This window comes from Vipera berus (assembly GCF_964194415.1).
Source record: "Vipera berus genome assembly, chromosome: Z".
In the NCBI taxonomy this organism is placed as follows: domain Eukaryota; kingdom Metazoa; phylum Chordata; class Lepidosauria; order Squamata; family Viperidae; genus Vipera; species Vipera berus.
The window spans coordinates 88,169,121-88,457,478 of NC_138205.1; the positions used below are offsets into that span (position 1 = coordinate 88,169,121).

Here is a 288,358-nt window from a genome sequence, read left to right on the forward strand (position 1 = left end):
CTACTGTGAAAGTTCTAAAAATTGAGAATACATTATACAAAACAGAAACATTAAAGTCCACATCTTTGTTATCTGCGTCATCGCTGTCAGATCACAAAATATAAGAATTAATTAGTTTGATTCAAGAGAAAATGTAATGAAATTCCCACCCATTCCCATTTCCATTATTTGCAGTGGGAGGAAGTACTTTCATAACATATTAAAACAAGAATGGGAAAGGAGGGCATCAGTTATTTTTGCTCTAGTTTCAATTCTAATAGTCTATCAATAGCATAAGACATAAGAAAATTCCAAAAGCCAGAAGTTATCACTCATTATTCATACAACACTATATAAATAAACTATTTTGTTTGTTTTGGAACTGAAGCTGAGAATATTCAATGTTGTGATATTTGCTATTGGGATATGATTTGCTCAGTAGATCTTATCTGATTTCTTCCTTTACTCAATGGCAGTTTCATAAGCCTTAAGTATCTCAACTTGTTCAAAGCTGAAGCATTCTACTTTCAAAACTTCAGGTTGTTTCCTCCCTGCCACCCACAGCCACTGCCCAACATAGTAGTTTTTTTATAGCTTCAGTAAATATTAACACATTGGGGAAAAGGTGGATAGGAAGAGGCTGGGTTTCAGCACCTGGCATAACAAAGCTCTCAAAATAAATGCCCTACTGTACATATCAACCATGCAGTCAGATGAATAATGGATGAGGTAAGGTCATGTATTTCCTTCTGGATTATATGAGTAGGTGAAGACATTATAAGCTTGCTTTAATTGCTATGTAAACACAACATGGTGAAAGCAAGTTGACAACCTTTTGAGAAAGTGATGAAGGGATATATAGGTTGCTCTCAAAAGCCTGTTTATTTCACTGTCAAGACTTCCTTACAAAATCTTTTCTAGCTGATGTATATTCATTTTTGCAGCTTCTGACATAAAGTTCTTCATGGTGACCTAATCCAAATAAACTGACCCTATATCCTAGCAGTAACTTTCACATGTGGGATTTAAATGTAGACTTAACATGCAGCTAAATAAAACTGTAGAATATACACTATCACATGGGTGTCGGTGAGGGAGAGGTAAAAAAAAGCCTCAAGTTGATGGTTGCCGTCTTGACATTTTTTATGTTTTCACCTCCTGTATATGTTGGCACCATTTCAGATGGAAATAATTCCTGATAGATCTTTATTATTTTAGTTTGTATGTCCATGTTTTATCATGTTTAATTATCCAAATTTTATTACTCTTTTATAGTAATAAAGCTTTGATTTTACTTACTGGTTAAGCAATTGCATTCTTGCAATTTATGGTACGGTACATACTTTAAATATGGTCTAGGACTATTCTTACTTGGTATTTTAACTTTCCTTCTTTCATATTATATGTATATAAATTTGTCAGCTACTTATTATTCCTACATTTTATTGTTCCTTAATAATTTTATGTATTCTGCCTTCTTAACAGAGATTCACATCTTCTGGGCTGGCTCCCTCCTCCTCCTCCTCCTCCTCTTCCTTGTTCTCCCTACAGTTCAAAAACAACAGAAAACAAAAGTGAACACAATGGCCTTTTAAAAGTAGAGTAGAGTAGAGAATAAGGTAGGAGATTTCTCCAGGTAAAAGATAAATTCTTTAACCATTTTTCAAGTAGGATTTCCTTTTCAATGCAATGGTTCCATGACTCATAAAGATGTCCTATGAAATTGACAAGGACTAGAGATTCTTCTATAGTACAAGAAAGAGTTTGTATTTCAATATATAAAATAGTTCTTCACTTCTGAAGATTGCTCAGGAATGCCTTTCCCCTTTGAAAGAAAATTAAAGATAAATTCTATTCCATAAAAACGAATAAAAAATGATATAAAAACAATGCAGAGAATTTTTCTGCTCAATAGTACAAGTGGAGTATCCCTGGGGGAGGGTGCTGGAAGGGACAAAATCTGCAAGATGGTGGACCTGATAGTATGATCAACCCCACCCTTTTGTATGTACATATCATATTGTGCAAGTATGAAAAGAGTAGAATTTGGATCACAGCCCTACAATTGCCATACAGAAGATTTTGAACTCTCCTGTGGCTGTCAGTGAGTTGAAGATAGTGTCTCTTCAATCTATAGACAATGGTTAGCAAGAAGACGTTTTTTAATGTTTGAAATTAGTAAGATTAGCAAAACCAAATATACTGGTGGGAGAACAAAAATTAAATGCAAAAGACTGGGGGTTATAGAGGAATTTCAGAGTTACGAACAAAAAGCGATGATGGATTTGGAAATGAATGATTTGGCAATATAAAACTGGGTCTCTCAGCCTTGGAGTGACTCCCACAAAAACAAAACAAAACTAACTAATTTAAAAAATTTCTGGGGAGAAAATTCAAAGAGAAGCAAAGAGCCAAGTTTTTACTCAGCAATAATCTGAGTAAATGATAATCGACATTTATAAAATATTTAGACATTGTTAGAGAAAAAAAACACATTTAAATAATAGAACATTAATAATTTTTAAATATATAAACACCAGTGTATGGAAACCATACAATGATTTATAACAAGACAATGAAAAGAAAAATAAAGAGAAAACAAAAGTGATTTGACTGGCAGTGTAGAGAGCTTTATTCTAAAAAATACCCTGATGTTTGTATCCCAGTGTATTCTATTGTAGACAGTGATAAATGGGAATTGCAGTTTCTTTTTCTGGATCCAAGCTCCTTATCTTAACCATTCCTTGACAAAAGAATAGAGGATCTTTGTTTCTATGCGTGCTGATATATCTTGTGGGTGCAGGAGAGCGGCTGGGGCAAATGAGATAAACACTTTATTTGGGCAGAAAGCTTTGTGGAGATGCACAGGTCCAGGTTTTTGAGCGGTATTATTTTGCCAAGTCTTCCTTGCATAATCCCTACTCATTGTGTCAGTAGTTTTTTGTTTTTTCCCCCAAACTAAGGCAACCTAGTACTACTAGTTTTCCTAGTGATAAATTTTATCTAGGTGTGTATGAGAGGAAGTTCCTCATCCAGAACTGTTATTTTGTTTATCTAGCCTACAAAGATAACATTTATTTGAATGCAGATATTGTATTTTAAAGTTATGGCTTAATTTTGTTCCTAAATTAGAAGTTATAATTCTGTTTACATTCCCATATCCATAAAAGTTGCAAACAGACTAACTGAAAGAAAAAAAAATATATTACAGGTATCTGAATAATAAATGTTTTTACTTTTCTCAGGGACATAATTTAAAATTAGAGAAATAACATAGAAATGTTTCTCTTTGTACTGCATATATATAGTAAATGTTTTGAGGAAAATGGCAAATCTCCTTAATTCTGCTTGACATCTTTTCTCCTTGCACTGTTTTTTTAGTGTAATCTTGTAAATCTTGTTTATATCTTATCAATCATCTTGCTATCCCATAGCTTAATATAAAAATAACTTTAAAGGACAACACATTTATCATAAATAACTCCTTTGTTTATCCATGGCTTCAATTGTGTAAATGATGATGATGATGATGATGATAATAATAATAATAATTAATAATAATAATTAATAATAATAATAATAATAATAATAATAATAATAATAATAATAATAATAATAATAATAATAATAATAATAATAATAGAGTTGGAAGGGACATTGGAGGTCTTCTAGTCCAAACCTCTGCTCAGGTGGTAAACCCTATACCATTTCAGATAAATGGTTGTCCAATCTCTTCTTAAAAACGTCCAGTGTTGGATCATTCACAACTTCTGGAGGCATATATACATATATCTATCTATCATAGAAGAATAATAGGTACATGTTTTGAAATGGACTGCAGTTCTATATATTAACTAGAATATTACAACCTATATATACTGCTCAAAAAAATAAAGGGAACACATCCTACTATTAAATACAGTACATTATGTTGTTTAAGTGTTCCCTTTATTTTTTTGAGCAGTATATTTATTTTATTATTTTATTTTAATTCCATTTATATCCCACCCTTCTCCGAAGACTCAGGGCGGCTTACAAGCTTAGCAGTAGCCTTCATTCTATGTATATGCCTGCTTATTAGGGCTTTCACACACCCCCCCCAAGCGGCATTATTACAAAGTCAACAATCTGGGTCCTCATTTTACCTACCTCGGAAGGATGGAAGGCTGAGTCAACCTTGAGCCTGGTGGGACTTGAACCTGCACTAATTGCAGGCAGCTGGTGTTACTTAAGGAGGCATTAGCCCACTGCTCCACCAATGTGTCTATCTATTTTTCCTATAATTTGAAAAAGTTAGTTTTTCATCAGAATATGACATGGACTCATAGATAAATAATAAATTATTTTTGGAATTGGCATGTCCAATTTTTAATGTTTTGTCTTGCTTTTTTCTTTTAGTGCCGTTGGCATACATACAAAAGAATGAATTTGAAATAGAAACTTTCTTTTTAATGTTTACAATTTATACCAGATTTCTCAATATACTGTATGTCCACCTGAGTGACTTAGCAGAGGACATATACATTCCAAACTGGAAAAGAAAGCAATCACAATTTTTAGGATAGAGATTTAAGCTATGGCAAAATGGAAATTATTGTTTGAGGTGACAAAACATGACTTTCAAATAGTTGGCCGAAAAAGAAAGATGGTGGCAATAAAAATAAAATATACATAGTAACCAATACAGGAGATTCTTCTCTATACAGAAATATTTGATGGGCTAATTACCATAGAATTCCATTATAGTCATAACATTTGAAATAAAATAGTTATTTCATTCTTTCAATGCACCAGTTATATTTGAATGATGCATATCATTCACAAAAGAGTATATTTAGTCTTCTTTTAACTTAGTATATTTTAGCTTTTATCTTTGACATAAAACTAATATTTCTTCCTTTGCCTTCCTTAACATTTCATAACAGTGGCTTGATCACTCATAAAAATAGGACATAAATTTTATTTTTATAATTATTAATATTATTCTAAATATTCTGAAAAGAATTCTTTACTACTTAGCATGGAAAAATGATATAGATGCTGCATTCAAAATATTCATCAAAGCACCAACTTATCTGAAATGTTATAAAATCAAATACATACCTATTTTAGTTTTCTATCAAGTTATTTTGTGTACAAATATGTTAGTTAGTTGAAAAGTATCCTACAATTTATTGATTATTCATTTTTATGCTGGTGAAGCAATATTATTTATTTCTGAAAAATGTATTGGAGAAATATTTCCTTTTTTTAGTATAACCCAGCTTTCAAATTATTATCTTGATTGAAGAACATATGCAAGGGATTTATTCTGATATAGTTATTAGATCTATATTTCTTGAAAATGAAAATAATGATGTTACATAACGGCATAAATAAAAGCATCATACTTGAGTAACATATTAAAGTTCAAAGACTGTCTAAATATTATATATATCATTCTGCTTTTATTCTTTTGTGAATAAAACAGCATCACTCTTCTTTATTTGTATTCTATTGGCATGGATAAATTCATTATAATTTCATGCAGCAGAGAAAAGATAAGTTTTGAAGTTAAGAACAGCTTGATCTAATTCATAATAGCATGTACATGGGAATGCATTAGTTTTGAAGAATGCAAGCAAGGTAACCCCCCTCATATCTTTAATCTCCTTATAAATATTTTAAATACATACTTTTTATCAAGTATAGAAAAATAGTATATACATATATAATTTTTTTGATAAAGAGGTCTCATTTATATAACAAAGAACGTGCAATAATTAACCACTCCCTATCAGATCTATTTGGTTGATTGTCAAGGAGATGACATGCAGTGATAACTGTCTTTCAGCCTTTACAGCTCTGACATAAATACCAGCAAGAGTCTCAATCACCTGAAGGGAAATAGGTATTATCTAGAAGCAACAGTCAAGCACTAAAAAAAGAAAAATAAAATGGACAAAACAAAAAGCAATCCTTCACTTCACACAGCAGTGTCTTCCTGTTCCAAAGCTCCCTAATCCTAGCTGTCCAAATTCTTTGGTTCTAAGGAGCAGTGAAGAATGACAAAAATCTCTGGAGTAACTGCACATAAAAAAAATTTCAGTGTGCTTTTGAAATTTAGAAATCATTTCATTTTAGCCTCTGCTTTTCTTCTAGTCTTCTAACCATGTGAAGTTTCATGTTTCGGGTTTTCATGATCATCTAACAAAAGGCAAATTGTCATGCAGTACTGGATGATCCTACAAACATGGGACTTACTTGAAATATTACTCAATCAGTCCCATTATGCATTTATAGCTTTGCTGTCTCTAATGTCCTCTGTGCTGGTCTTAACATCTTCTGAAGTCTGTCCAAGTGTTGTTCCTTCCAAGTCCCAAGATCCTGGCAGATTTTCAAGGCTTAATGAACTAACTCTCTGACTGAAGCTGCCTTCCTCAGATCTACTGGGCAAAACAAGGTGTAAGGATGTCTCAGATGAAGAGCAGATAGATGATGACAGGGTTGCTGAAATAGACTGGAGAGGAGTCAAAGTAGTGTCTGAATGGGGAGAAGTGCAGCCTACAAACTGCAAATTATCTTTTTGGATAACATGGCAATGGGAAGGTGAATATTCAAAGCCTGAAGTACAATAAAATTCACCATCTGTAGAATTTTGTACATGGGATTCAGTTCTTTGTGGGCTGCTATTAACAGAAGTTGGGTCCATGTTCCAAATTCCTACAATGGTGTTGGAATGGCAGAGCTGTGCTTTGGTGCAAGTAACCTTTGGTACCTGCATATGCATACAAGGTTGGTGTGTAGTCCATGTCATTCTTGTTTGTAAGTTTTCCATGGTGGGGCTTGTTGCTGGACCATGAATTGCACAGAACTCTGGTGATTTCGGGGTCATCAATAGGTTTTCCAGGAGATGTGTAACACTCTTCATGTCTTTTCTTAATTGAGAGACCTCTTGGGTCAAAGCATTGACCTAGAATGTCATAAATTTATTTAATCAATCAATCAATCAATCATTCATATATGTATACACACACAGATATCATAAGAAAAGAAGGGAAACTCAGTCATAAAGACATTCCTAATACGAAAAATATATAGGTTCCAAAATGCTATTTCAAGATCAACTACTACTGTGGTGCTAGTCTTCAAGTTAATCTCTATTCAGGAACTTGGCAGCTTTAGTATCAAATGTGTGATAAGATCAAAAAGAATGGTCAAGGCTAATCCTGGTCCCTTGAATCTCTTGATTATGAAGTCTAATTATGTTCCTGGCCTTATAAATTAAGCCTCTTTTATGCACATAGCATTTCTCCCATTGGGTTAGTCTGGACTGAGCACATCTACTATCCTTGTAGAGGATTTTTTTTTTTACAAATACAGGAGTTGACTCCTTCAGATTGACAATGGACACATTGACAATGCCCATTTTGCATTTTTTCATGTCTGAATATGATGTTAGTCAATGTTAAACTTGACAAATTAGAAACAAAGCAAGATTTTCTGAGGTTTCTTCAGTGAACCCAACTGAAAGATTGCTACGTAGGATTTGTTTATTGTTTATTATGTTGATAATGAAAGTATATGTTGTGGTACAAAAGATTTTCATGTGCGTTGTGAAAATTTTTATTTTTATGTATCTGGAAAGACTATATCAGCAGATAACAGCAACTGACCATTCTTGTCTGGTTGAAACTAAGCAGGGTTAGCATGGTTACTATGTCAAAGGTTTAGACAAGGATCTTTCTTTCTCTATTTTAAATCAAGATGGTGGTTGTGATTGAATCCTTATCTCTTACATGTGTCAAAACCTGTAAAAAGGGGATAAGGCTTCAATTGTGCAGTTGCAACCATTATGTTGATTTTTTTTGGCACCCCCTTTCCCCTTATGAATGCCCTGGTTGTAAAATAGTTTGGGATATATTATATTCTAGAGAAGACATTGGCAAGCCACTTCTGTACTACTGTCCAGGAAACAATATGGTTAGCCCCATGAAGTAATTGAGGATTGAACAAAACTCAGAAATATAATTTGTACATTTGACTTTTTGTCTATAATGGTATTTAATATGACATAAAGGAAGATGATGGAAAGGCAAATTTGCCAGACTTTGACTGAGGAATTGTTTTATTATAAAATAGCACCAATTACATTTGGTTCAGTAAAATTATATTTTATTTCACCTTGATCTGACTTACAATTCTTTAGTTTGGGGGGAGGGGTGTTGTCTTACTAGTGTGTGAAATATTGTTAAGTTATATTTTCCTTTTTCTGGACTGTTGGGTTTCTATTGGGGGATGGAAAACTGAACCAAAGAAACCTTGTTATGAATCTTTGAAGTTGTTGAAATGGCAGTACAGACCGATGCAACTTTTCAATTGAAAATGTGTAATAATATTCATTTATTTTCTTTTGCAAACAATTTATTATCCATTCTATTATCCTAGGGTATTGAATAAGTTGAGAGGTTTTGTGAGATATTGTATCCTAATATTTTTGTAACTCTGTAACTTTTTAAATCTATATTTTTATATTATAACTTCATTTTTCTATATTATAATTTCAAAGAATGTGAGGAAGTGTCTCTGATTTTGTATATGGACAAGGGATCATGCTGCAGTAAGCTTTGTGTAGACTTGATTTGGAAAGGTCTAGAACAATTTGCTGTGGCCAACTTGCCCTGGCTGACTCACCTTGGCTGATTCACTATAGCCAACCTGCCGTAGGACAACCTGCTGCAGAACAATTCAACACAGGATAAATCAAAAGAGGGACAAACAAATAGCAGCAGGCCTTGTCTTGCTTTAGGCTAAGGCCCGCTGCAATTCACCTGTCTCTCTCTTGAGTTATTTCTGTGTGGGATTTTCCTGTGGCGAGTTGGCTGAAGAGAGTTGCCCCATTCCAGATTTGGAAACTGTGCTTCAGAACAGCAGGAATAATTAATGTTGCCCTTCCTATTTCTGAGTTCCATGAAAATGAAAGAAAGATGTGGCTAGTTTAACAGTTAATTTAAAGAGATGAGCACATGAAGTAGTCATTCTTCAGGGTTATGAGGAAGCTTGAAAAAAGACCTTTTGCTTTAATCAGCAGCAATGAGGTGCTACAATTCTTTTGCATTGCATATGTATGTATGAATGGACGTATGTACTGTATATATGTAATTTATTGACCATCCATCTTACCACAAGGTAACTCTTGGCAGTTTATAATATTAAAAGGATAAAATTATACAAAACCTATACACATAAAAATACAAATAAAATGCTATAAAATATGTTGTTGTTAGTTGCGAAGTCGTGTCCGACCCATCGCGACCCTATGGACAATGTTCCTCCAGGCCTTCCTGTCCTGCTATAAAATATACATTTTATATTCATGGTCCTGCTATTTTAAATATCTTTTTTAAAACCTGGGCCTATGTGGCTGTTGTTGTTCCCTGCCTTTTTCAATCATCTTAGCTTATTTTGGAGATTTTTCCAGTGAATCATAAAAAATAGATCCAGGCTGAGAGAATATATTCTGAAGAAATTTATAATATAACTAAACTGTTTACTGTAGATCACTGTAATTTTTAAACAAATCTTTACTGGATTAAGAACTATTTTTAAAAGAAATACAGATAATTTTAAAAGATTCTTTTTAAGGAAAAAGGACATGTTAAGAAAAATCTTCCTTGTGCAATTCTATTTATACATAAAAACCTAATATTTTCATTATGATTGTATTGATTAGCACTTATGCTTCTGAGATTTTGATACATCTTATAGTGAAATCTGTATGGATGTATCTGAAAATAAGCCAAAAAGAGTTTAATGTGATAAACTTCTAGGTATTATATTGTAAAATTGCAGCCTTAATCCTATCATATGAAAAAATAAAACCTTTTTGGCTGTTGAATACATGCTCATTTCTACTACAGTAAGAAATTAATGCAGATATGTTTCATTTCCCCCCCAAAAGCTGCTATTTATGAAATCTTACAGTATAGCTAGTATTTACAATGTTATCAGAATGTACAGAATAATTTCAATGAAATACAAAAATACACCTTACCTCATTATTAAGCTTGTTGATCTGTTGTTTTGTTTCTTCTGCTTTGATAACTAACACAGCAGCACCAACTTCATTCTCTGTAATCACAACAATGCATAATGTATAAGCTTAATATTGTTTCCTGGCTTTCTCATAATCAGAGAGACAACTTTGTACCAACTATTTCAAAATTAGCACTCAAACTAAATGCATTCCCAACAATTTGTAATTTCATAAAGATAGGAGAGATCATGGTGATTAGATTCAAAAATATGAAATCTTTTTTGAGCTAGGATCTGAATTTGATCTTTCAATAATGTACTGCAGATGTCATATGTTCGGTTGTGTTAGATCAGGGCTTTTCAATCTTTTCACCGATTGTACCACTTTTAGAATATGGCAATTGTTAAGTATTTGGTTCTTGCAGGCATTGAGCGAGATGAAGTGTTCAAACAGCAACAAGTTTATTCAGAGTCAGAACATAACAACAGAAGCAAACTAATAGCTGCTGCACAGCTATTTATACAGTTGGCCTCTAGGCGGCGACCAATAGATTTAAAGTAGTAGTTTACTGCCCAAACCTACTTAACACACTGGAGACACCAAGTCTAGCTCAGCCCAGCAACCGTTATACAACATACAAAGTAGGTCAGCCATTAAGCAAACAGTTTAGATATAAGCAGGTGATTTACATAGATAAGGCCAATACATTACACCCCTTCCCCCTGGATAGCACAAACTCTCATTTGTTTTACATAATCTTGCAGATACTTAGGTGGCCTTCATGCTCATTCAGAACGTCTAGGGATTACAGGGATTTCCTGGTCTACCTGCTTGCCTGCCTGGCTGGGTAGAGCAGGGCTCTGCGGTTCAGTGGAGTCAGAGTGACTCGAGTCCCTTTGGATGGCCTGTCCCAGTCAGCCCAAACCAAAGTCCAATTGTGCAGTGAAATCTGCAGGGCTGCTTCTTGGTGCAGGTTGACTGTCTGGATCCTGTGATACAGTCTGTGTGTCAGAAGGGTACTCTTCTATGACCATTTCCCCATCATAATGTGCAAGAGTTCTCTCAGAGTGTGCAAACGCTCTATTGGACCACTAACTTGTGGACCCAGTGTCTGTCCCTCTTGGAAATACTGAGCCAGCGACTGATCTGCTAGCCGCCGATGCAGCTGATCAATGTGTCGGCGAATGACTCACCCATCTTCCAGGATCACCGCATAGGAAAGTGGTCCTAATACCTTAACAACCTTTGCTGCAACCCATGAAGCCCCTTGTCCATAATTATGGGTCCAAACCCAGTCACCCACTTATAAATTTCTTGGTGCCTTTGGACGTGTAGTGTTGGAAGCTGCTGTGTCAGGGTGCAGCCTGTCCAGTTTTGTGATTAGCCGCCTGCCCCAGCGAAGCTCGGTTGGGCTCTTGCCTGTGGCGGTGCAAGGCGTTGTATGCTGGCTGAGTAGAAAATCACCCAGCCTGTGGTGCCAATCCCCTGTTACAATGCACTTCAGGGATTCTTTGGTTGTGCAAACCATGCTTTCTGCTTGTCCATTCAATGATGGGTGAAAGGGAGCTGACATGGCGTGCCTTATGAGGTTAGCCCTGAGGAAGGCCTGGATTTCTGATGCAGTGAACTGGGCCCCATTGTCGGAGACTAAAATGTCTGGAAGCCCATGTGTTGCAAATAGTTTCCTCAGCACCTGGGTGGTCCTAGCAGTAGTCATAGTGGAAATTGGCACCACTTCTAACCATTAGAGTGGCTGTAGACCACTATTAAAAACAATTGTCCCTGAAAAGGCCCGGAAAAATTGCATGGATTTTGGACCACAGTGTGTGCGTTTCCTCCCATAGGTGGTCAGGGGCCTGTGGCATCTCCGGTCTGAATTGTTGACACGTGTAACACCCATGTACTTGGGCCTCGATAGCTTTATCTAGCCCTGGCCACCAGAGGTAGCTCCTTGCCAGTGCCTTCATCTGGATTATTCCTGGATGGCTTTCGTGCAGAGACTGAAGAACCCTGGGCTAGAGTGATCTGGTGACTATAACTCTACTGCCCCAAAGGATACACCTCTTATGAGCTGACAGCTCATTTTTTCGCATAAAAGAACTTTGGAATTCTGGTCCCGGGCTAGTGTCAAGCCATCCTGTGTGAATCCACGTCAGTACATGGCTAAGGGCTTTGTCAGCTGCTGCTTCTGCAGCTACGTCTCCTGCATGGAGAGGGAACTCTGGCAAATCCTGTATGGCTAAAATGCATGCAGCTGGATCCAGATCTGGCTCCACATGTGGCAAGGGCAATCTGCTAAGGCTGTCTGCGTGGCCCATTTCTTTGCCCGATTTGTGAAACAGCCTGTAGCTGTAGGCTGAAAGGAATATAGACCACCTCAGCATTCACGGGGACAGAATCTGAGGTGTCTGCCTGTTTGTTGTGAACAACCCTAGCAAAGGCTTGTGGTCTGTGAAGACCATGAAATGGTGTCCATACAAATAGTCATGGAACTTTTTAACCCCAGCCACAATGGCCAAGGCCTCTTTGTCAATCTGTGTGTAATTGCGCTCAGCAGAAGACAGGGTCCTCGAGTAATAAGCAATGGGAGACTGTTTCCCATACACTGACAAATGGCTCAACACAGCCCCAACCCGGTATAGGGATGCATCACACGCGATGCAAACTGACAGCTTTTTGTTAAAGTGCGTGACACCAAGTTCAAGGAGAGCAGCGATTTTACTGCCTGGAAGCTTCTTTCGTGGACATTGGTCCACCGCCACTGAGTGTTTTTGTCTAAGAGCCAGTGTAACGGCTCTGCCACTGCGACCTTATTTGGGAAGAATGCATGATAAAAGTTTAGAAGGCCCAAGAAGGCTTGAAGCTCCCCTTTGGACCTAGGGCTTGAATCGCTTTCAGCTTTGACTCCCCAGGATGGACGCCATTGGCATCGATGTGAAATCCCAGGAACTCAGTAGACTGAACCCCAATCTTGCATTTCTCTTTCTTTAATTTGAGTCCCGCTGCACAGAACTGCTGAAGGACGGCTCTAAGCCATTCAGCCAGAACCTCTGTAGATTCCCCGCCGATGAGTACATCATTGAAGTAGGGGTGTATGCTCTATCAGTCCCTGAAAAATCCCTGGGGCCACACTCACCCCAAACTGTAGGCGCTTGACTTTGAAGGCCCCCCTGTGGGTAACAATGGTTTGGGCTGCTGCTGTGGCCTTATCCACCGGCAGCTGCTGATAGGCCTGTGCTAAATCTAATTTAGCAAACAAGCGGCCTCCTTGCAAAGATGCCAAAATATGGCTGACAACTGAGATGGGGTACGCATGCTGTTGTAGTGCCCGGTTAGTGGTGCACTTATAGTCAGCACATATGTGTACCTCTACGTTGGCCTTGAGTGGTGTTACAATAGGGGTTCCCACACCCCACTGTCCACAGGCTGCAATACTCCCTGACTGACCAGCTTGTCCAGCTCTGCATTGATTTTGTGCTTTAATGCAAAAGGCACTTGACAGGGCTTAACCTGGATTGGTGCTACCAGAGGATCATGTCTAAAAGCTATCGGAGGGCCCTTGTACTCTCCCAAACCTGGACTGAAAACATCCGCAAACTCTTTGCAGACTGAAGACAAGTCTACCATCTGTGTCGGTAAATGCCAGTTACTCGGATGCCCAATGCATCAAACCGATCGAGCCCTATGAGGCTCGTGCGTTGGCCTTCCACCACAATAACATCTATGGGCCTGAAAACCCCTTGAATTTCACCACAAGTGTGGCTTCGCCTGTTCTGAACCAGCCCTCTTCTGGCCTTGTAATAAGGCAAACCCCTATTCAGAAAGAAGAGACTGGAGAGCGTCCAAGGCTAAAAGGCATCTGCCAAGATTTATTACGCAGTTAACAAAAACACTAGAGCTTGTCTTCTCAAGCGGAAAAGTTGCTTTCAGCAACCAGCCCCTCCCCAAACACTCCTTTTATAGAGAGCTCAGGGCGTGGTCTCCCTGTGCCTCCTCCCGAGGAGTCCCGCAGCCTTTCTTTGTTTGTTCCTGCTCGACTGCCTCCTGCGTCAGGCGTCCTTGAACAGGGCCAGCTGTGGGTCATCTTCCTCCGCACTCTCGGGCTCACGCAGCTGAGAAGAGGTCCCCGGCTGAGGGCTCTGCAAAGCCTCCAAACCATCATCAGCCGGTTCGTTTCCCTCCTCCCCCTCATCTGAGTCATCCGATACATCGGAGCCGGCTGCCGGACCCACAGGCTGGCCCTGAGTCACAACATCGCCCTTGACTGCCACTCGTGAGTTCTGGAAGTCGGTGAGTAGAATGTTAGATGGTCGAAGTTTGACCCATCTATTGCTGCAGATACAAATGTGCCAGAAAGTTCCAATGGAGATAATGGATACAGCTGAGCCTGTGTCCAGTTCCATTTTACATGGAACTCCCTGAAGCTCGACTTGCAGTCGAAACTTTGCTTAAGAGGTCAGTGGGCACCAGTGTGGAACACACTCCTACGACTGGAGCAGAACCCTACTTGGTGTTGCCCCAGGGCCCCCGTACCTCTCCTGAATGATTCGCCCAGCTGGCGGTCTCGCTGACGACCTCAGCAGATGGCGGCGATGTGGCCTGGTTTTCCACATGCCCAGCATGTGGCTGTTTGGAAATGGCATTCTACATGTTGATGGAGGCCTCTGCAGCCTATGCACCTAGGGAATGGAACTGCCCTGTCAGATGGCCTTGGTCCCTTCTCCTGGTGCCTCTGTATCTTGTCAACTTTGTAGTCTGAGTCGGTGTCTTCCATCCGTTTGGCGTCCTCATGGTGGATGGCTTCTGTGCTTGGCACACTTTTGGAGAGCCGCAGTTCCTTAACGGCCCCTCCGGTGGCTTTGTGCACCATGACCTCCTTCAAGGCCTCCTGTAGCAAGAGTCTCCTTAGTAAAGAGTTTTTGTTGGAACTCTCGGTTCCTGAGTCCACAGACTAAACGATCTCTTAGTCTATCTTCTAAATCGGTGAAGTTACATAGTCAAGACACCTGCTGAAGACCTGCAATGAATTCCATTGCCAACTCGCTGGGTTGTTGTTCGCATTGCTTGAAGGCATGCCTCCATGCTATCATGGATAACTTCGGCTCGAAGTGTTCTCAAAGCTTTTTGTTCAAGTCTGCATAGCTGACAAACTCGAGTGGTGCAGGAGCGACCAAGTTCTCAGCGATATCAAAGGTGGCTGAGCCATACATGCAGAGGAGGGTTGTGGCCTTCAGCCCATCTTCGCCGACTTGGTTGGCGCGGAGGTAGTTTTCTACATGGCAAATGTAGGATGCCCATCTCTCTGGGTGTGTCACATCAAACTCTTTGAGCTTTCCGACTTTTGTGAGTAATCTTCGTTGCTTGTTTCTCGCTTTGCCTTGTGCTGCTGGCTTCTGTGTAGGCCCTAAGACAGATCCTTAGGGCAGGGTGGTCTCCAGCATGGCTTGCTAGGCAGACCAAGGGGGGAATGTAGTTCCTGCCAGGCTCTGTGCTAGCCTCACCTCCTAGTGACTTCAGGCTCTTACGATGAAGCAGCACATCCCATCTTCATCTCCAGTGTTAAGTATTTGGTTCTTGTAGGTATTGAGCAAGAAGAAGTGTTCAAACAGCAACAGGTTTATTCAGAGTCAGAACATAACAACAGAAACAAACTAATAGCTGCTGTGTAGCTATTTATACAGTTGGCCTCTAGGCAGCGAACAATAAATTTAAAGTAGCAGTTTCCCGCCCAAACCTACTTAACAGCCTGGAGACAGAAAGTCTAGCTCAGCCCAGCAACTGTTATATAACACACAAAGTAGGTCAGCCATTAAGCGAACAGTTTAGACATAAGCAAGTGATTTACACAGATAAGGCCAATACATTACAACAATATTCAAGTATCACAAGTTGCCTAGCAAGGTGTCAAAAACCTGATGACAAAAAAACCCAGAAAAAAGTTATAAAGTACAGGTAGTCCTCACCCCCCTTTATATTCTCTTCTCTTACCCCTTTATATCCTCTCTTCTCTCATCCCCCTTTATATCCTCTATTTTCTTCCCTTCTTTTATAGCCTCTCCTCTTCCCAGTTTTCTCTTCCATGCACTTCTAGCTGATTCCTCTCAAGACTGTGCTTCTCTGTCTCTCTTTTGCAGTTCCTTTCTCTTTCTCCTGTTCTTTTTTTTCTTTCCCTCCCCTACCAAAACCTCCTTTTATAGTATCTCCTCTCCCCACCCTTTTCTCTTCCATGTGCACCTGAAGTGCCGATCCTGGTCTCCTGCCCAGCTCACCTGCTTATGCTTTGCCGGAAAACATGCTGCTTGCTTAACTTAGTAGAAGCACCAGGATCAGCGCCAGGCTCCAGCTGATCCGCACTTCTGGGTGGCCCTGCAGAAGCGTGGATCAGCTGTAGCTGAACGGGACAATCCTGTGCTTCTGCCCAGTTCACTTGCTCGTACTTTGCCAGAAAACATGCTGCTTGCTAACTTAGCAGAAGCGCTAGGATCAGCGCTGGGCTTCATCTGATCTATGCTTCTAAACACATCACTCACTAACTCAACCTTCACCTGAAAATACATGCTTGCTAAACCCACCGCTCACTTGCTCACCCTTCCCCCCAAAACACACCCTCACTCACTCACCCTTCTTCCGAAAACAGGCTGCTTGTTCTGTCTCCTCACCACTTTGGTAAGAAAAGCCTCTTCTCTTCTCAGTCTGCCCCTTTTATACCTTCTCTTCTCTCCACCCTCCTCCTCCTTTTCTGGGTGGACTGGAAGCTCCAATTACCATGTTGCCACGTGCGCAGATCCTGGGGATTCTGCCAAGTTCTGCAGCTCCAGATGATCTCCTCCAGGTCTGTGCAGCTCCACTTTAACTGGTTCCCTTCCTCATTACAATTAGCTAGGGCTTGCGTACCACCAGTCTGGTGCTAAAGTACCACTGGTTAAAAAGCCCTGTGTTAGATGTTTATGGCATCAGATCAGAACTCTATTTGGCTTCTAATGAGACTTGAGTCTTATAGTCCCATAACATCCTCTCTCTCTCTCTCTCTCTCTCTCTCTCCTCTCTCTCTCTCTCTCTCTCTCTCTCTCTCTCTCTCTCTCTCTCTCTCTCTCTCTCTGTGTGTGTGTGTGTGTGTGTGTGTTTCATTTATAATTTATGTTGTTGTATAATTTATAATGCACTGTAATTCATCAATTAATTTAGCAACCATACTGAGTATGTTGAAACAGTACAAGGCACCCTTATTTTCCTAATTCAAAAGAAGCCCTCATTTCTCTCTTGTATGTTATGAAGCCTGAGAATAGTTTACACTGATAATTCTTCCATAGTTCCTGAGGTATTCCAGTCATGCCTAAGTTTCCATCTTGAAAAAAAAAAACATTAGAGGTTCTTTAAATCTAAAATTAACAAAGCCCAGAACTGGCAGACCATCTTTTCTATTGCTGGTGAAAGTAACCTGCTAGGATTTTGACAACACTGTATTTGGCCAGACTCAATGTTTTCTTTGTTGCTGTGTATCAATGTTTAGCTTGTGTGTTTGTGTGTGTGTGTGTTTGTGTGTGTGTGGTTCTCAGTTCAGGAGAGTGGGCTCTGTTTCAAAATAAGGCAGAGGACGGAGGCAGAATAAACAACTGATTAAATATTAAGGGTCAGTCTGAGGATGAGATGGATGGTACCTAAATGTGATTGATTAATAAATAAACTATGGTAACCATGCATATTTTTTACATATTTAATATGTTTCTTCTATTAGTATTAAAAATCACAGCTCTCCAAGGGAAGATTTCAGAAAGCATAGGTGCCCTGATAATCAAAGACTGTGCATATATGATCTAAAATAACTTCTTCCTAAATGAAACTTTTAGATAGAAAGAGGTTTCAGAGACATTTCACTGAATACCATTGCTTAATCAGCAATTCATCCAGGAAATAATGGTAAGGTCCAATCTATAGATTACCATCTTATCAATTAACATATATCAAACTTTTGCTAGAATCAACATATAAAATGTATTAAAAATCAAGGTCCATAGACTATGTTCAAATTTGTTGTCATTTTCTTTCAAACACTTCTATTTGATGCATAACCATTGAATATTTCTAAATATATTTACATTTTTTTCTGAAAAAAATAATAACACATATTGTGATTGGCCTATGAGATTTTTTTCGTAGACCTTGTATAATATATCCATTGTGTTCTCATAATTATTTAGAGGATAGACAGAGAGTAAAATTAGTATGACATGACATATTCCTAACAAAGCCACGGTGGTTTCTTGTGAAATAAAACTTTTTTAATGTTAAATTTATTCTAATAAAGATAATAAAATTAGAAGTTTGGCTTTAAGGGCAATCATATGAATGAATAACATCATATGAATTGGATTTAAGGGTAATCATATGAAATCCAAAGGAATAATAAACATAAAATTAAATAAATAAATAAAAATAATGAAATCAATATTACCCTGTTTATTTTCATAGGACAAAATAAATCTGTTTGAAAGCAAATTAATAAATATTGCAGATTGTTTTTTACCCTAATGCATTCTCATATAAATTATAAATGGGATTAAAATAAAAAAAATATAAATTATGCAAGTGCTGTGTCTAAGACTTTTTAAAGGAGACAAAAATCACATTATCACTGAGGTAGATCAACTCTTATCTTTATCCAGAACTGATCCAGTAGCTTGCTTATGTAAAGGCTGAGCACTTTTATAAGAAAGTAAATCAGTACAGAAAGAGGATTTGATGTATTGCATTTCTACCTGATATATGAGCTATGTTCATACATAATATTAATTAGGATAAGCATATCTTGCCCTCTGTGGGATGATACAGGAATATTTCCCATTTTATGCCATCATATCATGTGTGGATAATCTAAAGTTAGATTCAGTCTAAAACTAGTAGATACTTAAACATTAAAGTCATATTTGCAGGACCGTCTGCTGCCAGGAACGACTGCCCATTGCCCTGTGCGCTCACACAGGGAGGGCCTCCTCAGGGTGCCGTCGGCCCAACAATGTCGACTGCCGACCCCCAGGGGGAGGGCCTTCTCTGTGGGGGCACCTGCCCTTTGGAATCAACTCCCCTTGGAGCTCCGGATGGCTCCGGATCTCCGTTCCTTTCGTCGCGACCTTAAAACATGGCTTTTTCAACAGGCCAACCTGGACTGATGGAAGGGAGGTTTTCTTAATTTTGTTTTATTGTGTTTTTAATTGGACTATTTATGGGATAATTTGATTTAATACCTTTTAATGTTTATATTTTGTGTTTTTATCGTTGTTAGCCGCCCTGAGTCCTTTGGGAGATGGGGCGGCATACAAATCCCATAAATAAATAATAAATAAATAAATAAATAAATAAATAAATAAATAAATAAATAAATAAATAAATAAATCCATGGTGTGCACACAACAATAATTTATAATTTGTTGATTCACATATTAGGCTCAGCCAAAACCAAGTCACGTTATGGCTTGCTTCATGATGCATAAAATCACCATAAACGAGATACACCGTTATTCCTGATCTGTTTGCTATCTTTTACACAATTGTTTTATACATTCTTGAAGCACTTCCAGAACTATTAAATATCTGGTTGACTGAAATCTTGTCTAGAGAGCTTCTGCTCTCTCCCCCCCCCCCCAGTAAATTCATTGCAGGGTTGCTCATAAGAAAAGGAACATGATTTTTCTTGAAACAAAGAAATAAACAAAACTTAGGACATAAAAACATTATTAGGCACTTGATAAGGACAAACTTTAGTGTCCTGTCTATTTTCAACTATGTAAAATTATCTGAAAAGATTTCAAATATGTAAAATAATTCATTTTCAAGATTCATCAAATGAATACCTTCCTTTGTTGTGGAAAAACCAAAATTTCTAAATTATTACTTTAATTTTATTAAATAATGTTTTCTAATATATCTACATTAGTTATTTAATAGTAAATATTATTAGATAATGTTTTAATCTGGCAAGTATTCATTTTTATTTTTCAGATATTATTCTTTCATTAATGCATTTAATATATTTTGAATATATTTAAAGCTAAAATATTTAAATCCATCCCTATTTGTGACCTCATTCGTTCTGGACACTATTAGTCAATTATGTCAATTACTCAAAATAGTCAACTGTTAGAAAAACATATTACTGTCCTAATTCACTATAGTTGTAATGAGCACTTTTATGCAGCTTCTAAAGTCTTTCAGAACATAGCTTGAATTTTTGGAATCAAAATCTGCTCATTTATTTATTAAGTGACAGGAAAAGTAATCTAAAAAACAAGAAGGACTCAACACTTTTCATTCTGTTAGGACTTGATACGCCAATCTATTTACAGGTAAGGATTTTTTTTCACAATATGCAGTACAAAAAAGGCATCCCTCTCCAAAAATACATTATGAATAATTTGTAAGGTGGTTAAATATAGCACTAACCCCTGATGATAGGAGATGATCTGGATTCTTGCCTCAATTGTTCAGAGCCAAACTCAAATGCCTGGTTTTCCTCATTGTTGCCATCATCCTCTGTTCCATCAACAATCCTGTTTTGGCCCCCCCAAAACAAAACATAAGCTTGGACTATTTTCACAGAAATCTCATTGATCTGTCATGCTATAATATAGTATAAACAATGTATACTTTGTTGGAGCAATATAATATTTACAACATGAATTTCATTATTTGCACCTAAATTCTTCCAACAAGCTAAAGTAAGACTGAAGATTAGTGATGCTTCAATTTGTATGGTTTTTAAGCAAATCTCATTGATGGGTTATGGTCATCTGACCACAATGTTACTTAAAATATTATTGGCATCATTTGAGGTTAGAAAGTTGTTTTTATCAATAATGCTAATCTTGAGGCTTATTCTTATTTGGTTTCTTTATTATTGTTATTAAAATTCCATTTAAAACATTTAAAATGGACTCTAGGGATGGAGGAAATATACATTTTGCATTTGAATGTGACCTATAGAATGTGTCCTTTTTAACCAATACATGACAACATTTAATCAAAATTTGTACTTTTTAGAATTTTGAGCCACAGTATGCCAACAATAAAAATGTGTATAATAGAAAAGTTTGTGCAAAAATCCATAAATCTATAAAGATATAAAAGAATTATTTTCTTATTAACATTAAGAGAAAATTTAAAAAAAAATAATTAGATGGATTCGTGCAAAAAACAAGTGGTATTGAAGAAATAAACTGATTGTGCCTCTAAAAATCACAGCATCTGAAAAGAGTACTCAAAGGATAACTATCCAGAAAGACAAGATTCAGAGCAATTCATGAGAGGATAAGGAGTGGCAAGTATTTTCAGAGGTGGTTAGAGAGAAGCTTTTAATGATATATCAGTCTTAGCTACACCTTGTGCATGTAGAGATTATAAAACAGATATCAAAGCCCAATTCCAAATATCAGAGAACCATCCTAGTTAACCATTCCCTGCTACCCATTGATTCATTTTTACCTGGATCTCTATTTTAAACTGAAATTCCAGTTTAATCAGAAGCTATTAGAGATCAGAGATTCTGCCCCCCCCCCCCCGTCTCCACCTCAGCATAAATTTCTTAGAGGTTTCAGAAATATGGATCCAGAGTTCTTTTTCTTGTTGATCCTAGAAAAAACCTGCTTGGATCTTCAAAAATCCAAACCAAACCAATAGGCTTTTCCTCTCTCAGTAAAAGAATGGGCAGCACTCTGGCCTTTACTTCTGTACGTGCTTGGTTTTTTGGCCTTCTTGTGGTTGGTTGGTTGGTTTATTTGTCAGTGAATAGAAGAGCTTATTCAAGCAAATATGGATATTCATTGTTTGCCTGAAATCCTGGGTGGACCAGGATTAGAACTGTATATGGAATGTTCAAGGTTCTTAAGTGAAATGGCATAATATATCGCTGTAAAGCATGATGTTTTCGGGGAAGCAATAGTGGACTGAAGATGGTTCTGTGTATATTTCAGTGGCTTCAGTGTTTGCATTCCTATCTTAGGATTGTTCAGACTTTGGTACATGTACAGAGATAAAATGTGGGGCTAAAGTTTTTCCTTAGAGGAACTAATTGCCCTAAGCACAGAAACAGCTGTATTAATGCTATGAGAATGTCGGCTGGAAAATCGATCACTACAAATGCTACAAGAATGCCTGAGGCTGCACTGGTATATTTTCTTCAGGAAAACAATAGGTATTTGTCATCTAATATGATAAATGCAAAATAGCAAAAATGAATATTAAACTTTACCATATGACAGACATTTATTGGTTGGTGTATTAATTCACTGACATTCTAATTTCTCAAAATATTTTCAAGTTGCAATGGAAGTTTGCAAACTATGAAGGATCAACTGAATTTTTGAACTATTTCTAACTTGCAAATATTGAAATTGAATATAAGATACCTGTACAGGTAATCCTTGACTACCGTAATTGAGCCTCAAATTACAGCCATACATTGTAGCAGTTGTTAATGGATCACCATGTGACTGCCTGATATTACAATCTTTCTTGTGACAGTTGCCATGAGAAACTGGACATAAGTACTAGAAACCAGCAAAATGCCAAAAATCGCAGTCATGTGATTTGCAGTATCCTGCAAATGCCATAAATGCACAATGGTTGCCGAGAGGTCCAAAATGTGATCACATGATTGCCAATGAGGATGGGCCACCATTGGAATTTTGGAACTGGATTCTGGGAAGGTCTGGTGTAAGTTCAAACAGTCACTAAGTGACTGATTGTTAAGTGAGGACTACCTATATGTGAAAATGCAGCATGGCAGAGGCAATTCCATCTCAACATAGTGCATATATATTTATGAGTACATATCTACTCATTTGAATTTTAGCACTGCTACCTTCCTATTACACTCACTGTATTCTGAATCATTGCAATTTAGCACACTTGCCCTTGTCCTTCCTTCCTTCCTTCCTTCCTTCCTTCCTTCCTTCCTTCCTTCCTTCCTTCCTTCCTTCCTTCCTTCCTCTTATTGAGAGATACAGCAAGAATGATTTTCTCATCATTCTCGACCACTGAAATTATGTTTTGAATGAGGATGTTTTTTTTTAAAAAGATGTTTATTATATTTTCCCTTTGCTATTGAACCTTATCCAAACTGACACCCTTTGCTATTGAACCTTATCCAAACTGAAACTACCTATTCTGTATTGAGAATAAGGGGACATTTTCCCCCCCAAATAGTTGCCTTTTTAATGCAGCAGGTAGCTACATTAGCCTCTATTTGTTCATATGAAAATAGAAAAATGGGGACTTTCTCATTTATTGAAGCAAATTCTGTTAATGAATATTTATGCAAACTTTGCAACTGTGTATTGGTTGATAAATATTTATTTATGGTTTCAACTACATAAGAGTCATAGATATATTTAGCATAATGAAAATAGAATAATAGCATGATGGAACAATAACTTCTTGGACTATTTTTCACAGGTCACAGAATATCTATTAAAGAAGATTGCTTTAATTCCTATCTCTCCAAAGCTAAATTCAGCAACATAAGCATGGAGATTTCTCTAACTATAGTTATTTTTAATGCTGCATAAGTCAATTTAAAATGAAAAAGGGAGCACCTCATCATATGCATTCATAGTTCTTGTAATTTCAGTGAACTTTTCACAGATGAACTTCCCCCTAAATTGCATTTAATGTCTCAGTGAAACCCCAGGAAAAAGGAAATATATTCTATCAGCTCTGTAACTATTTTTTATTTTGGTAAATTTGGAATTTAATTTAATTGAAGAAAGATACAGCTTTAAACAAAAACTATGCAGCATCCTGCAATTGTGCTTAAAGGTGGAGTTTTTGCACCATTGTGACCTGACCAATGTTCCAAATCATCTGACCATAGACCAAAAATATAATGAGACAGCCAATTTTTAACTTTGATGTTTTTGGTTTGGTAGCTTTTTAAAATGTCCAACTGGTATGAGAAGGACTGCAAGGCCATCCTTGACTCACTTTAAAAGACTGGGCAAAAGGGACCATGCACGCTCCTCTGTACAATTTAACCCCAGAATATAGGAGAGCCAAGAGCTGATATGAAGCAAGAGTTACTGCTAATGGGAAACCACTTATTCCCAGGCACTGATGTTTTAAATTTAGCATGGTGCTTGCAGTAATTTCTGCTTATCCTTATGCTCTTGCTGTGCCAGAAATTAATCAGTTGTGCTGCTAGTGATAATAACAATAACACATCATCCTTTAGGTTTGGAGCCAATCAGAGAGCAGTGCAAATGTTACATGGGGTTATATCATGAGTTAAAGCTTGGCCTGAGTTCCCAAAGTATGCTCAGTAAGACTCATAACTGCATCTTCAAATGAAGTCATATGGGGCTGCATGGAAATGAACAAGAATTAGCTTAAGCTGTGATATTAATTAGTTTGACACAACCATATGCAATTGCTTTGTTCTGTTATGAATGGGAAAATTAATAAAGAAGCAAAGTTAATAAAATACATTTGTTTGGTTTGAGATGTAAAGTACAGTGTATATCTCATAAACAAATCTGTGGAAGTCAACTGCTTTATATTCCAACTTTCTTCAAAATGCTTAATTTAGTTTTCTGATTGAGATAGAAAGGGAAACTATGGTTAGCAGTGCCTTATTGGTTTGTTTCTCTCTCACAAGGAGCAAGTTTAAACATCAACTGTGCTATAGGGTATTATGGATGACAAAACCAGCCTTGTAAATATATTAGTCAACTAATCCTATTTGTGCCCTGATTATAGCAATTTATTTAAAACCTGTCATATCATTTTTATACACCATGGGAATTTTTCTTTTGTATGAAAATCATTCAGAAAAATCTGTGGGATGCTGCATTTCAGATGGAAATAGGTTTTTTTAAAGGAATATTGATAATAACATGAGATAAATCAATATTATATTGATTTATATATAGATGTTAGTTTTTAGTTTTTATCACAGCTATCAAAATCTTCATTCTTTGTAGGCATCTCTTCCTGTTTCTCTCTCTCTCTCTTTACGTACACACACATAAAAAACCCACAGTATTTAAAAGCAAGGTTCAATAAGTGATGGCTGATGACATATGTTGTCTAAGACTAATGGTATTCTAATACCCAACAAAAGTGATTAATGAACTTCAGTTATTCTTATTATTAATAAAATATGTGATTAGCAAATTTTTGCAGGTGCAGTCAGATAATAAATTTTGTTCCAGCCCCATTTAATGAACATAAAGATAATTCCCTCTACAGTCTTGCAGCCAAAATGAAATACCAGCAAGACTTGTGGAAACAGCAGTGTAACTGGAAATAACACCAAGGAATAGAAAAACATCTTAGTGAAATGCAAAAATAATGGCACATGAAGTTGTCTATTTCAACAAGGCTTCCCTAATGCTTACCGAGGGCTGAGATCAGGAGGGATGATGCTGTTTAGTGATGAAAGATGCAGCTTCAGATTCTTCTCTTTCCTTTTGGAATAGTAATGGAGTTCAGTTTCATGCTTGGTTCTAGATGAGGTTGCACTGCAAACTCGGATGGGTGAGTGGAAGGGAACAGTTCCTGAGGTGAACTGTTTCAAGTTTATCCCCAGATAGCTTTTATTGCTTCCCGATTTTTTTTGTTGGGAGGCTGTGCTTCTTGTGTGAACTGGGGAAAGGGTTGCTGCTTCCTCTTCTGCCATGACTTCCTCTTCTTCATCATCCTCCACAATGGATGGAAGTCTTTTATTTATGCTGCCATTTCCTTTGGAGTCTGACTAAAATAATGAATCATTCATATTAAACTTTTTTTCAAAAGAAAGGAAGCTAGTTGTTGTGCAAATACATCAGTTGTTGAGCTATAACCACTTGAATCTAACCAATCCCCCAGCCATGATTCATTTCTAAGCAATTATAAGTTGTTTGAAAAGAATAGTCAATGCATTTAATTGGAAATGTTTTATAATGTTAGCTCATACTAAACCAAGTGATATTACCTGATAGATGTATATCCTCAATAGTAATGTTTAAAGTTTTGAATCCTGTCTTTAGAGCAGCATTGACTCCAGTTTAAATGTGTGGGCAAATTAATTTATGTTGCAATTGTTTATTTATTTATTACTATGTTATTATTCTTTTTCTTTAAGCTCGATTCATAATATAGGCAAATAGAGAGAAGAGGAAGAAGAAGACAAGATGCCCCTTCTATCACTACAGTTTCTTTGGGGAGTTAGGGTAGACAAGTGGCAGTAGCAAGATTGAAGAAAATAAACAGCAGACCATGGGAATATTGGCAGTAGGATCAGTCTGGAGAATTGGTCTCTTCAGATTGTCAGTGATAACAAATCTTGGCACATGCAACCAGACCAACTTTCTATATCTGCTCAAAGAAATGTTTTTTATAAAGAAAAAAAAGCAGGTGTCCTAAAACAACTTCAAACCATAAAAACAGATCAACATGAAAAATAACAATATCTAATCAACATTTTAATTAATACTTGCATTTCATTTGAAGTAGCATAATGTAGCCATTATATAATTATTAAATAAATAAATAAATAATATAGACGAGGGCACTGGGAGGAGCTGCTGTATAATTGGGACATCCCTTTAAATTCTATTCCATGTTTCAGGTCTTTATATCCTGAACAAAGGGAGCATAAACCAGAACCTTCCTTGAGGCTAATAGCAGGTGAGTGCTATTCTCTTTGAGAAAAAGTACAATTGGTTGTATTTCAGGCTATATTGAGATTCCCTGCAAAAAAGATTGGTAGCTTAATAAAATAATATAGTAGTGCTGAATAGCAGAAAATCTTCTTACAATATTTGGCTATTCATGAAGAATGATTCAAGTGAAGACATTGTGAAATGCAGGAATCAAAGTGGTAACATTTGTATGTTAAGGAGAATAATGCTACCTATGAAATTTGATTTAAAATTACATATAACCCTAATTTTTGCAATGAACTCTGTGTCATTTTCTGTACCCATTTCTTATACAATTCATGTTGTATTATCTACTCATTAAATAAGTAACACTTAAACAAACTCCTATAACAACATTTTGTGATGGCCTGCTCAATCCTTACACAGCATATTTGTATGAGGATGTTTTTATGAAAATAAAGATTTCTCTCTTTCTCTGTGCTAACAAGTAATTTACAAAATGCATTAGGTTCAAAGAACATGACAATTATCCTTAAAGAAAGAATTGGCTTTCAACTACAGGCTTCCTGATGTCAAAAAGAGACATTAAGAGAGCCAGTTTAATCCAGTGGTTAAAACACCAGGGTTAGAAACTGGGAGACTGAGTCATAGTGCTATCTGAAAACAACTGGGTGATTTGGGGCCAATCACTCTGTCTCAGCCCAACTCACTTATACAGGGTTGCTATTGTGGGGAAAATAGTAGGAAGACTTTAAATGCACCCTTGAATATTTATAAAAATAACAAAACAGGATAAATAAATAAATGTATTTGTGCTTTTAAAATCTAATGCAAAACTGGCTGGGGAAGTGCATTGTTTTTAATCTATATCTATATATTTCTATCTCTGCATACACACCATCATTCAATTACAATTCTAACTTTCATAGCATCATGTCAATAGATAAATGGATAGGGATCATGTTACTTAGATCAAAACAGTTATTTAGCTAGAAAAAAAATAAACACTGTGAAACTCATGTCTAATCTTAGCCAGCAAAATTCATCTTAAATTGCTAACATGTAGAAATACATTAGCACACTAACATAAAAATCAGTAGTTGGTATTAAGGTTAAATCTAAAAATGAGTGTAATAGTAATCAGGAAGAAGAAAGAAAGCATTTGCTGAACAGAACATAGTGTGTGCGCATACTTTGAAAATGATTCAGATTAGGTAGATGGCATCTGTAGGAGTACAATACAATACTCTGTGTTACTGACTGTGACCCACTGTGGATCCTGGTAGATAAATGCTTTGGATTTCATGCAGGTGTGAATGGGGCATGTTTCTGCTACTAATTAAAATAGAAAACTCTTTTCAGCTTTCTGTATTAGACTGAAAATATGGTCCTGATTTTCAATAGCTATATTAACTTTGAAAACTGGGTTTCTTAAAACATTATCATCTCTCTTCTCCCCCTCCCTCCGAGTTGCATGGAAACTTTAAAAAGTCAGGCTCGTTTAATGACCAGCAGAGAGGGTTTTGGCTTGTGGAAGGTCCAACTTCTGAATCATTTTAGAAGCATGCACAGCACAATAAAACTTGTGCTGGGCAAAATGGAAGTTCCAGTTTAAACAACAGTTATCTCCAGGCTGGAAAAAAGTCCTTTCTAAAATCATGGAAAATTGTGCCAATTGGTGCATGGCAATTTTGGATTAGGAGGACTGATAATGTCATTCAATGATATGCAGCTTTTGCTACTTCTATGCACTGAATGTCTTTCTTTTTTTAATCACTGGGTGATTAGTAATATACTAAGGCTTCAGAATCTGAGCTGCAGTAAGACAAGCAATCATTAAAAGACAGTAGAAGAGATAGGAATTCTAGTCATTTGCTGCCATCTGGGGTGGTTATCTGGAATTTTGCAGCCCAGATCTGATTACCCTCATTATTTAATCCTAATACTATATTTAGGATTTAGGGTCAAGATACTCATTTGTGTTTGTTATATGTACTAAAATATGGGGTTTTGTCTATGGATGGAAAGCACCATTCCAGATTAGATAACACTTCTCTTTTTGATTGAACCTATAGAAATACAGTTTGAAATACAGCCTACATACAGAAAATCATAAAATGTTTTCTAGGACCCATCTGGGAAATTATACAAAAACTCCTGCATGGAAGGAAACATTTACTTATTTTAATTTATTTTTTTAACTATTAGTCAGATCATTTAAAAATTATCTTCAGTCTAGGCTACCTTAATACAATCAGTCCTGTGAGTAAAAAGCCATTTGGCATATTTTCAGCTATGTTTATAATACCATGTTTGTCATATGTTGTAAATTTTAATTAGTTCTTTTTTTTCTTGATGCAATCAAGATGCTGAACTTGATATTTTGATTTAATATGATATTAAGAATACCTTGCTTAGGAAGCCTGGAAAACCTAATACTTCAGATTTGACAGCCATAGAAAATGCAAAGGATAAACATTAGAATCAACAGGCAAATAACCACATAGTATTGTGAAATGAGACAGACTTTCAATTAAAAAGATTTTGTATATCAAAATATGTCCACATATATTAACAGGCAAACATGCAAGCTTTAGATTTCAAATGGGAGGGGTAGCAATGGGACATGCAGATTCACAAGCTTATCCATGCCAGCTTAATTACACCAGTTAAAGATAAGGGTCTTTTTAAAAATTCAGTTCCTGGCAGATCCCGAAAATGGTATCCATTTTTTGCTTGGGATTAAATTATATAGGTATTCTCATATTAAAAGTGGACATCCATACCTGACAGATGAAAGACTTGTTTGATAATCTGGTGATTACCTGAAAGAACAACAGATAGAGGAAATAGCGAATACCAGAATTTGCACACATGAGTGGTTTCCAGAATGAATTTTAGAGCATGATGTAAAAGGGAAGTCTCATATCAGATATGAGATAGCCTTTCAACTTTCTTTCTGACATTAACAAAATAGTTTTGTAGAAAGTGAAAAACTAAAAAAGTAATGGACTTGCAATTTATACCAAAGCTTTTTTTGTTTAAAGGGTTTTATTTATGGTGAATGTATAGAGAGATCTTACACTCATCTTGAAGTACTTTTTTAGTGAAGTGAAATGGTGAAGAAATGAGATAGAACTTGATCTGGTATTTGTTTAGCAGAATGAAGTGGACATCTTCCCTGTGTCCACTAAATATATGAGTTGTATGTAGTATTTAGCCGCCCTTTGTCCACTAAACAATTTCCTAGTACTGAGGTACAGTGAAATACAACTGCAATCATTGAAGTACAATTCAAATTCTTTTCTGATCTATGCCTTTTTCATGGATTGAAGAGACATATCATCATGGTCTTTATTTCAGGCAGCAAAATGTCTTTGATTTAATTCTATGAATTAACCCAGATATGTTATGATTTTACACACAGGAGTTCCTATTGCTTATTTCTTGGGAACTGCTCAGGTGAACTATGTTGTTGAAGAAATTTTCTTGTTCATGTTGATGGCACTTGCTCATAAATAAACTTTTCAAAAATGGATCTGATAGATATCAAGCAAATCCAGATCTTAAATTGGTAAGAACTAGAGAAAATATGTTTGGAAATAAGCTAAGACCACTAAACTACCTATTCATTCATATACTTCCATTTGTGACATGCATGCCGTATTCCTGCAGTGCTGTCTTTATGGTTTGGAAAATCTCACTGGGATAGAATATGGCATATGAACACTTACAGGATGATTTATATTTTAAATTATGCATTAAGTAGCTTCTGAGGAGCAATCCACACCCTGAGTTTGAAGAAGGAAACCTTTTTTTTAATTTTTTTGGTACTGGCTTCTGCCAAATGCATCCCTGAAATGTACTTGAAACTGAAAATGCCAAGCCTTCAAGAAAACTGCCAAGAATCATTGACTTTCCATGAATTTCTCCTAGATTTCTGCTTTGTATTAGATAACTTATAGTTTTGACTACAACTGTATTGTTATTGATTCAGTTATTGGAAAGCAGATGTCTTATCTTTATCCTTGACTTTTATTACTTTGGATTTTCCTGTGTTTTTAAGTTTTGAAGTATATTAAGAGCATTGTTCAGCCTAATAGGCCACCATGTCACATTTTAAATTAAACGTTAAAGAAGGATTTGTGAACTACCACCTAGAATATATACTGAATTCTTTGCTCTGTGTTCTGCATGTTTATATGACATTTGCAAGTATGCACAAATAAAATTTAGCCTTACAATGAGACTTATATTTAAATTGGTATGCTACTATGCTTAATATTTTTTTAAAAAAAAGCTGCAACCATTTTTGTTTGTGAACCTTGCTAATAGTATGTAGATCAAATGCCATACGCATTGTACCTGGAGATTTCCCCCCCCTGTGGGGTAATGGAAATTATAGGAGCATATGACAAGGGATTTCTGTATCACCTAAAAGCTTAATGACTCATACGTGCTCACCTCTCCATTTTTTCTTAAAGTAGTAAAGAGTGCTTTTAAAAAATGAAATATGTAAATCCCTCACTTGCATTCTATTGAGAGATATACAATCTGAAGGACCTCTTAGGTGAGTTAGAATTGTTAATGTAACTAAAGTCAATAATTGAATATAATATTCTCAAGACAATTTCCCAGTCGAGCACCTTCTGAATTTTAATTTTTTACTTCATCAGCTTGCTCTCTGTACTGTAGCTTCTGTTCTATTCTGTTGCTTTGTTATGCTTTCCAATGGGCAAGATAACACAAAGCTGATGCCTCACTCCAGCTGCTCCCCTAGTATTAGGGAAGAAAACCATGTAAATTTAAAAAGAAACAAAATGCAGTTTCTTTCATATTTCAGTTGATGATTATATTTTATAGTGAAGTGTAAATCAGATTATGAAAGCATAATTGGACAATTAAAGGTTTGGAGATATTGTTGTACCCTCTCTTAGTTTTAGAACATCTTTTTTTTCTTGTGCACTTTTTGTTTTTGCATAAGCATTTATCTAGAAAAGGTGATTGGTGTGCTTCCAATGCCCCCAGATAACCCTTCATTTCTCATAAATGGGTGAACTCATGGACATTTAACTCCTGGATAAGTCAGTGCTTCAATCAAGACTGAGAATTCCTTCTTCAGTGTCCATATATATATATATATATATATATATATATATATATATATATATATATATATATATATATATATATATATATATATATATATATATATATATATATATATATATATATATATATATATATATATATATATATATATATATAGTCTCATTAGCTCTCTTCTGTTAACATGTTTTTTCTCTAATCTCCCTGGTTTCTCAAATACATTTACTTTTAAATAAAATTTTGTTTTTGAAGATGTTTACTAGGGGTGTCTTGAGCAAGTTGGCCCCCAAGGTCACTATTTTGCTGCTCCTGAGATAAAGCAAGACACAGTTTCTGTTCCAGCCAGCATTTCTGCTGAAACATATGCAATAGTTGTGGAAAGAGAAGTCAGCTACAACAATTACTACCAGAACTGCCAAAGCTGATAAATGTAGATCTAAGAGAAGAAGAGGATGGCCAGCAGCCAGTTGAATGGATACAGTTATAGTGGCAATGAATGCTTCATTTGAAGACCTGAAAGACTAAGTTAGGTAGAGATTATCATGGAGAAAAATCTATCAGTGTGGTTGCTAACAGTGAGCAACACCTGGATGGCACTTAATTAATCAATCAAACCATTGTAAAAACTGTGTTTCTTCCTTTTGTAGGAATATCAGCATTCTATGGACAAACATGGGACAGGCCAGACTCAATCTTGTGGCTGTTCTGCACAGACATAAACAAGCCTCATGCAAATTACAGCTCAATGTTACAGACGACACAGCTATCAAAGAGCAACACTTTGACAAAACAGTCTCAGTGAGATGGAGACAGTTAGACTTTATTCAGGTGACGGTCCTCCAATTCTGCTTTCAGCACTAAAAATGATAGAAACTTCATTTATATTGTTTTAAAGGTTATCTTTTAAACAGAGTGGAGGTTTTTGCTTGACTGCAGCTTGCTTCCACCCATTTGGAAATCATCATGTTTAATCCACGAGCATAGTTACTTTCAGTAAAATAAACTATCCTGCCATAATCTGAAAATTAAAGCTTGTAGCTTTTTAAAATAGGAAAGCAATTTAATGATTCCCTAGACATTTGGGGACATTTATTACATGCCAACTAAGCTTTCTCCCTTGCTCTTTAGTTGTACAACCCTCTTCCCTCCCTCCCTCCCTCCCTCCCTCCCTCCCTTCTTATTGTGTGCTGCAATTCACTTAAGGCTTTTGGTATACTGCAGTTAATTTTGTGATAGCAGTGCCTGTAGTACAGAACTGCATTACAATACAAAACAGCAAAAACAACAAAAAATGACTTTTGGACCTAAGATAAGTTTTTCTTTCTGAAAGTATGCTGGCTCTGTGCATTATAGGCTCTCGGGTACCATGTTTTTAAAACATAGATAAGCAGCTTTGTAAGCTTGTGGATTTCCTCACACACACACAAATAACACACATACATGCACGTACACCACCACCCTCTAGTTAAGCTTTATAATCAGATGCTTCAATCATAATCCTAGAAAATGAGTTGAATGAAAGAGGAAATTCAGACTGTTTGAAAAACTAAAACTAATATACCAAAATTCTGTCACTATTTCAATCAGCAGCAAAGTTTCAGTATTAATCTAGTATGTGCCTTTTAATAAAAAAAAATAATGTATCAGTTCAAAAATTCCCAAATATCTGGTCAGTGATTTTTGCAATTCAAATCGCTAATTAAATTAAATGGGACAGAAATTGGCCAAATAGCCTGCCCCTCATTCTCAGGTACGTTGGACAATGTTAACTACCCATGATAAATATTTCTGATAAATTTCTTGCATTCTCAAATATGTTGCACACTAAATGTTGAATTCCTAAATGGATGTATTTTACTAAACACAAGGTAGTTTGAAATATTCATATACTGTGCTAATCCAAAGACCAACTTTCTATCAAAAGTCAAGGCATGTCTAGCATAAATCAATGTAAATCATTATTTATCTAGTAGTGGCTCGGAAGCAAAACATCAAGGAAACTGATGGCATTTCCATGTGTATAAGTGCAATCACCTTTTAAGCACCCCACCAATCTTGTGGTAGTTGGCAAATAGTCATTTCTGATTTACTTTTTAACAGATAACAAATGATCGATAGCTTGGGCAGGATGGGGGTCATTGTGAAAGGAATAAGGATAGTGTCACCACAGACCCACAAGAGGGAATGTGTAGAAGAGGAGCAGGCAGAACTGGGTTGGCAGAGTTAAGCACATCATCATCTTAGAGTCATTGCTTTACCACAAGTACTCCAAGTCCAACCTCACCTGAATGCCATTGATTCCTATCTGACACAAATTTTAGTTGACCAGATTCTTATGTATGAGCTTGAACACATTTTCTATGCTACATCTTTACAAATGGTTCTGATTCTTTGCATCCGACAGGATGGGACAAAACCCAGGTGGCAGCTGTTTTAGCTTGATGTCTTTCGGCTGAAAGCCAAAATCTATTCTTGTTTCTGGAAGTTATTGTGGGAATCTATTCTTGTGTGTCTGGAAGTCATTGTATGCTAAGAAGTGCAGAGTCAGTTGTAAATGAAGTGTGGTTAAAAGATTCCAAACTTGTGTTTAGCCTAGGTTCATGAAGCAAGCTAACTAGGTTCATGAAACAAACTAATCCTAAATCTGTTTGACAAAAGCAATTGCTAGCTATATTACAGTTATACATAATGGCCTAATTCAAACAATTAAATAACAGATAACTTTTCACAACATGTTGACTTGCCAACTACCCAATCCTTAATCCTATTCCCAACCCAATCTAATGTATGGTGTGACCCATCTGTAATACATGAATGCAAAGTGTGGTTTATTTGTTTCTGAAATTCAGTCAATTATTGATTATTCAATAAACCCTTTTTATTGCTACTGGAGATAGAATTAAAGCAAGTAAAGAAGTAATTATTTCCCCACTCCATAGCATGTTCACAATCAAAACTTATAGAGAAAGTGGCCAAAGTGTACATTAAAACTAGAGATATTAATGTAAAAGAGATGGTCTATGACTTAGATATTTAAAGTTATGTCATTTATATAAAGATGTGAATGAAATAAATTTTAAGTACTATAGTTTTTTTTTTAAAAAAAAACACCTAATTTTTGCAGTTCTCCAACTACATATACATTCCATGGCTAAAACAGGTAACAGTGTAAGACAGGACTTGGAATATCCTGAAATAAATCATGACATCATCCACTGACTTTGCTTAATTATCCTCTTTAAACTTTTGCATGCCAAAGACAAGTTTTTCTGTTCCTTTTCTAGTTCTTCCTAGGAAACATGTTAAACATGTGCTGCCACAAGGAAAAGACATTTATGCAGTTACGGAACCGTAATTTGATATCAGCTATTTACCAATTTACTGCATTTTGTCCACAATGGTTACCTAGCATAGGTGAAATCACTCTTCAACCCAGAAAGACTTCTTACTGTCATGGGATCACACACTGTATAATTTTGCAACGTCTGTCTCATTCTTCTCCCATTTAATAACTTTCAAATGACAAATCCTAGAATTTTCAGCCAATTCCTGGTTGTACAAATGTACCTCATATTTTTCTCCAGTTTTGGTTACAGACATGAACAATGGAAATTCTTTCAAAGTTAGTGGTTGTAGCTGTTCCCCCCCATCCCTTCAACAATGTCTTGAATGCTTTGTAGCCTCTTTAACCACTACCACCCCTTTCTGGTTTGAGAACACTCCAGGGAAAGCATCCCAGAGAGGAGTTTCTTTTTGATGTGTTCCCTCAGGAATTAACTGAAGTGTGATAAGTTGAGGATTCTCAGATTGCTGGAGAGAAGATAATAGAATGAAAGACAGAGTGCATATCAAATCCCTTGGTCATTTCATCACTCAAATAAAGGCCAGAATCCTTTCCACCCGTGAGAATTTTCCTTATTTCTTCATTAAATGCATAGGTTGCAGCAATATGGGTGGCTGACAAGATGCAACATTAAAATGCAAGCAACACAGCATACATAATGTCCAGATCAATTAAATAACTGAAACTTCCCATAAGGTTTACCTCTTCTTTCCAACAATTCTTTTCAACATCAAAATGGAAAAAAATGAAATAAAATGCAATAAAGTTCAGCTCCACACTAATACTAATTGTTTCTACTTCAAATGTCAGGGCAGGGGAAGCAGTACATGACATACAGTCCCATTTTTCAAATATCACTCTGAATAAGCATCCAATCCACAGATGTAGATTTCTACTTATCCAAGTAAGCCCTCTATTCCACCACAGAGTGACATATATTGATAGTATCCATTTGAACTGAAGGCAAAGGAGTAATGCCTTCCCCAAGGTTTTCATCATCCTTTGGGGCTTCATTAATACTTGTGGAGTGGCATTTGAAATCTGTGAGTCACTCAGAATGCTATGGTGCTAGGTGTTAAGATATAAATTACAACTAGGAGCGATAGGATAAAGTGTAATAATTATATTTCTTGGAATATTTTATTAATTTCACCTGGTGTCTTCTAACTAATTAATTCAAGGTTACTGTCAGCAAAACAGTAGGTTTCCAGGTAATTAGCAAATTTCATATTCAGGAATAGTCAACAATGCATGCTTTCCAAACTTATTTAAATTTTTGTCAAAGGCTTAAACATAGTCTAATCATTTATTTTGCCATCCTTCATTTTTTTCATCTAGAGGTTGGAAGCTCTTAATGAAAAATAAATAAATAAACAGAATAACATGTATTAAAAATCATTTCTCCTGTATTCCGTTTAACAGTTCTCATTCAGTTTAATGAAAAGCAATTTGCTTTAGAAATCCTTTCTTTCAAAGGAGAACATTTCAGAGAAATTCTCATGGGTGGAATATAGCCTTCTTGCACAGTGTAGGTGAATGTACTTTCTTTAATTGTACAGTCATCTCTTCAATCATCTGCAGAACCTCTTGCTTCCCACTCTTGGAGAAATATAATGAAGAAACTTATTCCACTGAGCTCTTTTAGTAGCAGTCTAGTATCATTAATGGGAGACTGTCCTTGAGAAAATGCTGGATTATTTCTTCTTCATCTGCAATTAAAAGAGCCTACGGACACCTTTTCAGAGTAACAGATTTCATTAAATGGGATAATAGTAGTTGTTAATCTGAGAGGCACTACTACCAGATTTATTTTGTCTCCCTAGACTAATATGGCTTTTCTATTACAATGTTTAGGAGAATTCAGACAAATTCTCCACCACAATTATGGGCAGAAAAAGTCAGTGGACAATGTTGAAAGGCCACTTATATTTAATAATTTAATGTGGATGGAAAAGCCCAAAAGCATTTATTAAGAACAATATATTTAATCTTGTCCCTTTGTTTTTTTTGAAAGTATGTAAAAGGTATTGTGCAGGTTACAGAAGGTGTACAGCGACACTTTAGGCTGGAGGAGTGCACAGACAGATGGTGTGGGCTGGGAAGGGAGTGTATTAGTTCGTTCCTTCCTACTCTTCCCTTCCTTCTGTTCCTTCCTTCCTGCATTGGCTACCGGTTGCTCTCCGGGTGAGGTTCAAGGTGTTAGTGATGACTTACAAAGCCCTTCATGGCATGGGTCTGGATTACCTACGGATTACCTACGGCAACACCTGCGGCCGGCGTCAACTTCCCTCCGTCCAGTGCGCTCCCACAGAGAGGGCCTCCTCAGGGTGCCTCCGATCAAAGAATGCCGATTGGTGGCCCCCAGGGGGAGAGCGTTCTCTGTGGGCGCACCAGACCTTTGGAACCGCTCACCGGTCGAGCTCCGGATGGCCCCCGACCTTCGCTCCTTCCAGCGCGATCTCAAAACCTTCTTTTTTGAACAAGCTGGCCTGGTCTGACGGGATGGGGTTGGGTTTTTATAATTAGTTTTAATTTTTAATATGTATTAATTATTACGGGCATAATGGTTTAATCACTTTTTAATTTTTGTATTCTGTTTTTTATTATGTATTGCCCTGTTCACCGCCCTGAGTCCTTCAGGAGAAGGGCGGTATACAAATTAAATTATTAAATTATTAAATTAAATTCCTTCCTTCCTTCCTTCCTTCCTTCCTTCCTTCCTTCCTTCCTTCCTTCCCTTCCTTCCTTCTTTCTTTCCCTTTCCCTTCCCTTCCCTTTTCAGCAAAAGGTAAAGAGGCTGAAATTGGCTTGTTCTGTATTTTCTGTCCTTTCAAAGATTATTGTATTATATTTGGACACTACATCTGATACAGAATTTAATTCAACATGGAAACTATTTGGTGCTCTAATTCTAGATATTGGCTTGTACTGTATCTGAAATTTTTTACTTAAGTTTTAACATTTAAGTTGTAGATGACTTGTTAAACAAGAGTACAGTTTGTATGGATTAGGTATGACTGTAAATTTTCACTTTAATTTACATTTTATATTGCACTAATTACTGCCAACGATAATGTGTACACTAACTCAGTTTTAATAATGATCACTAATTCTAAAATGATTTAAGATATTTAAATATGTAGAACTCATATATCATTATTCTGAGAATTTGTACTTAATTTAATAATAACTTATACATCTCATGTCTATTTACTTTGTGCTTACGGTATATTCTTTTTTCTCTTATAACTTCTTTTTTGAATCTGCTTCTTCCAAATCAGCTTAACATATTTAATATTTATTTTTTAAAAAGGAAATTATTTTATGCACAAATCTTTTTAAAATATAACTGGCAGATAAGGTTAGGTCATCTGGTAGTTCCATTTTTGTCACAATGCAAGGACCCATTTGTTTGAAGGGACTGAAAATTATGAAGACCAATTAAAATAATTCCATGATTCAAACTTTCCATGAGAAAAATCCTGGGAAGCATAAAAACATGCGCATATTGTTCATATATTGACTTTATTAAAATGTTGTGTGATGCAAATTGTAACAAGTAAGAGTAGGAATGTCACAAAATATAGTAGTCAAGATGGTGGCCATGACAGTGAAATTAAAATTCTGCCTATTTTTATGGTGTTGCACATGTGATGTACATAAACATTAAGTGGAGCTTCAATCATACTATTTTGGTCGCCATCTTACGTTTTTGTCCATACCCAATAGATACCCCTGCAACTGGTTCTAGAGAGTAGTCCCACCTTCTTCAACCTATTTTCAGCTGCAGTCTGGCTAGTTTCTCTAAATCAGCCTACTACTATCAGATTGAAATATATGAAGCAGTGGGATTTAGATTTAGCCAATTAGCTTATGCAAATTTGTTCTGATCAAATCTATATGATTGGAAAACAAATATAAAAAATCCAATTAAAGATCAGCAGAGAGAGTAATACTTGATGTAATTTTGCTCTTTCATATCTACATATCTAATATGACTAGCTTATTTCAAGTTTGATTTCACAACAAATTTAACCTGACTAGTGACAAACATTACTTGCTATCCTGGTTTACAATAAGTAACCTGTAAAGCATACGTCTGTCTTTCAATTACCTGGGAACAGCTCATAAGTTCTCCAAGCCTGGGAAGAACATGAATTTACAGAACTTGCTAAACTATAATTTCCAGCATTCCTCAGCATAGGCCATGCTAATTAAGTCTGTTAGGATTTGTGTTTCATCAGCATTAGGAGGATATGGGTTCCCTATAATTTTATAACAATGGTTTATTACTGCTTGTCATGTTGAATGTTAAAATTGAGATTTAGTTCAAGAACAGGGAAGAACAACGACTAATGACCTTCTTCTACCAGTCTACTATAGAGAGCGTCCTCTCACATTGTATTGTGGTTTGCTATGCTGGCCTGACAGCTGCCGATAGGAAGATATTACAGAGGGTGGTGAGCATAGCACAAAACATCGTGGGCTGTCCCCTGACACCACTGGATGACATTGTCAGGGCTTGCTGCCTTGGAAGAGTGAGGAAAATTCTCAGGGATGACTCACACCCTGGTCGGTACCTCTTTACTCTCCTACCATTGGGTAGGAGATATAGAAGTATAGCCATCCACACCAACAGGCTGAAAAACAGCTTCTATCCATGGGCTGTCAGGCTCCTGAACGAGAACTAATTCTATGTATGATTGACTTGCAAGGCCGGTGTGTTGTGCAATGGTGTAACAAGATGGTGGGATTGTTGTCACTGTGAGTTGTGGTTGGGGGGCACGAAGGGAGGCTCAGCCAATCTCACTGTATACATGTTATACTTTGATAATAAAGTTCATTCATCAAGAAGATGATGTAATTTTTCCATTTGTTAGGATTATTGGGAGTAGGATGGGGTGATGGAACTGAAGGAAATCATCACATCATCTCCCTGCCTACAAAATTCCATATTTTGAAGTTATTGGAGTGACAATGACTGAAACTTTTATAGAAGTTGCCATCTATTACAGGGTAATTCAAGAGCTGGCGCTGAGATGCTCAAAATATTATTGTATTCTCTGACACATTTCATCCTATTGCTATAAAAATATAACAGAGTGTAGCTGATTCCTAAAATCCATGGCTTATATAGTCTCTAACTTACTATTAAAAACTAGTTACAATATTTCTTGAGTCTTTCAGAGAAATCCTTAAGACTCTGGGGGTGCAGTGTACAGCTTAACTGAAAGAAAAGCAAGAAGCCAATTTTGATTCGAACAAATCTCTTCACTTCCCAAAACCTACTTTTTAATCTTTTCTGGCTACTGGGTTTTATTGGAATTGCAGACCCCTTAGCTGTGAAGTTAATCTCCTTCTCACTCTTGAGTGGACTATTTTGAAATGATTAGTTGCTTTTTAGGTTACAAAAGTTCATTACCCTTTAACAGCCACCCTATATTTTGTACTGTGATTCTCCTATGACAATATACTAACAAATACATTTTACCTGTTATATTGTAGGGGTTCTACTCTAAAATCCATGATGTTTTCAGTACAGATCCCTTCAGTGCTAATAATTGCATTATGCCTTTCAGCAAGATATGAAAAAGATTTCTTTTAACATTACTTTGAATTTACAGTGACCCAGCCAGAGAACTCTGTTGTGGACCTCATGGAGATAATAACACAATATGGGAAGGTTTCTGGATTTAAAGTTAATATACAGAAAACTAAAATTTTGGCCAAAAATATGGCAGTTTCGCAAAAGGCTCTCTTAGAAGGATTAACTGGATTTGAGATTGTTAAAAGGGTTAAATATTTGGGGGTGCTTTTGTCGCCCTCTAATACAAAGTTATATAAAAATAATTATGAAAAATTGTGGGGGAAAATTCAAAAAGAATTGGAGAGTTGGGGAAAATTGCAATTGTCTTTGTTGGGACGGATTGCAGCAGTGAAAATGAATGTCCTGCCTAAATTTTTATTTTTATTTCAAATGATACCGATTCTTAAGAAAGATTCTAATCTGGAGGAATGGCAGCGAGGTATCAATAAATTTGTTTGGGCAGGGAAAAGGCCACGAGTTAAACTTAAGATTATGCAGGATACTCGTGAGAGAGGTGGTCTCAAAATGCCTAATTTTAAACTATATTATGAAGCTGCTGCATTAGTAGGAATAAGTGATTGGATTAATTTGTCACAAGAGAGATTATTAAATCTTGAGGGCCACGATTTGTTGTTTGGCTGGCATGCATATTTGTTGTATGACAAGAAGGTAGACAATGTGTTTAGAGTGCATATTTTAAGACAGGCATTGTTGAGAGTTTGGAAGAAGTATAGACATAAGTTAGACTGCAAGATACCATTGTGGGCAATTCCAAAACACGCAATAGAAAATATACATGCTGGCTTTAAACATGATGTGACTACGTACAAGGAGATCCTAAGCTTGGAAAGAAATGTTTGGTGTTTGAAATCATATAGCCTCTTGCGAGAAGAGAAGGTTGTTCAAAATTGGTTTCAATATACTCAGTTACGGGCCAGGTGGAAAGAAGACCAGAAAAATGGATTTACAATGACTGATGAAAACTTGATAAAGCAAATCAGAAATCAGGGACCAGCACATATTAAACGGATATATCTTGCGTTGATAGAGATTGATTCAGAAACAGAACTTGTTAAGGATTGTATGATAAAATGGGCCCAAAACATCCAGGAAGTTATTACAATGGACACATGGGAAAAGATTTGGGTGAGGAATGTAAAATTTACACAAGCTCAAAATCTAAGAGAGAACTTTTACAAAATGTTTTATAGATGGCATTTAGATCCTAAAAAGCTTGCAAGTATGTATCCGAATTATCAGCCTAAATGTTGGAGATGCGGTGATGAAGACGCAACATATTTTCACATATGGTGGACTTGTAAAAAGGTTAAGGCCTTTTGGATAAAAGTCTGGTGGAACATGCAGAAGATTTTTAAACAGAGGATAAAGTTTTGTCCGCAACTTTTTTTGTTGGGAATAATTGCAGATGCTACAGTTGTGGACACTAAGTTGATGTTGAATTTAATTACGGCAGCAAGACTTTTGATAGGTCAGTACTGGAAGAAAGAGGAACTGCCGACCATAGAAGAGTGGACTTTAAAGGTTTCCGACCTGGCTGAGATGGTGAAGATTTCGGCCTATTTGAAAGATCACTCGCAAGAACGCTATATTATGGAATGGAGAAAATGGATTGAGTTTATCCAGAACAAGTATAGGGTTAAGAAGTTTCATGTAGCATTTGAATAAGTCTTCTTTCTTTTCTTTTTTTTCTATTTTTGTTTTTCTATATATATTTAATATATATATATATTATCCTATATAAGCTAGAGAGTGATGGATTTTAGAGTTTATGGATGTTAGTATATGGTTGTTTATGATTGTTTTTTTTATATACCTTGTATTTAGCTCTGGGAAGTCGGGAGGGGAGGGGGGGAGGGGGGAGAGGTAGGGGGGAGGGAGAAGGGAGGGGGAGAGGGGATTTTTAAAGGAAAAATTGTATGTTAAAACTTTTTAATAAAAAAAAACACATTACTTTGAATTAATGTTTCATGGAACTAGTAAGAATGGCAAAATAAAAGCCTATGAGCACAAAACCCACACTAGAAGGAATTATTATAAAGAATAATCTGAGGTATATTTTTTTAAAAAAATCAATAACTTACTTAAGCAGCAATTGAATTACTAGTCAAGCACAAGCAAAATTCATTCCAAAATGATAAAATTTGTTTATTCTGATAAATGAACTGCCAAACAAGATCTATTTTTGAAACTAGATATAGCAGCAGTCATGTTGACACTACTTACATCACTTTCATGGCCTTCCCGAAGATTGTAAGTGAGATCGTGCTGAATGTCTTCAACAAACTTATGAGCATATTCTGGGTAAAGATCTAACACTTCAAAGAGTCCTTTGAGAATAATACATTGAAGGTCACAATAGGTTAGAGCTTTCACATCAGCATTTGTTTTAATCACTTGGTCCTTAATTGAGAGGTTTGCTCCAATTAAATCTCCTTTACCTATGCAAAAAATAATAATAATAGAAAAAGCAGGATGTCAATAAGTAAAAAGAATATCTTTATAGGCCAGCAGCCAAACCTAAACACATTGATAGGCATTAAAAAGAGTTCTACTATAGATTCTGCTATAGGAAAAAAAGATATTGGATATTTCACTACAGGACTGATATGGATTCACTGAAGAGTTTCCAAGTGGATCCTTGGTTTTGTTTTGTTTTTTTATAAAAAGTCTGAAGCAAAGTTTGATTTTCTTCCATGGATGGGATGGAGTAGCAATTGAATTCACTTACCCATTATTATGGGGTGGCCTTGAGGTCTTTTCTGTTTGTAAAATTTATCATTTCTGGTGAGTAAAGCAGTGCTGACAAATAGAGAATCCATGTGATCAATGCAACATTGCCATGGTATAAAACACAACAATATCAGGGCAAACATTTGTCTAGTGCACAGGTCTGCAACCTGCGGCTCCATCTCCTGTGGCTCCCAGTCCTCTGCCATGTGTAGTCCAAAAAAAAAAGTGGGACTAAAAAAGTTCAACCAATCAATTCAAATATGCAGGGTAGGTGCATATCTCGCCTTGGCTCCACTCTTCAGTCAAACCCTGTTCTGCACATGTGCGCATGTACACGCATGTGCACACATTTTTTGGGGCTCCCAGTTTTTCCTTTTGTGAGGGAACCAGTTCCGAGTGGCTCTTTCACTGTTTCAGGTTCCTGACCCCTGGTCTAGTGAATTATCCTGCTTTAAGTACAGTTGTAGACTGATCCAACTTAAAGCTACCAGTCCTGCAGCAATCCCAGCATGGGAGTGGGGGGGGGGAAGGAAGAGGATTATAAAAAGTTAAGATGGTAGCCACAACTGTCTGTAGCTACAAGTCACCATGTAGCAGGGCATAGTTCTGGGTTGGAGGAGAGTGGTTAAGACTATACCAAAACCATGGATATTTTTAGGAAGGCAGTGCTCAGTGTATGACCAAAATCATGTAGGCAGAGGAGAGGAAAATGTTAGAATGCATCTGTAAAGTGGCATGTCCATGCCTTACATGGAGAACATGTGTGTGTATATGTATATGTATGTGTATGTGTATATATGTATATGTACTATATATATATATATATATATATATATATATATATATATATATATATATATATATATATATATATATATATATATATATATATATATATATATATATATATATATATATATATATATATATATATATATATATATATATATATATATATATATATGGAAAGGAAAAGGAGGGGGGTTAGGAAGGGCTGTTATTATTTCAGATACTCTGGATTACTACTGAAGAAGACACCATCAAGTAAACAAAGGGTTTACAGAAACCATCCAGTTTGCCAAGTTTGGATACTCCAGTCCTGGGATGTAGAAGACCAGGATCAAAAACAACATCTGACAGTATAGAAAGGCAGGAGGATGAACTATGTTGTATGTAGAAGATACTGAATAATGGAACTCATAAGTGTAAATTTTGGCTTGCTTGAAAGTAACAAACAACAAGACATACTTTTCTTGGGAATATTTTCGAACAGTATTCCAATAAGAAAGTATAGAATATCAATACAAGTAAATTCAAGTAAAGTTTCATAAGCCTGTGATTTTTTAAAAAAAGAATACAAAAATGAAGAGTATTAAAATTATTTCCAGTATTAAGAGATACTTGATGATAGTTTTATATTCTGCTACCTAAAAGTGAAAACTTATAATAGAAAACTGCTTGTTTTGTGATGGAATAAGTCATTAATTATTACTTGACCTAGAGGAAAATATGCATACTACTCATTGCTGAACACTAATGTGAGGTGGAATATGATATACTGATAAAAGAGTTGGTCTAGGTTTAGTATAACCCAGATTCAAATATACCTTTAAAGCCGCACTGGGTAACTAAATCTATTTATTTTCGCAAGTGTGCAGCTCTGGGGAGAAACTAGAAGAGCAAATAGTATGTATGCTGTGTAACCCTGCCACTGGATTTATAGTGCAATCTGTTCTACAGATTGCAAGAAATGGCTTAATGCAATGTTTTTCAAACAAGCTTAAAATGTGGATTTTAACTTCCAGAATTCCCCTTTGAACTCATTCATTCAAAAGGGAGCTCAGCAATTTATCAACTGATTCCAACAGTCTCTGTTCAGTCTGGAGGTAAATATTTCTACATCTTATAGGACAAATAGCTAGGCAACCAGTGGAATGGAAAGGCCCAGCAGTGGTTAATATAGGCTGTTGTTGCTCTACTGATGGTAGTCACTGTGCAGACAATTAGGGAATTTCTACTAGGGTTAAGTACAAAGCTCTTTTCTCTCATAGGCACACCAAATCCTTTATTACTTTTCACAATAATGAGCACAGAGGAAAGCTTACCTAGAATTGCCAGCACCATGCTATCTTTTAGAACTTCCATGGAACCTGAGCAGACAAGATAGATAGCTTGCAAGGCATCTCCCTGCCGGAGGAGGTACTCCCCAGGAGCACAAAAGGAGGTTTTGATATGCAAAGACAAAGACCTGAGGCAACCGCGACTGGCACACTCAAAAAGGGAGAGTTGCAGAATCTCCTTGTTCAAGTGCATGGTGATGTCTGAGCGCAGCTCATCTGGAAAATCTTTAAGAAGCTGTCCAGAGGGGGAAGACATATTTTGATTCAGTAGTTGAATGGTTAATAGATTGGAAAGTTAATGTTAATAAAGTTAATATGCTAATATGTAACAGTTAACCCTGTTATATTAGCTTATCTATTTTTACAGTTATTAAAATTAAATTTTGTTGCATTTACTGATTTATTGAAAGTGCTCTTCAATGGGGGGAGAAGTGGTCACATTTGGGGGACATATTTGGAATTGGATATCTGTTTTATTTTTATGTTTTATTTATGTATTGTATATGCTTATAATAGTAACTAAATAGATATTTTCCAAAATTGAAATAATAAAACAAAAAAAAATTACCTCATGGGAATCTATTCCATTATTGACAGACCAAGTGGTTTGGAAATATTCCAGCATTCTTTGCTTTAATTGCTGAGGCAGGTGATGGACCCTTATAAAATCTTTGAGATCCTTAGTTCTTGTATGATAAAGGGACCACCTGGAGTACATCCGCTGAATGATAGCAGTCACATTACCAAAAACCAAGGCGTGCATTAAAGCTATGAATATAGAAAGTATATTAATAAAGTAAAACACATTATTGAAACAGGCCTGACTTTAGACTAAGACCAAGTAGGCACTGGCCTAGGGACCAAAGCTTAGGGAATCCTTCTAAAAGTACAAATCTTTGTGTCGCTGGAATATATATATATAATAAGTTTGAAATGCATATCAGTCTCCCTTTAATTCTTTGTTAGCAATCTAAAAAAATTTACACAAATATGAGCTGTCACTGTTGTGACTACTGCCTGTCGATGGCCTTCGGTTAGGCTGAAACAGGAAATAAAGATTTGTCCCATGTTTGGGGCCTAGCAAGGTAATCTAAATAGTTAACAAGCATTTAACACATATGTCCCTTGCTTCTCAGCTAACAAAGTGAGATAGAGCTTGTGGCCTAGAGGTAAAAACAACTGCCTAATGTGCAATCAGCCCAGGTTTGAATCTCAGAAGGGTATGGCTGACTGATGCATATCAGTCTCCCTTTAATTCTTTGTTAGCAATCTAAAAAAAAATTTACACACACACACACACACACACACACACAAACACACACACACACATATATATACACACACATATACACATACATACATATACATATACATATATATATACACATATACATATCACACACACACACACACACACATATATATATATATATGTCTTAAAATATGAGTCTCGAGTATATTCATATTCAAAATAAAAAACACAGATCACCAAGACTAAAAATTGTATCGTTCTTGTTTCTGTCGGGCTCGTTGACAGCTGTTTAAATTTTGGCACTCTACTTCTCTCCTCTCGCCCCACCCGTGTGGAATGTGCATTTGCCGCACACAATCATCTCGCTGCTTGTCTGACAGTTCTATATGTGATGCTGCCCATTTCGGTTGTTCGTTCTCCCTTGCTGTCATCATCACTATGCACATTGGTCACAAATCCTTCCTTGTTGCCCATTGGTGTGATCTAACTCCTCGTCATTTGCTCTAACGCTGTGTTAATTATGATCCTCCATTCACCTGTTCATGCTGAAACGGGTCTGTGGTTGTTTCATCCTTTCAGTTTTCTTGCTTAATGATTCTTGCTGGCACAGTATCTGATAAGCTGGCAACAGCTCAATATGCCGGTTAATAGAATATTGATTGGATAGCCATGCCTCTTTTAACAGGTGGACACCCTTAGTGGCATCATGAGCAATGACCCTGGCCTCCACAAAATTAAAGGTGTGATTGTACTCCATGGTGTGAGCTCATACCTGGGATTGTTGTTCTTGTTTAATGGCCAGTTCATGCTCATGAAGCCTTGTTCGAAGGCATTTCATGGTCTCACCCATATAATTGCATGCACAATTATTACAGTTGATTTGATAAACAACTGATGACATCTCGCTCACAGGTAAGGGTTCTTTGGGGCACATTATTTGTGTACGGAGAGTCTGATTGGGTCTATGCGCCACTCTGATATTGTGTGCTGATAATATTCATGCTGCTGTCTCTGACACACTGTAAATATAGGGATATGTGGCCCAAGAGGTAGTAGTTGTTGTTCTATCATCCGTAGTGCATAGCAATCATTGCTGGTGGTAATGTTGAATAAAGTCAATGGAGTATGCATTCTGTAAGCATACCTGATCCCCTTCATGGATTACTGCCTTGTCGTGGCGAAGGGGCATGCGTAATTCAATGAAGCTATGAGCTATGCCGTGAAGGGCCACCCAAGACGGAAAGGTCATAGCAGAGAGTTCTGACAAAACGTGATCCACTGGAGAAGGAAATGGCAACCCACTCCAGTATCTTTGCCATGAAAACCCTATGGACAGTACCAAAAGGCAAAACGATATGACGCTGGAAGATGAGCCCCTCAGGTCGGAAGGCGTCCAATATGCTACTGGGGAAGAGCAGAGGGCTAGTACAAGTAGCGCCAGAAAGAATGAAGCGACTGGGCCAAAGCCGAAAGGACGCTCAGCTGTGGATATGTCTGGTGGTGAAAGGAAAGTCCGATGCTGTAAAGATTCTTTCTCCATAGGAACCTGGAATGTAAGATCCATGAATCAAGGAAAGCTGGACGTGGTCAAACAAGAGATGACAAGACTAAACATCGACATCTTAGGTATCAGCGAACTAAAATGGACAGGAATGGGTGAATTTAATTCAGACGACCATCAGGTATACTACTGCGGGCAAGAATCCCTCAGAAGAAATGGAGTAGCCTTCATAGTCAATAAAAAAGTAGGAAAAGCAATACTGGGATACAACCCTCAAAATGACAGAATGATCTCAGTTCGAATCCAAGGCAAACCATTCAATATCACAGTAGTCCAAGTCTATGCCCCAACCACCAGTGCTGAAGAGGATGAAATTGACCGGTTCTATGAAGCCCTACAGCACCTTATAGAACTAACACCCAAAAATGATGTCCTTATCATCATGGGAGATTGGAATGCTAAAGTAGGAAGCCAAAAGATAACTGGAATAACAGGCAAGTTTGGCCTTGGAGTACAAAATGAAGCAGGGCACAGGCTGATAGAATTTTGTCAAGAGAATACGATGGTCATAGCAAACACTCTTTTCCAACAACCCAAGAGACGGCTTTACACATGGACATCACCAGACGGTCAACACAGAAATCAGATTGACTATATGCTCTGCAGCCAAAGATGGAGAAGCTCTATACAGTCAGTAAAAACAAGACCAGGAGCTGACTGTGGCTCAGACCATGAGCTTCTTGTTGCAAAGTTTAGGCTTAAATTAAAGAAAGTAGGGAAAAGCGCTAGGCCAGTCAGGTATGAATTAAATCATATCCCTGTTGAATATACAGTAGAGGTGACAAATAGATTTAAGGAATTAGATCTGATAGACAGAGTGCCTGAAGAACTATGGACAGAGGTTCGCAACATTGTACAACAGGTAGCAACCAAAACCATCCCAAAGAAAAAGAAATGCAAGAAAGCAAAATGGCTGTCTGAGGAAGCTTTGCAAATAGCTGAGGAAAGGAGGGAAGCGAAAGGCAAGGGAGAAAAAGAAAGATACGCCCAATTAAATGCAGAATTCCAAAGAATAGCTAGAAGAGATAAGAATGCCTTCTTAAATGAACAATGCAAAGAAATAGAAAAAAACAATAGAATAGGGAGGACCAGAGATCTTTTCAAGAAAATTGGAGAGATGAAGGGAACGTTTCATGCAAAAATGGGCATGATAAAGGACCAAAATGGCAGGGACCTAACAGAGGCAGAAGAGATTAAGAAGAGGTGGCAAAATTACACAGAAGAACTATACAAGAATGAGCTTAATGTCCCTGATAATCACAATGAGGTGGTCACTGAGCTCGAGCCAGACATCCTAGAATGTGAAGTGAAGTGGGCCTTAGAAAAGCTGAGCAACAACAAAGCTAGTGGAGGTGACAGTATTCCAGCTGAGCTATTCAAAATCTTAAAAGACGATGCAGTAAAAGTGCTTCACTCAATTTGCCAGCAAATTTGGAAAACTCAACAGTGGCCACAGGATTGGAAAAGATCAGTTTACATTCCAATTCCAAAGAAAGGCAGTGCCAAAGAATGTTCAAACTATCGCACCATTGCACTCATTTCTCATGCTAGTAAAGTTATGCTTAAAATTCTACAAGCTAGACTCCAGCAGTATGTGGATCGAGAACTACCAGAAGTACAGGCAGGATTTCGAAGAGGCAGAGGAACTAGAGATCAAATTGCTAACATACGCTGGATCATGGAGAAAGCTAGAGAGTTCCAGAAAAACATCTACTTCTGCTTCATTGACTATGCTAAAGCCTTTGATTGTGTGGATCATAACAAACTCTGGCAAGTCCTTAAAGAGATGGGCATACCAGACCATCTTATTTGTCTCTTGAGAAACCTATATGCAGGCCAAGAAGCAACAGTGAGAACTGGACACGGAACCACTGATTGGTTCAAAATTGGGAAAGGAGTCCGGCAAGGCTGTATACTGTCGCCTTGCCTATTTAACTTATATGCAGAGCACATCATGAGAAAGGCAGGGCTAGATGAATCAAAAGTTGGAATTAAGATTGCCGGAAGAAACATCAACAACCTAAGATATGCAGATGATACCACTCTAATGGCAGAAAGTGAAGAGGAACTAAAGAGCCTCTTGTTGCGAGTGAAGAAGGAGAGTGCAAAACTTGGGTTGAAACTAAACATTAAGAAAACCAAGATCATGGCATCTGGCCCTCTCAATTCCTGGCAAATAGATGGGGAAGAAATGGAGGTAGTGACAGATTTTATTTTCCTGGGCTCCAAGATCACTGCAGATGGGGACTGTAGCCAAGAAATAAAAAGACGCTTGCTCCTGGGGAGGAAAGCCATGGCAAATCTAGACAGCACACTAAAAAGCAGAGACATCACCCTGTCAACAAAAGTGCGTATAGTCAAGGCTATGGTCTTCCCAGTTGCAATGTATGGCAGTGAAAGCTGGACCATAAGAAAGGCTGAGCGCCAAAGAATTGAAGCCTTTGAACTATGGTGCTGGAGAAGACTCCTGCGAGTCCCTTGGACTGCAAGGCGATCAAACCGGTCAGTCCTAGAGGAGATCAACCCTGACTGCTCTTTAGAAGGCCAGATCCTGAAGCTAAAACTCAAATACTTTGGCCATCTAATGAGAAGGAAGGACTCACTGGAGAAGAGCCTAATGCTGGGAAAGATTGAGGGCAATAGAAGAAGGGGACGACAGAGAATGAGGTGGCTGGATGGAGTCACTGAAGCAGTAGGCGTGAGCTTAAATGGACTCCAGAAGATGGTAGAGGACAGGAAGGCCTGGAGGAACATTGTCCATAGGGTCGCGATGGGTCGGACACGACTTCGCAACTAACAACAACAAAGCATACCTGATACAGGTATGCATGCTCCTTGGCTTTTTTGGTTGCTGTGCTGCAGTGTGTGTTTATTCTGTTAAACAGGGTACGAATACAGCCAATTTTGTGGGTGGTGGGGTGGTTACTGTTGCTGTGGAGTATGCTATCCGTGTGGGTGGATTTGTGATAGATGCTAGTGATCAGTGTGCCATTGTGCTCGTGACGTATTAGTATGTCTAGGAAGACATGTTTTATATATATATAAAACAGATGACTTATACCATTTAATGATTTGTTGAGAAAGCAGTCTGAAAACATAGAAATTCATAAATTTGCCTATGAATTTTACAAATATGTTATCAGAGATTATAAAAGTCTAGAGTATATATTTAGAGTATTACTTTGCTGTGTTACTTTCTTTTGAGCTAAGTATTGGTATGCATTGGAGAAGGGAGTAAGAAATGGTAAACTAAAGAAATTAAAGCAAAATAAGAAAATATAACTGAATCTTACAACATTCACTCTTTTCATCCTTGCAAATCATCTTGCTTCGTAACTTATCCTTGCAAATCATCTTGTTTTCATCGGATCCCAGTCATGCATTGTCTTTTTTCTTTAAAAAAATCTGTTTTTATTGAACTCATCACTTCAATTTTCCTAGTTTTTAACCTATTTACAATTCCTTCATATATTTTTATTCTGAAATTAGATCCTGGCTCATTCTCTCCATACAACGAAACCATCTCAATGCACTTGCATATGGGTCATTCAGTTTTGTATTAATTCATGTTCATTCATTCCCCAATTGTCCCTGATATTAGCCAACATGGTGCAATGACAAAGTGGTTAGACTGACACAGTGGAGAAGCAGGTTTATGTCCATCTTCAGCCCCAAAAGCTCATTTTGGAATTTTAGAGGTTTAGAGCATTCTCGTGGAAAAGAATGGAGAAAGAGATATCTTAAGGTCCTGAATGAAGGCAGAATACACATCTAGCAATTAGAGTTTGTTTATATTATATCTTTTCTAAGTATTCCATTCCCACTGTGTCAGCTTAATTTTAGTTTCTTCCTCACTTGCATATAACAAATCAGGCAGCAACATGTCCTTATTGACATTTTTACTTTTTTTCAACATATTATATATTTTTTCCTTATCTTCATTTTTTAAGCACTTATTCTATTACATGTGTTTTCCCCTACATCTTTCCCCATGTCATTCAGTTAACAAAATTGTTTTCTCTTGGATCATATACACTCATAATGTAGCATAGTCTTTGCTAAAAACCATACCTTGTTCTTCTGTTATCCACATTCAATAGAATATAATATGCAACTATCCCCATCTCAGGCATTCTTAAAGTTATATGCCTTTAAAACAATGTATACATAACTACAGTTCATATTTTATGACATACATTTTAGTCCTTTTACAGATAATTAAATCTATACCTTTTCCTTCCTGCTAAGACCAACTCAGATCATTCCTTTTTTCTGCTTTCTCTTACTTTTCCAATATTTCTTTCCTTTCCTTTCCTTTCCCCTTCCCTCTTTCCCTTCCCCCTTCCCCCTTTATTCTTCTTTGTTATGATTATCATCAGACAGACTCCAAGATATTGTCTTTCAGTACTCATTATGGTATTGGTCAATTATTTGTATAATTATTATATCATTATGCAATTATTATATAATTCTCATATAATAATTTGCCTTTAACCCCCCCCACCCACCAAACTGTTTCACATAATATTTATGGACTACCAATATCTATAACAATTCTAGGCACATTACAGATCAATAGAATAGATCCCACATCTCATCGATCAGCATGTTTATATTCAATCATGATGAAGACAACAAGAAGATAGAACATAAGGAATAAGTATTTGTTTTTATTATTTATTCATTAAATTTATTTGCCGTCTCATTTCAAAGTGACTCCGGATTTTTTAAAAAACATCTAGAATATAACATTTATAACTTAAATGGGACAGTATATGTTACCTACAGGTGTTCTCGACTTAACAACCATTCATTTAAAGATGGTTTGAAGTTCGAAGTTACACTGAAAAAAGTAACTTATGATCAGTTCTTGCACTTACGACCACGGTAGCCTTCGTATGGTCATGTGATTAAAATATTAGGTGCTTGGCACTTGGTATATATTACCAGCACCCTGGTGTCATGTGATCACCATTTGAAACCTTCCCAGCTGGCTTCTGATAAGCAAAGTCAAGGGGGGGGGGGAAAGCCAGATTTGCTTATTTGTAGCATAATTTACTTAACGATTGCAATGATTTGCTTAACAAGCATGAAAAAAAAGTTTATAATATCAGGCATGAGTCATTTAACAACATCCTTGCTTAGCAGTGGAAATTTTGGTCCCATCTGTGTTCATAAGTCAAGGACTACTTGTATATGCTCATTATGCTGATCAATAATTTTCAAGTGTAGTAAAAATATAATTATTCAAATGTTAATTTTTGTTTTGCTACCAATATGTACGTATAAAATGATCTAAGTAATATTTCAGGAAAGATAAATATTTAGCATTGGTTTCTTCTAGCTATTCTAGCTAGAAGCTAAGACAAAAATATCCATCAATGTTCTGCCTATAAAGAACCACTGAACAATAAAGTATAATTATGAATAATTTGACATACATATTTCTAAGCAAATAAAGGATTATTTCACTTATGTACATTACGAGAATATTATTTCAGAATTTTTCACCAAACAATGTTATTTCCATATAACTATATCCACATAAATATGTCAGTTTTAATTTCTTTCTTTCTTTCTTTCTTTCTTTCTTTCTTTCTTTCTTTCTTTCTTTCTTTCTTTCTTTCTTTCTTTCTTTCTTTCTTTCTTTCTTTCTTTCTTTCTTTTTTTCTTTCTTTCTTTCTTTCTTTCTTTCTTTCTTTCTTTCTTTCTTTCCTTCCTTCCTTCCTTCCTTCCTTCCTTCCTTCCTTCCTTCCTTCTTTCTTATTTATTTACGTACTTACTTACTTACTTACTTACTTACTTACTTACTTACTTACTTTTTAGTTCCCTTTATCCTCTTGGTGAAGACCTTTGGATTGGCTCTAAGGCAAATTTCAAGCTAAATCATCTGTCTATTCTAGCTACTGAGTTTATAGCTACTAAGCAAGAGCATGGATTTTTTTGTGTGTATACTATACAGTATATAGAAATAAAAATAGAAGCTAACTAATATTTCTGTTACTGTGTTAACATCCACAGGACACTTCCAGTTTATCAAAAGACTCCTGGGCATGCTGATTTCATACAGGAAACAAATATAGCAAGTATATTTGAAGAAAAATATCTTCAAATTCTAACAGGAAACACATAGAATGACAGAGGTTGCCTAAATGTAAACCCAGTACTTTGGTGTCAAAATTAAAAACTTAGATGTATGTAATGAATTAGCATTTTAGAGTGCTCCTAGTTACAGTATTTTAGAAAGTATATATGTATACACCTTGAAAGAATGACAAGATAGTATTTGCCCTGGTCAGCCAGTAATGGCATAATGTTACTTTCAATATTAATGGATGGTGCTAAGTTAGAACCAACTGTTTACTATTTAGATTTTTTAAAAGAGTAAACTAGTGTCTTGAAAAACAAAATGACTTTTTGATCATATCCTTCTTCAAATGAAGTCTGATACTGAGAAATACATTTTTAAAATCATATTGCTATACACAATGTTTACTTACCCCCAATCAGCATTGTGCAAATGGAAAAAATCTTTTCAGCATCTGTATTGGCTGAAACATTGCCAAACCCAACACTGGTGAGGCTGCTCAGTGTAAAATACAGGGCAGCAATATAGGCACTTCTGAGTGATGGGCCTCCTGATGTGTTATTGCCAAGATATGGAGATTCCAAACGTTTTCCTAGTTCATGAAGCCAGCCTAGGGAAAAGGAAGCACAATCGTCATATATATGTATGCATGTGTGTCTGCATGTACATATACATATACATACATGCATACACACACACACACACACACACAACTTATTTCCACTTCCAAAATGATATATCACTTAGACCAGACATGTCAAACACAAGGCCCGGGGGCCAGATCCGGCCCGTGAAGTGGTTTCATGTGGCCCGCGAAGCCATCCTGGAAACAGTGAGGGAACGGCCCCCACTGCTTTGGCCCTGGCCCAGAGACCCTCCTCCTGCCAGAGACCCTCAGATCTGTCCCACTCCTGCCCAGGCCCCCATAGGCACCCTTGATGCGAACGATGTAGAGCTGGCCATGCCCACCCAGTAGGCCATACACACTTTAGCCACACCCACCCAGTAGGCCACGCCCACCCAGGCCACACCCACCCGGTCCCCTGAGGGCAACCGCAATGCTGATGTGGCCCTCAATGAAATTGAGTTTGACACCCCTGACTTAGACTGTGGTTGTCAGATTAAACACTTCAAATTTAATGACACAAATCTCAGCTTAAAACTGTTGGCAAAATACTAAGAAAACCTACACCGACATGTGATGAATTAAGGAAACCACTTGCTATATTGTATGGATTTGGAAAGACTATATAACTAAGTAACTGCAAATATGTGATGTTTATGTATTAGTATGCTTTAAATTACAGAATGAGAAGGAAATTAAATAGAATGCACATGAAATTGATATGGTATTGGGAAAAAATATAACTCTAAATTAGTAAATGCTATGTTTGCATTATTTTTAAATAGTTACTGTTTATTTTAAATAGTGAGTTTATTTTTATAGATTTTGTTCTACTTAATTTTTGTAGGCCATCTGGAAAACTTTTTGTGAGATGGATCAGCCAAATAAATAAATAGATAAATAAACAGATAAACAAACAAATAAAATTGAGAAGATAGGATTTTCAAAATACCTAACCAACCTATTACTGCATGACAACATTACTGAAAGAGTACATATCAAATATATCCATCCATATCATGCTAAAAACATTGAGAAAACTGCTGTACATATAACTCATTAGAACAGTTAATATCATACACTTCTAAGACTTTTCTATTTTTTGTCAAGCCTAAGTTAGGTTAGGTCTTTTAACCCTTTTATACTAGCTTTAGGGACGCGGTGGCTCAGTGGGTTAGGACGCTGAGCTTGTCGATCGGAAGGTCGGCAGTTTGGCGGGTCGAATCCCGAGTGCCGCGTAGCAGAGTGAGCGCCTGTTACTCGTCCCAGCTTCTGCCCACCTAGCAGTTCGAAAGCATGTAAAAATGCAAGTAGAAAAATAGGGACCACTACGGTGGGAAGGTAACAGCGTTCCGTGCGCCTTTGGCGTCTAGTCATGCCGGCCACATGACCACGGAGATGTCCTCGGACAAGCGCTGGCTCTTCGGCTATGAAACGGAGATGAGCACCGGCCCCTAGAGTCGGAAACGACTAGCACACATGTGCGGGGGAACCTTTACCTTTACCTTTACCTTTATACTAGCTTTAGTTAAATTTTATTTACCAATCAAAAGTACTGAAAAGTAAAATCTATTAGAATCTTGCATTCTTCTATTTCGTTGTTACCAAATGCTTTATATCCATAATCACAACCACTTCTTTACCCTAAATAGCATAACGTTGTAAAATAAGTATATTATTCCATATTTTCTGTTCTAGGTAATATGGCTCTTCTTTGGATTTCATTCTAAAAGAAAAGCATGTTATAGAAAGAAATTAAATCTGAAGTGAGAAAGAAAGTTTCCTTTTTACATTGGGTGGCAATCAAATGGTTATAGCTCAATAATCATTCTGGTTATTTTCAAGTATACAGGCAGATGGAAATGAAATGTAGTTTTGTCTGAAGCATGTGACTTTCAGGGATCAGCTAAGCTACATAATGGATTGCAAATAACACAGATCAGCCCAGTGTACTTGCTCAAAAGGTTTAAAGGGCAATTAGCTCTTACATTTCAAACATATGTTGAAAAAGTATCAGAGCTAGAGCAATCATAATTAGACAGAAAACTCTTATGATGACGTCAAAAGATTCATTTTAATCATTGTTACAAATTCAGTGAGACTGGATGAACTCTACTGTTCTGTAGATTTGTCACATTAGGTAGGGAAGCTCCCCAGCTAGAGTTTGAATATTTACGCAAACAGAGAAATCAGTATTTGAGTACAGAAGTTAGCCTTTCTATATATTTGACAAAGAAAACGCATGGGGAAAAATATTACTAGGATATTTGGTTTACAAAATAAATTGAATGAGAAAGTCATGAAGAACAATTTAATTCTCTGGAACAGTTCCTTTTGTGTTTTGAAGTCCTAGATTCTGAATACTTATATTGGAAGCATAATATTCTGACCTAATTTGAACAAATCTTTCAGAGCTTCTCCTGCCTGGGCATTCTACTTTTGACTAGATATAAAGATTGAAAATACAAATGCCTGAACATACAGTCAGACAGAAAAACTGACTCTTAGAATTCAAAAATCTCTCCTTTTAGAATTATTTTCTATGGCATGGCAAAACTATTAAACTTCTTACAATCTTTCTTTCAAAGATTTGAAACATCAACAATATATTTGTGGTAAATTGTTATTTGAAGCTTTTTCTTAACTGGTTAAGCAGGATTGTAAATAATCAGTTTATACAACTGTGTAGTCTTAAGTCTTTTTTCTAACAAAACATAGGTATTGTCAGGGCTTTTTTTCTCATAGAATGCTCAGAATGGAGTTCCGGCACCTTTTTTTGATGGATTTTTTCAACTTTTGCACAGCTGTGCTACTCCCTCTATTGTCTTTGGAAAGCCAATAGGAATTGCTGCTGAGCACACCAAAAGACCTGGCCGGCAAACGTTGCACATGCAAGTTGTCTGCAATGAAGGCGAGTTGGCAGGAACTTTGCACCCCTCCCTGCTTCCCAACTACACCATTTCCTAGTTGTAAGTAAGAGAGAACGGTGCTGGCAGGGCAGCTGCAGGCGCTGGGTGCAGAGGTGGCACTCATGGGGTGCAGCAGGCGACTGACCTTCCATGGGCCGGGCCAGCTGGTGGGCTACCCGGTGCTGGACCTGCGCCATCGCTGCCTCACCCTGTGCACCTATGTGGCCACTCTGGAGTGCCTGGCCTGCAATGCCTGCTGTTGCCTCGGCCTGCCCGCCTCCCGCACCCTCCTGCCACCCCGCACCAGCGTCTGGCTCTGCAACTGCAAGCTCTGCACGATTGGTGTGCATTGCAGCTGGTGCTGTGGGAGCCATGGGGCCCGCTCTACACAATGGGGCTGTGCAGGGCAGGCGGAGGGAGTGCTGGTGGGGTGGCTGTGGGTGCTGGGCGTGGAGGTAGTACATGTGGGCTGAAGTGGGTGGCTGACCTTTCACAGGCCGGGCCAGCTGGTGGCCTATCCGGTGCTGGACCTGCGCTGCCACCTCCTCGCCCTGCGCGCCTATGTGGCTGCCCTGGAGCACCTTGCCCGTGAAGCATGCATTTTGGGTTATAGGAGCATCTCATTCACTTGAAACAATGTGGTTATATCTTTAAAATGGTATATACAAGCCAACAATAATGTGGCTGCTAATATAGGTAGGTCCGGCTTATGAGCTGTTTGTATTTAAGGAGATGCTCACAACAAATTCTAGTTTATTTGGTGATAGTCTGAAAGATGCATTACTTCATCTAAGCCAAAAACAGATGCAAAAACTAAAGGAAATTATGAATTAAATTTGGCTCAAATCTCAACAATTTGCCAGACAAGAATTGGACAAAACTTTGGAATTTACTATGAATATTTGCCTTATATACAATAAATTAAATTTATGTTAAGAACTGAATATATACTTTTTAATTATATAAATAAATATATAAATAAAATTATATAAATAAAAGATCAACAAGATGAGAGTTCTGGCACCTTTTTTTTTTTTTTAGAAAAAAAGCACTGGGTATTGTACTGATAGACAGTGCCACATAGTACATCTGGACTTAACTCTGTAGAGTCAGCACTCATATCTCCTTGGAATAGCTTTATCTTGCTTTCCCTCTACAGCTCATGGTTTTTGAAAGCTCATAACTAAATACATTTGATAGTTTGATCAAGTGTGAAATGCAAGTATTAAGAAAGTGCATGCATGAAGTAGAAAATTCTCAATCCTAATCTTGCGGTAACCCACAATTGGAGTAACACAGGGCATGAACAATGCAACCAAGGACAATAAAAAGCATCAAGATGATTAAAAAAAATTCAAGAAAGCTACATGAAGTTCCGTAAAAATCATACAGGCAAGGACTATAAAGAAATGAAGTATCACTGAGTCACAAATAGTTTCTGGACTTATATGAGAGGGCACTTGAATAGGTTCCTGCACTAATTAGTACATCACTTGATTATTATTTTTAATCCCATTTATATCCCGCCCTTCTCCGAAGACTCAGGGCGGCTTACAATTTAAGCACAAACCAATGTGCTTAGCAATAGCCTTCATTCTATGTATATGCCTGCTTATTAGGGCTTTCGCCCACCCCAAGCGGCATTATTACAAAGTCAGCTTATTGCCCCCAACAATCTGGGTCCTCATTTTACCTACCTCGGAAGGATGGAAGGCTGAGTCAACCTTGAGCCTGGTGGGATGCGAACCTGCACTTATGTCACTTTTCACTGAAAGGTTCTTAAATCAGATAGTCCCTCCAATCAGCGCATGAAAGAACACATTGAAAAAATTCAGAGCATATCTTTGATATACATTTGCCACATTCTAGACCAACATAGATCTCTTCCTCCTGGATGTTGCTAGAAAGTGCTCTAGTATCACTGATAATCCCTATTTTGCCAAAGCTATTATGCAGGCAAATGGTGCTGTCTTTATTTATAGAGCATTTTAAGGACAGGGATTATTGGATTCCCCACTTCTCTTTTCCTCCCTTTGCATCAAATGTCTCAAGGCAACAGAAATAAAAACCCTCTAGTGGTCATTCTTCTTAGTATGGGCTTAGGGATGGGGGAACATGACTTTGAAAAATTGGAAAGTTTAAAATGGTAAGTAGGAGCTTGGCTTATAACAGCCCATAGGAGCCAACTGATCATGTGAACAATACAGTGGTCAATGAAATGTACCAGATTATATCCATGGCAAAAGGTGGCAATAGAAAAACAGTTTTTAAAAAGTCTAATAGTTAAGTAGTACTCAAGATTGCCTCTGAAATAGCCTGGGGACCAGATGAATATGACAAGATGAGAACACACTTGAATAAATCGTTCTGATTCTTATTCACAGCAAAACTGTAAGTTTGAAAGACAGTGAATTATTAAAGAGACTAAAAAAAGAATGAAAAGACTGCAGCTTAAAGGGGCACCATACAAGCTATGACATCTTTATCATACATGATAAAAACTGACATTACTGATACCATGACCATCATCAAGAAATGTGTCTCCCAAATAATTTTATTCTTCTCAGATATGTTTGCGGTGTTTTTACTGAACTTGCTTCATTAAGGTTTGTCATGCAGCCAGTCAGATGGTCAAACTGGAGTTTGTCCACCTATCAAGTCCTTCCCAAACATCCCAAACATGTGGGTGCTTAATCGTGTTAAATTTATCATCACAAAATGTGAACTGTTTTGTATAAAGCTGCCTTTTGCAATTGATTGGTAGTGATTTTGTCAGTGCCATTATCATCATTGTTGTCATTCAGGTGATGGAATTGGTGGTGACAATATGTATAAAATCTATTGAGCTCTGTTCTTTATGGTTTTTCTTGCTCACCTTTAATCTCTTTGGCTGTAATTTGTACCTACTCTATACCCAAGTTTTTATTGGAGGGAATGATTATCCAAGAGGAAGAACTGCTGGAGTTATGTAAGACAAAAATATATATCCACCATGTATAATTCTAAATCATTTAATGAAATAGCTTAACATATGTAGTAGGAGGAAGAAATTTAGTAGTGTTATCACTGAAGCCAAGGCAACAAGATGATATTGAAACATATAGAAAAATTAATGAAATAAAAGTTTTTCCTACTGTTTCACAGATAATAATGTAGGGGCAACTATTTTTCCTGGCTGGAATTTGCACTTCAACACTGACAGTTTGAAGAGTGGAACAGAATATGTTCAGCCTTTTCACTCTTTCTTCTGGTAAGAGGAGATTGGCTAAAGGTAGTAAGATGTCTACTTCAAGGCCTATAGCAATCTGGCGACTGAATTTCTAGAAATGAGCAAGGAGGGTGCAAAGTAGACACCTGTGACATAACAGATTCCATCCTGCACTGCACTTTTGTTCCTATTTACATGAAAATAAAAACTGTTTTTAATGAAACTCACAGTCTAGTAAGCATGTTAAGACTTTATTAGTCCTCAACTATATTTCTTTGAATGACATAAAATAAACATTGGTTACAGTTAAATGATTTGAAAGCTAAGATTTAAAATCACTTGATTTTATGACGGCCATTTTGTCTCAATGAAGCCTTGAAAAATTTTCAAGCAATGAAAATGAAGTCATTTAAAATTTAGCTTGCCATTTATCATAGAGGTTTCCCACAGCAATTTAACCAATAAAAATAAGTGTCATTTCTTACACTTGTATTCCAAAAGGCAGAACTAAAGAAAAACTGGGTACCACTCACTATCAGAGATTTCTCTTTATGACGAATGAAGAAAGTTCAGTAGAGACTACGGAACCCAAAATAGAATAGAACTAGTTCAGTTAAATTTGCTTCTGACCTTACAATGCTATATTTTTTATAGATTTTATTCTAACCTTCAGCATTCATTTTGTCACAGCTTGCTATCAAAATAGTAGACCTCTTTTCTTTTTGAATAAGCATTGCCAACCCTACAACATTAAAAAGTGTGACAGGTTTCTCCAAGTTAATGTGATTGGTTTAAAAATAATGGATTTCATTATCAGGAAAAAGATTTATTATCAATATTTATGACATTTTGCAATGACCTCCAAGTAGTAATTAGCAAACAAACAAAACAGTCATACTTTTCATTGTAACAGTAAATGTGCATCAAGATATCTAAAATTTTGGCCATCATGAAAGGAAATATCTAATCAATAAAAAAAAGATTGCTACAAGGAGCATATCCAAATATCAAATATCTATTCCATATGCAACAACAAAGTCACACTTGAAAATAGGTACCTTGTTGAATATAATGTAGAAACTAATACCAAATCATAAAGCAGTCCTTGTTCTTTGACCAATTGCTTAGCAACTATTTGAAGTTATGACGGACCTCTAAAAGATACAATCTTGTTGAAAAGTTCCAACAATTGTCCCTGCCCACGGTCCTGTTACTGTATTTTGGGTGATTAGCAACCAGTCTCATTTATGGCTATTTGTAGCATCTCATGGTCATGTGACCGCAATTTATGAAATTTATGAAAATTGGCATTTTCCAGCTTTTGGCATAATGCCCCCCAGAGAACAATAAGTTTGCCTAATGACTGCTGTGCTCACTTTACAATTGCAATGTTTGCTTAACTATAAATAAAAGTTGTAAAAGTGGATCAGACATGTGAGTGTCATGAGCAGCAACTATAATTGGCAGGCTCCATTATAGTTGTAAGTAGAGGACTACCTATACTGAACATATACGGTGCAACAAGGCCAGAAAAGCACGAAAACTGGTGAGGCTGAAAGAACTTTAAGGCCTTCAAGAGATCGAGAACAAGGCATGTTTCCTCTTATATGATATGAATTATTACCCTCATATTCCAGCAGATCGCCCTATTCCACAGAAGATGAATTAATTCATTTTCATCATAATCTCAAAAGAAATTATTATGAATTTATTTTTTAATCTTCTGAATAAATATGAGGTTTACAATCACATTATTTTTTATCCTTATTTAAATATGTTATCAGCAATGTGTGAAAAGCTGGCATTGTATACATTCTATACAAATCTACAGGATGTGTGATGCTTTTAGGCAAAGTATGAAATGTCTGTGTTATTTTAATATGCTACATATTTTCCCTAGGCATTGTATATAATACCTAGGCATTATTCAGAATGGCAAGAACTATTTAGGTAACGTATGAAAACAGAGTTATGGAAAGGGTTAGGGCTAGGGCACAGGTCTGCAACCCGCGGCTCCGGAGCCGCATGCGGCTCTTTCAGCCGTCTCTTGCGGCTCCCAGTCCTCTGCCATGTGCAGTCCAAAAAAAAAAATAAAAAAATAAGTGGGACTAAAACAAGTTCAATCAATCAATTCAAATATGCAGGGTAGGTGCATATTTCGCCTTGGCTCCACTCTTCAGTCAAACCCTGTTCTGCACATGCACGCATGTACGCGCATGCGCACACTTTTTTTGCAGCTCCCAGTTTTTCCTTTTGTGAGGCAACCGGTTCCGAGTGGCTCTTTCACTGTTTCAGGTTGCTGACCCCTGGGCTAGGGTTAAAATTAGAGGCAAACCCTAACCCTATTTTTTTTATTGAAAAGATGTATATGAAAATGAATGGAATAAATGCAAAATAAAGTACACGACTTTCTTACTGAAGGAAAAAAACACCCACAATAGAAAAAGACCAATATTGACCTACTTGTTACAACAAGAAAGGCTAGAATGGCATTTTACTGGATATATTTTATACTTTGCCAGTTTGCTTTTTGGCATTGTATAGAATGCCTAGAAAATGTGAGAAATGTTGTTTCATACTTGGATGTCGCTTTTTTTGGCATTCTGTAGATTTCCTAGGCATTCTATAAAATGTCTAATTTTACACATTGACAGTAACATATACATATTCAAATTCTGCCCCAATAAGTCCTGTTTATAACCTTATTTATTTTCACTCTGGATATCTTGCAGATAGTTTCTTTTTCTCTTAACCAAGTCATCTTCCTCCTTCCTATTATTACTTCTACTTTCAACTTTTCTGTTTTTCTCTGCTTTTTACTTTTCCTGTCAGTCTCTTTTCTCTATAGCTAAACAAGTGCTTGTCAAAAAAGGCTTCTTTAAACTTATTACTATTATTATTATTATTATTATTATTATTATTATTATTATTATTATTATTAGTAGTAGTAGTAGTAGTAGTAGTAGTAGTAGTATTTGCACAGTCAGCCAGATGTTCAGACTGGATTTAGCATTTTTGTCTACCTATCGAGTCCTTACCAAGGACCTGGGATAGGCAGATGTGGATATTTGATGGTATTACAGATATCGTCGCAGGATGGAAGCAGTTCCTACTAAGGCCACCTTTTGCAATTGACTAATGGCAAATTTGTCAATGCCAATGGTGTTCAAGTGGTGCTCCAGTTGTTTTGGAGACGCCTCTTACTATTGGTACTACCCTTGCTTGCCTTTGCCACAGTCTTTCTATTTCTATTTGTAGGTCTTTGTATTTTGTTATCTTCTCTAGTTCTTTCTCGTCTATTCTGCTGTCTCCAGGCACTGCTACGTCCATTATCCAGACTCTTTTGTCTTTCTTATCAGCAATTATTAAGTCCGGGGTGTTATGTTGCAGGTGCTTGTCTGTTTGAATTCTGAAGTCCCAGAGCAGTTTAACTTTATCGTTTTCTATGACTATATCTATTTTATGATCCCACCAGTTCTTGTTTCAAGCAAATGATATTTCCGCAGATCTTCCAATGCACCATTGTTGCTACTTTGTCATGCTGCTGCTTGTAGTCAGTCTGTGTGATATTCTTGCAGCAGCTTACAAGGTGGTCCACTGTTTCTTCAGCTTCTTTGCATAGGCAGCACTTACTATCTGTTGCTGTCTTCTCAATTTTGACTTTGTATGCATTTGTCCTTAAGGCTTGGTCTTGTGTAGCCAGAATTAGTCCCTTGGTCTCTTTCTTCAACTTTCCTGCTCTTAGCCATTGCCAAGTCTTGTTATTATCTGCTTTCCCAGCTAATTTTTTAATGTACTGGCCATGTAGTGCTTTGTCTTCCCATGCCTCTATTCTGTTCTTCATTTGGTCTTTCTTGTAGGCCAGTTTGGTCTCTCCAGTAGTGAGTAAGCCTTCCTGATATACTAATTTCAGTGCATCTTCATCATTGTCCTTCAGGTATTCTTCCAAAGCCATTTCTTCTTCTTCAACCATCTGATGTAATTGCAGCATTGCATGTCCACCTATTTGCCTTGGTAGATAGAGTCTGTCAATGTTACTGTGTGGATGAAGGGCATGATTCATTGTCATTATTTTTCTGGTCTTCTTATCCATTGCTTTTAGTTCTGCTTGAGTCCAGTCCACTATTCCAGCTGTGTATCTAATGACTGGAATTGCCCAGGTGTTGATTGCCTTCATGGTATTTCTTCTATTGAGTTTGGACTTTAAGATCTTCTTTACTCTCTTGATGTATTCATCTCTAATCTTTTTCTTGACTTCAGTGTGCTTCATGTTGTCAGCTTGAAGGATACCCAAGTATTTGTAGTAATCTTCCTTATCCAGACTCTTAATGTTATTTCTGTGGGGCATCTTGATTCCTTCAGTTTTCACTATTTTTCCTTGTTTGAGAGTAAGTGTGGCACATTTGTCCAAGCCAAACTCCATTGCAATATCTTGGTTATATATACGGACAGTATTCAGCAGCGATTCTATTTCAGATGATGTTTTTCCATACAGCTTCAGATCATCCATGTAAAGGAGGGGGCATAGTCTGACAGATGTTTTTGATGTTTGATAGCCATGTCCTGAGTTATTCAGTATTGTTGAAAGAGGAAACAGTGAAATAACAAATAATAGTGGTGATAATGAATCTCCTTGAAATATTCCTGTCTTGATATTAACCTCTCCCAGTCTTTTACCATTGACCTGCAACTGTGTCTTCCATTGTGCCATCGATCTTTGCACAAATTTTCTGATGTTTCTACTGACTCCTGTTATTTCTAGCCATAGATTATCCAGTCATGTGGCAGAAAGTCAAATGCCTTTTTGTAGTCAATCCATGCCACATTCAGGTTGGTCTTCCTTTTCTTGCAGTTTTCCAAGATCATTTGGTCTATTAGGAGTTGATCTTTTGTTTCTCTGCTGTTGTACTGCATCAGCTACCTCACCAGTTAGCAATTTGAAAGTTGTTGATAAGCAGGTAATTGGCCTGTAGTTGCCTGGTGTTGCCCCTTTTGCTGGAGTTTTCATTATTAGGTAGGTTTTCGGAGTTGTTAGCTATTTTTCAATTTCTCCTCCTTGTAGTATATTGTTGTACAGCTTGGCAATGAGTGGGTATACAGGTGAAACTCGAAAAATTAGAATATCGTGCAAATATTATTTATTTCAGTAATGCAACTTAAAAGGGAAAAGTAATATATGAGATAGACTCATTACATGCAAAGCAAAATAGTTCAAGCTGTGATTTGTCATAATTGTGATGATTATGGCTTACAGCTCATGAAAACCCCAAATCCACAATCTCAGAAAATTAGAATATTGTGAAAAGGTGCAATATTCTAGGCTCAAAGTGTCCCACTCTAATCAGCTAATTAAGCCATAACACCTGCAAAGGGTTCCTGAGCCTTTAAATGGTCTCTCAGTCTGGTTCAGTAGGAATCACAATCATGGGGAAGACTGCTGACCTGACAGTTGTGCAGAAAACCATCATTGACACCCTCCACAAGGATGGAAAGCCTCAAAAGGTAATTGCAAAAGAAGTTGGATGTTCCCAAAGTGCTATATCAAAGCACATTAATAGAAAGTTATGTGGAAGGGAAAAGTGTGGAAGAAAAAGGTGCACAAGCAGCAGGGATGACTGCTGCCTGGAGAGGATTGTCAGGAAAAGGCCATTCAAAAGTGTTGGGGACTTTCACAAGGAGTGGACTGAGGCTGGAGTCAGTGCATCAAGAGCCACCACACACAGACGGATCCTGGACATGGGCTTCAAATGTCGTATTCCTCTTGTCAAGCCGCTCCTGAACAACAAACAACGTCAGAAGCATCTTACCTGGGCTAAAGAAAAACAGACCTGGTCTGTTGCTCAGTGGTCCAAAGTCCAACTTTTGCATCTCATTTGGAAACCAAGGACCCAGAGGTCTGGAGGAAGAATGGAGAGGCACACACTGCAAGATGCTTGAAGTCCAGTGTGAAGTTTCCACAGTTTGTGTTGATTCGGGGAGCCATGTCATCTGCTGGTGTTGGTCCACTGTGCTTCATTAAGTCCAGGGTCAACGTAGCCATCTACCAGGAGATTTTGGAGCACTTCATGCTTCCTTCCGCAGACGAGCTTTATGGGGATGCTGACTTCATTTTCCAGCAGGACTTGGCACCTGCCCACACTGCCAAAAGCACCAAAACCTGGTTCAATGACCGTGGGATTACTGTGCTTGATTGGCCAGCAAACTCGCCTGACCTGAACCCCATAGATAATCTATGGGGCATTGCCAAGAGAAAGATGAGAGACATGAGACCGAACAATGCAGAAGAGCTGAAGGCTGCTATTGAAGCATCCTGGTCTTCCATAACACCTCAGCAGTGCCACAGGCTGATAGCTTCCATGCCATGCTCATTGAAGCAGTAATTGCTGCAAAAGGGGCCCAAACCAAGTACTGAGTACATATGCATGCTTATACATATGCATGCCGATATTATTCTATGTGCACTCCTTGTTTTATTGATTGCATGTAATATTCTAATTTTCTGAGATTGTGGATTTGGGGTTTTCATGAGCTGTACGCCATAATCATCACAATTATGACAAATCACAGCTTGAACTATCTTGCTTTGCATGTAAGGAATCTATCTCATATATTAGTTTCCCCTTTTAAGTTGCATTACTGAAATAAATGAACTTTTGCACGATATTCTAATTTTTTGAGTTTCACCTGTATAACAGATGTTTCAACCAAAACCCATGCAGTTCATCTTCACCTGGTGCTCACCAATTTTTGATCTTCCTTGCATTTTTTTCTACCATTTTTGTTGTTATTACTAGTTCTTTCATTTCAACTTCTGTTTTATTTGCATCCACCTCTTTTAACCAAGCCGCATCCTTGTTGTGTTTCTTTGGGTTATCCCATATCTGCTTCCAGAACTGCACTATTTCCTCCTTGTTAGGTACTGACTGATTCATTGCAGTTTCTCCATTGATGGATTGGTAGAAATGTTGAAATTGGAGGTTCTGCCTATAATTTGCAATTTTTTTACTTCATATCTACTGATTTTCCTGGCTATAGCTGTTATTTGCTGCTTTATTATTTCCAGTGCTTCCTTGATCTTCCTTGTTTCTAAGTGGTATTTCTTGATTAGGTATTCTTTGGTCTTCTGGTTCTTCAGCTTCTTTTCTTTCATCTGTTCTAGCTTTCTTGCATGTGATCTTAACTTGCTGATCTTATTTTCTAGTTTAACTTTCCATTTTTGTGGTGCACTGTTTGTTTGTTTTTCTTCTTTGTTGATTTTGCACCCCAGGTATTCAGTTATAATTGCAGCTGTGCTGTACATTAATTGGTTTGTTTCTTGCAGTGAATTGGTGCTTATACTTGATATTGCAGTATTTGCAACTTTTAATGCATACTAGCTATTTCTTTGGAACAAGCTTCAATACAGGCAGCTTTATTCTGTTGTTTTTGTACTGTTCTAGACGCTCAGTTATTCTTTGTTTCAATTCTTTTATTTCTTTAGTTAGAGGGCTTTGTTCCTCCTGAGGAAGAGGTGCCTGGTTTCCAAATGAGAACAGTTGTATATCTCTGCTGGAATCCTTCACTGTCAACTCCCCCTGGCTTGCCTCTACATTCTGAATTACTTCTGGCAAGGCTTTGATTTCTTTGCCCTGGGTAAAACTTAGCAGTTCGTCCAATTCTATTTCTGTGAATACTTTATTTCATAATATAAATCGGTGTTGATCTGCTAGTCTCTGTTCTGTTATTTCTGATTCTGGATTTTGTTCTTTCCAGAACTGGTGCATTCATTTTAGATAGTGCTTTTTTTGTAAAAGAAAAAGGTGCCGGAACTCACACATGTCATACAACCCACCTTGCCTACTCTACAAGGTTCCATCCAAAAAGGTGCCGGAACTCTGTTCTGAGCATTCTATGACAAAAAAGCTCTGATTTTAGATATCCTCTTCTTGTTTGACTTGATCTGTAACAACAGATCTTATTTCTTTGTTTTCAATCACTGTATATTTGCGACGGGTAAACACCTTTTCTTCTAGTAGTTCTGCAGCTGCTGGCCCTGGTTGCTCAGCCAACAGTCCTGAGTCCTGTAACCCATTTTTCACCAGATATCCAGGAACTCCAACATCTAGTGTGGACCTTGTTAACCCGGGCGACATCCGAGCCGATATGGCATTCTGAAATTTACGTCTCACCATATTTTTTTATGGGAGAGACACTCTTTGTCTGACTCCTCTGATGAGACCTGTCCAGTATGGTTGAACCTCTGGCATAGCTCTCATCTTCCTCAGAGTACACAAGCCCCACAACCACGTCAAGGTAGTGCCTCACTGGGGGTTGTTGTTGTTGTTATTGTTGTTGTTGTTATACTAAGGTATATCTCAAGGCAAGGCCTCAGCTGTGTCAGATCTAGGAGTCTCTATGGTTACTGCTTGAGGTAACAGATCAAAGGAAAAGCTCTTGGTTTAAGCTTTCTTCTCATATACTTGTTTCTTTGGGCTTTTTTTGAAGCTCAGAGGAACCTCTAAACAGTTGAATCCTGATATGTAACCTGGAGTAGTAAAATACTACATGTTAAAGATAAATTCATGCTTCTGCTTTGTACTGACACTTGGAATGTATACAGTATATTTTATTGAATATTTCATTTCAATTTCCCTTCATTGAGAACAAGAAAAGATTTAATTATAATAAAACATTTAACATTGTTCTTTCTTTAAACACATGAAGTTTATTTATAATAAGGGAAATTAGAAAATTTAATTTAATAGCTACTGTTCTGTAAATATGTAGTCTTTTTTTAAAAAAAACTCCAGCTACCACAGGAGTGCTATATTCTAAAGCATTACTTTATAATACATACTTTTTATTTATTTTATCTTCTGAAATTATATCTACTTTTAAACAAAATTTTAAAATCACATTAGTTTAGATGGTAAAAAGATTGTAGGAGATGATCAGGCTGAGCCCGAGGGAGGGGGTTCAAGCGTCAGTTTGGAGTCCCTTCTTGCCCGCAAGAGGTCTAAGTCCAGCCCACCTTGAATTCCATTGATTCTTTTTTACTACCAGTTTGCCTTGACTGTTAGTAGTTCAGATTCTTATAGAAAGATAGCATGGAATAAACTTGTACTCATTTGAATAACCTTAATTCCTGATTTCTTGCACCTGACAGTAATTGAACTTTAACAGCTCTTCAACTACTAGAAACAATATTTTTAAAACTGTATTTTAAAATGGACTTGAAACAAGTAGAGTACTATCCAGCCTGTATAACCATTTTTTTTACTTCCTATAGATCAGAGGTTTCAAACTGCTGGCTTGTGGGCCAGACATGTCATGCGGAAACTGCGCCCACCCTATTGCCATGCCCACCCTATTCCTGATACATTGCGCGATGTCACATGACATCGCAAGTTTGACATGTCTGCTGCAGATCAATGTGGAAGCTTATTCAACATTTATTTTGTTTCAATCTATGGTATACAAATTAATGAAAATCTTTACATTCTTCTATATATTCTCTTTTATATAAGCAGGGTTCCTACTTGCTGATAACCTCCTTTAAAGTCAGATCTTTTACATTCAATACATAAATGGCAGCTGGGCAGCTTTTTTTCCACCACTAACAACTTAATAAAATGAATCTAATCAATGTCCTGTTAAATATGATTTTGTCAGTTTCCAGAGTGCTTCATAACTAATGTTGTGGAATTAAAAGAATGTCAGGTAATCAAGATGTGATGACTTATATAAAGTATTGCTAAGATTGGAAATGCAATTAACATTGTCATTCCAGTTTTATTGGAGCATTAGCTCTCCATAAATTCCACCCAGTGCAAAAGCTGCCAAGAAAGGTGAAGTAACCACCTGAAACAAATCAACTTAAGTTTTATGCAAAGGCAGAAAATTGCATAATAGAAATTACTTGTTTATTTATAGTTCAGAGTGTTGTTGCGGGCTGAACTAGATTATTGGTGATATTTTGGTGATATTTAAATGCTAAGATACATAATCCTAATGACATAATTGTAATGATGTAGGTGGAACACGAAATAACATAAACAGAAAGGTCCTGCTCCCTTAAGTGACTTTATTAGAACTGGAATTGGAAGCCAACTGAGGAAAAATTGGGAAAGAATTGGAGTTGGAGTTAAGCAGAAACATGAAAGAGGTAGCCACAGAACTGTTCTCCCTCTAAAGTAATATACCACAAATAAATGGAGCAAATTGATTTTTAAACCCACAGATTTGCAACTTTCATAGTTAATTGTACTTTCTTGGTATAATGCTGCATTTTAAATAAGAGCTAATGGCTATATTATTGAGTCATAACTCTTCTGAAAAAAGCTATAAGATCTTCAAACTTCAGAGAGAATTTTTCTTGAATCCATGTATGGTTCCCATCTTACTGAGAAAGTAAAACCACTTTGTTTTTGTTTCTTGAAATTGCCAGATTGATGCCTACCTCAATTAATTAAATATAAATCTTAATAAGCAATAATTCTAACTAATAACTTTATGAATTCCATTCCCACAATTATGTCACAAAATCTCAATCTTATAGCATGAGATATATGTTAAGGAGAAAAAAAGTCAATAAATTTGATTTACATTGCACCTTCATTTTATACAACTTAAAGTGGCACATATTCTTTCTCTTCCTATTATCTCCAGAAAAATTTCTTGAGGTGAGTTTGGAGATAACAGAGTGACTGTTCTGATGTATTGATATGTGGGAATGATCTTGGGAAATGAGAACAGGGTGGAAATGCTGCCTAGGGAGAAATCAGTTAAGGGAGAGGGAGGCTATAGCTACATAATAGGCAGAAAAAGAAACTTAGAAGGGAACCACCCTAATTTATCAGGCTGTAAAATCAGATGTTGGGAGATTTGTATTTTTACACTTGCAAGATTCTGTTCAATAAAGATGATTAACTCACTAACTATGTTTTTTCTCTGGTCTATCTGGGAAGTCTGACATCCAAAGTCACCCATCAGTCGGTATCTCATTTAAATGGCTCAGCATTCCAGGAATTATTGGACATTTTGGAAACGGATTAGTCAATGGCCTTCCCGCAATAGTGTGCATATTTAAAAACACTTGAAGTGAAGCTTAGGCTTATAAGCCAAGTCTTCATAATCAGTGAGTTTGGGTGTGAATGGATATTAAATATTGCAGTTCTCCAATAATACAAGAATTAAAAACATATATACCATGCATTTTATGAACCTGAAAATCAGCTCTAAATATAGTGTGAATGCACTATTATATCCTTATATGTTACACAGAAAGAGACAAGTTTTCCTTTATCTAACCAAACCCACATTACTGAATTCCAATTTTTGTATGCATCAGTAATCTGAAAAGATAACAGTTGAACTAGATTAAATTTCAGGTTTCTGTGAGGCTGATTTGTGGATTTTATATTTGAAATCCATATTTTAAAACAGTATAATGATATAATTTCTCTTGCTTTGCTGGATATGCTTAATCGGGTTATTATTTTGAGGACAAGCGGTTGGGCTGGAGGGTGGGAAGATTGAATTTTAATAGTGATAGAGAGACAAGTACATGCCCTCAAGGATATATTCAAAATGTCTCCTCAGAATTGCTGACAAGAATATTTGGTGACGGCAGAAGTACTAATGAAGAGAATGATGAATGCTTCACATTCTACTAGTATTCACCTGGGACACCTTTCTAGCCATTAAAATCTTTCTGTCAGTATTCTCAGGATATGATGTATGTGATGATAATGCTTATCAAAAGGAATTTAGCCTAGCTAAGGTCCTGAGGATCTTGACAGAATAGGTGTAAGGAGCATTACAAATTTACAACATAAGATAGTGTGTGTATATACACACGCATACACACTCTTAGAAGGAAGCCCACTGGCATCAATAAATAAATAAGGGTGCATGGGACTGTCAGTATTATAGCATCAGACAGGCAAATTAAAAATGTTTAATAGAACTAATCATTTAAAGCTCAAAAAGAAACAATCAAGAATAGAGGATATATTGATAACTGTATCAAAAACTATAATATTTCAGAAAAGTAGGCCTTAGTGCAGATATTTGTGTAATTCTTCTAAAATGTATCTTTCTGTAATCTCTACATACCCAACATTATTCAGGGTGAGCTCCTAAAAACTTTTCTCTAAAAAAAAGAAAGAAAAAAATGCTAGTGGTGAAATTAGAAGACGTTATACAAATTATTTCTGGCAGCTTTGCTGATCCCAAGGAAGGAGCTTCTTAACTCTTTGACCTTATATTAACCTGCTTTCCATGGCTGTCCATTAAAAAAAAGATCATGATGTTCTAGTATACAGAATATAGTTACTAGCAAAGAACATTTTCCAAATAATGAATTCACTGACTGGTACAGATCTAAGAGGCATATAGTTATACTCCTAAGAATTCAGAGGCATTTTTTTTCTAATTTCAAAAACATATTTTCAAAAGTTACAATGTATACAGTCGTATGATAAAATAGAAGCTTTGCCATTAAAATTAGTGTTGAAAGCAGATCATATGGTTAACCAAAACTCTAGCAGTATAAAATAATTTTATTTTGTCTTAATGACCTCCAAGGAAAGGAAGAGGTATAAAAAGTAAAGGATAAATCATTTATTTTTGAAATTGATGGCAACCTATAGGCATAATTTCAGAGAGCCAGCTTGGTCTAATGGTTAAGGCTAGAAAACTGGACATCATGAGTTAAAGTCCTGCCTTAGCCATGAAATCAGCTGGGTAAGATTGGGCCAGTCACTCTCTCTCAATAGGAAAATAGGAGGAGGAAGGTGTGTTGGATATGTTTATCACCTTGAATTCATTCCTAGATAAGATAAGATAAGATAAGATAAGATAAGATAAGATAAGATAAGATAAGATAAGATAATCAAGCAATGAATCTGCGAACACCTAGTGGCAAACAAAGTCATTACTAAAAGCCAACATGGATTTGTCAAAAACAGATCATGCCAGACAAATCTTATTGCATTCTTTGACCAAGTAACAAAATAGTGGACCAGAGGAATGCTGTGGATATAATTTACTTGGACTTCAGTAAGGCATTTGATAAAGTAGACCACAACCTACTATTTGATAAGATAAAAAATGTGGGTTAGACAGCATCACCACCAGATGGATTTGTAGCTGGCTGACTGGCCGTACTCAGCATGTGATCCTCAATGGAACTGCACCTACATTTTTTTTAATTTTATTTTAATTCCATTTATATCCTGCCCTTCTCCGAAGACTCAGGGCGGCTTACAAGCTTAGCAGTAGCCTTCATTCTATGTATATGCCTGCTTATTAGGGCTTTCACACACCCCCAAGCGGCATTATTACAAAGTCAGCTTAATTGCCCCCAACAATCTGGGTCCTCATGGAGGGAAGTGTGTAGTGGAGTGCTCCAGGGCTCTGTTATGGGCCCAGTGCTCTTCAACATCTTCATCAATTATTTGGATGAGGGGATAGATGGGGAAAGACACCAATTTGCAGACGACACCAAGCTGACAAGAATAGCTAAGACTTCAGAAGATAGGCTTAAGATACAGGAGGATCTTGACAGACTTGAACATTGGGCTCTCCCTAACAAAATGAAATTCAATGGTGAAAAAAGTAAGGTTCTACATTTAGGCAAGAAAAACCGAATGTACAGGTATAGTATAGGGGGTACCTTGCTCAAAAGTAGTAACTGTGAGAAGGATCTCGGAGTTGTAGTGGACAATCACTTAAATATGAGCCAGCAGTGTGCTGCAGCTACCAAAAAAGCCAACACAGTGCTAGGCTGCATTAACAGAGGGATAGAATCAAGATCACGTGAAGTGTTAATACCATTTTATAATGACTTAGTAAGGCCACACTTGGAATACTGCATCCAGTTTTGATCACCATGATGTAAAAAAGATGTTGAGACTCTAAAAAGAGTATAGAGAAGAGCAACAAAGATGATTAGAGGCAGTGGTGGGATTCAAAAATGTGAACAACTGGTTCTCTGTGTGGATGCCAGTACTGGAAGTCCATTCTGGGCCTGGGCAACAAAAAAATTAGTTATTGCTTCTGCCGAACTGGTGTGAACTGGTTGAATCCCACACTGATTAGGGGACTGGAGGCTAAAATATATAAGGAAAGGTTGCTGGAATTTGGTATGTCTAGTTTAATGAAGAGAAGGACGAGGGGTGACATGAGACCAGTGTTCCAATATCACAGGGGTTGCTATAAGGAGAGGGAGTCAAGCTATTCTCCAAAGCACCTGAAGGCAGGACAAGAAGCAGCGGATGGAAATTAACCAAAGAGAGAAGCAACATAGAACTAAGGAGAAATTTCCTGACAAAACAAGTAATCAGTGGAACAACCTGCCTCAAGAAGCTGTGAATGCTCCAACACTGGAAGTTTTAAAGAACAGTCTGGACAGCCATTTGTCTGAAATGGTATAGAGTTTCCTGCCTGACCAGGGGATTGGACTAGATGACCTCCAAGGTCCTTTCCAACTTTATTACTATTACTATTTCTAAAAACAATAAATGCATGATATAAATAAATAATACAATAAATAATTTTGCAAGCAACAAAATGAAATTTATAGATTCTGGAGTGTATTTCTCAATTGTATGTATTATACAAAGCAATAGCTCTGTTTACAGTTTTTTTTTAAAAAAGGCCCAGGAAAGTCAAAAGGCATTATTCCTAGCATGGAATCAAAAGCTCACTGTTAACAGAATGATGTTGATGAGAAGCTTAGAATAACAAGCAATCTTTTGGATTCCCTTCTAATCAATTCCTTATAGTGCTCTCTTAAAATAAATTATTTTAAATAAATCTTAAATTTGGTGCAATGGTGCTGTAATTTTTATTAGTTCTCAATATGTTTATTCAACAAAAATATAAACCCAGTAACACCAGATTAATTACCAATATCTGTAAAATATTTTACATAAAAACACGTATCTCAAAATATCAATAACAGATTTGGTCAAGTATCTGCTTTTTTTCTTTTTTTACAGCAGCCAATCCTTAATGAGCCATCTATTATTTAAATGATTTTTTATGAATTCATCAAAATATCCTATTACAGATAAAAGAATGCCCATTTTACTGTATTGATTAAATTTTATAAAATGTGAGTTGTTATTTTTACTTTTGATTATATTTATAAGTCTGTTTAATTGTATTACATTCAAGTATCTGATCTTGTTTGGTCATTTGCAGAAAAATTACAACTGCCCTTTCAATATTACAATTGCCTCCTTACAATATTATTATTATACAAAAAGTAACAGTGTTTAGTATTCAGTGCAAGATTTTATTTTTTATTTTATTTTTATTTTAATTCCATTTATATCCCATTTGTATCCTAGCTCATGTTCAGATAAGAATAGAAGAATGAGAATATATAAAATTGTTTTAATTAAAACTCCATTCTGGTGACTGAATAGTATTATGTATAATTGTTGATGTCAGAATTTTTGTAAAGCATCAGTAAATTATTTTAATCCATATACAGTTTGTTACAGCCCATTTGCTTTGCAGATGGATTAGCAGCTTGAAAAGAATGACCAGCTATACAAAAAATATTCCTGTTTTGTCTCCTCATTTATCTCATAGATGTTAGTACTATAAAAATATTTCCATATCTTGGTACTCAGTAATTGAAATCTCCATATTATATCTTTTCGTTATCTGCTCCTTACCTCCTGAAGTAACTAAAAATTACATGTCTTGATGCTTTTAGTCTGCTGAAACTCTTCAGCTGACTTCTACATGTAAAATAATTCTCATTTAACAGATTTTGAGATCCAAGTAAGTCATGAAGAGTGGCCAAAAGTATTAATTACCTTTTATAACACATTCACAAAATTATTTAGAAAGCCCTCATAACTTTATCACTCTATAATATAAAATATTAAAAAATTTAATCTTCTTTCTGTTAAATCAATGTAACACAAGTAAAGCATCACAATCTATTTTAAATCACTTTCATGTAATTCTTAGGTTGCAGATGTTTGCCACGTGTTTACTATTTATTTATTTATTTGCCCTTGGGCCATAGCAAAATGCAACGTTCCAGAAACAAATTATTACTAAAATTTGTTAAAAGCAATTTAAAATGGAATTAGATAAAATACAATTTAAAATGAAATGGGAATAAAATAAAATGAAATTGGAATAAAATACAGTCTAAAATGAAGTTGGAATAAAATACAATAATTTAAAATATAGATAAAATATGATAAAATTATATTTCAGTGTCACCCCTGCAATCTATCCCAATCAGTCCCACATATGCAGATCTCAGCTGAACCATTTTGCTTAAGTACTGTGCTGTGTTAAATGTTATTTTCAGCTTCTGGCTGGATGTTTACATTTAATCGTACATTACATTCTTATTATACTGATTTTGTCTATCTTATAAATACAATGTCCCTCTTGAATAAACCAGATACTTACTTAAAAGGACAGGAAAGATCAACAGACAGAAAGATGGATGCTGTTACATATTTCCTTTTGAATAAAACACCAAAAAGTATCAAATTATGAATGTTTATTTTTTTTTAAAAAAAAACAACTTTAAAATTCAGATTGTGAGAACCACCAAAATAGAAGCTAACATTGCAACAGATTTTTGAGATAAGTATTTCACATATAGGAGGCATCTGGCACTATCTTCAGTGTTTCAAACAGGGATTAAAGTTTGCCTAATGGCTGCTTTTAATTTTGACATATTTCTAATTGAAAATGAGATTTCTAAAATTGATTCACTAATATTCTAGAATTATAATGTATAATTGAGAAAGTCAAAGAAAAGCAAATGTGTTTCATTGATTACAGAAAGTCCTTTGCTTGTGTTGATTATGTCACGTTAGGGAATATGCTGAGAAAAATGAGAACATTTCATTGTTGTTATCTAAAATCTACATGAAGATCAGAAACCGTAATATGGACAGAGTATGGTGAAGAACACTGGTTTCAGTTTGGCAAAACAATGACACAAGGCTATACAATAATGAGCCTTGGTGGAGCAGTGGGCTAATGCCTCCTTAAGTAACACCAGCTGCCTGCAATTAGTGCAGGTTCGCATCCCACCAGGCTCAAGGTTGACTCAGCCTTCCATCCTTCCGAGGTAGGTAAAATGAGGACCCAGATTGTTGGGGGCAATTAAGCTGACTTTGTAATAATGCCACTTGGGGTGTGTGTGAAAGCCCTAACAAGCAGGCATATACATAGAATGAAGGCTACTGCTAAGCTTGTAAGCCGCCCTGAGTCTTCGGAGAAGGGCGGGATATAAATGTAATAAAAATAAATAAATAAATAAAAATTTATTTTTATTTATTCAAACTAGAGGTGGAATATAGATTGTGGGAAGCTGGATTGGAAGAGGACCATGATTTTAAAACTGGAGAGAAAAAAACCTCAATAACCTGTGCTATGCTAATGACGTTACTGAAATTGCAGAAGATCCGCAAGGAATACCATCACAAAATGGACTAAAATTAAATATAATGAAGATCAAAAAATGACAACAGATTCACAACCACTCTTAGAATTCACAATTGCTCTGAAATTGTGGACCTCTTTTCCCTTTTATGATAAACTATTAGCAGTAAGCAGTAATAATAAAATACACCCTATAGACTAGTACTTTGTAGAGTAGCTACAAAGGGCTTGGAAAAGATATCCAGGTGTCTTTACTCATAAAGTTTAGAATGATGGGTGCAATGCTTTTGCCTGGACACACTACAGAAGTGAAAGTTGGACTTTGAAGAAGCAGGACAGAAAGAGTATCAACACTTTTGATTTGATTATTGCAGAAGACTCCTTAAAATATCAGCGAGAGCAAAGAAAATTTAAAAAAACAAATAATCAAATAAATTAACCCAGAGTTCTCAATTGAAGACCATATTAACATACTCAAATTATACTTGAAACAGAAGCTTGTCCACACCAAGGATAAAAAAACCCAGACAGAGACTGAGCAATATGATACTGTATATGCAATAAAATGCAATGAGACGTGTAGATCTGCACATCTGTGAAACAAAAGAACTACTTCACAAACGCATAGCACAACATCAGGACAAGATTCAGCAGTCCATCTGAATTTGAAAGACAAATACTTTTGAAGACAGCAAAGCCCACATTTTGGATAGAAAGGACCATTGATCAGAAAGAGGGGTAAAAGGGGCCATTTATATTAACATTGAACAACCTTCTCTCAACAAAGGAGGAGGGATAAGACACCACCTATCTCCTGTCTATAGTACAGTCTTTTTAGCAGTTTCAAGAAGATTCCACTCCCACTTGCACTTTGACACAGATGACCCTGAGGGCACAGATAAATCCCCAAGTGGCTCAAGAGTTCTCAGGGAGAATGCTAATGACCAGTTGACTGGGAAGAAATATGATCCTTCCAACCTCCCCCCTTCTCCCATCCTGCCAGAACTGATGAGAAGCAAAATGTCTTCTTTCTCAGGGAAAAACAGTCCAGTTTCTTTTTGAAAAACCACATGTGAGACAATGTTGACCTGGATGACTGACAGTCTCCTTAGACATATACTTGAAATGCATTATGCAAAGATCTAGCTCTTTGAAAAAGCCTATAATGCTGGGAAAGAGAAGGAAAGAATGACCTGCAGCAAGTTGGATGAGTGCATTCACAGTGACAATGGTTTCAGTGTTAGAAGACAAAGTTGTTGGACAAAGATGAGGACAGATCCACCTGAAGAAACTCCTTGTGCTTGCTAAGAGCTGATACCTTACTTAATGGCACATTATCAATCAATTAATTTCCAAGATTACATTATTTTAAAATAGACTTATTATTTATAGTTTATTATTTATTTTTATTACTTATATGTCACCCACCTCTTACAATCAATTAAAACAAGATAAAATATTTTAAACATTAAAACAATAAATAGGTAAAGGTAAAGGTTCCCCCGCACATGCGTGCTAGTCGTTTCCGACTCTAGGGGCCGGTGCTCATCTCCGTTTCAAAGCCGAAGAGCCAGCGTTTGTCCGAGGACGTCTCCGTGGTCATGTGGCTGGCATGACTAGATGCCAAAGGTGCACGGAACGCTGTTACCTTCCCACCGTAGTGGTCCCTATTTTTCTACTTGCATTTTTACATGCTTTCGAACTGCTAGGTTGGCAGAAGCTGGGACAAGTAACAGGCGCTCACTCTGCTACGCGGCACTCGGGATTTGACCCACCAAACTGCCGATCTTCTGATCAACAAGGCTCAGCGTCCTAACCCACTGAGCCACTGCGTCCCTAAAAACAATAAATACTAACACTAAAATTGAGTTAAAATAGAGAAAGATAGATGAAAGGGAGCAAGATGTGTATGTGGAAAAGAAGGGGTTTTTATCAGTCCATTAACTACTTCCAGAATCACATGCCCTCATTGGGCCCAGTGCCAGTTAGCAAAGCCAGATCTTCAGAAAAGACAAAAGGATGGGTGTGTATTTCACTTCAGGGATATGATATTCCAGAGGATAGGACTCATGGAAGAAAAGGCTCTTCTCCTGGATTCTGCCAGCTGTAATTCCTTAACCAATGAGGTACACAGCATACTCCTTCTGCTGACACAGATAGGGTGGGGCCAAACCCATTGGGATGAGACAATGCCTCAGATATCCTGGACCTATGCCATGAACGGCTTTAAAGGTAAGAACCAATACCTTGAACTGGACCAAGAAACAAACTGGCAACCAGTGCAGCTCACAGAACAGTGGTACAACATGGGCTCTTTTAGGAGCTCCAAGAACTGTTTGTATCGCTGATTCTGCCTCAGTGGTAGTTTCTGAATTCTATTCAAAGGCAGTTCCATGTACAGCACATTGCAATAATCCAAGCATGAAATGACCAGGGCTTGACTGACTGAATGGAGGGACTCCTGATCTGGGAAAAGGTGCATTTGATGCACAATGCAAAGTTGCACAAAGACTCTATTGCCACAAGTGCCACCTGCGTTTTGAGCAGGAGTTGCAAATCCAGGAGAAGCCCAAGTTCCACACTGCTTCCATCTGGGGTAGTGCAACCCCATCTAGAACTAAAGATATTAAAGTCCAAGATCCTAAAGTTCCCCACTCAGCCACTCAGTCTTGCCAGGGTTCAGTCAAAGCCTGTTGTCTCCCATCCCACAACCTTCAGGCTCCATGAGAGGGCAGTGACAGCTTCATTTATGTCACTGGTGGGGTGGAGATTTGAACCTGACTATCATCAGCAAACTGATGGTACCTCATCCCATGGTGATGGAGGATCTCAACCAGCAGCTTCATGTAGACGTTAAAAAAAGTGGAGAGAATACTGAACCCTGTGGCATGTCCCAAGAAGTGAACTGAACCTCTCATTCCCTATCAACATTGATTGGGACCAGCCATGAAGAAAGGAGTCAAACCAGCAGAAGACGACACCACCCAACTCCAAGCCCCACATCTGACCAAAATGGATACCAGGGCTGAGGATATTGAAGACTGTTGAGCTGTCCAGGAGAGCAAAGGCAGATGCACTATCCCTATCCCACTCTCACCAGAGCTTATCAACAAGTGCAACCAATGCTATTTCTGCCCCATAACTGGCCCTGAAGTCAGTTCTTCTTTGAATACAATCTGTAACTATCTTCATTTTTCCCAACCTCAATATAGTATTAATGAGGATCAGCAAAATATTATTTCTCTCAATAGATCTGCTTAGGACCAGAAACCCAGAGCTCAGATAAAGCAATATTTCCTGAAAATGAAGAATATGTTGGAGATACAGTACAAAGCTGCTTTAGACTAATGCAGAGTGCATAGATGGGAATGGCTGCAATTTCTGCCTCTAAAGCTAAAACAATTGTGTACCTACTTAGAGGACTGTAGGAGCACATTAGGTATATTGATCTGAGTATCTCTGTTCTTACTGAAAGCCTGAAATGTTGCGTGATTAGGGGGGCCTACTCAACTCTACCAGAAAATCAATGAGGTTACACTATGCCTTTAATAACATGCACATGTTTATGCAAAACTGTAATTTTCTATCTTTGTGCAGTTTTTCAATTTTCAATGTTAAAAAGCTCATCTTTACCTATGTCCCATGTCAGTGGTTTTCTTTCCATTTCCTTCTTTCCAATGACATACCAAATACAGGCCATCCAGTGAGCCAGCAATGCAAACATAGACATCAGCAGTGTCAGAACAATTGTACTGTGCTGGGAATAACGATCCAATTTTTGAAGTAGACGTAAAAGGCGCAGTAAACGTACAGTCTTAAGGAGGTGAACAATTGATACCTAAACATGCAAGAAAATGAGATCATGTTAGAGATGCATTTCCAAATGGAATAAAACTGCCCTACTTATTTTCAGTCAGGCATGTATTATCATTTAGGATGAACATCAACTATATATAAAAATTTATATTGTCTTTTTATAGCATGAATGCCTTCTACTTGCTTCTTTTAAACAATACCAAAACTAAGGGGAAATGTAAATATTATTGCATTAAAAAAACAAGAAAAAGTGGGTTAATGTAGTCATTGAAGAAAGAGTGAGGAACTGCTACTGATGACGTACCATTCCTTAGTGGCAAGAAAACAATTCTGATCCCAATTGTTCTTGCTTTGTTCTGAATACATACACAAATTTATGTACACTTAGTACAATTTGAAAAAAGATACAGAGATTGTCCTCAGCATAACATCCTGAATTTTTATACATAAATAAAAATGGAAGAATCTTTTGATGGGCTAAGCTTACATTACTTTCCTTCTTTGGAGACCTTCTGTTTCCAAAGATGCTGGTAAGTGGCAGATTGGTACATATAGAGCTGCATAATATTTTTTTCCACCTGATTTGTGACTTTCATTTAAGGCAATGATGGTAATCTTATTTCATGGGTCATGGTACACTATACAGTTTTCCTCAATTTGGTGGAAAACAGTATTGAAGATTTTTGCAAATATGGTCACAGGGACCTCTAAGGTGAAGATCTCCCCACCAATATAATAAAGCAAAAATGTGGGGGATTGTGGGATGTAACTATGGGTAGGTTGCCCATCTCCTTTTACATACACTAAAACAGCTTGTCTGCTATTCAAAAGATAGATTTTTTTTTATTTTAATCCCATTTATATCCCGCCCTTCTCCAAAGACTCAGGGCGGCTTACAATCTAAGCACAAATTAAATGTGCTTAGCAATAGCCTTCATTCTATGTATATGCCTGCTTATTAGGGCTTTTGCCCCCCCCCAAGCGGCATTATTACAAAGTCAGCTTATTGCCCCCAACAATCTGGGTCCTCATTTTACCTACCTCGGAAGGATGGAAGGCTGAGTCAACCTTGAGCCTGGTGGGACTCGAACCTGCACTAATTGCAGGCAGCTGGTGTTAGATTATATTACATTATAATCTAAAAGATGCAATAGAAAATGAAGAGAAGCAAATCTAGCGGTAAGATGAGACTCTATATACTTAAATAAGGTTAATTTAATTTTCATTATTTCTGCAGTAGACCAAACTAAAACCCTCAACTTCTAAACATAATGATGGCAATTTTGTAAATGACTGTAATAAATCAAGTCTAATTTCTTTTTATTCATTCCCAAATCTTTTTCTTTGCTTTCATTGTTCTGTCACTTCTTGTAAGTTTTGAAACACATTTAGAAGCACGTTTTCACAACCATATATTTGACAAGATAAGAAGAGGAAGAGTCAGCATTTGTCTCTTGTGCCTGGCTGGATTTGATATGCTCACAAATACAAGACCTGCTGAACTTCATTTTCCGGTTCATCAAGTTTGATCAGTTAGGTTAAACTTTTCAAGCAAAAATGACCTAAGACAAAAGCAACTAATAGCAGGCAGTGCCAGCCATCATAGCATAGTTTTACAGGCAAGAACCTATTCTATTAACTTCAGGATTTTTAATTTATATGGAGGGACATGAACAAAGGATTAAATAAAAGGGAATAAAATAGGTAACATTGCACGGATCTTGTAAAAAGACCACAGATTAGAGTTCAGTTTTGAAATAGAGAAGGAGTGGGGCTTTGTAGATGACTGTCACAAAAAAGGCCATTTATAAAAAGGGTGTGTTATCATCCTTCAAATACCATAACTATGCATTTGTATCATCCATTGAAATACAAATATCTAATGAGTGACTTTTGTGCGATAATGTCACTGTATGCTTATTGTTTTCTTTCCATGTTGTTATGGTTTGGATGCTGCTTGTTGAATATGGAAGCAATCCTTGATTGGAGAAGATTACCTATCGAGCTCATCTAGAAATCATATCCGTCACTCTAAATCAGCTTCCTATTCACCACATTCAAAACAAGATTCATGCTGTGTTCATGTTCACTCTAAGAAGGAAAGAGAACGTCTAACAATAAGTAGCAGAAAATAAATGAAATCATGCCTCTTTGGGTATCCCCACAGGAAGCTTTTTTAAGAAAAGAAATGGTTGTGAAATGGGACTGGTGGACCTACGGTAAAATAATACTTTTCAACTCAGTTGACCCTATTCTTAAATTGAGGGAAGAGTTAGAATCAGAGGGTTTTGCTTGTCATTGGTTTACCTACCAACAACTGAAATAAAGATTTAAACTAGATTAAAAGTGTTTTGGGTTTGACTTCATTAAAAATGAATTGGAAACATTATTGTGTGGTAGTGATGAATATATGGGACAGCCATTTGTCTGAAATGGTATAGGGTTTCCTCCCTGGTCAGAGGGTTGGACTAGATGACCTCCAAGGTCCCTTCCAACTTTATATTATTATTATTATTATCAGTGCTTTTTTTGTAAAAGAAAAAGGTGCCGGAACTCACACATGTCATACAACCTGCCTTGCCTACCCTACAAGGTTCCATCCAAAAAAGGTGCCGGAACTCCGTTCTGAGCGTTCTATGAGAAAAAAAGCCCTGATTATTATTATTATTATTATTATTATTATTATTATTATTATTATTATTATTATTATTATTTAAAGAATGCTATTGAAATTGAATTGAGTTAACATGTAAAACATTGTATGATACAGTAGGCAAGGAATTTTGGTTATAATGTGATGCTGAAACAATGGGAGAATATGTGAATGAAAAGTTTAAAATTTACATTGAATCACAACTTAAAATAAAATTTCTACAAGATGATGTATTGCTGGTATTTAGCACCAAGCAAGTTATTTAGAATGTATAATGGTACTTCAGATGAATATTGGAAATGTAAATGTAAAGAAGGGACTTTTTATCATTCATGGTGGACATGTGATAAAGAAAAGAAATATTGGAGAAGGATTCACATTTTGATACAGAAAATCCTTAAAGTAAAAATTAGCATGAAACCAGAAACTTTTATTTTGGGTTTAATGGAAAAAGTCTTGCAAAAAATAATTTGGAACTTTGATCCTATATATGTTGATGGCAGCAAAACTACTGTATGCACAAAAATGGAAGGACATTTTGATTCCCACTATGGATGAATGGCTACCAAAGCTGACGGACTTGGCTGAGATGGCAAAAATGACTGTTTTGATTAAAGAATACAAGAACCTTCCTTTCTACATGGAGACCGCTTCTAGACTTTGTGCTTGAGGTGGAAAAGAATGAAACTTTGATTTTGGGTTTCACTGATTAGATTGATTTGTTGTTACAAAAATGGCTAGATTTTCCTATTGTGAAAAAATAAAAAGTTAAGGCTTGACATTAATGCTTTATTCTACTGCAACAGGGGAAGTTGGAATTCAATCTCTCTCTTTTTCTTTCCCTTTCCTCACTTTTTCTCCCTTTTTCCTTCCCATTGTATCCTCATAATTGCTTTGTATTTTGTATTTTACTTTACATCTTAATAAAATGTTAAAAAAGAGAAATCATGTCACTGAGGTGATTCTAACTTCAAATAGGTGTTGAATGAGGCAGTCAGTAAGCAAGGTAATCTTCCTCAACCAAGGATTGCATTGAAAATAATGTTTCAAACATTTTGAAACTTTTAGGAAAAAAATGAACTGAGTGTAAATAAATGGATTAAAATCCTATTATGGCTGTAGGGCAAAATTAATGCTATTAAGATGCAGGTTGCCCTTTGTCTGATTTATGTTCTTTAAGACACCCCAATGCTAAGTACAAATATATATTTTTCTTTAGTTTGTTTGGGATAATAGCCCACCAAAAACGTCATTAGCTAAACTGACATTTTGAGGAGGGAGGCTTTAATTTATTGGATTTACAAAAATATTATTGGGTTTATATTTTATTGGCCCTAAGTATGTGGGATAAAAATCTAGTAGAATGTTATAAAGTAATTTATCCCCATTATTGGTCATAGGATCAAGTTCCTGGATCAACATATCGGTGTTTTATTGCTATGAGTGCAGGAAGAGAGAAGCCTTTTGGCCTCACTGTGGTGCAGATTGTGTTTTGATAATGAAACATATAAATATTTAGGAAGAGAGCTTTCTCAGTTGTTGCCCATGCTCTGTGGAATCCCCTTGAAGTGAGACAGGTCCACACTCTCCTGGCCTTCAAAAAAAAAAGTTAAAACAAGGCTCTGTGGTTTTATGTGGGGAACTCAGGGAAGCATGTAGCCATAGGTTGGTTAGTCCCCTGAAAGCCCTCCACTCATCTTCAACTAATTTTGATCATTCCTGCCTCCTCTTAAATGTTTACTGTTTTATATTTTAACATTTTATTATACATTTCCCAGAATTCCTTGTTGAGGGAGATGGGTGGAACAGAAATGTGACAAATACATAAATAAATTCCACTTTAAGAATAAGTGGTAAAGTGCTTTATTGGAAGTATGGGTAGAATAGGTAATAGTTACATTAAATAAATAATTATGTAAGTATTATTTTAAGGATTTTTCCCAACTTCAAATTTGCCTTTCTAGTGACAGTATTTCAAGTTAAGCATGTTTTAATAGCTTAAAATAGGTCAGAGATATTGGTGGCTTCTGAGGCACTAGGATGGTTTCTTATTTGAAAGATTATATATATATTAAAATACTGGAATAAATTCATTGGAAATTATCCAGATGCAAACATGTCAAATTATAAATCTTGACTCAGATTATCCATGAGGAATTATCATTGCACCAGGCATTGGGAATGGCCAAAAGACTTATACTGATCTGCTCAAATCTTTATTATGATAAAAAACAAGCATAAAATTATACTGAAAAATTGGGAGTAAATTTATTTTAGACATTAAACTTGGCTGTTGGAAACATGTAATTTATCCATTCTCGAAAAGCCTATTTTACTTAATCAAGAAGTTAAGGTGCTAGCCTAGAAACTAGGATACTGTGAGATCTAGTCCTGCCTTAGGCATGAAAATTTTTTGGGTGACTTTGGGCCAATACTCAACCAAATTAAATAAGGTTATTTTAAACTGAGCTTAACTCCTGGTGATTGCATGGAAACATTCATAGAATTTTCATGGCATTTATACAGAATTTTTTTTATCATTACCTTCCTCCAGGATCTGTCTCTCCTCTTCTCCCACCCCATCAGTATCTCAATTTACTTAAATCATGGAATTACTGTCCCATCCCAGCATTAAGCAAGCGATTAATTTTTTTTCTTACAGTTACTATCAAACATTACTTAACATTTTCAGATCACTTGAAGTTGGCTAGGTTTTGCCACCTAAGTGAGCCTTAAGGGGAAAAAAATGAATGTATAACTTCAGTAAAAATTTGAAAATTAATGGGGTAAATCAATTTGATCTTTGCAAAATTAGACATATGTCAGCCTATAGCTCATGATACTCTGGCTGCACTGACATTTTCCCCCCAAAATATTTTACTTATTTGATTTATTTCCTTCAGTTTTGAAAGTGGCTATCATCATCAACTGAATGAAACAGAACATGAATATATACCCATATCTATACACACACACACACACACACCCAGAGACATTAAAATTAAGACATGATACTTAAAGTACAGTCTTTTGAGTTAATCTAAGTTCTTGATGAGTATACAAATAGTTTTCCTAGCAACAATAAGGAAATAGTTTTCTGTTGTTTCCTTTGCTTTTTAACTTCCCAAATCAATAAATGGTTCTGGGATTTTCTGGTGGTTGCAGTCAAAATACTAAACAGATCTGATTAACTTTTCTGAGATCAGCTGAGGTAATTAGGTGCTGTTGCTGTGACTAAAGTTATTAAGCAATTAAAAGCCTGACAAAATAAATGCATTTTATTGATTTTCTAAATGTTGGTGAGTAGAAACGAGTTTTTAAAGATGGAATTAAATCCTCTCCTGCATGCCAGAATGATGAACTTCTGGGCATCTTAAAAGGCTGTTTGCAAATTTCTTGCTGCATTGCCACCTGTTGTAATGGAACTGGGAATGACATGGGAGAGAAGGGAAAGAGCCACAGTAAGATAAGCTTAGGCTGCAAAAGGAATATGGAGTGGCAAATGTCTCAGAAGGGACCCTTCCAATTTCTTGAGAAATGTTCTTTCAGACTTGCCGGCCCAGATGAACTAACTTTACTTTATTGCAAGATTACATTAACAGAATCTTGCCAGTCTAAATGTATGTTTCTCCCTGTTGCCTTTGCAGCCAAAGGAAAGTATATTGCTAAGCACATTGATTTGTGCTTTAGATTGTAAGCCGTCCTCAGTCTTCGGAGAAGGGCGGGATATAAATGGGATTTTAAAAAAAGGTCCCTTTTGAGTCACTTGCCACACACAAGTTGCTTATTTACTCATCCCTCCCAGGTACAAACCCCTCCCCCATTATGATGAGTTAGTGAGACCATCGTGAGCAGGGACTAAATTATTAAGGAAAATGAATTTGTGTAATTCACAGAAAATTAGATATTGTGTTTCTGTTTTTTTATTTTAATGTAAGAAAATAAATTATTTTCACTATTAAATAATTCAATACATACATGGATGTAACTAACTTGAGTTCAATCCATCAAAAGATATTTTTGGTTTGCATGATGCTTAAAAATGTAATGTATCCATTAGAAATAGGCAGTCCTTGACTTATGACCTTATGACTTATGTTACTTAGGCAAAGTAATGACACACCCCTCTAAAAAGGTATGATCCAGATTTGAAGTTTTGATAGTTGCACCCCCCCTGCAGTCATGTGATTGAATTTTAGTTAAAGTCAACTGACCCATATTTACAACCGTTTATAGTATCCTGCAGTTATGGGCTCACAATTATGAATATTCTTGCCAGAAATGGGCATTAACTTTTGATGGTTTTCAGTAAAAAAACCTCCTATTATGGACAATGGATTTGCTTAACAGCCATGGTGTTCATTTAAGAAGTGAACAACCAGAAAAAAAGATTGTAAAATTGGACATGAGCACAATTTATGACTGTATTTCTGGGCTGAATTACATTCATAAGTTAAGGACTATCTGTATACCTTACTCAAAGCTTTCAATGGTTTCATCTTTCTGTTTAGATGGCTTTAACTTTATTTTCATTGTGTTTTCCCCTCTTGACTGTTTATTGAGTATTTCAAAGAGAACAGATAACACTAGTATTTTATCTGGAATAGAAAAAAATACAGCACTCAAGAATAAAATGTACACAATATACACATGCATAAAGAAGTGGTTTGTGTAGTTTTTATTTGCCTCCATAGACTAATACATTCATTCATTCATTCACAAAAAGGATTTCTTGAGGTGAATACTGTAATAGTTATTTTAGTAGTTTCATAAAGCTATACTTACCACATTGACGTTGAAAGCATAAAGAAGATCAAAAGGAAGTGCAGCTATTAAATCAATGATAAACCAGGTAGTCACATAGTGGATACAAATAGATCTTGCTTCAAATATTACTTGGCCAGACTTGCTGACATATGTAGTTCGGAAATTTAAAATAATATCTGCTTGACATAGAGAAATGTAAGTATTAGAAATTCCACTGGATTCCAAGTGATTTTTATTTTTTATTTAAATCAGTCATCTATAATTAAGAGAGGATATTTTAATGGGAATAATTTCATGTTTTTGTCACTAGTCTGATTTTGTCCATGTACCAAATACTATTATTGGTATTTCCTAGTTTCTTCCACATTTTAGCATTGACTCTTCTGTAGTTTTCCCACTATGATGCCATTTCATAACTTTATGCTGTACACTTAACTGCCCATCTTGCTAAATATAGTATTTAGCAGTTGGAAATATACTGCAAGGTTGAAATGCACTAAGCCAACTTTTTCTTCTATACATTTTTCTCAACTGGTTTAAATATTTAAATAAATGATTTTTGTGACTGTCCAATGCATAAATAACTCCAACTTTGTTCCAACTCATAAGCTTGTTTCAACTTGCACCTTGCCATGATGACATTATATTGGCGAGAAACAGGAAGATGCAAAAATAAGTGCCCAGTTAGAATATTAAAGAAACACAAAAACAAACTCTGTGTCTAGCAGCTAAATTGTCAGTAAAGACAAGAAGTAGATAAGAGACCAACATCAAACACTACTGGAGAAGATCTTTGGTGTACAGATAGCCCTCAATTTAATGATTATTCAAAGTTATAATGGCCACAGAAAGGGTGCTTCATGGCTTGTAAACCATTTCTGTAAATTCTACATTTTTAAAATATGAACTTCCAATCTGAGTTTCATCTCTAAAACAAACCTTATGGATTAAGGTAAAAATGAAAAGCAATTACACTTCACAGCCTCTTTGTTACTGAAGTTTATAACATTCAGATAGGTGTTGACTAATTAATCATTACCATTACCAAAAAAGTATTTTTATTTCAGAATAAACAAATGTGACTAACACTTATTTGGTAATAATAGTTTTTGTAGTGATAGAAATAGTAGTAGCATTTATTTATTAGGTCAATGATCAGCAAATAACAGTAACAAAATGAAACAAATTGATGCAATATATTACTAAAAGAGACATCACATATAGGTATTAAATTTATACATCTATTACTGTATCAATACATTAATTACCTAAATAATGATAAATTAAAAATTAAAAAATAATATAAATATCCCTAGCAATGTATATACAAAAAGAACAACTATCTAAAAGTGATATTCAGGGTAAAAGTGAAAACTTTCTAAAACAGTATTTTAATGATTTTTGTCTTATTTTCATTGCAACAATACAAAATTTTCACAGGTAATAGATTTTAAATCTTGGAGAATATAACTGATATAAAATTTGTCTAATCTCACTGGTAATTTATCTATTAGAGGCAAGATAGAAATTATGTCTCTACAAAATTATGTCTCTACAAAATTTGCAATGTAATATGTCCAAGTTGGTTTCAACTTCCTTATTACCACACAGATAGATGTACTTCACTATGCAGATTTTACTGTACTTGACTTGGAGTAGTGGTAATGGAAGAACATTGCATCTAGGTTTAAAAATGCTATTCTAAACAGAATAGAATAGAATAGAATAGAATAGAATAGAATAGAATAGAATAGAATAGAATAGAATAGAATAGAATAGAATAGAATAGAATAGAATAGAATAGAATAGAATAGAATTGGAATGTCTTTTAGTCCAGCCTTCTGCTCAAGCAGGAGAACCTATACCACTTCAGACAAGTGACTGTCTAGTAGTCTCTTCTTAAAAATCTCCAGGGATGGAGTGCCCACAACTTCTGAAGGCAAGCTGTTCTACTGGTTAATTGTCCTCACTGTTAGGAAGTTTCTCTTTAATTCCAGGTTGCTTCTCTCCTTGATCAGTTTCCAACCATTGTTTCTGGTCCTGTACTCTGGTGCTTTGGAAAATAGTTTGATCCCCTCTTCTTTGTGGCAGCCCCTCAAATACTGGAATATTGCTATCATGTCACCCCTGTTTCTTCTTTTCTTTAGACTACCCAAACCCAAGTCCTGCAGCTGTTCTTCATATGTTTTAGTCTCCAGGCCTTTGATCATTTTACTTGTTCTTCTCTGAACTTTTTCCAAAGTCTCAACATCGTTTTTGTAGTATGGTGACCAAAACTGGTGTAGTATTCCAGGTGTGGCCTTACTAGAGTTTTATAAAGAGGACTAATACTTCACGTGATCTTCATTCTATGCCTCTGTTGATACAACCCAGCATTGTATTAGCTTTTTTAGCTGCTGCTCCATACTTCTGGCTCATAGTCAAGTGATCGTACACTAGGACTCCAAGGTCCCTCTCACAGTTACTGTTTTTGAGCCAGGTCTCACCTAATCTGTACTTATACCCAGTGCTTTTTTTTGTAAAAGAAAAAGGTGCCGGAACTCACACATGTCATACAACCCACCTTGCCTACCCTATAAGGTTCCATTCAAAAAAGGTGCCGGAACTCCGTTCTGAGGGTTCTATGACAAAAAAAGGCCCTGCTTATACCTTTGATTTGTCTTGCCTAAATGTAAAACTTTGCTTTCCTCCACATTAAAACTCATTTTGTTGGATAGGGCCCATTGTTCAAGTTTGTCAAAATCTTTTTGGATCCTGAGCTTGTCTTCTTGGATGTTGGCTATTCGTGCCAGTTTAGTGGTATCTGAAAATTTGATGATCCCCCCCCATTCCCTCACCTAAGTCATTTATAAAGATATTGAAGAGTACTGGGCCTAAAATGGGCCCTTGTTGTACCCCACTTCTTGCTTCTCTCCATGTGGATGTAGTACCATTGAGGACTATCACTGAATATGGTTTGTCAGCCAGCTATAAATCCATCTGGTGGTGATGTTGTCTATCCTACCTTTTTCTAGCTTACTAAGCAGTAGATATATTATGTTTTGAAGATAACACACTGGTTCTCATGTATCACTGTTTATCTGCATTCTGTCATGATGGAACAACCTGTTGACCTACATCTGAAATTTTACATTTATTATTCTTTGTATAATTAATTGTTTGGCTTGATAATAGCCTACTGACATTAAAAATAGTATAGAAAGAGCCCATATGAAGCTAACCTATGCTCCATTGTCTATCTCCATGACAAATTTATTAAAATTAAGGGGTTCAGTCCATTTGGAAAGAAATATAATGAAGTCTGTATATTATCATCTCCCAGTCTCTGACCTGTCTTGAATCTTAAGTGGGCATTTGGAATTCCATTGGGAGCAGCTAAAAATGACTGCAAAAGTTTTGTTTGCACAGTTTCTAGCAATTTCTTCTTCATATAAATTCCTGTTTGTGCCTTGTAACAAGTTTGAACCAATGTTTTAAAGCTACTAAGTGTTCACTACCAGTATAAAAAAATAGTTGAATAGCATTCATCAACCTAAAGACTAATTGCATCACCTGATTCTAATTAGCATTCCACATGCTTCTTGAGCAGAACTGACCCCCAATTATTTAATTGTGTGAATCTGTGGTAGAATTTCCATATACCATCTTAGCACAGTATAAACTCCCAATGCTTCTTTATACTGACAATGACATATAAACTCTCAAACACCTGTTGGATTGAAAAGAGTAGTTGCTGCAACATTAGGGTACTGGAGACAAAACTGGCTCCCAGTTTTAATAAATTGAAATATCTGGTTTTTGCTAAGAGAGATAAGATATTCAGCATTTCTGGAGAGTAGAGGGCTGTTTGATAAAAGTTTAACAGATATACAACAACCATCTTCAAAGTAATCTTCTAACATTATAGTGCAGTGGTGGCGAACCTTTTTGAGACCGAGTGCCCAAACTGCAACCCAAAACCCACTTATGCATCGCCGGGTGTCGGGGGCATGGCCACCGAGTGGGCATGACCACCAAGTGGGCATGGCTATGGTAGTCATGGGAGTATGGTTGGGTGTGGCTGGGGTGGGTGTGGCCACCTCGATGTCGCTCCTGGGGAGGGATGCCTGTGGGGGCAGGGCAGGATTGGAATAGATCCAGGGATTCTCTGGCGAGTGGGACAATGGGTAGGAGGCTTGTCCTACAGGGTGAGGTGAGGCGAGGGAGGGGGCAGGGCAAGGGTGTCATTGCCATGGGGCAAGGCAAGGTGAGACAGAGGTTGGGGCTGGTTGCAGACAAAGGGTGGCTCCGGTGAGGAAGAGGCTTTAAGCAAGCTTAGCAACTGGAGTGGGGATTCCCCCCCAAAACCTCAAAGCACGACAGAAGAGACCAAAACCTGCTGCAACCACCCAGCAGATGGGAAGGGAATAAAGACCAAACAGCCCCCCAATCCTCAACAGAAATGCTCACAACAACGAAAGCCTCGGACAGGGACAGGGAGAAGAGCGTGGGCAGGTGGGCAGGAATACTTGGCAGGCAACTTCTCCCCGGGCCCCAGACGAGGTAAAAGGGGCCAGATTCCCTGCTCTCGCTGGCTGGCTGCTCCTCGGCCCTGTCTTGCTTACCAGAGCCTGCCTGGGCTGCCGTGCACACAAGGCTTGGCAGGCAACTTCTCCCCGGCCCCTGCACGAGGTAGAAGAGGCCATATCCCCTGCTCTCGCTGGCTGCCTGGCTTACCAGAGCCTGCCCAGGCGACTGCCACCTCTGGCATCGCTGCCACACAATGGCTTGGCAGGCAACTTCTCCCCAGGCCCCAGACGAGGTAAAAGGGGCCAGATCCCCTGCTCTCGTTGGCTGGCTGGCTCCTCGGCCCTGCCTCACTTACCAGAGCCTGCCTGGCTGCCGCTGCGGCGCACACAAGGCTTGGCAGGCAACTTCTCCCCAGCCCCTGCACGAGGTAAAAGGGGCCATATCCCCTGCTGTCTCTGGCTGCCTGGCTTACTAGAGCCTGCCCAGGTGACCGCCACCTCTGGCGCCTCTGCCGCACACATGACTTGGTAGGCAACTGCTCCCCAGCTCCCGGATGAGGTAAGAGGGGCCAGATCCCCTGTTCTCACTGGCTGGCTGGCTCCTCTTCCCTGCCTCACTTACCAGAGCCTGCCCGGGCTGCCGCCACCATGCACACAAGGCTTGGCAGGCAACTTCTTCCAGGCCCCTGCATGAGGTAAAGGGTCAGATCCCCTGCTCTCGATGGCTGCCTGGCTTACCAGATCCTGCCTGGGGGGCTGCTGCCTCCAGCGCTGCTGTCACACACACGGCTTGGCAGGCAACCTCTCCCTGGCCCCTGGATGAGGTAAAAGGGGCCAGATCCTGATCCCCCCACCCAACCTGTTCTCGCTGGCTGGCTGGCCCATGGCCGTTCTCCTGAAACCGGCAATTTGCCATGACGTGCATAGTGGGAAACGGCCGGTTTTAAATGGCTGGAGGCAAAGATCTGTGCCACACCACTCCCAAAACCGGGAGTTTCCCGCCTCATGTGATGTGGAGCTGCTGAAGCACCGCCCGCCTTGCCCACCTCAGCCCCTCGGCCCTGGATGCGAACTCTAGAGGCTTCAAAAAGGCCTCTGCCAGCTGGATCGGCCATGGGAGGGGAGCAAAATCACTGTGCAGCCCTAGATTCATGGGGCAGAGGCCTTTTCAAAGCGGCAGTGGCGGCAGTGTGTTCCGTGTGCAGGATGGGGGGTGGGAAACTCCGGCAGTGGTGGCAGGGGGATCCGTGTGTGGGGGAAAATGGCAATCCATGTGGTGGCTCCCATTCCCCACCTCGTGCATGGATCGCCCTGCCGCTGCCGGCATTGCAGAAGCATTTTTTAAGCTTCTGGAGCTTACATCCATGGCTGTTGGAAGCCTGAAAAATGCTTCTGCCACCCAGATCTAGGGCTGCAGAGCAATTTCTCTCCCTCCCCCCATGGCTGATTTGGAGGGAGGTGAGCAGCTGCTACGCACCTGAAACTGGCCCTCTGCCACAACATGCCAGGCAGGCGTTCTCCCCCGGAGGGAGGTGAGCAGCTGATACGCGCCTGAAACCAGCCCTCTGCCGCAACACACCAGGCAGGCATTCTCCTCTGGAGAATGGCGAGCAGCCGCTATGTGCCCGAAACTGGCCCTCTGCCACAATGCACAAGGTGGCCTTTCACCTCCGGCCAGAGTCAAACAGCTACCTCAGGCCGAACCGGACATTTGCCGCGATGCACAAGGCATTTTTTTTCCCTTCAGTCAGAGTCAAACAAATGTTCGGTTTTGACATGGAATGGATCTTTGCCTCCCACCAAAAACAAACAGCCAGCAAATGGAGCGGATTTTTGCCTCCGGCTGGAGAAAAATAACCAGGAAGTGGCATGGATCTTTGCCTCCTCTCAGCCCCAGCCCTGGTCTTTTGGGAGAGCAGAACCTGCTTCAGCCCCTGTAACCCAGGTGGCCGGTTCAATCTGACCGGGGGCAGGGTGGTCACAGCCGGCCTTTGACGCCTGGTGGCCCATAGCACGGTGAGTAGCAGCCTGCCATGGTGGAAGGAGGGAAGATTGGTGCCCCATCAGTTCCCCGAGCTCTGGCCAAGCCATCGCAAGGATTGCTGTGCTGCTGCCGCCATTCCCCCCTGTACGGATTCTCCTGCCACTGCCGCAGTTTCCCCCCCCCCCGTATGGATTGTCCTGCTGTCACCACCATTTCCACCCCTGCATGGATCACCCTGTCGCCACTTGGAAAAGGCCTCTGCCCCACAGATCTAGGGCTGCACAGTGATTTTGCCCCCCTGTGGGGGAATTTTGTGGTGCTTCAGCGGCCTGGATTGGCAGTGGGGAGGGTGCAAAATCATTGTGCAGCCCTAGATCTGTGGGACAGAGGTTTTTGCAGGCCTCTGGAGCCCAGATTGGGCCGCTGGTGCACTGCACAATTGCCCCCTGGCAATGGATGCGAGCTCCAGAGGCTTCGAAAAGGCCTCTGCTGCCCTGATCGGCCATGGGGGGGACAAAATCATTCCGGAGGCTTACCTGACTCAGGCTGTAGCTGCCTCCACCATCCAGCCTGGATCCACCCAGCTCTTGCAGCTGCTCCCTGATTCTCAGTGCAGAGAAAAAGAGAGCAAGAGCACAGCAGCATGTGCAGAGAGGGCAGGGTAGCCTGGCCCCGCTTCCCTCTTTGGTGATGGCATGCTTGCCAACAGGGACAGCTCTGCGTGCCACCTGTGGCACGCGTGCCATAAGTTCACCATCCCTGTTATAGTGTTATGTACTGAAATAAATTGTTTGTAAATTGTTGTGCACTGGTTAACGGCCGTTACTGTTTAAACTCCAGACTGCTTGTCTCTGGAGGTGTTAGTTTGCATTTTAGGCAGGAATTACTGCTTTAATCTCATTGGCTGCCAACTAGCGGCAGTCGTATAAATAGAAGCTCTTCCTCTTTTTTCTCTCTCTTTTTTTCTTTTTCTTTCCCTCTCTTTAATTTTGTATTTGCCTCTCTTTTGTCTCTTTATTAAGAAATATAAAAGTATAGAGGGTATATATATATATATATATATATATATATATATATAATATATATATATATATATATATATATATATATATATATATATATATATATATATGTATATATGTATATATGTATATATGTATATATGTATATATGTATATATGTGTATATGTGTATATGTGTATATGTGTATATGTGTATATGTATATATGTGTATATGTGTATATGTGTATATGTGTATATGTATATGTATATGTGTATATATATATGTGTGTGTGTGTGTGTGTATATAATTAAATTCATAAATGTAAATATAGCTGAATGTTGAAATGATTGTTATTTTTAAGAACATTTAGAATGTAAAGGGAGAAATAAGTTGTTCTTGTACTTTGTTGTTGTTTTTTCTTTTTTTCTTTTTTTCTTTTTTATATTTTTACATTTATTGGGAAATACAAAAGTATGAGAAGGTTTGCATGAAGGGAGAAAAAAAAGATGAAATCCATCAACGTAAATATAGTTGAGTGTTAGAAAAAGACTGTTATTTGTAAATGTTTTTTCTTTTTTGGGGGGGAAATAAATTGAAATAAATATAGTGACAGGATTTGCGATAAGACAACTAAAATGATATATAGGACTATTCAGATTATATATTTAACTGTTGTTAAATAAACAAAATTGCTTTAATCTAATGTTTTGCAAGGAACGATACGCTAGGGATAGGGGAAATCAAATGAAATTAACAGATGGAATATAGATTATAGAAATTAACTGTTAAGGATTGTTTCATAAATGCCACCCAGACAACATTCTGTTTTATAATGATTTATGTTATGTTAAAGAAAAAAATTCTAATAAAATATATACAAAAAAAGAAGCTAAGCAGCAGTTAGTGCTGCTTCTGTTGAAACTGAATAAACATGTTTCTGTTTTCACCATTCTGCCTTGTCAATGCCTCTCCAATCCTGAAACTTAACAGTGGTGACAAAGGTGGGATCTGGTGTTAAGAAGAGAGCCAGAAGTCACTAGGGGTGAGGTCAGGCATCAGAGCTCTGGCAGGAACTACATTCCCCCCTCTGTCTGCCAGCAAACCACGCTGGAGACAACCACGTCCTAAGGACCCGTCCTAGGACCAGCCTTAGGAAACCTTAGCAGCACAAGACATTGAGAGGTCGGAGACAACTCACCATGGACAAGGTCGGCAAGTTGGAGGAGTTCGACGTGGTGCATCCTGAGAGGTGGAGCTCATACATTTCCCACGTTGAGAATTATCTGTGAGCTAACCAAGTTAGCGAAGATGGCTTGAAGGCTGTCATGTGTGGCCAGGCAACATTCAACATAGCTGAAAACCTAGTCACTCCTGCCACACTGGAATTGGTCACCTTCACAGACCTTAAGAAGAAGCTCAAGGAGCACTTTGAGCTGAAGCTCTCTGTCATTGCATGGAGGCATGCATTTGAGCAGCGGGAGCAGCAACCAGGAGAGTCTGCTGCCGAGTTCATAGCCATCCTACAACAGGTGTCCCGGCTTTGCAACTTTACAGACCTTGAAGAGAAACTGTGAGACCATTTAGTATGTGGGCTGAGGAACTGGGAACTCCAGCAGAAGTTGTTTGCTAGGGAGACCTTCAAATTTCAAGACACCCTGAAGGAGGTAATGGCTGAAGAAGCCACCGGGGGTGCCATCAAAGCTTTATGGCCCTCCAAGAACACTCCTAATCCAGAAGCCATCCACCATGAGGACGCCGAACGAACTGAAGACTTCAACACGGACCATGAGGTCAACCAGCTGCAGAGGGAATGAGAAAGAATCCAGCGGCCATTTGACAAGGGAGTTCCCTTTGTTCGATGTGTGGGCTGTGGAGGCTGACATAGACGCTTGGAGTGCAGGTTCCGCACAGCAACGTACCGAGCATGTGGCAAGCAAGGCCACATCACCGCTGTCTGTAAAGGTCGCCAGAGGGACTCTCCAGGAATGGTACCGGGGCCCCAGGACAGCACAGAGTTGGCTACTGCTCCAGCAGAAGGAGCATGTTTAGAATGGGTACCCATTGCCCACTTAAAGAGAAGCTTAGACTCAGGGTCAAGCTTCAAGGATTCCCATGCCACATGGAACTGGACACTGGGTCTGCCGTCTTGATAGTTTCCCAAGGAACTTTCAACCAAATTTGCACTCATAGGGGCAAACGAGTTAAACTCAAACCGTCTAACCTCATGATGACTGATTTCCAAAACTCCCACGTACCAGTTAAAGGAGAAGGAATGTGCAGTTCAGAGTTTGAGGGTCCCCTGGACGTCATGGTGGTCGAGGGCCACTGTACAAGCCTCATTGGGCTCAACTGGTTTGATGCATTGGGCATCCATGTGACTGGCATTAACCGAACACAAGCGGCGGACTTGTTGGCAGTTTGCCAGGAATTTGCTGATGTGTTCAGCCCTAGCTTAGGAGAGTACAAGGAGCCTCCAATTGCCCTCCATCTTGATCCATCCATAGCCTCAATACAGAACAAGCCTCGTAGAGTGCCTTTTGCTCTCAAACCAAAAATCAATGCAGAGCTGGACAAGCTGGTGCAACAAGGTGTGTTGCAGCCAGTTGATAGCAGTGTGTGGGAAACCCCCATAGTTATGCCACTTAAGGCCAATGGGGATGTGCACATTTGCACAGATTATAAGTGCATGATCAACCGAGCACTTCAACAACACACATATCCGGTGCCTGTAGTCAGCCACATTTTGGTGTCACTACAGGGAGGTCGCATGTTTGCCAAATTGGGTTTGGCTCAAGCATACCAGCAGCTACCCGTGGATGATGCCATGGTGGAAGCTCAGCCATAGTCACACACAGGGGGGCTTTCAGGGTAAGGCGCCTATAGTTCGGGGTCAGTGTAGCCCCAGGGCTCTTCCAGAGCATGATGGAGCACATGCTCAAGGGCATCTCAGGTGTGTGCCCCTATTTTGATGACATCCTCATAACTGGGGAGTCAGTCGAGGTTTGGCTGAATGGCTCAAGGCTGTCCTTCAGCATTTCCACCAAGAGGGGCTGAAATTGAAGTGGGAGAAATGCAAGATTAGGGTGGACTCAACTGAGTTCCTCGATTTCCGCACAGATGCCACAGGCATTCATCCTGCTGAATCAAAGTTCAAGGCAATTCAGCAGGCCCCCAGCCCTAAGTCAAAGAGGGAGCTTTTTAGGCTTACTAAACTTTTACCATGCCTTCTTCCCACACAAGGCCGCAGTGGCAGAGCCATTACACAGGCTCTTGGACAAAAAGGCACAGTGGCAGTAGACGAGCATCCACGAGAAAAGCTCCTCGGCAGTCAAATCACTGCTGTCTTCACATTCAGTACTCACCCACTTTAATGAAAAGCTGCCCATCTGCATTGCTTGTGATGCATCGCCATACGGGGGTCGGGGCAGTGTTGAGCCATTTAATGGCTGACGGGAGGCAGGCTCCCATCGCTTATTAGTCTAGGACCCTATCTTCAGCAGAACACAACTACGTGCAAATAGACAAGGAGGTGCTGGCCATAGTGGCTGCCATAAAGAAGTTTCATGACTACTTGTATGGCTGCCATTTCATGGTCTTCTTGGACCACAAGCCACTTCTGGGTTTGTTCACCATGAACAAACAGACACCTCAGATTCTGTCTCCCAGGATACTGAGGTGGTGTATCTTCCTTTTAGCCTATGATTACTGGCTGGTTCACAAACTGGGCAAAGAAATGGGGCACACAAATGGCCTCAGCAGGCTGCCTCTGCCACACGTAGAGCCAGATCCCGCTCTGGCGGCCGGCATCCTGGCTATCCAGGATTTGCCGGAGTCTCCCCTTCATGCTGGGGACATGGCTACCGAGACAGCTTCAAAGAAGATGCTTAGTCGCGTGTTGAACTGGGCATACACAGGATGGCTGGACAGGTGTTTGGGGCCAACCTTCCAGAGTTTTTATATGCGGAAAGATGAGCTCTCAGTTCATAAGGGCTGCATCCTTTGGGGGAGTCAGGTCATAGTCCCGAGCTCCTTGAGGTCCAGGGTTTTAGCGTCTCTGCACAAGGGACATCTGGGAATAGTCTGGATGAAGGCACTCGCAAGAAGCTATCTGTGGTGGTCTGGGTTTGATAAAGATATTGAGGCCCAAGTACATAGTTGCTGCACTTGCCAGCAATCCAGGCCCGAGATGCTGTAAGCCCCTGTCCACCGATGGAAATCCATGCAAGCCCCGTGGTCAAGAATCCACATTGACTTTGCTGGGTCATTTCAGGGACAGCTGTTCCACATTGTGGTGGACAGTCACTCCAAATGGTTAGAGGTTGCACCTGTCCCAACTAGGACTACTGCCAGGACCATCCAGGAACTGCACAGGATCTTTGCAATACATGGGTTACCCAACATGCTAGTCTCAAGACAATGGGGCTCAGAATTTCAGTCCTTCCTGAGGGCTAACATGATCAGGCATGCCACTTCAGCCTCCTTTCACCTGGCCTCAAATGGCCAAGCAGAACACATGGTCCGAACGACCAAAGAATCTTTGAAGAGGATCATAACCGGTGACTGGCATCACAGATTGGCAGATTTTCTACTCTGCTAATTTACAACTCCCTGCACATCCATGGGCAGAAGCCCAGCAGAACTTAGATGGGGTCAGCGCTTAATCATGAAGCTGGATCGGCTACATCCAGACCGGGTTGCCATGGACATAGCATAACTAAAGCTACTGCGAAGTTTGCAAGTTGGTGCCCGGGTTTGGGCCTGGAATTACAGTCAAGGGGCACTGTGGGTGGTAGCTGTGGGTGGTAATGTGTCAGGGCCATTTTCTTAAGAAGTGGTCCTGGAAGATGGCAGAGTGATACGGCAGCACATCGACCAACTGTGCCGGAGTCTAGCAAACCAATCACTGGCTCAAGACTCTTGTGAAGGCCAACCCCAGGAGCGGCTCGACAAAGGCATGACAGCAGAGTCTGCATTCACTGACAAGACTCCCAGCTGTGGAGACGGGGGGCTAGCAGCAAGCGAATCACCCCCGAATGCACAGACTGCACCCATTGAGTGGGACCGGCAAACGGCTCTGATTTCCAGCCCAGCGGAAACTGTGCCACCAATGGATTTTGACTCGGGTCTACCGGGACAGACCACCAAAGGGACTCGGGCCGACCCAGAGCAATTGGGTCTCAAAACCCTGGTCTACCCAGCCTGGCAGGCGAGCTGGCAGACTGGGAACTCCCAGCGACTCTGAGATGCTCGGAGCGGCCGCAAAGGCCGCCAACATATTTAAAAGACTATGTTCATTACTTGAGTTGCATCATCTAGGGGGAAGGGGTGTTATGTATTGAGATAAATTGCTTGTAAACTGTTGTGCAATGGTTAACGGCCATTACTGTTTAAACTCCAGACTGTTTGTCTCCGGAGCTGTTAGTTTGCATTTTAGGTAGGAGTTACCGCTTTAATCTCATTGGTTGCTGACTAGCGGCAGTCCATATAAATAGAAACTAAGCAGCAGTTAGTGCTGCTACTGTTGTAACTGAATAAACATGTTCCTATTTTCACCGCTCTGCCTCGTCAATGCCTCACTGATCCTGAAACTTAACAATAGTGAAGCTATATTCAGAATAGGAAAGCTGTAGAAGCTAAAATAGTTTAAATATTATAAAATAGAAAACTATCAATCAGTATCTACTGCTTGCTAACATCTATGATTTACGCATTCCATAATTAGGTTTATAGTCACATTGCTTTTTGCTACAGTACAAGTTGTTAACTAACAAATAAAAGCTTAGATCATGATAGGTATCTCAATATTTTCATGTCCTACAAGATAGGAACCATACAGTATATTGCCCTTAAGCTAAATATATAAATCTGATAGATGTCAAATTCCAAAGATCAAAGGGATTTTGCTAGAAATTGAACGCTGGTATTATGTCTCCTAAATCCAAACACTGCATGTTCTTATTTTTTTTGCTTTAATATTATTTCTTGCTTTAATTAAAGCCAGGTACTCTCTGTCAAAAACATAGGTTTCTGTCATTTCCAAATTTTCAGGTAGAGCATCAGAGTCCAGTTTATCATTTTCAATTTGTCCGTTAATCAATCTTTACATTTTTCTGAGTGAAAGCCCGGTTTGGCCTAATGGTTAAGGCACTAGTTTAGAAAATAGAAAACTATGAGTTTTAGTCTCATTTAGGCATGAAAGCCAGCTGGATGACTTTGGGCCAGTCACATATTGTCAGCCTACAATGTCAAGCCAGTGGGTCAGTTCCTGTCACAACAATGAATCTACACTTAGCTGATATATTAAAAAAAGGTAAAGCCTGTACTTTGCAGGAAAAATGCTATGAAGAAAATTCACATTTTTTATTGTTTTCCCCAATTATCAGCATTCATTCAATGTTTTATTATTTGGATAGGACATCACAAAGTGAACTATCAAAGTATATAAATGAGTTTTGGTTCGCATGTGTCTGTCCTTGGAAACATGCGTTAATAACGTCTCGTCATTAAAATGCAGCAGTTCACATTCTGACTGGTTTATCTAGAATGGAATCTCTTGTCATATCTGTTCTTATAGAACCTCACTTTCAGTTGCTTACCTACTTCAGGTTGTTAGTTTTCATTGTTATTAAAGACCTAAATAATTTAAGGGATATCATTAGGTGTTTATTTACAAACTTTTCACACCATATCTCTAGGGAATTCATGGTGGTTTCCAACAATCATATAACCAATCATATAACTGTGATTAGTAGTGGTGATCTTGAATCTTTCCTTTGTATCTATATAAAAAGCTAATAAAACAATTAAAGGTGATAGTTGATATCCAGCTAAATATCTTTATCCTAGACTTGGCCAGGTGGTAGAGAGGGAGATTCTTGCTTGGTATTTGGAGGCTGTGAGGACCTGGTATAAAACAAGCTCATGCTGAATCCTAGCAAGATAGAGTGGCTAATTATTCATGTTATTTTAGACTGGAGGTGCCCTACCCCTGAAGGAACAAAATTACACAATGGGTATTTGGGGAGACTTATGGCTTCTGAACTACAGGCAGGTGACAAGAACAAGGCACTTTGTTTCACTAGCTTTGGCTGATGCACCAAGCATGGAATACAATATTCCAATTCATGCTCTTATCACCTCACAGCATCTATTTCTTGGTGGGTGAAAACTGTTCCACTGGGGTAACACTTATGTAGTCCTTGATTGGTTGCCGATGTATTTCCAGCTAAATTTAAAGTGGTGGTTATACTCTATAAATCACTTTGGAGTTGAGACCTTGTTATCTGCAGGACCATGTTTTTCAAGTGGAGTCTATCCATCTATTCATGTTCAGATTCCTCTCACAAAGAATGTCAGGATAGTGGGAATTCAGAGGTGGAAATTTTTGATGGCTTTTTTGGCTCACTGAAACAGCATGCCACAAAATATTCTGATGGCTCCCCTTATGTTAATTAATCATTAGTAAGGCAGCTAAGACTGACCTATTTAGTCAGGTTTTGCTTGCCAAAGTGCTGTTTTATATATGAAGGATGTTTTAATGTTATGCCTGCTTTTACGTTTTTTAAAAAATGATTATTTCATGATTACATTTTATTATTGTTGTTGAGATCCATTGACTGAGTGAAATATACTGTAACTCTCATAAATAAACAAATGCTCGTTTCCTCGTAAATCACAATTTAAGTAATTAATTGACAGGCCCAGGTAATCACATTTGCAATTAAGCATAATTAGGGGCACTGACATGTTCAACTCTTCAGTAAGGTTTCAATTTGATTGGCCACAGACATGCTTTGATAAAATAATGGTAATTATTTTCACATTAATGTTTTTAACTGATTTGCTTTATTTTTGATCAGTTTGGAATTGAAGGTGAGACAGCAGCACCCTAAATTAGGGTTAATGTCATAGGGAGGGAGGGAGGGAGGGAGGGAGGGAGGGAGGGAGGGAGGGAGGGAGGAAGGAAGGAAGGAAGGAAGGAAGGAAGGAAGGAAGGAAGGAAAAAGAAGAAAATTTGATAGTACTCAAATCAGTTTGCAGAAAATTAGTATACCTTCACTAGATCTGGCTAAAGTAATTGCATAGGTAGCTAAGCAGAAGAGAGATGGGCAGATTCAGCTTCTGCGCCCAGAGGTGTGCAAATATCCTTGAATGTGCACACACAGCATCTGATGCTAATATGGTTTTTGACAAGCATGTCAGGTTTTATAATTGCTTTTTCTCAGTCCTCCTGAATGATTTGCTTATAAATATACATAAGATTGAAGTTTCTTTTTGTGACCATCTATTATGTCAGCAGAGTATTGCCATTGAAGAGGCTTCTGATGCAAAGCACTCAAAGATTTATAACATTTCTCTTGGGCTGATTGTTCTTTACCACTTTACCACAACCACTTATATCCCATCAGTAATAAAAAAAATGGTTACTTTTTTTCCAGCAAAAGCTTTCTCCTCTACATTTTTTTAAACTATAAATGAATAGCTGTCATTCTACAAATTCATATTTACAAATGATTAATTAAGCTTCTGAATACCTAAAAACTGACACATACATTTAATCAGTCTTGTTGCCATTTATAATGTTTGTTTGGATGGAGTGGAGAGGCATTTTTTTAGGCACTGAGATATGGTGAAATTTTGATATATTTTCCAAAGATTTTTTTCAGTTTTCAGTTCATCTACATTTTCCAGACTACTTCAAAATAAAATCAGAACAATAGTAAAACTTGCTTTAATAATCAGATTTGTATTTTATTTAAAAGAAGTTATTTTAATTCATTTCATTTGACTCCTGTGCTGAGCACCATCAATATTTATTTAAAAACCCTATAAGCAAAAAAAAATTTTTAAAAAGTTTTAAACACATAATCATTTTCAATCATGTTTCTCAAGACCAGCAAACTGAACAGTAGCCACTTAATATTTCTATAACATAATATGTAAGCTTTTCATGATTTGCATACACTATTATGAATTTAAAATTACACACACCCCTTGATCTATACTGACACAATCTCCTTTGTTTTTGATGTTATAATGTCTTCCTATCTTTGTATTTGCATAGACATATTTTATTTGCCCACATTTTATTCACAGTTTCTTCCAGAAAACATATGCATGGGGTTCTCAGTGATGCATACCAACATAATTCACACTACAGTAAACAGTTCCTGCTATTTAGTAATCTTCGAAGTGAACCTGAGTCATCCATGCCTAATGTAACAATTGGATCCTTCTGACAATTCCATCAATGCAGAATAAATACCGAAGCCTTTTTAATGTGCTTTATCACTAATAATTTTTGTGCTCCTGTAAAAGGCACCTTGCAGTGTGTGTTGACCACGGACCTATTCATCAACACCACATCAAACAAAGACTGATCTCTTGTACCTAGTTGTACAGGCTGGCTGGCTGCCTATTCTTGCAGTTAGTCCTCCCCTCTAACCCCCAAGTTCAACAATTATCTTTCCAAGAGTCTTTGAGGTTGTAGGTGCTGCTGTTGCAAATTAGAAGAACAAATCCTGGCACTGAGCAGCTACCCTTGCAAAAATAGTTTTTCTCCTGTGATAGTTGGCAGGAGCAGTAATAAACAGGGCCAACGTTACCATCTTGGCACAAGCACATTGGAGCTCATTAGATTGTCAGTCATTTGTTTATTTACTTAAAATTATATTATGTTTGCTTTAAACAATATGATATACTTCCTACAAGGGTATATCTTGTAGCTTCTTCCCTAATATATTTCTTAAGAGGCCAGTACAGAATAGACTTTATTATATTCCTTAAGTCATGATAATGGACTGATTTAGGTGAATTTAAAACTCAAAATTCTATGTCTTCAGACCACTTAAAATGAATTTGAAAAATAGGTATATCCAGGCCCTAAAATTACCTCACCACACCATTGCCTGCTATCATAGTCTTCTTCAACCTAGTGTTCTGCAGATGTGTTAGACTACAATTCCCATGCTGAGCCAGGGATTATGAAAGCTGTGATTAACAATTTTGGATTTTGGAAGTGTTATTAGCTGAATTCACTCATTGCTGCAGTGATTGTTACAATCCTGCAGCAATGGAATCCTTGCAAATGGTTCCATTTTCTGTAAAGTTCTGCATCACTCTTTGTCAGAATAAATAACAAAACCTTTTTTTATTACGATTTTGTATAAGCCTCTACTGCTAACTCTTTACTCAGATAACTGACTTGTGAAAGTCCTCTATATTTGCCCAGTACATGATCCTGATGAGAAAACTATCCCGGTACTGAAATGTTTCCATCTCCAAGAAAGGAACCTGTTTAATTTCTTCAGATTGAATTTACTAATAGCTCTGACCAGCAACAAACTCATTTGGTCTTCGTGTCAGAACACATTTATATGTATGAGATCTGCTCCCCAACTAGAAGACTGACTTTGTCTTCTAGAGCTATCCAGCCACTGCTGAGCCAAAGCAACAGCACTTCCAACAGGCACTATATTACTTCAGAGATGGCTGCAGATTTTTTCCATTGATAAGAAAATGGCCAAACTCTACATATGAGATAAATGAAACCCTAATTGATCCCCATATGCAGGAAGATAGGATGGAAGGATTCTGGATTGCTCTCATTCTAGATGCAGGTGAGAATAGCTACTTTACATGCTTCTTGATATTAAAATAAATAATTTGATAAGGTTTGTCTGAAATGGTATAGGGTTTTCTGCTTGAGAAGGGTATTGGACTAGAGACCTTCAAGGTACCTTCCAACTCTGTTATTCTGTTAAACATTTCTTGATTATTTTTTTTAAAAAAATGTTAGCATGTTAAAAACCTTTTGCTCTATCCTATTTTAGGAACTTGTCAAACTGAAAATCTTTAAAATGTGATTGTCCATTTGTAAACTGAAGCTGCACAGCTGTCAAAACCCTGTACTCTTTTTACAGCATCTGTAGGCCAAGTATAACTTAGCTAACATTCATCTAAATGTTGTTAAATAGTCAATTACATAACATCTATTACATCTCTTTTAGAATAGCAATAGCATGTACAACTCTCATGAATACTGCAAGCACCAAATGCTATTCTTGTGGCCACCAAGCAGTGCCCTATATGGACTCTTTTACTCTTACTCTCACCCCATACTTCCATTAAATTGTACTTCTGAAAGTTCTTTTTTTGCTTGCCTGGGTTAGTTCCCTTTTGCTCATCTCAAGAGTCCCTTTGCTCTAGACTACAGGAAAAGCATGATGTTATTTAAGCTGGGTCACACAAAGACACATACGAGGTTTCATCAATCACACCTTTTAATAGCAAATATGGCTCAGTATAAGTAAATGTGAAGTAATGGAGAGGTATGTGTGAAAATGAAAAATAAAGTTCTCTGAATTAGTAGTGAGCAGGCTATCTTTATTTTCTAAAGCACGGGAATTAAAGTTAGATTGATGCTTACTGAAGCCAAAATGGCATCTCTGGTGGTAAAAATGAAAACAGAAACTCAGAAATCCCATTCTATTTGATAGATTTTTCTTCCAACAATTAAGTTTCTTTAGGAGTAGAGAGAAATATAGAAAATAGTAGAGAAAAATATTTATCAATATACAATGCACATTAGATCCACATCTGATCTGGGTTGTTTTATTTTGTCTAATAGTATGGGTAAGGACACTAGAAAATAGTCTTCGCCCATAATAAAAATCCATTAAACTGAAGAGAACTTATGCTTAAATGCAGACAGAAAACAGATACGTGACTTTTATCACTTTATAATGCTTACCCTTACATAATTTTGTTAGAGAATCTACAGTAATTTGCAATGGTAATGTCAGGAATAATTGAAATATCTTACCTATAATAAAAAGTATCTCCACTGCAATGTCACTGACTGTTGTGCTTCGAGTTGTAGATAGATCATCATTGCCAATAAAACAAACATTGTAAGGTACAGTTACAGCAACATAAAACGTTGCTAGTAATATAAGCCAGTCCCAGCCAGCTTTAAAAGTGCTAAAATGCAAAAGTATGAATTTGGACTTTTTTGCATCTGAAACTTTATATTCCGGAAATGCTGGTTTATCTACAAAAACATTCTGGAAAAAGAAAGAGAGAAAAAGATAATTCAGACCAATCTGAGGTACTTTGGCTGACTAATTTATAAGAATCATTTTAGCAACCTTAAGTTGTTTTGAAAGCTTTTGCATCCATTGTCTACATTTTGGATGCTTTTGTCTTAATATTCATTCAATCCTCCCTTCATGGTTTCTTTTGCAAGTAACATAATTTCTGAGATGAATTTGTGCAGCTTTCCCCTTAATAAAATTAAACATTTCACTAGGTTTAGAATTGAACAAGAAATAATTTTCACAGTTAAAATACAACTGTATATCACAATAAAACCTGCAACTTTATAAAATAAAAACTTAGTGAAATGCAGGGGAGGGGAATAAATTTTAGTAGGAAAGATAAGTTGTTTATATTTGCCTTGTTCCTGTAACCTGTATTTCATTTGGAAGACAGCTATTTCCATTTAACAAAGTTGGGGGAGGGTGGGAAGGTAAGAGTGTTTCCATACTTGAAATCTGCATTTCTTAGAAGCTTGTTAAAATGTTGTAATTGGGAAAACACTAGCAGGTTACTGTGAGCGTTACTCTTGGAGCCCTCTCTCAACACATCTTCAATGAGATAATAGATACAACCTCTTTACTCTTTGCCTTCCATCTTATTACTCTAAATTCCTCTTTTCATTCTTCCAGTTTCGATTTCTTCTTTCTCTTTACTCACAATTTCCCCTGGGCAACAGTCACCTTCTTTCATAGAAGCCATATGCTAACCCTGCCCCCCTCTCTCCCCCAATCTTCACTTCCCCCAGCTTTGGAACACTTTTGTATCAACCTCGTAAATTCTGCTAATTCTGCTTGCAGAGAAGGACACTCTCTAGCATTCATTCATTGTCTGATGGCCTCCTAGAATTATAATCTATGTGATGTATTAATATATTGTACCAAAATTTGTATTCACAAGGGAATCAAAGAAAATACAAAAAAGCAATTATTATCATACAATGATAGAGAAATTCAAAAGAACAATTGTTACAGTGAAAGTCCTAAATAGAATGATATATTGGTATTTCAAGTCTGTATACATCCATTGTAAAAATCTTTTACAAACAGTCTTTTTAAACCAGTCATTTCGTGTTATACCCAGATGTATACAATGGAGCTCTTGAAACCAGAATTCATTGATATCGTTCAATCTTCTTTTAGAATGACTAAATCTATCTTTGTTTTTAGAAGTAGCATTTTAGAACTCTTTTAGAGTATGTATTAGGTTTAAATATAATTTCACTAGGATAACACTTTTAAATCTCATTAAATTCCATTGCAAAATTGAAATACTTATGTTTTATTTCTCATATGATTATTTTAGTTAATGTCTGATTTTTATTACTTAATATACTATTCATAGTACATAATTAAATTACAATTCAGAAATCAGTAAAACTTTATTGTAAACTCTCTCCTAATATATTATACACAATTCTTGAGGGTGGGGAGAAATAGTTCCTATTAGGATAAAATCAGGCCTAACAACTATCATCTTATGCATCTTTTACTCAGTGGGATCTTCTATTGCTTATACAGCAGTATTAATCAAAGTTTTCCTTACAAGTAATAAATAATCACTCCATGTGGATTAAACCAAGATGTAGTATAGTCTCAATTTTTAAATCTTTATATTAAGACAATAATTAATATCTTGAGCTCTGCTAGTTTTCACCTAGATGAATTGGTAAATGCTAAAACTGGCAAATAAAAAAAATCTTAGCATGATATTATGTGAAGAAAATATTCAAATAAACAATAATTGCTTTTATCTCAGTAGAATTGAAAATAGTTCTGAAGACTTTTGACTCCAATTATAACCAAAGAGCTAACTATCAGCTACCAAAATGTATAGAGAATCTATTCCCTGGAAAGTAAAATCATTTAACTGAAAATAAATAAGAATTACATAGACTACTCTATAGAGAATTCTATAGAGAATTTTATAGACTGTAGAAGTTGTTTTCAGGCATTATTCATGGAGGTAACTGAAAATAGTCATTAAGAAGTAGGAATGCAACAGCAAAGTAATTTATTTACCAGAAGATACAGTTAAACATGCACCCAATTTCCCAAATACAGGAGTTCCCTTCTAAAAGGTGTCAGGGCTAAATAGCTCATGCTGAGCTAAGCTTAAACAAAGAGTGTATTTTTAGCTTTAATTGTCAGCTATAGTAACTTAGAGATGAGGGTCATGGACATTTTAGAGCTGAGACTATTACAGTAAATACATGCAAATCAATTTCTTATTCTATTTACCTACACATCTATTTTAGTTCTGCAGGGAAATTATCTGTGTCTAGGTTTTATTTACAAGTGATTTGACCTATCAGTTGAGGCAAAACTGCAAGTAATAAACAGCTATAAATACCTCTTATTTTATCCTTGGAAGAGCATTGTATAAGTGTAACTGTACTGAAAATAATATTTTAATACTATTGCTTTTGTTCATTCAAATATTCATAAATCTTTGTCAAACGAGAATTTAGTAACTTGCATTACCTACAAACAACATGCGGAAAAACTATAAAACTTACAGCAGCCACATTGCCAAAAAAGCTCAAATTTCTCATTAATAAATGAAAATATGCCTGACAAACTTTATAGAATGATGTGATCAAAGACATATGAATATACGAAGGACAGTGCAAGAGGCCAAGACATTTCCACCTCCCATCTCACTGAGGCAGAAATTTAAGCTAATGAAGCATTATGATGTTTGCTCATCAAAGTCATTGTTCCCTTCTATTTACATTGATTAGAACACTGCATTTTGTTTGGACATGGCATTTTAGAAGGAACACTAACAGACTAGAAAGTTTCCAACCAAGCTGATAACCGGCATGAGAAAAAAAAGAGAAAAAGAAAAAACTTATGTGGAACTTATAATGGAATTGTTAGGTATATTTAGCCTGAAGAAAAGAATATTACAGAACCATGATAGCTGTCTTCAAGGATCTGAAGGAATGTCATGCAAATGTTGGGCTAGACTTATTCACTGTGGTTCTGAAAGTCAAACAAGAAATTGTGGGCTTAAATTATCAGGAAGCAGATTTCAGCTGAATATCATAAATATATATATTAATAGTGGGAACTGTTCAATGTGGAGCAGACTGCCTTGGGAGCTGGTAGACTTTTCACTTTAAGCATTTAAGCAGAAATTGGTTTACCACCCATTTGAAAATCTGATATTAGTATATATTTGCACAGAGTAAGGGACTGGACTATAAGGTTTCCTAAATTTCCAACTATTTTCCAAATACTATGATTCTTTCATAAATTTCCAACTATTTTCCAAATACTATGATTATTTTTGTTGATGTTCTCTATCAAGTTAATCCCAATATTTTCTAATAGAGAGACATTTTTGTTCCCTTTGCCTAAACATATATTTTTGTTGATATTCTCTGTCAAGTTATTCCCAATATTTTCTAATAGAGAGGCCTTAGGTAAGAAACTGGTAAAATTTAGAAAATTGGTCAATGACTAGTTAATAAAAGTTTTCCTGTCCCTTTAAAAATAATAAACTAATAATACATTCTGATAGCAGTGATGGGAATCCATCATACAATCCCTGTTTTTAATTTACAGGTGATACAATATATACTTGGTACTTTTTATGCTTTCAGTCATACTATGAACATGATAAGTTTGTTCAGTAGCACAGTGAGATCAAAGTTCTGTAATAAATTGGAATAGATTTATATAAAACATGCCGTTAATCCTAAAATATTTTCTTTAAGTAAATAAACAGTTGTTTGTTCATGCAGTTTTCCTGCTGGTTCATGATGAAAATAGCACTTCCAACTATTATTAGCTTGGGTTTGGGGGGGGAAAGCTTTCACTAAGGTTTTGTTTCTAAGAAGTGTTTGTGTTGCAGGAAATCTGAATCATCGTTCAGGGAAAGAAAAGAATTAAAGTTCTTTTTGCCAACACTTTCTATGAAGTTTTATAAAAGGGCAAACATGACTTAGCATAATGTTTGGGTTGAACCTTAGATATTTATGCTAAACTATATGAACATCATTATCAAATATAAGGATCTTAAAGGTAAAGGTAAAGGTTCCCCCGCACATGCGTGCTAGTCGTTTCCGACTCTAGGGGCCGGTGCTCATCTCCGTTTCAAAGCCGAAGAGCCAGCGCTTGTCCGAGGACGTCTCCGTGGTCATGTGGCCGGCATGACTAGACGCCAAAGGCGCACGGAACGCTGTTACCTTCCCACCGGAGTGGTCCCTATTTTTCTACTTGCATTTTTACATGCTTTCGAACTGCTAGGTGGGCAGAAGCTGGGACGAGTAACAGGCGCTCACTCTGTTATGCGGCACTCGGGATTCGACCCGCCAAACTGCCGACCTTCTGATCGACAAGCTCAGCGTCCTAACCCACTGAGCCACCGCGTCCCTTATAAGGATCTAAGTCTCTGTCTATTGCATTTTCTCTTTGAAATTGTACGGTTTAATTCACTTACAAGAAACATTGTATTGAGCAAGGTTTTATTTTCTATATTTATACTTTAGTATATATCTTCAAAATAGGAAGGGGCAATTATAAGCAATTTGTCCCTCCCCCCCCCGCCTTTAATCTAAATCTTCTGAGCAGCACAAAACACTCCCACCTCAGATAGAATAGCATGAAAATAGTTTGATTATCTATACCTACATTATTAATTTTTAATTTGTTCTTTTCTCTTCTTTGTAGGTGTCCGGAGATGTGATAAAGGACAGCTCTACTCCGTCTGCGGGCTGAATCAAAATGTGATCCTGCTCTTCCTCTTCCTTTGACTTTTTCTGAAGAATACAGATGACACATTATATTTGTTTTAAATGCAGCCTCTGGAAAGTGAACTAGTAGTCCAGGATTGCATACCCTGATTTTTTCAGATAGCTTTTCTTTCATTTCCCCCCCCCCTGCTTTTTTTACCTTTTACAAAATTAATTCCCTCAACCAGGGATATCTCTAAAAATTGATTGTTTTTGCTGCTTGCCCAAAAACTCTTTTCTGTTTTGGAAATTCTTATTGGTTTTTTTCCTATTTCATCTCCTTCCTTCCTTCCTTCCTTCCTTCCTTCCTTCCTTCCTTCCTTCCTTCCTTCCTTCCTTCCTTCCTTCTTTCCTTCCTTCCTATCTTCCTTCCTATCTATCTATCTATCTATCTATCTATCTATCTATCTATCTATCTATCTATCTATCTATCTATCATCTATCTATCTATCTATCATCTATCATCACAGTAAAATGTTGGGAACATATGGAACTATTCTTGTTATTGAAGATTTGGAACATATAGAACCATTTAAGATATTGGGGAAGCATGTCATTTTTCCAAAATTTGCATAGTGCAAACCTTTTCATGGAAGAGAAAGTGAATCTTTTAGGTGGAGAGGGCACATTTACAATTTTGATAGCATGCACTAGAGGATCAATAATCAACTGGTTATTGAGCATGTAGAGGATCTTGAGTATTCATGAAGAAGCCACACTGAGCATGGTCAGTAACAGGTGTATTACTTTCCATTACAGAACACAATTTTCCTTTTCCAGAATTCTGTCTAACTAGAAATGGTCAATATGTACAAAGGCTCTGAAAAAAGACTTTAACATGTGATAACACTTTAAGAAAATTCTTAGATACTCACCATTGTAAAACAAATGTAGAAGTCTGAAGGATTTTCTTTACTTCCCCATCATTGCATATCACATTATATTTTTAAACTTCCTTATTTTATGTCTACTTTTTCTTCCATTCAGTTCTTAATGTAATAGTCTTTATTTAATCATTTAGTCATTAGAGTTATTTATCCTTATACAACATTTTTCTATATAAATAATGGCCTCTTAGAACATTCTTTTTTTTCCTGATTTGTGCATTCTCAAACTGTTTAAACAGCAGTGACAGGGGAATCATACCAAGGCTATTAGTTTGGTGCTAAAATGAACTTGAAGTAAGTATAGCATGATATTGGAAACATAAATTAAGGATGTCCTTTAAAGAGGTAATCATTTTCCTGCTTCCAAAGTGGTTTGCCAGCAACAAAGTAACAAGGCTGTCTGCAGGAGGGGGTTCAAACGAATCAAAATGGGCAGCTGTGATTGTGCAATTAAAGTTGTGATATTTTTAACCTTGGCTGGAGCTTCAATCATGCCTTTTTCAACACCCACAGTTAGTATTATGGTATTAAGGCCCATCATGGAATTAATACCATATAGTCTAGGAACTTAGACTAAATACTTATGGAAAAATCTGAGTTTTTCTTCTGTGTTGAATCAAATGCCTTTTAAGAATAAGTTTGAGTTTTAAAGATGCATAAATCCATAGTTCATATTTCATAGTTTATATTTTATACATATTCCTAGTTTATATTACAGAGTGTCCAGGTACTCTTATAACTGTTTATATGTTTGTGATGGCTCACAATTAGAAGAAAAATATTGAGGACAGATATATCAGAAAGAAAGTCTAGTACTGCTAGAAATTAGGCCAATACTGCTGTCTCAAGGGAGGGGGAAAAAGACTGAATAAGAAAGTAGTTCTACTATTTCTTGTAAAAAGCCAGCAAGAAAAAGTATAGGCTCCTTTCTTTTGGGAAGCAATTCCAAGTCTTTTCTAATACTCTATTTTATTTATTTTATTTTTATTACATTTATATCCCGCCCTTCTCCGAAGACTCAGGGCGGCTTACAAGCTTAGCAGTAGCCTTCATTCTATGTATATGCCTGCTTATTAGGGCTTTCACACACACCCCAAGCGGCATTATTACAAAGTCAGCTTAATTGCCCCCAACAATCTGGGTCCTCATTTTACCTACCTCAGAAGGATGGAAGGCTGAGTCAACCTTGAGCCTGGTGGGATGCGAACCTGCACTAATTGCAGGCAGCTGGTGTTACTTAAGGAGGCATCAGCCCACTGCTCCACCAAGGCTCTACAATCTGTGTCTGGAAAAGTATAAGTCATACATAATTGTGCTTCCATTATCAATACAAATTGAGCAATGTTCAGATTGTGTAAATTTTAAACGTACTTTTCAGTTCTGGTTCAGGGCTCTGATTCCTAGTGTCCAGAATTATCTGGGATTTAATTATGATAATTCTGAAATGTTAGATGTTCAAAACCTTTAAGAAGTATAATCTCAGAGCTGATTACGATATGAATTTTGGATTTAGTTCTATTTTCCACATGTAAGCTCCTTCATGAAACCAGAGGACTTCTTTACAAATAGTCTACATTTAGCAACCACATTTGGGAGTGGCAACTCAATTCCTAAGTGGAAAACCACACGAGAGCATCTGTACTTATGATTTGACTTTAACTTTCTTTCCACTTTGTCAAGCTTTGAATTGCTTACCCCAGCAATTAGCAAGAAGGAAATTAATTATTATATTTGCATTCATTGAAGAGGAAGGGATTAAAAGACAATAAGAAAGCACATAATGGATAACACAAATTGAAAGGAATAGTCTAATGCATATGATTCCCTAGCATGCTCTCAGCTCCCACCCCCAAATGCATTAGGCAAACAGCTAGTGTGAGCACATTCAATGTATATTGAATGTATTTCCCATTCTTATTCTTGTATAACCTCTTTGTGTTCTATCTCTCTGCTCTTTCAGAGAGGAAAAAAAAGAAAGAAAATAGTTTGGATGCAGGAGAATGTGTAGTAACTGGCTGTAATGGAGAACATGTGATTGAGAAACAATGTGAAGTTCATAAATGCACAATTTGGTTGCATAGTTATTTTTCAGGACCATTGTAACTTTGAACAGTCACTACATAAGGCAGTCAGTAAGCAAGGTCTTCCTCTATTACTAGGGAAACAGAGTGCCTTCTTCAGAGTAAATGCTGTAAAGACAGTTTTGTTGAAGGACAGAGGCAGATTCAAGCCAGGAGGAATTCACACATTGTTTTATTTCTGGAATTTAGAGTCTGAAGGTAAAGTAGCATGGTGAATTACCTTCTACTCATCATCACCAGTACTCATAGAGGCAGCTTTGCCACTTTTTCTTCATAGGATATTTTATTTTTTGGGGTGGGGAAAATCTATGCTTCAAAAGAAAATCAAAAGCAAAAACACAATTTGACATTCTTCCTTTCTCCTCCCATCTCATTCATTCAAGATTCAGGAACCAACTATGAGAAAATTTGTGTAGCAACAAAACACAAAAGAACAATTGGGTATGTGGTTGAGCCCATCTCTTTTATCTCATTATCCCATATCATTTTATCACAGTTGCTATATTTATTATTTATTTTCTTCATGTGATATTATATATATTTGTGTGTGTGTGTGTGTGTATGTATGTGTGTGTGTGTCTGTGTGTGTGTGTGTAATTTTTTTTTGGCTTGCTAACAAAGAATAAAGGGAGACCGATATGATCATTTCAAACTTATTTGTTCTCATCAGTCAGCCATACCCTTCTGTTAGCAAGCCAAAAAAAAAATTACACAAATATGAGCTGCCACTGCTGTGGCTACTGCCTGTAGACGTCCTTGGGCTAGGCTGAAACAGGAAATAAGATTTGTCCCATGTCTGGGACCAAGCAAGTGTATTCTGAATGCTTAACAAACATTTAACATATATATAATTAATTCTTTGTTAGCAATCTAAAATTTACACAAATATGAGCTGTCACTGTTGTGACTGCTGCCTGTCGATGGCCTTCGGTTAGGCTGAAACAGGAAATAAAGATTTGTCCCATATATAATTAAAGCAGTTATCAGGTGCCAAAAACAGAAAAAGAAATTGTCATATATTATGAATTTCACCAGTTCTGAGACAAAGTCCTTAATTTCATTTCTTCCACTAGGCAGTTGAAGATTCCCCTTTCTATGTCATGCTGCTGAAGTATATTCCTTGATATACAGTTAGTATAAGAATCTACTTCTCTGTTTATTACCTGACCTTTCTTATTTGGGAAACCATTTATCTCCTGCAGTGAAACTTTAGTCCCTGGAAGATGATAGACCAATGTGCTTATACATAATTCAGGAGGAAAGCTTGTTATTTGTTCATAGCTTTTCTAAAAAAAATCTTTCATTGTAAAATAGTGCTTGCTGCATCTCAAAGCGCTGAAGCAATGTGGCTGAGTTTATGAAAATAAAATTGTTGCAGGGAGAAATCTTACATAAGACTATAAAAAGAAATAATGCATCCCCATCAAAGCATGCTGCAGAATGGTGCAGCATGAATGGCTAGGCATGTCTCCTCAATAACTTTATTATTAATAATGCAATAAATCTTTTACTGCAAAATGTCATTATGGGCACAAGCAAAAATAATTTTAAAGTAAACATAGCTTTTGAGGCTTCAGTTTTTCCTATTCCATATCAAGAGTCAGACTTCGAAAGCAGATGGAGTTAGCAATCTAATGTGAAGAAAATTCAAAGTATAGGGGGTGAAATGAGTTAAATAAATGTATGCAAGCCTCAAGGGAAATGCACACCAAAAAACACAAGTTTGACTCTGGTCTGACCACCCTGAGGGATTCTGGATAAAGCAAAAGCAGTGTTGGCAACCATACATTTAAAGAGTGCGCTGAAAATTGACTTCTGTTTTTATTTTTTACACCTATTTTTAATGTTTTATTTTTAAACTGATAAGAGCTAGGTTGCAGGAAGATGCAAATATATGCCATGTATGTCTCTCTTTTACCAGATGATAGATTTACAACCTGACACCCAGAATGGCTCTCCCCCTCCCCCCAATATTCTTTTCAATTTATAATTTTGTTAAATACAAAGTTTTATTTATCACCCTAATTGATGAAGAAAACACTTTTTCTTTAGCCATATTTTAGCTTCTGTGGGAATGCTTATATGATTTCTATGGTATTCCCAACAATGTAACACAATTAACATGCCATACCATTACTATAGTCTCTCTTTAAAAAAAACAGCATTGAAAAATGAGCACAAGACAGCAAACAGAATAACATGTTTGCAAAACTGCACTGCTCAGCCATAGAGCTTCCTTTGCAAAGAAATTGTTGAAGAGATTTTCCATCGTTTGGTTTATATTTAATTTTGCCCTCAGAGAGAAACTTTACCCTGTTTAGATTTGAGACATTTTTAAAGCTCCCATCCCGAATTAGAAATATAATTAGTAAATAATAATTAGTAATTTAATTAGTAACTACATGATTTTCAGTAATTAGACTACAGTTTTTGCTACAGTTTTACTACAGTAAAAGTTTGTAACGTTCCCCCACTCCCTTTTAAAGAGCCTTTCTTAGGAAAGAAAGAGAAAAATGGCTATTTTCAGAAGCCTGATCTTGCAACAGTCTCCCCCCCCTCCCAAGTAAGGCTGGCACCTTCTCTTTTAACTTTCTGGAAGTCCCTCAAGACCCAGTTGTATCCTCAGGTCTGGGGATTCCAGAAGACTGATGAAATTACCAAACATGGACTAATAAGCAATGGGAACAGAACCCGTGCTTTCCCTTCCCTTTCCAGGAGAGTAGTAAGTGATAGTTGCTGGGTAGGGACATGAACAAGGGTTTGAGAGGCTGACTGGAAAACTGTCACTGAATGCTGAAAATAAAAATCATTGACCACAGCAGCAGCATAGCAGCAGCCAGGATCATGAGTTTCCCAAATTTCATTCTCTCAGAAGTCATAGGTTCAGGATTTTGGATACATTTTATAATTTAAGCCACTTAAGGTACCTTGGTTAAAAAATCGTTATACCATTTTACCTTGTTAAAGGTTATGATAATGAGTTTTAGTACTATACAGATGGAATTAATTTAATTAATTAACCACAAGAAAGTTAGCTATTATGAGTATCCATCAGATACTGTGTAATGTCTGTTCATAGCCAGACAGAAATTCAAGAGATGGTTTTGACTACCAGAACCTCCTGCACATTTCTCAGTTATCTGAAAAGAGAGCTATCTGCTAGCTAGCCCACAAGTTTTGTGACTTTGGGCAACTGGACTTTCTTTGTTTTGTTTAAAGACCCATTTCTTCTCATCCAAGAAGCTTCTTCAGTTCTGACTGAATGGTGGAGAATGGAAGGATTTATGCCTTGCAGTTAGTACTCTTTCTGAGAGTTGTTGAGGCCACTTGGAGGTTGCCATCAGGATTGCCGAACAGTGCAAATAGGTGTGGAACCTTTTTGGAAATGCTGAAAGGACTGTGTTATAAACAGAAGATAGGTGATGTCATATTGCTCTCCCTCTGTTTAAAGTTCAGTCTTAATGTAGATAACCACTCTGACCCCTCTTTCAGATCAGCTGGTTTGACAGAGGGGTCAAAGAGGCCATCTACATTAAGGCCATCTTCAAATAAATCCTTTCATTCTCCACCATTCAGTCTGAACTGAAGAAGCTTCTTGAATTCATAAAATTCATAAATGAAATTCATAAAATTAATAGCTGAACAAGAGCATCTACTTCTACTTTATTAAGTATGCAATAAGAAGTACTGTATTAGCTTGATTTATCATCCTTTCTGAGTTTCAGACAGAGTTGTAATTGGGAATAGGTCAATACTATGCTGCTGACAGTATCTCTTTCCTGTCCCAGCAGTGATAAAGCACATGAGGCAAACAAATAGAAAATTTCATGAAAGTAATATCAGAAGAAACATTCCTCAGTGCCGATTGTCTTGTTTTGGTCACATTCATGATCATAGCTGAATTACTCAAATTACTAATTTAAACTGATTAAGAAATATGTCATATTGTTACACAGTTGGAAGGCACCTTAGCCTAATCTGAGTTTAGTGTATTAGAAATACAGTCACCCAGTTTCCTCCTCCATCTGATCCCATAATTCCTTAAACTGAATAATGGACTGTGAGCAATGCTGTTTCTTTGACTTGTCTATTTGACATTTATACAAAGTGAATAAAGGTAGCAAGAATACTTCTTCTAGTATTCCTCAATACCATATATTACTTTTTTTTAGCATTGATTTAGTGCTCATTTACTTTTGGTAAAACAGGAAAGTGTGTATTCTCTATCTCAATAGTAATGTTTTCATTCGACCAGAATCTAAATGAAAGATCCTTGTGATGTTACAAATGATATGAATTCATAGCCCTTTTACATATAGCCATATGAGCACGCAGCCATATAACAACAACACACACACATCATATATTGTCCACTGAAAATCCTTGTTTTTATTCTAAAAATCATACCTACCATCTTTTTTCTCTTCCAGAGAAATCTTTATTTTTGTATCTGTTATGTCTTTGAAAGAAGACAGAAACAGAACAACATCACCTTTCTCATTCTTAATTGGGACAACATCCAATAGGCACCAAAATGAAGACTCTGAAAGAAAAATAAATTCAGTACATATATCATATAGTGCTATATGTATGTGTGGTTAATTATAATTTTGAAAATCTCAACTAAAAAAAATCTATTTGCTTCCTTTGTTGATGTGCAATAATACTGTCTTCTCTGAAAGTAATATCATTTAAATACACTACACATCCACCGTGATAATTAATAATCTGACATACATTCTTGTATTGCTTTAAACTTTACCTTTTAAAAAAGACTATAAAGTGATTTTATATTTGGGGTATCTTATTCTAAAATGGTTGCTGGAATTCTGCATGTCTAGTTTAATGAAGAGAAGGACTAGGGATGACAAGATAGCAGTGTTCCACTATCTCAGGGGCTGCCACAAAGAAGAGAGAATCAAGCTATTCTCCAAAGCACCTGAAGGCAGGACAAGAAGCAATGGATGGAAATTAGAACTAAGGAGAAATTTCCTGACAGTTAGAACAATTAATCAGTGGAACAGCTTGCCTCCAGAAGTTGTAGATGCTCCAACACTGGAAGTTTTAAAGAAGAGATTGGACAACCATTAGTCTGAAATGGTATAGAGCTTCCTGTCTGAGCATGGGTTCGACTAGAAGACCTTCAAGGTCCCTTCCAACTCTGTTATTCTGCTATTCTCTCTGTATCGACTCATCTCTACTTGTAGCATTTTATTCAAGTCTAGATGTTTAATTTATCTCTCTACAGTTTTAAATACCTTCAAATGAATAACGTTTTTTCTTAAAATAGAAGGCAAAATATAGCTATTTGTAGCTGATCTGCTAAATGCAGGGAAACTAAAAATAACTAAATGCTTACATTCAACACAGGAATGTATCTAGCTCCCTTTAGTATGCTGAATATACTATTATAAATGTCTTTTGTATGTTGTGTTAACTGTAGTAGCACACCACAGTAAGATTGGTTAAAAATATTTCTTTAAAATACTATTATTGCATTTGTTTAACTCAGTATTTTTTATTTATAGGTAAACCACGGAGACGTCCTCGGACAAGCGCTGGCTCTTCGGCTTTGAAATGGAGATGAGCACCGGCCCCTAGAGTCGGAAACAACTAGCACGCATGTGCGGGGGAACCTTTACCTTTTTAAACATGTATGTAGAATGGGTTTTTATATGTTCAATAATATCATTATTTAAGAGGATTAATACAGATAGATATTTCCAGAAAGAGAAAGACATGCATTTAACTATTTTCCTATTATCAAGTATTTAATGGGGTGAAATTTTATTTCCATATCAATTAATAAAATCCACAGAACATAGAAGAGACAAAAAGAGAAAGAAGAACAACTCACATAAAATGCGTGTAAGCAGTGCTTTTTTTGTAAAAAAAAAAAAAAAAAGTGCCGGAACTCACATACGTCATACAACTCACCTTGCCTACCCCACAAGGTTTACCTTTGTAGTTGGAAAAAAAAACCCTGCAATTTTTAGTGTATCTAAAACACTAGATTTTGTTCAAGGTAAGTTAATACTATTAATGTTACCATGTATTGTGTGGCTTTAAATTACAAGAAGACATTTTATTAATCTTTGGGGACTGTTGTGTCCGGTGCTGCGACAAAGGACTCGGAGACTGGTATGGGGTTATTCTGTTTATTTCCAATACACGTGGCCGAAGTGTCCTTGCATGCCCTGGTAACCCTTATATGTCCGGCAACTGCCGAACGCTAGCCAACCCCCTGGCTGCAATCTCCCGCCTTGCCTCGGACACCCAATCCGGTGTCCAGGAATTCCTGCCGGCCAGATTAGCCAATCAGGAGGCTGGACACACAGAAAACCCCTTCCCCCCCAATTGTGAACTAATCTATACCCTGTTGTCATACACCCCTGATTCATTTCCTTACATAATCCCTTAGGTATGCCGGAGGTCTGTGTGCTCTGGCAGGGTATCTCCCTGGTGGACTGTCAGGCCTAGTCTCCTTCTCCTGGACCGGCCTTGTTGGCACTGGCTGCTCCCCCTTCTGCAGGTGACCCACTGGCTGTGAGATTCCGGTGAGATCTCTTGGCACTGTGTCTGTGGCTGGCTCTGGGGACTCTGGCCCCCTTGTTGTAGTCCTAGGTGCTCCGGCCTCTGTTGGTCCAGCAATGCCCGTTGAGTTAGGGCGAGATGACGTAATTGGAAATGGGAGTGGTTCGTCGTGTGTGTAACTTTGCTGTTGCTGAGTCTCTCTGCATGCCGGTGGGGTATTCTCTGGGGCCCTTTTCCTGAGTTGGTCGATGTGTCTCCTGACCTGGCGTTCTCCTTCCCCCTCTATGATGTAAGATAGCGACCCCAGCTTGTCTACAACCACTCCCTGTGTCCACTTGTCCCCTTGGCCGTAGTTCCTGGCCCACACTAAGTCCCCAATGTTCAATGATCTGGCCGTGCCGTCCTGTTCTGTTTCAGCTGTTACCCTATCCGGGTAGACCCTATCTAATTTGGTTGTCAGTCTCCTGCCCCACCTCATTTCTGCTGGGCTTTTTCCCATTGCCGTGCATGGTGTTGTGCCAGCAAAAACTGAGCCAATCTTTGGTGCCAGTCCCCTACAATAATCCTGCGCAGTGCCTCCTTGGTTGATCTCACGTTCCTCTCTGCCAATCCGTTGCTGGAGGGATGGAAGGGTGCCGATGCTGCATGCCTAATCCAGTTGGCCTTGAGGAAGTCCTGAAATTCAGTAGAGGTGAATTGAGGGCCATTGTCAGATACAATTACATCAGGTAACCCATGAGTGGCAAAGAGTCCACTCAGGACCTGTATTGTCTTTGCTGACGTCATGCTCTTAACAGGCACCACCTCTAACCACCGGGAATAGCTGTCAACCACTACTAAGAATGTCTGCCCCTGGAATGGCCCCGTGTAATCTATGTGTATTCGGGACCAGGGGTTGTGTGTTGCCTCCCACCTGTGTACTGGTGCGTGGGCTTGTTCTGGCCTTGACCTCTGGCATTGGTAACACCCTGCTACCCTCTCCTCAATGGCCTTGTCCAATCCTGGCCACCATAGGTAACTCCTGGCCAGGGCTTTCATGCGCACTATTCCCTGGTGCCCTTCGTGTAGTTCACAGACGACCTTCTCTCTTAATTTCTCTGGCACTATCACCCTGTTTCCCCATAATAGGCAACCTAAGTGTGATGACATCTCATCCTTTCTCCTGAAATAACGCTGGAATTGTGGTCCTGGGTTTTCCCTTTTCCACCCCCCTTGGACCCATGATGCTACTCTGCTTAGTACTGGATCCTTGCCGGTGGCGTTGGCGATGTCTTTGGCTGTTAGTGGGCATTCTGGGAGTTCCTGTATTGTGAGAATTTGTCCCACTGGTGCTGGGTCTGTGTCTGTGTCTGGTAGAGGTAGCCTGCTAAGTGCATCCGCATGGCCCATCTCTTTCCCCGGTCTGTATTTGATGGAGAATGTATATGCTGATAGGAATATTGACCATCTCAACATCCTTGGGGACATTATTTGTGGGGTTTGTCTGTCAGTTGTGAATAGTCCTAAGAGTGGTTTGTGGTCCGTGAATATTGTGAAAGTCCTACCATATAGATAATCGTGGAATTTCTTTACACCTGCCACGATTGCTAACGCCTCTTTGTCAATTTGTGCGTAATTCCATTCTGCCTTGGTCAGGGTTCTAGAGTAATATGCTATGGGTCTTTGTTCCCCATCACTATCCAGATGGCTGATCACCGCCCCCACCCCATATGGTGATGCATCGCATGCTAAGCACATTGGCTTTCCCTCAATGAAATGGGTGACTGTGGCCCTACTGGATAGTATCTCCTTCAGTGTTTGAAAGCTTCTTTTGTGTTGTTCCTGCCACTGCCACGTGGCTTTTTTGTCTAGTAGCCTGTGCAGTGGTTCTGCTATGGCAGCTTTGTGTGGTAAGAATGCATGATAGGGGCTGCTGCTATACCAAATTGCAATCTGTTGACTCGGAACGCCCCCTTGTGGGTAACTATCGTTTGTGCATCGGCTGCTTCCCTGGACACAGTTAATTGCAAGTACGCCTGCGCCAAATCGAGTTTAGCAAAGATGGCACCGTTCTGGATAGTCGCGAGGACCTGCTTCACCGTCGGGACTGGGTAAGCATGCTGATTTAAAGCACAGTTCAGTGTCGCTTTATAGTCGGCACATATCCTCACGTCACCATTGGGTTTGAGAGGGGTGATGATGGGTGTCTCCCAGGGTCCCCCTTCTACCGGTTCTAGCACTCCTTGGCCCACTAACTTGTCTAACCCGGCTTCTATTTTTTGTTTAAGGGCGAAGGGGACTCTCCTAGCCTTAATCCTTATAGGGTTTACTGAGGGGTCTAATTTAAAGTTAATGGGTGGACCCCTGTACTTCCCCAATGTCCCATCGAAGACGTCTGCGTAGCGGTCGCAGATGGATTCTAGGGTTCAGTGCTGTACCATATTAATCCCCCGACCCAGATACCTAATGGTCCGAACCAGTTGAGACCGATTAAACTGGTTCTCTGTCCCTCTGTGACTAGAAGTTCTAGTGGCCCTTTAAACCTCTTAAAACAGACGTCGATGGTGACTCTTCCCTTCACTTTAATGGGTGTCCTTTGGAAATCTGCTAGTTGTATGTGTGTGTGTTTAATGGGTACCCGACGCCCGCTTCTGGCCTCAATGTGTGCCAACGTTTCCCTCGAGATTATGGACACCGCTGCCCCCGAATCTACCTCCATTCTGCAGGGAATGCCCTGCAGACGGACCTCAATTTTTAATTTGGGGCTCAGCACCTGGTTGATGGCCTCAACCTTTCCCCGGCTAGGGTTCCGTGCCTGTGGCCTGTGGGTCTCTTTGCCACTATTGCAGGGGGTTACCTTACCTGTGGCCCAGGTGTCGATGTCGTGGAGGTTTTAGCACAGTTTGCTTCTGCAGATTATTTGAATGTGGCCGGTTTTCCCGCAGTTCCGGCATTTCGCATTCCTGAACCTGCAGCTAGCGTGCGGATGATTTCCCCCACAGCTTCCACATTTGGACTCTGGGTCCCTTTGTCTGTTTGGGCTCTCCCTCAGTGATTTGGGTTGTTGAGATGATGGCGGTCTTCTGGGTCGGTCAGTGTCGTCCGATCGGCTTGCTCTTGTGGTGGCCTTCCCAAATTTCCGGGTGATCTCGTCGATGTCCATCTCCCATGGGTAGTCCTTCACCCCACCATGCACAGGGCACTCTTGGTGGATGGATCCGGCCGCGCCATTGCTGTTGTGGGGGGGTCACGTTGCCCGGTGGCTTCGTATGTCAGCAGTTCGTCCAGGACTTCTTGTACTTCTTAGATCTGATTAAACCTCATACTGTAGGTCTACCTTTACATCTGACCAATACATAATTACTATATATTATTATTAATAATAAAACCTCCAAATCACAAGACATTGGCTTTATTCTTATTCTTCCCCTCTGCAGTTTCAATATAAAGTATAAAAGACTAAAAAGAGATTTTCATAGACATCCCAGCCTTTGAACTACCCAAGGAACTGAAACAGCAAAATTTTGCTGTTCGGCAAGCTTCCATGCCAGCCGCCTTTCTTTCCTCTTGCTTTGCCTCTTTTTAACTTCTCACCCCACCTTCTGTAAGAGAAGGCAAAAGGCTCGCTCACCCTCTTGTGAAAGACGGCCTCCATATTTACCGGTATGTGTCTCTCACACCACCATCGGCTTCCACAGTACATGGTCTGACCCAGCCAATCAAGCCATGCTCTGGCTCCTCCTAGAGGAGGCAGACGTTGCCGGAGGGGACCCCACTCACATGGAACCGCCAGCAGGACATTTTCAAAAGCAAACAAGGATAGGAAAGGCAACAATAGGAAAAGAATGTAACTCTGGAAAATTTGTCAAAAAAAGGTGCCAGAACTCCGTTCTGGTGCATTCTATGACAAAAAAAGCCCTGCATGTAAGACTCTTTAGGAGATTTGTCTAATATTCCATATGCCATTATATACTGAGTGTACTAGATTCACTATTAGTACTAAGAAATGTATTTATTACTATTGAGTTATGTCTTTACTAGGCTAAAAATCAAACTAGTGCACATGGGTCAGCCATTTCAACCTTTGACTTTGGTATACTCCACTTTTTAAGGAAGGGTTTCTCAACTTCCAACAACTTTATGCCAGGCACAAGCAACTAAAGCCACTCTAATGACTTCTTTATTGACTTTATTAGTTTTATATTACAAGAATCTTCCCAGACTGTCTTTCTTCCCCTGGGGACAAGCAAATAAGGTTTCATGGATCTTGGGATGGGAATCGGGTCAGCTTTATATCTCTTAGGGACGCGGTGGCTCAGTGGGTTAGGACGCTGAGCTTGTCGATCAGAAGGTCGGCAGTTTGGCGGGTCGAATCCCGAGTGCCGCATAACAGAGTGAGCGCCTGTTACTCGTCCCAGCTTCTGCCAACCTAGCAGTTCGAAAGCACGTAAAAATGCAAGTAGAAAAATAGGGACCACTGCGGTGGGAAGGTAACAGCGTTCCGTGCGCCTTTGGCGTCTAGTCATGCCGGCCACATGACCACGGAGACGTCCTCGGACAAGCGCTGGCTCTTCGGCTTTGAAACGGAGATGAGCACCGGCCCCTAGAGTCGGAAACAACTAGCACGCATGTGCGGGGGAACCTTTACCTTTACCTTTTACCTTATATCTCTTACAGCTGTGCAAGGTCTCAGGGCTAATTTCCTGCTTGATCTCTCCTTCTACCCTTACTGATAGCTTCCCAACACTTCCCAACAGAATCCATGCTGCCTGGGGATTCTGAGAATTTAAGATTATATATCTTAAAGTTGCCAAAACTGAGAAACAATCTTCTAAAGTAATCTAATATAACAGTGCCTCCTGCCATTCCAGCACACAAACACGTTATAGAAGTATCTTGGAATTCAGTTATATAAAATTGTCTGTAGTCTAAAATTTACTAGCAAGAGCTATTGGGTTTAGAGAAATACAGTATTCCTTTCCAACTGTCTATTCCTATTTTTTCCTACTCTAGAGTTCTTTCAAGATTTTTCCTAAGCAAATTTCTTCAGCATTCACATTAAATTTATTCCAGAGGACCTCTCCCTTACAATGTTTCAATATGATGGCCACTAACCAGAAAAGATTTACACAAAATCATGAAGACCAGGACTAAGAGTAGATATTATTTACACAAACTCCTTTTATATTTCATTGAATTTGTATGTGAATCTCTACTTTGAAAATAGCTATGCTTGCTATTTTATTTATTAAAGTATTTTTTTAATCTGTATGTCCATGGAAATTAGAAAACCTATGAATATGTAGGCATATGAGAGGATTGTTTGAAATATTTTGTCTCTCTTTAAAATGTTCATAGTAAAAGATATCCTCTTTCGCTACAATTGTGAGCAGAAAGGGCACTGCTACTGTCAATAAGCATTGTCTGGCATCTCCAGTTTGAATGCATTTCTTTCCACAGCTCAACACAATCAAAAAGTAAAATACAATAAAGAAGGTAAAGTTAATACCATACAAAATCATAATATCATTGCATTAGAATTCAACCAGCATTGAACTGAATTCTTTTCAACTGAGGAACCACTAGATATGATTAGATCATATGATTAGGTCATATGTGGTCAGTCTGTATTTTTAAAATCTGTACCTGGTAGATCTCACGTTTTCTCTGCTAGGGTTCTCTTTCCCATAACCCAACTGTAAAAAACTTTAATTTAAAATTTGGCACAATCTTTTCTCTTTGAACCAGTTATATGGTTCAAATTTTGGCACTTTCAAGTAAGGAAAAACCTATGTTTCAATCCTTTGGGAATCATTGCCAATCAGTAAAGAAAATACTGTGTTAAAGAGATCACTCATCTAACTTGGTATAAGGCAAATTTGGTATAATTTGGTATAATTTGGTATAATTTGGTATAATATAGTAAGCCCATCTATATTAAACTCTTCACCATCCCTACCACTTGACTTTTCTTCTGTGGGTGGTATAGTAATTACGAAGATACAGCAGAAGCAGATGTCATCATTTCCTCATTTATTATTTTAACCTCTGGTTTTGATACTAGTCATGTCTACAGTTCTGGTGTACCACTTTTATAACAGTCATAAATTAAAGAGGCCCTCTCAGTTAATGTGCAAGGCAAGGCAAACTAAGTCAATCTAAATCAAAGAAAAAAATTCCTACCAGTGGATTGGATTTAAGGATATAAGTGTTCACAGAGAAGAAGAGGTCAAAGAGACAACAGCATAGCAATGAGGATTTGTGAGTGATGTGATCACAGTGAAACAAAGATAAAGAGGTTCTAGGAAAAAAAACACAATGCAATCTGTAGTACAGACAATTGGATTACAAAACAAATGTATTCTAGGCTCTGAGTGCACTTATTGATGATGAATATGCTTCAGCTTCCATCCAAGCACAGATGGTACTATTAGTTGATTAATTATGAATCCTGGCACTGCAAAGCCACTTGATATTTCCAAATAGTCCTACTCATGTTTTTAGCTTTTCTCCACAATGTGTATCCTAATTAGAAGCTGGCCTTACTCTCATGGGCTAGACAGGCAAAATCAAGGTTAGAGAATGAGGAAAGTTGTGGATGTGTTTTTGTAGAACAGAAAAAAGAAAGATTCATGGCCTGTCTTCCTATTCCTTTAAAACAATCTTATTTGCTATCACTTCATATCCACAATAGTGACTGAGTCTGCTTGGTCCCCTGCCTGCTAATCAAGTCTTGTAAGTTGCTAGGTATAGCAGATAAGAACATTTGGTTTTGAACGTAATACCATAGGATGAGGATTATGCCATTTCCTGCCTGATTATGGATTTAGTAAAAAACTAAAGAGGCTTTAACTATAGGTCTATAGAAACTTCCATATCTGTGAATTGGTTACACACAGAGCATCCAGAGGATAAAGTACTTTTGTTAAAATGATGAAAGTAATTTTCCTCATTGTGACACAAGTTCTGCTTGTTTCATAAGAGCATGTGGTATTATTATGCAAGTACAAAAAAGGAAGAACTTTATACATTCTGGGACTTTGCAACCATCATAAATACATTTATTTATTTATTTAATTGATTTTATATATTGCCCTATTCCCGAAGGACTCAGGGCGGTTTACAGGGTGAGTTAAAACAATACAAATAAGTACACTTTAAAATAGAATTAAATTAAGACTAGCCCACAATTAAACAAATTTAAATTAAATTAAATTAAATTAAATTAAATTATTAAATTAAATTAAATTAAATTAAATTAAATTAAATTAAATTAAATTGAAATTAAAATTAAAATTAAAATAATTAAAATTAAAATTAAAATAATTAAAATTAAAATTATAATAAAAATTAAAATTAAAATAATTAAAATTAAAATTATAATAAAAATTAAAATAAAAATTATAATAAAAATTAAAATAAAAATTAAAATAAAAATAAAAATAAAAATAAAAGCCTCTCAGTCCAGGCCAGCAAGTTCAAACAACCAAGTTTTAAGGTCCCGGCGAAACAAGCGAAGGTCTGGGGAAGTCCGAAGTTCTACCAGCAGTTCATTCCATAGGGCAGGCGTGCCCACAGAGAATGCCCTCCCCCTTGGAACCATCCGTTGGCATTCCCTAACCGGTGGAACCCTAAGGAGGCCCTCCCAGTGGGAGCGCACAGGACGCTGGGAGGCTGATGCTGGCAGAAGGTGCTCCCTGAGATAATCCGGACGCATGCCATTTAGGGCTTTATAGGTCATCACCAGCACCTTGAATCTCACCTGGAGGAGAATTGGAAGCCAATGCAGCTCGCGGAGAAGAGGTGTTACATGAGAGTATCGGGAAACTCCCATTGCTACTTGCACAGCTATATTTTGCACCAGCTGAAGCCTCCGAGTGGTCCTCAAGGGCAGCCCCATGTAGAGAGCGTTGCAGTAGTCTAACTGGGAGGTAACGAGCGCATGAGTGACTGTGCATAGGGCATCTCGGTCCAAATAGGGTCGCAACTGGTGCACCAGGCAAATCTGGGCAAAAGCCCCCCTGATCACAGCTCCTATATGATCTTCCAAACTGAGCCGTGAATCCAGGAGAACACCCAAGTTACGAGCCCTATCAACAGGGTGTAACACCTCATCCCCCATCGTTAATGATGGACAAAAATGATTCACCCGAGATGCCGGTATGTACAGCCACTCAGTCTTGGCAGGATTGAGTCGAAGCCTGTTTCTTCCCATCCAAACCTGAACCGCCTCCAGGCAACGGGACATCACGATGAGGGCATCACTGGGTTGGTTTGGGGTGGAAAGAAAAAGCTGGGTATCATCAGCATACTGATGATACCTCACCCTGAAACCCCGAATGATCTCACCCAGCAGCTTCATATAGATGTTGAGCAGGAGGGGAGAGAACCGACCCCTGAGGAACTCCACAAACGAGAGGCCTCGGGGCGTATCTCTGCCCTCCCATCAACACCGACTGTGAACGGCCCAGGAGTTAGGAGGAGAACCACTGTAAAACAGTGCCCCCCACTCCCAGTCCCCTGAGTCGTCACAGCAAGATACCATGGTCGATGGTATCAAAAGCCGCTGAGAGGTCTAATAGGACTAGGACAGAGGAACAATCCCTGTCCCGGGCCTGCCAGAGATCATTTACCAGTGCAACCAATGTCGTGTCCATGCTGTACCCGGGCCTGAAGCCCGATTGGCACGGGTCAAGATAATCGGTTTCGTCCAGGAACATAGGGAGCTGATGTGCTACCACACTCTCAACAACTTTCGCCAAAAAGCGAAGGTTGGAGACCGGATGATAGTTGTTCAAAATCGCTGAATCCAGGGCAGGCTTCTTGAGAAGGGGTTTCACCACTGCCTCCTTCAGGGAGGCGGGGAAAATACCCTCCCTTCAGCCTCGTGTCTTCTCCCAAGCTGAATAAACCAGCCAGGAGGGGCACGGGTCCAATAAATAGGTGGTAGAGCTCAGCCTAGTTGAATTTCTTACATCAAGGCAAACTTCGCCAGGCTTTTACAAGCTTTCTCTGAGATGCCCAATTTATCTCTCTGTGTAGAATAGAATAGAATAGAATAGAATAGAATAGAATAGAATAGAATAGAATAGAATAGAATAGAATAGAATAGAATAGAATAGAATAGAATAGAATAGAATAGAATAGAATCTGGAAGGGACCTTGGATATTTTCTAGTCCAGCCCCCAGCTCAAGCAGTAGAACCTATACTATCTCCAGTGATGGAGCACCCACAATTTCCGGAGGCAAGCTGTTCCACTGGTTAATTGTCCTCTCTGTCAGGAAGTTTCTTCTTAATTCTCTTTGATCAGTTTCCAACCATTGTTTCTTGTCCTGCCCACTGGTGCTCTGGTGAACAAAGTGACCCTCTCTTCCTTGTGGCAGCCCTTCAAATACTGGAATACTGCTATCATGTCTCCCCTATTTCTTTTCTTTAGACTAGCCAAACCCAAGTCCCGCAGCCATTCTTCGTATGTTTTAGTCTCCAGGCCTTTGATCATCTTAGTTGTTCTTCTCTGAATTTTTTCCAAACTCTCAACATCTTTTTTGTGATATGGTGACCAAAATTGGCTGCAGTATTCCAGATGTGGTCTTACTAGGGTTTTATAAAGCGGTATGAATACCTCACATGATCTTGATTCTATGCCTCTGTTTATACAATGCATAATTGTGTTCGCTTTTTTGGCTGCTGCTGCACATTGTTGGCTCAAGGTTAAGTGATTGTCCACTAGGACTCCAATGTTCCTCTCACAGTTACTGTTTTTAAGCCAGATCTTCCCGATCTGTACTTATGTTGTTGTTGTTGTTAGTTGTGAAGTCGTGTCCGACCCATCGCAACCCTATGGACAATGTTCCTCCAGGCCTTCCTGTCCTTCCTGTACTTATACCTTTGATTTTTCCTGCCTAAATGTAACTGAACTCCACACTGAAACTCATTTTGTTGGATAGGGCCCATTGTTCAAGTTTGCCAAGATCTTTTTGTATACTGAATTTGTCTTCTGGGGTGTTGGCTACTCCTGCCAGTTTGGTGTCATCTGCAAATCTGATGAGTTCCCCTTCAATTCTCTCATCTAAGTCATTGATAAAGATATTGAAGAGTACTGGGCCTAAGATGGAATCTTGTGGTACCCCACTGCTTACTTCTCTCCATGTGGATGTACTGCCATTGAAGACTACTCTTTGAGTATGGTTTGCCAGCCAGCCAGAGATCCATCTGGTGGTGATGTTGTCTATTCCAGCTTTTTCTAACTTTCCAAGGAGTAGGTTGTAGTCTATTGTATCAAATGCCTTACTGAAGTATACTATATCCACAGTATTTCACTGGTCAATTAGTTTAGTCACTTTGTCGAAGAATGAAATAAGATTGGTTTGGCATGATCTGTTTTCAAGAAACTCGTGCTGGCTACTAGTTATAACTTTGTTTGTTTCTAGTTGTTCACAGATCTGTTTTTTAATTATATTTTCTAGGATCTTCCCAGGTATTGATGTTAAACTGATTGGTGTGTAGTTTCCTGGGTCTGTTTTTCCCCCCTTTATTGAAGATGGGAACCACACCAACCCTTTCCCAATCTTCAGGTACTTCTCTGGTGCTCCAGGATTTTTGAAATATGTGGTGCAATGGTTATGAGATAATATCAGCCAGCTCCTTCAGAACTCTGGGATGTAATGTGTCAGGTCCCGGTATTTATATTTATATCCAACAAGGTCAGACAGCTGTTCTCCTACCATTTCCTTGCTTATTTTAATTTTTGTCTAATTTGTCTTTTGCAGTGTTTTTTTTATATGTTGGGCTATAGTTTCTTTTGTGTGAAGACTGATGCAAAGTATGAGTTAAGCAGGTCCGCTTTCTCCCTGTTGCCTGTTATTTCCTTGCCGTCTTCTCTATTTAGTGGACCTACAGTTTCCTTGACTTTTTTCTTGTTAATATGTTAGAAGAAACTTTTTTTATTATCCATGATTTCTGTTGCAAGTCTTTGTCCATTCTGAGCCTTTGCTTTCCTGACTTCATCTTTGCATGGCAGTCTGCTGATAATCGGCCTTAGTCATGTGCCCCTCTTTCCATTTTTTGTATTTGTCCATTTTGTCTTTCAGTTTGTCAGAGAGATCTTTGCACAGCCATGCTGGTTTCTTTTTGAATTTCTTGTTTTTCTTTTTCAGTGGTATTGTGCTGGACTGGGCTTTTATGATCACATTTTTCAGAGTTTTCCATGCTTCTTGTGTTGTTTTCCCCTTTAGGATTTTCATCCATGGGATCTTTCCTAGGTTCTCTCTGAGTTTGTTAAAGTCAGCTCTTTTGAAGTTGGGTTGTTTTCTGTTGCTAGTGTTTGCATTATATTAAATTCCAATATGCCAAGGTTGCTTTTGCCCTAGGTTCTGGCAACTTCAACTCCTTCTATCTCTTCTTCTCTATTAGTTAGAATTAAGTCCAGTATGGCTTTATATCTAGTTCCCTCCTCCACCTTTTGGATGACAAAGTTGTCAGCTAGGTTGGTTAGGAATCTCTTTGATCTCCTGCTTGTTGCAGAGTTTGTCTCCCAGTTGATATCTGTATAGTTGAAGTCTCCCATTACTACTGTGGTATGCTTCCTACATACATTTGCTAACTGGTTGGCAAAGAGTTCATCTTTTTCTTCTGATTGGTTGGGTGGCGTGTAATATACACATATTGTAATGTCACTTTTTTCTCTTTTATATTGACTCATTCTGGAGATATTTTATCTTGTATCATGTGTATTTCTGTAGATATGTAGTGTTCTCTTACATATAGTGCAACTCCCCCTCCTCTTTTTGTAGATCTGTTTTTTTGAACAATTTATATCCATCCATCAGTCCATTCCATTTATGAGTTTCATCCCAGCAGGTTTCTGTAATGCCAACTATGTCATACCCTCCCTCGTGTACTATTGCTTCTAGTTTGCCTTGTTTGTTCCCCAAGCTTTGACCATTTGTATATAAGCATTTAAGACTTTTATGTCTGTTCATGGTTATGTTTCCTGCATCTCCTGGTTGTTATTTAGTTTTTTCCCCTCGTCTCTGCCTAACTCATTGTTTGATTTGTTTTCTGGGGATTTATTATTGGCTTTGTGTTCTAAAGATTCTAAAGATTGGTCACCCTCCACCCTCAATTTTAGTTTAAAGCCGTCTTGATGAGTTGGGCCAGTCTTTTTTCAAGTACATTTTTCCCTGTTTTCGTGAGGTGCAGCTCATCCCTTGCCAAGAGTCCTTCGCATAGGAAATGCAGTCCATGATCCAGGAAACCAAAGTTTTCTTGGTGACACCAACCCTTTAGTCAATGGTTTATTTCTAGAATTCTTTTTTCCCTCAATGGGTGTTGGCCTTTCATTGGGAGTATGGATGTGAACACCACTTGTGCTCCTAAATTCTTAACTTTATTGCCTAGTTGTTTGTAATCTCTCAGAATTGTACTCAGGTTCTTTGTTATGTCATTTGTCCCAATGTGGTGGAGGAGGAAAGGGTAGTAATCAGTAGGCCTAATTATTTTGGTTAGGTTCTCAGCCACATCTTTGATTTTTGCTCCAAGGAGACAACATACCTTCTTGGATTGTATGTCTGGTCTGCAGATGGATGATTCCATTCCTTTGAGGATAGAATCTCCTATCACCAACATTGCCTTCAGTGGTGGAATTCAAATATGTGAACAACCAGTTCTCTGTGTGGATGCTGCTTCCAGAAGCCCATTCTGGGCCTGGGCAACAAAAAATTAGCTACTGGTTCTGTAGAAGTGGTGCAAACCAGCTGAATCCCACCACTGCTGGCCTTACTTTTGGGGGTGGGCTATGGTCTGGGGTGCTTTTCTGTTTATCTCTGGTGTGTTTGTTGACATGACTTTTTTTAGGGATATTTGAAGTGACTTTTTAAGGGATATTTATATTTTTTATATTTATATTTTTATAACGTGCACCTAACTGCATTCACACTTTTTATAAAACAGCCTGGTACTGGTCTATAAAGGTAAAGGTAAAGGTAAAGGTTCCCCTGCACATGCGTGCTAGTTGTTTCCGACTCTAGGGGCTGGTGCTCATCTCCGTTTCAAAGCCAAAGAGCCAGTGCTTGTCCGAGGATGTCTCCGTGGTCATGTGGCCGGCATGACTAGATGCCAAAGGTGCACAGAATGCTGTTACCTTCCCACCGTTGTGGTCCCTATTTTTCTACTTGCATTTTTACATGCTTTTGAACTGCTAGGTTGGCAGAAGCTTGGACGAGTAACAGGTGCTCATTCTGTTACACGGCACTCGAGATTCGACCCGCCAAACTGCCGACCTTCTGATCAACAACCTCAGCGTCCTAACCAACTGAGCTACTGCGTCCCTTCATTGGTCTATAGGAAACAATATTCAGGCTTGTTATTTCAATGAACAAAGAAATAATTAAAATAATAACAAGATTAAATAATTCAAATATATTCTTTTTTCAACTGCTAAAGAAAGGTTGCTGATCACAGGTTATCTCAACATTTTTTAAAAAGAAGAAATTTAAAAATAACCCCAAAGAGATAATAAATTGCAAATAAGAAAATTTGAAGTTAAATAAACTGCCCAGAAAATTTTTGAGATAAATCAAATTTAAAAATCTACCAAAGGTTTAAACATTGTTTCGACAAAGCTAAATTATCATAAACCAATAACATTATATGTGGTCTAATTTATCCCTTCTCAAACATTACTAGTTATTTTTATTTCATTTTATGATTTTTAGTGTATGTTTTTTCACACAAAGCTATGCACAACATAGTTTCCAAATACAGTATATCTTGCAACACTGGTTACAGTACTGTCAAAAATTACTATTACTAAATAATATTTTTTAAGTTAGGCCAAACAGGAGTTCTACTGGGTATATTCTTATTTCTGCCTATAACTGAAGCTAAAATAAGTCTGAAGGATTAGAATGTTAAATCCAGCTTTCCGAATAAGCAATTTGTGGTTTTTTTTTGGGGGGGGGGGTTACTATATAAGTAGTTTTAATATAAATAGTGTATTTAGGCAGATTCATAAAAAATAAATAAAAATGTAATATAATGTTGAACTATAAATTAAGATTTTGGAATTTAAACTGTTTATTTGAAATTAAGTTGCAAGCTAAAAGAAACATATTGAGAAATTAGACATGTGATTGTAGGCAATGGTTGTTGGAAATATCTATCTTTCTTGGAAAAGGAAGTATTTTCTACTAATCAAAGGATGCAGCAATATGAGCTATTATCTCAGATTTTGTGATATTTTACAATAATATTTTGTAGTAGTGACATGTGTAAGTATAACATAATGTAATCTTTTCTTTCTTAGATTATATTCTTACCTTGATTCAGATTGACTTTTTAAGTTTCTTTTTCTTTTGGGAGGGGAATCTAAATATTTTTCTTTAATGGCTTTATTATATTAATTTTCTATGTTAAGAATGTTTTAATTTTTTTAAAAAAATATCTAAGCCATATACACATAATCTTTCTTTTCTAATGCATGAAAATAAATACATCAAGCAAGACAAAGGATTCTTTTTTTGTTGAACTAGGCAGGGAAAAGGAATATTGAAGAGAAATAGATATTGCATCATACTATATTGAAAATTTTACCAAAATTTGAGTGAGGATAGGGTAGAGGCAGTGAACTTGCAATCAATACTTCTATTTTCAACCCAAAAGATTGCCACTGAAAATAAGTGACAAATTGCTGAATTCCAAAACTGTAATTTTTTAATGTTTTCCATATAAAAATAAGAGCCAAACTGTGTTTAATGTATCCCAAGGTTTAATTCACTTTTTAAAAACAAAACTCAGCAAGGGCCAAACATTTCAGCCCTGCCCTTTGGAACTGTTCAAGAGACATTAGTGAGAGAAAAGGAAAATGTAAGACAAAAAGAAATTGGTCATACACTGCCAGTACAGTAGACAAGAATTGAAAATGGGAAAATATGTCTCTTCTACTGAGGAAAATGCTGCTTCATTAAATCTCATTTTTTTTCTAAATGTTAGAAATAAGAACATCAGATTACTTATTTCTCAAGCCTTCATAATGCACATTTTAATTAACCTGAAATAGCATCATTGTTTCCCAGATCTAAATTGATATTTATGGCTCATGTCTATATGTTTTAGTATAAAGCCTAAAGAAAACATCAGTCAACTATTTGTTATTCTGCCTTTGGACCAGACAATTGAGAGGTACTACCTCCTCACTTCCCCACAGCATCAGATTATGAGTTAACAAACATCTGCCTGCCTGCCTGCCTGCCCCTGAAGGCTGGACAAGAAACAATGGATGGAAACTAATCAACCTAGAACTAAGGAAAAATTTTCTGACAGAACAATTAATCAGTGGAGTGACTTTCCTCCCAAAGTTATGGGTGCCCCAGCACTGGTCAACCATTTGTCTGAAATGGTATAGGGCTTTCTGCCTGAGCAGGGGGTTGGAATAGAAAACCTCCAAGGTCTCTTCCAAGTCTGTTATTCTGTTGTTATTCTGCCTGCCATCCATTATCTATCTATCTATCTATCTATCTATCTATCTATCTATCTATCTATCTATCTATCTATCATATATCTAGCTATCTACTTGACAAGTTTCACGTTTTTTTCTACATATATTTAATGATTTGAAGAAAACAAAAGAAACTAAACTCCTCAGGAGATTATTAGAACAGGATCATGTTTGGAATTTTGTGAGCATAGGTGTATATTTTCATAAAAAGGCTGTTATGGGCATTGGAAAGCTACAAAATGTGTATTTATGAGGAGAAAAACTAGCTATTCAAGATGGAAATAAAATAACAAAACATATAGAATAATATAATCCCAGAAATGCTGCAATTAAATACCTGCATCAAGGCATTTTGAGCAAGTATTTAAGCCATTCATTAATGTGATTAAGTCATGACATACCGTATTTGTTATTATTTGTCCTCTTTGGCTTCCCCAGAGGACCCATATAGTAGGATCTTTGAGTAATTAAGGGCAAATAATGATGCTAGATGTTAGTGCTTGATTTCATAAAATGATAGTATCCCAATTTTTTTTAAATGAAGTAATATTTTTTAAAAGTCAGAATAGGAATTCTTCTGAGCAACAAGGGAATTATCTAGGACAAATTGCTGTCTAGAGATGCCACATTTTATATACTTAGCAGAAATAGATACAGAAATTGGAAGTGAACTGTCCTAGTGGTGTGTATATGTGCATACACAATACACAATAATTTAAGAAATTGGACTGGAGTTTCTGTGTCTGTCCTAGGTTCATATGGAAGCAAAATGCTGAAGCTTATCAAAGGAGTCAGAAAGCAAGAAGTGCAGTACAGAGAATCTCCATTGCAGGAAAATGCCAGTATCCCTGCAAATTTCTGAGAAAAAAAACACCCAATTCTTTGCTAAAGGATCTGACAAAGGAGGCATCTAACAGCTTTGCTTTAAATTGACCTATGAAGATTCTACTAGTAGATTAAATACCTATCTGCTCATCTATATACTGCAAAAACTCCTATTTATTTGCATATTTGTATCCTCACATTTACTCAAACAACAATTTTTGAATCAAGGTATCTAAAATCTGCTAACTTAAGGAATGCATAAAAAAATCTGTGACCCATTTCTCCTGTGGAACTGAAATTTCCATGATGTTCAGATCAGTTTTATTCACAAGGTTGCTGCATGCAAATGTTCCCACCATGACATGAACATGATTTCCAACACTGCCAGTTTCCCACAAGCAAAGTCCATGGGGAAGCTGGCAGGAAATATCAAGTCATTCCTGATACCGCTGTTTTTCTGCCCACCTGTGGCCATTCTGCTTAGGTAAGTAAATAGTGAATTATTATTTAAATTTGTTTGCCATTCAATTATTTTTTTTATATTTATGAAATACTGATACAGGATCATCCAGCACTGGGATTAAAAAAATACCTAAATGTTAATGTTAGTTCTTGTTACATCAGACAGTACTATCTCTCAAATGATGCCCCAATGGACCATACGATTATCTAATTGCTTGTAAATTAAAATATTGTCCAATAAAATTATATAAAATAGGGAAGGACTGATATACAACTGAAAAGGTGCTTCTGTAAAACAGTGACAAAGATACTTCCATAGTTTTTACTGTAGAGACCCTTATTTCTTTTGTTTTTTGATTAAAAACTGGGCCAAAGTAATCATATTTAATCTGATCTAATGATCTTGTTCCAGATTGGCTATATCGCTAGCACAAGTTTTAGGAAATGCTCCTTAAAAACAAGCATTCAAAATTCAGTTTTGTGTTGGATATCCTTAAAGAACAACATTATTTTTATAAATCATTTTGACTGTTGTTCAACATAGACTGTTTAGTCACATACTTGTCAGTTCTAGAATCTTCCATCAAGTGATGTTACAGCCAAAAGATCATCACAGATATATTAAATATGTTAAGAAATGGTATAATTAAATGGATTTTACTAGTAGCCTGGGGTCTGTGTAGTTAAATTGGTGTAGGTTTTTTTTATATCTCATTGGTATAGTAATTCTTCCAATGTTGCTGCCAAAAATAATCAGAATTCTGAGTATGGACATTTATTGAAAAACAGTACAGAGACAAACTGACATGCACATCTAAGAAACAATAGTCAAACTATATTCCTGATTATGAGGATGTCCATTTGTGATTTGAAGTCTAAAGTTTCAAAACAGTACAAAATTTCTGACTGCTCAACTATCCATTACTCATAATATGACACCATTTACTGTTTTCAGTATACGGTAATCCCTTCATATATTTAAAATTTTTACTCAATTTCAAAAATCAGAATTTACTGAAGTGCAGAAAAATTACTTCAAAGCCCAGATTGTTAAGCAATGTTCTCTCCAATCTAGTGTTTTGATTCTTGCAAGAAACAAGGATCTACATAAATGAATCTACACACTTCCAGAATGGTTTTAAAAGCAACTCCAGTATTATCATTTTTTTTCTTATTATCCATTCTCTACCAGTCTTTCTTGGCAACTTCTAAAAGTACATCTTCACCTTAAGATGTAGATAGGCCTACATCTTCATATTTTCCAGATATATATAACTGATGTCCTCATATATATATACATATACATAAATGTTATACTACACATTAGCAATATGTAGGCTTACTGATATCTGTTTAAGTGGAGTCTACTATATTCAGGATTCAATCAGCCATACACAAGGCCACAGAAGCATGTGCTTCTGTATCAGAGAAAAAGCAGACAGATACAAATACAGTGCCAATACAGAGGAGATTGTACAAACGTAATTATGCATGCCTTATGCATACATAGAAAGAATATAGTAATAGCATTTAGGCTTATATATACTGCCCCATTGTGATTTACCTCACTGGGTAGTTTACAAGGTAAATATTATTTGCATATTGCCCTGAACAATCTGGGTCCTCATCTGAATTTATGTGAATTTTTATTACATTGAATCTGAAAAATACTCTATCTGACTCTATATTCTGCCCTCCTCAACCTATGCAATCCAAATGTGCTGCTTACCAACAAAACCAAGGTTATGTTGGTTTGTTGGTTGTGATTAGGGGCAATTGAATGCAATGCATTTTAAATTGGCACCGGATTGGGGAACATCATCCTTTATTCTCAAGGACAGGGCTTGAAGCCATATGGTTTCTTATCAAACCATGTGATAATTAATTTAAGACCTAATTCTAAATTTCTGTGATTGGCCACTAGATGAAAATATTTGTCATTATTTTCATACTCCGCACATCTGTTCTGTCTGATCTCACTTTTATTGTTATCCCACCTATCATAATCATAATAGTAAAGTTGGAAGGGACCTTGGAGGTCATCTAGTCCAAACCCCTGCTCAGGCAGGAAACCCTATACCAGTGATGGTGAACCTTTTAGAGACCAAGTGCCCAAACTACAACCCCAAACCCACTTATTTATCACAAAGTGCCAGGGAGGCAGCAGCAGTGTAGTGCCCTTGGGGGAGGCAGGGAGACACCTCTGAGTGCCGTCTCTGGCATGCAAAAACCAGGGGTGCAAAAATGGGCCACAGTGCTGCAAGGTGCAAAAATGGCAACCAGCGTGCCACGGGGTGCAGATACAAGGTGCTTCACCACACAAGAACGGGGCAGGGCTAGTGAGTATCACGCAGGCACTCGCCCTGCCCCATTTGCAGTGCAAGCATGCATGTAAAATGCTTTCCCCTCTCTTTTCTTCCAGTCCACCAATTGACAATGGTTGGTGACCTCTGCTCTACCACCTCTATTCAAGCTTGCTAGTCGGCTGTTTCACCTCCTTTGTGCTGGGCGGGACTCCTGCTCCGGGCGGCGGTGGTGGCCTGATGGATCTGCTGCTGGCGGTGGCATGTGTGCCAATAGAGAGGGCTCTGAGTGCTGCCTCTGGCATGCATGCCATAGGTTCGCCACCACTGCCCTATACCATTTCAGACAAATGGCTGTCCAGTCTCTTCTTAAAAACTTCCAGTGTTGGAGCATTCACAGCTTCTGGAGGCAGGTTGTTCCACTGGTTAATTGTTCTAACTGTCAGGAAATTTCTCCTTAGTTCTAGGTTGCTTTTCTCCTTGATTAGCTTCCATCCGTTGCTTCTTGTCCTGCCTTCGGGCACTTTGGAGAATAGCTTGACTCCCTCTTCTTTGTGGCAGCCCCCGAGATATTGGAACACTGCTATCATGTCACCCCTAGTCCTTCTCTTCATTAAACTAGACATACCCAATTCCAGCAGCCGTTCCTTATATGTTTTAGCCTCCAGCACCCTAATCATCTTTGTTGTTCTTCTCTGTATTCTTTCCAGAATCTCAACAACTTTTTTACATCGTGGTGACCAAAACTGGATGCAGTATTCCAAGTGTGGCCTTACCAAGGCATTATAAAGTGGTATTAATACTTCACGTGATCTTGATTCTATCCCTCTGTTAATGCAGCCTAGCACTGTGTTGGCTTTTTTGGCAGCTGCAGCACACTGCTGGCTCATATTTAAGTGATTGTCCACTAGGACTCCGAGATCCCTCCCACAGTTACTACTATTGAGCAAGGTATCCCCTATACTATACCTGTATGTTTGTTTTTTCTTGCCTAAATGTAGAACCTTGGACTGAAATATAACTTCCAAACTAGCATTATTTTTTTAGAAAAGTTTGGTTTAAAACAACTGGCAAAAGATTAAATTCAAACCAAGATACTATCCTGCTAGGTTAGAAAAGTCATAAAAGAGATGCTAACTTATCTTTCTGAATATATTATACACAAATGCATGCTATAATATAAATATATTTATGTGTACTATCTTCTAGGCTTACTACATTTCCTAATAACTTATTATCCAGCAAAGGCATACAATCAAGGCTGTCAGTTATAAAAGTCAACCTTGCACCAGTCCAAGATTTAAAATAAAAAGAAAAACAATTATTACTTTGTTTCAGTATTTTGAATTCTTCAACAATAATCCATTAAATACATTTAAGTCTCTTTGGTAAATGGTATATAGTACTATTTGTAAAGGATCATTATTAGAGCCAGAGACAGTGACAATAGATATTTTTCTTATCTATCTCATATTTTCAAGGCTAGGTAAGAGCATTAGTAGTAAAATGAACTTATCACTTTAATTTTAATGTTATTTATTTCTCAAAAATGTTACATATGAATAAGGTATATCAGAAGTATACCAGTGTATTTATATGATGATATCTCGACTCTTTGTTAGCTCTAACTCAGGGGTTCCCAACCAGGAGTGTGAGATGATATTCCAGGGGGTGTGAAAACTTGGGTTTTCAAAATTATAGTGTATATGCATAATTGGTTGCTGTTATTTCAAACTTTTGTAAGGAGCGCGAGAGTATATCAGAAGTGTTCTAGGGAGGCGGGGTATAGAAAAGGTTGGTAACCACTGCTCTAACGTAATAAAATAGCTAATTATTTTCAAAACATGAGTTAATGCCAGCACCATTTCTCTCCTAAATTTCTACCCATGTAAGCACTATTTAATAAAATAATACTCACTGTTCTTTTTATAAAACATGATCTCTCCTTTGAATTCTATTTTTTCTTCCAGTGACTTTTCAATTTGGAGAATCATTTGCTCATTTGTTTCAGCACCATATAAAAATTTACAGCTGCAGCTCTTCTGCATGACTTCGGTTCGTGCAAATCCAGAAAGCTCACAGAAGCCATCGGAACAGTAAACAATGGGGAATCCTTTAGCCACCTGAGCATTGGCAAGAATAAAATTACTATCTGTAAAAAAACACACAAAAAAGTACAATATTTATAAACGTGATTTGCTTTTTCCATGCCTAGCATACTTTCTTCACAGGATATCCTCCAGTTACTGTAAACCACAAACCCAATTGTACCAATAGGGATATTTCATGACTAGCAATGAGAAGTTCAGGTCAAAACATCTTAAAAGTACTTGGTTGAAGAAGGCACAGTGTTAAATTACCTCAAACACTTATTCACAACTGAGTAATATGGTAATTCCAAAGTATCTGTTAGGAAATTGAGGTTTTGAATGAACTTAATGAATATCTGAAAGGATCACAAATATATGGAAAGCAAGGTTTTGTCATTTTATAGGATACAGCGAATTTCTAAAAAAAATCACTCTTCATCAAATTAAAAATAAGGAAATAAGCACAGAGATATCTTGGCAGATGAAGAGACAAGTCTATTTTTAGACATGGAAAGGATGTGGATTATTACTGTTAATCCAGTTAATAACAAAAGTAGAAACACTATTTAGGCAAGAATTCTTTCACATGCCTCTTCTGAGCCAATCAGTTTTTTTTTCTGAATCCAAGATCACTATCCATTCTACTGATTTTAATTTTTGTGAATGTTTATTGGCACCACTGAATCTTATAACAGGTTTACTATATAATAATAAGACATTAAAACCAGACCATACAATTAAAACTATAAACAATAGTAAAAAAAATAATAAAATACAAACAAACAACTGAAAGTTCAAGGAACTCTTAACTTCCAAAAATATTTTGAAAAAGTCTTTCTTAATATGTTTATGATGTTACCAAATGGTCTCCTGGGGAAGGTTCCTCCATTAAATGGGGGCTGCTATAAAGAAACATTATCTATGAGCAATGTGTTACTTTACCATATAAAGTACTAATCTATCCCAGTGATGCCAGTTCTTTAATGTTGCCTGGCACTTAGTGAGTTTTTACAAAACCAAGTTGGGCAGGAAGGCAATATTGCTTGTTGTTTTCATGCCATGGTCGCTGTCAACAAGTTTGTATCAATGTTCCAAATAAAATCAGATAATAACCTGACAGGCAGGAACATCTTAACTAGTTCTCAAACTGAATAATCATCACAGAAGAAAGTTGCAGATTGTCTTTCATTTTTACTTAAAAGTTTTTAATTTCTGCCCCCCCCAAAAATTTCCCCAAATCCATGATAAACAAACTTAGCTAGAAAAATGGAAAATTGTTCCTTTTTTCCATGAAAATTGATCTTAGCAATGAAATAAATATTTATAATATATGAATTGTTTATTTGACAAAAAACATGTGAACAGGTAATTTTATCCTAAAGATGTTTGCTGGTTTAAAAAACATTTTTTTCATATCAGTTGAAAGGCTTTATTTTAAATAAGGGCTTTAATGTTATATCATTCTTGTTTTATAGAATGAATCACAATACTTTTCAGCTGCCTTTCTCTTCTCAAATTGAAGGTATCAGATCTTTGATTTAAATCTTCAAATTTGCAGTTCAAATTATCCCCCAAAGCTTTTCTTTGCATCATTTCTTTGCATTCTAAAAGCTGTGTGTGATCAAAAAAAAGTTTAAGAAAAAATAAATTCATTTGAAGTCAGTTGACCTGCTATCAGTTCAGCAGAATAGTCTTTTGTAAACATCATAGAAGACATTTATTTTCTCCTGTCTTCTTTATTTTTGATCCATGGAAACTCAAATACAAGATACTGCTAATCAATAATTTAGGCAATAACTTTACTCTATACGATTTTATAAAAAAAGCAATCAAAGGACTTCCTGTTTTTCATTGCGGCCGCCATGGATGCTGGAAAGCGATCTTCATCTTCTGTGTCTGATTTCACTCCACTGGGGGACCCTGGAAAGGGTCGAAAGTCACCCTGTAGGGGTGACGAGCAAGGAGGGGACCCCTGCTTGATCATGGGAGGGTGCCAGCTGTTCTGCTGAGGCAGTCCTCCAAACTGGTGGAAGAAAGACAGGCCATAGTAATATAGCCTGTCACTACGCTGCAGACAGCAGAAGTCAAACTCACCACCAAGCACTTCGAAAGTTGGACCATAAAAAAGGCTGAGCACCAAAGAATTGAGGACTTTGAACTGTAGTGCTGGAGAAGACTCCTCCAAGTCCCTTGGACTGCAAGGCGATCAAACCGGTCAGTCCTAGAGGAGATCAACCCTGACTGCTCTTTAGAATGCCAGATCCTGAAGCTAAAACTCAAATACTTTGGCCACCTAATGAGAAGGAGCCTAATGCTGGGAAAGATTGAGGGCAATAGAAGAAGGGGACGACAGAGAATGAGGTGGCTGCATGGAGTCACTGAAGCAGTAGGTGTGAGCTTAAATGGACTCCAGAAGATGGTAGAGGACAGGAAGGCCTGGAGGAACGTTGTCCATAGGGTCGTGATGGGTCAGACATGACTTCGCAGCTAACAACAACATAAAATCTTGCTTGACAAACAACGTCTACTAGAAAAACTATTTATAAACACATGAAAAATATGGATGAAGACCAGGAAAAGATTATTTCCATGTTGAAAGCAATACATGAAACCATTCTTTCAGCTTGTGGTAAAATAAGACCTAATATAAAAGATCTATTTGACAATGTAAAAGCACTAATATGGAAGCCTACTTGGCAAAGGAAGAAAATTGGGATTTTGACTTATTAGACGGGATTTCATATTATTAATTAGAGGGGAAGGGAGAAGTTGAGATAAGGGGAATTCTGGTCATTAGATTTAAAATACTTGGAAATTAGTTGAAAATAAGGACTTTATCTGTTTAATATTTAAAAATTAGACCTAAAAGGAAAAAGAAAATTAATTATTATAAATATGTTTGATTAGAAGGCCAGATCCTGAAGCTAAAACTCAAATACTTTGGCCACCTAATGAGAAGGAGCCTAATGCTGGGAAAGATTGAGGGCAATAGAAGAAGGGGACGACAGAGAATGAGGTGGCTGGATGGAGTCACTGAAGCAGGAGGGGTGAGCTTAAATGGACTCCAGAAGATGGTAGAGGACAGGAAGGCCTGGAGGAACATTGTCCATAGGGTCGCGATGGGTCGGACATGACTTCGCAACTAACAACAACAACTGTTCCATTCTCGATTCTGACAATACATATACAAAAGGTCTTTCTGGAATTATTCACAATGTTTAAAAAGGTTTCATTTGCTGAACGTGCATCCACTAGCTATGTAATTCAAGTCATTGTTTGACTACCCAAACTACTTCTTTGCTTTCCTAAATGGAAAATGACTATTATTATCAGTTAGATGGCTTTTTATATGCTGCTTCTGCTGTCAAAACACAATCAGATTCCATACTAGTATAAGAATTAAAATTGTATGCCTGCTGTATAAATAGATGACTGAGACTCTGTATTATCATTAATGATAATGTTATCTAAAAATCATCTGTACTTTCAAATTAATTTATTCCTGCGTTTCTTCTTATTCTCTCAGTTAATTCAGTATGAATTACATGAAGCACAAAGGAACACTGAATAGATTAAAAGGATTTTAGGTCATGCTAATTCATTATAAAAGGATTTTAATATCTTTTAATAGCATAAAAATGCCAAAATGTAAGAATGGGACAAAAGGTTGGCACCAGTTATATTAGTGTAGATTTAGAATGTCTGCATAAATCCTCTAGGACAGGGGTAGGCAATCTTGGCTCTTTTATGACTTGTGGACTTCAACTCCCAGAATTCTGGACTCAGGAATTCTGGGAGTTGAAGTCCACGAGTTATAAAAGAGCCAAGGTTGCCTACCCCTGTTCTAGGCTATGTATACCTGACCAACCTCTAAAATTGCTAAATCTACAAGCTATTGAAATGTATTTTTGTAGTTTTCTGGCCATTATGATGTACTCTGAAACTGTAGGCACAGATTTTTACACATATGGAAAGTTATAAAATAAATCATATTCAGACATGTGGCATGCACATATTCAACAAAGAGGAAAACTTTTAATATGAAGAATAATTAAACACAAAGGTCAAGATTTTTTTAACATCATACAAAAACATATAAAAGGAAAATGCTTGGTTAATGAATATATTTTCTAGGCTCAAAAGGAAAAAAAAATATCATATCTTATTCTGACACTCTGACTGATACATAATTTCCACTTCAAGGAAAGTTGACAAGTTTGTTAGATTCTTATAAAAGAAATTAAGAAAATCAAATCTTCATTCTTCTGCAGTAGCCACATTCAATCAATTTAGCTATTCTCACATGGGGAGAGTCATGTTGCACCCCTGCAATGTAGCTGATGAAACAAAATGAAGGTTGTCAAAAGAAAAGATGGCATACTAATTCAATATTTCTAAATATACAATGTCTGAATCTTTTCAGAACTGAGCAGTGCACTGGGTCCTTATTTCACTTTAACCCACATCAGATTTTAATGATTATTCCAATTTATTAAGAACATATGGATGTTTGGTACAAAACAAAATGAAGCAAATAAATTCTTCCCAACCACACAGTGATCATGATTGGCACAAGGAAGGCATTGATGTTTTCTTTTTTCTTTTTGTTATATGGTTGCATTAACATTTGTCTGACTGCTGGTGACTACACAAACAGGTCATGCAGGTTGAGTTGTTATAGCCTTTTAAGGGCTGAAAAAGCATGACTGATCCAAAGTCACTAAGTTGGCTTCCATGCCTTAAGTTTATCTTCTAGACCAAACTGACTGCTTTAACTTTAATGAGGATGTAAAATTTTGAAATTTTCAGGATAAAGCAATTGGTCAGAATCTTATCTTATCATTCAGTTATCTTGTAAGTTTCAGATTTGGAATACTTTTCCAGATAAAACTTTATATTGGACAATGATGATTGAACAATATGGCAGATAAATGATGGCATCAAAACTGTAGAAATATGCAGACAAAATATTTGCTCCCTTAACATCACAAGGCTGCATAACTCTGCTTCCTTAGTTCAATTACAGCTTCATTCATTATGCATAGATATGACACAGTGTGGATATTAAATAAATGATAATGTTGATAGCAATATAATTAAAACACTACTACCTAGAAGACTTGGGGCAGAAGAAAAAAATGTAAATACCAAGCCAGGTTTATTAAACTCTTGACCTTGTTTACCTTGAAGCTAGCTCTCTTGAAATCTATAATATGCATATACAATATTAACATAGTGAAAAAACTAAATAATCATATGCTTTCAAAGCATCTAAATGTAATGGAACTATGAATTGTATAGTCAGATGTATATTTTTTGAGATATAATGGTACATGTATGGAACATTTATGGCATTTACAGGGTAAATGGAAGGTAGAGGGTAAAATTATGAAATACATTTCACTCTTTCATAATGCTAACTTGCTACTATTGTCTACATGCAAGAGATGAAGCTTGTATTATGAGGACCAGAGGCAAATGCAACAAGGGTCGAGGATACCCAAAAGGCTGGTGCAACTATGCATCAAAGCACATACCCTTTCCTACATATATTGATATGCTATTCTCATAGAAAAAGGCATGCTTTGAACTGCATTTATGCCTGCCATTTTGTTCTCCTTGGTTCCTGTGTTGAAGACCTACTGTCAAAGCTACAGTACTGGCAGTATTAATAATTTTTTATTAAAGTATTGGAACCTGCAGATGACTCTGAGCGAGTTTTGCCTCTGATAGCACTCACAAATCAACTTCAGAGTTGGCTATAATGTTGGGTGATTCTTTAATTGGATGGAAGTCCATCAGGCAAAAGCACATAAGCCTGTCTACAATGGAGGCTGAATTCTCATGTCTATCAGTGTTATGTACAGAACTGCTAGTGTACAAACAATTATTGTTGGATATGGGTTTAACTGTAAAAGATCCATGTATTGTATATGAGGACAATCAAGCTGCAATGAAGATGGCAAACAATGCTGCAGTCAGAACAAGATCCAAACATACAGATCTTTGTTACTTGAATGTAAGACAATGTGTCAAAGACAAATTAATACAACTGGAATATTGTTCATCTGATGTAAATATCGCAGATCATTTCACTAAAGTCCAAAGTGCTGTGAAACACAATACTAGTTGTGAAAGAATTGGCATAAGATTGTAAGAGGTTATATATTATTCTACCCAAAGGGGAGAATGTTAGGCATATGGTGATAGCCTACATAGTTGGGTTGAAAATATATAAACCATGATGTTGTGACTTTAAGATGTTAATTGGCCAATGGGTGTGTAAGTGTTCTCATGGCCATAAGAGGGAGCTAGGAACGTAGCTTCTTTCTCTCTGAATTTACTGCTCTCTCTACTATTGCTGTTTTGCTGTTGGTTTATTACTGTGATAAACCTGAACTGTGTATTTGACCTCTGGACTGGTAAGAAGTCTTTGTATTTGGAATACTCCTTGGACTGTTACTATTGTGTATGACCTGGACTGTTAATTTTTGACTGTGCATTTTTGTTTTTACACCACCTCAAAAGTAAAGTACTTTTTTGCTTTCACAACTCAGTGTACTCTTGTGGTTACTGTGTGACTCTTACTGCTCTCAGTACCCTTCCTTGTCTGTGCAACTCCTTGGTAGCACAAGGAGACCTCTGCACAGATATTCCTAACAGTAGCAATCACATATACACACTACACTATAAAATTCTAATAATTTTGTAGACAGATAAATTAACAACAACAAAATGAAGCAATGAGAAAGGCCTAAAAAAAGAATATAAAACTTCATTCCTTTCAAAGAAGGAATGTTTTGGAGGGGACAAAATTTACTTGACTTCATGATTTCATTGAGCAAAGGAGTAAATGGCAGGGAACAATGTAAGAAAGTTGTTGAGGAAGATAGTTGTCTTCAGTGTGAGAAAAGATGCAATTTCCTTGTTCAATTGCTATTATTTTTGTTCCCACGCAGGAGTATGCAAACATTTCCCACTATGCACAGTTCCACAGCTGTGTAGGGCCTATTTGGCAATAATTCAACAGAACAAGTATGATATTATTTGCAACTGCATTGTTTAGAAAGTGTAATTCTTTGAAACATGCTGTTAAATAGTTAGTTGTGCACCCTCACTGACTACAATTGGCAAATGGAGTGCAGGATCTTATGTATCATATTGTCACATTGGATGGAACGTGAACATGGGTAAGGAAAGCTGCCAAAACAGTTCTGTAGGTTGAATGATTCCAGTCATAATAAAATAAGACAATCATAACAAGCAAAGTTACTAATTTACTAACTGCAGTGATTCACTTAACAACTATGGCAAGAAGTCATAAAATGGGGCAAAATTCACTTAACAACAGAAATTCTGGACTCAATTGTGGTCATAAGTTGAGGACTACCTCTACTTACTAATGGCTGTTTCCTTTTTGGATACAAGCCAACTATATATGAATCAGGAAAAAGATGTGAATGTTTCAGCCATTTGAAAAAAGATGCTTTATCTGTGCTATGAAGAATTCTGAAACATCTCTTTGATTTAAATTGCCTTAAAATAATTAACATGAAGAGGGACTTGGAGATTCTTTGAGTAATACTAATTGTTTAAATACCCTGAATTTCCCTATTATGTTAGGAGCAGTAAAACAATTAAATTGAAATCTTTTATAATTTCTTTCTACTCTTGACATCTTGAAATTTATTCTGAAATTAGCTGCAATATTTTGTCACTGAGAATCAATGAATGAATGAAGAGAAGTTAATAATTAACCCTAATCCTATTTATGAAAAAATGTGTAGCACTTTCAAACAGGGTTTCTGCACCAATCCAGAATCAGTACAACCTGTTCAATTTCATAAACTCAGCTGCATTTGGAAACTGCATCAATATATTGGTTGCTTTAATTGGTCTTAGCTGTTTTAATTGGTACCAGGGATACATTTTAAGTGCACACAGCCCTTGCCTCAGTATTCTTAGGAATGAAAAAAGTGGATAGAAATGTAGGTTGGCTTTTCAGGGATTGGGGAATAGAAATTGTGTAGAATGAATATCCTTTAAGATATTAAAGGATATTTTAAGAAAGAAAAGCTTCCAGTGGAAAATAATGGTGGACTGATGCTCTCCAAGGGATTGAAGAGACACTGCAGCTGAGAATGTAGCTGGAAGGCAGATTCTGGCCAGCATAACCTGGATCAAAGGGAAATTGTGAGATTAACCATCTATACACCATCCTCATTAAACTGCAGAAACAGAAAAGGTTTTGCAGTTAGTTTGAGAACTGAAATATGAAGAATCCTGGGATTCTATCTATGTTCCTGTGATAAAGCTAATACGGACATTATTGCCCTGCTTTCCCCATTTCTTAACCACTTTAGGAAGCAATTAATTTACAGATCAAGAGAGATTTCCTCTGTAGCAAAGAATAAGACTCCTTGCAGTAAGTTAAACCTTTTGAGATTACAGAAAAACAAGAGAGGCTTTGATTTAAATATATGAGAATTATTTGCAAAAGGCTTAATTAAGAGAAGATGTAAGAATGTTTTAAAATGGACATATATTTTTTATTTTTATCATTTTTACTTTGGATGAAAGTGCTTTGATATAAATTTGTATTAAGCAAGTTAAAGAGACTAGTCCTGCGTGGGAATGCTTATTTATTTTTAAAGAGTTTAACTAGTAAAGCTTACATAACAAAAGATAAAATAAAGAATGAGACTATAATGTTTAGTTGCTATGGAGTGAAGCGTGTTATGACTGAAGCTATCCAGAACTATTAAAATGAAACTGTCAAAATAATAATAAGGAGAAAAAAAGAGCATGACTATGGGAATGCTGCAACATCTATAACTTTGGGAACAGGTTCTAAGTCAATTTTTTCAGCACTGTCATAATTTAAATTAAAAGAATTTGGGGCTTAGCATTTTTCAAGATTAATGAACAAAAGACAAAGATGTTACAAAAATATGAAAATACAAGCTCAAACAGAATTGAGGGATAAAATGGGTTTTAAGCTTGAAAAAAAGTAAAAGTAATTTCTCATACTACTTACCATATCTTTGTAATGAATACTTCATTCATGCTCAGCCTTGTATATCAAAAAGGCTTTTATTTGTTAAATGTCAGTTGTATGTAAAGTATAACTTTCTATTACAACTCATAATGATCCCAAAATTCAGAAGGAACTTTTTTTAGCCAGATTCAATGCTTTCCCAACAGCCATTACTGAAGGAAGGTACCAAAACTTCCCCTACAAATAAAGACTGTGTCCATGCAGTGGTGGAATAATTGAATCAACAGAACATGTTATGCTCTATTGTCCTCTCTCTGCAGGAGCATGCCAGGAATTATTATTTTCACTTTTTATTAGATACCTGGGATATTCCAATTTGTTTTATCTTGAAATGTTATTATCAGATCAATCTGATTTCAATTCTCTGCCAAGTACTGCTTAGTAGTCTGCATAGTATGTCATAGTATTAATTCTAACTGTTCTCAGATATTTTAGAAATTTTAGAACATCCACACATAAATATATATTTAATTTTAAATAATGTCATTTCTGTATTCTATGTGCTAGTAGTCTATGACTGAATAAAGATTTGATTCACTGTTCAGTAACTATATTGTTTTGTTCCATAGATGCTAATGGTAAATTATAACACTGTTTTACTAGTGGTTAATTATTGATATTTTTTCCTTCTATAGCTATAGTTCAGTGATACAATTTTAATACAGCTCTTAAATATATTTCTCACAACTTGTTGTGACTCAGGGCCAGCCTGTGGGTCCGGCAGCCGGCTCAGATGTCTCGGATGACTCAGATGAGGGGGAGGAGGAGTGTGTGGAAGACGAACCGGCTGATGATGGTTTGGAGGCTTCGCAGAGCCCCCAGCCGGGGCCCTCTTCTCAGCTGCGTGAGCCCGATAGTGCGGAGGATGATGACCCACAGCTGGCCCTGTTCAAGGACGCCCGACGCAGGAGGCAGTCGAGCAGGAACAAACAGAGAAAGGCTGTGGGACTCCTCGGGAGGAGGCACAGGGAGGCCACGCCCTGATCTCTAAATAAAAGGAGTGTTTGGGGAAGGGCTGGTTGCTGAAAGCAACCCTTCTGTTTGAGGATTCAAGTTCCAGTGTTTTTGTTTCTTGTTCTGTTGTTTGTGTAATAAATCTTGGCAGACGCTTTTCAGCCTCAGACGCTCTCCAGTCTCTACTGTTTGAACAGGGGTTTGCCTTATTGCAAGGCCGGTAGCAGGCTGGTTCAGAACACAACTATAGATGCAAGTGTACTGTTACATTTGCTTTATAACTACTGTGACAATTTATTTTAACTTTTATGAATAATAGTTCTTTCACTGCCATGAAAGGTTGCATATTTGACCATTCATATGATACTGAACTTGTTTAAAACTTTATAAAAGTTTATTTAATATCAGCTTCCAAACCATGACACATGGATTCATTGCAAACCTATTAAAACTTTTTTTTATTTTTCCCTCAGATATGAGTAACTGCACTTGTGTTTCTGATACAAATCATGTCTTTAGAGAAAAGCTGTCTTCAGGTTCATCTAAATTCTGATCATATTTCTAAGATAAGATTTAAACCATGAAATAAAGAAAGATTTGTTTCTAAATATGCAGGATATTTAGTGCATAAAACAAAAGGCAACAGACAGATACAAAAACATAAGCATGCATGTGAGAATTTTAATGGTGGAAGTAATTATTGGTAGCGATTTACGCCCCAAATGAAAACCAAGAAAATTTCTATTCAAAATTACACCAGAAAATAATAGAATTGGAATTCGAAAGCATATGTATGATTGGAGATTTCAATGCTATTGTAAAGGCCGGGCTGGATTACAATACGACAACAAAAAAAGACCCTAAGGAGAACACTTCCAAAATATTTTCATAATATGGTGGATGATTTAAATATACTAGATGTTTGGAGAGAGACATATCTGCAAAAGGAGTAATATACATTCTATTCTGCTCCTGGTTGAGAATAGATATGAAATGGACATCAATAGACTTATTTACAAGTACAAAAAATATAAACATAAAACAAGCACATGGGCGGACCACAACCCAGTCACAATACATGGAAAGGACAAAAAAAAAAGAACAAGATGGACATTAAATCAAACTGTATTGAATGAAAAAGACTTCCAGCAATATATGGAAAAAGAAACGACTTTCTTCTTTAAGGAAAACAAAACAGAAGATACCTCACTTCAAAACGTCTGGGATATGGTGAAAGCGTTCATGAGAGGACTTGCTATATCTTATATGGGGAAAAAGAATAAACAGAAAAGACAAATTAGGGAAAAACTGGAGGAAGAATATAAGACTCTTGAGAAAGAATTACAGAAAGATACACAAAACAAAAAGATAAAAAATTTAATGGAGTTGAACAAGCATAAAATGAACTTGATAGAAAATGAAGAGGTGGCAAGGAAAATAAAGGCAACTAAACAAACCTTTTTTGAACATGCAAACAAACCAGGGAGATGGTTGACATATAAAATTAAAAAGGAGAAAGAGAAGAGATGGATTAAACAACTGGAAGATGCCGAGGGGACTTTACAACACCGGAATGAAGAAAAGAAAAAAATAGCTTGGGAATATTATGAGAATTTATATAAGCAACAAGTAGCTTCAGATGATAGGATAAAACAATTCTTGGAAAAAACAGAAATACCTAAAGTACCAGAGAAATTTAAAAAGCTACTAGAAGAGAAAATAACATTGATGGAATTAACAGAAGCAATTAAAAAACAAAAGAATGGCAAAACACCAGGACCAGATGGGCTACCAGCGGAACTATATAGAACATTGCAGGTACTGTTAGGCAATGTAATGCTGGAACTCTATAATGAACTCCTCTCTGAAGCTAAGATACCAGATTTGTGGTCGGAAGCACTTATTACCCTGATACCAAAGGAAGAAACAGAAATACAGAAAATAAAGATACTATAGACCGATTTCCTTGCTGAATGTGGACTATAAAATATTTGCATCAATCATGGCCAAAAGATTTAAAAAGTTCCTAAACAAATTTATACATATGGATCAAAATGGGTTCCTGCCCAAAAGACAGATTAGAGACAATATGCAAATTATATTAAACACATTAGAATATTATGAAACACATCCCGAAAAACATATGGCATTGATGTTTTTGGATGCACAGAAAGCATTCGACAATGTGAATTGGCAATTCATGATAAAACAACTACAGATTATGGATTTTGGGGAGAAATTTATAAATGTAATTAAAGCAATTTACAATAAGCAAATAGCCAAAATAATGATTAATGGAGATATGACTGAAAAGATGAACATTATGAAGGGAACAAGACAGAGATGCCCTTTATCCCCATTCTTGTTTGTATTGACACTAGACACACTAACTAGAACTATAAGACAGAATAAGGATATAAAAGGTATGAAAGTTAAGAGAGAAGAATATAAGCTACAAGCTTTCGCAGATGATTTAGTATTTATCTTGGAGGAGCCACTAGAGACAGGACCTGTATTAACAGAACAAATAGAAAAATATGGTGAGGTTGCAGGTTTGAAGATTAATAAAGATAAAACAAAAATGTTAGTGAAAAATATTACTGAAAAACAAAAAAAAAGAATTGATGGGAAATTTAGAGATACAGATTGTAAAGAAGGTAAAATATCTGGGGATTCACCTGACAGCAAGATGTACAACAATTAAAGAAGGTAACTATTACAAATTGAAAAGACAAATCGAAGTAGATTTAGATAAATTGAAAAAGGTACAACTATCATTAATAGGCAGGATTGCAATAATCAAAATGAATATATTACCACGATTGTTGTTTTTGTTTTCAACAATACCAATAAGATTGGAAAAGAAATATTTTGAGGGGCTAAATAAAATAATTTTGAAATATATTTGGCAGGGGGAAAAGGCAAGGATTAATTTAAAAATGTTACAGGATGCAAGACTCAGAGGTGGGTTTAGCTTACCTAATTGGGAATTATATTACCAGGCTGCAGTAATGTCATGGATGAGAGAATGGATTTTACTGAGGAATACTAGATTATTGACATTAGAGGGACATGATTTACAGTTGGGATGGCATGCGTTCATATGGTATGGGAAAAATAGAATACACAGCTATTTACAGAGACATCATATCAGGAATTCTTTATTGATGGTTTGGGAGAAAATAAAGAGGAAGAATTACTTGAAGATTCCAGATTGGCTCTCAACGATGGAAGCGTTAATACACCCCAATATGTCTAACATGAGAAACATTATAAGATATAAAGACCTACTAACAGATACGGGGAAGCTGAAAACCAAACAACAATTAGAGGAACAAGGAATAAAGATGGATTGGTACATGAGAACGCAAATACAATCTAGATATGAAAAAGATGCTAAAATAGATGGTTTTAATTTGGGGAGAACAGAGTTAGATGAAATACTTACAGGAAGTGAAGAAAAATGGATTAAAAAATGTATAGCTACTTATTATATAGGGAATTAGAGGAAGAGAAAGTTAAGGAGTTAATGATAAAATGGTCAAGAAATTTTGGATGTACAATTGAATTAGATAGATGGCAGCAATTGTGGGAAAGAAACTATAAACTGACAATGGCGACAGCGTATAAAGAAAATATGTACAAGATGTTCTACAGATGGCATATGTCTCCAGAAAGACTAGCTAAAATGTTTAAGGACAGATCTGAAATGTTGGAAATGCCATCAAGAAGCTAAAACCTATTGGAACATAATCAAATCATGGATAGAAAAGATAATACAACAACATATAGAATTAAGAGAGAATTAATTAAGCTTGTAAGCCGCCCTGAGTCTTCGGAGAAGGGCGGGATATAAGTGGAATTAAAATAAAAAAAAATAAAAAAATAAGACCAGAAATATTCCTGTTGGGTATTTTACCAGAGAAGTATAGCAAAGAGAACACATATTTGATTATTCATATAACCACTGCAGTTAGGATTGTGTTTGCACAAAACTGGAAGGCACTGAAAGCTCCTCCAGAAGAAGAAGTGGTCTGGAAAATAATGGAATGTGCGGAAATGAATAGATTAACAATGATAATTAAAGATAAGACAGAGTCAGAGTATTATGAAATTTGGGGAAAATTTTATGAGTGGGTGAAAAAGAGAATATGCTTAAAAGGCAGCTAACACTAATTTAGATGGAAGAAAAATGAGGAGATAAGGATATTATCATACCTAATATAGACATTGAAAATCCAAGGAGAGGAGCTACTCAGACATCACCCCTGAATTGTATCGGAAGAGGAATGGGAGGGAAGAAAGGAGAGGAGAGAGGGAAGAGAGTAGAGGAGGGGGAAGGAAGTAGGAAGGTTGGAGGGAAAGAGGAGGAGAAGTGGGGAGAAACGGGAGGGGAGTGGTGAGGGAAAGAGGAGAGGAGAGGAAGAAGAGGGAAGTAGGAAAGAAAGGAGAAAGGGAGAAAGAAAGTAGAGAAGAGGGAAGAGAGAGAAGGAGGATGGATACAGTGAATGGATACATACACACACACACACACACACAGAGAGAGAGAGAGAGAGAGAGAGAGAGAGAGAGAGAGAGAGAGAGAGAGAGAGAGAGAGAGAGAGAGAGAATGCACTTGCTTACTTTAGAAAAATATGGTTAATTTCTGGGTTTTTTCAACACTTCCTCTGCAACCATTCTCATAAAATCTTTCTGTTTCATCCACAGTCATCAATGTTATAAGCATGGTGAGGGAAATGAATGACAACACATTTATTATGATATCATAATATGCCATGACCTGGATAGTTGCATCAGATCTCTTGACACAAATTTATAATCATGACATTTGCTTGATTATATCATCATTTTGGTGTTATACCATTACTTATAATATAGCTTTGCCCAAAGATGATAGCCATTAGTAATGAACTTCAACTACCATACTAGCTGGGGAATTTTTGCATTAGACTAACTGTATAGAGGGTACAACTTCAGAGGGAAGGTAATAGCTTTCCATGCACCTAGGCATACACTCATGCTGGCCACATAATCACAAAAGTGTTTTTGGATAGTGCTGGTCCCCCCGCTAAGAAATGGAGAAGAACACCACCCCGTTGAGTCAGAGACGACTGGATTGGGGAAAGCCTTACCTTTACCTTTATAGAAGATGCCAAAATAAAAAGGGTTGGTTTAATGTAAATGTTCTAAAACCTCACTATTATTTTTATAAAAATATAATTTTAGGCACTGATGGAGGTGGATTTACACTAGGATCTATAGGCAAGGAAAGGGCTATGATGGTTATGATCCTGCAAAAACTGCTTTTCTTCCAAGAATCCATTAAGAAACTTCATATTAGCCTATTTGGGGTAAGAATAGATTCATGTGGAAATAGATTTTGTCCTCCACAGTCACAGCTAATATGGAAAGGAGAAAACATTTCTCTCAATTTCCAACTCAACGTTAATTTTATCTCCTTAGATTTTCTATTTGTACACCATTTTCTAATTACGCTAAGGTATGCATACATAAACTTAAGTTCTAAACTAGGATCACACACAGAGAAAAAGACCCGCTCCTAGACATCAATGCATACAATACCTCACTCATACCACTCTAATAACAGGAGTCAAGTCAATCTGAAAAAGATACACTTACAAATATTGCCTGCCACATATGCATGTGCAATTCTCAAGAGAGTATTCATACACATACAATAGCTGTGAGAAAAGTACTACACATATTTACATATTTTTAATTATTTATTTAGTGTTCCAAGCCAATAAAATACAAACACAAAACTTAAAAATACATAACAAGCTGGGTCTAAAACAATTACTATTGAAAAGCAGGGACCATTAAGCCTCTGCAAGTAATGTCTATTGCCCACCCCATTACAGGCAATGGGGAAAAAGTCATGATATGTCACACAATGTCACATGAAGTCGCAGGTTTGCATGCCTGCTTTAGGTTAGACAGCTTGTTGGTTTGACATTGCAAAAGATATTGAGTCAATCTCTGTTTTTGAATATATATAAATACATTTATCATATGTATGTCTTTCCAATACTCCTATAATGAGTAGTACATCAACTTGAGCCAAGGTAAAAAAATTTCCAGAGCATCCAATATGTTTTAAAAGTATCTAGAGATTATTGAGGGAGGAAGGGAAAACAAGCTGCAATTACAGCACAATGAAAATAAGTATTTTTTAGCCTGCCATTTAAAGTCTAAGTCTCAAATTCTCTGCTGAAGTTCAACCAAGGATTTATCTAGGTCATAAATTGTACATCTAGAAATAAGAAGACACACAAAAAAACCAAGTAAGAATTAAGTTGTCTACTTAGCATGAGGAAAAGCTAAGGAGTAGATGATGGAGCAGAGATACTAATTATCAAATTTGTTTCAATCAAAATATGAGATAACAAAGGCTTAGGTGGGCCCAAAAGTGGTGTGGTCAAATTCTAATTGAGTAGGAAAATTTTGAGGTTAATAGTTTGCTGTAGTAAGATTATGAGGCTGAGAAGATGATAATCAATGGATGTTGCAGTTAATTTTCTCCCAAATGACTTATGAGAAATAGAATCAAAGGCAGCTTTAAATCATTAAAGGCAATATAAAGGGGAGTTTCTCACACAAAAATCAAAAACTAATTTCTTAGTTGATAAGTGATTAAACCTCAAGTAAAAATAAAATTCTGCCAGAATTCTTAAAAATAAATCCTGACTGATGGGCTTTCTGCTAGTCCACTTGTTTATTAGCAATTCCCTAAAATGTTACTTATTTCTATCACTTTTCTAACATCCAAAGAAAGATAAAAGGCTGTATCCCAATCAGTATTTTGTAAATATAGAGTAACTTTTACAGAAGATTTTTCTGCCATAAACTTTCAGCTTGGATGTGCCCAGGAACATCTGGACCCTGAAGAGGTAGGATATTCCACTGTGAATCAATATGCAATTTTGTATCATTTAACTGAGAAATATTCTAGCTATCCTAAAGCTCCTCTTTATGGTTTTAAATGGCTGGCCTGTGATGATCCAAAGAACTGGAAAACAGAAGCTCACAATTTTTTGGACAGTAGTGGCTTATAGTATCTCTCAGTTGGATTTGTGGCTGTTGTTTTTGCTCAATAGTACCCCCACCCATTCAAAGAGAATTGGTTAATGGGAAAATGATCATCAAGACGAAAAAGCATACTAACATCTATACAATGAAAGCAAAATGATTAGATATTAACATATAATCTGAAAAAGATGCCATTTAAATGCCCCCAAAGTACAGTCTCCCTCTATATCACTTCAAATAGAACTGTTTTAAATTTCATAACTATTTGGAGCAATGTTCATCTTTCCAACTCCTATATTTTATCTTTATATTTTTGAGAGTTATGGTTAAAGAGAGAGATGGGATATTATAATGCTGGGAACCCATTATTGAGTCCCATACTAGCATTAAAATTATCTGCAACTTCAGGTGATCATTAAATCAACAGCTGGTTTTCACACAGAAAGATTTGGTTATACATAAATCTAGATCCCATTCAGAAAGATAAGAGAAAAGTGAATGAGGGCCAATGCATTGAATGGATTCTGGAGATCCCTTCAAATGTGATATCCATATCACTGGGGCACTAACCACAAAAGTGATACATATAACTTGAGAAACTTAGAATCAAATCTCCATGGAATTTTGAAACCTGCTTGTTAATTTAAGGCAGTTACTACTACTCAGATAACTTAAACTATCTCAGAAAGTTGAACTGAGGATAAATTAAACATCTATGCTGCTCTGAACTTTTCAAGGAGAGATAAATATGTGTACAATCATTAAACATATTTCTTAAGAATATCTATTTGAATGCAAATGTCAGTAGGTTTAATAGGATTTACTCAAAATACATGCTTTTTTCAAAGACAGGAATTAACTGCATTTTTTATGTTTATGTATGTGTGTGCATGCATCTTTGTGTTTGCATGTATCTGTCAAATAAAGTATTTAATTGTTTGGACTAAAACTCACAATTTTTAAAGCAAAAGTTATCAAATCATATTTATCTTGAATGTACATTAGCTCCTGAGATGTTATATTCATAAGGCTTCATTAAAAATAAATGACTCAAGAAAATGTAACTGTCTAACTCTTACCTATCACTATACTTGGGAGTTATTAAAATAATCTTTATTATTGGCCTTAAAATATACTTGAATTTATGCAAAATAGAGTAGAAGTATATAAAACTGTAAGCCTATCTTTTCCTCTTTTTATTTTTTAAAGAATACAGAATCTTAATGTAATTTCTAAAACTGATTTAATTTAGCCATCTTTCTTCAATTGAAGCATATGTGTTTATCCTTAAATTCACATGTTTAAGTGTATCTCCAATTGATATGTTTTTATTTATACTGCTATATTATTATTATTATTATTATTATTATTATTATTATTATTATTATTATTATTATTATTATTATTATTATTATTCAGTGTGGAACTGCTATTAAAGGCTTGATCCAGATTAGAATGTATATACGGTAGTTTGTGCTGTGCTTCTCGGGACATATAACCAAAGCAACAGGGGGCAGCAAAAAGATATCCAAGTGACTGTTTTAGAAAAATAGGACTTTTGTACTATCATTGTGCAAGAACTTACTGAATTCACATACATTGAAAAGTTTTGGATAAACTGGGATGACTCAACAAAAACAATTAACACATTTCATTTATTGTTAATTGATTTGCTTCACACAAAATCTGCATCTGCATAACCAGCCTGTCTTCCCCTCCCTTCCCACTTTCTCCTCACCCAGTTTATAATAAATTGTACATTATTCTTCAATCTGTCTGTGCATTTGATGAAGTGAGTTGAAGTTCACACAGTTTTATATTAGAATTCCACCTTTCATAAATTGTAGATTATTTCCTTCTGAACTCTACTCCTTAGAATCATGGTCGTTCCCTTAAAATTACTCTATCATACCTCATAGCTTGCATTCAATTGCTTGGAGATTTATCTAGCATAGGCAACTTCTAGATTTAGGATTTTCAAACCCCCACATTCTTAGTTGTAGTAGCTCTGGATGGCAAATTCTAAGAGATGAAGACCACACAATGAAGGGTGATCAACTTGTATGGAAGATGACCATAGAAAAAGGCGCTGTTTTATGCTTTTCTTTGTATGTTGCAGTAATAAAAATTATAAGAATTTTCTAGAGGTACCTTGAAATTTAAGCCATATTTTAATTTTGTGTCTATGGCTTCTAATCAATGTTGACTTCTGGCAACTAACTGGGCAAATTCCTGCAGTTTTCTTGGCAACATTTCATAAGTGGTTTGCCATTGCTTGCTTGCTATGGGAGAGGGAATAACAGGCCCAAGATCACCCAAATGGCTATAGACCTAATTCTAGGCTAGAAGTCACTGCCCCCCAGATTCTACCCTGATGCTTTAACCCTTAAACCAAACTGGTTCTTTCAATCTTAATGATCACCAAAGCTATTTGGTTGTTTATGCAGCATGCTGAGCACAAATGCCATTTAACAAATTATATGAATCCAGCAATAGTACAGACTTCCTAGCCAGGTTAGGTCTGAAGACTTACTATAGCTACAGATAGCAAGACACAGGGATCTGCTGTTGGAAAAGAGGCCAACCAAACGTTTTTCAAACTTTTATCCACTTTAAAGGAAGCAGTGGGGCCTTGAAGATTTTCAACTCTTTCACAAGTTATATGCTGACTCATAATGAGATGTCATCCTTAATGTTCAAACACACCCATGACAATTTTATATCCTTGGACTCCAATCAATAACAAAATAACATTTTTTGCTGTTGCTATTGTTCAATAGTGAGTCCATAAAGCTTGACATTTAATGGGGCTAAAAACTGTTGTTTCCGCTGTATTGTTTTTCAGGGAAACAAGTCAAGGTGTGTGGAGCCCTGTTGGGAGTAGACTGACTGACCTCAGCAGGAGGTAGAAATAAAGCATTCTTCTGGATAAGGCAGGGAAGCACTGTCTTTAATCAAAACAGTTATTCAAGGAATCAATCATAGGTTAGCAAAATGACCCAGAAATAATCTAGGACTTGTTAAAAGAAAACTGAAAACCTTTCTTCTCTAGAACAAGTTAACTCTTTTCTGTCATGCAACATATGCAAGCTGCCCCCCTGTATCTCTCCTCATAAAAGAATATAAAGAATCTCCTCTCTTATCTCTTTTCTTGCAAACATGTTCTTCATATGGGATCATTTCCCAATTATTATTATTATTTTGATATGCTGGAGATACCGTATAATGTTTTCACTATTCCAAGCTAATATTCTTCCCAGAAGAGGATGAACTACTAAGCACAAAATCTATCTTTTGACTTTGACTTCTGCCTTGGAATTTTATTGAAATTTAAGTAGCTCCTTGTTCTCTGTCTCCCATCTGCAGCATAAAGTCTTTAACTGTTGGATCCAACTTTTATTAACTAATGAAATGTGATTGAATTTGTCAGACCATGATTTTTTTTTTCAAACGGGTGCTTATAACAGAGATATGGAAGCTCTAGCTTTCTTTTCCAAAAGTGCTTTTCCAAAAGGCAATTGGACTTTCTTGACTTTTTTTCCTTGAAAACATTTCGCCTCTCATCTAAGAAGCTTTTTCAGTTTCTCATTTTCACCATCAATTCTGAAGAAACTTTTTGCATGAGAAGCTATTTTTTTTCAAACAAACAAGAACGTCCAATTGCCTTTTGGAAAAAGCACCTTTGGGACAATACTAACCATTATGATTTACAATATACCTTTAGCTTTTTTGACCAGTCAGTCAGGTTCAAAAGACAACAATACATTCCGCCACCACTTTGAAGTGTTTCCTAACATCATAGAGTATTGTTGGAGTACTCTCACAGCATTTTTAAAAACTTTTTTTAAAAAGTCTCACCTTATTTTATAACTCAGGGTGGGGAACACACATAACACATATCTTCATTTTCCATTGCCCCTCAACATCAATTGTGTGAAGAGGGTTGGGCTGATAGCAAATGACTGGTATAAAGTCACCTAGCTGGCTTTCATGTTTGAGGCATGACTAGAACACATTGTGTGCTGCTTTCTAGACCAATACATTAACCATAAACTGGCTCTTAAATTATTTCACATGAGAACTTTACTATGAAATCTAGTGAGTTGGGATACTACTTATTTCATTATAGGAACAATATTCATAGGACAAAGTTTATCTGAAAGTAGGTGTCATGTATGTCTTCAGAGAAACTATAACAAAAAGGTATAGAATCATTACAAATGTTGAGATAATTCAAAGAATTGCTTTAAAAATTCATCAGTATCATCTTAAAACTTTTTCAGTATTATCTTATATCAGTCTGCTTATGCATACAAGTATGTAGATCTTTTCTAAATGAGCTTCAATGTGGAGCTTGGTGAGAAAAGCTATCACATTTGTCTATGTGTGCTTTTCTCCTTTTGTATACCTCCAAGAGATGGTTCTGAGTTATTTTTATAAATTTGATCAACACAAGTCATTAGCAAAATCTGCACACAGAGATAACAAGGAAAGGATGCCTTCTGGTAGGGCACTTATCCCTACTGACTTCAAAGGTGTTCTTCCCTCTTATCTTAAGAGAGTTAAAAAATGCTTGGTAAAGAAGCGTGTGCAGGAACATAGTTTCTTCTAAGAAATTGGACATCTCAGCTATAGCTGATGTAATCCAGATGGCTAATGAGCTGTCCTTTTAGTGTGCATCTTGCGTGGTTCAACTAAATTGGCTGATTCACTGTCTTTTTCTAGTATAAATCCTGAAAAAACCCACTTGGGCTGAATCTGGTTGGAACTGGCATGCAACAAAATTTGGAAGGTGAGAAGTTCCCTGTTGCTGACTTACACAAATAGGAAATCATTAAAAAAAAGGTAAAGGTTCCCCCGCACATGCATGCTAGTCGTTTCCAACTCTAGGGGCCAGTGCTCATCTCCGTTTCAAAGCCGAAGAGCCAGCGCTTGTCCGAGGACGTCTCCGTGGTCATGTGGCCAGCATGACTAGATGCCAAAGGCGCACGGAACGCTGTTACCTTCCCACCGTAGTGGTCCCTATTTTTCTACTTGCATTTTTATGTGCTATCGAACTGCTAGGTTGGCAGAAGCTGGGACGAGTAACAGGCGCTCACTCTGTTATGCGGCACTCGGGATTCAACCCGCCAAACTGCCGACCTTCTGATCGACAAGCTCAGCGTCCTAACCCACTGAGCCACCGCGTCCCATTAGTGCTATCTAAAAGAAGCATTTTTCCTTTTACCACAAAAAGGAAAAATGTGTCTTTTAAAGAATTAAAACCAATTATACATCATTCAAAACCAATTATACATCTTGTTTCAAAATATTTTAGTGATATTAAAATATAATGAATGGATCAATCAACATAAATATATATTAATCTATTTATCACCTAAAAGGCATATGTCACTGGATCTGAAGGTAAGAAGGTGAGGCTAAGCCCATATATTGGCTAAGTCAGGGATAGGCAACCTAAAACATTCAAAGAGAAGAAAACACTGGGAGCTGCAAAACCCTTTTGACATCTAAAATAAAGATAACACTGCATATATTGTTTTTTACTTTATGTTATGTATAAAAAAGGTAGACGCCTTTGGCATCTAGTCATGCCGGCCACATGACCACGGAGACGTCCTCGGACAAACGCTGGCTCTTCGGCTTTGAAACGGAGATGAGCACCGGCCCCTAGAATCGGAAACGACTAGCACGCATGTGCGGGGGAACCTTTACCTTTTACCTATGTATAAAAAAAACTATAGTGTGCTGCATTTATTAAATCAATGACCTGCTTCAAAGAAAACATTTTTTTTTATTTCTGCATGCAACAAAAGCATTTTGAACTCCCCCCCAAAAATGACACTGGGTCGAAGGTTACTTTCAAATAAAATATTCAAATGTCTATTTGAGTCCTCCTCGTATTTATGAAATAAAAAGCCAGTGCAAACTATAAAAACTACAAACAGAAAAATAGAAAAGAAAAAAAATTGTGGGGGAAAAAAAAGGGACAAGAAAAAGAGGGGAAAAAAAACCTTTCTCCTTCATCCCAAAAGATAAAAACAATTTTAGTAGCTTATCTACCATCTTTAAATACAGCATAATTATCCCCATACCTCACCTCTAAATAAAAAAAAATCAAAATATTTCATTAAACATTCTTTACTAAAAGTCCAGTAAGGACAACCACATATATTCATATTTTCTCTCTCCCTCCCTCCCTCCCTCCCTCCCTCCCTCCCTCTTTCCCCCTTCCTTTCTCCCTCCCCCCCTCTCTCTCTCCCTCTTTCTTTCTGCCAGTCCTCTTCCCACAGGTTAATTGTGGGCTAGGTTAATTGTGATTAATAGGTCTTTTTTCACTTTAGCTGCTGTTTTATATATATGGTTTTGTTTTCTGCTTTTATTTTTTTAACAATGTTAGCCATCCAGAATTTATAAAGTGACAGTTTGCTACTGTATGTACTCTGCTTGAATATAACCTTAATATGTATCCAGATGCCATTTGGAAAATCTTATGATTTTCATCTATTGCCCAAATCCAAAAAGTGGTTGAGATACAGGGCTACAGTGCTCCAGCAATTCTACAAAAGAACTGACTGTAAAATATAAGCAGGCTTATTTTCCTTTGAATTGCATACCCAAATGCTACCCTCTCCCAAATAGGAATTTATCATTTGAGAGCATCTATAGTGCAGACGGATGTTTAAAAGGAATCATTGTGAAACACAAGCAAGATCTAGGATTGCAACAATAAATTATTTGTTTGTTTTGCATCAACAAAATAATAATGAAGGTATGAAAAATACTCATGACTGAGTATTTGAGAGGCTGCCACAAGGAGGAGGGGGTCAATTTATTTTCCAAATCACCAGAAGGCAAGTCAAGAAACAATGGATGGAAACTAATCAAGGAGAGAAGCAACCTGGAATTAAGGAGAAACTTCCTAATGGTGAGGACTAATGGAAAAGCTTGCCTTCAGACATTGTGGGTGCTTTATCATTGGAGGTTTTTAAGAAGAGACTTGTTTAGTTGTATACATGAAATCATTTTTAATTAATGTTGAATATCTTTTGCAAATACCACCTTTTGTTTCATTTTAAAAGAATGGGTTTGTACTAAAATAAATATTTTACTTTTTAAATAAAATAATCTATACTTTTTTTTAAAAAAAAGCTAAAAAAGCCTAATAACCATTTCTAATCTTACTGTTCTTTATTTGCCTGTAAAGGGAGGTTTGTTTTTCCCCCCATAAGATTCTGTTAAAAAATAAGTAACTCAAGAAAGAAAAATTAATTTACATAGTATGTTAATAGTAGAAAACTGCCCTCTACAGTCTATTGTATTGTTGTATTTGCAATATGTTTATTTTTATATGCCCAATTTTATATCTTTAAGTCTCACCTAAATTTAATATACTAGCAAAAGTACATTAAACTGAAGTTTTAAACCCGCTGAATATGTTGCATTTTTAATGTAGTGAAAACCTTAAAGATGGCTTTAGTTTATACTAGCCATGTTATTTTTTTGTTATTAAGATTCTTCTCATTTTGTGTATGTATGCTGAAAGTTCTTTGTAGGGAGTTGTGTGAACAGATCTTTGTAAGGTAAATTCTAAAAGAAAAATTGGAAAGTCTTATGTGAATACTCTGCAGCCATCAAAAATACTTTTCCTCATGAAATACGCATATAGATCCAGGAAACACTTATTTGCTAAATTATTTTATGACTCATTTTTATGTAAATGTATACATATACACAAGGGATGCAGTGGCTCAGTGGGTTAGGATGCTGAGCTTGTCAATCAGAAGGTCGGCAGTTTGGCAGGTCGAATCCCGAGTGCCGTGTAACAGAGTGAGCGCCTGTTACTCGTCCAACCTAGCAGTTCGAAAGCACGTAAAAATGCAAGTAGAAAAAAGGGACCCCTATGGTGGGAAGGCAACAGTGTTCCATGCGCCTTTGGCGTCTAGTCATGCCGGCCACATGACCACGGAGACGTCCTCGGACAAGCGCTGGCTCTTCAGCTTTGAAACGGAGATAAGCACCAGCCCCTAGAGTCGGAAGCGACTAGCACACATGTGCAGGGGAACCTTTACCTTTACTATACATATATACACACACATCTTTTGATTGACTAAACTATTACGGATGTAAGAGACTAATATTCATGGGCCTAATTGTGGATGAACATAACATAAGGAAGATTGGAACTTGATTAGTAGGATGTGTAATTCATAAAGAGTATGAACTCATGAGTGAAACTGAATTCAAGAATGAATAGATTATATATTTTGGGCCAGTAAAATTAAGAATAATGGAGTAATTTATTGATCTAAATGAAGATATGATTTTGGAATGATTTGATAAAAACATATGGAAAAATGAAACTTGTGATGAAATAATGTCAGAAAAGTATGTCATAAAATATGAATTGCTGTCATCTGTGTTTTTTTTGAGTGCAAATAAAAGTAAAAACCCATAAATTGGTGCTAGTTGCATAGCAAGCTCCATTGGAGAGTGATAATTGGAAGGAAAAGATATGTGTTTAGTGAAGCATTATGCAATACAGTGAATAAATGAAATATAGAAAGGTAAGTAGGTTGTAACAATACAAGAAAGACATTGGGCCATTTTGACATAGAAGGATTAATAAGGATGTAATTGATAAGTATTATTTCAGAAAAGTCTGATTATGTAGTTTAAGAATAAATGCATATAGTGTAAATAAACTGAACATGGATGAATATCAGTCTAAAATCATGACTGAGCTGATTGTTTATAATTAGATATTGAGAGAATTAGAAAACTCATCAGTAACAGGAGGTTTGAAAATGGGCCAGATCCTTATTTGTAACTTGGGTAAAACAAACTGGGGGAAAAGAAGAAATAATTGAATCAGAATCAAAATCAGAATAGAGTTGGAAAGAACCATGGAGATCTTCTACTCCAGCTTCCTGCTTAAGCAGGAGATCCTATACCATTTCAGTGACTTTTAAGAAGTGACAAGTCTCTTCTTAAAAACCTCCAGTGATAAAGCACCCACAATGTCTGAAGGCAAGCTTTTCCATTAGTCTTCACCATAAGGAAGTTTCTCCTTAATTCCAGGTTGCTTCTCTCCTTGATTAGTTTCCATCCATTGTTTCTTGACTTGCCTTCTGGCGATTTGGAAAATAAATTGACCCCCTTCTCCTTGTGGCAGCCTCTCAAATACTAAAATACTGCTAGCATATCCCCCCAGTCCTTCTTTTCTCTAGACAAGCCAAACCAAAATGTGGTGACCAAAATTGGATACAATATTTCAGGTGTGGAATAAAGTAGAATGAAAGTAGAATGAAGACAGAAAGAAGGTACGAATTCCATATAGAAAAAAATTAGAAGATAAATTAATTTGCAGGTACAATGAAAAGAATGTGGATATAAAGAAAGAGGATGCCAAATGCCACTGAAATATGTGGAGATGCATTAAGGAAAGAAAAAAAAATACAAAAAAAATGTTTGGCGAGTGATGACATAAAAGAGGCTCTGGATTAGAAAAATGCATATATGAAGATTAATAAAGACATAAATAATGAATTCTACAAAAATGAGGATAAGTTACACTTATCCTTTGTGCTTCACCTTAGCTTGGTGCACCTGGAGGGACGAATTCTCATGTGCGAATACTGTTTGTGGATTTTAGTTCAGCATTCAACACAATCATCCCTCAGCATCTGGTGAACAAACTATGCCCATTAGTTTTTAATATTCCTTTGTGTACGGTAATTGGATACTAGATTTCCTTATTGATAGGCCCCAGGTTGTGCGAGTTGGAAAGAAAGTTTCCAACTCCATCTCCTTGATACAGGTTGTCTCCACAAGGCTGGGTCCTGAGTCTGCTACAGTTCACCTTGATGACCCACAACTGCTGTGCCAAATCTGCTATGAATCATATTGTGAAATATGCAGACAACACAGGAGTGGTGGGTCTTATCCAGGATGACAATGATGATGCTTAGTGGGAAGAGGTGAAGGCTCTGGTGGACTGGTGCAATAAAAGTAACCTCATTCTAAATGTTGATAAAACAAAGGAGAACATTGTAGATGTTAGAAAGAGCCAGCAGTGTCATACTCCACTCAGTATAAAGGATGCACTTTACAGTCTGTTTTTGTTGCTCCCCTCTGGGAGGAGGTTTTGAAGTATTTCTAGCAGGACTACCTGATTCCGTAATAGCTTTGTTCCCTATGCCATCTGTCTGGTAAACTTGCAAGATTCGTTTTTCTTGCCACAACCCAAACTAGACTATTGTTTCTCTGTGTCATATAATATATGTCACTATATGCATAATTCTGTATTTATTTATTTATTTTTGTCATATTTATGTAGTGAATATCAGAGATGGTGACCTTTTGAGAGTGTATGCAACAAAATTTCATTTTAATGTATGCCGATTTGTATACATTCAAAGTGACAATAAAGTTATTATTCTATTCTACTATTCTGTTGTAATATTGTAATATGTAAATAATGCAGTCAAAGACATCAAGGAATGGTTAAAATTAAAAAAGCCAAATAAAGTGAACAATGACTTTGATGGAAATTAAACAATTATTTTGAAAGTGGGTGAAGAGAACTACACAAAGAATAACACAAAGAGTTAATGGAATTATGCAAATGATCAAGTGAAGAAATTATACAAATGATATAAGTGATATGTTTAATGATAGAATTGAAACAAATGTTATAAAGATTAGCATCTAAGAAACCATTGACCAATGTATAAAACATATATACAATAAAATAAAATTCTAACATACATATTTACCAGTATGCTATTCCCTTTAGGAATGAATTATAATGACCAAAAGATGCTCAGAGCTGTTTTTACTGTTTCCATATATCACTTCATCCATTGCATTTTGTTCTTTAAATATTTTCTTTTGTTAAAACCTCAACCTTTCATACTGGTCATTTGCTCTGATGTTGTTTACATTCATTCAGAATGCATTTGTTCTTGATGTCATATCTTATTATTTTACAATACATACAATACTTCTTAACTGCCCAACTTTATTGGATTTAATTTATTGAAGTCTAAATTACTCACTATCTTTCTGATACTGTTTTCACTTATTACAATTTCATCTATTTCCCAATCATTTGTAAACATTTCATAAATGTACAGAATTGTTTTTACTAGTTCTTACTATTCATATACAACTAGCAATTGTTTGTGCTGTTTTCCCTGTCCGCCAAAATGACTTTGGTGTTTGGTACATTCATTTTTAGAGATATATTCCTGATTGCATCATACAATCTGTTCAATATCCTTTGCAAATATACTGCTCAAAAAAATAAAGGGAACACTTAAACAACACAATGTACCGTATTTAATAGTAGGATGTCTTATTTTGTGTTCCCTTTATTTTTTTGAGCAGTATAATTTCTTAGTAGATAGCATGGAATCTTCTGCAGAGAAGGGTAAAATATGTTCACATCCTCATGCAACACTTCTCTGTTATCATAATATTTTTATATATTTATCTGCTAATAGGTTAAATAAATATTTAATCAGTTATTAATAATAATATGTTAAATGGACAAAGTATACCATTTTATGTCTGTGGAGATTCTCAATCATCCAAGGCATGGGTGTCCCAAAGGGTTAAGATTCATATTCTGGACAGAGAGACTACTGGCTTGAAAGACAAATTAAAGAGACTATCTATATAAAAATGGAACAATCCTCCTTCAACAAAGGGGAAGGAATACAATACCCCCTATCTCTTGTTTACAATGCAGTCTTTTCAGCAGTCCCAAGAAGGCTCCACACCAGTTTGCATTTTGATGCAGGTTACTCTCAGGAAACAAATACACTCCCCCCCCCCAGTGGCCTCAACTATTTTCAGAATGCTAATGATTGTAAAGAATATAAATCCTTCTACTCCTCACCAGTTAATTAGAAAAGAAGAAGCTTCTTGGATGAAATGTGAACTGTTTTCAAAGAAGAAAAAACAAGAAAGTCCAGTTGCTTTTTGAAAAATCTTTGGGATATTCTACTTTATGCTCATGTGTACTCTACTTCTACAGTATACCACTTTGCACATTCTATCTCATATTCATACTAAATACTTCTCTGTGATGTATTCCTTTACTGCTGATTCCTTCACGACTGGTTAATCAATTCTAAAAAGCAGAAGCTACCCACCACTTCAATATGTTCACTACCAATTATAAAGCAAATTGTTAAACCTCTTAAAGTCTTTTTCATATTTAATTGAGTCCAATTTTTTTCACTGTGCTACTCAACTTTTATTACTAATGCCTTTTCAGACTTTGGATTTCCAGATATGACCCTATTTTCAAAGTGTTGTCATCAGCATAAAGCAGGTTGTCTCTTCCTCCAGTTTTAAAACTATATTCATCTTCTTCCAGTCCAGTTTCCCTCACAATATATTCCTCCTATTGTTTTAATAAATAAGGAAAGAGTATTACAACCAAATTTAAATCTATTCACTTTATTATATTCATATGAAATCATTAGTTTATAAATTAAATCTTAGGCTGCAGTCCCATATTCACATAGAATGCAATTACATCTTTACTTGATCAATTAATTGCTGAAGCAATACACACATAGTCATATAAAAATATGTATTCATGCATGTGTGCACTTGTGTATTATTAGAATTTTATAAGACTCATATGTGAAGTTCTCAAGTAAAAAAGGTAGTAAGACTAGTTACTTTGGTATTTCTCAGCTTCTACCATTACTCATTCCATAATAAGCAATATGCAATATATACCAGTGGTGATGGGTTCCATTTGTGTATTTTCCAGGTGCATGTATGAAGCAGTTAATTACCAAAAACCTCTACTGCTCCTACAGTGGAAAGTTGCACAAGTGATATACAGGGATTTCTATGGAAGTTGTTAGTCACGATTTACATAAATCTGGTACTCCTGCTGTTTTTGAAACAAGTCATTAGATGTGAAAGGACAATGCTGTGGGTATTATCTATCTCTCATTACAACAGTGTGATGTTTAATTTGTAGGCAATTGATTATAATAATGTTTCATTACTCTGTAACATCTAACATATAGGCCACACATTGTATTTTTATTATTTGAATTTATGCAACATAGTGCAACTTCAAAATAATTTTAAAGCAATTTACTTCTTAAGAAAAAAACTCATAACAATTAAATAGCATATAGATGATGTTAATTTTCCACCAGGAGGGAATAGACCATTAGAAATAAATTGCACAAAAATAGAGTTAATGTTGAAAATAAAAAAAAATGTTATTAGTGAACATAATCCTGTGCACCCAACTTCTACAAATATGCACATGCCAATATAAATGGCTTGAAAATGCAGACTACCATGAATTTCTGTTAGGAACAAACCAGAGTGTATCTAAATATTTTATATTTATTTATGGTGATAGTCAGAAATGTCCAGCATAGTGAGATCTATATAACCAGTTTCAAAAAAACTCAGCAGATCTTGTTTAAACCACTGGAACTCCCAGGGCTAGAACTTTAGCTAGGAAAAAAAAATCTCAGAAAAGTGCAATAGCAAATGACTTCCAAATCATTTTGCCAAAACAGAACCCTTGGGAATATACATGTAGTCATCCAGGTTGATCAATTCAAGGGAGATTTTACCCTCTCTAAGCCAACCAAAAATGCAGTTTCCTAATTGTGTGGGTGACAAGGAGGATTATCAGCTGTTCATGTTTATTAACAATGAGCAAACTTTTAAATATGACTAGCAACTAACTAAATTCAGGAGTTTTGCACAGATACTACAAATTAAATTAAATTACATTAACTATTTCAAGACAGATCGCTGATATTCCAAGAATTTAATTTGCAGTACTGAAGTAATATGCTTCTAAGAAGATGATTCTTTCTAGAAATACTGCAAAGAATATGATTTCTTCCTTTCTACTATAACATATATTTTCTATTTCATTGTTTCTAAACTATTTTTGTGTTGCATATGTGATTTATTATTCTTTAGTCTAGACTCAGACACTGAATAATGATCAGGTCCTGAACTACTATTTTCTGTAACGTGCACCTTCACATACTTATTTTCTAGATAGTACTACTTATATATTATGCTAGATGGGTATATAAAACAATGCTTGGAAACTACCTGTCTATCTTTAGGGATTGCTTACTTTCTTGAAAGTTATATCAGGTATCTTTTAACATACAATCTAAAATTTTGTGCATATTTTGGTTAGTTAGATGAAGCTTTCATATGACCTCAACATTCAATTGTATATCCTTAAAAGAATGTAGTTTTCAACTGAGGCTTTAATTTCCAGAAATAGAATTTAGCAATTTTATATTTTTAATTGTTATAGTTGGTCTTAAATTGCAATCTTTCTTATTTCATGAAAATGTGCTGCTGAATTATTCTTAATATTTGAAATAGGGGTCAGAAACAGGATAGTATGAATAAATGTTAGTATTGAGTATTCTATATTGAATGCTACTTTTCTTCAATCAAATTATAGAAGATTGAAATGTTAAGTTTCATTTTAATTGAAAGCAATGAAGAAATGTGATTTTATACATCATCACATATTTATTGTTGATTGTTATTAGATACACAAACAATATTTTAAGAGTATTTTACTTGTTAGCTATATCTCCTCCTTGAAGTGACACAAACTCTGATCATTTGCCTGGAGGTTACCAAGCCTTGGATTGGGAAAATAGGCTCAGATACACCCTAAGTAAGAGATAGTGGCTACTATTTTTAAACCTCCTGATGGCACAACAATTCCAAGTTTGATTCTCATTGAAGTTAGTCCCCTCCAGTTAATTATCTGGTTCTTCTGAACTCACAGCTCTTGCTTCGCTCATATTTAGCTGGCATGCCAATGTAATCTTACCATGCACTAAGGAAGATAAATTTTAGTAGTAACTCTCCATAAATGGGGCTGCCTTGTAATCCATCTGAAAACAACATCAAAAAGAATGTTCTTATTAGACAGTTACAGTATGGTCATGTTATACTGCTAATCCAAGTATAGCATGATTATCAGTAGCTTTCAGGTCCAGCTCAGAATGATGCTCACTAGCTTTACAATCCTTGATCACTAAAATACCCTGTAAAGTTTATAAGGACTAAAACACAGAAAAGCCTACAATATATAACCTACAGCCGAAAAATAAATAATTACCCCCAAATCATATCATTAATAGCAGAGCTACAGTATCTAGCCACCTAGCCCAAATCATGAGGAAATAATCAAATCTTGTAACAGGCTAAAAGGATTAGCTCTGCTTTGTTAACTCTGTGATCCATAGCCAAGGTCTGCCTTCTGTCCTTATATGAGGAGATGTAGCGCAAAGTCAGGTGTCTTAAACTGGAGATATTTTCCCTCAGAACAGTTATCCCCTCACTTTCTTCTTAATGCAAGGTAAGCTGCTATTCTTATGGCTTTCCAAAGCTTGTTAAACCATAACTATTCCAGAAGGCAATCAGTCATTAATGCAGAGCCACAGAAGCTAATTCCAAATTTCCACGTTCTTAATATAATTTACAATTTGTTACAATGGTTTTTTTAAAAAGATGTTTAGCCTGCTCTTTCTTTCTATATTCAGTATATTTATGAACTTTCAAGTTACAAACTTTTTCTGGTACAAGCAAACCTTTCCTCAGTCTAAACTAAGTCCAGGAAGGTGGGAGAAGGCAGGAAAGGGTTAGTTCATGACATACCACATAGATATGCTATATGTACTTTGTTAGACTTCCAATAGCGTCTTTGAATGTAACTGTTAGTAAGTGAAAAAGTATCAGTGCAACTGAAAGATGGCTGTTATGTACTGGGCTCTTGAGCAATACCACGTGGGTTGCTGGAGCAGCTAATGGCTCTCCAGCAACCCAGATTACAAGTCTCCTGTGCTGCAATTTGCTATCTCCAGGCAGCAATGGGTGATTCAAACCTATTGGCTGCCACCTAGGGGCTAGACTATATATTGCGGCTAGATGCAGCCATTTCCCCAGTTTCTGCATGAAATAAACGATGAGTTACCTTGTACTCAGTCATGCACCTTCATTCCTGCGCCAAAGAACCCGCTATTTAACAGTGGCGATGAAGATGGGATCCTGCTTCACTGAATAGAGTTGAAGTCTATGAGGGAAGGCAGTGCACGCCGGAGGGAAAACACATTTCCCCCCCCCTCTCAAGGTCGGCTAGCAAGCTATCCTAGCGACCTCGTGCTCAGTGGACTAATTCCCTGAGCCTGGAAGCAGGATTTGGAAGAATGCAGGAACCAGCAAGAAAGAATGCCAAAGGTTGGAAAACTGCAAGAATTCGACTTGAAACACCCGGAGGAATGGCCATCATATTTATCACAAGTAGAAAACTACCTCAGGGCCAATCAGATCATAGAAGAAGGACTGAAGGCCGCAATGCTACACTGCGTGTGCAGCCCAGCAACCTTTGATTTGGCCGAGAACCTTTACGCACCGACACCAATTGAAGCGGTCTCCTACGCAGATCTCAAAAAGAAGCTAACCGGGCATTTCCAGCCCAAGATGTATGAAATGGCTTGGCAGTTCAAGTTCGACCAAAGAGTGTAGCTACCCAGTGAATCAGCTTTGGAATTCATAGCGGGCCTAAGGCAGGCCGCACGACTATGCAAGTTTTCAAATTTAGAAAAGCGACTATGAGACCGGCTCGTCTGAGGCCTATGGGACAGAACGCTTCAGCAGAGACTCTTTGCTAGGCTAAACTTAACGTTTTCTGAAGCACAAGATGAGGTGATGGTCGATGAAGCCGCCAGGGGTGCAGTTCAAACAGTACAGCCCACCAAATCAACAAAGTTTAAAGAAACGGTCCACCTTGAGGATGCCAAATGCACCGAAGAATCTTCCGAGGAAGAACCTGAAATCAACCGACTCCAAAAGCAACCCAACATGCAACACTGCAACAGCCAGCAGGGAGAGGACAGTTACATGGCAGTTCTGTTACCGAGATGTAAGGGGTGAGGCAGCAAACATTTTCGCGCCAATTGCAGATTTTGATCAGCCACGTGCAGAGCTTGTGAAAGGACAGGTCACATCACGGTGGTTTTCAGAACCCACCAGAGAGACCGGCCACCCAAACACCAGTCAGAAGAACCGACTAGGAGAGGTACTGGGGCCCAGGGTCCAGTTAGTGTGGGGTTTTTCAGAAGCCATACAAGCGTATGCTGCACCGGGGCTCAACACCTACTTAAACCCAAACTTAAGCTCATGGTAGAGCTACAAGGAGTCCCATGTAAGATGGAATTGGACTCTGGCTCTGCAGTCTCAATTATTTCTCAAGACACTTTTAAATTTGTGTGCAGGCACAGTAACAATTGGGCCAAACTAAGACCCTCAGATATAATCCTAACGGACTTTCAAAATGCTCACATTATAGTTAAGGGAGAAGCCACTTTGTTGGTAAAGTTTAAAGGGTTTTTGGGGCACCTGGATGTAATACTAGTAGGGGGCCAGAGCACGAGTCTCATTGGACTCGATTGGTTTGATGCCTTAGGTATTCAGATTACTGGCATAAACCGGACACAAACTGCAGACCCCGCATCAGTATGCAAGGAATATGTGGATGTTTTTGATTCAACCCTAGGAACATACACAGGCCCAACTATCTCATTCAAACTAGATCCCAATGTAGTTCCAATTAGGGTTAAGCCTCATAGGGTCCCCTTTGCCTTAAAACATAAAATTGATTCCGAAATCAATAAGCTTGTAGAACAGGGCGTGTTACAGCCTGTTGAGGGGGGGGGAAGTGGGAAACTCCTATAGTCACTCCACTTAAAGCCAACAGGGAAATTCGCATTTGTGCTGACTATAATTGCACTCTAAAAAGCCCTCAAGCAACACGCTTACCCGGTCCCAGTGGTCAATCATATTTTAGCCTCCTTGCAAGGGGGTACTATTTTTGCTAAACTTGATTTAGCACAGGCCTATCAGCAATTGTCGGTTGATGAGGCCACAGCCGTGGCTCAATCAATCGTGACTCACAGGGGGGCTTTCAAAGTTAAATGCTTACAGTTTGGAGTCAGTGTTGCACCAGGTATTTTTCAGGGAATCATGGAGCATACACTCAAGGGTATTCAGGGCATCTGCCCTTATTTTGATGATGTTCCTATTGCAGGGGAATCCCCAGAAGTGTTGGCCAGTAGGCTCAGGGCTGTCTTACAGAGGCTTCGCGAAGCAGGCCTCAAATTAAAAAAAAAACTAGTGTAGTATTGGGGTTTCTTCAACAGAATTCCTGGGTTTCCGAATTGATGCTAACGGCATTCACCCCTCTGATTCTAAAGTGAAGGCCATTAAAATGGCTCCTAGGCCCAAATCAAAAGGAGAGCTACAAGCATTCTTGGGCCTCCTAAACTTCTACCACACATTTCTACCTCATAAGGCCGCAATAGCAGAGCCCCCTCCACAGGCTTCTAGGTTAGAAAGCTCCATGGAAATGACTAATTTACATGAAAAAAGTTTCCAGGACTTAAAATCACTATTGTCAGAAAAGTCCACTGTAACTCACTACAAAGAGTCTAAACCTGTATGTCTTGCATGTGATGTATCTCCCTATGGGGTGGGGGCAGTTTTAAGTCACATAGAAAAAAATGGGAAACAGGTTCCTATAGCATTTTACTCAAGGACATTGTCCTCTGCTGAGCACAACTATGCTTAGATTGACAAAGAGGCCCTAGCCATCATTGCTGGAATAAAAAAAATTCCATGACTATTTATATGGCAGGGATTTCACAGTTTACACTGACCACAAACCTCTGTTGGGACTTTTCACAACAGACAAACAACCCCCCCACATACTATCTCTAAGAATGCTGAGATGGTCTATTTTCCTATCTGCATACAATTTTAAATTAATTCACAAACCAGGCAAGGAAATGGGCCATGCTGATGGCCTTAGCAGACTACCACTGCCAGTAATGGATCCAGCTCCAGCTCCAGCTGCTAGAATATTTTCCATGCAGGACATACCTGAATATCCCCTCCATGCAGGGGACATTGCTGCTGAAATTGCCACAGATAAAATACTTAGTAGGGTGTCATCATGGGTATACACGGGCTGGTTGGATAAAAGTCCAGGATCAGAATTTCAGAGCTATTTTGTCAGGAGGCATGAGTTATCTGCCCATAAAGGGTGCATTTTATGGGTCATAATTCCCACTTCCCTAAGAGACAGGGTTTTACAATCATTACATGAAGGCCATCCAGGCATTGTCAGAATGAACACTTTAGCTAGAAGCTACCTCTGGTGGCCTGGCCTTGATAAGGACATTGAGGCTCAAGTCCATGCTCATTGTACATGCCAGCAATCTAGGCCTGAAAAGCCACAGGCTCCAGTTCACAGGTGGGAAGAAACGCACACTCCCTGGTCTACGGTTCACATAGACTACACTGGGCCCTTTCAGGGACAGCTCTTCCTTATAGTAGTGGATAGCCACTCCAAATGGCTGGAAGTAATTCCAGTTCCAGGTGCTGAGAAAACTCTTTGCCACACATGGGTTTCCAGATGTCTTAGTTTCAGACAATGGGGCCCAATTCACTGCTGCTGATTTTCCCCCCATTTATATCCCGCCCTTCTCCGAAGACTCAGGGTGGCTTACAATCTAAGAAGCACAAATCAATGTGCTTAGCAATAGCCTTCATTCTATGTATATGCCTACTTATTAGGGTTTTCGGGGGGCCCCCAAGCGGCAGTTTTACAAAGTCAGCTTATTGCCCCCAACAATCTGGGTCCTCATTTTACCTACCTCAGAAGGATGGAAGGCTGAGTCAACCTTGAGCCTGGTGGGACTCGAACCTGCACTAATTGCAGGCAGCTGGTGTTACTTAAGGAGGCATTAGCCCACTGCTTCACCAAGGCCTTCCTTAGAGTCAATCCCATCAGACATGCAACGTCTGCGTCTTTTCATCCATCTTCTAATGGTCAAGCTGAACGCATGGTGAGGACAATGAAGGAAGCACTCAAGCGCATTGTCACAGGTGACTGGCATCACAGATTGGCAGATTTTGTACTCTGCCAGCATTCTACGACCTGCACTGCTACAGGCAAAAGTCCTGCAGAACTACGTTGGGGAGGCGATTGATCACTAAACTGGACAGGTTGCATCCAGATAGAGTGGCAGCAGGAGCCTCTTGACCAAAACCCCCGAGGGGGCTACACATGGGCGATTGGGTTTGGGCCAGGAACTATGGTCATGGGAATCTGTGGGTTCCTGGTCAAATTACCAAGGCATCTGGACCCCTATCTTATGAAGTGGAGTTGGAGGGAGAGCGAGTTGTCAGACAACACATTGATCAGTTCAGGAAATGGTTTCCAGAACGGCCACTAAGTGAGGACTGCATCATAGGTCTTTCCCAAGGTCCTCAAACTTGTGGCCAAGCCAGTCCTCACATGGACTATCAGGACTTTTCCTGAGGTGGAACCGGAGGGAGAACTGGGGACCCCTGGAATGCAACAGGGATCCGCTGAAGGAGCAAGCCAACCAAACTTCAGCAACCACTGTGCCTACTCTGCCGAATAGCCTGACTCTGGGGCAGGCCAACCTGGAGAGGCCAGTCAGAGTGCATCAAATCCCCTTGACTCAGGAGCACAAAGGGACACAAGTCTACCCAGCCCACTGGGTAAGCTGGTAGACCACAAAGTGATGGGAACTCCGAGATGTTCCTCTAGAGCACACAAGCCTCCTTCATATCTTGCAGATTACATTGTAAAATAAAGAGCTATATATTGTTGTAATTCCTGTCTGCCACTATACTACAGAGCTAGTGCTATGATGTAACTGTCTAAAAGTGCCATCTTCGAAGCCTATTCATTCAGACGTTGTTTAATAACAGATGTTGTTTAGTAACACCAGCTGCCTGCAATTAGTACAGGTTCGCATCCCACCAGGATTAAGGTTGACTCAGCCTTCTATCCTTCTGAGGTAGGTAAAATGAGGACCCAGATTGTTGGGGGCAATAAGCTGACTTTGTAATAATGCCGCTTGGGGAGGGGGCGAAAGCCCTAATAAGCAGGCATATACATAGAATGAAGGCTATTGCACATTGATTTGTGCTTAGATTGTAAGCTGCCCTGAGTCTTCGGAGAAGGGCGGGATATAAATGGGATTAAAAAAAAACATTGTATCCTACGTTGTTTTTTATTTTTATTATCACTTTTACTTTAGTGTGTTTGGATAATGAGTCTTGACAATTGTTGAGACTAATTGGTGTTATTATGGTCTTTCTAAGAGAAGAGGGGTGTTATGTACTGGGCTCTTGAGGAATACCACGTGGGTTGCTGGAGCAGCTAATGGCTCCCCAGCAACCCAGACTACAAGTCTCCTGTGCTGCAATTGGCTATCTCCAGGCAGCAATGGGTGATTCAAACTTATTGGCTGCTGCCTAGGGGCTAGACTATATATTGCAGCTAGATGCAGCCATTTCCCCAGTACAGTTTCTGCACGAAATAAACGATGAGTTACCTTGTATTCAGTCATGCGTCTTCATTCCTGCTCCAAAGAACCTGCTATTTAACAATGGCAATCATTCTAAAACTCCTTCCTCCTATTTTTTTTCCCCACAATAAGAAACCTGTGAAGTGAATTGTGCTGAGAGAGTGGACAAAAGCTGCTCAGCTGTTTTTTAATGCCTAAGGCATTGAGTAGAACTCACAGTCTCCTGGTTTCTAGGCCATCACTTTAACCACTACACCAAAGAGGTGAGAGATACACCAGTCTGTTTGGATAGAGAGGATGGACAAATAGGCTTGATTAACCAATCTTAGCATTAATATTTGTAATCTGTGAAACAAATCCTTTCTTACCATTGTTCTTCCATAGATTCTACCTGTTTTAAATCCACTGTAATTTCCAACATACTTATTGGTATAAATTCTTTTGTACTGTGGACAATACAGCGATTCTTTTGAAAACACGCTGTGAACAGCTAAATAGGTTTGTACTGAGAGGCTTCTTTGAGAAGGAAAGCCTAAATTCCCAGCTGTGCTGTGCTGCCTCTGAGACATGTTTCCATTAGTAGTTGCAGATGGGAAGAAATTCTCTGGGGACTAAGAATTTACTTTTACTTTTTGTAATAAGCAACCTGAAGAAAACTATTGGTTGATTTAGTTGAAAACCCAATTGAATTTGCCAGCTCTGAAGCAACGTAACTGAGTTGGGGGAGAGGGGACTTTTGGCATTACTATTTAGAATAGAAAATCATCCAACAACATTGTAAAACATTTTGAATCACAGGGTTTTAATGAGTGGACAGAAATGTTCTTTGGAAAAAAGAAAAGATTTATTAAATCACTTCAAAGATTTTCTGAGGTATAAATTCTCTGGAGATTATTTTTTTCCTTCATCAAACATTCTGTTTAGAGGAGCAGAAAAGCAATACCTTTGTTTAAAGCACATACATCCCTGCACATGTACACAATATATATATCTGGGCTCGGCTATGTAAACAAAATCGGAGTTTTCTTTTTGGTGCCATCTATTTGTTGTTTGGCTGTTTTTAGCCTAGGTCAGAAAGTTTTAACCTATATGCACAGTCAAACACATTTTATTAATTCTGTATCTTTAAGTGCGAATCCTGGATTGTATTCTTTTCCTAGCCCACTTTGCAATTAAGAATGGACATTTGAAGTCCCCGGGTTATATGGTTCCAAAGTATATTTTGGTAGCTCTCTGATTCTCTGACCATAATTGCTGTAAACATACAACATTGGGTACGTCCTAAAACTGCTATCTCATTGTTAAAAAAAGAGAAAGCCCTACAATCCTGTCCATATTTGCAATGTCTTTTCCTTTTGTAGACCTTGAGATTTCCCACTCCTAATCTATACAGAAGTGTCTGGCTTTCTTCCTTCAGCCCCCAGGTGAAGTTAGTTTAAGCCTAATATGAGCTATAAGCCATTTGTCCATTGAGTCCATACAAGCACCTTTGGGTGGCTGCTCAGATGTTACTCCTGACATTCCACCAGATTCTGTCACTAAAATGTTCTGGTATTAATACACATTGCCTCTGTCACCACTTTTCATACTTCTTCCTCATGTGCTATTTTTCTGTATAGTTATCTTCAACATCAATCTGCATATTTTCAACAACCTTTTATTTATTTGCTTACCTGCAATGCAATAAAACCTGGCATTACCATTTGTTTCTCCTTCAACCTTCACCCAGGCAGGACTTCTGTGTAAGATTCTTTTTATTAATATTTAATTACTGTAACTGAATTTTGTCCTGTGTCCCATCTTTATCTTTTTGATGTAGACTTTCTTTTTTGTGATGTAGTCCCCAGCATCCTGGCTGAAGGCTAATGCAGTCCTTAGACCAAGAAGTCTCATGCATCCATGATTTGGCCTTTTGCCTTTTTGAACTAACAGCAGTTCTCCAGATCTTAAAAGCAAAATGTTCCCATCAGCTGAAGAAACATGTTTTTTTATTTTAAAAAAGCATTCAGTATCTGATGAAAGCAGGGAAAATCAATAGCTACATTCTACAATATCAATTACTGAGTTATAATGCAACTACTCAGGAAATTTCTACAGTTGGTTTTTTGCTAACAATCTACAAATGTCTAGGTTGAATGAGCCAGAATTAATAATTAATAGAATTACTCTATTAATTCAATTATTCCTTTTCTGGGACTCCCAGCATGGTATCCTGGGCATCCATTTGCCTACAAACACTTCCCTTGAAGTCTCATTCTAGTCTTTACTGGGAAAATATGATTATTTTATCTAAAAATAAAGATATTGGGAGCTTTCTATTTTAAAAAAATCCCAAAGGACCAAATCTATTTTTTCTAGCTGTGGCTCTGGAATCCAAAGGATTGAAATGAATTGACTAGCATTTTGATAGCAGGCCACAATATAGTATCAAAGTTCCAAAGAAATTCACTGATCCAAGAAGCATGAGTCTCCTTTTCCTACCATCTGCTAGGGTTTATATCTGGAAACTGTTCAATTAGTAAATCTATTTCAGTAAATTTATTGGATTTCATTTGGGGAAATGAACCAAATATAAACTCATACTTCAGCCCCATTTCATGGACAAGTTTACAAAGTCTATTTTTCTTTGTATGAAATTTAGCAGACTTTAGCAGTCAAATGGTGTGAAATCCAGAAACAAATTTTGTAAATTTGACACACTGGGCATCATTTCCTGCAAAACAACACATATAGATATTACTGCATGATCAAATATTGATGGGTGCTAACAGCCACCATATTTCCTTATTGCATCATTTGCTTAATTTATTGTTCATGGATGAGTCAGTTTCTGAGTGCAGTTTGAAAAATATTATTTTTAAAGCCCTAAATCAAGATTGGGCAATAACAGGCATCAGAAACATAACAGAACAACCAGTGTTAATCCAAACAAACAAACAAACAAACAAATAAATAAATAAATAGGATAATTGAAATAAGGATTCTTTATGATTATAATAATATTTTTCATCACATTTTTTTTTTTTAATTCCATTTATATCCCGCCCTTCTCCGAAGACTCAGGGCGGCTTACAAGCTTAGCAGTAGCCTTCATTCTATGTATATGCCTGCTTATTAGGGCTTTCACACACACCCCAAGCGGCATTATTACAAAGTCAGCTTAATTGCCCCCAACAATCTGAGTCCTCATTTTACCTACCTCGGAAGGATGGAAGGCTGAGTCAACCTTGAGCCTGGTGGGATGCGAACCTGCATTAATTGCAGGCAGCTGGTGTTACTTAGGGAGGCATTAGCCCACTGCTCCACCAAGGCTCTTACATTAAAATTACTCTATTTGAAGCTCTCTGGGATCACACCTAAGATTTTAGAAATTATATATAGTCTTGAGCTACAAGTTGACTTGTACTTTGAAAAATAGCTCTTCCCTCCCTTGTGTGCTATTGGCTAATTGATGATGGAAAGACAGAAAAACATCTTGTTCATGGCTTCCATTTATGGAATTTCTTAACTCACAGATTAAATCATATATCTGTTTTAAATCTGCAATCACAACTGAGGATTTATCTTTGAACAAACTTTCCATTTGCATGTTACAAAATTTATCGATTTTAAATTATAGCTCTATGAGTCTTAGCAGTTGCTGTTTTAACCAATAATTATACTTTTTTCAAAATGATTTGTTAATATTTTTGTATTTGTAATACCTTGCAGGTCACTTGTGCAACTATTCTCCTGGACAGGAAAGAAAACTGTACTTTTATTAAGGAAAAATTTCAAAGAACTATTTTCTGTTTAAAACCCAGATATTTATTAGATTTCTCAAGGCTTTTTTGGAAATGTTACGAGAATGAAAGAGAAGATTAGAAACACATTTATCATTCAATCTGAAGTGTGATTATAATACGGACTCTGCACTTTTTAAAATGTGTAGCTTCTATGCATATCAAATTTTTATTTACAGGTTTTCCTTTTTACCTGTGTTTGATAATACAACATAGTGATGATATCTGTACCTTTCATAACAAGCTTGCCATAATAGCAATCATTTCAACAAAGTAATAGAAGGTTAAGGATCTCACAAAAGGAAAATAACTACTTGATTCCTATAATTTTGGAAGTATTGTTTAAAAACTAAAGACAGATGGTGACAGCAGATGTTTTCCCTGTTCCTTTTTGTATAGTATAGTATAGCCTTCCTTCCAGTTTGAGATATCTTCTCTTTAACCCAGATTCTAAAGTTGTTGTAGAGATTGTTCAGAACATATTTTGTATCTCATTAGGAACATTTAATATGTAATGCAGAAATAATCTCTTCCCCAAAATGAAGAGGGATCTCGGAGTCTTAGTAGACAATCACTTAAATATGAGCCAGCAGTGTGCTGCAGCTGCCAAAAAAGCCAACACAGTGCTAGGCTGCATTAACAGAGGGATAGAATCAAGATCAAGTGAAGTACTAATACCACTTTACAATGCTTTGGTAAGGCCACACCTGGAATACTGCATCCAGTTTTGGTCACCACGATGTAAAAAAGATGTCGAGACTCTAGAAAGGGTACAGAGAAGAGCAACCAAGATGATTAGGGGGCTGGAGGCTAAAACATATAGGAAACAGTTGCTGGAATTGGGTATGTGTAGTTTAATGAAGAGAAGGGTGAGGGGTGACATGATAGCAGTGTTCCAATATCTCAGGGGCCGCCACAAAGAAGAGGGAGTCATGCTATTCTCCAAAGCACCTGAAAGCAGGACAAGAAGCAACGGATGGAAACTAGTCAAGGAGAGAAGCAACCTAGAACTAAGGAGAAACTTCCTGACAGTTAGAACAATTAACCAGTGGAACAACCTGCCTCCAGAGGTGGTGAATGCTCCAACACTGGAGGTTTTTAAGAAGAGACTGGACAGCCATTTGCCTGAAATTGTATAGGGTTTCCTGCCTGAGCAGGGGGTTGGACTAGATGACCTCCAAGGTCCCTTCCAACTTTATATTATTATTATCATTATTATTATGTAATCTTGAAACCAGTGTGGTGTGGTGCTTAAAATACTGGGCTGGAACCAGAGTGGTCTATGTTCAGATTGATACCCAGCTGTGGAAACTTTGGATGAACTGCTTTTTTTCCCCTGCCCAACGTATTCATACAAGATTGTAAAAGCAAATAAATGTCAAATGAATGGAGTGCTGGTTACCAAAGTCCTGGAGGATAGGCAGGATATAAATGAAGCAAATAAAATAATATACAATAAAACATTTCCAGAAGAATAACCTAAATTATGCTTATGTTAGCACATGCTATATTGTAGAAGGATATTGAAAACAACTATTATAACTGCATTGATGTTTTGGTTTAATGCTACAGTAGTTCAAGTAAATACTGCCAACAATCAACAAACAAATATATGTAGTCTTTGCAGTAGAAACCTAATGGAACTGCCCATTAGGTTCGTAAGTAAAAAAAAAAGTCAAATGAATCAGATTCAATTTTACAAATTTTTAAAATCAAATTCATTAATTAAATCAAATGGATTATTAAATGAACAAATATCTGACTTACTATTTCCTCCACTTTGTTAATTGATCTCTGCCTGAACTGAGAGGCCGTCCCACTGCTACTGCTGCCCATCAGATGTTTGCTTCCGCTCAGGAATTAAATGCCTGCAAGCAGGCTGCATCTCCTTTTGCAAAGATTTTTGCAGTTGTCACTAATTAGCTTAAGTCTCCAGCCAGGCAATCAGAGGGAGCTGGGGAAGGGATTTACAGGAGAGGTCCCCAAACTTTTGGGCACCAGGAACTGGTTCCGTGGAGAAAGACCAATGAGTGTGTGGTTTTGTGTGCTGCCTGCATCCCAAGGATGGGGCTTTGCTTGCTTGTGAGGACCAGTTGCTGGCATGCTGCGGCCCAGTACTGGTCCATGGACCAGAGGTTGAGGACCCCTGGTTTGCAGAACTATCGGCGTAAAACAGTAACAGAGATGGAAGGGACCTTGACACCATCTAGTCTAAGCCACTGCTCTCAGAAGACAGTACTGTATTTCTGATAAATGCCTATCCAGTCTGTTTTTTAAAAGCTTTCAGTAATGGAGCATCCACAACTTCTGGAGACAATTTAAATTTAAAACCTACAAACTACAGTAATATATGCTAATGTCCAAAATAAAAGCAAGGAAACACAATGTTATAGAACGCTTTGTGAGGAGGCTGGCTAGCATTTCTACAAGTAGTGTACTTAGAAACACAATAGTAAGTAAGTACTTAAAAAGAAGAGCAGTTCCAAAGAAATAAAACCTTTTGCTTGCCATTTCTCATGGCATTATATAACAAATTCCTTCTCTGCACATACTGGTGTTCAAAAACAGAGGATACAATCTGTGTTTAGCAACCGTTCAGTTATGACAATGCTGACAAATGTGATTTATGATCAGTCCTCACGCCATACCAGCATCCCTGCAGTGATATGATTACATTCCAGTTGTTTGACATCTGGCTTTTAGTTATGACAATTGCTGCAGTCACATGATTATGATTGGCAACCTTTCCACTTGGCTTCCAACAAGTAAGTCAGTGGGGAAGCCAGCAGGAAAGGCTGCAAGTCACAGTCAAGGGATGTCTTCCAAATTTTTCATTCTAGAAAAGCAGCTACAAATTGCTTTCCTTCATGAAGGTGGGTCTTACTGACCATACCTGCTATTATATATAAAAATATAGGATGGATGATAGAAAGATAAAAGATGCATATAAACACCAATACCTATGTACACAGAAAAATTTAAATTGAATTGATAAAGTATTTATAAACATAAAGCATCAAAATGAACACACATTTTCCTACTGCCTAGTCTAATAAATTCTAGAGCTACTTTTTTTTAAAGCTACTTTTATAACCAATGTTCCACTTGCCTTGTGAGTAGAAATTATTGGTTTGAAACCTCCAAGTAAACTTATAAAGTTTCTAATCTTCTTTCTCTGAGCGACCTCTTTTTTCCCTGGTCTTTTTTTTTTACAAAAACAAGCCCAGTGGTACACCACTTAATTTTTTCATTCATTTGAAAACCTTCTATTCAAGTGAGTTAAAATGATTGAGTGATTGGAGAAATGATGAAATGGTACACTCCTGGACTTATTTTAAACAAACAAAACAAACAAAAGAACCTAGGGAAATTATATAGAGTACAGAAAGAAAAAAGTAATTTAAAAAAGTTCCAATGCATTTCAAACCAATAATCTATTTACAGCAAGAGTTATAATTATTGTATTATTAAAATATGGCTAGCAAAGGAAGCTGGTAAAGAGGAATTATAGATTATGGTATCTATCAGGCAAAATGGACAGGAGTACTTAAGGCAAAATAAACGGGAAAAGAGTACTATATAAATGTAACGAGAAAACATTCTTGGAGGTTATATTTGTGATGGGTTATACACACACACACACACAAACACACACACACACACACACACACACACACACACACACACATATATATATATATATATATATATATATATATATATATATATATATATGTAAATTTTAGATTGCTAACAAAGAATTAAAGGGAGACTGATATGCATTTCAAACTTATTTGTTTTCATCAGTCAGCCATACCCTTCTGAGATTCAAACCTGAGCTGATTGCACATTAGGCAGTTGTTTTAACCTCTAGGCCACAAGCTCTATCTCACTTTGTTAGCTGAGAAGCAAGGGAGATATGTGTTAAATGCGATAGAGGCACTATGGCACTACCTTGATGTGGTTGTGGGACTTGCGGACTCTGAAGAAGATAAGAGTTATGCAAAAGATTCACGTTTCATCAAAGAAGCTAGATGAAAAGTGTATCTCAATCTGATGAGATATAATTTACAGAAACCATACTAGGTTACATGTTCCTTGGTCAGCAAGGTCCATGTTAGATATCCGCTGATAAATGAGCTATAGGACTCAGGACTGTTAGCTGAGCAACCAAGACCAGCAGCCATAGGAGTATCCATTGCAAATATAAGAGAAAGGAATAATGGTCTGTTATTACAAATCAAGCCCAACAAGAAGAGAATATCTGAAAAGAATGCACTAGTTCAGAAAAGATCTAAATCCAAAATCTGAAAACAGAGGACAGAAGCTAATGTAATTGATTTATAGTACAAAATAAAGTATTCACAAAAACAGAATTTAAAGAATTGCAGAGGCTTACTCTGGGCAAAAAAATGGAAATTTTGCAGGAAGTAGGTCAAACTGTAGAGGGAAACCAAGGAGAGTCAGTGAACCCAGCAAAGCTCCTGATTCAAACTAGGCACTCTCTCCTCTACTTTCTCCTCAGAAAGAACAAAATCCTCCAGTTAAAGAAGTAGAATTGAAACAAGGAATAACTGAGCATCTAGTGTGCATTGCTGCACACAAGCAGCAAAAAAGGGTGAAAACAGATCCAGGAAACTATAGACTAAGTAGCCTGACATCAATACTTGGGAAGATCCTGGAAAAGATAATCAAGCGACAGATATGTAATATTTAGAAGCAAGCAAAGTTATAGTCAAAAGCCAACATGGGTTTGTCAAAAATAGATCATACCGAACAAATTTTATTTCATTCTTTGACAAAGTGACTAAATTAGTGGATCATGCTGTGGACATAGTATACTTGGATTTCATTAAGGCATTTGACAAAGAAGAACACAACCTATTTCTTGTTAAACTAGAAAACTGTGGGATAGACAGCATCACCACCAGATGGATTTGTAACTGACTTACAAACTGCACACAACACGTGGTCGTTAATGGAACTACATCTACATGGAGGGAAGTAAGCACTAGGGCTCCACTCTTTTAGGCCCAAGACTCTTCAATATCTGCATAAACAATTTACATGAGAGAATAAAAGGGAACTCATCAAATTTGCAGATGACGCTAAGCTGACAGGAATAACCAACACCCCAGAAGATAGGTTTAAGCTCCAGAGGAATTTTGTCAGATTTGAACACTGGGCCACATCTAACAAAATGAAATTCAGTGCAGAGCAAAGTAAGGTTTTACACTTAGGCAAGAAAAACCAAATGTACCCAGATATAGATTAGGTGAAACCTACTCAATAGCAGTAACTGTGAGAAGGATTTTTGAGTCTTAATGGATATTCACTTAAGTATAAGTGAGCAGCATATGGCAGCAGCCAAAAAAAGGCAATACAGTCATAGGTTGCATTAACAAAGGGATAGAACCAAGATCACATGAAGTATTAGTACCATTTTGTAAAGCCTTGGTAAGACCACACCCAGTGGTGGGATTCAGCTGGTTTGCACCAGTTTGGCAGAACCAGTAGCTAATTTTTTGTTGCCCAGGCCCAGAACAGACTTCCAGAAGCGGCATCCATACAAAGAATCGGTTGTTCACATATCTGAATCCCACCACTCAACACACCTGGAATATTGCATCCAGTATTGAGCACCACAGTACTAAAAATAAAGCTGAGATGTAGAAAAAGAAGAAGCTAAAGTGCTCTGGAACTTTTTCTGGAAAATTCAAGCAGACCTTCCATATGACACCTAAAACTTAATTGTTAAGAAGAATGACAAAAAAGCCTGGATGGTGGATATGACAGTACCTGGAGACAACAGAATGTAAGAAAAAAAATAGGAGAAAATCACAAAGTACAAGAACCTGCAAATAGAAATAGAGTGATAAGGCAAAAAAAAAAACCCCACAGTGATAGTACCAATAGTAATAGGCATCTTGGGTGCAATCCTTGGAGCATCACTTAAACACCATCAGTATTGAAAAAAAATCACCATCAGTCAATTTGAAAAGGTACTTTATTTGGGACAACTTACATCTTGCGACAATACATTTAAGTCCATAAAACAATACCTGCCTCTTCCAGGTCAATGGGAAGGATTCAATAAGTGGATAAAAATGCCAAATCCATCCAAATATCTGGCTGACTATGCAATCATCATCATCAACAACAACAACGATTATCTTCATCATCAAATGTAGTACTTACTTAAGACTTAGATCTAGTATAGACTTAGCTTTTTCCAGATCAGGTAAGGTAAGACAGATAAATCTACACAAACAATTCTGGCAGTATACCTGAATTATAATAAATAATTTATATTTCAAATCTCCAAGATTAATTGCCATTTTTTTTACACTATAAGCCCTAAGCCAGCAAGTCAGATATTTATTTATTTGATATGTATAAATTCACTGCGGACTCATGTATTTTTTAAAGTCAAAAAGCAAAATCTATAATAAACAAATGGGTTGCATGAAAAGAGTAACATATGCAGGATTCAGAGAATGGGCACTGGGTAAAATGTAATCGATCAACAGTATATATTATGTATGTGGTTGCCTTTGCATTTGGCTCTCAGGTTGAGGCATCCCAAATGTTAGTATCAAAAAAAAGTCTATCCACATTCCAGATCCTTGCTTAGCAATGCTTCTCATGAAGGTACTTTCCTTTTGGGTTTTGGGCAATAAGAGTTATAGTGGCAGATTGGCATTTAAAAGCTTTTCAGACATCTGTCACTTCAATCCTTCCCTCTTACCAAAGAGACAACAACAAAGCCAAGATCTGTTTAGATTTTAGATTGGGAGTAAATCTTCACATGGGACTTTCTTATTTTTTGTGTTGTGTGTGTTTGAATGAGAAGAAGATAGAAAAGGAGATGGACGTTGAGTGTGAGTTTATTGACCATCATTAATTAATCGGCTGTTTCACACTACAATTTGGACTCTGATTATTTTGGATATGATTCAAAACCAAGCTTGTTAGACACAGAGAGTAAGAGGAGTCCTTTTATTGTGAGTCGGTTTAAAACAGCCTACTGTATACAGCATTATTGTGTTGTTACATGTACATATTGTAACTCTATAGGGAATACGTCTAACACATTTCTTTCTGCTAACATGACAATAGAATTGATTATCCAGATGCTTGATGTTATTCCTTTGTCCTGCAAAGCAACACTCATAACCGTAATATATCTCAGTGACTTATATCCAGATAGATTTAATGTTCTGTAAGGCTATTTAGGAGATAAGGTGTTTATCTTTTCTGATATTCTCATGGTTTTGAGCAAGAAACGAAGACTACAGCAGTGATGGTAATAAAGCACCTGTGGTTCAGAACACAATATTATAAGAGAATGTAACATTCAAATAATTGTCTGTCTGACTGAACTACTGAACTCCAAAAAAATGGGTCAAATTGTTTTATTTTCATTATCTTCATTTTCTCTAATGAAACATCAATAATACATATATACATACCTTGGGGAGCACCTGTGGCCGGCGTCAACTTCCCTCCGCCCAGTACGCTCCCACAGAGAGGGCCTCCTCAGGGTGCCACCGGTCAAAGAATGTTGACTGGTGGCCCCCAGGGGGAGGGCGTTCTCTGTGGGCGCGCCAGATTTATGGAACCATCTTCTGGCCGAGCTCCAGATGGTGCCTGACCTCCGCTCCTTCCGGCGCGATCTCAAAACCTACCATTTTGAACAAGCTGGCCTGGCCTGATGGGATGGGGTTGGGTTTTATAAATCTGTTTTAACTTTTTATTGTGTACTAATTTATTCATGGGCATTGTTGTTTAATCGCTTTTAATTTTTGTATCTTGTTTTTTAATATGTATTGCCCTGTTCACCGCCCTGAGTCCTTCGGGAGAAGGGCGGTATATAAATTAAATTAATAAATAATAATAAATAAATAAATAATAAATATATGTAGACTTGAAAAGATCTATTACTTATGGTCAATCTTTTGCCCACAAACCACATCCAGGCTCTGAGCCTCTTTTTTCAGTTCTAAATTTTCCAAGCTGTGAATTGCGATGGTGCAATTTTCACTGATAATTAGTGGGAAATGGGGAAGAAAGAGCAAATTAATAGTCTGAGAGCTTTCATATTTTCATCATTAACATTAAATCCCTAAACATACAAAGTGCAAAAAATATCAAAATGTCATCTTTGATTGTCCACCAAGAAGACCTGTGGTTATTGTTCTTCACATGGTAAATGATAAAGATCCCTAATTGTTTCACTTTAGGGTTTTTTTAGTTTAAAAATATTGAAACAGAAATAATAAATCCTTTGTCTATACAGTTTTCCTGCTGCATATTGCCTTCATTGCAGCTGAATAAATAATAGGGCATACCAAAAATCAGCTCCCAAAGGCCAATTACAATATTCTTTACTAAAAACTTTTTTTCAGAGAAAATGTTACTATCCTTAGGAATGTTCAAAGGACATGTGGCAAATGAGTAAGGAAGCTTTCAGAACACAATGCTAATCAATTCAAACATTTAATATAATTTATATAATAAGTTGCTTATAGGGCCTGACTTTAGATGTAGCCTGTTTTTATCCTTCAAATTACATACTAGGAAAAGCAAGATGCAGGTATTCATAATTTTTTTTCAGATATCAAACCATTCATCAATGATTTGTTTGTATTTAAGCATTTTATTTGAAATCAGGGAAAAAGGCATTTCTAGGTAAACCAAATATTATAAGATAAAGATAAAAATACCCATTAATCAAGTGCAATTCATAATGACCACAGTACGAACATCCAATATGCCAGTTATTTTGTTTTTCAGATTTTATTTTTTTTACTTTCCAATCCATTTTATAGCCCTAGGATTATATAGAATCCTATCCTAATATACCAGGCCAGACTCTATTTAACTTTTTAATTACCACCTACCACCTGAAAAATCAAAGAACATAATCATAGCTTTTTGAAGGTTTTCTTAATGTTTTCTCTGGTTAGCTGAAACCAGAACTACCAATGATGATTTTCTGAAGAGCGAACAAACTGCTTTGGTCCAAAGGCAAGAGAAATCAAATTGCTGAAAGTAGCCATGTTCATTTTAACTAACTCCTGTGATTAACCAAACATTATAAATGCTTTCCTTACCTTAGTTAAGATAAATACTAATTTCACTACTTTAGTTAAATGCATATTTAACTCAGTTATTATATTCCTTAGTTAAAATAGCTAGAATTGTCACTCACTCAGGGTCCAGAAGAGTAACAGCCAGGTTAAAGTAAAGGTAAAGGTTCCCCCTCACATGCGTGCTAGTCGTTTCCAACTCTAGGGGCCGGTGCTCATCTCCGTTTCAAAGCCGAAGAGCCAGCATTTGTCCGAGGACGTCTCCGTGGTCATGTGGCCGGCATGACTAGACGCCAAAGGCGCACGGAACGCTGTTACCTTTCCACTGGAGTGGTCCCTATTTTTCTACTTGCATTTTTATGTGCTTTCGAACTGCTAGATTGGCAGAAGCTGGGACAAGTAACAGGAGCTCACTCTGTTACACGGCACTCGGGATTCAACCCGCCAAACTGCCGACCTTCTGATTGACAAGTTGCATCAAACATTTAGTATAATAACTGCAAAAAAGAGGACTTTCAGCTAAATTCTGACACATCAGGATGTCTATAACATTAACAGGTGATGCCCCTAATTCAAAAAGCTACTTCCTTCACTCAACCATGAACTCCATTAATCCAGATGGATCCATTTCATTTTGGCTGGAATCCATAAAGCAAAGAAAATATTGCTAGACAGGTATTGGTCTAGAGAGAGCATTCTCGGTGGGCGCACCAGTCCTTTGGAACCGCTTACCGGCTGAACTACGGATGGCCCCCGACCTTCGCTCCTTCCGATGTGATCTAAAAACTTATCTATTTGAACAAGCCGGCCTGGTCTGATGAGTTTTGGGTTTTAACATTGTTTTTAACTAACTTACTACATTGGGCACAATCATTTAACTTTACATCTTGTATCCTGTATTCTTATTTTTATTGCCCTGTACACCGCCCTGAGTCCTTCGGGAGAAGGGCGGTATATAAATCAAATAAATAAATAAATAAATAAATAAATAAATAATTCATGGGTGTCAAACACACCATGTCAGATGACGTGTTGCAATGTATTGCAACTCTTTTTGCATTGCTGGCAATGGGATGGGCACAGCTGTGTTATGATGAAATCAGCCCATGGGCTGACAGTTTGACACCCCTGGTCTAATTTCTCTCTGCTCTTCCAATTATAATAAAATTATATTTGCATTCTTCATATAGCTTCATATATCTTGTCAGTTATACAGTACAAATCACTTCATAATTGATCAAGATATTTTTCCACTTATTTATACCTTCTGAACTTAATTATCCTTCTTCCTGATATTCAAGATAAAGGCAGCATAATCTATATCTGCACTGTCTTCATTTAATATTGTAACTTCACAGCATACAAATCTACCATTTTAGTACCATGCTACTTGATTAAAAAAGTAGCACATTTATGTTTAGTTTTCCTCTTTGGTGTATTTCTCATGGTCTCATTTCCTTTCTTGATAAATTAACATTTTCATTCAGAATACCATAACTAACAACTGATTATCAGAGGAGTTCAAAGGAAGAAAGAAACCAGAAAAGGGGAAAAAATGACCAGAGAAGCTCTGCAGAAGGGTTATTTGTTAAGATTGTGAAGAATGAAAAGGTTTTGAATAAACGCTGAATACAAAGGATGTGTCTTGAGACTTGTCATTTGTGCATTGTAGTTTACTGGATGACTCAGCTACCTGCTGGGTAAGAAGTGATTGTGTGAGGGTTGTTGTCAGATTTCATACAGGTTCAGTGGAATATCTTAGTTCTCTACACAATAATTCCCTTATTCAGGAACTGCTTACTCAGCAGAAGGTCACAAATATGACCCAGTCACAAAAGAATGAGGCCATGCACACAAAGAACATCAGTAACTCCTGTACACAATGGCAAAGCCCATATACAACTCCGTTCCACAGATTCTGTCTTTCTGAATCAATTAATAATTGACTTAGAGAGGCATTCGTTTAGGGGTTTTCTCCATCACGGGAACTAGCAGCTTAAAGCCTTATAATTGTAAAATAATCTGGTTCCCAGAAGTGAGTTCATTCAGAAAGGGAATTTAACTGTAATTTATCTGGGGAATTCAGCTTGGTGTTTCTATCAATTTTTCCACCAAAGTCAAAAGTTATATATTTAGCTAAAGTGAAAGCTTGGGAAAGAAGATTTCTGTGGTGTCTTAAAAAAAGCAAAAGTAAAGCTGAACAGAATCTGCAATTGTGACCGTCATCACTTAAGGTTTATTTGTCTACCTATCTGAAAACAATCTGGGGCATGTTTGCAGCAAATACAAACTCATACTGATCCTTGAGAAAAAAATAAAGTATTTGAATGGTGAGGAGCCATATTTTAGTAGGAAAGTTTTGCATTTGAAAGAAAGGAGAGTCAGTTTCAGATATAGACGTGGAAACAACCCTATTAAGAAAAATAAACAGACAAAGGAACAAACCCAGCAAAGTGAAAGTAACAACCAAGAGCAAGAAACCCTTCTCAAGTGACTGGAAAAAAAGTAAATCCATGCACCTATGGACTTATTTAAAATAATAAAAAGTATGAAAGTAGCTATTCAAGAAAGAAAAAATAATTAAAAATTGTCTGTCAGGCATTAAATTGCCAACTTCCTTTATACTAAGCAAATATCATCCTTACCATTAACAAAGATTGTAAAGGAAGGCATAGAACTTATTTAAGTAAATTGGGGGTAAAGGGCAGAGATTTTTTTTTCAATTTCAAAGGAAGTAATTATGTTTGCATATTTGTGCAGTTTGATTTCTGTACATATAAATTTAACGTTGTGCTTTTTTGTGTGTATGCATATGTTTGTATGTGTGGTGTTTGCATGCATGAATAGGAAGTGCCAGGTTGGTTAAAATGCTGGATTAGTCACAGGGAGACCTGGGTTCTAATCCTTAGGCTTCGATATCTTTGGGAAGTCATTCATCTCTACCGCTCATTCCTAGAATGGGAAGCTGAAAAACATCCTTTGGTCAACCAAAGTAGACCATTTTGGTGGTTATAGCCTCAGTGAGGAGACTTCCATCTTGCAGTGCTTTGATTTAGAGTGGTACTCATTATATGTATGTGAGAATGGGAAGTGAATGAAAGTAATCAGTAATTACTTTCCTGAAACACAAAGGTGGGAGGTCACAGAAGCACATGGCATTGGGCATGTATAGTGGTCTGACTAAATCCTTTGCTCCCTCTTTCTTGGGGACTGTTACCATTTGTAAAAATCATTGTATGATCTTTTAACCAGAGCTTTAAAAGAAGTATTCCTCAGGTGAAAAACACTATGGAATGCTTATATTAAAGCATTATAAAGACCGCAAAGTCTTTAAACCAAATTGAAGGGAGATACATAGAGGTGACAGTCAGTCAAACAAATTGGTAGATAGATATTTGCACTTCACCATTAAAAATCAAAATCTGTTTTCAAATATGAAATTGTTCAGAACAGTTCAATAGGGGTTTTTAACCACACACTTCCATGATGATTCCATTTCCTGAAATAAAATAATATTTGATCTATCCTTGTATAATCTATAGCAGCATAAATTGATTGAGCAATATAAGTGGAATTACCAAGCCATTTTACTGACAATGAGAGAGCAATCAGGCTTTCTTCTGAGGCAGATGAATAAGAGTAATCAAAATTAAATTTGACAGTTCCATTCATGACTATATGTCCCTTTTCCTTGTTGCTATAATATCTGACAGAGAGGTCTCTTGATTTCTCCCAGCTAACATGATATAACTAGTAAAAAATTGTACAGGGAACAAATTGTGATTAATCTTAGATTAAATATAAGATAAATTTAAAGTAGCCTCAGCAGATACTGGCTATTTAGTTTTAGTTTTTAGTTTTATTCGATTTTTATACCGCCCTTCTCCCGAAGGACTCAGGGCGGTGTACAGGGCAATAAATATAAAAGCAAAATACAAAAGTTAAAAGACAATTAAATATTATGCCCAAATATAAAACAATAATTAAAAGCCATATTAAAACCCCAACCCTAACCCATCAAATCAGGTCAGATTGATCGAATAAATAAGTTTTTAGATCGCGCCGGAAGGAGCGAAGGTCGGGGGCCATCTGGAACTCGACCGGCAAGCGGTTCCACAGGTCTGGCGCACCCACAGAGAACACCCTCCTCCTGGGGGCCACCAATCGACATTCTTTGATCGGAGGCACCCTGAGGAGGCCCTCTCTGTGGGAGAGCGCTGGACGGAGGGAAGTTGGTGCCGGCCGCAGGTGTTGCCGTAGGTAATCTGGACCCATGCCATGAAGGGCTTTGTAAGCCATAACCAACACCTTGAATCTCACCCGGAGGACAACCAGCAGCCAATGCAGCTCGGGGAGCAAAGGTGTAACATGGGAGTATCGGGAAATATAAATAATTTATATTTATTTATAAATACAACCCCCCAAAACACATCCTAGATCTGACCAACCACTGCCTATCTAACACATACTTCATCTACAATGGACAAAGATACAAACAAATGGAAGGAGCACCCATGGGATCACCCCTTTCACCTGTCATCGCAAACCTCTACATGGAACACTTTGAAACCCTCGCTCTAGAAAAATCCAACCACAAACCCAAACTCTGGCTCAGATACGTAGATGACACCTTTGTAATCTGGCCACACGGCAAAGAAAAACTGGATGACTTCCTCACACACCTCAATAGCCTACACCCCAAAATACAATTCACCATGGAAACAGAAGCTAACAATCAACTTCCCTTCCTTGATGTCTTAGTCTACAAGAAATCCAACGGCTCCCTAGGACACACTATCTACCATAAAAAAACACACACAAACCGCTATCTGAACGCACTCTCACACCACCACCCAGCACAGATCAACTCCGTAGCCAAGACACTCATCTCCAGAACAAAACACCTAGCTGACGAACAACACCAAAAAACCGAACTACACACTCTCACTAATGTACTAACAGCCAATGGATTCCAAAGAAACACGATTACCAACTTAATCCGAAGAGAGACACCCACAAAAACCCAAGACAGAGAACAAGAAAATGGCAAAGCCCTCCTCCCATACTTAAAAGGGACCACAGACAGAATCAGCAAGGTCCTCCAAAAACACAACATCAAAACAGCATTCTACACAGACAGAAAAATATCCACCATCCTAAGAAACCCCAAGGACATAATTGGCTTAGAAAACCAAAAAGTATACGAAATCCCATGCACCACCTGCCCCACCACATACATCGGACAGACCAACAGAAGAATAAGTGCACGCATTGAAGAGCACAAAAACTCACTCAGAAAAGGAGAACAAACTTCATCCCTGGTCCAACACTTTGAAGCCACGGGACATGAAATTGATTTTAAAAAAACCAAAACTATCGCCAAAATTGAACATTTTAACAACAGAATAATCAGAGAAGCCATTGAGATAGAAAAACGCCCCCACAGCATAAACAAACGAGATGATACCTCTCGCCTACCAACCATTTGGAAACCCGCCTTGATTGACAGACGAGTCCCAACCACCAAGAATGATAGACCCAAAGTCATGATAACACCACATGACATCACCACCACACAACCATTCAAAAAGCAAATCCGAACCCACAATGATAACGAGGCACAACCACAAAACAGAAACCTAACTACAGCTGCAACATCAGCCACTTTAAACCCCTCCAAACCACACAATAAGCAAACTGACACCCACTATAAAAACATGGCACCACCACAAACACGAAGCCGAACAAAAGCAGCACAACTCACCAGCTCAGGTGTAAGGCTGGCAGCTGAGACCAGCCCATCCACTCAAAACACACCCCCACCCAATCAGAACACACCCACCATTCAAAACACACTCCCACCCAATCAGAACACACTTACTCCCCCACCCAATCAGAGCACACCTCCACCCACAGAACACACCCCCTCTGGCAGTTTAAAAAAGAGGAACAAACAGCCACATGCTTCTCCTAGAAGAAGGAAGCAGAAGCCACCAGCCTGATGATGACGGATGGGATTCCGTCGAAACGTCGCCCCTACACCTTTAGTTCTACGCGGGGAAAAACCCGAATAACCAAAGATCCATATATATATATATATATATATATATATATATATATATATATATATATATATATATATATATATATATATATATATATATATATATATATATATATATATATATATATATATATATATATATATATTTTCTTATGTGTATGGCTTCCTGATTCTCTCAAATTAATGATGTGTTTACAGGGGTTTTTTTTAGTCATTCCTGTACAAAGTGTTGACACAGTACACTAAAGCCAGGCCCTTTTTTCTCATAGAATGCTCAGAATGGCGTTCCGGCACCTTTTTTTGGGGGGGAGCTCCCTCTATTGGCTTTCGAAAGCCTATTGCAGTGGTAGGCAATCTTGGCTCTTTTTTATGACTTGTGGACTTCAACTCCCAGAAAACCTGAACCAGCCACACTGAGGGGAAAGAGAGAGGTTTCCAATTCTGGGAATTGAAGTCCTTGAGTCATAAAAGAGCCAAGGTTGCCTACCCTGCATTAGAGGAGGACATTAAAATTATTTACAAGGTTACTTCTTTAGGAACTAAACTTTTAGAATCTAAAACAGCTAATTCAAAAAAGCCAACAGGAAAGAACCTCACATTTTTCATCTGCTTCTGTCTTTTGGAAGGTAAAATTAGATAACAAAATAATCTATTTCCTATGTTAACATCTCTGCAATGATGATTTCGTAAAGGTAACAGGAAAGAAATGAGAAACATTTTTCTCAATGTAATATGTCTAATTTAGCTGATGCTAGAAAAAAATAGTATCTTTTGTAAATACTCTTGAAAACTATTTTGAATCTATAACCATCTATTACAACTAAACCACTTTAAATTAAACAATTCTTAAGAATGAAATATTCTTAATTTGGACTTTTACTGTTTGGACTTTTGTGTGTTTTGAAAAATAGATTATTTAGAATCTAGTTATGTTGCACTTCAGTCTTTAAACCTAGTATATACATAACAATATATGATGTTTTCAATGGTGAGCTTAACATCAATAACATTTATTAAAAAGGCTAAAATAATTTCTGGTGGTATTATCTGTACATTAAAATTTTGTTTATTCACAATCTTTCACTTTTCACATTCTTGGCAAGCAGTAGTCATATATCCTAGCAAAAGATGTTACATATGTGCATAAGCGTAGCCAGTAGCATATGCCTTTTTAAAAATGGATGGCAATAAACAATTTAGGCTGCATTTACATCAGGGCTTTTCAGAAATTGTACCACTTTTAGAACATGACAATATTCAAGCACCACCAATGCTTAACTTGATGACCAAAAAAAAGGGGGGTATTTTGGGTTTCATTGGTTAGATTCATTTATTGTTATAGAAATGGCTAGTTTATAATATTATAGAAAAGCAAAAAGTTGAGGTTCAATGTTAATGCTTCCTTCTACTCCTGTAGCAGAGGAAGTCAGAAGTCAGTGCCTTTTCTTTTTCCCTTCTCCCCCTTACTTTTCCCTTTTTCTCTCACCCTTTGCTCGCAAAAGCCCCCCCTCTCACTCACACTTTGCTCACAAAAGCCTCCAGTCGCTCTCACTCACTCCTCCGTCTCTTTCAAAGGCACCTCATTCAGTCTCTCCCCCACTTACTTCATCTCTTTCAAAGGTCTCTTGCTCACTCGCTCACTTACTGCCTCGTCACTTCCAAACGCCATTTGCTCATTCACTCACTCACTTACTGCCCCATCGCTTCCAAATGCTTCCAAATGCCACTTGCTCACTCACTCACTTACTGCATTTGGAAGCGATGGGGCAGTAAGTGAACCAGTGCCGGTGCCGGAGGCCATCAGCTGTTTGGTGCCAAAGACCACTGCCATGAGGAACACAACTCTGGGTTGGTGTTCGGAGCGGCATGGCAACTGCGGGGAGGGGAATCCTCATGGCGGCAGGGGTGGGGGTGCAAAGGACGGGCGGTGACGCCATAGCAAGACACTGGCATCGATCCCAGTGACAGCACCTCTGAGTTCTGGTACCTTTTTTTTTTTTTTTAGAAAAAAAGCACTGACTAAAAGAATATCATCTCTGAACCCAGGGCAAATTCCAGATGCACCAGAAGGCACTAGAAAGATAAGTCCATTTATCAGTCATTATAAACACAGGACAAATCTTGAAAAGATTTTTATACAGCAAGAAACAGAGGCAGGAAAAGCAGGGTTGATAAAAAGATGCCATAAGACATTTGCAAGACAAGCAATGCAATAAATATACAGGCACATACAGTCCATAATGTGGAGAGTGATATGTTTTTCATTTCTGAATTAAACAGTAGGCTATGAAGCAGAACGATCCTGGCCTACAAATGCCTGAAGTGGTAAATCTGGTTCTGCAGCTCTATAAGTATGAAAATGTTGAATATGATTGAGGACAAATTGGGGCAATCATAGGTCCATTATATACGCAGTGTGCTTCTGCTTAGAACCATACATGCTAATAAATCTATATATGTGTAAACCCATCCTTCTTTCCTTTGACCTAATTCAAGCACTCAGGTATATTATATAGGAGTCATATTTGTACAGTATGACATTACTGCAGTAATCAAACCACTTGCTTTAATTAGCAGCCTTAAAGACATTTGACATTGTGAGCTACTAAAAACTTTTATTGACTTCAATATGAAGGATGAAAAGGGCCCATGATTTTAAATTAGAATATGTCTAATCAGGTAGATTAACATAGACATCTTCATGAAGCTTTCATAAAAAGAAATCCTGTATGCCTGTGATTAGTTAGAACCAAGAAGTCACAGAAGTTCATAATCCTGTAAAGAGCTGGATATTAAATTCATAAAATGGGAACTTCTGGTTTGCCGTGCGGCTGCTATGGACGTATAGAATATGATTCTTGTCTTCCCCGTCCAGTTTCACATTGCTGGGGGATCCTGAAAAGGGTTGAAAGTCACCCCATAGAGATGACCAGCAAAGAGGGGCCCTCGCTGGATCACGGGAGAGTGGCAACTCTCCCGTTAGAGTCGGCAAATCTCTCCAAACCAGTGGATGAAAGGACTGGCCATAGAAATATGGCTCGTCCCTAGGCTGCTAACAGCCGAAGTTGAATTTACCATCTGGCAACTCTAAAGCAGCATGGAAGAGACTGGGTGAGATCTACCTCTCTTACATCCTAATTACTTACTTCCCTGCATAAGCTGCTAAAGTACTTTCCCCTCCCTTCAGAAACAGCAGCGATTGAGTACCGAGGGAAGTTCCAAACATTGGAAAAATATTGGATCCTAATTGAAACTCTACTTCCTAAAATTGGTGAATTATAAGATTTGTAATTTTCTACTCTTTATTTTTCTCTTATTTTTACTCTTATTATTATTGAAGATCTGGGTTTTCCCCCCTTAAAATGGAAGGAAAAAACCCCTGAAAAGATCCAAACAACTCTGGGATGACATCTGGTGGCTAAACCTAAGATTGTAACCTGCTATTCTTTAAGAGAGACTTGTTGACAGCTTTGAAAATAGATAAGATATAAGCAACCTTGAAGTACCAGCTGCAAGGAACTCAGCTCAGCTACTCACTTTGTGGACTTTCTAACTGTAAGCTTTTAGTCTAATATACTATAATATAATAGTATATTTTAGTCTAATCTAATATAATATACTATAATGGAAGAACAGGAATGGATTTCTTCTACAGAGGAAGAACAGGAACAAACTCTTTGTATGTTAAAAGCGATTATCCAAACTCCCCTTACAATTGGTGATGAACTAAGAAATGGCAGGAAAAAACAAGAAAGCATCCTGTATATGCAAACTCAAATTATGACTTCAATCAAAGAATCATCTATACAGAATTCTACAGAGAAAGTGAAACAACCAAATGCTATGACAGAAGACCTAGCTACTCAACAAATACAGATAATGGAAAATACAAAAAAATAAACTGATAATAGAAAACAAGGAAAAAACTTTTCTTATAAACCAGAAGGAAATTGAAGATCAAAAAGAAAAACAGATGAAAGAGAAGATAAATACTGGACAACTACGTTGTGATGGAAAAATAAGGAGACGACCTGCTACATCAGCTAGTCCTCTTAAGAAAACACCAATGGGATACTTTTTTCAATACCAAACAATACCCACAACAACACAAAGAGATCTTTTTGATGATTTAAAAGGAAAGATACGAAGATGATTTGGTAAAGAAAAAAATCTAGAATAAGACTGAAAAGGACTGGGGTTTTGACTTACACATGAGATCTAAAATAGAATATATCCAAATGGATAGAATATGTATTTTGAATATAAAATATTGTAACAACCTGAGATAAAAGAAAATTGGTTATATAAAATCTAGAAGTATAAATATTGAAATAAGAATATTATATTGTTTTACTAGTTTGCTAAGGTAGATGGCAATAATCTATACATAAGGTGTATATTTTAAATATTAGATTGTATGAGGAATTGTGATAAAGGAATTGTGGTTAATTAAAATTTGGAAAAAATATTAAATGTTAAATTAAAATATTAAGGGAAAATCAGGTTGGCTAAAATTTTGAATGTTTAAAAATAACTAAGATTTTAACTTAAGATATTGTTATGAATTGAGACAAAGGTTAAGTAAAACTTAGAAGTATAAACACTAATAATTAAACTTATATATTGGTTTGTGGTATAAGAATACTATTTTGTATTATTAATTGGTTGATGCAGATGGTGAGAATTCTGTATAGATAAGAGGCATATCTGGAATTTTAGACTATGGGGGAATCGTGATAGAAATTGGGGTCATTTAAAATTTGGAAATGATAAAGATTAAACGTTAAATTTAAACATCAATGGGAAATTATACTTAAGAAAAATGTATTAGGTAATGGATTGTCTAAAAGATGGAATGTCAAATTAATTAAGATATGTATAAATTGAAGATTATTGTTGAATGCTAGAAAGTTATTCTTGTTTGATTGATAGAATAAGAACTGTGTTGGTCCAAATATGAGACATTATATATAATGGGGGAAAGAGGGAATTAGTTGTTGTAATATTTTGAGATTCGTATTGATGATATTTAAATGTAATGGAATTATTGTGCCCAGCCACCAAGTTACTTTTCAAATATGTAAATGTAATATTGGAAAATTAATAAAAAAACTTGAAAAAAATAAATTCATAAAATGATCAAAGCAATGGGAAAGACAAAAAAATATTGAAAAGAACACATGTCTTTTAATAAGAGCATTTATTATTGTGATACATTTAATTGCAATGTATTTCCGTGCACTTCTATTCAATACAGAGACTTATCAAATTCAGCAGGACCATCTTACATATAATATTTTATATACTGCAGGTTTAAATAGATATTTTGGTTGTATACACCATTCCCAAAGTGTGGAACAGAGAAGGAATCTCTAGTTCTCTTTTTCTATGTATCTTCTGCTGTCAGTACACACCTAAAAGGGTTAAAGTTGCAATAACCAAGAGCTCTTGACTGGAGTTGTAATAGTCCACCACCCACAGTATTGTTTCCAGTGGCTCTGGGCTTTTTATAGATATAGAAGATATATAGATATAAATTATTGCCTTTCTGTCTCCTTACCTTGGTTTCCTTTTGTCCTATTTTCTTAATTTTTCATGCTTGCTAGAAGCCTAAAAGTATGGGGAGAATATTTGAGCGAAAGCAGTCCACTAACTAGTTTTCATCAGCAATATAAATAAGACTTTACATGCTATTTTGAGCATATTAAATTGGCAGCATGGAACTTACAAACCTGCTTCACTACTGAGGCAATGTAAGACCTCAAAGAGGTTTGCTCCCTGTTTCACTGCTAAACAAAATGCAATTTTTAGACCACTTTCAAAGGTTGTCCCATGAAGACCACATTATAATAACGCCAGTTCAATAAGTGTGCTGCATACTAAAATTAATAAGCCTTAATAGCTGCTTTTCTATTTGCGTTGTACAAATAGGGGAAATTAATTGGCTCACATGTTGTTTAGCTCTATATAATTGGTGGCAAGATGGGTTTTCCTCCCCCCCCAGTCTTTGGCTAGGGAAACAGATGTGTCCCTATTTGAAGAAGTAAGCTGAATTCAATAACTTATGTTGCATTATTGTAATATGCTCTTCATGGGACAACCATTATTTAAGTCTCTCATTGATGATTTCTCAGAGTATGACATAAGCTTCTTGCTCTCAGCAACTGAATAGTTTCTTCTTTTGTAGAAGAAGAAATAAAGGATTCATTGTAGAAATAAAGGATTCATTGAATGTAGACTGTATGTAAATAGGCTGTATTGAGCTCTGCATAATGCAAATAGCATTCAAGAAAATGATATTTAGTACTGAGATGGAATCACTAAATCAGTTAATGATAAATCTCTCTAAGTCTATAGCCATGTGCCTGGCTTCTGAAAAGGGATATATTATATCCTGCAATAAACACTGCTCTGCTCTCTGACAAATTAAACATGGGAAAAAATAAATTATTTATTTAAACTCTAGACATTTAGACAAAGTAAATTTTATGATAACAGTATTTTCTGGGAAGCTAGCCATTTCTGCAAATTTTGTTGTAAACATGGAGAAAACCACAGGTTTTCAATGAATATATTATGCAAAAAAGTACATTTATTGCTATTTGTATTCAAACATTATCTAGATCTTGTGATTTATTATTAGATTGTCCTTAAAATTAAGCAGGGTCCTTTGGTACCTTAAAAATTAATTTTTAACATTTTGCAAAATGGAAGCAATTTTGAATGAGATCAGCAAGAGCTTCTTTCTATTGTTTAATACAGAAAACCTTCCCTTTTCTGCCACCCTTAGCTATTGCTGATTCGTACTTTTGTACTTGTAAATGCAGAAGATCATGAATAGTTATGATAGTGTTTTACATCCCTCTTCCCCATCGCTTTTTTGCATCAGGTTGATGAATTTCAGGCCCTAGCAAGCAACAACAACAACAAAGTAAGCATCACAAATGAAATTTTTGCCCACACACCTCTGTTAGTTGATTATCTTCATAAGAAATAAAGTCTCTCAAGTCAAACTTAAGTCCTGGTTACTATATGGATATCTCAGTTCTGTTTCCTAGCAACAATACGGAAGTGGTTTGTTTATTATTGTTTTTGAGATATTTTTTTTACTTCCTAGCCTAATCCTGAAAATTTCAGATGGTTTGCCATACAAGCATTAATCTACATGTAGAGCAAAACTAGTAAAGAACTTAAAGCTGGCACAAAGAATCCTTCTTATATTCACTTAATGTTTGCAGGAAATTTCTGGAAATAGTTTAATAACTCTACACAATGCCTTCTGTGGAAGACAATTTCTCACTTGTTACTGTTACTGTTCCATGCCCTATCATTATTTAAAAGAAGATTACCCAATGTATCCTTTTGACTGGGCAATGAATTCCCATATTAATCCTGGAGAAACTTAACAACATATGTTGAAAATGGCAGTCCAGAAAATGGCAGTTCTTTTGGGTTATGGTTTGCCTTTTAGTGAAATGTCAGGGATCTAATTTCCAAAGTGGGGGAGTCAGAATTACAAAATATTTTAATATATTTCATAATGTAATTATTTCATTAAAAATACACCTGGAAACATTTGGAGGTACCCAAGATTTTCTGATATCACATACGATCCTGGATGTTCAGGTTGTACATTTTATTCTAGGTACTGTAACTGCAATATGAACCACGCACCACATGGTGGCTACTTTTTCAACCATGTACAAAGACAGCATTCTTTTTGAAAGAAATGAATTGACTTATGGTTGTGACTGTGCCAGCAGGCTGAACTCTTTGTGACAGAGATAGGCCATTGCTAAATTTGATAAATATTGAATTTTTTCATTATTTGTGTTTTACACATTTCTATCTAAGTCTGTAGTGAAGAGAATGGATTATAATTTTTAGAATATCTTCAAATTGCCCATAAGTGAAAAATGGTACTGCAAGAAGATTGCAATATCAAAGATATATTTAAAATTACCCTATAAAGCTAGTGCCTTAGCATGCTCCCTTTTTTGTATCCTTTACTCATTCATTTCACCTAAACGTCTAATTATGGCACAAGCAAGTATTAGACACATGCAAAATTTTGTTGTGGCTAACTGTTTAAAAGGCTGTTTTGCAGGACATTCCATGCTGACGTTTACATTATGATTCATCCTTTTTTAATGAGGTGGTTGTATAATGGTAGATTATTTATGCTCTCATATTTATGGCACATTTTGTCCTAAAAGCCTTTGGGGAAAAATTGTAGGAATTGACATACTTGCTAGGTAATTAATGAAATAGATGGCAAATATGTTTCACAGCATTATAGGTTTTAAACTGCACTAACAGCATTTTACCCTTTGTGAAAATCAGAGGTTTCCATATAGAGCTTTTGGGAAGCAAATTATTTGAGGCTGTAACAATATTTATTTAAATGTAAATTCCTCTGAAAATCAATTTATTTTAAAATCATGAGCAATATTGTAAACGGGTAATGGGAAAAATAAAACACTGGGGATTTTGCATTATTTTATAGATTTTCTATTTTATGGGGATCAAATAAATATTTCATATAACTTGCACAAAGATACATTTTAGAATGCATACGTTTAACAACTTCAAGAACCACATTTTCCTGAATGGCTAATCTTTTCCATTATTATTGTAATTCTCAGTACCTTTTAAATAAGCTTTTGAGTCACTGGGCTTGCCAAACGAACATATTGATAAGCTTTCCTTTTAGTAAAGTTATTATTCTTTTCAGATCATTTCTAAAATTTGTAGTATTACTTTTTCATTATTTTATGAATCGCAGTAGAACACATTTAGGGAATAACTGTAGCATACAATGCATGAGTTTGCACAGGTTGCTAAAAATGTTGGATAATGTGGATATAGTTACTATATATTGTGTGAAACAGATCATCTCCCTTATTCATCTTAGTGATTTATTTGTTTAGGCATAGCGTGCTATATTAATATAAAAAGATATATTAACACAGAAACAGGTCCTCCCTCCCCATTTTTTTAGGATTATGTGTATTGTACAAATGCAGTCAGTAGGTAATAAACAAAGCATCCATAGCAAATTGAGAACTCTGACTTTCTTTCTTCCTTGCAAGTTTTTTGTGGTTTATACAGCCTTTGTAAAAAGTGGAAAAATGTATTATGTTCCAATTATTTGCAGTCTTAATATTGGAATTAAGTTATTTCTCCTCTTCCCCACTCACATTGTAACTGATTACTGCAGAATCTTTAAATTATTTCTGAAACTTAGTTTAATGCTTGATAAACTTTTTCATTGCACCTGCTAAAATTTTATATTTTATAACATTTTATGTAGCTAAAATAATCTTCTTGTACTGAGTGGTGAAAATCACTCTTATTCAAGAGCAATTTCTTTTGGAAATTGTATTTTTGAAACACAAAATGCTAATAATGCAATTTTCCTTGCAACTTTATATTGTTAGATTCTATCACTAAAGAGTGCACAACCTAGCAGATAGTAGAATTAAAGAAGATTTGGAAGTACATAGATTTTAAGGGTGTGTGTGTGTGTGTGTACCTTTGAATCAGTTTTGAGAACTGGTCACTACCTGCAAATAGTTTTGAAGGGAGCCATACAAATCAATGAAATATAAATGAAATAACTAAATCTTACATAATAAAGATAGGGAATCTATTCCGAATGTCATGGTCTTCAGATGACTTGAACTAAAACTGAAGACTGTATTTGCTTGGGACTCACATTATTGCCCTGAAGGCCCTACCCCTATCTTTTAATTCACTTTTAATGCTGGATTTTAATAATCTTTATCTTTTTAAAATTTCATATGAACCATTTTATGTTTTAAGATTTGATCTGTGTACTGTCCAAAGTCCCTCTGGAAGGAAATGGGTGGTTTCTGAGTTTGATAAATAAATAATTAAAATTTCTAAATACCTTAGTCAGTAACCTCAATGCATCTAGAGGGCAGGGAAAAGCTGATTGTGCAGGTCAGTTCATTAAACACTGCAGCCCTGATGTACATCTATGTTAGGGAAATCAAACTTCGGCTTTTAATTTTAAAAAGCACAGGAGCATTGCCTAAAACAAACAATAGAAGAGGTTCCTGCCAAGCAATTGAATCAGGAGATACCCAAGACATAGCTCCAAATAAAATAACATCTGCTGGGGAGAGTGATAGTCTCACGAGTAGAAGTTGCTCCAATAAACGGTATCATCATCCCTCCACTATGTCGATGATAAAAGAAGACAGCCTGGTCTAGAGAGATAATGGATTCATCATGAAAGCCCGCATTATACTTACAGGTGCTCTTATCAATCAGCCACTCACATGTGGAATAGATGTTTTCACTTAAGAACAATGCATGTCAGAGTCATAAAGCCTGCACTGTGAAAAACTTACAGGAAAATAACCAGGGAAAGTGAAGCATGGTGAATGGACTCAGGAAGGGCTAAACGCAATAGGCAGACATTTTAGCCTAATGCTCAACTGTCCAAGAAGCTCATTAAAAAAAATTCTGGTGGCTTTGTTGCTTATTTAGTGTAATATACTTTCCAAAGCAGGGAGAAAAGAAATAATTAATGATTAAATTATATAAGACAGTGTTTCTCAACCTCCCCAATGTTAAATCCACTTCCAGAATTCCTCAGCCAGCATGATATAGGATACAAAATGGGGGTTTAGGAGATATGGTTATGATTTACACCTGAAAAAAACTGTATGATTTTGCTATTGATTATAGTTCCTTAAGACCCCTACACAACCTTTCTCAAGCCAAGCCTTGAAAGGGGATGTCCTTCTGAATGTTTGCTTCCTTATTAAATAATCAGTGAAATTATTTATTTGTAAATATCTCCATTCTCCTGTTGACTTAAAAATAGATTACATAAAGTCAAGGAAAACAAGAAAAATGCATACTACAGACATGTAGCCCTGAAATAAAGTACAAAAAGAAAAGTTAATTAGAAAACACACACATTCCCAAACACACAAACATATACAACAAACTGGGATCCCACTGCTTGGCACCAACTTATTTTAAAATAAAGAAACATTTTCAGAATGAATTAGAAAATATGGGGAAGAAAAATGCATCTCTGCAGATGGCAGCCCCTAACTAACCATGTCTGTCTTTGGAAGATAAATAAGATACAGACTGGTTAGTACTGAAAGTCCCCAGGGAATACCAAGGCTCTAGTCTAGACTACTCTGAGAAATACAAGCAGAACAAGTACATTGATGAACGAAACTAGAATTTAGTTTTATAGACATTGAATAAGGAAAAAAATATATGATAATTGCAATAAGACAATGTATGCATACAGATGGAAGAATAATGGAATACAGTGAAAGATTGCTTTATAAGATTAAATAAATGGAAAAATTGATCAGTTTGGTTAGGAAGAAAAGGCTAAAACCTTATATGGACTTTTTGCTGAAAAAAGAAAAGACTGAATTGAAGATTTACTCATTTGGGAATTAAAAAGGGTTTAAAAACAAGGAAAGGGAAGGAATAAAATGGTACTATTTGGCAGAAAGAAATATGGAAATCATAATTCTATATCTTTCCTTTTATTCTTTGTACTTTTACTACATTTAGAAATTCTAATATTTTTTTTAAAAAAACTTGTGTTTCCTCCTCCTACCCCAAACCAATTTAAATCTTGTAGCTCATACAAGCATAGGCTTTTAAATAAAACATTTAATCCAAAATGTTTACCAGCAAACCTCTTCAGATTTTTGGGCTGTAATACTTACATCTTTAACTACTGCATGTTTCCTAAAGCTTGTATTAACATATGTACAGCGATTATTTGAAACTAAATGAGAGACATAATGGAATATGATTATATTGTAAGAGTTAAAGAGTTTTCAAATTTTTTGCAGGCAAATTATAGTGCAAAAAATTATGGACTATAAAATCAGAGGCAGTACCCAAACCCCCACTTTTCCTTTTTTTTTTTTTAGCAATGTTAAGGTCTTAAAATATAACCAAACCAAAATTGAAAATCAGAACCACTCTCATAGGGGAAGAAGAAAACTTTGGGGAAATTAAAAGTTAGACTTCTGTGGTGTCAACAAACTCCATCAGATTAAATGTTCAATTACTGTCTGATTTCCTTTATTGAAGGGAGACTAATCCAGAGCCATTAAGTCAGATATAAATCATCACTTGCCCTGCTGGATTTTTTGCAGGGCGGAGAGACATTCTCAGAAGTTATATAGCCCAAACTTAGTGGCAAAATAGTGATTTAAGCCCATTTTTTTTAATAAAATAGTATTTAACTGAAATAGTGTCACTCTGGAAAGTATGTAATAGAAAAACAAACAATAAATTGAAAGAACCACATAACATTGAAATACACACAATGTACAGGTAGTCCTCAACTTATAACCACAGTTGAGCCTAAAATTTCTGTTGCTAAGTGAAACATTTGCTAAGTGAGTTTTCCTCATTTTATGACCTTTCTTGTCACTGTTGTTAAGTGAATCACCACAGTTGTTAAGTTAGTAACAGGATTGTTAAGTGAATCTGGCTTCCCTATTGACTTTGCTTGTCAGAAGGTTGCAAAAGGTGATCAGATGACCCCAGGACACTGTAACTCTTATAAATATGAGTCAGCTGCCAAGTGCCTGAATTCTGATCATGTGACCATGGGGATGCTGTAATGGTCATGTGAAAAATTGTCATAAGTCACTTTTTTCACTTCTGTTGTAACTTTGAACAGTCACTTAACAAAAGCGAACCCATTTAATTGAGCCAAAATACCTGGGGTAAAAGCCAAATCTAAACAGCTTTCTTAAAAGCAAGCAATAATACTTTTCCTAAAGGGAGATTGGGGACTGTCATACTGTATATTGAAGGAAAATTTTTTCAGAGAACAAGAGCAGCTACTGAGTAGGCATACTTCCTAGCCCCAATAAAGTGGCAAAATTTAAAATAGAGAAACTGGAGCATGGATTCCAAATAGGACCTTGTGGTGGGTGGAAGTTCTTGAGCAGGTGTCCCCAACCCTCAATCTGTGGATTGGCCCTGGTCCACACCATGCCAGAAACCAGGCCATGCAAACAAGCAAAGCCCCATCTGCAGGATACAGGAAGCACACCAAATCATGCCCCCTCTGGGCTGCGGAAAAACCTCTCTCCACAGAACCAATCCCTAGTGCCCAAAAGGTTGGGGGCTGCTGTTCTTGAGAGTAGTATGAGTTGCTAAAACCATGAACAAGTTTTTTTTCCCAGCAGCTAGTGCCACTGGCAGCTACGTTGTTTAGATTTAGAGGAACAAGACACTATATGCCTGTGGATGATGTTGGAGGATTTCAAGTGGTAGGTGTTTTCAGTGGAATGAACTTCCAGTAGCCTTGATGGTGAAGAAGATACCAAATGACCTGGATCATTATTCTGTTTACTGGGATTCTTATTGTGTCATCTGTATAACTAACATACTAGACAACAATGTGCATTCTTATTCCCGGATGAATTTGTCTGGAAGCTTAAGCATGCAAAGTCTGTTTCCTGCTATGAGGCTTCTGACATTTATGGATAAGTTTGACAGATACCATCTAAAAGTTAATATTTCCCTTTTATTCTTTATCTTTTGATTGGAAACAAAATTGGGGATGCATTGTAAAAATGTAATCGTTAAACATTCTTGTTCGCTTGTCACAGATCAATGATGGGATATCATTATATAATCTATTTTTTTGCATAGGCAAAAACATTAAACATAAAGGTTTGTATGTTTATTTATTTATTAGATAAATAAATGACTGTGGGTTACGTACAACATTAAAAATTAATAATATAAAAATCCTAGAAACCCTCATTCCCATCCTCCATGGCAGGCATGTCAAACTCCCAGCCTGTGGGCCAGATGCGTCATGCTGAAACCGCGCCCACCCCATTACCGACAATGGGGAAAAAGTCATGATGTGTTGCGCAATGTCATGTTACGTCGCGAGTTTCATATGCCTGCTCCATGGCAACAACAAACAGATCATACAGATGAACTACAAATCCACCGAGAATCCCCAGACACATTGACAGAACCATGTCTTCAAGGACCAGAAAAAGTAGCAAGGAGGGGGGGGGCAACCTTATTTCTGAGGAAGTGATGTTTTGGAGACAGGGAGCTCCTATAGAGGCCCTTCTTCTATGTTCTGTTAGATGCAATTCTTCATATATAGGACCTGTAATGTACTCTGCCTTACCACTCTGGTGGCCCTAGCTCTGGTAAATCTGGAGGGCAAGGATCACGCGGAGACAGCAGGCTCGGCTACTTAGATTTATTGAGGTACACACTAGGCGAAACAGTAGGGGTTTGACTCCCTTATATAGCCAGCTGAGTGTTGGCTCCACCAATCCGGGATCTGTTGTCTCCCACTTGTCAGTTTGGGCCAATCGGCTGCGTCGGATTTTGACAGCCTGAGTCCGCGTGTGGAGCTGTCAACGTTGCGCCTGCGCGGTAGCTCTCGGCAATTTGACAGCTGTCAAATTGCCGCGTTTTTCCTGTCAGCGGCGATTACCTCACGTAGCGTTTAACAATTGATTCACAACTAGTTTAACATAACTAACGTAACAGTTGATAACATAACATTAACAGTTGAATACATATCACCCCTTACCCCTCCCCCGAATTGGTGTTGTTCTTCTTTCCTCGTTGTTGCCTGTTACCCCGCCATTCGTAGTCTTGTAAATACGTTGGTGGTTGTCTTCTCCGGCTGGAGCGTCGCGGGGTTCCGACGTCCTCTTGTACCCCTTCCCCCAGTCTTGGTTGGTTTATAGCGGGGAGTTGACGGGTCTCGGGCTCATTTTGCGGGTCTGCGGAATTGGCTGGGGCTGATGGAGGGATGTTTTGGGGTTGTCGATTTCTTAATTGGTCTATGTGTCTGCGGATATGTCCATTGTGTTGTGTGTGTATTAAGTATGAGAGTGGCCCCGTTTGGTCAATGACGATACCCTGAAGCCACTTTGGTCCGTCTGTGTAGTTACGGGCCCATACGTTTTGACCAATGGAAAACGTTCTTGGGGGCAGGGGTTGTTCCGTTTCGGTGTTGCATCTGTCAGGGTGCATTTTATCCAGGCGAGTGATGAGCCGCCGTCCCCATCGTAGTTCTGCCGGAGATTTTCCCGTGGTGGTGCATGGAGTGGTGTGCTGGGCGAGAAGGTATTGGGAAAGTCGACGATGCCAGTTGCCTTTTACTATTTTTCTGAGGGCGTCCTTGGTGGATCTCACCATGACTTCAGCCATCCCGTTGGAGGAGGGGTGGAAGGGAGCCGATGTAATGTGTTTAATAGAGTTGCCCCTCGTGAATATCTGAAATTCACGAGAGGTAAATTGGGGTCCATTGTCGGTAACAAGGATGTCAGGGAGGCCGTGTGTAGCGAAAAGCCCCCGCAGAACCTGTACTGTGGTAGCAGTGGTGATGCTATGGACTGGGACTACCTCTAGCCATTTTGAAAAACTATCTACTGCGATTAGGAATGTTTGTCCCTGGAATGGTCCGGCGAAGTCCAAATGGACCCTGGACCAAGGGTTTTTGGTCGACTCCCATCTGTGTGGTGGGTTCTGAGGTGGAGCTGATCATGTTAATTGGCACGGATAACAGCCGGCAACGTGATTTTCTATGTTGCTGTCTATGTCGGGCCACCACACATAACTTCTTGCTAGGGCTTTCATTTTAACAATCCCTGGGTGTCCCTCGGGTAGTGTCAATAACGTTTTTTCCCTGTGTTTGTGAGGCACTACCACCCTGTTTCCCCATAGGAGGCAACCTAAATGAGCTGACAGCTCGTGCCGTCTTGTGAAGAATGCTTTAAAATCCTCCCCTGGGCATGTGGCTGGCCATCCAGCGGAGACCCACTGTAATACTCAGCTGCAAATTTTGTCTGTGGCTGTAGCAGAGGAGATGTCCTTTGCTGTTAAGGGGCTTTCAGGTAGTTCCGTGATTGCCAAGATGCGCCCTGCTGGGGCCGGGTCTGGGTCAGAATCGGGTAGGGGCAGTCTGCTGAGGCCGTCTGCGTGTCCTAGTTCCTTCCCTGGCTTGTGGATTAGTTGGAACGAATAGGCCGACAAGAAGGTCGACCATCGAAGTATTCTAGGTGAGAGTATTTGCGGGGTTAGTTTATTCCAGGTGAATATGCCCAGAAGGGGCTTGTGATCGGTGTAAATAGTAAAATTCCTACCATATAGGTAATCATGGAATTTTTTGACTCTGGCAACGATGGCCAGGGCTTCTCTATCAATTTGGGCATAATTTCTCTCTGCTTTCGTGAGAGTCCTTGAATAGAAAGCTATAGGTTTTTGTTCTCCTGAGTGCAGGAGATGACTGAGTACCGCCCCTATCCCGTACGGGGATGCATCGCAGGCAATGCACAGGGGAAGGTCTTCTCTAAATAAGGTGACAGTGGAACTGTGGCATAGGGCATTTTTGAGTTTGTTAAAACTGGTATCATGTTCCGATGTCCAGAGCCAAGGGCGTCCCTTGTCTAAAAGTCGGTGTAATGGTTCTGCCAGGGTGGCTTTATGTGGCAAGAATGCATGATAAAAGTTCAAGAGTCCTAAGAACGCTTGTAACTCTTGTTTATTTTTTGGTGTGGGGGCAGCTTTGATAGCTTTGATCTTGGTGTCTGTTGGGTGCACCCCGTGGGCATCTATTTTGTAGCCTAAGAACTCAGTTGAGGAAACACCTATTTGGCATTTTTGTTTGCGTAATTTTAGACCTGCTGTTCTGAATCTGGTCAGAACAGCTGACAGGCGTTCCACTAAATTTTCCTTATTTTCTCCGGCGATGAGGACATCGTCGAAATAAGGGCATACCCCAGGAATCCCTTTCAATGTTTTTTCCATTACTTCTTGGAAAATTCCTGGGGCTGCCGAAATGCCAAACTGGAGGCGTTTGACTTTAAAAGCCCTGCTGTGAGTTACGATAGTTTGTGCATCTGCGGTTTCAGGAGTTACTGGGAGCTGTAAATACGCCTGCGCCAAGTCAAGCTTGGCAAAGATGGCGCTGGACCAGACAGAGGAGAGGACGTCTTTCACCGCGGGGACCGGGTAAGCATGTGCGTTGAGTGCCCGGTTTAGAGTAGCTTTATAATCGGCACATAATCTAATTTGGCCGTTAGGTTTTATAGGTGTCACTATAGGGGTTTCCCAGGTCCCTCCGTCGGTGGGCTCTAGGACTCCTATTTTGACAAGGCGGTCCAGTTCGTCCTCAATCTTCTGTTTGAGGGCGAACGGGACCCTTCGTGCCCTTATTCTTATGGGTGGCACCTCCGGCTTTAGTTTGAGGGTGATTGGGGGCCCTGTGTATGTTCCTAGGGAGCCATTGAAGACGTCTGCAAATTGTTTGCAGACGTCTTCCAGGCTTGCGGCCTGTATTTTGTGGATGCCTGTTAGTTTTATGCCTAGTGCTTCAAACCAGTCCAAGCCGATTAGGTTGGACCTGTTTTCTTGGGTAACTAGGACGTTAAGGGGTCCCCGGAATTTTTTGAATTCCACGAAGATTTTAGCTCGGCCCTTCAGGGGTATTGGGGACTTCTGGTAGTCCGCTAGGATCACCTGGGGTGGTTTTAAGGGAATCTGTTTGCGGCATTTTTGGCAAATTTCTCTGAATGTTTGCCTGGATATTAGGGTGACTGCGGAGCCGGAGTCTACCTCCAGTTCGCAAGGTAGCCCTTGTAATTTGGCTTTGATTTTGACCTTAGGGGTTAGACTGGGGGGCTCCCCCCCTCCCTCTTTCTTATCAATGACCTGTACTAGGTATCTGGGGGGCTTGGCCTTTGGGGTTGGCTGGGATGTCATACCTGGGGACGTTGCCTCGACCTTGTGAAGCTCTCCACGGTTGCGGCTTCTGCATGCTGTTTTGATGTGGCCCGATTTGCCACAGTTGTGGCACCTGGCATTCCTGAACCTGCAGGAGGATCTGATGTGGTTTCCTCCACAGCTTGCGCAGGCGGATCGGGGTTCTCAGTTGTTGTTTTTGGGTCTTCCCCCTTCTCCGCGTTCGGCTTTCCGTGTTTGGAGCCTTTCAAACCGACGGTGGATGGCATCCACGTCGGTGAGGTCTTCCAGCTCTCCCTTGTCCCTGGGGACTATTTCCCCCTGGTTCACGGCTCCGGTTTGACCGTTTTCGACCTTGGCGACATCTTCTGAGTGGGTGTTTTCGTATGCCTGAATCTCTCTAGTGACTTCAGCTAGATTCAGGGTTGGTTTCGCCATTATTTTTCTCTGGAGGTGCTCGTCTCTAAGACCGATGACCAGCTGGTCCCTTATCCGGTCCTCCAGGTCTGGAAAGTGACACCATCTGGCGGCTTGCCTTACTCCCGCTACGAAGTCAGCTGCCGTTTCCCCGGGTCGTTGACGTCGCTTCGCGAACTGGACTCTCCAGTAGATCTCGGAATGCGTCGGCATGTAGTGTGAGCTCAGCATAGGTTACTTGCGCGACCGGTTCCGGGCTGCATAGACCGACGGCTACGTCGTACACCGCGGTCCCGCTCAGATACAAGAGAGCTGCTGCCTTAGCCCGGTCATCAGTTATTTTGCTAACCAGCAGGAACCCTTCAACTTGGCCTAGGTGTGATTCCCAGCGCTCAGGAAATCGGGTGTCGAATTCACGTATCTGACCGAAGGCTGCCATGCTGTCTCGGTTCTCCCTTCGGCTTGCTTTGAGGTGGAAGTTACAACTTCCAAGTGACTAGCTCTGAGCCTGCAGAAGGATGCCTTCCTAAGCTCAGTGACTTCAGCTTAGCAAGCCGATCCCATCCTCGTCGCCAGTGGTAAATCTGGAGGGCAAGGATCACGCGGAGACAGCAGGCTCGGCTACTTAGATTTATTGAGGTACACACTAGGCGAAACAGTAGGGGTTTGACTCCCTTATATAGCCAGCTGAGTGTTGGCTCCACCAATCCGGGATCTGTTGTCTCCCGCTTGTCAGTTTGGGCCAATCGGCTGCGTCGGATTTTGACAGCCTGAGTCCGCGTGTGGAGCTGTCAACGTTGCGCCTGCGCGGTAGCTCTCGGCAATTTGACAGCTGTCAAATTGCCACGTTTTTCCTGTCAGCGGCGATTACCTCACGTAGCGTTTAACAATTGATTCACAACTAGTTTAACATAAATAATGTTGTGGCTTGCCCTCTGTGAGATATTATTTCACTTGCTCAGATGTTAATAAGTGACCAGGAACCAGCATATATAATCAGGAACCATCATACTGTATATACGCCTTCCATACAGACAAATATGTCTATGTATGTATAAATCTGTGTGGCATATGTGTGTGTATGCTTGACTTCTACACCGTGGCCATTTTCACTGTCCAGTCCTTAAAAGGAAGTTAAAATAAATTCCTAAGGGGTTTACTGTGAACAGTGAGGAACATCATAAACTGGTCAATATTCACTCCAGATAATATATAGGAGAGTGAAGATAATAGCATTCAATCACTGTCTCCTTCTATTGCTCCATTCTTGCCTCCCTCCCATTTCTGCTTTCAATATTTATTGCATGCATTTACTGTACATTTGCAAAAAAAACCCTCAAAAAAACAAAAACAAAAACCCAACCCTCAGCGACTACTATGAAATAAATTTCTTCGACTGCAAGGTTGCCATACTTTGTTTTTATTTTTAAAAACTGTGCAAATTATGAATCTTGAAGGATAGTCTGTTGGCATTTATTGCAAGTACGTATTTTCCACAATATCTGTAATCATGATTGTTGCTGCTGTGGCAGCAGGGATGGGAATCTGCAACTGGGACTAATCCAGGCTGTTGGATTGTTTGCAGATTCTGCAAACTCTTCCAAGTATAACCTTGTCAAGAGTTCTATTTTTTATTCAGCAAAAAGCTAGTAGTTTGAAAGCACTCAAGAATGTTGTGTGTTTTTCTAGGGATGGCCTTGAAATCAGTTTTCTGGACAGACATTCCCAACTCAAATATCCTGAGAGATGGTGAGTCTAGAACACAGGAACTGGGGGAAGATAAGACTTCCCATCAGTGAGAAAGCTGAATTGGCCACAATTTCAGTAATGTTGAAAAACAAAATACTTACTTGCCTGATTTGCCAACATCCTGTAATTAAGCCAGAAATAAATGATCTCATTCTCAGGCATTGCCAGTGTGGTGGAATCTGTGATCTGGAACTGGTTTTGAAGAGATGAGCACACTTATGTAGCACCCTACAGACCTTCTTGAAATAATAATCAATACTTGGAAAGAAGCCTATTTCTCCATCTCAAGTTTGCATATTTTATGAAATCAGCTAAAGAGATTTTCCTTCAATGTTTTGCCCATTAGCTCTCATTCCACTGAAATTTTCATTAATAGTGTATGGTGTGCTTATTTCATTATAAAGTGGCCAAAGAGCCTGTATGAATGTCTTGGTTTGCATTATGCAATTATCTTTCAATGGTCTGCAGCCTTCCTGACTCACCATAAATCAGTTCAGTCCCAAGGGAAGACAGCATGAGAGAACTTTTCTCCTTGGGCTTTTTAAATAATAGAGGCACTGTGGCAATCCTGTCTTTGAGAAATTCTTAGACATGTTTTCTTCTCCCTGGAGAAATTCAGAAAAATCAACCAATTTCTGTACCCACATATCTGGTAGAGAATTTCAAATGGCCAATTGTTTCTATTCCAGTGGTTTTTAAAAAATCATTTCTAATATTCTAACCAGAGTCATTGATTCAATAATATTACCTTACCTTTCTCAATCCTTTCTTCTCTAACTGTAATTTGCTTGCTTTCTTGCTTTCTTCCTCCTTCCCTCCTTCCCTTACCACCCTGCCCCCTCTCATTCCTGCCATCTTCCCCATTTACTTTACTTGTGGAAAGTTTGCAGGGAGTAAGTCAGTGGAGAAGCCAGCAGGAAGATGAAAGTCTAAAGTCAGCAGGCAGGTGAGTAGCTGTTGCTGGGTGGGAAAAGAACTGAGGGGTACACATTGGGAAGGGAACAGGGTGTGCAAGGGATGCCATATAGGTTTGATACATGGGTGTGTGTGATGTAGATCTATAAATGTGTGGGGTGCAATCAGAAATAAATATTTGAAGAAAGGAAAAGATGATATTTCATACATACATGCATGCATGCATACGTACATGCATACATACATACATACATACATACATACATACATACATACATACATACTATGGCTATCCTTTTCCTTGGTGGCTTTACAGATAATGACTATTCATTTAATGTTGGTTCGAAGTTATGACATTCTCAGAAAAAATGACTTACGATCTGTCATTAAAGTTATGACTGTTGCACCAGCCCTGCAGTAATGTGGTTGCAATTTGGGCAAATGGCAAATGGCTCACATTTACAATGGTTGCAATGTCTTGTAGTCATATAATCATGATTTGTAAACTTTCCAGCTGGTTTCCAACAAACAAAGTCAATTGAGGAAACCAGATTTCTTAACAACTGTATGATTCACTTAATGACTATCTACTTATCTTAACTGCTGCAGAAATGATTGTAAAATAAGCCTGGCCATCTATTGACTCACGTAATGATTAATAACTGAAATTCTGGTCCCAACTATGATTTTAAATCAAGGAAAGAAATGGTACCTAATCCATGTGGTACTTTGCCTCTGTTAAATTGAATTCTGGATACACTTTTCTTAAGGCCCAGTTCAATAAAATGTCATGAATTCCCCATGAGAATTTCAAAATTATTATTTTCTATTATTATCACAGATAGATGACTTGTTGATGCACTTTTCTTTAGGTTTTGACATTTTTAAAAAAAAATCATTTAAAAATTCAAAACCTAGGCAAAATTCTTTCGTCTCCTTTTTCTACTTACATTTTTTTCAAAACATTTTGTATCATACACAAAAAAATATAAAACTTTGAAAATGTGAACTTATTTATTAAAATTTCTCTTCAATGTATATGCAGTTACGCCAGTAGCAGATTTTGCCTATCAGAATTTTTGGATTTTTTTTCAATAATCGCCAGGGTTGAATTTGTTTTCCTGTTGATCTTATTATAATTATTTTCCTAAAAAGTACAACATATTCACAGTCCATGAATAATATTAGATTATGTTAGGCATGTTGTTATACTTGGCTTACTAAACTGAATGATGGGATTCAGCCAGTTCGCACCAGTTCAGCAGAACTGGGAGCTAATTTTTTATTGCCCAGCTCAGAATGGACTTCCGGAAGTGGCATCCACATACAGAACCGGTTCTTCACATATTTGAATCCCACCACTGACTAAACTCTTATTACTATGTGACATTAAGGCACACACGATTTTTAAACTTATGAAGTTGAACCAAATAATCTGCAAAGAAGAACTTCTATGGCAGTTTTTCCTTTATAGTTGTTTGCCTATGTAAGAATTGGAAACAAAGTTAAAAACTAGATGAAAGTAACAAATTTTAAAATTTTCAATGCCAAAATCAATGCAGCTTATACATAACAAAGCTGTTATAAAATTACATGAGATCACATTTGATCAGTTGGACTGAATATTGATGGAGGGGAATAAACAATTTTTTCAGAAAAATTATTCTGAGAACATTTAACCAAATGTTCTGGGATAGTTTGATGCAGTCTAAAATATACCCACAAAATCAAGGAAATAGCTTTTCACAAAATCGTTCAAGGCAAGATCAGAGAAGTTTCTTTGATTTTACAAGGTTTATTGAGGAATATATGTATGTATATATGTATGTATATGTATATGTGTGTATGTGTGTACGTGTGTATGTATATGTATCTATATGTATATGTGTATACACACACACACACACATAAACTGAAGTGTACTTCTTTCTGTGGTCATATAAAGTCCTCCGCTTTTTATATTTAGCTCTTGAATTGCAATTCCATATTTTAGAAAGGTAGAAGCTCTTTCAAAAGCCTTATGACCTTTATGACTTAAAAAACCCCTCTTTTGTATATATTTTCCATTGAACTAAATTCTCAAGCACTAGTATCAGCAGGCAACTAATTTCTGTGGCAATCTATCCTCTTATTGCTTTTCCTTAATTGTGCCATTTACAAACTGATGCTGTTAGCCACAAATTAAGGATAGTAAATGAACTGGAAAAAATTGAACCACCATGCAAACTGATACAATAATTTCAGCATTAAAAACCATCATTTTGCTGGGACATGTTAAATTTTAATGGCTGAAAATCTAGTAGCAGTGTAATAAAATCAGACCTTCCATGAATTCTTTATTGTTAACTGAATTTTAAGAAGAAAAAAAGTGTCATTAGAGTAATTGTTATGATTATATTGCTTTTAATTACATACAACAAAGGAACCTGAGGAAACAATGTAGCCTTTTCAAGAAATACAAAGGACTTAGTGAGTTCCTGACTGTGATAACTAGTAAGCTGAGAGTAGCTTAAGTCCTATATTTCCTTTAAGTAACACCTCAACAGTGGGTTTTATTTACATACCTCAAATTTATTGGAAATGTCTTTTTTTTAATCCCATGGTGCAATGAAAAAAATCTGTAGCACTCTTAAAAAGCTATAAATTATACTTCTAATACACTACTTTATTAGCTTGTAATTCTAGATTTTGTTTGTAATGATTAACTTTGATAGTCATACATTTATATTTATATAAATAGGTAGCAAACAATTCCTTAATGACTTAATTTTCTTCAGATAAATTTTTAACATATTTTAATAATAAACCTTTATTGTCAAAGTACAACATGTGTACATTGAGATTAGCTGAGCCTCCCCCCCGTGCTCTCTCCCCCCAACACACAGTGACAACAAACCCTCCATCCTACCACACCATGTGAACCAACTACACCACACACCGGCCTCCCAAGTCAATTCTGCATAAGATTATGTCCCATTTAAAAGCCTAACAGCCCATGGATAAAAGCTATTTTTCAGCCTGTTGGTATAGCTGTCTATGTTCCTATATCTCCTACCGGATGGTAGGAGAATCTTCCTCACTCTTCCAAGGCAATGAGCCCTGGCGATGTCATCCAGTGGTGTCATGGAACAGCCCACAATGCCTTGTGCTGTGCTCACTACCCTCTGTAATACTTTCCTGTCCACGGCTGTCAGACCAGCATACCAAACCACAATACCATACGAGAGGATGCTCTCTATAGTAGACCGGTAAAAGACGGTCATTAGCTGTTGTTCTACCCTGTTCTTCCGCAAGACCCTGAGAAAGTAAAGCCTCTGTTGGGCCTTTCTAGCCACCTAGGTTGTTTTAACTTTCCAGGTCAGATCTTCACAGAGGTAGACTCCCAGAAATTTAAAGGAGGAAACTCTCTCTACACAGTCCTCCTCGATGTAAAGTGGGGCAGGTTCCTCCTTTTTTCTCCGGAAGTCTAACACCATCTCTTTTGTCTTGCCGATGTTTAGGTGCAAGTTGTTGTTACTACACCATATGGATAGTTTTTGTACCTCCGCCCTATATGCTGTCTCATCTCCACCTGTAATAAGACCCACCACAGTTGTATCATCTGCGAACTTGATTATCACAATGGATGGGTTAGATCAGGGGTCGGCAACCTGAAAAAGCAAAAGAGCCACTGGGAACCGGTTCCATCACACATAAAAAAAAAGTGGGAGCCGCGCGCGTGCATCCACGCACGCGCATGTGCATAAACAAAATGGTTTGTGCATGCGCAAAATGTTGGTTTTTTGCGCATATGCACGCGTGGATACATGCGCGCATTTCCACTTTTTTATGTGGACGCACCTGCACGCCAGCGGCGACGGGTCTCCGTGGTGACGGGCGCTGGGTTGCGGCGCCGCCTTCAGCCCGGGTGTCACCGGAGCCACCCCCGGGACCTCCAAACTGCCGCCCGACCTCCGCCCGAACACCAGCAGGTCTCGACACGGGTGTTCGGGTGGAGCTGCGCGCGCACCTCTCCAAACCTTTGGAGCGGTGCGCACGCAGCTCTGCCCAAACAGCGGTTTGGAGACCTGCTGGTGCCGGTGGACGCACCTGCACGCCAGCGGCGACGGGTCTCCGTGGTGACGGGAGCTGGGTTGCGGCACCGCCTTCAGCCCGGGTGTCGCCGGAGCCACCCCCGGGACATCCAAACTGCCGCCCGAACACCAGCAGGTCTCGACATGGGTGTTTGGGCAGAGCTGCGCGCGCACCTCTCCAAACCTTTGGATAGGTGCGCGCGCAGCTCCGCCTGAACAGCGGTTTGGAGACCTGCTGGTGCCAGTTTAGAAAGCTGCCGTGGGCCGCAGCAGCTTTCTAAACCGGCACCGGCAGGTCTCAAAACGGGTGTTCGGGCGGAGGTGCGAGAGAGGTGTGCGCGCAGCTCTCCAAACCTTTGGAGTGGTGCGCATGCACCTCCTCCCGTTCGGAGTGGTGCGCACGCACCTCCTCCCGTTCAGAGTGGTGCACACGCACCTCCTCCCATTCGGAGAGGTGCGCACACACCAGGCGACTGGGAGCCACAGGAGCCGTGGGTTGCCGACCCGTGGGTTAGATGATACACAATCATAAGTGTATAAAGAGTACAGGTAGGGGCTAAGCACACAGCCCTGTGGCGTGCCGGTGCAAAGCTTCAGGGGGGTGGACAAAGCAGACCCGACCCTCACTGTTTGTAACCGATCCCTAAGAAAGTCTTGAATCCAATCGCAGATGGCGGGGGAGAATTTCAAGTCAGTCAGCTTCTCGATGAGAATGCTCGGCAAAATGGTGTTGAAAGCCGAGCTGTAGTCAACAAAAAGCATCCTGACGTAACTTCCAGGTTTCTGACTTGCTACAGAGTTTAAAGCAGTAGCTATGGCATCGTCTGTCAACCTATTTCCCCTGTAGGCAAATTGATGTTTATCAAAGTCCAGTGGGAGGCATGTCCTAAGATGTTGGAGAACCAATCTTTCGAAGCATTTCATGACTACAGACGTTAGTGCAATAGGTCTGTAGTCATGCAGGCACTCAACTGCAGCTTTCTTGGGGACTGGGACAATGGTAGCTGCAGTTCATTTAATACATTTCATTTGTTCTACAACAAATGATCTGGTTCAGAAAAATACTAATACAAATCCCAAATAAAAATGGATTTAACATTATTATGCTTACTTCATTTAAAAAATATTAATTGCCATTTAAAATACATGAGTGTTAAGTGAGGAAAACATTTTTTTCCTTTTGTGTTTCATGACATGAAAAAAGAAAAATGGAAAAAAATGGAAAAGGAAGTTTTTCTAAGATTCATTCATGCTCCTGAAGATAAAGTTGGAATTACTGATTGCAAGAATACAGGAAATCGCTTTTTTTTATTTGACAGTAAACTTATGCTATTCATTTGTCATTGTAGGAACTTGTGCAGTGATCTCTTTGTTCTTTTCCTACATAGTCTATTATAACTTATTTCCTTTAGTCACACTCATTTCTTTGTTATGCCATGCCATTTAAAATTATCCTCTTTTGGCATTTGTTTCCATTCTATGCATTATTAGAATAGATACCAATATGCATTTATTTGTAATCAAAGATGAACATTCTATATGATGCATAATACATCAACATATATAATAGTTTAAAACTATTGTGTTAAAATTATAAAAGAGAAAACTAATACAAATCTGATTTATCAAATACTATTTAAACTGCAAGTTTTCTTATAGCTATCATAACTGAGCAAAACTTTGCAACATTTTTAGAGGTTTCTGAAGAATTATCCATTAGCAGAAACAGTAAATTATCTTCCATACAGGAGTCTTGTAGAGCTGGGGCTTGTATGGAAGATGGGGACCATATTAATTCAGAGGACTGGCTAAGGTGTAATGGAGTTCAAAAAATGTGAAACGGCCTTTGCACAAGGGCTTGGAAGCTATGTTGGTCTTCTGTTACTCCTTGACAAATATGATTACATAGTAATATAATAAAGGTAGGGAAGTAAAAGGATAGAAAAAAAAATCCTGTCAATTATCACACGCTTCTGTGTGAAATGAAGAAGATGTTATACAAGTAATTAAGAATCAAAGAAGTGTTTGATTCATAATAGTGTTATTACATTAGAGAGAAACTCCATCCTAGTTGAGAGGTTTGATTACAAGTTCGGTTTCTGCAAATCTAATTCTAACATGTGCTCCTTACATTCTCGTAGAGAATCTAATAGAAAAAAATGTTTGGCTGAGGAGTCCAGCTTACAGAGGAAAATTAAAAGAGTTAAATCTATATCTCCTCCACCCCCCAAAAATAATAATTTTAACCAATATTTCAAGTGACTGACCCTTGCAAGTATCTCTACTGGTATACAGCCAAATTTCACTTCCAGGATTGTGTTTGATATGGAATGAGAGAGAGAAACATTTTTCTAAAACTCCTGGACTGAATTGCCTGCAAGTCTTCTACTATTTTAGAAGTGTGCCCTGTAAAGAACAATACTTAAACCTTTGGCTCTGAATAACACAATTGCAATAGAGGTATAGCTATTTCCACGATAGCTAACAAACCTAGGTATAACACTGAAGTTTTTTAAACAAGAGAAAAATGGATCACTCCCTTGTCAATTTAACTCCATTAAAGAAACATATTTACTAATTAAATTACAGGAAGTGTAACTGAGGTCCCTGCTTGCCCTGTAATGAGTAAATATGGAAGTATTTTGGCTCTCCACTATTTCATTGTGGGATTAATACTTTAGTAAAAGCCTCTCTTATATCGATTGGTCTCTGATAAAGTTTCAAGCTTTAGGTGATTATTAGAAATTATAATAAAACTAAGATGATTTTATTTACAGAACATGTGTTAGTAGCTTCAGTAAACAGACAATTAATGATAATCACATTGAGTAAATTAAGATCTTTATTTAGGAACTTTCTTTCAATCCTCTAATGTGTGAAAGGAGCAAACAGTTTTATCTTAAAGTAATTAAACTATTCAACTTTGTCAGCATTACAGAAGCCATGATTTTCTCTTGCAATCTGCACTAAAGAAAGCATTAAAATGGTTGCTGTGATAATTACAAAGGCAGTTGATAGAAAAGAATGATAAGCATCTTCATCTAAGTTTATGAATTTAGAAGCAGTATTCAAAATTACCATGCTTATTCAAGTATTTAAGGGCAAAGTATAACTATCCATTCATTAAAAGGAAGATATGAAAATAAGACTGAGACTGAATGATCACTATTTTATCCATGTTATTTACTCAGTAACTGCAGATGTGCGGTGAAGGAAAACACACAGGACAATTCCTCTCTGAAGGTCTCTGGATAAAGATCAGCTGGTCATTTCCACCATGTTTAGGCAGCAAACCAAAAGCTAATATGATCTATCACTCTCATTCAGGAGTCTCTAATCACCTATCTGAATTTGCCAAGATTTGCTGAGGCAAAGCTTTCCAAAGTGTAGGCACTTTATTTAGACCACTCACTTTCTTTCAGCATAATTTATTTCTCCAGATTATTGTAGGGTGAAACAAATAGATTGTTTCCTTGTCATAAATTTTAAAAGATAAGCTCTGCTTAAGCAAAGGTACACTTGAATACTCAGGGTTAACAGTCTAACCACATGTGAGCTGATTCAGATCTGGTTTTATAGCTTTAATTGGTTTTATTATATTGTTCTTTCAAATCAGGGTACAAGATGTTTGGGTTTTTTGTACAATTTGTATGATCACTCAACTTGCAAAATGTGACTTTGCCAAGCTAACATACATCTATAAGCAAAACAAGATAACCAAAAAAATCCACAACTATTTACCATAAAACAGCACAGAGACTAAATATATCTAATCAAAATCCTAAACCAATTTTCTAGATAGGCTGACCCCAAATTCCTCTGGTTAGGGTAAAAATAAAATTTTTGAAGGTTTGCTAAAGGCCAAAAGAGTTGGGGACATCTGAATCACAGGGTTAGGCAGCCCCAAAAGGCAGGCACAATGACAAGGAAGGCCAGGGCTTTTTTTCCTCATAGAACACTCAGAACGGCGTTCCGGCACTTTTTTTTTGCAAAAAAAAAAGCTGCCTCTATTGGCTTTGGAAAGCCTATTGCAGTCTTGGCTCTTTTTTATGACTCATGGACTTCAACTCCCAGAAATCCTGAGCCAGCCACGCTGAGGGGAAAGAGAGAGGTTTCCAAGCTGAGCCATACTGGCTCAGGAATTCTGGGAGTTGAAGTCCTTGAGTCATAAAAGAGCCAAGTTTGCCTACCCTGCACTAGACGACATTAAAATTATTTACAAGGTTACTTCTTTAGGAACTAAACTTTTGGAATCTAAAACAGCTAATTCAAAAAAGCCAACAGAAAAGAACCTCACATTTTTCATCTGCTTCTGTCTTTTGGAAGGTAAAATTAGATAACAAAATAATCTATTTCCTATGTTAACATCTCTTCAATGAAATCAATAAGGAAAGAAATGAGAAACATTTTTCTCAATGTAATATGTCTAATTTAGCTGATGCTAGAAAAAATAGTATCTTTTGTAAATACTCTTGAAAACTATTTTGAATCTATAAACATCTATTACAACTAAACTACTTTAAATTAAACATTTCTTAAGAATGAAATATTCTTAATTTGGACTTTACTTTTACTGTTTGGACTGTTGTGTGTTTTGAAAAATAGATTATTTAGAATCTAGTTATGTTGCACTTCAGTCTTTAAATAATTAACCTAGTATATACATAACAATATATGATGTTTTCCATGGTGAGCTTAACATCAATAACAACATTTATTAAAAAGGCTAAAATAATTTCTGGGGGTATTATCTGTACATTAAAATTTTGTTTATTCACAATCTTTCACTTTTCACATTCTGGGCAAGCAGTAGTCATGTATCCTAGCAAAAAATGTTACATATCTGCATAAGTATGGTCAGTAGTATATGCCTTTTAAAAAATATCAAACATGCAAAGAAACAAAAATAAGTCCAAAATATCTGTATTACATCCAGAAATGCCAACTTTGCAACCAATATTTCTCATCCATAACTATGGCACCCTAAGGATACCTGCATACATGCAAATGCTTCTCTGGGATCAGTAACGCAGCAGGGATTGCTTTTTCCTTCCAATAACATATACCTAAAACCAGTTCATTGCATTTGGCAATTGTACTAAAAAAAATCTCATTGTCAACCAATATAATTCATTTAATTTGAAATCAAGTGAAAAATTGTTTTAAATTGTTTTATTAAAACAAATTAATGGCAATTCTTTTATAAGAAGTTGCCTCAAACAAAATGAGTTTGACATGCCTGCTCTAGATAGCTGAATGCTCCAAAATAAATTCTAGACCAGGCCTGTACATGCAGCCTACCAAGCACCCTTGGACAGAGCACAGACTTTAAAAAAAAATAATAAAATCACCACCACTGCCCTGAAAGTCATGTTGCCTAGTGCCTCCATAGCTTACCATGACCACGAGCTCCAACACTGTAGATGCTCCTCTAGTCACCAAATCATTGATTAGCCCACCAGCATTCTTTTGCAGACCACAAAGATTTTTAATTTATCAGTGTGGGCCTTTCCCTTCTACAAGTTGCACAGATCTCTTCTAGAGTTTCCTCTTGCCTTTCCAAGTTAACTCCTTGGTCTGTCATTGAGCAAGAATTTACTTTGTAGGGAAGTATATTATCATTTGACATATGTTCTACCTTTATTTACAGATTATACAATATTTGTATGCAATCCACATGGCGAGGTTTGGGGCAACTTACAATAGAAAAAAATATATATTTAAAATCAGAAGATTAAAACATAATAGCAGGGCTTTTTTTCTCATAGAACACTCAGAATGGCGTTCCGGGACCTTTTTTTGCACACACACAAAAAAGCTTTTGCACAAGCTATGCTACTCCCTCTATTGGCTTTCGAAAACCAATAGGAATTGCTGCTGAGCAAGCCAAAAGACCTGGCCGGCAAACATTGCACTGGCAAGTTGTCTGCAGCGAAGGCGAGTTGGCAGGAACTTTGCATCCCTCCCTGCTGCCCAACTACACCATCTCAACTAGGAAAGAAATTAGATAACATGAACTTCAGTTCAATTATCACAGATACTATAAAAGAGAAAAGTGACTACAATGAAGCTTTAATTAGAGGATTCTAGAGAATGTATTTTAATCCAAGGGCAATCATTTTCAGCTCCACACAGAACTGGGCCATCTTTGTTTTGAATAGACACCTATGGGAAGACAAAGTAAAATTATGCACATATCAAACAAACTTATTCCCATATTAAAACCTACACCCATATTCTGTTTGTGACATATTGAGGAAAATGTGTCCAAACTGACCAGCATTGTCTTTTTTATAATTAGCAGAGAATTCTGCCTAAAATGTGGATATAACAAAAGCTGATAACCTAGTCCATGGGTGTCAAAATCGATCGCGTCAAGTGACATATCGTGATGTATCACAACATTTTGGCTTATAATTTCTTGTTAAAGTCAAATATTTTCCTTGCATATTAATGTTACATTGGCCTCTTTCCAATTATTTGGCATCTTTCTTTCTTCTAGCATAGACTTTATTATGTTTTGTTAAGATTGTAAAAAAATCATTCTGAAAGCATTTATAGAAAGAATATGGTAATCAATCTGGTTCAGTCACCTTTCCTTCTTTAATCTTTTATATACCTTCAGAAATGCCCCCTATTATTATAGGTCCATTCATAACCTAACTCTGTGCCTCTGAAAATCTTCAGTAAATTTTGTTTCTTTAAATATTCATCTGTAATGGTATGTAGAAAAGACCTTGGGACACTTGGCAAAGAAATGCTGTCAAGGGAACAATCAGATTAGAGATAACATAGTTTGCAACTAAATTAGGCAGGGCAAGAGACTCAGAAGAGACCCTCCTTAGTTTCTTTGACTGTAAAAAGATATAGTAAGGAATAGTATATTTTCAGACTTGCAAGATTCTGTCAATATAAGGTAAAGGTAAAGGTACCCCCGCACATGCGTGCTAGTCGTTTCTGACTCTAGAGGCCGGTGCTCATCTCCGTTTCAAAGCCGAAGAGCCAGCGCTTGTCCGAGGACGTCTCCGTGGTCATGTGCCCGCATGACTGGACGCCAAAGGCACACGGAATGCTGTTACCTTCCCACCATAGTGGTCCCTATTTTTCTACTTGCATTTTACGTGCTTTCGAACTGCTAGGTTGGCAGAAGCTGGGACGAGTAACAGGCGCTCACTCTGTTACGCGGCACTCGGGATTCAACCCACCAAACTGCTGACCTTCTGATCGACATGCTCAGCGTCCTAACCCACTGAGCCACCGCGTCCCTATTCTGTCAATATAGCTTTACAATAAACTAGAATTAGCTCATCTGATTATGATTTCAATCTAGCTTACCCAAGGAGGCTAACATCATCTATTTTCTCTAGAGAGATGTCACTTCCTTTATGCTAATTGGAATAATGTTGATGAAATGCGTTTTGTATGGCCTTGTCCACTTATACAGTATCTCCCTCTTGTCATTTCAATATCATTTTCTTCTCACAATTTATACCTGGCCACTTCCATGGTTTATATGCAAATTATTATTAATTATATCTACTTTAGATAATTCATGCTTATTTCCATTTATCTTATTGTTAATATAATTAATTGCCATTGTAAAAGTTTAATTTATCAAGAAATACTTATCTAGAAATGCCTTTAATTCTTCATCTTTCCTCTATTTCATCTAAAGTAACTTGATTTTTCTTTTAACTTTTAAAAATTCATTATTATGATATAAAATGAGGTCTGATAAAAGCTTTACTTGCATACCAAAATATGTGTAAATCAGTGTCTTTATCTAAATTGTTTTTACATTTTTATTTCTTTTCCCAATTTTGTTTAATCTCTATCTAAAAGAACTATATTTTCTTTTATAAACCAAACACAGTTGAAAAAGGCTTTCTGAAGCTTTATACCAAGCTAAATCCCAAAATGGTATGGAATTCCTGAAGCTTGGCATTCAGGCAAATTACTCATCAATATACAAATATACAAAGTAAGCATATTTACAGACCATTCAAAAGAAACATAGCTAAGAAAGAAACAGAAAGATCAGTACACATGGTCTCCAGTAGCCAACACTCGGATAAGCAAGTATTAATATCAGGCAAACAAGCAAGCAGAAACCAATATCCTAATCAAGGAACTACCAAGAAGAAAACACCATGGCAAATACTATATATCACGGGTGTCAAACTTGCCACATCACATGACGTCTCACAAGGTATCGTGACTCTTTTTGCATTGCTGGCAATGGGATGGGCACAGCTTCGGTATGATGAAACCAGCCCATGGTCCGGCAGTTTGACACCCCTGCTGTACATAAATGGAAAATAAATTTTACACTTACAGTTACTGATGAAGCTACCTAGCTGGATAATGAAATATCTGCAAGCAAACAACCAGGTTCAGAGAGCATCAAGGAGTCTACAGTCCAAAACTGAGCTACATATTGTAGACCAAAAAACTTTGTAACAAAGATGCAAAAAGCATGGACTAGAAACTACATAAGGCCCAACAGCATCCTTGTTATGACCTCAATGAGAATAACTTTTGTTATTAAATGCTATAAGCCTTAAAGTGCCTATGTTATTCATTTATCTCCGCAGAATAGGTCCTGACATAGCCTATTTTTGGGATGTAGACTGATATGATGCACAAAGTCTGTCATGGCACTCAAGCTAATATAAACATGTTAATTTTATGAGATACTGCTAGGGATTCATTTGAATCTGATTTTCTATTAAAGTCTACCATGCTATGTATTTATTGTATATATGCATTGTATTCTGATAGATTAAACAACTCAAGAAGCTTGGAAAATTCTGAAAAATGTGATTATAAAAGGCCAGTCTATCTCAATACCACTGAAAAATAAAAATAAGAAATCCAAGAAGAAACAAGCATGGTTAGACAAAGAACTCTTTGATAAACTGAAATACAAAAAGAATAGCCAGTGCTTTTTTTGTAAGAAAAAAAAGTGCCAGAACTCACATCTTGTTAATCTTTTATTTTAAAAATTATATATTCAATTCTTAACATAAATTTAATTTATTGTATTTAAGGCAAATGTTCATAGTAAATTTTACATTAAAATTACAAAAAGATTTTCAATTCACCAATGATTTTTAAAAATAAATTATTTACCTTTCACACATAGTCAGTCATGTGCACAAACCCACACACGCCAGTTGTGTAACAAAACATAATGGTTGCCACCTGCTGTAAGCACTCAGTGCGCAACCACACAACCAATCACAAGCCAAGCAGTGCCACAAACTGAGCAGCACCATGAGAACCAGACCAGATGAAGTACACCTGCATCAGACTTGACACACAAGCAGCCCGCATGCACCATTTTAATGATTTTGCCACCGACCTGCTACGCTCAACAGGGTGATTCATGTCCATGCGGACCAAACATCAAATTTTCAAAAGTTACTTTTAAAACTTGGAAAATTCATCAAAAAAAGGTGCCGGAACTCTGTTCTGGTGCATTCTGTGACAAAAAAAGCACTGAGAATAACTATCAGAGGGACACATAATTAAGGCAGAACACCAACAAAAAAATGGAAAGAGGGATACATAATTAAGGCAGAACACCAACAAATATCCCAAGCTTGCAAAGATGGTCAGAAAAGCTAAAGCTTAGAATGAAGTAAGACTTGCAACTAATGTAAAAAAATAAGTTTAAAAGTTTCTTTCAACATATAAAAACAAGAAAAAAAATCAATAAAACATTCAGTCCACTAATGAGAGAAATAATGGGCAATAGAGAAAAAGCAGAGCTGCTTAATTCATTCTTTGCATCTGCCTTCATGCAAAAAGGTAATACAGCCCAACCACGAAAAACATAATAGAAAACATACTAGGAATACAGATTAAAATAAAACAACCAAGAAAATGGTAAGGGAACACCTGTCCATTCTAGATGAATTCAAACCACCAGGACTGACAGACTACATCCCAGAGTTCTGAAGGAGATGTGATCTCCAAACCATTGAGACATATCTTTTATAGATCCTGGAATACCAAAAGGCTGGAAAAGAGCTGATGTGGTTCCCATCTTTAAAAAAAACAGATCCAGGAAACTACAGACCAATCAGTCTGACATCAATAACTGAAAAAGATAATAAAGCAACAGATCTGCGAACACCTAGAAGTAAGCAAAATTATAACCAGGACCCACCATGGTTTTGTCAAAAACAGATCAAATCAAACAAGTCTTAATTCATTCTTTGGCAAAGTGACTAAATTACAGGATCAGTGAAACACAGTGGATAAATCTACTTGGATTTCATTAACGCATTTGACAAAGTAGACTACAACCTACCTCTTACTAAGCTAAAAAAGTATGGGATAGATAGCATTATTGCCAGATGGACTTGTAACTGGCTGACAAAGCACACTCAATGTGGAAGTAGTTCCTTAATGGAATTGCTTCTATATGAAGTGAAGTAAGCAGTGGGGTACCCCAAGGCTCTGCTTTAAGCCCAGTACTCTTCAACATCTTCATAAGCAACTTAGATGAGGGAATAGAAGGGAACTCATCAAATTTGCAGATGATATCAAGCTGGCAGGAATAGCCAAAACCCCAGAAGATAGGCTCAAGATGGATCTCGACAGACTTGAATATTGCGCCCTATCTAAAAAAAATGAAATTCAGTGTAGAGCAAAGTAAGGATTTACACTTAGGAAAGAAAAACCAAAGGTACAGGTACAGAGTAGGCAAAACCTGGTTCAATAGCAGCAGCCAAAAAAGCCAATGTAATTCTAGGCTGCATTAACAGAGGGATAGAATCAAGATCACCTGAACTACTAGTACCACTTTCTAAAGCCTTGGTAAGATCACACTTAGAATACTGCATCCAGTTTTGGTCATCATATTATAAAAAAGATGTTGAGATTCTGGAAAAAGTGCAGAAAAGAGCAACAAAGATGATTAGAGGCTAAAACATATGAAGAATGGTTGCAGGAACAGGGTATGTCTAGCCTGGTGAAAAGAAGGACTAGGAGTGACATGAAAGCAGTGTTCCAACATTTGAGAGGCTATAACAGAGAAGAGAGGGTCAAACTATTCTCCAAAGCACCAGAACGCAAGACAAGAAACAATGGATGAAAACTAATCAAAGAGAGAAGCAACTTAGAACTAAGGAGAAATTTCCTAACAGTGAGAACAATGAGAACAATTAACAACTTGCCTTCAGAAGTTGTGGGTGCTCCATCACTGGAAGCTTTTAAAAGAAGCCTGGACAGCCATTTGTCTAGAATGGCATAGGGTCTTTGCTTGAGCAGGGGGTTAGACTAGAAGACCTCCAAGGTTCCTTATGATTTTGTTAACCTGTTTAGATTTCTTGGATTTTAGTAATTATCTTAAATCTCTTCCATTGAATCGTCATAGTGCAATCTGACACTTACTTCGAAACTCATTTACTTTTCTTTTTTTCTTCTGTGTTTTCTTTACTAGTTCACATCATATTGATTCTATCAGAGATGATGAAGAGGAAGATTTGCCATGCACTGCAAATGATGCGTTTGCGCAACATATTGCTGTTGAATACACTCAAATGTGCTTGGTAACCACTGGGGCATTATCTTGTAATGTGAACTGGGATTCAGTTCACTCTCTGGATTAGCATGAGCCTATGACTTAAATTCATGCCCTTCTAGCTTTCTTCAGATAGCTGGGTGTGTGACGAGATAGATCCAAGAAAGATCTATTTGGCCCAATATCTGGAAGGTGCAGGAACATGGATGGAACAAACACATGGGAGCTATTGTTTTCAAGGAATTATATGGCTCTTTGGCTGCTCCAGAGGTAATGTTGGATAGGGCATCAATCCATATGAGGAAGCAGGTTCATAACTTGTGAATGAAACTATTTTTTATTTATACAATTAATACTAGTGTTTATTGGTATTTTTCAATATTCCACTCCAAATGGTCTCAATAGCAAACAATTAAACAACATAATTAAAATGAACAATTAGTACAATAAAATTCTGCTATGGCATTACATGTAGCATGTTACTGCAAATGAAACCAAACTGAAAATTTAAGATCATAACTGTCACCAAAGTTTTATATGAACCTCAAATTTCTGTACACCATGGTATTCCCTCTGAGAATATTAGATATCATTAAAACCTCCAAACTGTAGTAGAGGCTATTATCAGTGTGGCCTGCCTTTCAAATGGTCTTTGGGGGGAGAAGATCTTTCATCTCATCTAACAAATTACCATTTTTCTATGATGAGTGTTACATTTCATTTATTAGACTCTGCTGCTATCTACACCATTTCTATTAAATTCAAGGGATTTGACTCAAGTTCTGATGTGAGAAATTTGTGCTGGTTAAAAAAGGTGAAAATGTTTTTTATATCATTGATTTCTCTCCCCTCCTGGATATTTATATTTTAATGATAGTGCTATATAAATCAGAACATGACTATGAATTGTTTCCTACACCACTGCCCAGAATTAGAATTAATTCTCCATTGGATTATAGATGTATTGCTGGATTAGAGTCTTACTAATAACAACATAATATATCCTTCCAAAGGTTTAAATTAAAAGAAGTTCAATTAATTATAGCCAATGTTTTTACTTTATAATCTAAATTTAGTACAGCATCACAATATTATTATCAATGAAGAACTGAAATTTGTCCTGAGACAATTTTTTGAATTTCAAAATATATATATCACACTGATGTTCATTATGGTATTGATTATTTTCTTTAAATTTTCTCCATCAAAATACATAAAAAGTGTTTTGGTTGAATAATGCTCCACCCTCAATACTAATATTTACAAGTCACATTAGAAACAAAAACGGGCAGTCCATCCCAAAAGTCAAGTAATTTAGGTTATATTTAGCAGCACTGTAGAGATATTGTCCTTCAAATTAACTGTGATGCAGCATTCAATTCTTCAGAATCAAGGTTCTTTGAATAGTTCTACACAACTAAATGTGGGTATGTACTTTAATGTACATATACAAATAAATCTGACTTGATGTGTAGCATTTATTTTTCTTTTTGTGGTAAACAAAAATACATGAATATTAACTATATAGATGATGCTTTACTACTCTTTCAAATCCTGCAAGATTTTATCTGTATGGATTAGCTTCCAGTTGGATTACTTGAGTATACTTTGTAATCTCTTAAATTAAAATGATGAAAATGGAATAAGACTGAGACACAAATTGAACAAAGTGATTATTTTATGCCAAAATAAAAGCCTAAAGTTTTAATTGAATTTTACTGTTCCAAAATTAGTAGAAAACACAATTCATTTTTTACTGATTTCTGTCTCTTAGGACAGCAATTAACATATTAAAACTAAAAAAAGAATCAGTATCAGTATCACCCATGACTAGGAATGCTGACTCCAACACAATAGTCATTCACCCTCCCACCAAAAATGTAGCATTTTTAATAATGGTAGTCATTAATAACAATTGTTCTCAGAAGCAAACATGAAATTAACAATAGTATGTGAGTATTGTTATTGATTATTTAAATAGCTACACCCAAAATATCAAGGTTGATAGCAACAAAATATGTATACAAAACCTTAAAAATGTTGTCCGTGGATGTGCATGTTTGCTTGTGCATGTGTCCAATTATTCAGACATACATAAGCAAGCATATCTCTTCTATGTGAATACAATTTATCAAAAGGAAGCCATTGAATAGAAATTAACTGAAGCTGCATATGTGTGTTCAGAATGGAAGGAAAAATGTCTTTGTAACTCATTAACAAAAACTCTAAGAATAGCTAGAATATTAAAAGCAGATGCAAACAAGCTTGACAAAGATAGGTCTAGATTAGAATATGGGTGCTGATGCCTGGAACTATCCAGGGTCCTGAACGTTTGCCATTCTCTTTCCCCCCCCCCCTTTTCCACTGCCGTAATAAACCCATTCATTAAGCAGACGGATATAGACTTCATTCAGATCTCTGACAACAGCTGTCTAGCCAATATAAAACCTAGTTTCTAAGAATTAATCTTTTAAGAGATTTCTTTTTTTTAAAAAATCAAATCCGCAATTCAAATGTGCTCGTTTGTCCCTCTCCTATGCCCAATACACCATACTTAGAGGCAGATTAAACACGCTGAATCTAAAACCGGCGCTCAGGTGGGCGACGGAAGGTTAGGGGAAACGGGGAGGGGACCTAGCTTCGATCATAGTTTCTTTTGTGTATGTCAACGTTTCTAAGCGCGCAAAGAGAATGAAGATAATAAGAGACCCCTTACAAATAAATAGTAAAGTTTGATCCAAGCTATTTCCCAACTATTCCATGGATCTCTTTTCCAAACCACAGCTGGACTCTGGGCTAGACGCAGAAGGATAGTTCTGTTCCTGTACCACGAGAATCTCCCCGCCTCTGACTACGAGGAGATAAGGCTTGCCTGGGCGAGACTTACGTGTGCCGTCAAACCTAGTCGCGATTGTGTCCAAGAAGGTATTTTGAGGTGCCAATAATCCTTTCATAACAGGCATTTTTCCAGCACGGTGTGAAATTCTCCATCAAAGTTTGCCTGGAAAGAATGGGTTGTCGGAGGAGGACAGAGGAGGAGGAGGAGGAGCACTGTGGACTTTCCGGCATCGGGAATGGATGCTACTTTCGCTGCTGTCGCTCCTGCCGACTTTAGCCTAGCCGAGAAAGCGCCCGGCTTACCAACGCTGCGAACACGCTTGCGCGCGCGCTCAAACTAGCCACCGCCCCCTACCTCGCCCCCGCTTTGCCCTGAGTACCCCTAGCTCTTGGGATCAGACGCTTCGGCGGCCGCTGGAGAAGCCGCACACTGTGCTTTGCTGAGATATTCGTTGGCTGCAACCAGAGAAAGAAATGCCTTTTGGCGGGAGGGAGAAATGGCGCGTGTTAAAAGCCTTTTTGGTAGAGGAGCGAAAGCATTAGGAGAGGGAGCCGGTAGGCGAAACATCCCCCCCCCGCCGCCGCTACTCTTTTATTTACACTGTATTATAGTTAACAATTCACAATACAGTGGAGTATATGTTGTAGGCCCATAGATATAACTGTATTTAATTAAATTATCTAGGATCTGGAATGAGAGTAATAGACCGTCGTTATGCCTTTGCTGATAATTCCCTTATTGGTTGCCCCTAGACAGATAGTACAAGAACCTGGAAAACAGGAAAGGATTTGGTGGCAAATATGTTGAAAAAAAATCACACTAATAAAAAGTTGTCTCCTCCCCTCCCCCAAATGACTATATTATACTGACATAGATTTTTCCTTCATTTTTAATGATGGGAGAAACATATTTCATGAAGATCATGGAAAACATTTTCTGTCTGAAGCTGACAATACATTTAAGCACTAAAAGGCATGACAAGAAAAAATGGATGGAAACTAATCAAGGAGAGAAACAACCTGGAACTAAGGAGAAACTTTCCTAACAGTGAACACAACTTTCCTAACCAGTAGAACAACTTTTCCCTTCTGAAGTTGTGGGTGTTTCATCACTGGAGGTTTTTAAGAAAAGACTGGGCAGCTGCCTGTCTGAAATGATATGGGCTATCCTGCTTGAGCAGGGGGTTAGACTAGAAGACCTTCAAGGTCCTTTTGAGGTCTATTATGATTCTTAATACTGTACAGCACTCCAGCCAAATTTGGTTGTTTAGAACCCAAAGACCAACTATTTTATTTTGATACCAATGGCATAAAACTCTACCAAAGAGTCTCTTCTCGCCTCAACCATAAGCAATACAATAATAAATGTTTCATGCATTTTGGATAAATAGGTACACAAAACTCAGACTTTAACTGTAGAGCTACTGAGCATACACAGTGTACGTTTTCATTGTTACAAATTATCATCAGTCCTATTTTCTCATCTAGTGCCAGGGTTCAGATTTTATTCATGCAAATCTCTCTCTCTCTCTCTCTCTCTCTCTCTCTCTCTCTCTCTCTCTCTCTCTCTCTCTCTCTCTCTCTCTCTCTCTCTCTCCCTCCCTCCCTCCCTCCCTCCCTCTCTCTCTCTCTCTCTCTCTCTCTTTCACACACACACACACACACACACACACACACACACACACACACACACAGAATAACAGAGTTGGAAGGGACCTCGGAGGTCTTCTAGTCCAACCCCCTGCTCAAGCAGGAAACCCTAGACCATTTCAGACAAATGGTTGTGCAATATCTTCTTAAAAGCCTCCAGTGTTGGAATACCTACAGTTTCTGGAGGCAAGTCTTGCTGATTCATTGTTCTCACTGTTAGGAAATTTTTTCTTAGGGCTAGAGTTTCCTTAGTTCTAGGTTGCTTCTCTCCTCGATTACTTTCCACCCATTGTTTCTTGCCCTACCTTCTCTCTATCTCTCCTTCCCTCCCTCCCTCCCTCTCCCTCTATCTCTATCTCTCTATCTTGTCAAATTTCATAACTGCTCATCTTCCAGACACTCTGAGCAATGTACAGGTAAAACTATACCTAAATAAGAAAGATACCAAACCATATGCAAAGTATGAGGCCCTTCTCACAGTGTCTTAGTTTAATGTATAATTGAATCTTGATTTAATAGTAAATTGTTTATTTGTTAAAACCCAATGGCAAATGGGATTTTTGGAGTCCCAAAACACATTTGAATATTGATAACAATTAAACCCATTTTAAGAAGAAAAATTACCTTGTTCAGACTGATGTTTGCTATTGTTTGAAATTTGATAAAATTCTTTTCCAGCTGATTTTGTGTATTCAGTCTGAAGTCTGCTAAACCAAGTCTGCTACTCAAAGCTTTACTAAATTTGAAATTTTATCTGTGGAAAGAAATTGTATATTCTCTTTGAGAAGGAAATATTATTTATTTATTAAATTTATATCTGAAATTATATATCCCAACCCAACAACATCAAAACATGAACAATAATTGTCAACCTGTAACATCCAATACAAATAAATGATAAGAATACATTATATATTTTTGAATATCTGTTCATAGTCTTCTTAACCTCTCTTAGACTAGGTAACAAAGCTTTTATTTTTCTACCTTTCTTGGATTCTAATGCATTCATATAGATTCAGAAGATAGCTTTGTAGTTGGCTTTCATGAATGTTTACGTGGCAATATGTTCCACTGAGTTCAGTGAGATTTATTCTCTAAAACATTAGCACAGAGGTACAGTTTAAGGGTCAATCAAATGTATACACAATGATATTTAGATTTAATGTTCTGTGAAACAGTGAAGTATATTTGCAGTCCTATTTCTTTCTATCCTATATCTGTGCTGAAAAGTCTGTGAGACATAAGAGTATACTTAGCAATTATAAGTGCATTAGAGAGGGAATCAAAACAGTACATATGCTGCAACAATTAGGGGATATCAGATTAAAAGTAAAAAAAAAAATCCCCAAACCCTGTGTTCAAATCACAACTTAGCTATGAAAGTTATCGTTTAATTTTGGATTGATCAATTTCATTTAGCCTAGCCAATCTAACAGGGTTGTCACAACTGAGATAAATTGAGCATGAACAATATCTCCTTGAGTACATAAAAGGAACGATGTGACCTCTGGAGGAAATGGCAGAGTGTGGATGAAATAAGTAATCCAGCTATGGATAGGAGATAGCCAACTGGTGCTTCAGATAGTTGCTGGTCATGAGGAAAGATGACAGTTTCTATTTGAGCATAGGGATATGAGGGAATAGCCCTCTTCTTCAAACTACAGTCTTCACCTTTAAAAAAAAACCTTAAGTTCACATACTTGGCTTTCCAATCACATTCATAAATTGCTTATTACTTTTCAGCTGTTAGAAACCTTTGGATTGACAAATCTGAAAACACCAGGTGAGTCTGCTTCTATCCTTAATGAAAGGGGAAAAAACTATAAACTTAAGAACTTAAAAATTGAAATAAAGAGAAAGAAACTAACTGAGACCTTGTTTTTAGAAATTTACAAACAGATTAAGAATCCAGATAAATTTTAAATAAGATTTTGGAATTAATTATAAGGAACCCTTTCCTTGGTAAAATTAATTTGTTTTGAACATAAAAGAGTTAAACAATTTCAAATTGGACACTAGAAAGAATTGAATATTTTATTTAAAGAAAAGAATAAATAAACCTGATTAACAGCTGTAGAATGCAGCAAAATATTATGACATTGGAAATACTGAAGAATATTTCTGAAAAATGGAATCACATCAACAATGTCAGTAGCGATGTTTGCTTCTATGGGTAGACTGTGCTTTGGAAGAAATGGCAGAAGAAAAACAAGTTTTATCTGACAAGATAGAGATGGCATCAAAAGCTGATCTACATATGACATGCTACAAGAATGACATGAAAAAATTGTTTAATTAGATTTTCAAAAGAAATTGATTGATGTTTTAAAATCAAAAGGGAATTACAAATAAACCAAAGAGTAACCTAGATAATTCTTTTATATTGGGTTTACAAAGAAGGTTAAAGCTTGGATAAATCTTATGAGGAGGAATAAAAAAGAGATGAAAAGAAAAGTTCTATATCATTACTTGAATAGATTTTAAGTTTGTTAGAAGTAAAAGGAAGAAATGCAAAGTTTGTTTCTTTGATTAAGGTTAAAATGTTATTTTTTTGGCAACCTTTAATGGACTCCTGCCAATCTAGCTGTTTGAAAGCATGCAAATGCAAGTAGATAAATAGATACCACTTCACCTGGAAAGATTACTGCATTCTGTATTTTCATGCTTGCCACAAATGTCTGTCAGATAACAAAAGGCTCCCTGAACTGAGAATTGGAGATGAAGAGAAAGGAAGAGAGAAGGAGGAAGAGAAAAAGGAAGAAATGTTTAAAATTGTTTAGATTGCTTATGATGAAAGTTGGATATCATTTCTTTTTTATTATTATTATTACACTCTTTTTTCTATTCTTTAGGATACTTTTTCCTTTGCACATTTTTCTTTCTTTCTTTCTTTCTTTCTTTCTTTCTTTCTTTCTTTCTTTCTTTCTTTCTTTCTTTCTTTCTTTCTTTTTCTAATTAATTAATTACAATTTTAATAAAATTATGTTATAAGTGAATAAAATGAATGATACAGTATACATATTTGTATTAAATTGTAGCATTTAATTACCATAAAATAAGACATTCTGTTTATTAGTATTATTACATCCAGAGCACATAGACAACATAAACTGCAATGAAAAATTATTTTTTTTAAAAAAAAACACAGATACAAAACCACAGAAAGAGGTCTTGAACTGTAAAAAAAATGATAAAAGAATGAAACTAAACTACCTGACTATATAATTCTCTCCATATCTACTTAAACATAGCATAAAGCTAATTAATTTCTAGGTAAGTAATTATAGGATTGCCCACAAAAATAAACAATTTCTAAAATTTCTTATTTTAACATCTTTTTTTTCAATGGAGAGTCTGACTGGGCTAATTACTGTTTTAATTAAGAAACATGAAGATCAAAATCAGTTTATTACAAGAGAATGTAAAGAAACCACAAGAAATAAAGCAAGCAGTAGAATATGCTGATTTTAAAAAGTCCATATCTTTACTAAGTAGAAGGTACAGCTTCATTAATTGTTATTTTTTAAAAAAAAATGCAGGTACAACTTTCAAAACACTTATCATAAAGCTTTCCTCAGTAGTTTATCATTTAATATTCATATATTTTCCCCTTTTCAAATATCAAAAATGTAGATTGAAGAGAAAGCTGTAAAGCAGATCACATCTCACTACTTAATTTCTTTTTCTTTCGATTATTTGAATGCTGCCTGTGACTGTGGCTTCCTATAGATTCATACGATTTCATAAACAATTCAATATAAAGGATTTTTTTTATCCTTGTATTAAGCAGCATAATAATGTAGGCATAGAAAAAGCAGTTTTGTTTTCCTAGAGCCACTTGGCAAGCATGACTAATTTTGATGCATTCTACAGTTAAGTTGCTCCCTTTTCTCAAGCTTCAACAATACAGTTCTTAAAAGCTCTTTAATTTTCAGACTGCAGAGTCAGAGCAATTTTCCTTCTGAATTCAGTCTTCAGTCTAAAGTGCTTCTAAGCATATACAGTTGTGGATTATGATGTGATCTCTGGATGCATGCACTATTCTATTCCTAATCCTACCTATTTTCTAATTTAGAATTAAGAAGGGTTTTTAATAGAAATTGGTAATAAATTTCTCTCAGTCAAGCAGAGAAAGGTTTTTCTCTGATAAAACTTTTGACTTTTCCTTTCAATATCTTCAGCTCCCCTGAAAGTCTTTTGAGTAGAGATTTTGGGTCCCCTAGCTCTGGTCCCCCTTCATGGATTACTGCCTTGTCGTGGCGAAGGGGCTTGCGTAATTCAATGAAGCTATGAGCTATGCCGTGCAGGGCCACCCAAGACGGACAGGTCATAGCTGAGAGTTCTGACAAAACGTGATCCACTGGAGAAGGAAATGGCAACCCACTCCAGTATCTTTGCCATGAAAACCCTATGGACAGTACCAAAAGGCAAAACGATATGACGCTGGAAGATGAGCCCCTCAGGTCGGAAGGCGTCCAATATGCTACTGGGGAAGAGCAGAGGGCTAGTACTAGTAGCGCCAGAAAGAATGAAGCGACTGGGCCAAAGCCGAAAGGACGCTCAGCTGTGGATATGTCTGGTGGTGAAAGGAAAGTCCGATGCTGTAAAGATTTTTTCTCCATAGGAACCTGGAATGTAAGATCCATGAATCAAGGAAAGCTGGACGTGGTCAAACAAGAGATGACAAGACTGAACATCGACATCTTAGGTATCAGCGAACTAAAATGGACAGGAATGGGTGAATTTAATTCAGATGACCATCAGGTATACTACTGCGGGCAAGAATCCCTCAGAAGAAATGGAGTAGCCTTCATAGTCAATAAAAGAGTAGGAAAATCAATACTGGGATACAATCCTCAAAATGACAGAATGATCTCAGTTCGAATCCAAGGCAAACCATTCAATATCACAGTAGTCCAAGTCTATGCCCCAACCACCAGTGCTGAAGAGGATGAAATTGACCGGTTCTATGAAGCCCTACAGCACCTTATAGAAGTAACACCAAAAAATGATGTCCTTATCATCATGGGGGATTGGAATGCTAAAGTAGGAAGCCAAAAGATAACTGGAATAACAGGCAAGTTTGGCCTTGGAGTACAAAATGAAGCAGGGCACAGGCTGATAGAATTTTGTCAAGAGAATACGATGGTCATAGCAAACACTCTTTTCCAACAACCCAAGAGACGGCTCTACACATGGACATCACCAGACGGTCAACACAGAAATCAGATTGACTATATGCTCTGCAGCCAAAGATGGAGAAGCTCTATACAGTCGGTAAAAACAAGACCAGGAGCTGACTGTGGCTCAGACCATGAGCTTCTCCTTGCAAAGTTTAGGCTTAAACTGAAGAAAGTAGGGAAAAGCACTAGGCCAGTCAGGTATGAATTAAATCATATCCCTGTTGAATATACAGTAGAGGTGACAAATAGATTTAAGGAATTAGATCTGATAGACAGAGTGCCTGAAGAACTATGGACAGAGGTTCGCGACATTGTACAACAGGTAGCAACCAAAACTATCCCAAAGAAAAAGAAATGCAAGAAAGCAAAATGGCTGTCTGAGGAAGCTTTGCAAATAGCTGAGGAAAGGAGGGAAGCGAAAGGCAAGGGAGAAAAACATAGATATGCCCAATTGAATGCAGAATTCCAGAGAATAGCTAGAAGAGATAAGAATGCCTTCTTAAATGAACAGTGCAAAGAAATAGAAGAAAACAATAGAATAGGGAGGACCAGAGATCTTTTCAAGAAAATTGGAGAGATGAAGGGAACGTTTAATGCAAAAATGGGCATGATAAAGGACCAAAATGGCAGGGACCTAACAGAGGCAGAAGAGATTAAGAAGAGGTGGCAAAATTACACAGAAGAACTATACAAGAATGAGCTTAACGTCCCAGATAATCACAATGATGTGGTCACTGACCTCGAGCCAGACATCCTAGAATGTGAGGTGAAGTGGGCCTTAGAAAAGCTGAGCAAAAACAAAGCTAGTGGAGGTGACAGTATTCCAGCTGAGCTATTCAAAATCTTAAAAGACAGTGCAGTAAAAGTGCTACACTCAATTTGCCAGCAAATTTGGAAAACTCAACAGTGGCCACAGGATTGGAAAAGATCAGTTTACATTCCAATTCCAAAGAAAGGCAGTGCCAAAGAATGTTCAAACTACCGCACCATTGCACTCATTTCTCATGCTAGTAAAGTCATGCTTAAAATCCTACAAGCTAGACTTCAGCAGTATGTGGATCGAGAACTACCAGAAGTACAGGCAGGATTTCGAAGAGGCAGAGGAACTAGAGATCAAATTGCCAACATACGCTGGATCATGGAGAAAGCTAGGGAGTTCCAGAAAAACATCTACTTCTGCTTCATTGACTATGCTAAAGCCTTTGATTGTGTGGATCATAACAAACTGTGGCAAGTTCTTAAAGAGATGGGAGTACCAGACCATCTTATTTGTCTCTTGAGAAACCTATATGCGGGTCAAGAAGCAACAGTGAGAACTGGACACGGAACCACTGATTGGTTCAAAATTGGGAAAGGAGTCCGGCAAGGCTGTATACTGTCGCCCTGCCTATTTAACTTATATGCAGAGCACATCATGAGAAAGGCAGGGCTAGATGAATCAAAAGTTGGAATTAAGATTGCCGGAAGAAATATCAACAACCTAAGATACGCAGATGATACCACTCTAATGGCAGAAAGTGAAGAAGAACTAAAGAGCCTCTTGTTGCGGGTGAAGAAGGAGAGTGCAAAAGTTGGGTTGAAACTTAACATTAAGAAAACCAAGATCATGGCAACTGGCCCTCTCAATTCCTGGCAAATAGATGGGGAAGAAATGGAGGTAGTGACAGATTTTGTTTTCCTGGGCTCCAAGATCACTGCAGATGGGGACTGTAGCCAAGAAATTAAAAGACGCTTGCTCCTGGGGAGGAAAGCCATGGCAAATCTAGACAGCACACTAAAAAGCAGAGACATCACCCTGTCAACAAAAGTGCGTATAGTCAAGGCTATGGTCTTCCCAGTTGCAATGTATGGCAGTGAAAGTTGGACCATAAGAAAGGCTGAGCGCCAAAGAATTGAGGCCTTTGAACTATGGTGCTGGAGAAGACTCCTGCGAGTCCCTTGGACTGCAAGGCGATCAAACCGGTCAGTCCTAGAGGAGATCAATCCTGACTGCTCTTTAGAAGGCCAGATCCTGAAGCTAAAACTCAAGTACTTTGGCCACCTAATGAGAAGGAAGGACTCACTGGAGAAGAGCCTAATGCTGGGAAAGATCGAGGGCAATAGAAGAAGGGGACGACAGAGAATGAGGTGGCTGGATGGAGTCACTGAAGCAGTGGGCGTGAGCTTGAATGGACTCCAGAAGATGGTGGAGGACAGGAAGGCCTGGAGGAACGTTGTCCATAGGGTCGCGATGGGTCGGACACGACTTCGCAGCTAACAACAACAAAGCTCTGGTCATTTTATAACTTTTATTTTGATAGAAAGCCAGTTTGGTGACAGAGAATCAGCTTTGTGTGGAGTGTCAGTGCAGTAACCATGAAACATGAGTTCTGATGTTGTCTTAGAAACAAAGTCAGCTGTGTGACCTTGAGCCAGTCATACTCTCAGCCAGTGGTGGGATTCAGCCAGTTTGCATCGGTTTAGCAGAACCGATAGCTAGTTTTTTGTTGAGCTTGGCAAACTAGTTACGATAAATCTGTATTTTCCATGTGGTTTTCATTCAACTTCCTTCCAGGCAGGAAAAAAAAACCTCCCCAAAAATCCAAGAAAGGAGCGACAGAAACCAAAGGGAGACACCGCGCCTTTGATCACATCAGCTGCCTGCCTATCTCTTCCCTTTCACTCCCCTCCTGAACTGGACTGCCATGTTATGGAGGATGGGCCTTATCCATTCCCCCTCTGCTGTTTCAGAGCCAGGTGAAGTGACAGCAAAAGGTTCTGCCACCGCTGCGCAACAGCCATGTCTGCCACTGGAGGGGCTTTCTTTGATCCCCACTACCTCTTTCTCCTCCAGCAACTCTACCGTGGCTTGCACCATGACTGTGGGTGCAAGCCTCCCTTGCTGCCTCCCTCTGCCAGCCCTGGGTATCCTCTGTCCATCTCTGACACTGCACTTTCTTGCTGCACTTTCTTGCCATCCTGCATTGGCCTGCATCTCCCTTCTCTATTCTGGAAATGGCAGCCACATTTTCTTTTCTCCCAGCAGAAGGGAAGCTCTGGAAAAGCTATGCCAGCTGGAGCAGAGCAAGGAAGGCCAGGCTTTTCTTCACTGATGGTCCTACAAAGCCCTTGAGGAGCAGATCGGGCCAGCCCTGCGGGAAGCAGATCCATTTCTCAAGGACTATGCAGAACCATTGGGGAAGGGGAGCTCCAGCTGGCATAGATTTCCCAGAGCTTACTGTTGCATCCTTCCATATGAAGTATCCTTCCTTTCCTCCCTTCTGCCAGGAGAAAAGTAGCAGAAAATGGGGCTGCCATTTCCAGAACAGAGAAGGTACATGCGGGCTGATGCAGAGTGGCAAGAAAGTGCGGACCAGCAATCGCTGCACAGAGGAGGGAAGGAAGGAAGGAAGGAAGGAAGGAAGGAAGGAAGGAAGGAAGGAAGGAAGGAAGGAAGGAAGGAAGGAAGGAAAGAAGGAAGGAAGGAAGGAAGGAAGGAAGGAAGGAAGGAAGGAAGGAAGGAAGGAAGGAAGGAAGGAAGGAAGGAAAAAAGACTTAAGGACACCCATGGAGGTGAAGGAAGTTTTGGTAAGCCACCTTTCTCCCTTTCCCGGCTGGGACGGAGGCAGCCCACACAAATTGCTGCTTTGTGCAAGCGGATGCAATCCTGGCAACTGAAGGCTCCTCAGGGCCACTTGAGAAGATTTCTTCCTGGGTGGTGGTGCATGAAATAGACTACCCTGCAGCACCTTTGCCTCTTCCTCAGGTGGCTTACTTCACCCCACCTTTACTTTTAGTGTTCAGGGAAGCCTGTGCCTTTACATGTTCTTAAGTTGCTCTTTGGGCAAAGAAACACTTGTTAAGTTATTTGAATGCCACCACTGCTCTCAGTCCTAGGAAGCAGGCAATGCCAAACCAATTCTGAAAAATCTTGCCAAGAAAACTACAGGTAGCATCCCAGACTAGAAGGAATGTACACACATAAAAATGAGACATCATTCTCTCAGGCAGAGTTGGCATGCAATCTGATGGTCCTCCTAGACCTCTGTGGCCATGGGAAGGGGACCTTTGCATAAATTTGTTTTATGCACCAGTTATCTCACATCTCAGTGCCTTTTTGACTGTATTGCTGCCTTGTACTGTCTGGAAAAACACTTGGAAGCTTCAACTAATCCAGAATGCAACATTGCATGAAGTGTTGGACACTCTATAGTTTATCTGTTGAGTTGCAGTGGTTTCCAATATGCTCCAAGCTGCAATTCAAAATGCTGGTAATCACTTTTAAAGCCCTACAGAGCATGGGCACAAATTACTTGCAGGACCACCTATTACCAAAGACCTCTGCTCATCCCACCAACTTTTATATGGTGAACATGCTCCCCTCTATTAAGCATTATTATCTTGCAGGACCAAGTGATTGTGCCTTCTTTGCTGTGACTTTTCTTAACTGCCCTATGGAAAGCATCCCTCTTGAGAATTGGAAGGCCTCAATCCCTCTTAGTCTTTTGGAAGGCAAGTAAGACCCAGCTTTTCCCCCTAGGCATTAGGGTTTCAATATTAGAAGAATCCAAAATATGTTTGGTAGTATGAGTTTGTTACATGACAACTTGTTAACTAAATCTTTGCTTAGTTACAATGTGCGTTTATAGTTAAATTTTTGTGAACTGGTAGTTAGCCACTCAATTATGTTTGCCAGATGGTGGTCATATACATTTTCTGAATAAATAAAAAACCTTTTGTTTCCCCAACTGGTGGCAATATATACTCACAAAAATTGCCAGGGTGGTGGGGAGAAAAGGGCTCTTGTTTTTCACTAACATTATCTCGCCTTCCAGGATACTTCTTTCCACTTTAGTTCTCCCATGCATTTCCTTACCTGCTATAACTGGGAAGAGAGAAAATTACTTCTCTATAAATGCCAAAATCTGTCCATAGAATTCCAGACCCAACTGAATTGATTTTTCTTTGATTATGAGCATCCACATTTCAAAAATATTTCTCCACCTTGTTATCTATTGTTATTGTTGTTTTGTTGTCACTTACATTTGGATGTTAGACCCTGGCGATTTACATTATTTCAATAACATTCCCTTTCCAATTGTTCCTGATTTGTTGTTGTTGTTAGCTGCGAAGTCGTGTCCGACCCATCGCGACCCTATGGACAACATTCCTCCAGGCCTTCCTGTCCTCTACCATCTTCTGGAGTCCATTTAAGCTCACGCCTACTGCTTCAGTGACTCCATCCAGCCACCTCATTCTCTGTCGTCCCCTTCTTCTATTGCCCTCGATCTTTCCCAGCATTAGGCTCTTCTCCAGTGAGTCCTTCCTTCTCATTAGGTGGCCAAAGTATTTGAGTTTTAGCTTCAGGATCTGGCCTTCTAAAGAGCAGTCAGGATTGATCTCCTCTAGGACTGACGGGTTTGATCGCCTTGCAGTCCAAGGGACTCGCAGGAGTCTTCTCCAGCACCATAGTTCAAAGGCCTCAATTCTTTGGCGCTCAGCCTTTCTTATGGTCCAACTTTCACTGCCATACATTGCAACTGGGAAGACCATAGCCTTGACTATACACACTTTTGTTGACAGGGTGATGTCTCTGCTTTTTAGTGTGCTGTCTAGATTTGCCATGGCTTTCCTCCCCAGGAGCAAGCGTCTTTTAATTTCTTGGCTACAGTCCCCATCTGCAGTGATCTTGGAACCCAGGAAAATAAAATCTGTCACTACCTCCATTTCTTCCCCATCTATTTGCCAGGAATTGAGAGGGCCAGATGCCATGATCTTGGTTTTCTTAATGTTAAGTTTCAACCCAAGTTTTGCACTCTCCTTCTTCACCCGCAACAAGAGGCTCTTTAGTTCTTCTTCACTTTCTGCCATTAGAGTGGTATCATCTGCGTATCTTAGGTTGTTGATATTTCTTCCGGCAATCTTAATTCCAACTTTTGATTCATCTAGCCCTGCCTTTCTCATGATGTGCTCTGCATATAAGTTAAATAGGCAGGGCGACAGTATACAGCCTTGCCGGACTCCTTTCCCAATTTTGAACCAATCAGTGGTTCCGTGTCCAGTTCTCACTGTTGCTTCTTGACCCGCATATAGGTTTCTCAAGAGACAAATAAGATGGTCTGGTAATCCCATCTCTTTAAGAACTTGCCACAGTTTGTTATGATCCACACAATCAAAGGCTTTAGCATAGTCAATGAAGCAGAAGTAGACGTTTTTCTGGAACTCCCTAGCTTTCTCCATGATCCAGCGTATGTTGGCAATTTGATCTCTAGTTCCTCTGCCTCTTCGAAATCCTGCCTGTACTTCTGGTAGTTCTCGATCCACATACTGCTGAAGTCTAGCTTGTAGGATTTTAAGCATGACTTTACTAGCATGAGAAATGAGTGCAATGGTGCGATAGTTTGAACATTCTTTGGCACTGCCTTTCTTTGGAATTGGAATGTAAACTGATCTTTTCCAATCCTGTGGCCACTGTTGAGTTTTCCAAATTTGCTGGCAAATTGAGTGTAGCACTTTTACTGCACTGTCTTTTAAGATTTTGAATAGCTCAGCTGGAATACTGTCACTTCCACTAGCTTTGTTGTTGCTCAGCTTTTCTAAGGCCCACTTCACTTCACATTCTAGGATGTCTGGCTCGAGGTCAGTGACCACCTCATTGTGATTATCAGGGACTTTAAGCTCATTCTTGTATAGTTCTTCTGTGTAATTTTGCCACCTCTTCTTAATCTCTTCTGCCTCTGTTAGGTCCCTGCCATTTTGGTCCTTTATCATGCCCATTTTTGCATTAAACGTTCCCTTCATCTCTCCAATTTTCTTGAAAAGATCTCTGGTCCTCCCTATTCTATTGTTTTCTTCTATTTCTTTGCACTGTTTATTTAAGAAGGCATTCTTATCTCTTCTAGCTATTCTCTGGAATTCTGCATTCAATTGGGCATATCTATGTTTTTCTCCCTTGCCTTTCGCTTCCCTCCTTTCCTTAGCTATTTGCAAAGCTTCCTTCTTTGGGATGGTTTTGGTTGCTACCTGTTGTACAATGTCGCGAACCTCTGTCCATAGTTCTTCAGGCACTCTGTCTATCAGATCTAATCCCTTAAATCTATTTGTCACCTCTACTGTATATTCAACAGGGATATGATTTAATTCATACCTGAGTGGCCTAGTGCTTTTCCCTACTTTCTTCAGTTTAAGCTTAAACTTTGCAAGGAGAAGCTCATGGTCTGAGCCACAGTCAGCTCCTGGTCTTGTTTTTACTGACTTTATAGAGCTTCTCCATCTTTGGCTGCAGAGCATATAGTCAATCTGATTTCTGTGTTGACCGTCTGGTGATGTCCATGTGTAGAGCCATCTCTTGGGTTGTTGGAAAAGAGTGTTTGCTATGACCATCGTATTCTCTTGACAAAATTCTATCAGCCTGTGCCCTGCTTCATTTTGTACTCCAAGGCCAAACTTGCCTGTTATTCCGGTTATCTTTTGGCTTCCTACTTTAGCATTCCAATCCCCCATGACGATAAGGACATCATTTTTTGGTGTTCGTTCTATAAGGTGCTGTAGGGCTTCATAGAACCGGTCAATTTCATCCTCTTCAGCACTGGTGGTTGGGGCATAGACTTGGACTACTGTGATATTGAATGGTTTGCCTTGGATTCGAACTGAGATCATTCTGTCATTTTGAGGATTGTATCCCAGTATTGCTTTTCCTACTCTTTTATTGACTATGAAGGCTACTCCATTTCTTCTGAGGGATTCTTGCCCGCAGTAGTATACCTGATGGTCATCTGAATTAAATTCACCCATTCCTGTCCATTTTAGTTCGCTGATACCTAAGATGTCGATGTTCAGTCTTGTCATCTCTTGTTTGACCACGTCCAGCTTTCCTTGATTCATGGATCTTACATTCCAGGTTCCTATGGAGAAAAAATCTTTACAGCATCGGACTTTCCTTTCACCACCAGACACATCCACAGCTGAGTGTCCTTTCGGCTTTGGCCCAGTCGCTTCATTCTTTCTGGCGCTACTAGTACTAGCCCTCTGCTCTTCCCCAGTAGCATATTGGACGCCTTCCGACCTGAGGGGCTCATCTTCCAGCATCATATCGTTTTGCCTTTTGGTACTGTCCATAGGGTTTTCATGGCAAAGATACTGGAGTGGGTTGCCATTTCCTTCTCTAGTGGATCACATTTTGTCAGAACTCTCGGCTATGACCTGTCCGTCTTGGGTGGCCCTGCACGGCATAGCTCATAGCTTCATTGAATTACGCAAGCCACTTCGCCACGACAAGGCAGTAATCCGTGAAGGGATTATCTGCCATTAAATTTTTTCACTCAGTTTAATTCCATATTCATCTGCCCATGTTTTCTCATGTACACCAATATTATGTGTGTGTGTGAGTATGTGTGCATTCATGCCTACACACACATATGCACATGTGCACAATATTCAGGCATATATAACACTTATCCATTAAGTTCTGCAACCTAATATGCTCTTTATCAATATAAGCTTATCCTAAGACATTCAGTCAAAGGGCATTCACTATAGAGTCTGATTTTTTTCAATCAACCAAGTTTTCTTCTTAATAAAAAACCTCATCCATGAATAGTTGAAGAATGAAGATAATCAGTCTGTTTCTTATACACTCCCCAGCAACTAGGATTTTTTTTAATAAGTATTATTATTCCCCTTTCAGTAGTTATCTGTAGGGTACTCTTCTGTGTATCCTGTGAGGAATGTGCTTTCCAATTAAAACTGAAATAAAAAAGGTGCTTGACTGTTTAATCTTCTTTTCCTTCAAACACGATATAGCACTCTCCAAAGAAACAGTTCCTGATATAGAGTTTAGCTCAGGTTAGATTATAAGATCAAGGTTGTTGCTATTAGCAGTATTAAAAGTACATACCGGTAGTTCTTTTCCAGTATATCTATAACTTCTGTGCATTTCTGTAAGTGGATCCTAACTTGACAAGAAATAGCCAGGTGATATGCCCCTGTGTGAGATAATGTCACCCAAGAAGACTTAACAATTGTTGAAGGTATTGATTCATAGCTTCTTCTACCCTTACAGTAAAAAGGAAGAAGAAACCCTTCATCTTTCTATATAAAATACATGCTGTAGCTTGAAAAAAATAGATCAAAAGATACCTAAGGATAATTTTCACTGTTGTTCTGAATGGTCAAGAACATCAAGAGTGGGGTAGTACTATAATGATTTTACTAGATAATGTAATAAAATATACTGCTCAAAAAATAAAGGGAACACTTAAACACAATGTACTGTATTTAATAGTAGGATGTCTTATCTTGTGTTCCCTTTATTTTTTTTTGAGCAGTATATTTTCAAGCAAATGTTTTCTGTAATGGACATTGGGACATTTAATTTTTCTTAATTTGTTAAGCCTACCCAAAGGAGCAGTTTTCTCTAAATGCATTTTGTGTCCACTCTGTTGTAATATAATTTATGTTATTACAAATCTTTGCCTCATCTCTGATTTTTGTGTGCCTCTTAACAGTCCAGAGAAGACCATTCTCACCCAGGCAAAGCATGATCCACTTGTCCTAAATGAAAAGCAACTGCAGCCACTTGAAGTTTCAGTGAGACTACTTTGAGGTCCTCCTGGAATTGTCTGGACACGCTTCTTATGGACTAACCCAAGAGAGTTGTCTCCTGGGCATCCTTAATTTTTTTCAGTGAAATCTTGCAAAGCCTTCAGTAGCAGTAGCTGTCTTTTGTTGAGAGGATCCAGAGGCATGTTGGAATCTATCATCTCCATGCCTTTCTTTCTGATTTTTGTTTTGTTTGTGTGTGTCTTCTCCCACATCTCCAAGTTTAGATAAATGCTTGAGTCTTAGTAGGAATAGAATATATTGGCAAATATTATGATAAGTATTCTTAAACATCTGCACATGGATTTCAAGCTTAAATACTCTGGCATAAAATATACATCACGTCTGTTTTATATCATCCATAAACATGGACCATATCCAAAAGATTTATCTACTGGAGCAAACTAAAGAGAATCTTCTGCATTTACAAAATTCATAGTGTAGAAGTGAAGAATTTCCCCTGTAAAATTAAAGTATGCACCAATGTTAATTTGGTATTAACTAACTGGGATAGCCTTGCTTCCTTAAAAATAATTAAAACATAGTGTTACTTATTAAAATGCTTGAATACATTAATCAAAGAGGACAAATCCAATCTCATTATCAGACCTTGATCTATTTGCTGTGGTAGTTGTGAAACTGAAAAAAAAAGCAAATCATTTGCAAAACTGATTGTATCTGAGAAACCTAATTCTCAGCTATGAGGAATGGGAAGGTAACATCCTAAATAATTGCTCATCGTAAAGGGTTTTTTTCTTAGAGCTGATGATTGCCTAGTCTGGATGATTGAATGCTTTCTGAGTAAGCAGAGTCTGTAAAAAGAATATACAACAGCCACATTTTAAGCAGTACATTTGTTAATAAATAAGAGAAGCTAGTGGGACTTTGCCAGGGGAATTTAAGGGAAATATGTGTATCTGTTTTCCCTTCAGTCAAGAATTTGTACTTAGCCAACTTTAAAACCTGAAAAACAAGTAAGAAGAAATAAAAGTGCTCTAAGAAGCAAAAGTGCAAATGATTGGACTATTTGCAATAAACAATTGCAGTGCTTGTAATATGCTTCCATTTCTGCCTGCAATAACTGCAACCTTGCAGCAGTGCTTAAAGAATAAGTCATTACTGGACCAATGAGTGGCCACTTTTTAGCTGATGAAAAGGAGGTAGATATATCAGTTCAGTGAAAAAAGGCTCCAACTGATCTGTAGGGAGAATCTTCTCACTTCAGCCAACATTAGTTCCTAAACACATGATCTACCAACAGAGATGCTGACACACTGCTTTGAGGGAAGGGTAGTGGCTGAAATGAGAGCTCTCCCATTTCACTCACATAGAGGGCATCTAAGAAGATAGAGTGTGATCAGAATCAAGTCCTAACTGTTAAAATCCCTTGTACAAGATACGTTAATGAGACACTCCAGCCCCTAATTCACAGGGTTAGAAATTTTCTATCAGAATTTTACATGGATTAGAAAATGTAGATAATGTAAAGTGTGCTGGAGGTTCCTGGCATTGAAGGAATAGAAAACACTCATCCACCTTGAAGACCAGGTTTTTCAAAGGCTAAATCTATTGCTTTAGTCATAAGTCAAAAATCATTTCAACCGCCAGCCCCAGCATCACCCTTGTTAGAATGATTTGAGGGTGTTTTTCCTGTCGGCAGGGAAATGCATTAATCACTTCACCTTAACTTGCTTTGCAGTAAACTGTTAATGCAGCAACAACCAGTCTTGTTAACATAACAGAGTTGGGGCTAGCTCTTGATAGAGAGGAAATTTATGGTGATATGCTTTTGTGTCACCTAAAACTGAGCCTCCAAAAAGACAATCGTAATTTAATAGGTATAATAGAGATCTGATAAGTTCACTTTCATGGAAGAAATCTAATAATCTAAACTGTACAATTGTACAACTGAACAATCTGATAGAAAGAGAGGAGCAGTTGCACTGGATCTTAAAAAAATGTACATTCCAACTCAGAATTGCAAAAGAATGAACTTGGCATTGCAATAGAAAAGCATCTGATTTAAAATAAGGGAAAAGGAAATACAATAAATATTATTCAAAAACAAGACTAAGGTGTGAATATTGCCTTCCAAAAACAAATTACTGATATTTTAAACAGACATAAAAATGCAGTGATGGGAGACTTTAATTAGCCTGACACACTCTGCCAATTGTGGTACTTCCAGAAAATGTATGACTTCTCTTGCTGACAATTTTCTTCTCTGGAGAATAGAGGAATGTAAAAGGCAACCAGGTATTCTTGATCTCATACAAAGCAATTCTTGTTAAAGAAGTAGAAATAGCAGAGACATTGTGAAAGCTGTCTATATAATTCAGGAAGTTTCATTTTAAGAGAACCAAAAAGGAAAAAAAATGAACGTAGTCAAACACTACCTTAAGAAAAAATCAATTTTAATAAACTTCAATAATGATATATAAGATTCCAGGGTATGAAAATGAATGTCAAAGAGACTCGTTTTAGGTTGCATAATAAGATAATATTAAAGATATAGTTACAATCAATTTAAATAAGAAGAAAATAGAGAATTCCTCCTGGCTTCCCCCTTCCCAAAACGCCAATGTAGCTATACAGAATACTTAGTAAATATCTATAGACATAAAAAGATTGTGCACTAAAAAGCTTGAAAGCATAAAGGCTGTTACAAAAACCTTTGGGGAGGAGAGCTGAGTTAGTGAGGATGCTAAGATTAATAAGAAAGTTTTCTTCAAAAATGTACAATAATATACAAAAGAAAAAGAAACTATATACGTGTTTGTGTGTGCGTGATCATCATCATTCTAGCCATTGTTTATCCACTGCCAGATGAAGGCCTCTTCCACATTTCCAACCAATATGGTCCTGAGCCTTCTTTTGCCAATTGGGCCTGCAATATTTGCTGATGTCATTGATCCATCTTGTTTTAGTTCTCTTTTGTGGATGCTTTTTATCAAGTGGAATCCATTCTATGACTGCCTTGGCCCACCTGCCATCACGTCTTCTTGCAATGTGACCAGCCCATTTCCATTTCAGTTCTTTTATTCTCATGATGATATCGTATACGATCAATACAAAAACTATGAGTGGTGCAAAGAGCCACGGAAAGATATATGCTTGGCATTACAAAACAAGATAGAAATAACAGCACATGGGTTAGAGAACAAATGAAAGTATTTATATGTTAATAACAACAACAACAATAAAAATGTTGGAAGGGACCTTGGAGGTCATCTAGTCCAACCCCCTGCTCAGGCAGGAAACCCTATATCATTTCAGACAAATGGCTCTCCAGTCTCTTCTTAAAAACTTCCAGTGTTGGAGCTTCACCACCTCTGGAGGCAGGTTGTTCCACTGGTTAATTGTTCTAACTCTCAGGAAGTTTCTCCTTAGTTCTAGGTTGCTTCTCTCCTTGATTAGTTTCCATCCGTTGCTTCTTGTCCTGCCTTCAGGTGCTTTGGAGAATAGCTTGACTCCCTCTTCTTTGTGGCAGCCCCTGAGATATTGGAACACTGCTATCATGTCACCCCTCACCCTTCTCTTCATTAAACTACACATACCCAGTTACAGCAAACGTTCCTTATATGTTTTAGCCTCCAGTCCCCTAATCATCTTTGTTGCTCTTCTCTGTACCCTTTCTAGAGTCTCAACATCTTTTTTACATCATGGTGACCAAAACTGGATGCAATATTACAAGTGTGGCCTTATCAAGGCATTATAAAGTGGTATTAATACTTCATGTGATCTTGATTCTATCCCTCTATTTATACAGTTTAGCACTGTGTTGGCTTTTTTGCAGCTACAGCACACTGCTGGCTCATATTTAAGTGATTGTCCACTAGGACTCCAAGATCCCTCTCACAGTTACTACTACTGAGCAAGGTACCACCTATACTATACTTGTACATTTGGTTTTTCTGGCCTAAATGTAGAACCTTGCTTTTTTCACCATTGAATAGTCTGTCCAGATATATTTCATATCAATATGCCAATTGAAAATGGAAAAATGCCAACAATTAAAAAAATAAAAACAGCTTCTCAACTCCTATTTTGATCCAGTCTTTAAGACAATTAGACAACAACAACAACAATAACAAATACCTTTAAATGGTATATTCTAAACTTCACTACTTTTAATATTTTCAGCCTAGAAAGTGAAGCACCCTTAGTTAGTCTAATAGCAAAATTATACTTCTGCCAATGCAGCACCTCTTTTAGCATGTTTGTAATAGCCTGTTCACTGGAATTGTGTTTCTTGGCAACCTTATGATGTATAGACTTCAATTACCAGAATTCTCCATTCTCTTAAAGCTGCCAAGGTTGAAAAACACTATGCAATGATCTAAAGAAATGAACTCTGTGTACAACATAGGATGAAATTAAATCCAACAAAAAGGTCATATTTAATTCTCTGCCAATTTACTTATCAAATTTCTGACATGGTAAAATCATAAGGGGATAATTCTTACCCTATCACATTTATGTGAAGACTACAATAAATATTGGTATATTCCCACCAAAGTGGGAATAGCTACTGAGATATTTCTGAATTGATATTTTCCCTTATTTTTTTTAGTAAGTCAGAAGACTGTCAGAGTCTAAAGATATGCTTGTCACATGGCACAAATATGTCCTATAATTCAATTATAATTAATCATATCTAACAAATCTAGGAATAGCAGCATGTGTAAATGCTTGATTTTAAATACATTCATCTACATAGTTTTTTTAAGGATTGAAGTAGGGAACTTAACTACAGGTATAGTTTGTGGTGTTGGTTGTTTTTGAAAAGCTTCTGACTATTCGTTGCAAAAATGTAAAGACTTTCTTTACAGACATAACAAATAACAGTTGGAAAAAATAAATGACAAATGTCTGGGAAACTGAAATTATAGACATTTACAGCTAGTATAATCATCCCTTACTAAAATCTAATCATAACAATTGCTAGTGCAGCAGCCACCTTTGCTTCTTATATCAGGATACTGAACTTCATTTATCATATGAAATACAATGTATTATATTAAAAATCAGCTAAGTTATTACTAATGAAATTATTTAAGCATGAATTTGAGACAATCTTGGTTGATTTCAGAAAAGTAAGCAGGATCATGCTTGAATGGAAGCAGGATAGGAGACCACTATGAAATTCTTTGGTTGTACATTAAAATAAGAAGTAAACACACTGATAATAATCCCAAAAGATACCAATAGAAAATCATCTAAAATAAAAAATAAAATACTAACATGAGTTGAACTGGAATCAGATGGGACATTATTTTAAAACAACAAAACAATAACCCCTTATGTATTTATTCATCAATATGCCCATTGATATGTCCAGTGGTATTTATATTGGGAAAATGGATGTAGAATTTCAGTTTCAGTCAATGGGATCTAAATACATTGCACTTATACTGCTTGAAATAAATGGGGGGAAAATTACGTGTTCAGCCATCCAGTCTATTAGATTTTTTAAAAGTTCCACTTTGATTGGATTGAGCATTTCAACCATTTAATCATATCATGACATATTTCAAATTTATAAGGGAATATCAAGTTTTGGTTCTGAAAACATACAATATGAACAATGCATTATCAGCACTTACATTGCTCCATTACTTAGTTAATGCAAACCTGAGTCTGCTGGATATGGGTCACTGAATGCCTTGCTATTTGAAATTATATGGTTATGATTTATGATGCAGAGCTCTGAAATATAGAATAATGAAATGGTGAAAAATTTTCTTTAAGCATCCTTTACAGAATACTTTCTACTTTGGCAGTAGAAAAAGACTAATAATTCAGCATAGAAACTTCAGTTCTTTGAGCAAAAATGTTTTATAATTGTGCTATTCTTAAATGGGAGAAACAAGGTCATGGAATAACTTTCCACCAAAAGAATTGCTCAATGCAATCAGGACTTCCCCTGTAATTTTAGATAGTGACACATAGCTAGAATCTGTTTAGCAAACAATTCCAAACATACATAGAAGCAATTAAGCAGTGTTCCAGATATAGACATAGCTATTTATCTCTAAAAATATCCTTCTATAATATAGATTTTTCAATTTCTTTCTCCCACAAGATCTGTAGGAATTTTTCAGGAATGAAATCTGTCTTTGCTTGGATGTAGAGAACTAGAGAACACTAGCAATTAAACATAAAAACTAACTTGGCAATAGAATTTGCTATTTAGTGTGCTGTGGGCATTTACTTCAAAATGATGGCTCCATAAACATTAAAGGCTATTATCTACCTGAATCTGTTTAGGTCAAAAATCTAGGAAAAGGAATAAGACTATTCATTTCCTTGTAGTTAATTCAACAGATAAATATATTTCCAGTGAATTTCATTGAATATTAATTGTTTTTATTGAATTGTTTCCTGCTTACTGGAGTTTAGCTAATAGAGCTCTGCTCTCAAGGTTTTCAATCTCATCAAGCAAACATGATTGTCAGTATAACTATGTGCTTTCAGTAAGTTTCCATATACTGCATTTCCCAGATGGGAAGAGGAGGCACAATTAATCCAGGAAATTCATATTGGTATTCTATGGATTATTTCCAGGATAATCCCAAAGTGATAGCCTAAAAATGCAAATTCTTTCTGTAGTTCTCTGGTTCAAACCTTCTGCATTAGCATCTATTAAATGTAATATGCTAAATGGAAGAGTTCCCTACTACCTATTAGTGTTTATCTATTTTCATACCACTTTCTTTCCTATTCCTTATTATTTGTTAAGTAACACACACACACACACACACACACACACACACACAATAAAATTCTATACAAAACCTGCTTTGGGGCCCATAATTTATAATTTTAGGATCATCCCACAAAAAATTCCCATTCTTAGTCAATCAGCTCTTGCTTCATTTTAATATAAAAATTTCTGTAGTTTTGCTGCCCTTTTTAATTTGCAGCACAGATATGATAACTGAGTTGACTCTAGAGGCATATTTAGTTGAGAACATAGTTAAACAAATGGGAGTCAGGAATCTTTGTGCTTTATTTATTTATTTATTTATTCTTAAAATCCTAATAGATTTCCCCATTATTTCATGTCTACAGTTGAACTGAACAGCCCAGGTGGTATAGTGGTTAACGTAGGGCTTTTCAAACTTTTCACCGATTGTACCACTTTTAGGCAGTGCTTTTTTTGTAAAAGAAAAAGGTGCCAGAACTCACACACGTCATACAACCCACCTTGCCTACCCTACAAAGTTCCATCCCAAAAAGGTGCCGGAACTCCGTTCTGAGCGTTCTATGAGAAAAAAAGCCCTGCTTTTAGGATATGGCAATATTCGAGAACCACCAGTCGCCTAACAAGGTGTCAAAAATCTGATGACCAAAAAATGCTAACTCCCAAGAATGGGGGGTTCAGAGGCAGCTACAAGCATGGGGCAGGGCAAAGAAAGGAAATCAAACCTGATTGACAGGGAGCATAGTAACCCTGCCCCTACACCACAGGGGGGAGATCCCCATTATCCCCGGCCTGAAAGGGGTTTTCCTACCGCACTGTTGCAGACAAAGGGGAGCTCCGGTGAGGAGGAGGAGGTGGAAGAAAAGGGTTTAAGCAAGCTTAGCAATTGGAGTGGCTCGTGATGGTTTGCTTCCCCACTTCCTTCTAGCAGTTTAAATATGTAAAGAGCACAAAAAAACCTTGACTTTTTTCATTGCAATTCAGAAGGGAGGATTCGGGGGGCATTGTTTCAAAGAAAGGGAAAGAGGGGCTTTGAATATGGGGAGGATGCACAGGTGAACAGTGATGATGCACGGCTTCTGGCATGGGGGGTAGTCTTTTTAAAAGAGCAAAATGAGGCAAAAAATAAAAATCCCCCACTCCACCCCCACAAGCTGGATGCCGATGTGATCTTTTTTTTCTTGTTCAAAAGAGACACTCTTCTGTTTTAACCTTTTTCCCTTGTCGTTTTTTGGAGTTTTCATCCTGCTTTCATGAGACGGCAGCATTTGGGGGGGGTGAAGCTGCCACCTTCACCGGCCACACTCTTCCTCCTGTCTGAGGTTTTTGTTGTTGTTAGCATTTATGTTGAGGATTGGTAGTGAGGGGGGCGGCTGCTTGGTTTTTATGGCTCCCCATGCCTGTCTCCTGGGTGGATGCAGCAGGTTTTGGTCACTTGGACTAGATGACCTCCAAGGTCCCTTCCTCCTCCTCCTCCTCCTCCTCCTCCTCCTCCTCATTATTATTATTATTATTATTATTATGATTATGATTATTATTATTATTATTATTATTATTATTATTATTATTATTATTATTATTATTATTTCTGTCGTGCTGGGAGGTTACCCATGAAGCATGTTTGTTTTTTGGGGGATCACCACTCTGGTTGTTAAGCTTGCTTAAACCCTCTTCCTCCACCTTCTTCTCACTGGAGCCCCCCTTTGTCTGCAATAGTGCAGCAGGAAGACCGCTGCCGGGCTGGAGATGATGGGGATCTGCCTTCTGTGGAGTAGGGGCAGGGTTACTATGCTCCCTGTCAATCAGGTTTGATTTACTTTCTTTGCCCCTCCCTCCCTCCCTCCCCTGCTTGTACCTGCCTCTGGGCTGCTCATTCCTGGCAGTTAGCATTGCCAGCATCTCTTTCTTCTGAGCCCCCCATGCTGGGTAACTGTTGTCACCCAAGAGCTGTTTTAAGGTTAGGGAATCTTTGGGGGGATAACCAACTAGCACCCTGACATGCCCCCCAGGCCCACCACTTCAACTGCAGAAGCCACACCCCTCCCAAAGCCCCTGCAATCACCTATCGGTGATCGCATGCTTCCTCGAATAGGAACGCTGGAAGCCAATGGGTGGAGGCGGGACGCTCAAGGAAAAGGAGGTATGGCCAAGAGTGAGAGGCAAAAGATCCTAGCCCCACCATGAATTAGCTGGAAATGCACGTGCTAATCCTGGGCTTTCAGCAGAACTCAAGCAAATCTCATGCAGCTCCAGCTGAATCTCAGCTCTAAAACTATTTGGGCCTGCCTGCCACCCCCAAGGCTGCCGCCAATCAGCTGGAGCTGTGCGCACCAATCCTGAGCTCTCAGCAGAGTCCTAGAGATACCTTGCATAGCTCCAACTGACTCTCCCACAGGCCTGTGCAGCAGTTGCCACCACTTCACCTCATCTACTTTTACACTTTTTTAATACTTTTTTTACAGTGCTTTTCAACCCGTTGTATGCATACCACCTGCCATGTGCTGATGTACCACCAGGGGTACATGTACCACCAGTTGAAAAGCCCTGGGTTAAAGTGCTGGATTAGGACTGAGATCCAAATCCACCTTTAACAAGCTTATAGGTCAATTTTGGGTCTGTCATTTTGGCTAAGATTGGAAAACAGGGACATTAACTTTTGCTTCTGGATGAAAGATGGGATATCATTAAACTGAATGGAAGTTTTTAAAGCATAGATTTATTAAGAAAAATACTGAGGTGTAAAACAGATTTTTCTCAACTCATATATATCATCATCACCATCACCATCATCATCATCATCATCATCATCATCATCATCACTATTTTCTCGTGTGAATTCTGGGAAGACCATATATTTCATAGTAGCAGTCTAAAGACAAAGTCACCTTCAATTTAAGCTTAGGTTCTCGTCTCCTCAGCTACCTATGTGGCTTTGCTAGCAACAGAATTGAAATAATTTGCCATTACTTTATTCCAGGATGATTTTTAAACTACCTAAATTAGTCTACAGTGCAGCTATTTCTTAGGAGTCGCTTATCCAAACAATGCTGATTTTTGGCTTTAGATTAGCCAAGATAAGATAAACCACTTAGAAGGGCATTTCATTAAACCAAGAGGCCTAAAACATATAACCTCTTCTTCTTTCTCTGGTTCATTTTAAAAAGTTTGATTTTTATCACCCTGTAGAATGAAAAGTTCATCTGAACATAATATAATTATGTAAGCCTTTCAGGATAGTTACCTAAGAATTACAAAAATATCACAGCAGGATTACAGCAATTTATTCTTAATTTTGATAAATCTGCCTCATAAGTCTGTCTAATTCACTAGCTATCTTCCTGTCTCAGTAATTATGTTATTTTTTCCCCTTAATTCTCCAGAGATTATTAAGGAGCTAGTGCAGAGACAGCAGTACTGTCCTTGGTGTGCTTCATTTTTCATTAGAATTACTCAGTTTTGTTCATACTTACAGGGTATTATCTTGTTTATTATTTTATTGGGTAAATGACACACAGTTTAGATTTTAACCAAGAAGCTGGGATAGGCAGACACTGATCTTTGATGGTGCTAAAGGTGCAAAAGGTATCATTGTAGGATGTTCCAACTAAAGCTGGGGATTTTGTTTTGCCCAGTTGTTCTCTTTCTGTTTGAAGGTTTTTGTATTTTGTTGCTTTTCCAGTTCCCCCCCCCCCTCTTATTTTAATATGACCACTATCCAGACTTTTTGACTTTCTAATCCAACAATTGTTATGTGGGAGATGCCTGTCTATTTGAATTCTAAAGTCCCAGAGAATTTTAGCTTCTTCATTTTCTAATTAATTCATCTATTTTATGGTCGTACCAGTTCTTGCTCTCAGGCAAATTGAATTTCTTGCAGATGTTCCAATGCGCCATTTTTGCTACATTGTCCTGCCATTTTTTTGTAATCAGTCTGTGAGTCTGTGAGATCTTCTCACAGCAGCTAAATAGGTTATCCACTTTTTCTTCAGCTTCTTTGCAGAGATGGCATTTGCTTTCTGTTGCTGTCTTTCCGATTCTGGATTTGTGTGCATTTGTTCTTAAGACTTGGTCTTCTGAAGACAGAATCAACCCCTTTGTCTCTTCAACTTTCCTTCTCTTAGCCATTGCCAAGTCCTTTTATTATTTGCTTTGCCATCTATTTTTATAATGTACTGGCCATGTAATACTTTGTCTTCCCTTGTCTGTTTTCTATTCTTCATTTGATCTCTCTTGCAGGCCAGTTTGGTCTCTCCAGTACTCAGTAATTGGCAGATAGATGTAAAAATATTTTTGATTGGATTGAAATTGGAGAGTCTGCCTATAATTTGCAATTCAAGCTTTGGTTTGGATATAGTTTTATTATTTTTTGCTTTATTATTTCTAGTGCTTTCTTGATAATCCTTATTTCTAAGTGGTATATCTTGATTAGGTATTCTTTGGTCTTCTTGTTCTGCAGCTTTTCTTTTATCTGTTCTAGCCTTTATGTTAGAACAACAAATAGTTACAATAGATAGGAAATGTAATCAGATCTTCAATCCATTGAGTAAATGGGACAATATATTTATCTTTCCAATATTTAAAATATCAGTCTTTTAGCTAATAAGGACATGGACAATTCATTTAAGTCCAGTTATCAAAATCCATATACTAGGTATATAATTCAAGAGAATATTATCCTCTGAAGATTTTAACTTTTGTCACATAGTCACATTTATATAGTTACTGTTATGTCCCAAAATATAATACCTTATAGAAATACGTGTTTTAAAGAATCATTAATCCTCATTATATTTCCAATGAAGATGCTGTCCTAGACAATCCTTTTCTATACAATGTAATGGAGTCCAATAAATTCTAAATATTTTTTGTTGTATAAGTCTGTAGTTTGAGATCCATTGACACTCTAAGTATAAAAATTAAGACACTCTCCCAATATCTAGGCAATAGGAACCTATAACTCATTATTCAACTCATGTCTTACCATCTGCTTATCAAAATGATTTATTGATAATAAATATCTATAGAAACAACTAGTAGGGTCTTTTAAAAAATGTTTTCATTTATCCTCATTTGTTCTAGTATCTTTCTCAGAAACTGAAAAAGTTTCTGGTCCAAACAATGTTGTCAGCAGAAGTTGCTACTATAAATATATCCATATCCAATGGATACTATTAATCTCTCAGCATAGCGCTTTATTAAAAATGAAAGTTGACTTTATGTAACTTAAAATCTGTCACGCATATATACATTGTCATGAGGATCGTCAATTATTTAAGGCACAACCTATCTTAATACAAACCTGTCCTGCTATTCAAGACAACAAGAACAATCCCTAAAACAGTAGTTCTCAACCTGTGGTTCCCCAACTCCTGGGGGCTGTGATGTTGTCACAGGAGGTCCGCGAAGGCTGAAAGAAATCTTATGATTTAAATCTTGAGTTAAGTCTTAGGGGTCTGTGGCCATGATCTGTGACCACAAAAGGTATTTAAGGGGGATCCATGGTGAAGAAAAGGTTGAGAGCCACTGCTCTAAAAGAGGATATCAGGCAGCTAAAGACATATGGAAAAAAGCTAGCTTCTTTTTCAGCACTCATTCTGTTTTTAGGAAGGGAATCATGCCGAGATCTAATTTGATCTACTTTAATCTGAATTTTTTTCAATTTAAGATGCTTTTCTTAATTTTTCTATAAATCATTTAAATCAACCAATCTTTATTTTTTTTAAAAAAATGCTTAATTTTTTTAAATCTTTTTTTTTAAATTTATGTTTATTCATTCTTATTTACTTCTTAATTTAGAGTTAATGACTTAGAGTGTCCTTTGGGTAGAAAAATAGGATATAAATATCATCACTGAAAAACATTGTTTTAAAATGAAACCAAACAACATGCAAAGTTATTTTTATTTGGATGAGTTTAAAACTAAGCAGCATAATTTTTCTCTGTACCATTGTATCAGTTCACATTTAGGTCAATAATTTCTAAACATGCAGTCACTGGGGTTTCTGGTTAGTATATTTAAAAGTTTGTCATAGGGGCTAAATAGGGAAAAACTTCAGTGATACTAATATTAGTGATATTAGGATAGGAATGATGTATAAGATGACAAGATAAAGAGGCTGCTAGCCACCATCTATAATCTGCAGGATCAGCTCAATATTTCTTTTTAGGAGAATTAGGCAGGCAGAAATTAAGCAAAGAACTGGTTGCAGCAACTCATCACTGTTATTTTCTAAGACTTTCTAGGGACTTCATGTAGAGGAACAGAGGCACAATTGGGTACAAAACTAATACCAGAAGCTAGTGTTTTTTTCTGTGATGTTGCAGTTAGTTTATTAAAATAAAATATTTATTTTTAAGATGTCATAAGATACAGGGAGTCTGGCAATCATTACAAATGACTTCCTACCATTAGTCTCTTTGGGCCCCAGAGCCACTCAAATGTGGGCACCTCCAAAACAATTGCTCCCGGTGTTTTAAATTTTAGGGGGATTGAGTGAATTTGAAGGGGCAAAATGTATGTGATAAAAGCCAAGCCAAGCTGCCAACTCAGGGCTATTCTGAATCATAGTCTAAGAGCCGGCTCCTACACATTATTATTAAGCAATTAACCATAGGTTTCACTGTTGTCAGCAAAGACATGCTTCTTTGCTGGTTTATCAGAAGGCTGCTAGAAAAGAAAAGCTAAGGTAATAGAGATACATGGGTTCTTGTTCTGTTATGGATTTTGTGTAACTCTATCGCATTCATCTTAATATATCTTGCTAAAGAGAAGAATTTTGTAATAATCATGCTTCAGAAAGAATCACTTTTGGTTTAGGCAGGTTCCAAAGTAACTTTCATCCCTTTCTAAGCTGACATGTTCCAGAATGATTAGAACTGCAAATCCCAAAATTTGGCACGGCCAAAGACTTATGGGGTCCTATGTAGTGCATATGCTTCCTTAGAAAAATCACAAGCAGCTACAGTTTTGGTTCTTTATTAAAGAAAATGCCAAAGATAAGTAGGGCACATTACTACAGGTAATATCCTGGAATTAGAATAAGCTTGTTTTCTAGTAAATGACTACTTGGACTGGCCAGCTTGACTACAGCAGCTATTAATGTTGACAGTTAAAACATATTTTTTTCTTAACTCCTTTGATTTATGAGCCATTTACAAGAGAACCTCTTGAGTGCATGCTATGGGATTTTTTTAATAATGAAAAAAACACACACAACCAGAATAGAAACACTGAATGACTTCTTTCTTAAATTCTGGATGGTTTCTAACAAGATTACAATTTACAATTTTATTCTGATTACAATTACTGGCAGAATCAGGAAAAGAGAGGGAAGAAAGGATTAATGAATAAAAATAAAATAGCCCTATTTGCCTTTGATCTATTTTAATTCATTCCCTAAGTTTGGCTCTGCCTAAATCAGTTAAGAGACCTACTAATCACCTCAAAACACACTGACCATATTTTTGAGGGCACAGTAAAGGATAAATCTGAAAAGGGCGCAAATATGAAATATTTCATAAAGATATTTATGTTTATAACTTTGTTTATAACTTCACTTTGCAAAGAAAAATTCAAGAGCAAAACATAGGGAAAATAAATAAATTAAAAAGTGGCTTTCATTGTACACTGAAGCTAAAAAGGAATTGCAATATCAACCCTTATCCTTGTCTACCTAAAGAAATTTTGTTTCACCTTCTTAAAAACCATGGACTATATTTATTTTAAAAATCATCTCCCTTGATTATTTGTTTTCTAAGGTGATACTTAAAGGATACATAGAATTCAAACTTTTTTTTTCTAAACATAGGTGGTTTGGATCACCTGGCATGATTGAATTACAACACTGCATGAATGAAAGCTTGACTTATACAGTAAAAGAGATAATTGACAAAGCTAACATAAATGAATTCTGGACATAGTATAACTCCAAAGTTCTTTATTAAACTGTTTTATTAAGCATTTAAGAAAAAGGAAAAATATTCATTGTTGCAACCTATTACTGTATAAGGAAGGTTCATGGGAATTAACTGCTTCAGTTTAGCAATTATAAAACTATCAGGCATTTCTGTTCCAAGTGAGAACACTGTTTTCTAGTAATGTAACAACAGTAGTGTTGCTTTTATGAATATGTCGAAGGCTTTTTTTCAAAGTGGCATTTTTCTGGACTTAGAAAGGAAGCAGAGTTATGATTGCCAGTGTGACAAGAGTACCATCTAGTGTGCTTTTTGTGTCTTACAGATACTGAAATGTAATGTATAAAACACAATTAAGTGTGGCTAAGGTAAGAGAGTTGAGATGGAATTAAATGGTCTTGCTTGTTCAAACTACAAATGAGCTCAGGGCTGCTGGGACAGTCTTTTGTCTATAGTTTAATTCATCAAAATAATGCAAAAGGCAGGGAAGCAATTGGATAGCATTGCAGGTGGTCAATTTTTTTCTTGGTTTAGGGACGTAACTACTTATCCTCCAACTAACCATATGTCCTGGTATTATTGACTTTTGAGAAACAAATGAGGTAGAGATGCTATGTATTGCTAAAAGCTTTTTTAAAAAACTGGAATGAGCAATCTATGTCTAGGAAATTTACACAAAATCATTATTTGATCCTTCAATGCATTACACATAGCAAATTTGTTCAATAACATAAAAGCAACTAGTTCTCTCAATCCAATAAGTATTACTTAGAAGAAATAAAATTAGTTAATATTTTCCCCGCTTGTGCCTTAAAAAGTGAAATAGTACTTCATCTTATGCTGACATTCCCCACATTCAGACTTTTTGTCATACTGCAGCAATACAAACTAAACCTGCTCTGCCCACTAGGGCCGACTTATGGCCCATGGTGTGTAGTTTTCCCATCCTTGCACAAAATAAATCTCTAGGTCCTAATGATGTCACCTAAAGCTTGAACTATAATTTTAACTGTGTCCAAAATTTCCTATCAAACATAATTTTTGGATATTTTATTTATGTAGTGTGTGGCACTGTTACATTAACCACGAGACCACAATGCTATTGTGAAGTAATAGTTTCACTGCCAATTTACTAGCTCTGTTGTGGTACATGCTTGTGCACTTCCCAAGGTGTGCCAGAGGAGTGCGAGCTAGCTTCACACCAGAAAGAAAGATGAGTGGCTTTTCCTGCAGTGTCATCCAAGGCCCCATCCCTCTACCAGAGACACCTCACAAAGAGGTATTGCAACTGGGAAGGTTCAGGCCCAGCAGGAATCTGACCGCCTGCATAGAGCACCAACCTGTCTGCCCACTGAAGTGATACCTATTTATCTATTTGCAAAAAACATGCTTTTGAACTGCTAGGTAGACAGAAGGTGAGGCAAGTGAAAGGATCTCACCCTGCCATGCAGTGATAGGACTCAAATTGCTGGATCAAATACCATCTCCAGTGTTATCTCCAGCCACTGAGCCACCACACCTGCATATTTTTGGATATCACAAAACACAGAAAATACATGATTAGAAGGCATTAACAAGTGTATATGGATAAGATCAATATATCAGCTTGGTTCACATCCACAAAATGGTGCTAATTTCAATCAATTGGCCAATTCCATTTGTTAAACGTTATTGGAATTTTTATTTACTACTCATGCATAGAAGCCTGATATTAATTGAAGTGGTACAACTGCTGTTCTTCAACTATCAAAAGTAAGTTTCCATTTCACTATGCATCTGAGGGCACATCAATCAAAATTTCAGCGAAGTAAAGTATCCTTTTAAAATTCAGCAGTTATAACATTTATTACAAAGGCAATAAAATCATATTTATTTTCTGTTCTAATCCCAAATACAATATTTTGTAGGAGATTCAGTCTGTTACTCAATAGCTAGGTGTGGCATCACAACAGAACACACACATACATACATTAATATAGATTAAATTAATGCACCGGAATTGTCTACAGACTCTTACAGTCCATGCCTATAGAGTGCTGTTTGGGAAGGTCTTCCAAAAGATATTGGTTGCTTGACTATTGCATCATCCCAATGGGCTTAGAAGTAGAGTACAATAATGCCACAAGTGAGAAACATACCAAGTTTCCTATGATACTCAAAGGAAATGTGGCTCTGAGACATTGTTGGATATAAGAGCCTTGGTGGAGCAGTGGGCTAATGCCTCCTTAAGTAACACCAGCTGCCTGCAATTAGTGCAGGTTCGCATCCCACCAGGCTCAAGGTTGACTCAGCCTTCCATCCTTCCGAGGTAGGTAAAATGAGGACACAGATTGTTGGGGGCAATTAAGCTGACTTTGTAATAATGCCGCTTGGGGGTGTGTGTGTGAAAGCCCTAATAAGCAGGCATATACATAGAATGAAGGCTACTGCTAAGTTTGTAAAGCCGCCCTGAGTCTTCAGAGAAGGGCGGGATATAAATGGAATTAAAAATAAAAATAATAAAAATTAAAAATGATGGGCAGTGGGCTAGCAGCTGCTTTCAAATATTAAATAGAGATATAAAAAGTAACTGTTTCTTTGAACCATGCTCTTGATGATTTTCTGAAACTGTTGTTGTTGTTATTATTATTATTATTATTATTATTATTATTATTATTATTATTATTATTATTATTATTATTATTATTATTATTTTGGTTTATATACCGCCCTACTCCCGAAGGACTCAGGGCGGTTTACAAGGCAAAATTTAAAAACAATACAATATAAAATAAAAATAAAATAAAATTAAGTCTAGCCCCAAAAAATTAAAATCACAATTTAAAAACATTAAAACCCCTCAGTCCAGACCAGATAGATCAAAGAGCCAGGTTTTTAGGTCCCAGCAAAATGAACGAAGGTCGGGGGCAGTCCGGAGTTCCATTGGCAGTTGATTCCATAGGCCAGGCATGCCCACAGAGAACGCCCTCCCCCTGGGGATCGCCCGTCGGCAATCCTTGACCGGTGGTACCCTGAGGAGGCCTTCCCTGTGGGAGCGCACAGGACGATGGGAAATTGATGCTGGCAGCAGGTGCTCCCTCAGATAATCCGGGCCCATGCCATTTAGGGCTTTATAGGTCATCACCAGCACCTTGAATCTCACCTGGAGGGCAACTGGAAGCCAATGCAGCTCACGGAGAAGAGGTGTTACATGGGAGTATCGGGAGACTCCCATCACAACTCGCGTGGCTGCATTCTGCACCAGCTGAAGCCTCCGAGTGGTCCTCAGGGGCAGCCCCATTGTTGATGCTTTTTAACAGATAAGTATAGTGGATAGCTGTTTTTTAACTTCCTAGTTTAATCTAGTTTACTGGGATTTATTGATAATCAGCCATCCAAGAAGTAATCTATTAAGTTTGCTTAATTTTTTCAAAAGGATAAGTGCTTCACCTGCTGTGATAAACTCTGCAGTGAACCGAAAAGTTGAGAATCACATTTATTATATTTGTCACCTGCAATTGCATTAAAGTTAATTTTGCAAAGCTCAGTACCAATGATTGTGGCAAAGGAGATTGGACAGGAAGCTCATTCTGACAAAATGTTTACTCTATATACTGAAATGTATATATTTATGTATATATATAAAGATTAGGTGATGAGAGCTAAAGAGCTTGAAATAGCCATACTAGTCTCCCTTTAACTCTTTGTCAGCCACAAAATTTTAGGTCTTGATGTATTCGGGTCTTTTCCCGTGTAAGATTGATAGTGTCTTGGTGACGTTTCGATGAGGTCCCACTCGTCATCTTCAGGTTGGTGTCTTCGGCTTCGTGCTTGTGCGAGCAAAGCGTGATCAGAGCTGCCGTCTCTCTATAAATATTGGTGGGGGTGTGTGGGGTGCTGGCTTTGTTGCTGTAAGCGGGTTGGTTGGCTGTGTTGTTACATGTTGATTGGTTGATGGGGTTATTGTTTGTGGATTAGTCGGCTTTAAGGTGCTGGAAAAGGGAGGAAGTTTTTTCTTCTTTTCTGACTGCATTCTTGTGTTCTGCGAAGCGTGCATTTATTTTCCTATTAGTTTGTCCAATGTATGTGGCTGGGCAGATTTTGCATGGTATTTCATAGACTCCTTGGTTTTCAAGCTGGATCTTGTGTTTGGGGTTTCTTAAGATGTTGGCTATGTTTTGGTCAGTGCTGAAGGCTGTCTTGATATTGTGTTTGTGGAGAATTTTGCTGATTTTATCTGTGGTGCCTTTAATGTAGGGGAGGAGGGCAATGCCGTTGTCCTGTTCTGTGTCTTGGTTAAAGCAACAGGACATGAAATTGACTTTGAAGGAATAAAATTAATCTCCAAAACTGAACACTACAACAAGAGAATTATTGTGGAAGCCATTGAAATAGAGAAACACCCCCACAACATGAATAAACGTGATGATACCTCCCGCCTACCAGACATCTGAAAACTAGCCCTAGTCAACAAATGAGTCCCAGCCACAAAAACCGACACCAGACCCACAACAACACAGGATGTCACCACCAATCATCCTCACCAGATTCAAGCCCAAACCGACCCCATAGACGAAATGCAACCACCATCCAGAAGCCAAAACATGGCAGCATCTCCAGCTAATGCACCCCCCCGACCCCCACACAAAGCAAACTGACACACACCATGAACACAAGGCCAGACCGCAAACTCGAAGCCAAACCAAAGCCTGGGATGTTACACCACAGCCTTCTACTCAGGACATTACATCACAGAACTCAGTAGGTTACAGTGCTAAAGCTCGGGATGTCACAACACAGCCAACCACCGAGGATGTTGCAGCACAGAACTCAGGATATTACTACACAAGAGCTCAGGATGTCATCACACAGCCCATTATCCAGGTCGTTACAACACAAAAGACTAATGGGCACACAGCTAACACCTCAGCCACACAGGATGTTACAAAACAGCCGACTAATCCACAAACAATAACCCTATCAACCAATCAACATGTAACAACACAGCCAACCAACCCGCTTACAGCAACAAAGCCAGCACCCCCCACCCCCCACCAATATTTATAGAGAGACGGCAGCTCCAATCACGCTTTGCTTGCACAAGCATGAAGCCAAAGACACCAGCCTGAAGATGGCGAGTGGGACCTCGTCGAAACGTCGCCAAGACACTATCAATTTTACATGGGAATACACACACACACACACACACACACACACACACACACACACACACACATATATATATATATATATATATATATATATATATATATATATATATATATATATGGATCTTTGGTCATTCGGGTTTTCTCCCGCGTAGAATTGAAGGTGTAGGAGCAACGTTTCAACGGAATCCCATCCGTCATCCTCAGGCTGGTGGCTTCAGCTTCCTTCTTCTGGGAGAAACATGTGGTAGTGGCTGTTTGTTCCTCTTTTTTAAACTGCCAGAGGGGGTTTGTTCTGTGGGTGGAGGTGTGCTCTGATTGGGTGGGGGATTAGGTGTGTTCTGATTGGGTGGGAGTGTGTTTTGAATGGTGGGTGTGTTCTGATTGGGTGGGGGTGTGTTTTGAGTGGATGGGCTGGTCTCAGCTGCCAGCCTTAGACCTGAGCTGGTGAGTTCTGCTGCTTTTGTTCGGCTTCGTGTTTGTGGTGGTGCCATGTTTTTTATAGTGGGTGTCAGTTTGCTTATTGTGTGGTTTGGAGGGGTTTAAAGTGGCTGATGTTGCAGCTGTCATTAGGTTTCTGTTTTGTGGTTGTGCGTCGTTATCATTGTGGGTTCGGATTTGCTTTTTGAATGGTTGTGTGGTGGTGATGTCATGTGATGTTATCATGAGTTTGGGTCTGGTATCATTCTTGGTGTTGTGTTTTTGGAGGATCTCCAGAACAAAACACCTAGCTGACAAACAACACCTAAAAACCGAACTACACACTCTCACTAATGTACTAACAGCCAATGGATTCCAAAGAAACACAATTACCAACTTAATCCGAAGAGAGACACCCACAAAAACCCAAGACAGAGAACAAGAAAATGGCAAAGCCCTCCTCCCATACTTAAAAGGGACCACAGACAGAATCAGCAAGATTCTCCAAAAACACAACATCAAAACAGCATTCTACACAGACAGAAAAATATCCACCATCCTAAGAAACCCCAAAGACATAATTGGGTTAGAAAACCAAGGAGTATATGAAATCCCATGCACCACCTGCCCCACCACATACATCGGACAGACCAACAGAAGAATAAGTGCACGCATTGAAGAGCACAAAAACTCACTCAGAAAGGGAGAACAAACTTCATCCCTGGTCCAACACTTTGAAGCCACGGGACATGAAATTGATTTTAAAAAAACCAAAACTATCGCCAAAATCGAACATTTTAACAACAGAATAATCAGAGAAGCCATTGAGATAGAAAAATGCCCCCACAGCATGAACAAACGAGATGATATCTCTCGCCTACCAGCCATTTGGAAACCCGCCTTGATTGACAGACGAGTCCCAACCACCAAGAATGATACCAGACCCAAACTCATGATAACATTACATGACATCACCACCACACAACCATTCAAAAAGCAAATCCGAACCCACAATGATAACGACGCACAACCACAAAACAGAAACCTAACGACAGCTGCAACATCAGCCACTTTAAACCCCTCCAAACCACACAATAAGCAAACTGACACCCACTATAAAAACATGGCACCACCACAAACACGAAGCCGAACAAAAGCAGCAAAACTCACCAGCTCAGGTCTAAGGCTGGCAGCTGAGACCAGCCCATCCACTCAAAACACACCCCCACCCAATCAGAACACACCCACCATTCAAAACACACTCCCACCCAATCAGAACACACCTAATCCCCCACCCAATCAGAGCACACCTCCACCCACAGAACACACCCCCTCTGGCAGTTTAAAAAAGAGGAACAAACAGCCACTACCACATGCTTCTCCCAGAAGAAGGAAGCTGAAGCCACCAGCCTGAGGATGACGGATGGGATTCCGTCGAAACGTTGCTCCTACACCTTCAATTCTACGCGGGAGAAAACCCGAATGACCAAAGATCCACATACAAACACCCACGAAAACCTCAGAATATATATATATATATATATATATATATATATATATATATATATATATATATATATATATATATATATATATATATATATATATATATATATATATATATATATATATATATATATATATATATATATATATATATATATATATATATATATATATATATATATATATATATATATATATATATATATATATATATATATATATGTAGATCTTTGGTCATTCAAGAGAGATCCTGTGGCTCAAGGTAAAAACAACTGCCTAATGTGCAATCAGCCCAGGTTCGAATCTCAGAAGGGTATGGCTGACTGATGAAAACTAATAAGTTTGAAATGCATATTAGTCTCCCTTAATTCTTTGTTAGCAATTTAAAATTTACACAAATATGAGCTGTCACCGGTGTGACTAATGCCTGTCGATGGCCTTCAGGATAGGCTGACACAGGAGATAAAAGATTTGTCCCATGTTTGGGGCCTAGCAAGGTAATCTAAGAGTTAACAAGCATTTGTCATATATCTCCCCTTGCTTCTCTGCTAGCAAAGCGAGAGAGATCCTGTGGCTCAAGGTAAAAACAACTGCCTAATGTGCAATCAGCCCAGGTTCGAATCTGATGAAAACTGACTGATGAAAACTAATAAGTTTGAAATGCATATTAGTCTCCCTTAATTCTTTGTTAGCAATTTAAAATTTACACACACACACACACACACACACACACACACACACACACACACGTATATATGTGTGTGTGTGTGTGTGTGTGTGTGTGTGTGTGTGTATTCTTTTATTTTTTACATTATTCCACCCAGCAATTATTATAGAAGGAAAAGAGGTTACATGAAAATGTCTGCATTCCAGTTATAAGTGGTTAGGGCACCAGCTAGAAAGTGAGAGATTGAGAGTTTTAGTCCAACCTTAACCATGAAAAATAGCTGGGTTATCTTGGGCCAGTCATTCTCTCTTTGTTCAGCTCACCTCAAAGGGTTGTTGTTATTGGGGAAAATAAGAGGAAGATGTATTAGATATGTTTGTCACATTGAGTTATTTGCAAAAATAATAAAGGAAAGATACAAATATAATAAGTAAGTAAGTAAGTAAGTAAGTATGTAAGTAAGTAATTAAGTAAGTAAATAAGTAAGTGAGTGAGTGATATAGGCTGTCGAATTCTGTTCAAGAAAATATTTTGTTGCCTTAGGACAGGGGTCTTCAAACTTGGCCCTTTTATGACTTGTGGACTTCAACTCCCAGAATTCCTCAGCCAGAGGAATTCTGGGAGTTGAAGTCCACAAGTCCACAAGTCATATAAGGACCAAGTTTGAAGATTCCTGCCTTAGGGACTAACTATTCCAGTTTGTATCAGATATCTGCAAACCTAATAAATCTATGAGCTCACTGAGTAGGCAGGTTATAAAGGAGTGGTGCAAACTGGAGATAGTCAATACATTAGACTGGAGAAGTCTGTTCTAAATATTTTTATGCTGATTTCCTAATTTGGAATTCTGAGACTTAGTATCTCGACATGCAGTTATTTGGCTGGGAAGATTATAGTTTCTTGACTATTATTCAACTTGACCTCTGCATCATTTTGGAGCAAGATGTCTCAAATCTGTTATATTTGAAAAGTATCATGAAATCTGAAAAAAATATATCCTAATTCGCTCCACTGTAGAAATGTAGGTTGGTATCTGAGTGCCTTTACCCAGCCAGACCATTCATATTTCAATTAGGTTTTATCTCCATTCAGAAATCCTTATTTATAAGCTTCATGGATCGGGATGTTCCACTCCCACAACCGAGAGCTTTACATACATTGTTTGCAAAGTCTTGAAATTGGCTTTATATTATCATTCCTGGAGGAAAAGCATGTATGTTTACAAATAAACATTCCTGAAAGTTTGACTTTAAATACCTGCTTCATCATTCTTACCTGAGGTTAAAGCATAACAACAAGAAAAAAGATTTACTGAAAGAACTATATGATAGGAAATGCCCAGATACTTGCTTCTTTTAATCTATATATTAGGAGGAGCTTAGAGTCCTCTATGTATATGTGCCTGGGAAGAAAACTAGAAAAATGAGATGTGAGATTAACAATCACATAAATGAAAAACAGGCATAGCAATTTGCAAAAGGGATATAAAGTGAATCCCTAGTTGTCTGTTTGCCTATCCGTATGTTCCTGTCATTAGTAGGTTGGGAGGTATTGAGTCACCAGATCCTTCATTGCAGCCATCATTACATATCCGCTTTTATGTAAATGCCATCAGATGTCTGCCATATTTCCAGAAAATCGAAACCAGTAAAAATTAATAAAAAATAGCATAATGATTTCACTGTATTAATAAAAAAATCATTTCTTTTCTTTCATAACCTTTTAGATCAAATATTTGAGCCAGAAGTACCTCAAATGTTTACACTGATTATCTCATTTTGAATTTAATTTAATGAGTGAATTAATTCAAAAGGCATTTATACCATAATATTATTCGCCAAAAGGTAGAATATTGGTTTCAATAGAATTCAAGATACGTTAAATAATAGGCTCCATTCTGAGGGACCTCATTGATTTCACTTTGTCTACTGACAGGATGTAGTCCTCAACCTAAACCATAATTACGCCGAGAATTATGCCTTTAATTCCTGTAAATCATTAAGTAGGTCATCATGTGACCAACACAATTTTTTTTTGCAACAGTCATAAAGAAAATGGACTTTTTTTGCCTGAAACCAGAAGTAAATACATTTTCCAGCAAAAAGTCTTTTTAATTGCAATTACGTGACCATGAGATGCTGCAAATGGTCATAAATGTGGGTCAATTTGCCAAGCATCCAAATACAATCACTACAGGGGAGAGGCAGACATCAGAACTTTTGGTTGTAAGTATCTCTGGGGCAGAGGCGGCAGCAGGGAGTCTCTTGTAACTTTGAATGGTTACTAACTTTTTATTAAATTTGTAAACCAGATTCAGTTATATCACACCCTTCCAATATCTAGTTGTATCCATTTTTAATTCTATTAATTACTCCCAAATTCTATTTCAGCCATTGGCTTCCATAAATACATGAGGAATAATGAGCACATTGTTCTAGTAATATCCTCTGATATACAGCTTGTGTAAATAAGCAGCTACACATCAATATGCTCTCAGTATAAACCTGCAGGGCATGGAAGCACTGAAACATCAAAGAGTGGCAACAGGGAATTACTAATTCTTTGACAGTAGAGAATACTATTTATCCCACAGATGTCTTGGATATGAACAACAGATATATTATGTCAAGCCCCAATAACATAATTTGCATAATAAGGCATAGATTCTGCTATTAAATAAAAGCGTTGAGAACATACAGACAACATAAGGTTTTAAAACTCTTAATTTTAAAAGTATATACTGCTAAAACATGTATTGACATGAACATACAAAGCCATAAGCATGCTTTACAGGTCACAATTGCTAGGTTTGTATAGCTCTGTAAAAAAAGCCACATTATGGCCTAACAGAATGTTGTATGATGTATATAACTGAAGTTTTTAATGAAAAACCAAGTTTCCACTGGGTCAAACTCAGCTCCAGAATATGGACAACCTAAGTAGAAAAATAGGGACCACTACGGTGGGAAGGTAACAGCGTTCCGTGCGCCTTTGGTGTCTAGTCATGCTGGCCACATGACCACGGAGACGTCCTCGGACAAGCGCTGGCTCTTCGGCTTTGAAACGGAGATGAGCACCGGCCCCTAGAGTCGGAAACGACTAGCACGCATGTGCGGGGGAACCTTTACCTTTACCTTTACCTTAAGGATTGATAAATTGAGTGTTCACCAAGAGCAATATGTCTTAACCTTGGCAACTTTAAGATATCTGGACTTCTTCACCTTCTATAATTTTCTAGGCACCTTACTACATTAAAGTTGCTAAGGTTCAGAAACATCGAATTAGAAAACCAAATTAAACAGCACCAAACGTCAAGAAAAAAAGAAAAGAAATCTGGCCTAAATATTTGGGGGAAAGGACACCAACTAAGTGGATTGGGATGGCTGCTAGGTAGAACAGTTATTTATTACCAGCTGGGAAAAAGCACTTCTAAAGTTAGATATTATAAAATGTTGGGTATAATATGTTATTAAATAACCAAGCATTTTTCCACTGGGAAATGAGAATGTAAGATGCCACTTTGCAAGTCTGTAGTAAAATATGTTAACTCTTACTGTGATTGCAACCAAGATAACTAATTCTGTCATCTTCCTGGTACCCACATCTGTGATAAAGTGTTGTCCTTACAGGGAGATCTGTCTAGAGGACATGTGAACAATTTACTGTCCTCTCCTTATCCACAGAGATTCTATCTCATTATAGTCTATATTCATTATCCTTTAATTCAGGGGTGTCAAATTCAATTTCATTGAGGGCTGCATTATGATTGCCCTTCAGGGCTAGATGAGCATAGCTGGGTAGGCATGGCTAGGTGAGCTTAGCCAGGTCATTGCGACTAGTTGGCATGGCTGGGTCGCTGCGACTAGGTAGACATTGCTGGGTGGGCATGTCCAGCTCACCATGATTAGGTGAGCATGGATGGGTGGTCATGGCCAGGTAGGTGTAGCCATCCCAGCCCCACTTCCATGAGGGGCATTCAGCTGTGCTTACCTTCTCCTCGAGGCTGCTGTTGCTGTGCTTGCTCTCCTTAGCTCGGTTGTTCATGGTGGATGGATGAGGGCAGTGGGGGTGAGGCTGATAGGCACCGTTCTGAGGTAGCTGCTTTGCCTGGCCGGTTGCAATGGTGGCTTCCCCTCTGGGCTCAGGAGCTTCCTGGGCTGGAGGAAAGTGGAGGGGGGGCAGGGGTCCTGTTGGATTGGGCTGCTGCCAGTGCGACCACCATGGGGGTGAGCAAGAGGAGGCAAGTGGCACTGGGGGGGTGACCTGGCTGCAGGGCCCTGAGGTGCACGAGTGCAGTGCAGATAGATCAGGACTGAGAATGGCTTATTGGCTCTGGGCTCACATCCAGCTGGCCATCGCTGCTAGCCAATGAGCAGCTGAGAGGCCAAAAAACTGCAGCTGCTGCCAGGCAATGCCAGGCCCCACATGTTCGCCGCCTCCTGTGCACACACCCAGGGGAAAGCACCCGGCCAGTCTGGAGTGGGTGGCAGTGATTCTGAAGCATCTAATAAAAAAGCCCTTAGGCTACCTTCTGTGCCACAGTTCATATGGGGTCTTTATGAGTTGATGAAACTAATTTTGTAGCTATGTGACTTAGACTATCATCCTACACCAACATTTCTTGGGTTGTCCAGAATCTGTAGCATATATTTGACAATTACAATAAGTGTTATATTCTGTTCAGCTTTTTCACTTTGTTCTGAACATGCTGAATATGGACCTTTATGGATCTATTGTATCTATTAGACTCTGTGATCTATTCCATTGGTTGCCAGAAAGGCCTCAGTTTTGTTCCCTGTAAGCTCACATCCATTTTTCAGTTTGATACATAAGTGGCAGGCACTGAAATCTGTTATTTGACATGCTCCTATAGTTCTTCTTATGTTCAGTAGTTCTTCATCATTTTTCCTAATATATATACAATGTATATTGAAATGTCATCTATGAAGATCACAATATATCTATATATTATCCTATTTTATATACATTGGATAGTATATGTCAAGGGTATTTTTGGAAAGTAAAAACCTCTATGACATCTTGCTATCCAAGCCAAGCCACATATCAAACTGCCCTTTTCTCACATTCCACAGGTAAAAGCCTCCTCTGACCCACATGCAAATTTCTAAAAATCACTTAAAGCCTTTTATAGTTGCAATTGGCAAGGCCCAGCCAGCCAATACCAGCAAATCAATCAAAAAGTAAGATCCCTTAAGTCACAAGATGGAAACCTCCTAAATTATAATACTGCACTTCCATGCCAAATCCCTAATACCAAAACAACAGCCCCTCCCCACTAAAAATTCCACACAAAGAAAAGATCTACCCATTTTGAAAAGATCAACACATTCTGCAAGGGGAGGAATGACTTTTCTCTCAAACATCACACAACTCCAGAGCACTTCAATCAATATGTCTATGCACCTTACAATCAAAGCCTTCTGTTATAAATAGGACAGTAGTCCTCTGCCTTCCAATTGTCATTTTGATGCTGTACTGCACATTATACTGTCAGAATAAACCAGTTCTGCTCCCAGTGACTTGCCCTTTATGTTCCATAGACCTAGCTAGTTTGAATCCAGGATTTTTTTCCAACAATATACAGTCAAATAGTTTGGAAGCACGAGCCTGGCTTGTGTTCAAAAACAGCTATCTTTGAATTTTTATTTCAGATGCATTGCACCTCATATGCAAAGAGCATAATGATATTGTTATGTACTGGGCTCTTGTGATACACCACGTGGGTTGCTGGAGCAGCTAATGGCTCTCCAGCAACCCAGACTAACTGTCTCCTGTCCTGCAATTGGCTAGCCCCAGGCAGCAATGGTTGGTTCAAACCTATTGGCTGCCGCCTAGGGGCTAGACCAGGGGTCAGCAACCTGAAACAGTGAAAGAGCCACTCGGAACCAGTTCCCTCACAAAAGGAAAAACTGGGAGCCGCAAAAAATGTGTGCACATGCGCGTACATGTGTGCATGCACAGAACAGGGTTTGACTGAAGAGTGGAGCCAAGGCGAGATATGCACCTACCCTGCATATTTGAATTGATTGGTTGAACTTTTTTAGTCCCACTTTTTTTTTTGGACTGCACATGGCAGAGGACTGGGAGCCGCACGAGACGGCTGAAAGAGCCACATGTGGCTCCGGAGCCGTGGGTTGCAGACCTGTGGGCTAGACTATATATTGCGGCTGATTGCAGCCCTTGCTTCAGTACAGTTCCAGCAAGAAATAAAAGTATGAGTTATCCTGTACTCAGCCTTGCGTCGTCATTCCTGCACCCAAGAACCCACTATTTAACAGTGGCGATGAAGGTGGCATCCTGTTTTGCTGATTAAGAGCTGAAGTCCACGAGGGGAAAGCAGCACACGCCGGAGGGAAGAGGCATTTCCCCCCCCTCAAGGCTGGCTAGCAAGCTACACTAGCGGCCTCATGCTCAGAGGACCCATTCCCTGAGCCTCGAAGCAGGAACTGAAGATCGCAGGAACCAGAGAGAAGAATGCCAAAGGTCAGCAAATTAAGAGAATTTGATGTGAAACACCTGGAGGAATGGCCATCTTATCTTTTGCAAGTAGAAAACTATCTCAGAGCCAATCAGATCATGGAGGAAGGACTGAAGGCCTCAACGCTGCTTTGCGTGTGCGGCCCAGCAACCTTTGATTTGGCCAAGAATCTTTTTGCGCTGACACCAATCGAAGTAGAGTGTTGTAATGGAAAAATTCCAGGCTCTGAATTTCAAAGCTATTTTGTCAGGAGGCATGAGTTGTCTGCACATAAAGGGTGCATTTTATGGGGGAACAGAGTCACAATCCCCACTTCCCTAAGAGACAGGGTTTTACACTCATTACATGAAGGCCATCCAGGCATTGTCAGAATGAAAGCTTTAGCTAGAAGCTTTGGTGGCCTGGCCTTGATAAGGCCATTGAGGGTCAAGTCCATGGTTATTATACATGCCAGCAATCTAGGCCTGAAATGTCACAAGCCACAGTTCACAGGTGGGAGGAAATGCACACTCCCTGGTCTAGGATTCACATAGACTATGCTGGGCCTTTTCAGGGGCAGCTCTTCCTGATAGTAGTGGATAGCCACTCCAAATGGCTGGAAGTAATTCCAGTTCCTAACATGACTACTGCTAGGACCATCCAGGTGCTGAGAAAACTCTTTGCCACACATGGGTTGACAGATGTTTTAGTTTCAGGCAATGGGGCCCAATTCACTGCTGCTGAATTTCAGGCTTTTCTTAGAGCTAATCTCATCAGACATGCAATGTCTGCACCTTTTCATCCATCTTCTAATGGTCAAGCCGAACGCATGGTGAGGACAACAAAGGAGGCACTCAAGCGCATTGTCACAGGTGACTGGCATCACAGATTGGCAGATTTCTTACTCTGCCAGCATTCTACACCCTGCACGGCCACAGGTAAAAGTCCTGCGGAACTATATTGGGAGAGGCGTTTGATTACTAAACTGGACAGGTTGCATCCAGATAGAGTGGCAGCAGAAGCCTCTCGACCAAAACCCCCAAGGGGGCTGCACATGGGTGATTGGGTTTGGGCCAGGAACTATGGTCTGGGGAATTTGTGGGTTCCTGGTCAAATCACCAAGGCATCCGGACCCCTATCTTATGAAGTGGGATTGGAGGGAGGGTGAGTTGTCAGAAGACACATTGATCAGCTCAGGAAAAGGTTTCCAGAATGGTCACTAAGCAAGGACTGCATCATAAGTCCCTCCCAAGGTCCTCAAACGTGCGGCCAAGCCAGCCCTCACATGGACTACCAGGACTTTTCCTTCTCAGTGGAGATGGAACCGGAGGGAGAACCAGGGAGCTCGGGAGTGCAACATGGACCCCCTGACGAAGCGAGCCAACCGAATTTCAGCAACCGCTGTGCCTACTCTGCCGAACAGACTGACTCTGGGGTGGGCCAACCTGGTGAGGCCAGCCAGAGTGTTTCAAATCCCCTGGACTCTGGAGCACAAAGGGACACAAATCTACCCATCTCACTGGGTAAGCTGGTAGACCACAAAGTGATTGGAACTCCGAGA

General features: G+C 37.8%; 1 protein-coding gene across 1 annotated transcript; it reads right to left on the reverse strand.

The window, feature by feature from the left end:
* Positions 1 to 6,247: 6,247 nt before the first annotated feature.
* Positions 6,248 to 241,672, reverse strand: KCNH8 (potassium voltage-gated channel subfamily H member 8; the record flags this gene model as incomplete). Its single annotated transcript, XM_081346252.1, has 16 exons — positions 6,248 to 6,931; positions 10,013 to 10,089; positions 20,432 to 20,538; positions 25,381 to 25,736; positions 29,412 to 29,450; positions 42,909 to 43,123; positions 45,521 to 45,770; positions 46,104 to 46,303; positions 54,849 to 55,046; positions 82,227 to 82,431; positions 89,848 to 90,005; positions 109,149 to 109,389; positions 114,061 to 114,188; positions 121,541 to 121,672; positions 144,648 to 144,881; positions 241,597 to 241,672. The coding sequence occupies 16 exons, from the start codon at positions 241,670 to 241,672 to the stop codon at positions 6,248 to 6,250; spliced, it is 3,300 nt and encodes a 1,099-aa protein (XP_081202378.1).
* Positions 241,673 to 288,358: the final 46,686 nt, after the last annotated feature.